The sequence below is a fragment of the Pyrgilauda ruficollis genome, unplaced genomic scaffold (genome assembly GCF_017590135.1).
Source record: "Pyrgilauda ruficollis isolate IOZ18807 unplaced genomic scaffold, ASM1759013v1 scaffold31, whole genome shotgun sequence".
Classification (NCBI taxonomy): domain Eukaryota; kingdom Metazoa; phylum Chordata; class Aves; order Passeriformes; family Passeridae; genus Pyrgilauda; species Pyrgilauda ruficollis.
Window position 1 is genome coordinate 18,719 of NW_024524489.1, and position 274,793 is coordinate 293,511.

A 274,793-nucleotide genomic window follows, 5' to 3' on the forward strand; every position below is an offset into this window, starting at 1 on the left:
CTCCCTTATCTCTTGTGGGTCTGGTAGTGATCTTTCCAGAATATTTGCTGGTGAGACACACAGAATAAAGCAGACTCCAAGCAGCTGGTAGTCTTGGGTCCATTTTTTTTCAGGGGTACTCAATATCCAAGTTACAGACTTGGAGGTAAAATCATTCAAGAATAAGAATGGGGTCATTAAGTACTTCTGGAAATGTGTGAATTCCGTATGAAACAATGGAAGATATATTAAAAAAGAAGCAGGGATAATTAGTCAGTACATTCAGAAGAACTTCCTTGTTGTTTGGGCATTTTCCCTTCTGGAAGCAAATCCATTCAATTTTCCCTGAGTGCCAACATTTTGAGGTTATCTGCCCCAAAGGCAAATAGATCAGATTGTCCAAGAAATAAGGATGAAGGCAAAGGGCACACCCTAAGGACTGAAGACTGGCTGAGAAATTGGAGAGTTTAAGGGAAAAGAAATTCTCTGTCTCAAGGTCACTGATGATTTTAGGATATATTTACATGGAGAAGAACACTCCTAACCACAGTTTTTTATACTTTTGGTGTTTTTCTCTTGCTTCTGACTCAAAGTTCAGGGCATCTCTCCACTTTCCAAGTAGAGTTCTGAGCTGTGCTTCAGCACTTGTGGGTTTTAAGAAAGGATAAATGGAAGTAAAATTTTGCTCCGATCTTGCAGCCAGTCAGAAAATCCTCTGCACATGGGTTTTCATGGAATTTCCTATTTATTTCATCCCAAATTCATCCTTTTAGTTCACAAAACAGGAAATAAAATTTCCTCATTGCTGGCTGTACAATTCTTGCCCAAGAACTGGTGATCAGGCTCTGCTCCTTTTTCCATATTTCAGGATTTGTGGGAGGTACAGCCTTAATTTCTGAATCTGTTAGAGGTGAGCAAGGCATGACAGAAATGGCCTTGCCTTCAAACAGACACAGTGACTTTGAACTCCTAAATTTTCTCTCTCTGAAGCCCTAAGTTATCCTTGTGGGTTTTCTCTCCTGGATTCATGAGAGCAGTAGAGTAGCTCAATTGAATTTTCTTTCCCACCTCCCACTGAAGAGGGACATTTCTGAGCCCATTTTTCCCAGTATTTCTGTGCTTAACAGGTCCCACCTCTAGGGACTCCTATCTTAAGAGCATACAAACAGGAGCAGGCTGCTGCAGCAGGAATCCAGAAGCTAGAGCTGTCAAACCAAGCCTTATTAGATACCAAAGGGGCTAATAAAAGAATGGGTGTTTGTTGTATTTCTGTCAGGGATGGTTGCTGAAAACCCTGGAGAGAAGGATCTGAGACACCTCAGCCCCCAAGTTCCGATGGATGTATTTCTAGTTGATCAATCTCTCTGTCTTTGTGCCTGAGCTACTTCCCACTTCAGGCCTCTGACAGCTGGACAAAGCAGGGTTTGAGCTGTGCCTTGCTCTAAGTAAGTGTGGAGAGATGTTTTCAGTCTGACCTTGCCAAATCAGGCTCAGGCTTGGGGCGTTTGCTGAGGTCTGGGGAAGATTTTCCCACTCAATCGCAAGTGGCAAAACCGAACTCTATCCACAGCAATGTGCTGGAGTACTGAAGTGACAAATGTTTGGGGAGACAGGAATCTACCTTATGATCTGCAGAGCCTTTAGCTTCATAAAGCAGAGGAAAATACTTATATATGTTGATTTGGTGGTGGTGGGGATTATTAAAAGCTAATTATAACTTGAGAAACAGAAGGAATATATTTAACAACACAGTTCATTATTATCCTTCTATATTAAAGAGATAAGATTTGGCAGGAGGAAATGGGCTTTGTTTGGCTTTTTGTTCTCAAGTTCTCATAGTTTCTTAAAGACCATCAGATAATGAGATGTAGAAGCACACATACAGATATAACATGGTGCAGTAATAAACAGAATATAATACCAGACAGCAAAAGCAAATCTTCCACATTTAAACACTTTTGTGCATTTTTCCTCTCTACTTTTTTCTCCTTGTCTTAAAACAATACAAAACTCCAATTCAAATAATGGCAAACTCCCTTCAGGATTTCACCCAGGATTTCCATACTGTACAACAATAGTTCCCCTCCCTCACTTGTTACCCTGCTCTCTGTTTCTTCCCTCTAGTCAGAATTGTTGCTGTGCTAAATAATTAAAATGTCACTGGCCTTTTCCTGATCACTTTTTACACCTAGGACTGTTATATGTCATAGATTGCCCTGAGTACTTTTACTGTCCTGAGAAAATATTTTGTATGAGTGTGTCATATGTTAACGATAAATACAGTGGCTGATACTTCATGGAGTCAATAATGGGCCTTTTAAGATATTGCAGAGAATTTCTGTTCTGCTTTTAAATAGCAACTCTTCCATAATTATAATGATGAAGATAACAACAACAGCAACAATAGTAATATTCTCAGTCCTCTGCCAAGTGTACCAACTGGTGTCAGAGATGGAGAGAGATGAATTCATCATATTCATGTCCTCCTTTCTCCACAGGAGTAGAAAAGGTGTGATAACAATCATGCTTCCAGACTTGCTCTTGAACACTTTTCAGCTGGCAATAGCTCATATTTGGGACTAGAATAGGGGAAACAGCCAGGCACCTTAGCTAGTACTGCTCAGTACCAGTCTGGCTCCACATTTCTGCATTTCCTGGTAATGCATGATCAGGCACGATTGCAAAGGGGAGCCTGGAATGAGTAAGAGAAAAATGAGATGTCAAATCTTATATTTAGAGGACTTAGAAAAGCATGTAAATAAGTTACAGCATTGATATCCTGACAGATTGCTCAGCCAGGGGGGTGGAAATGGAAAATGAAAATCTATTGAATAAATAAATTAATTTTTAAATCTATAAGTGGTTTTAGTAGACTAATATCCTCTTACACCAGATTATCCTACAGAAGTCAGTTCCCAAACTCCCTCCCAGCGTATTAAACAGTGACATGTTCAAACAGAACAGTGCAAGGGAAAAGCCAAAGGAACCCTTGCTGGTTGAGCACGCTCATAAATGTGTTTCCACCAGCTCCTGTGCGCAGCCTTTCCCAGCACAATCCTCTGCTGGTCCCCAGAGAACTGGATATTGTACTGACATCAGAAACCCACTGCCCCACACAGGGCTTCTTCGCCAGATTTCTGTTAAGGGAGCAAGAAACAGCAGCCCTTTTTGGGACTTTTCTCTGCAGCAGATAACTGATACCAACCTTCAGTAGGTGGAATGTGGGCTCAGAAGGTGCAGGTTCCAAGTCCAGGCCTGTTGCTGACCTCCTGAACAACATCAGACAGGTCAATTCATGCCTCTATGTAATGCACGTAATGATACTGAACTCCTCTGTGAATTGCTTTGAGTCTCACTGGGAGAAAAATTCTGTAACCCCCCCAAAATATTTCATGAATAATGAATTGCAGGGATGATAGTACATTAAATGTGTAACAAAAAGCCATTTAAAAGCTCAGCGCACGGCAAGTTAACAAAACATGGGTGAACTGGAGGCTCAGTTCTCATAATTCTCCCTCTCATCTAATAAAATGGCTTTTTAAAGTCTGGACAAGTGAAAATGGACTTACTAATTGCATCTCGCTCATTTTTAGATGGAAAGATTAATCACAGGAGCCAGGTGGGGTTTTTTTTGGCTCTTGACTCATTTTGTCTAAGTGGTCAAGGACATTAGTAGGATTTATTAGTGGGAATCACTCAGCAATACCAGTTCTGTCTCAATCAGATAAAAAAAAAATTAATTTTTTTCTCTTTCTGGGCTTGATCCTTTTGCAGGTTCAACTCTTTCAAATGTGGATCAGGTTGATCCTAAATCTACTACGCCATGTTTAACTCTAGAGCCACTTTTCCTACCTGATGACTTAAGACTTGGGAGTGGGTCTGTCTGCCTACTCAAACCCGAGGTGGGAGAGAAGGTGACTGCTGTGGTGGGATTCTCCACAGCGCTGAGCTATTCCAATAAACACGCAAAGCCTGAGTGCTGTGCTCCGCGGCTTTGTGTGCGATTTGGCTCTGTGGAGGGTGCCTTTCAGCGTGCTTTTACATGTGGTTTGGCCATGCTGAGGCTGTTTCACAGCTTGCTTTTGCATGTGGTTTGGCTGCAGCCAGGCTGATTTACTGAGAGCCTTTACATGGAGCTTGGCTGTGTTATACTGAGGTCTACATGTTTGGGAGTTTACTACTCCTGCACTAAGACAGTGCAGGTCTGAATTCTGGAGCACAATTTAGATAAAGTGAGAAGTCAAACCCAGCCTGGCACTGCTCCCTGCAGCACCATAACAAAAATCCTCAAGCACTGTAATGCCCCAGCTTCCTGCACCACAACCAAAGCACTGCTGCCCTGGCTCCTGAAGTCGAATATTTTCTGTTTTAGATGCAGGGGATTAGATGTAAATCCTTCCCTCCATTTCAGAGCTGGGATCCAAGTGGCTTCCAGCTACGTCAGCTGCTCCACCTTGGTGTGGGTTGAATGAACAGTCAATAATATATTACATAAAGACTGAGAATTATTAAACCTTTTCATAACCAGCAATCTATAACCAATATTTCTCCAGGCAGTTTCAAAGTGGCAAAACTCCCCAAAATCGTTATTCCCGACCCACACAAAACACGCTGGCAAACTTTAATGAGTAACTCTGAGGTATAAACATGGAAGTGTTATTTTGATGCAAAGATTCAGGCACGACTTTTGTCTAACATTAGCTCCTTTTGAAACATTTGTCCACAGATGTTCTTTACAAACTGTAATAACTTTTGTCTGTGTAGTATTAATCAAGATAATTCCTTTCAGAGAAAGAGGATTACTCACTAATTTTTCAGTCTAGCTCTTCTCTCCCCTTTATGTCTCTGGTTTTCATTGCCTGGATCAAAATTCCCATTACCTGCAATTTTCTTGTTTTATGCTTCCAATGCAAGATGGAACTAAAACCTTCCAGGCTTCCTATCACATAGCTGCCAGTACTGTTCTAATTTTGATTTTCCTTCCTTTTATGTGCAGTGACTTAGATTTACATGGACACAGGTTTTATATCAATTGTCTCATAACTTGTCTTTACTTTTGCCTGTCAGGTCTCAGAGGAGATAAGACTGGGAAGGAAAGTAAAGGGGGAATTACAGTTATAGTGAATTCAGTTCCAAGAATTCTCCTAGCGAGAGAGATCTAATTTCCAGATGCTATTACAGGATTTAGCAACTTAACAGGGCATTAGGTGTCACTTAAAACTTTTAAGCTCATACCAGGGACTGAGCTGCAAAAAGAGTCCAACAAGTAGAATACTGTAATAAAGTAGAGCAAATGCTACTGAATGAACAAGTTTTCTAGAAACAAACATGCTCAGCAGATGAATTAGAAAAGGCAGCACAAATCCTTTCACCTTTGGTCAGTTCTTGAAGCAGTAATCTGAGTGAGTCATTGGAAGAAACAAATATTTTCTCAGTGAAAATGTGAAGGAATCACTCTTAATTTTTTGACATAGAGAGAGCATTTGATATTAAAAATTTTTAAATGCTTATCTGCACTTGCTTTTTGTAAATTTTGCCTTTTGGTGAAAATGTTCTGCATCCAGTGCAACTGCTGTGACCTGGATGAGAGCAGCATCTTCCATGGAAGTTGAGTGACTGAGCACAGCATCATCTGGATGTCACTGCATTTTACCTTTTGTATTTTCCCTCAGCTCAGAAAGCTTGGTAGAACCTCCCTTTCCTGAGTTCAGAGTGGATTTGCAGAATTTCTTCTCCCAGACTGGAAGAAAGATGAAAAAAAAAAAAATGTTGAGAGGAATGTCTTAATTTGTTGTCGTTTGCTTGGGTTTACTTTGTTTTTCAGGTGGGGTTTTTGTGGATTTTGTTTTTTTAAAACTTTGTTTCTGAATTCCATGCAATAAAGTTTTTGATGATCTAAATGTATCTCTTTTGGTTTCAGAACTCAGAATTTTTTTTTTTTAGTTAGCATTTATAGAACAATTAAAAATTTCAGTTTCGTTTTCACAATCAGGTACAAAAATTCATAATCAAAAGTACTTTCATTGAAGTAATGATATGCTTTTAGTAGAAGAGATGCACTTCAGATCACTTTCCAAAATTATTTTTTTCTCGTTAGAATTCATGACTTGCCGTGTGATGAGGGGACACTGGAATTTAACAGCTTGAACCATGTTTCATTTATCTTTGTGATCGAGCTGTAAACAGCCCACATGGAGACACCCGGGCCATCACGTGGACTCGTAAAACACAGCAAATAACACTGGTGAGGAAACCTGCCCAGTCCTCTCAGACCAAATTCCTGCTTATCTTCCTCTGAAGATAAGAGTCAAATTAAGCTGCTTCTTCTGCTAAAAAATGGCACCATGGGAGGCACAAAGGCTCAATATTCCCTGGGGGCTCCAGCTATGAGTTAGTGCTTTCCAAACCCTTCCATGTGTTGGCTGAAATGAAGCCAGGGTTTCTTCACCACTGTTATCATATCAGTTTAAATCAGAGTCCAGCATCTGTAGTACAAGGATTTGTTTTCAAATTAACCACATATTGCATCTCTTTGATTGGAAATTTTTACTGCCATTCGTTTATTGGTTCCTCAGGAGATGGATTTGGAAGTTTAAAGAGTTCAAAATCAAGAGTTTCAGCGTTCTCTCCCAAAACCTAGAACTTCTCATTGTTAGGTTTGTCTCCCAGCTAAGAAAAGATAGAAGCCCTTTTAATTTATTTTGGGAAATAAATTTCCCTCAAGAACATCATTCTGATCTACATTCGCAGGAGAACTGCTGGTAGCAAGCTTGGGATACAGCAGAAGAGCTGCCTAAAACAGAAGCAAAGTTTCTTTAGGTTTGAACTTTTTGTGGGTTCTGGTCTTCTCTCTGTAGCTTTTCAGAGATAATGAATGAAAAATTGGCGCCTTGTCCTCAGAGGTGACACGACCTCACCTGCATTTACCAATACTTGGCACCTGTAGGCTCCCACGGAGCAGAAGACATTTCCAAGACCAGTGGGACAGGACCATACGTCTATCCCAGTATTTCTGTTACTATTAGCACCAGACAGCAGGAGGATGGACCAGGCACAGGGTATTGCTTTACAAAAGTCCTGCAGGTACAAAGCAGCAACAGCTTTTCCCCTGCGAAATTAGTGCTGAGCTTTGCTCTCCCAAGGCTGGTTCCTATCATTCCCAATGACCTGTGCTGGAGCAGCAGATTTTGTGACAGAGACAGTTGGAGCTGCCTGAATTATTTCTTTGAATTATTTTTTTAAATGATTCCTTCTCCCAGCCCTTCCTCCCATCCTAACACCACCTGTGGAGTCTCGTTGGCAGCTGTTGGGAATGCTGCACACATCGATGGCCAACATTCCTGCTGGGGGTGGAAACAGGCAGTTGTGCAAGGAGGGCCTGGCAGGTTGTGCTGTTTCCTATACCACCTGTGAGCAGACACCTCACTGCTCAGGCAGTCCTGAGACACAGAGCTGTTTCCAGACATCTCAAAGGAAGGTAAGATGAAGAAAGTTCTCAGAATATTGTAATGCAGAACATCATTCTTCTCCTTTTACTAGGCATTCTAATTTTTGCTCCTTCTCCTTCTGAAAACAGACTAAAGGGGAGCTGAATGACAACTGAAAAACTGCCTCTTCCATTTGGGTGTGTCAGGAAAGACCTCAGGCTGGGATCAGGGCTCTGCCATGCCGTGTCTTTGCTAGCAAAGAATGCAGGGAACAAGGGTACCACAGGCAATGCTGAATCTTTCAACAAGAAAAGGAAAAAGAAGATGAGAATGAAGAGCAAATTCAGCCTTGGGAGAATGGACATCCCTAATCCCTGACAGAAATAAATGAGGATAATGCCTTTTCCATGCACTGCTGTGAGACACGGGCTGAACTGGCTGCCACAGCATTTCTCCAGCAGCCACTGCTCCACAAATAACAAACCCCATCCAGGCAGGATGAGCTACTTATGGAAACTTACCAGAAGCACAAAAAGACTATGTTTTCTTCTCCTTCTACCCAGTCAACCCTCCTGCTGGACACAACAGCTCTGCACACCCACACACAAATATGTGCTACTGCTAATAGAATGTATCATTGAATTCCAATAACCAAACATCAGAAGAGCAGCTCACCATGAACTGGTGTTTTGCACTGACCACTCAAAATGCAATAAAGGATACTGAATCCCAGAAGTTCAGGGGGAAAAAACCCCAAAGGTACCATGTCAGGAGATGAACTCAAAGTTTAAGAGCTTTTCCTATTATTTTTCTACTCGTTAATGAGTAGATTCAGTCTGTATAGAAATTACTTCTTTCCTAAGTGCTAAACTCTGCACTGGACCCTGCTGTTGATAGAGGACTTTGAAGAAATCTGTCTTCTCTCCCTGTTCCTTTGCCTACAGAACATAAATTTGGTCCCAAGACTAATTCTCATGTTGAAAAGAAGTTCTCACATTTCTCAGCATTGTTTGAGAGTGAAGAACGCACTGAGAAGGGCTGCCCCTGACTTCAGGGTGAGGTTCCTAAATTATAATCAGGAGAAGAAAGACTTTGCCACTAAATAATGTAAAGTGTAAGTAATGAAATAGAGGAAGGAATCAAGGTAGGAGAGCCAATTCTTGGAGATTCCATAATAATAATAATAATAATAATAATTTATTCATTACTGGAGATAAGTCACACTGAAGGTGTTTGTAGATGTGAATTTTGACTAATATTTCTAAAAACTCTTCACCATCCTCATTTTAATTGTATTGAAGAAAAAGGGATGCAGGAACCACAGAGCTGTAAGGACTGAGGAGGATCCAAGCAGTTACATGCATAAATGCCAAAAAAAAGTCTTCTAATCTAGAGAGAGTTACAGATTCTGCTCTTTCCCCTGCTACTTCTGGCCTCATGGACAGTACAAATTAGCAGTTAATGGAATTGTTACTGCAGCACCTGGAGAACATGCAGTGTGCCACTGGAGAGAATTTCCAAATGAAATTATGTACTTTGGCTCTATAACCAAAGAAATTTCACAGGCTTCAGGCCCTCCTGTAATGCACAAGAAAACCCCACTTACTGAATTTTCTTGCAAACCACCCTATTTCTGGAACTGGGATGTTATTTAGCTGAGCAATTACAGAATGATATTAGAGTTCCTCAGATAAAAATCAGCTAGAATAAAATTCTTTACTAGTGGTATTTTCCTCCTTCTCTAGGTTTTCTCTTTTCTTGTGATTTTTAACAGCAGTCAGTACTCATGAAAAAGTTTTTCATCAGCACTTAAGCCTCAGTGCTGAAACAATCTGCAGAGAAAAAACCCCACACATGCAGAAACACTGGGGCCTGCCTAACCCAGCTGGAAAACTCCTGAGGCAAAGGAAAGAGGGAATCTAAATGAAAAATCTGCCTGTGGCACTATATCCCATTGGAAAATTCAGGTTTCACATCTGCCTTGGTTGGCTTATAAATAAAACAATAAAAACAATTCAACAGTTTGCCATCCTAGTTTTACCCAGTTGCTTGCGTGAGAAATTTAGCAGCATTAATAGAGAGTTTTTTTGACTGCTGAAGAAAACATCTTTCCCATGACTTACGCTGGTGTACACTCAAATAAGAACTCTGAACATAAGAACTCTTTGTCCATGTCTGAGACAAAGAGAAAAATCTAAGTGCTTTAAATCAAAGCACAGGATTGCCATGCTTTGATTTAAAATTCATATATAAATGGATTTTTAATTTATGAAAGCCCTAGACAAGATGCAGCATGACCCTCTGCAGAATTGCTCCTAGGCCTCAGTGGTGAGCTCCTGATTACAATGGTTCCCGTGTTGCATCCAATTTCAGTGCAATTTTGAGTGTGGCCTTCCAACAAAAATCATCATCTCAGCAAGATTTGAGACTACTCTTAATTTTGGGCCCATCAGACTTATGGGGACTAGTTAACATTGGCACCAGATGGATTTGGGTCAGGGAAACCTTAGGAAAAGCCAAAGCCTACATTCACAGAAAGGTGAAAGGAGAACCTTTTTCTCTTTCCCACTTTTCTTCACTTTATAACCTTCTCTAGATTCATAGGCAGAAGTGTGTAAGTTGTATATTCTTTTGTCTTGCCAAAATCTGTTAAGAGAAGTCTACTGTGTATGTAAATATCCTATCTTTTAAGACATACTATTCAAAATTTCCAGGAGGTAAAGAAAGGAAAAGAAAAAGGTTGCTTTTCACAAGCGAGGACTAGAAGACATAAAATTAATTGCCAGTATTAAGTAGAGGTGAGTCCACATAAGTATGATGGGCCCAACCTTAGGGGTAGGTCACAATTCTTACATTTAGGGTTAAAAGGCTGCATTGATAAGCAACTCCAAATATATGTAGTTAGGAGGTAAATTACAGAAACAATCATTGGAATTACTAGTTCCTGGGCCAGGACAGAGTCCAGGCTGTCAAAAAGATTCATGATACAGCCCAGTCTGGGTTTTACAGGCCCAAAGTGGGTCTATTAATTTGGATCCAGAGCCAACAGTCGAGGCCAGGATATGTAGGTGGCCTGTTCTGATGGAAACATTTTCCCCACTGCTGCCACATTAACAATCTGTTCTTGAGTCAGACAGAAATATCCCACCCTCCCTGACCCATCCAGGCTCCTGGACAGAATTGTCCTTGGCATATTCCTTGCTGCCCACCCTCCCTGATTTCCTCCATGTTATCCTGTGGAATTCTCAAGAACCCTGTGAAATTAAGGCTAGGACTCAACGGGAGACAATTTTGCTGACTATAGTGAGCTTTTACAGCCCCAGAAACAAGTCAGGTTAATGTTTTTTTTTCTTTCTCCCTCCCTGGACATGAGCCACTCCAGAGCTTGTATCTGAATATTTGGTTCTCATGCATATTTATTTACTTAGGAGTGGCATTCCTATTTTTATAGCTTTGAGTTTTTAATTTTCTTGTTAGCAGCATTAACAAGGTTCATGGCATATAAAGTGAGCTATGGCATTTAAAAAATGTTGGTCTAATGTAACACCAGCCTTTTTTTATATACATGTTCAATGGCAAACTCCTACTGACAGGCAGAATGCATTTCTATGTCTGGGCAAGTTTATAGATGGTGTTCCCACCTCTGGGCCACAAGGTCACAAATTTGTTTCTGATTCTATTAAAGAAACACTCAGCAATGGTTAAGTCTGTGTGCTTCTTTTCTTTCTTTCTTTTTTTTTTTTTTTTTTTTTTTTTTTTTTTTTTTTTAATGAGGGGAACTGTTTTATAAGATCCACAATCTTAAAGATACTCCAAGGAATCTGTTGACTGCTGGGCTTTTCACCCCTGTGCCCTGAGCAAACAGCACTGACTGCAGATTTGAGAAGCTTTGTCTGTTAGCAGCCAGATGACAGATTTTGGAGAAATCTTGCATGACTGAAAAAAGAACAGGCATGATCCCTGTCATCTCTCTGTGTGTCTGACATAGTTTCAGTGGGGTTTCATGGGATTTACCTCTGCAGCCAGACGATGTGCAGAAATTACAGATTCACAGTACCTGTTGCCTGCTCCTTTTTCCTCAGCAGATCCTCTGTGTGACTCTGAGCATGTCCCCAAAAGGCCTTGCTGCCTGGCCCTGCACATGTGTGGGATGGAGGGAACAACATTCCTCCCTTTCCTCCCTCCACTTCTTTGCAAGGTTTTAGAGGCAAGGCAGGGAGACATGAATAGCCTTTGCACCACATACATGAATAAGGATACTTACTGAACTCATGGCAAGGACAAGCAGAAAGGTGAATCAGAGATGTCTGCTGTGCCCTAGGATACAACAGCCCTATTTTTTCTTGGAGTTAGTTTAGGTATGTTCTCCTTTATGCCGAGTGGTGGCTCCAGCTGCAGCTTCCTCAGCGTAAGTGTTTACTGCCTCACACCCAGCTTCGTTCAACAAGAGAGGAGGCACAATCCAGCCTGGCCTGAGCCATTAAATCCCTTCATGCTGGAACACATGCTCTAGGCTTTGTGGCTACAAACATACAGAGCCTTGGCTTGAGAAATGAGCAGGGGCCAGCAGCAAGACTGAGCTGACGGGGTGAAACTAAGAGCGAGGGAGAGAGAATGCTGGTGAGTTTGGAGGAGGGAGAATAAACTCAAATGTCTGCTGAAAGAATTCCAGCATCCATTACTGTCCAGAAGGCAGTCACAAAAAAGCAGAAGGGCAAGAACTACAGCCTTTTCTGTGGGATGCTTTGGCTTATTGTGGTTAGGAGGATCAAGGCTAGGTATCACATGCCTCCACTGAAGGGAGATGCCCTGGAATAAAGCAAGGAACAGGAATTTCTAGGCTAGGGAAAAGGCTGTCCATGTTGAAACTGAGCACAGGAAAGAGAATTTGGCTGCAGAGTCTGACTGCAGGACTTCTAGCTACATGAGAGACTCCAGGTCTATTATTTCTCTAATTTCCTTATGCCCCCAAGGAACCTTTGCTGGAAATTTGCTTCCATTTATGGGAGGACTGAAAGAATGAGGGCCAGACTGTGACTGAGCATCTGGCAATCAGAAATAGGGTTCAAAGGAGAGGAAACTGCTCAAGCAGGATCTGACAGTGCTATTCTGCACTGAAAATTGACCCCCGCAAGTGACAAGCTGCTACTGCTGGTCATTCCACGTGGATATTTCTGCAAAGTGACAGTTCAGGAAACTCTCTGCAGCCTGGCTCCAGTAAGCTGACCTTGCTCTCTGAAAATTGTCATCACCACAGACTCTTGTGGCCTAGCAAACTCCTAACTGGTATTTTGTGCAGTATCACCTGCTTCAGATTCTCTCCTCCATGACAAAGATGGATCTGGCTACCAACAACAACCACAAAACCACCACTGAACATCTTTGCTCAGAGGAGACATTTCTTCCTAACAAGTACTTTCATTTTTCTATGCTGTTTTTGGTCACTTGAAATATAATTGTTTATGATCACCATGAAAAACTTTACTAAAACAGGTTTCAAATCCTGCTTCTCTTGAGAAAGGCAAGATTTCTTTGGCTTTGGAGAAATCTGCAATCTTCTTAAGCTTTTAAAGAATCCTGACAGAAATTCCCTTAAAATAAAGATGTACAGGTAGGGAGCAGGTATGTACCTCTCACAAAGCACAGACAGTTCTCCACTAGAGCAAACAATCTACTTCAATTCCTGTGATCTCTATCAATTTGGTTCCTGTTGCAAACAACTGGGACAGTTTACAGCATCAATTCTGTGAGAAAAGAGAAGCTGGTTTAATGTGTTTGTAATTTGGTCAGAAAAGAATCCAAAATAGCCGGGGTGGCTTGTCCTTGAGAGACAGGATTAATAAGCAAGCAGTGACCAACTACTCTGCCCCACATTTAGGCTTTCTACCTTATTAAATAATACAGACATTTTGATTGATCCAGAAATGCTGGTGAAACTGATTCAGGTAACGGAGAGCATGTGACTTTTTTTAGGTTTGGTTGGCATCATGACACTGAGAAAGAAGTTGATCACAGTTTTCTATGTACAAAAACAGATGTTTACCTTTCATGTTTATCCCCACCTACAAGAGATAATTTTCCATAAATACTCTGTACCATTAGGTACGTATAACAAAAATGTTCTTCATATGTGAGCACAGTGCTAAAACAACGAAGTACAGTGACAAACACTGTTACTCATTACTCCCAGCAGCATTCCCTGCAAAGCACAGTTTATCTGACAGTGCTGGAAGACTTAAGGCTTGCTTCTGGGAGGGAAGGATGAGCATCAGGGCTGCTGTGCACATCTGGCTTGGGTTGGCTCCATCATCTCCCACAGCACACACTGCAAACCCCACAGAAGCGGCTGTTCTGCAGCACAGTAGCAGACCTGGAGTGTGCACTGGACTAGATCCTCAAGGGGTATAAATCAGAGGAACTGCACTGCAATCAGCCCATCTGCTGCTCTTTGTGTCACCTCTGCTGTGGGAATACCACGGAGCACAATCACCCTCCAAAGCTTTCTTAGAGACAGCCACAAACATGCCACATACCTCTGGCCCTTCCAGTAGCTACCCCCTGTGCTCTCAGGGATTCTTGTCCCTTCCCTCTGCCCTTTCTTCCCTCCCTTCTTCCCCCTAAAACTGGCATCACTCAGCATTTTGGCCAGGAGACTGATTCTCCAAACTGAAAACATCAAAGCATATCTCTGGTTAGATCTCATCCCAACCCTCTGAGTCTGTTGACTTGGAAAGTGAATAACTAATAAGGCAGCATGCCATTGTTTTCTGTTTATGATAATGGAAGTAAATTGTTGGCTCCAACTCAGGCACTGATTGTTCCTTTGATATCACTGCCAGGAAGCAAAATAAAATGGATTTTTTAAAATCACCTTTCACAGAGTGCCACAGGCATTTGAAAGATGAGCCTTTTTCCATGTCAAAGGCTCTACCAGAAGTGCCAAATACAGAAGAAAAAGTTCAAATCCTTCACTATTCAGAAAAAAAAGAAAAACAAGAGCACAAGAGAGAGTGTGAGAACAGGATTGCCTGGGTAGCAGGATGGCCTGGGTGGGCTGGCAAGCCACAGATGTCCTGAGAGTGCTCATGAGGGAGCAGCAGAGCTGCCTCCATGGTGAGGAGCACTTCCTGAAGAATATAGAACATATCCTTTGCATTTTACCCCCCAATAAAAAAAGCACAGGTAGGCTGGATGAATTATTCTTGTCTGCCTGGCAGCTTTTAAATTAATAAGAGACTTTAGGAACCAAAAAGGCAGAGGAGTGCATTGCCCCAGAACTTGAACCACTCATAAATCTTGCTCATATGTTTCCTCTGTGGTTTGGGGGTTTTCTTAAGCTATAGGAAGCAGCAATTTCATTGCACCTCCAATCCTTCAGAGTGTTTTGATGCTTTCCCCATGGAATTTTAGGGGCAGGCTCTCAGGCATTTGAATTTTTCTCAGGGTGCTACCACTCCTACCTAACATGTCAGGCATTGGCACCACTGTGACACACACGGGAGGAGGTTCCTCCTCAGAGTTTGGAGCTGGATGCAGATCTTACACGATCAGAGCATGGTGCTGTTTGGTCTTCATGACAAGCTGCAGTTTGATTTGGCTCGGAGCGGAGGATGGAGTAGAGAGCCAGATTCAGATCTCAGGCCAAACGTGGATTTTGTGTTACAGCTACCAAACTTCATCATAGTTTGGCAAAGTTGTGCTCTCACTTGCTCACATTATGTGGAGAACACCTGTGATCTGCTGGAAAGGAGGTTGCTCGTGCTGTGAGAAGCTCCCACTAGGAAAGCCAGGCTATGAGAGCCTGCTTTGGCTGGCCCCGGCTGCTGCAGGTGGACTGGGAGTGCAGAGTCACTGGGACATGCTCAGAGGAAAAACTGTGGTGTAAAGAGAAGCTGTCAGGAGCAGAGCGCAGCTTTGGGCCTTTCCTCGGTGCCATGATTCTCTGAACCTTTTCATTTCTAGCATGGGACTCAGATGCACCACAGCAGCAGCACGACCTGAGAGCAGACCAGGAGAAATAAGAACTATATCACTTCCTACAAAAGTCTGCTTTTGAAATAATCCCCCACACTGCCTCCAGCCAGCGTTACTGGATATCATTTTTGGAAGAACATGCTAGAGGACCCTTTTTTCCAAAGTACAAACCAATACCACAAGTTAAATGGCAAAAGATCTGTGTGACAAACAGTGTGGCCTGCTAAATATTAAGGCTTTTTGACATGGATTTTAGGCCCATGCTTGGCTCAAAGTGCATCCTTATTCTGCAAAGCATTTAAGCAAATGATTACCTTCAAGGATGTAGCGCAGAATGGGGCAATTTAAGTGGGACTTTATGAAGTCCTTATGACATAGGTGCTGTTCTGAACATAAAGGTTTGAAGGGCTCCCACCAAAGCACCCTGGAATAAAGTAAAGACTTGCGATTGGCTTCAGCAAATATTCAACCAGGTCCTTATTTTTATACTTATTACTGGCTTATAACAGGATATTTAGAAAGAAAAAAGAAGGAACTTTTTTCCTCCAGATAATACCATCTACTCTATTTCTGAAAATTAAGGGTGTGATTACTGACCCATAAGTACTTTATGATCACGCTTTGGTTTGAACTTTTATGAGTGTATGTAGGTTTACTAACTCTAGCACTGCCCAGTAATTTATTTCCCAGGTGGGCTACGAAAGTCATATGGAAGAAGGAAAACAGTGTCTAAGGGCTTGCTGTGCAAAGGGGTGATTGTGCTAGCTGGATTTGTGCATGGATGTTTTTGGAAACATTTTCAGAGGAGAAACTAGGTTTTCTAATAAAATAAAACCTTTTCCTTTAACCCAGAAGCAGTGCTTCAAATTCTTACTTATTTCATTGAAAGATTGATGATTGCTATCTGCTGCTCTTTTGAGGACAGAAACTGGGTTCAAAGGCAGCAAGAAGCTATTCAGACCCCAAAAGCTGCTGTGACAGAAGTGTGAAGAAGCTCTGAATGTCTTTGCAAATCTGTCACCCTTCTTTCCCCAGAAGACAATGAACCTCAGGGGTTTTGCACAAACTTTCATGCACTGAACAGCGTGACCCAGAGTTGTGGTACCCCCAGGGCAGCACAAAAGTTTCAGGTGCCAAAAGACAGACTCTCTGTGCTCAGTGACTGCCCCTTTGCTGGTGAGAAAAGCTGAGTCAATGATGCTCACCTGAGGCAGCTGCAGATGCTGTGGCACCCTGTAGGTTGACTCCTTAGAGCTGTTTGAATCCCAGAGCACCGTAGTTTGGCTGACCGTAGCTGGCACACCTGCAAATCACTTGCTGAACATTGATCTTCCTTGGCTGAAGAGACAGAAATTAAACATCAGATCTGAAAATGCAGTCAGCATCGATGTCCTGGCACACGAACTACTAGGGATATTTACAGGTCCCTGGAGACCAAGGAAGTATTACACTGTGCCATGCAAACCCAATATTAAATGAAATTTCTGCTTCTGCAGCTGATGTGGCCTCTACTCATTCCACCCATCAAGTTCCTGGGAATACTTCAATGCAAAGAAAAATCTACTTTGTTCTCTTAAAAAATCTCTCTTTGGCAATATCTATGAAACTTCAGGAAAGTGATTCCCAAGAAATCACCTCCTGGACACAGCACAGTTCAGATCGCTGCGACACTCATGCTAAAGTTGTCTTGGTTTAACTTGAAAGCAGCACCTCCCTGAGGACTCCTCAGTTCTGGAATGAGTGATGTGTTTCTGTGTTCTGTGAGAGCCTGGATTATTTTTAATCTTCTGGACATATTACAAGGATCAATTTATAGTCTCACAGAGACGGTAAGGACAAGAGTTTGAGGTCGGACAAAATTGGGGTTGGATGTTGTTGATTAGTGACTAGTATTATTTCTGATTTTTCAAGGCAACTTTGACTTCCTTGCATTGCTTCATTTCAGAAAAAAAAAGTGGTGGGAACTGGCTCAGATGCATGGACTACAATGCAGCCATGTTCTCTTAGCCCACCAGAGAGTTTGATCCATATATCACAAGCTGTGCAAGTCCTCACAGCTCTGGACAAGGTACTGTGCACTAAAAAAATATAGAAGATAATAACAGCAAAGCTTTCTTTTACTCTCTCTGCCACCATTTTATATATACCATAATGAATTATGCCAATGACTTTGTTCCCAAATTACTTCAACATGGAAGAGCACCTTGCTTTGTAATTTTGAGACATACAGCTTGATAGCATTTCCAATATTATGCAAGGCTTCAGACGAAAATAACAAGGACAGAGTTTGAGCAAAACTACAGTATGTGCTTCCCATAATATTCAGCAATGTATATTTTAAAATTCTCTATTCATTCATGTTGCAGACCCAGCAGTTCAAACATGTACATGGAATACTGCACAGACATGCAGACTGAATCTGTATATGCTTCAGAAGTCATAAGAAACAGTGAGCAGAATTTTTTCCAGTTCTACTTAAATCTCACTTGAACCTTAATTAGTAAATTCCAATTCCTGACACTTAGAGGGACCCCAGTACAATTGTTCCCTTAATTTTGGCAGATGAAAAGCAAGAATCACAGAGTTTTGTGTTATTTCCAACTAAAAGAGCCAAATTGCATAGGTTTGCCCAAAGTTTCACAAACACTTCTGCAAGAAAGCATGGCAGGGCACTTTTACAAAATGCTGGTAATGCCCAGGGTTCCACACTCCTGAATTTAAAGCTTTGCCCCTTTTTTTTTTTTTTTTTTTTTTTAATTTAAACTACCACCTTGATTGTTTTCATATCTTTGTAAGCATGGCCAGGACTTTTTAGACTGGATCACTTTCCAGGAATTACAACAAAGAATTTCAACTTCTGGAGTAGAGAAAGGGCTTTTCCTTTGGGAAATGTCATTCCTGGAAATGCCATTCACCAGTGCTTCTTCCTGGCAGGTCCTGAGGAATCAGCCACAGGAATGGCTGAGATGAGGTGACCCTGTCCAGATGGCAGTTTCCTCAGTTGCCATTTCAAACCACATGGGTCCCCTTCAGTCCTTAGGGAGGCCTCAGTGACACAAAGAGACATTTAGAAGCGTGGCACGTCACCAGGTTACGCTTGAATTTCTGTGGGGATTTACTCTCAAGTTCTCCAGCTCCACCTTGCCTGTTTCTGTCCCTGTGGAGATGCCCAAAGTCTGGGGTGGTGGGACAAGGCTGCGCCCTGCTTGGCCTGTGAACCCAGGCACTGTGAGCAGGAGGGGTGGCAGGGTCATTTCCAAAGCTTGCTGCTGATCTGAGCTATGAACCAGAATGGAAATGCTCATGGAGGTGCACCCTGAGTGGGAAGATCTGCTGCCATTATGCAACAGATGCTAAAGGCCTGAGAAACCTATATAAAAAGAATAAAAGTGACACTTTCAAAACCAGGGTCAGAAGCAGGAGCAAAACCAGGATTTGCTCACTTCCTCACCATTGTTTTAGCTAGACTACTGCTACTTCTTGAATTTAATCTTAAATCTTGAAAATTCATAGCCTTTCCTGGACATCTTTTATGCCATGGTTAACAGTCTGTAATGTTAAAGGTTTGACTATTAAAATAAACATCCCAGCTACAGACATCAATGAACTGGTGAAGTTCCTGTTCCCTGAACATCTGCAAAGCTTTCATTTTCCCTCTCCAACAAAACCAAGATGACCTTTTCTTCCCCTTCCCCTGATGCTTCTCTTCCTAAGGCCCATGGGGCTTTCTTGGCCCGTCCTAGCCTCAAATCAGAAGGCAAGATGGATTTTCAATATGAGCTTTATGGTTAGCAGTACCCCCTTCCCACTAAAATACTGAGGATTTCTGTGGTAATTCTACTTCTAGCATTGTCAGAAGTATACAAAAGCCAGGCTTGTTACACGTGAACACAATTTAAAGGGATAAAAATCCAGAAGGGAGTTTTTTTCATAAAGGCAGAGTTTTACTGAGCTATGGTATGGTCCAGAATTGGACTCTCCTATAAACTTGTGTGTCTTCTCTTGTGGAGGTCAGTATGTTCTTCAGACACTGAAAACAACAGCTCTTACTCTCTTACCCCATCTCTAATAGCTCAAATATTGCCAGTGGCATTTCAATTTCCTCAATAACAGCTCTGACAAGAGCACTCAGAGGCTTTACTTCAGCTCAGCCCAGAGATCTTTCTTGAAATAATATTTTACACATTTCACAGACTGGGCATTTCGGTCATCTGTGTCTGCATCAAAGAAGTGCAGACCTCTGTTCATCTAACGAGAGTGAAAACCCCACTACCCCAAGCTGACATGTCACCTGAGAATCTTGCTGGTCTCTTTCAGAAGAATCATTCTTTGCCCAGAGCGTCAGAAAAGTAATCATGGCTTAAGAGTCCAGAAATGATGGCTGGAGCCTAGCCAAAATTAGGCCCTGTAGTCCAGCTGGTCCTGGCTGGGTTCCCAGGGTGGACCCTGGACCTACTTCATGCACTTGCCATGTTTGCAGCAGCTGTGCTCGTGCACTGCCTGCATGGGGGTCCCTTTTCCTTGGCCTCATCTGGGGACAGCCCTGCTCCTGCTGCTCCTTGGCAGCAAGGCTCAGGCATACCCTTGAGAAAGGCTGTTTTGGATTCTGGCTGGAAAAACAATCCTTTTTCCTTCAGTCCTGGCAGTGGTGTTGCTCTCCATTGCTCTGTGTTGCAGGGATGACAGCTCTGTAATTTTCTTATAAGGCAAACATGCTCCATTTTACCCCTGACAGCAGGCAGTCCAGGGCCAGCAAATTACTGGCAAATGCCTCCTATATTCATCTCTTCAAGTGTTTTGGCTTTTCTTTACTTTTAATTTGCCTGGAGGCAGACATTTGAGATAACAGCTGTTATGGTGATATTATCAGTCAATCTGCATGTCAGAGAATGCCAGGAAAATGCCTGTGGAGAGGACCTCTTGGGTTTTTTGGTTTTAACTGCTCTGGGGCAAATCCACTCCTTTGTCAAAGCTCTGCTCAAAACATTAGAAGAGAACATAATGGGACTGGTTTCTACCATCTGATGATGAAGAAATGCCTTTTTCTGCTGATAGAGCACAGGTTCCCTTCCTGCTCGTTGAGGATCTGGAGCAGTCCTTTGACAGACTATGCCACATTTTTTTCTTGCTGCTGAGCAGATCTGCCACCAGCAACATCCCTATGATTCTCTGGTTATTTACTTGCTGCAGAATAACGGGGGAGACCCTAAGAAACCCCTTTAAAAAGGGATCTCTACCCTCCTGTGGAAGACTGCCCAGCTTTCTTGGGTCCAGTTATAGTGTTTGTTGGGGAGGAAAGTTTCTTTGCTTCCTGAGGTGGAAGGCTCAGCGTCAAGAACCATCAACAAATAGGTCTGGAATTCCCTCTGGACAAAGCTGAGCCATCTGCAAGAGAGACAAAAAGATTTTCCCTCAACAAGATTGGTTCTTTAGAGAAGATGCCATGACACCACCAGGAAGGTGTTGTCTTGGGAATTATTGCTCTGCGCTTTTTTTTTTCTTTCCACAGAAATACAAGATGACAACCCAATACTTTGTAGCTTTGGAAACAAACTGGGTTGTGCCCCTATTTGGTGCATTAATGACAATAAGCCAGTTTTTCCTGTTAGTTTGATGAAACCTGACATGCTTTGCACTAGACAAACTTATTCATTATGCTTTGATTGAAAACAATTTGTATCTGAAGATCTTGAACTACTTTACTGACATCAAACCTGTGGAAAGATAAATAGTTACACCTATGAAATGACCATGATTCCAAAGGAGCAATGGAATACAGGCATTTTGTGTGTCTGCAGTCCCAAAGGAACAGAAAATAAACATTTTTGCTTGCATATTTAACTGCTTTCAAAATTTCTAATATCTCTTAATTATCTGGTAACAGCAGACATTCCTCTTTCCATTTCCTTAACATTACAAAAAGCTGTTTTGCTGGAAATTAGGAGCCCAGTTCTACTCTGCACCCCACATCTCCTGACCAACCATGGGCAAAATATTCAGACTAGTGTGGTCTGTTTCCTCGCTTGGAAAATGAGGAGATATCCTAAAAATAGGGTCAAGCATTCCAATATCACAGCAACAGAGCTCACACAGGCATCTGTGCAGTATAAGAAATGCATGTGAAAGAGAAAGGTGACTTGGAAGGCAAGCCTTGAACAGAGATCACAAAGGTTCCATCCAAGCAAACTGTTACCAAGTAAATCATGTGGTTTGTTTCCCAAAGGTAGCTTTCTCAGCTTTGAAACACCTGTTCCCAAGTATTGCCAGGTTATTAAAAGAAGCTGGCATTTTTGTGGGCTTGGAAGATGCACCAAGTGGGTGTGTGAAATTTATTTTCACCCATGGCACTCAGGTGCAGCAGTTTGGAACAGTGTTAAATGACTGCACAGGAGAGCATACTTCATGCTCCAAAAATTTTCATGAGCTCAAAGACAGTATTAGCAGACTTTCTTTTTGGGTCTCCAGAGACATGAAGAACATGCTGCCTGCTCAAACATGGTGGGACCAAAACAGGTAATCTGTACAACAGTAATTTACTAAGCAATGCTTTGCCCATGTGCTTTCATCACTGCTGGTGTGGTAACATAAAGGATTTGTTCAGCATAGGTGAGCTCCTCCTTCCAAATGTCTCCAGGCTTTTGGGAAATTTCAGTTTCTGGAACTGAAGTCTCACAGCAAGTAAGCTTTGAGGGATGGGAATGCAATTGTAAATTTCCTATATCACTGTGGCAAGACAGTTGGGGCTAAATAAACTGGCTGAAAAATGGGTTTTCTTTGATTTCTAGGGAGGTTGACCCAACGAGAAAAAATTTTGCATTTCTTGTGAAAATCTGAGTCGAGGTTTTGTCCATGAGATTTGCATTATCACGCAGATGGACTGCCGAGAGGGGAGGGATATAATTTCCTGCTGTGCATCAAAGGCTGACCATGGCTGAAAACAGAGGTTGGTCTTAAAGAACCAATATCTGACAAAGGCATCACACTCTTGGAGCTGAGCTGCCAGAAACAAAGGTGAGAAGAAATTCAAGGTTTCATTACTTTAAAGCTACTGGTCATTACTTATGGTTTCATTTGGACACTTTCTCTCAGATATTATAGTATCAAACACCCTCCAAGCAATCTTCCACTAAGTTGTGGTTTGCTGGATAACAGACAATGCCTTTCTCTGGACTCATCACCTGGAACTGAGAAAAAAGGAAAAATATAAAAGACAAACAAGGCAATGTCAATTAAGATAAATAATTCAAGAAATAACTGGCTTGGCAGTCATGAATTTCCTTTAGCATTTTCTGTGTAATTCACTTCTGTGAGATACAGCCATGGAAGGTAAGAGGAAATGACCACTGAAATAGAAATTTTCATAGAAAATGTCTCTTTCATACTTTGGGAATTTTTTCTAATCAACATCTTTTGGCACAGTGACAGACAAGTATCCCACACCCAGGGGTTGGAGTGGGAATTCAAACACCCGAGAAGGTTCTTGGACACATACAAGTAGTCTTTGTGGCACCTGTGATCTTCTTCCTGAGGTTTTTGGGCTCTATGGAAAGAAAGAGGGGTCTTACAGAAGGGAATCTGGGAATGACTCTAACTGCCTGGAGAGGAAAGATCCCTTCTCCAGAAAATAATTCTGTGTTTCAAATGCAATCATCTTTAAACAAAATATGGAAAGAGTCTGAGGGAAAAACCAAAACAAGGTGTCTCCTGCACCTCCTTTCCCAGACAGCATCTCTCATCACCCATTATTACCTTCCCCTTTCAGCTCTAATCATTTCTTTCAACACAATGGCACCACTCATGATGGAGCTGGGGAAAAAACCCACCCTAGCCCAGCCCACAGCGTAGTACGAGCTGTGGGTTTGAAGCCCTGAGGCAAGGAAGCTGTGGATCCGGGGCTCCCAGGTCTCCCAGTTGGCTCAGTGTGGGATAACTGCATGAAAAAAACCTGCCTGCCAGGAGGGCTGGCCAGCAGCCTTGCAGGGAAGCAAAGCCCTGTGTTGTAAGACAAATGTGATGGGAATTCAGGTGTCTAAATTCCTGTACGAGAAGAGGAACTTCCCATTTCTCTCCTATCTGATCTATGACATGCGCACACTATTTGTAGGGAGGGAGCAGGAAAAGTACATTTTAAAGGATAAGTAGCTGGATGCTGCTCATCTCCTGCTTGGAATTAGAATGAAGTGCCTTTTCCGCTCCAAACTGTGCTAAGAAACTTGGCAGATTTTAAATAAGCTATTTAGCTCCTCTTTTTGCCCTTTCAATAATTTATTTTCAAACTGGAGCATTTTTCTGCCTGATGTGTGTAGCTGCACTCTTGTTCACAGACACAACTGCATACAGGACTACATGTAAAAGAAATAAACCTGTGAGGCTCTAGGAGGCTGGAAAGGAGACGTGTAGAAAATGGATAGCACTAACTAAGATCTCTCACTATTAGGATGGTAGCCAGAGAAGATTTTGGCCAAGAGAAATAAAGGGCTTACCACTCAATTAAGTCATGGAGCCAGACATGTTGCAGCCTTGTTCTGGGAACCTGAGTGAGGGCCTGGAAGACAAAAGGAGACTAGTGTTGCCCTAAAGAGATCACCATCCCTCCTTGGGTACATCAGAGCACTTTAGCATGAAACAACATCCCAAAGTCCAAGAGCATTCCTGTGGGCCAGGCTGACACCTCGGGTCCTTTGCTGCAAACAGTGCTTCAGATTTCTCTTTGCAGATCTGCTGGGTCCCATTCAGGTCCCTTTTCAAGCTTTGCACAGCTGTGGTGTGGTGGGTCTGCACTGCTCAGAGAGAGCTTCAAGAGCCTGCTGGGTTACCAGGTTACCCCTACAGGGTGACTCTGCTGGTCCTGGGAGCAGGGACAAGCAGCCTCTGGGTACTTTCTTTCCCTTGGAATTGAGCCTGATTGTCTTTTTTATCCACCAGAGGAATAATGAGGCTTCAGGAACAGCTTGGAGGGAAAAGGGGATGTATGTGGGGGTGGTTTACCAGCATGGGATGGGCCCTGCTGCCTTGGCCTGTGCTCCAAGGAGGTTGGCTGGCTGGCACAAGGACTGGGACGTTTCCCTGCTCTTCCTTCTGATGCAAGAAATTCACATAACCTGTAAGCACATGTCTTTCTTGCCAGAGACCATGTCATTCTCTCTTGCTCCATCCAAACCAGCCCATTATTTCTCAGTTCCTCTCTCTGAGGGCTTTGTCTGCAGCGAGTGGCCCACTGCTTGTTTCCGGGGAGCACGGCAGGCAGGAGGGCCGAGCAGGCCTTGGTGTTTACATACCAGGTGCAATGGCCTCGTGCTGCCTGCAGATGTGTTCACATCACTGCAAGCCCAAGGACAGAGCGTGGGGACGAGTGGTACTTCTGAGCTCCTGCTGTTCATGCACACACGTCCAAACTGAGCTAAACTTGTCACAAGCTGCAAACGAGAGGCAAATCAGCCTGGCATGCAAGTCCTACTCTGTCTGGCTGTTCATTCTGTGTGAGGCAGGAACGCCACTGGAGACTGGCAGTGCTTTGGAACAAAATCCACCATCCAGCAAAAAACCTGGATGCACGAGACTTATGAACAGTCACTTGCAAAGATCCACTCACACCAGTGGGAGGGTCATTGCTTGGAATGGATCTGCAAGGCTGATCCTCCAAGATACTACCAAGTGACTTCATATTGACCTCAATAGTAAGCACACTCAAATATTTGAACACTGGGAGGGACAATGTGGCATTTTAAACAACTGCTTTTCTCCGAAAGCATTTGATCTGTGAGGGGTAAAATCGGCACTTAATTGGAACATATGTCTGAAGCAGGCATGATAAAGAAACTATGCAATGCGTATATTTTAATATGAAATAAATCAATATGATAATTTGGGATCAGGTGGGATTCTGCAGCTGGAAGAAAAGAACAAAGGGAGGCCATTAGTTATACTTTTAATACATCAGTTTGTTAATTAGGGATCAGGTGGGATTTTCCAGCATGAGACAGAGGACAAAGAAAGCTCATTAGCTGTGTTTTAAATTGATTGATGTTTTAGTTGGTGTGGGATTCTCCTGGAAATAAATGCAAAATGGAAAATATACCAAACCCCATCACTGGAGAACATACCTAATAAGAAATAAGAAAATTTCCCAACTTACTTAAGGCATCTATATTTTCTAGGCACTCCATAGTACAACACAAGTGAGGTCAGGCTGGAACTCTTGAAAGGTTCAAGGAAACAAAGAGACAAGACCTGTAGTGTATTGAAGGAAATAGAGAGGAAAGGTCATTTCAGATTTGCGGGACTCACCACGGCTGGGAAATTGATTTCAAAACATTGCAGTGTTCAGAACCACCAGACACGTTTGAAGATCTGGGTCCTTGTCCTTTACCTGAACCTGCCACAGGAAGGTATCAGCTACAAAGTGTGATGAGTTCTGCCAGGTTCTCTACAGCAATAAAGTTCACTGGGCACTCAGCTCATTTCCCCTGTGGCATATCCGGACGTGGACAGCATTGTGTTGGTGCAGCATCTGAAAGCAAAACGTTATCCAAGAAAGGGAGGTTAAAAAGGATGGCATTCAAAGGACCAATTGGATAACATTCAGCCTACTTGCTCTTTGATGCTGCAATGGAGGAGAGGAAATCAAAGCCATCAGGACATATTAAGGAATGCCAAACACTACAGGAAGCAAAAGGTTTCATCATAAGCAGTGTCCACTTATTCCCTCCTGTCCTGCATGTTTAAAAGGAGCTTTAGAGGCAGTTTTACTTCTGCAGCTTTCTTCCTGTCTTATTTCAGCTCTGCCCTCCCTAATCTGCACACAGGCAGTGCTGCTTACTGCTGATGGAAAATAACACGTCCTGCGAGGTCTGTGACTTCCTGAGGATGCATCTTCTCTTGCTGCCTGCACAAGATGCACATGAGCATTACCTCCTAGGAAGGCAATGGCTCATCTGTGTCAACAGCACGTCTGCCCGTAGCTAAAAGGAGTGCAGGACTTGCTGCAAATTTAAAAACCATCTCATTTCTAAGGCCACAAGATCAAAAATTCAGATTTTGTCGGGAATTGCCAAAGTGCTGCTCAGTGCCCCAGCAGGCTCCTCATCTGTGATACCCAGGAGCCGTGAGCAGCTTAACTCATGGTGCTGTTTCAACAGACAAATAAAACCAGAGACCCAGCCAGCTGCAGCAAGACATAATAAAGATACTGAGTTTGCATACAATCCTCAAAAATTCCCTCAAAGGATCTTCAGTTTATTTTCTCACCTCAGTGTAAGGCTGAGCTTTAACATAATGGCTGCCAAAGGGGTGACTTAGCCCTCGGCTTAGAGGGGCTGTTGTGATGGATAGTGGATACTATTTCCACAGAAAAACAGGGCCTTGAGTTTTAATCAGCTACATAAACTAATAGAATCTCACTCAAAATATTTTTGGCCCTTCTTTTGTGAGCAGATTCTCTGCAGTAAGTAGAAAAACACATCCTATACATGACTTACAATGCTACTCTTCTTGTAAGAGAAGAGTCATGCCGAGTCCAAGCACAGCAGCATCTTCAGAGGTTCAAAAGCCAGCAGCCAGATTGAGGCTCTGCTGAAACCTGACCCATAAGACAAAGGGCAGTTTTATTTTCCAGATTTTTCAATAAAAACTTCAAAGTTATTTTAAGTCTCAAGAATGTAAATAAAGAGATGGAGATTAATATTTCAAAACTTTTTCTTGAAGCACTAACTTAAAGAGCACTTAATTTCTTCAACTGAAGATCCAGAATCTGTTTTCCAATAATTTTTTTTAAGAAAAAAATTTGGGACTTATTTAAAAATAATTTTCTGTACATAATCTTGAAAAAAAAAAAAAAGAGGAAAAGTGGTGTCCTTGGCCATCAAGATAAGGCCAGTTTCTTGAAAGTTCTGACCAAGATTTAACAAATGTGAGCAGTTCTGTAGTTCCTAGTCAGCCACATTAGCTTGCTCTCCTCCTTCAGGGGAAGTACTATATCCCTGGAAATGGCAGACAGAGTTGCAATTCAGAAGAACCTCAGTCAGCGAGACACTCAAGTACATACTTGAGTGCTATTAGCATAATTGGGACACGAGTATATGATTGAAGTTAAGTATGATTAAAGTTAAATTTCTTTAAGATAAATGGATTAATGCAGATGTTTAGGTAATTTTGAGCAATAAGGACAGCAAGTTCAAGCAATTTGTCCAAATTTGTGAGTGATTCTTACAGGGAGAAGACCATTTCTAATCTCACAAGTCCCAATCTCAACCCCATAAATGCCTAAAAACTTGTTATACCACTCATGTCAGCCTTAAACTCTGCCTATTTTCATATTCCCATGATGGCTTTGGAAACCTCATCAAGGAAACAACAGGGCTCCTTAGGCTCAGCTTGAGGAGAGGACTGGGCTGAATGAGCTGAAAACTTCATTACTAAGAAGTTTGTCAAGGCAATTTCTGGACACTGGCAAGCTGAGACACCAAAGGTGTGTGCCTGGCTCTTCTATAAAGTCAGGGGAGAATCATGGGTTGAGCCTTTGTGCCTCTTGTCCTGCATACACAGAATCCAGTACTGGCTGTAGGCAGCCAGGAGCTCCCACTACAACAACCAAAGCCCCAGAGAAGAGCCCAACCCACCATGGTCCTATTCATTAATTCACAGTAACTTCTTCCTCTTCTTTGCAGTCTGTGATTAGAATTTGAAAATCAAAGCCATTAACCTCCAAAATGCTAAAATGACAGATATTCTGTGAGCAAACAATGGGTCTCACTCCCTTCAGAATCCACCAGAGACAAACACAGCCTGGCCTCCAGCCCAATTTTATCCGAGTCTTCCACTTGATATCCACATTGGTGATGTGAAGCTCTGCTGGATGGCTTCAAATTTGCCTCCAGACTGTTACTAATTGTTCTCCTTTATTCTTTCTGCAGAGCTAGCAGAGACACACCAGCAGTGTGCTGGCAGTAGAAGCTGCCACTTTGGGAAGAGTTCTGATTAAAATATACATTGCTTTGATCAGTGGCTTCCCTGTAGTGTAAGATAAACACCATCAGCAGTTTTGGTTGATGTTCATTCCTGAGGCACATGCTGTGAAGTTACTGCACTACATTAAGCAAAAGTTTAAAAGGAAATTATTGTAGCCAGCTAGGACTTGGAATTATCCTGAGACTAGAAATATTAAAATCTAAACCAAAGCAAACCAGCAGTGCCTGCCCTCCTCTGTCAAGTAGGGTCTTCCACAATGGCAAGTCTAAGAGATTAAGGCTGAGATTATTATAGCTGGACATTCATGTCAGAGGTATGTTTCATAACTAATTTAATGCTTTATATCTTTTCATTCAGCACCAGAAATCTCACAGATTTACACCTCCCTTTGGATGGTGAAGCACGTTTGAATCTCCCAGTTGGAGCCTGGAAGAGCTCTGAAGTGTAGCAATGGTCTTTATGTCAAGATTTTAAATGCTACTTTTCCCTCTTTTTTTCCCTTTTTCTTTTTCTTCTTGCCTTTTTTATTGTGAAGCCAAAGTGATGTCTATTACAGGAAACTAATACTAGTGCATATATGCTTCATGGAAATTGCTGGGGGTTTTTTCTACTACAGCTTTGTACGCAATTTTTAAGTTTTGGAATTTGTTTAAAATCTTCTTCTGCTCGAGGCCTAAATTTCTAGGGAAGAGAATGCAAAAAAGTTACATGATTAAATATGGCAAGAGAATTAAGAGTAGCTTAATGATGCCACTTAGAAGCTCATAAAAGAAACACAGGCATCAGAGGAAAATGTAGGGTTATACTCTGGTTTGTACAATGGAACTGCTAATGACATGTTATTATTTCCTAGAAGAAGGGCAATTTCTCTGCTCGGGGTAGGAACTAGCCCATCTTTCCTTTTGCCATCCCTTACTGGGCCAGATCCTCAGTAAATACAAAAAGGTTGAGCATCCCCAAAGTCAATGAAGCTGCCCCAAATGAGATCCAGGTGATGGATTCTCCCACTCCCTGCTAAAGTGGGGGCAGTGGGTGGGGGCTGCTGTCGAGCATGGCCCAGTGGCACCAACACCTCTGTGCACCCTGCTCTCTCCATTCAAGGGCCTTTTGCAATAAACATGCCATAAAACTTTTACAAGCTAAGTCTCACTCTGCTCTCCAGCTTTTTCTCATTAAGGACACTGCTGCTTCAAGAAGTTGAAAGTGCAACACTTTTCACATCTGCATTCCTTGACGTGTTTTGAAATTATTTTAAAACAATTGGGAGAGGAGGACCGGGTCTGAGGTGGGGGGCAGGGGGCTGAGTGCTTCAAAGAGAAAGTAGATGAGTGTGCAAGCCCCAAATTACATAACTAGCCTCACCAAGGAAATAAATTAATTTGTTTCCCAATGGCTTATTTATATAACCCTTTAATTATAGCAAACTGTATCACCAGTATTATACCATGGGAAAATGTAAAACTGTTAAGCAACCTGCCACTCCGCCCTCCCCAGACCGACAGCACAATCGTTAAGCAATGGCTACATGCTGGAACATCACCTTCTCTTTTGTCTTTCAGAGGTATAGTTCAATAATGTGGCTATGAAAATGTGACCTCAAACCCAACTCCTTTTCTGGGGCTTTTGTGCTCTCCTAAACTCTACCTCTTTTCTGGGTCATAAAAATGTGGCAGCATTTGACCTGTTTGCAGCACAAAAAGGGATATTGTTCAAAAATTTGCTATTTATCCACTCTGCCCCTGAGTCATAATCAGTGTGAGTCCTGTTAACTGCGGGTGCTGCCCAGCCTGTGCTGGCTTCTCAAATGTAGTGAGTTTAGGTGGCTCTGTTGACTTCAATTAAAGCATTTCTAATTGTTCCTAATTCTGCAGGTACCAGCTGAGCCCCTGACTTCTGCCCTACAAAGGGCCAGTGTGTTAAAACAGGTCTCTGCAGCTCTCAGGGCTCCATGAATGCCACCCATTAGGAGTCATTAGAGCTGCCCACGGTGCCAAACAGCATCTCAGCAGTCACAGGGAAGATTTTGCAGGTGAGAAATTACAGAAGTTTCTGAAACTGAAATATTCCAAGCTGCTGTTTCAGTCCACATTCAGTCCACCAGACAAAACTATTTCACAACTGTCTGTGGATGGGGACAGTGCTCTCCCTTCAACTGCGGAGCTGCAAGAAGGGTTTTGTTATAAAGGATGGAAATCCTTCCTCATGTTTTTAAGTTTGGATTGTCTTTTAGTACTTGCATTAGTGGAATCTTTCAGGTACCATGATCTTCTCAGGGAAGGGATAAGCCTTGGTGGCTTAGCAGCACTGTAATATGAACAGCTTTATTTTGGGACAAAGAGAACTCATCTTAATGCTAGATTTACCTACAGAGATGCATATTAATGCCCTATATATGACCAAATTAGAACAGATTAGCAGGGAGGCTTTGGAACCTCCATCAGTCAGACTATCCATCAAGCTAGTTATCCTAGAGATAGGCATCATTCCCACCACGTGTCAATAGGTTCAGCGCAAGGGCTGCGCCTGGTGTTTTGGGAAGGCCTTTGATTAGGAGTCTGTCCAGGCTCTATGCTCATGAATAACTCGATACTCTCTTCAAAGTTTAAAAAAAGCTAAATAGAAAGCACACGCAGGAATTACCCACAAGAAAAACCCTCAATTAACACGCTAAATAACATTTTCTTTGTACTTATATTTAATTTAAAGATGGCATGAAGTGAGTTTTAGCAAACCACTCCTGCACAGAGAGGCGAATCAATGCTCTAATTCCATCTTTTCCACCCTTTGAGGCAGCATTTCACTGGCCATGTCTGTGATGCCTGAGGACGGCCTTTAGACTGAGTTTTGTCTTAAAAACAGATCAAAAGAAAATTTCCCATGTCCTTCAAAAGGCAGGCCCTCTCCTCCCCTTTCTCACAAGCTGCTACAATGAAAAAAGGCTTAGAGTGAGAAACATCATCTCTGATTCTGTATAAATGCTTTGACTCACAATCTCTGCTTTCCAGATGGGAAGAGCAGGTTACCCAGTTCAAGGGAGCTTAATTATTTCAATCTCAGTTCTGAGCTAAGAGTGGGGAAAAATGAGGATTTCAAGAAAAAGTGGAGGTATTATGCAGAAACTAAAATATTGAGACTCAGGCTAGCTGCTAATGTACCAGAGACATTTTATCTCGTGGTTTTATTATGACTGAAGAGAGACAGAAGATTACTTTAAAACTTTAGCTATGGCTGCAATAAATAAATAAATACATTTTCAGCCCTCATGGTGGTAGAATAATGCCATCAAATGTGAGCAGGGTGTATCTACCCCAAAAGCCTGAAAACAGGAAAAAATAACAAGACAGCAGCATTCTTGACCAGCATGCTGTAATTCTGTGATTTATCATTCAGACCTAATTAAGGGCTTGCAACAATGAGATCTATCTGGACCCATACACCTCTTGCTGACATTTCAGATGCTATCCTTACACACAACACAATAACTGTGTTGAGATGTAGAGGATAAGATTGGTCTGGAGGAAGCACAACTGGTTGAAATCCAAAACCCAAATTCCTGAATCTTTACAAAAGTTTAGTTAATATATGTTTATATATTTTTCTCACAAAATATCCTTTCCTGATTTTGGCTGGAGATAGGACAGTAGTTTGACAAAGAGTATTTCCATGTTGTGTTTAGTTCAGCAAAAGCCAAGACCTACAAGAAATCTCTAGGGAAAACAGCCTTTCCTCCTTTCACTGGTTGGTTGTCAATCTTCTCTGGGGTTCCCTGATGATTCTGCGTGGACTTATCAACATAAAGTCTTTCACTGTACTTCAAAGCCTTATTTTAAAACAAATGTTCTCTTTCAGAAATGCAAGATCAGAAAGCTGAGGCGCTCCAAACCTCCCAGGTTACTCTGGACTCAGCTGGCTGGACCTCTGCAGCCCTGTGAGCTGCTCTTTAATGGGAACATCCTACTGGAGAACCCTGGTCCGCATTAGCATTTATTTCTGCACTGTGACTCGGTTGCCTCATTGCATCTTGCAATAGCCAGAACTGAGTGGGAGCTGTGAGTGGACAACTGGCAGGCAGATGGAGCTTCTCTCTCCATCTGCTCTTCTTTTGGGAAATGTAAGGGAAAATATCAGGTAGCCAAAAAAAAAAAAAAGAAAAATCTATCAGAAGACCTGGAGAGACATTATCACCTGGAAAACAAGGACGTGGTCTGGAACTGATTTCCATTCTCCCTAATATTTCTCAGCAGAACAAAACATCTGTGAGCTGCATTGTTGTAGAGAGCCTGTTCTGGAGAAAGGCTGGAATTCACCCCACCAAGACATAACCTTCTCCAGTGGGAATAATACCATCACAAAACACATCAAACCAGAATGGTTCCTGCAACTGTTTGCAGCTCAGGAAATCAATGTCCTGCACTGCTATTTGTAAGCAATATAATTTTATCTCCACTCTGTGCCCACGTTCTGGTAATGCAGCATAGTCATGTTGCTGACAGCGTGTGCAAATGGGGATTTATGGTCCTCTGTGTATGGCTAATGAAGTTAACAGGGAAAAAGAAAACCAAAACCAAATTCTGTATTATAATTATTTGGGTTATGCAGTTGCACAAATAATGCATGAAAAAAAAAAAACCCTAAACTTTTTAACAATAAAAAAAATGGAATCATGTTGACTGAAAATATACAGTTAAATTCTGCAAGAAGAATACTTTCAGTGGAGAAAGCCAAAATTAAATCTCTGTGGGCAAGATTTACCAATAAATAGATTTTTTTTTTAAATTTACAGAGAAAACTTTGGTGTTTTCAGTTACCTCATGAAAAATTAAAAAAAAATGGTAATGAAGGAGCACAGGTTCTTTTCTGTGAACACCTATCTTCAACTGAGAGGTCCATTTCCTGATCATAGCAACTGTCAACAAATTATTTTGAGCAGCCTAGGACACTTTGGCACCATGGGTATAGATGAGGCACCACAGGCAGCTCCTATTCCCTGTGTGGGTTCTTTTTGTAGCCCAGACTCCAAAGGGAGAGCCCATCAGGAGCTACCTGGAAGCTGGTGGGACAGGTAATTACATCTGACGAGGCTGTCCTTGATGCAGCACTTGCTAAAATACTGAAGTTTGGTTTTTTCCCCTGAATCCTCACTGATCCTAGAAGTGTTTACACTGACAGCCCGTTCCTACCAGCTGAGGATCTGGCCTTATTTCAGCCTCCCTGACTTATTTTTTGGCATGTCCCTGCAAGTGGGTTGGGAGCGTGCCAGGGCAGGGGTGAATGGAACAGCATTCCTGGGCTCTTAGTAGTGTTGTCCATTGTCTTGATGTGAATGCATAAAAACCTTCAAAGGCAGAAAGGTGACTCCCCGTCATGTGCAATGCTCCTTGGAGTCCTTTCAAGGCAGAGATGATCAGCATAGTCTGTCCCTGAACTCAGGACACGCTGCTGTCTCCTGTAAACGGGCGACAGAGATTATTGTGGTGAATAGTAACAGTAGATGAGGTACTATCTTCCCCTTTAAATTGAGCCATTCAATTTGTCATGAATGGCTGAGTATTCCTTGCTGGCATTTGGGACTTGGATTTCAGCACTGGGAATAGAGTGAATAGGATCAATGATGAAGCTGAAGTACAAAAAGAAAGAGCAAAAAAGGGCAAAGGACTAAAACCGATAGAGACAAGCAATTACAAGGTGTATTAATGTACACTGGGCTAGGCTGGAAAGAGGGAAGAACTTATTGTTATTCTGAGGGATTTTCTTCCACAGAAGTTAAAGGGGTTGGGAAGTGAATATTTGTTATTTGGGCAAAGCCGAGGCTGCGAAGAATAAAGAGACCTTTTAGAACATGGCAGCTGCCTCTGAGCCCGGAGCGCGGTACTTGATACTCCAGTCTCCCCTCCTAGGGCTTCTGGGCCAGCTTTTGAGAGCTGCAAGCAAGGCATTCAGAGGGAAGACAATGACAAATGTCAAGAAGGAGAGAGGAAACCTGGAGTTTAAAAGACTATTGAGTGACAGGTGGGTTAGATCAAAGGCAGACATTTACCAGGTATTTATAACTGCAAAGCTAATCAGGTTAATCATAGAAAGCAGAGCCCAAGGGCAGATGCCCAGTAAGTCTTAAAGCACACACAAATATATATTTAACGCACACACAAATATATATTTAACACACACATATACAGAAAAAGCACACATATGTATGTATTGTACTTCAAAAGCTACTCCAGTCACTGCCACCCGTTCTCGTTTTTTTTGCAGGGATTTAAAGGAAAAGAAGCTATCTGCAGGCAGAGCATCTGAATGCCTTTTTTCTGCTAGAGTCAGTGAGACATTTTGGAGAGAACACACAAGATGGGGCTCATGTATAAATCACTAGGAAAAAACAGTCAGAATTTGTTTCTTTGTAGAAAGGAAACAAATCCCCCAAAATCTGCTCAGCAAGAATGTCTTTGTTTTCATGGCTTTTAACACAGAGAAAGGAGAATCCTTACTAAAGGATTTTTGAATACAATTTCTTATCTTTCTAATTTGGAGGGCTGGATTTTCCAGGACCTCAGTACCAGTTGCACAACCAAATGAGCATCAGCTTTTCTAAAGGCTGCACGATTTTGCAAACATGGGCTCAACTCTGAGCATTTTGCTTACCAGCCTTTTTCAATCTTATCTCTCTCACCAACGTGCTCTCTCTTGTTATCATTCTTCCACCCATTCCTTTCCTATGCCACACACAGATTTTAAAAAACAAAACCATTTCCTATGGGAGTCTCTCCACACTCATTTTAAGGCCGTTTTTGTTCACCCTCTGTGCTGTGCAGCAGTCCCAGCTGGGTACTGCAGCAAGTACAGCTACAGCAAGAATTAATTGTGTCTAGAATAATTCCTAATACCACAGATATGTCTAATTTTACCAGCAAAAGCAGTCCAATGTCCTGCACTCCCAGATCTAGAAAAGGAGATGTTACATTCAACAAACTACCACCCATAAAATATTAATGAGAGAGCATAGCAATACTAATTGTGTACACATCCAAATCTCTTCTCCCAAAGACTGCCAGTGACAGAATTTTTCGTCCATAAATCAATAACATAAGCACTAAATATTACTACATGCCTGGACTAATTCCTGAAATTACAGGGTCTCTGTCAAGAGTCTTAGGAACATGTACTACAAATAAAGGCAACTTTTGAAAATTATACTAATTATCTGGGAGGCATCAGGTCTATAAGAAAAGATGGCTCTGATCATGGACTATAAACTCCCTAGCCAGCCACCATCAGAAAGCAGTTTTCTCCATATATAGCCACTATATTAATATTTTAATAACATGAATTTTGCTTCTTTTATGCTAAGTCCTGTAGAGATATTAAATACCCACCTCGTGGGCAAAGGATGCTTTTGCTGACAGTGAATTTGTTGCATCCCCACAGCCAAGAGCTGGGATTAGATCCTGGGCTGTGGCGTCCCAGCCTCCATCCTGCCCATGGGGTTGGACATCCTGGAAGGGCAGCCCAGCACAGAGCAGGAGAAGGATGGGGTTAGGTCACAGCCGGAGGGGTGTCCCAGATGCTGCGTGGGCAGGAGCGCATGTGCCAGCACAGAGGTACTGGGCAAGTCCAAACAGCCTCTGCAGAAATGCTGGTCGTGATACTTCCTTTTGCAGAACTGGAAAGAAGGGGAAAGATGGGGGAAGGGCAGAGAAAGACACACACCCGCACACAAACCAAAATTAATTTCTGGTGTTTACAGTGAAATCACAGCAAAGGTCTTGTGGGTTCCCTTATTACCTCGAGCCAAGGACAAGTGAAGGTACCATCTCCTATCTATCATTTTCATGCACCATTTTTCACAGGGGGTTCATCAAGAACACAGATCAGATAATGCGAATACCAAAACCTGAGTATAAGGGTCTGTTTCAAAATCTTTTTCAAATTAATGCAGCTGTGTTTCTACATGTCTTTGCTAAGTGAAGGCCTGTATCATCATTACATTGCAAATGAAACAGGACTTTAAAAGGTTAAAAATGGGCCCAAAACCATAATATGCCATTTTTTTTACCTGGAGCAAGATTCGGCTGACATTCTGAGGTTCAGGTCTAAGATAAAAGTTTGGGTCTGTCAGCAAAAGCATCCCATGAACAGCTGAGCCAATATTCAGCCCCAACAGCTTAAAGACTGTAAATTCATTTGGAGCCAGTCTGGCCCTGCAAGGGTTCTGCCATTTTGGACAGCATCCAAAAAGCAAGCAAAAAGAGGTCCCTGGATTAAAAAAAAAAAAAAATCCCACTGTGGGTTCTAAACAAGTTCAAATCTGGGCAGACATGCTGAAACAAAACCACCCTTCATTTTGGGAGTAGGGAAGATATGAAACTCGAGTTTGGCCCTGTCACTACTTTAGTGATATCTTCTAAAAATGAATTAAGAATTACAGCAAACTCTTACCTTCTCCCAGCAAATAAAAATACTGCTTGGATTATTTTGCAGTAGCTGAAAAGTTAATGTCATTTTAGATAATGAACAGGTTCAATTACAAAAGCTCAACACTATTTTGCCATCGGCTGATCTGCTGGATCACAGAATCTTCCATGTGCAAACTTATTCTCTTCTACTGCACCACCCTGCATGTCATGGGGTGAAGCTCCTGCTTCTGTCAGGACATCAGAGTGTCCTTGAAAAATCAGTGCTCCCTGACCATTTGAATTTCCTTTCACATAATTGTCAAGACTTCTCCCTTCAAGTTATTTTGACTTTTAGTCATTCTTCTGGTCATTTTCAAGTATTTTTACTAATAAGAGACTGAGAGTGTGGCTTATTATCTTCCCTCCTTTATTTTACATTGCTTCTGGAAGGGAAAAAAAAATTTCTGGCTTGAGGCTACAGAGAGGATGAAAAAAAAATCAATCAGGAGCTGAGTAGATTTTGTAATTTTGTTTCCCATCTCAACCACAAGGTAGAATACATAGCACCACCTTCCTGAACATAGTCCCATGTATTATTCTGCTATAAGTTGCCTAATTTCCAAACTTATATGTATTAGCCCCTGCTCATTTGTAGGGAGGTGAAGGGTCACTGAAGCCTCAGGTAATAATTGATATCAACTCCATTTTGTTACTGTTTTTATATGCCACAGTTTTAACCACAGGGCAGAGAACCAAAACTTCCTAATAAAGAGGACTGGAGGGAAAATTTTCTCTGTGCTTGAGTGCACAGGTCAGTCCTTCAAAGAGATGGCACCTCACAAACCTGGTGTAACAGGAACATAGGGAAGGAAGGCGAATTGGGTGTTTCCCTTCTTCCCCCAGTTCCCTCTGCCTTGGAGTTTAACGTTACCTTTGGCCTTATGGCACCTCCTGAAGTCACAGCCAGTGGTGGTTACAGCCTACATCCCCCTGCTCATGATCTTTCACTTCTGCTCACCCAGACAATCAAAATCGATTATGGAATGACTTATGGAACTTCAAATAAAATAACTGAGTTCCCAACCTCTACAAGCTTCCTGTGATGAGCGGGCTCCTCCAGGCTGAAAAGTGAGTCGCTGAAGAGACACAGAACTCCTGTTCCCCTGCGTGCTGTTATTGCCACATCTGCGTGTTTGTTACTGCCTCAGCAGCTGTCCCCTCACAGCATGGATGGAAATGAGGTGGCCCAACGGGTAGGATGCTAATCAGCCTTTCTATTCAGCTGTGCCTCTGTGAACTCTGCAGAGCCCTGCAGCTCAAAGGCATGACTGCATATCAGACAGACATCCCTGATCCAGCTTGCTCAGAGGTGGCCATGCCACCGTGGGTTAGTGGCACTTGGCTGAAAAACCCTGCAGCTCCCAGTGAACCTCTCCCCAAATACCAATTTCTGTGTCACCACTCCCAAGAGAGACAATTTAAAGACGGTGCAGGTGTGGTAATGCCTGCCAAGCTCTTGACTGCAGTGCCAAGCATTGCCAGTGCCCATCTGCTCTGACAGACTCAAAACTCTAAAATTCATGAAATCTTAGCATGACTGAACAGTCTCTTAAGAGGTTTTGACAAAACAGAAGATGCAGATAGCGAGGGAAGAGGAAATTCCTTAATTCTGAGGTATTTCAATCTGGAAGAAACTTCTGGTTTGCTTTAAGGTCAAGACTGTCCCATTCTATAAGCCAAACAAATTCTCAACCCTGTGTGTTACAAAGAGGGGATATTTCACTCAGCCTTGGCTTATCTTGCTCTGCCTTCCCCATAACCATCATCAGCACCACTACAGCTGAATGTTGTTTCAGCAGGAACTGTGGGAGACAAGTGTAAGAGCTGGAGTGATCAGGAATAGAGGGAATGGGAAAGGGAGGAAAAGAAAGAGGAGGAGGAGGGGGATAAACATGTGGGTTGTGGGAATCTGGAGAGCAAGACATATAAATTCAGGGGTGAGCTGTAGCTGTGAGAGAGGCTGGAGGGATGCCATCTGCTCAAGGGCCACCAAACCTTGGAGAATTCTGTTCTCTGAACCAGTGGCAAACACCAACTGCCTGATTTAATTAACTTTTCTGTCATTAGCATGCATCAGCAAGGAACAAGGAACACACACTCCATCATGTGATAGATTCCTGTTGTGTCCATGCTATGCACAAACATAAAGCTGTTGGCTCCCTGAGAGGTAGGACACAGAAGTCCCATCCTACCCACAGGGCTTTGAAAAGTGGGAAAGAGAAAAATCTATTTTTTTATTTGCTTCTTGCTTTTTATTTATTTGCTTTTCATTCTTTCCCAGGCACTTTCTTCCTTCTAGGTCAGCCAGTTTAAATTGGAGCCTGTAGCAAAAGATCCATTTCTCACCAAACAAACTTCTCTACAGGAAAGTTCATGTCTTTAAATATATTTTTGAACAAATTTTCCCTCTCCTCCCCCTGTCTGAATTTGGTTGTTTTATTTGTCAGCTGATAATATGGACAAAATTGTGTCTCTCTCCTACACGGGAAAGTCAGTAAAAGAGCTTCTCAGGAGGGGCTGGAGCAGCTTGGGAATATGTCTACCTTGGCAGGAAACTTCCAGTTCTTTCACTTTTTGAGGCTTAATAAATTCCTGCTCTCTTCAGTAATAATAAAATAAAATTAGTCTCCTGGGGAAGAATCCACTCCAACAGACAGACTGTATTATTTCAGTAATTCTGAGCTTTCATTGGTGGGATGTATAAAAAAATGGGAGGATAAACTCTTCCCAAAAAAAGATAAAAATAAACCCATCCTAAAAATGGGCTTCACCCTTCTCCCCAGTCCTTGTATGGAGTTTCTGTAATGGATCATTAGTGTGTGGATGGGAAGCTGTGCTCAGTTAAGAGTCCTGAGTGTCCTCAAGGCTCTTCAAGTACCAAAGGTAGAGATTTGAAGTGAATACAGTATTCCAGGATTATAGAAGGTGTACATTGGATTTATACCCTCCAAGGATCCTTCATGGTACTTTTTAAACACCTTGTTGTTCCACTGCCACATCTATTTTGCACACATTTCTGTAGGAAACCCAGGATCATATCTCTGCTCTTCCCATATCCCACCGCCCAGGTGAGTTTGGAAGGAAATGGAAGGAGGACATTACACTCTGCACAGACCAAAGATGATTTTTTTATCTAAAAGTCCACATTGTTCCCAACTTGCACGAGTGAAAAACCTCCAACAGTTGGAAAAAATTCATAGGTTTTTCGTCATAGAAACCCTGACATTTCATAAAGGTCTCTATACTTACAATGTTGTTGAAGTATTTTATGGAATAGGCAATTATTGTTGCTGGGCAAGAAAATGATTCTCTTCACTCACTGACCAACTATAATGAGGTAATCTGAAATACAAACACAGAGTAACTATTTTGAGACAATTAAAAAAAAAAAAAAAAGAAAAAAGGCAGGAAAAATGTTCAGTTCATAACAAATGAAATGTTAGTCAACCTGACGTGGAATACTGCGTTTTAGGATAGCATTTCACAAAGACATTTCAAAATCCAGCTGAAAGAACTGTGTGCAGTTTTCCTGGAAAACAAATTTTACTTATGTATATATTAGTAAGGCTTATGTAAACGTATCAGTAACTCCTTGTATTTAAATGGGGAAAACATGCAGAAAGGGCATGTTACCTTTTCGTGAGTGGAGGGCATGGCAATGCACCTCCTGTTCAGCTGCAGCATCTTGTACAACCCCACTCCCACCAGGCACAGGAGACATCCAGGACATTAAAAATGCACCTTGTAGCTACACTAAATATGACCCTAAACTGCAAAACTGGAAGTATTGCCTCAGAAACTAAGAGGAGGACTAAAGTTTACAAACCGGACAATTTCCCCCTCTCCTGAATTCCAGTATATGAATTTCTGTGAATCAAAATTTGAATTCCATAGTCAAAGGTTAGAAGAACTGGAGGATATTGAAGAGCACTACTTAATATCAGTTTGGCCATTAAACTTCCTAAATATTGCATATTTGTGGATGAACAACTGGTATGTTTAAAAATAATGGAATATATGCTGAGAAGGAGAACAGTTGCCTTAGTAGGTGAAGTCAATATTATGAATATGTCAGTAATGAAAACTGAGGCTAGTGCTCTTAACAATTGTTTCAAATCCAGACAAAATCCTAAAATAATAAAGGAAGCACCGATCTCCACCATAAACACATTTATTATTTCCACATGGTGTTTGTGTGTGTTTGTACAGTATAGGCAACTGAGCTCTCCTTCACAAATTGGAAATGTTTCGCATTCCACAGACACAATGATTGCTCACATAAGAGGCCTCAAGGTTTATTTTCTGACACACTGGAGAATCCAGGAGCCTTGAGAAATTCAGTGTGATCTGTTTAGCAGTCCCTCCTCGGAGCAGGACTACAGGGACATCCCTGCTCCCATCCACGGCCATCAACACCTCCAGGAGGGCTCTGGGGAACACTGGCACAACTGAGAGCTTCAGCTGACCAGAACACAGGCAACCAACGTGTGAAAGCTGCTGGTACTGATCCATGGGATCCAAAAAAGCTGCTGAAGCCCAGGAGTTGACGTCTAATGCCTAATGAAAGAGCTCACATCCAGGTTTTAGCTGCTTTTAGATAATAATACCTCATTGGTTTTACTTCAGCTTGAGCTCCCTAAATCTCATTACTGATCCAGAGAACACTATAAGGAAAAAGTATGGATCAACCCACACCATTAATATGGGATAATGAATGGCTCATTGGTGAGCAGTGCTGCTTTTGGTGATGAAAGACCTAGCTTTTGTTTATAATGAGATGCCTTCAAGATGGCTAAGGGATGGAAAGTAGAACCTGCTCTTTTATGCCCATGCGTATCGCAGCCTCTTGTATTCTTGGATCTGCCTTCACTACATGGCCCCCCATCCCTGGATTTGCTATAAATAATCTACTCAGCTAAATGCTTTGGAATCAGATGCCACACAAGAAGGGCTGTGTAAGAGCAACAAATGTTTTTAAAGTAGATATTTAACCTCAGTCTCGGGAGAAGCAAAGAGCTGTGTGTTGCCATCCCTTCAGACCCTGAAGACAGAATGCACCAGCACAATGTTCTTTTAACTTCTGGAGCCAAATAAAATATTTTTTTGGCTATAAAATTTAGCCTAGCAAATTTCTAAACTCCTAACATTTCTAAATATTTTCTGATGATACAGTCTTTTCTATGTGTGTGTGCAGAGTTGTGAATGCAAAGTAACCAGCCGCCTTTCTGAATGTGTAAATGAACAAAGCAGCTTTGGAGGATTCCCCTGTAACCCTTTTCTCCACCTGCCTCTGGATCCTTTCTCCTTTACTACCTGAACCTCTAGGGCAAATGCCAGTTACCCTTGAGGGAGGAAGGTTTTAATGGAACAGGAAATGAACCATTTAACTACAAGGTCTTAGCACATTTCTTTCAAACATTTAGCCTTCTATTTTTATGATTTAGTTGGGGTTTTTTTCCCAATAACTAATCTTCCTAATTATTTTTATATTTGTTATTTTTTTCTCCTACCACTCATAGTACTCACTTTTAAACACTTACTTAAATTTAAAACCAAGCAGTAAGGTATTTTAGATTTTTGTCTGATTTCAAAGATTGTTTTAACCTTTTTGTCACTGCTCTTGCCCTGCACCTGCTGATCTACCCACATAGCACAATACTTGAACCAGTGGGAACTCAGGACAAGTGACTGATATGTTTAAAGCACCACAGCAGAAAATAGCACCATTTTTTAGTGGGATTTATCCAAATACTGCCTTGCAACAGTAAAATAAAATACTTCCAGTAAGATAGCCATGAGATGCATGCTTTGAAATCACAAGCAAAGGCATCACTCCAGGGCTACTGGCTGTGGTCACACGAATCTCTCAGAGCAGTCAGGGAGCAATAATGTACAGCTTCCATCAAAGTCTCTGTCACATCCTTTCTACATGATCCTGGAAAATTCTGTTCATATTCAATTTTTTTCCAAAAAGATTCAAGTAGAAAATTAATAGAAAATAAGACTTTTGATGACTATTTAGATGTAACTTGTGTCTCAGCAATGCCCTGACCTGCCCGCTGGAAGATGCTACAAGGGACTATCACAGAGGATTAGAACATTTTCCCAAAGAGTGTTTCCAGCATAACAGAGGGGAGGTTTCACTTCCTGCTGGAAAGCTGTTTATTGTTTAGCCACATAGGACTTTGGAGGTAAAGAAACCTGAATTTCATTTGACATTAATCAGCACAACTGATTAATGGCAAGAGAAGGGCACAGTCAGACTGATATTGGTGGTGGTCTGACCCCGAGGGTACAGACCTAGAACTTCAAAACAGTGGTTGATCTGTCCTTGAGTCATTCAGACCTGATGGCCACATTAAAATCTTCCTACACTGATCCTGTTGCTTAAAATTAATAACTGCAGCTTAAAGCAGCCAAGGCAGCCAGTAGAGAATTCTCAATTCTGACATGTTTATCTCCAAAAGTATCTTAATCCAAAACCACTCTCTGAAATCGAGAGATGTGCCTTCCCTAGAAGCAGCAAGCATTTCCCAAAGTTTGTTCAAGAGTTTAACCTAGTCTTACTGAAACCTCCAGGAATTTTCCCATGGATTTCACAGAACCACAGAGTTGCTAGTATTGGAAGGGACCTCTGGAGACCAAGACCAACTCCCCTGCCAACTCAGGGTCACCTAAAGCAGGTAACACAGAAATGTGCCCAGGTGGGTTTTGAATTGTCTCCATTTGAAAAGGGCCAAGCCAAATATTTGAGGGGTGGCACAAGATAGGATGCAGTTTAGAAACCAGATGTCCAGGGAAGTGTGTGGAAGTGGCTTGCATGCTTCACAGAGCAAAACCTAGCCTAGAATTTTCCCCACTTTGCATTAGAGCTGATAGGAATCTTTTCTGTCACTGCAGCTGCCCACACAATAGACCTCTGACCATCAGAAATGGGTGCCAGGGATGAAGCTTGCGAGTGTCAGGGGCTTGCTTCAAAACATTTTTTAAAAAATACAGTTTCAAATCAAGTACTGTTTCCCTAAGATGTATTAGTGAGAGAGGCTGGTGGATATTAACACTGTACTGCCAGGGCACTGGCAGCTTGTAGAAAACAAAACTAGACAGATCTTGGAAAAAGTCCCCTTTCTTGAACAAAGTGCTCTTGGCAGACTGGTGTACCCTGAGACTTAGCACAGAGATGGAAATTCCCTTTTGCATTGACCAAGATTTTGAGGAAAAAAAAGTCCTGATACTCCAGGAGAGAAAGTGTACAGGTACTGTTGTGTGTAAGACCTGTCCTCAGACAGAAATTATGTCATAGTCTTTCACCTTTGCAATTAACTTGAACCAAATTCCTGCTTCAAGATCGATTTTGCACAAGTTGCCACTTGAGATAATTTCTGCACTGGGTGAGCGCACGCAATAATTACAAACAATGAGCAAAGCAGTTGTGAAGAGGCCCAAGTGCAGCCCTGGCAGGTTTGGCAGGTCCATCTCTGGGATTGTGTACTTGCACTGCTGGATAAAAGAGCAGGGGTTGGGAGAATTGCTACAGTGTGTGGTCAGGTGCAAATATGTGTGAGGTTTTACCAGCCTGACTGGAAAATCCTGGGTGACAGGTGTGGTGGGCACGTGTATGACTGCGGGAGTAGATGCACCTGAAGGGACAAGGAGCAATGAGGCTGTAAAATACAAGTATTGAGGTGCTGAGTTAATGCTGGGTGATCGGATTTCATTACCAGGAGCTGGAGTGCTTGGACACTGCTGCTATAAAGGGGTGTTTGTATGAGAGAGCAAGCCATGTTTCCCAATTTCTGCATTTTCGGCACATTACATGCATTATTCTCTCCTGTTCCAACGGTATGAAGTTCAGAATAAAGTTCAGATTCACACTTATCCCAGTTGTATAGCAGATGCACACTCCACTTCTATTTTTATTCTTTGCCACTTATGACTTGATTCTGTTGGTGTGAAATACAGTACAGTGCTGGGGGGAGGGATGGGGGGGGGCAAACAAAGGACAGAACAGAGCCTGGATTTCCAAAGAAGAGAGAGGTTTTGGCGGCCACCTGACATAAGTACTTGCAGCTGACAGCAGCTCAGACATGAGGATCAGCACTGGCAGGGTGGCTCAGCAGCTTTGCATCACTTGGTAGGGCTGCAGTGCTCAAATGATCACCCAATTAGTGCCCCAGTGACAATGTGTGCAAATCCCACAGGCCCTGGCCAGAAGCCTCAGGCAGAGGACAATTAATGTGCCTGCTCAGTTCCAGCACAAAAGAAATATGAACTATTTCTGACCTCTTCTCTCCTGTACTTCTGAGCTGTGAACAGCCAGACAACTTCTGCTGATAACAGTTTATTTTTCACTAAGCAGAGACTCTGCTTCCTGGGCAGCTCAGTGCTATACACAGTGCTAGGTAGAAATAAAAATTACAGAACATAGTCCCTGCTGCAGGATGCTGCTCCTGGGGCAATCTTGGAATGACTACTTGACACTTTAAAACTCATCATCATCATTCAGGGCATTTTTTTCCTCTGAAAGGTGGCTTCCTCTGGACAGCATGTGAAGAGCTGAGGGGTCAAAGCACTAGGCAAAGACTTAGCACTCTGTGTAGGATTTTTATCAGTGGGTAACAGCAGTATCATGCATTTACAGATGTGTAAGCCTAACACAGAACCTGGGCTCACACACACCACCAGGGACCTGCAGAGCCTCGTGAGGTACCTGATTCATCTCTAATGGTGGAGCAGCAGAACAGGGGAGGGGGCTGCTTTCCCTTTTTTCCTTACTTGCATTTAAATATTAGATGGGAAAGAATGACTAAATTCCTTTTCAAAGCAAGAACTAGTAACAGTGCTGAAATAATCATCTGGGCCAGAATTGAGACATTCAGAGACCTACAGAAACTCTTTGCCATCTTTACTACACCCATGAAGCATAACTCCAGCTTGCCAAAACCCTTACTGAAATTCCTTTCTTTGCAATATTCCCAAAATATCAGCATATTCATACTTATTTTAAGCAAGCACAGAAATCTGATTCCAGCAGTAAAATTGTAGAGTTTGTGAGTGTAGGTCAGAGTTAAGTTTGTTCTCACACAGAAGCAGACCCTCACATGAAATTACGGAGCACAAATGTGGACAAAGAAGGCAGAAAACACAGAACAGCTGAAGTCATTAAGAAGGGTCAAGCCAGTGCTCTGGACTTTGGGAGATCTCCTCATCAGTGAGGGCTACACAGCCTGAACTACGCCATGGATGATTTTATGATTATTATGGTAAAGTAGCGGAGACCTCAGCCAGTTTAAAGCTTCCCTCCTTCAAGCTTTACGTTTATAAAATTCTAAGGACTGAAATGCTGAACTGGAATGCATCGTGGCTGCTTTACAAGCCTAACATCAAAAAGGCTTGGCAGAGTCAGGGTCCACTCACTCCCACTGCCCTGCAGAGCCGCTAAGCTCCAGGGGGCTCCTGGACTCCTCGGCTGGACCACACAGCTCTTGCTGCTCACTGTGCCTGCCAGGCTCCAAAAGGCTCCCCAGTCTTGCAGGCATAACAAGAGCACCATTCCCTTCAGAAAGCCCAGGGTAACAACTTCCAACGAGGAAATTCTCACCCAAATAGGGGTACTGAGGCCTGCATTCCCAGGTTACTATTTTGATAGAATTATGGCAGAGGTTATTTCATGTACATGGGGGTCTCACTCTTTCCACAGCAGCAGCAGCACTTGAAATTTGGTTGAAAGTGGTTAAAAGTGATAACATCTTTGTGGTTTGGGGTGGAAAGAAGTCAGTTACTGTGTGTTTATGCACATCTATTTCTATGTGAATGCTGAAGTTCCTGCTGAATTTCCTGAATGAAAAGAATGCCAAAGACTCAGGAAACACTACCTTTTTTTTTTGTATAAGAAAACTCCCATAATTCGATAAGTGTAGATGAGATTTTGGAGGCAAAAAACACAGATTTTTTTTTTTTTCTCCAACAGTTAATCAGCTTCAGAAGGAAATCTTAACTGCTTTGAAAAAATAAGAAGGGAGAAAGGTGAGTTTGGATTGAAGAGTTTGTGGATGTAACTCTGGACACACGTCTCCGTCCCAAATCTTCTGAGGCATCTGTGGGAGATGGGTGTGCAGTGCTGACTGCCCGCCTCCTGTCTTAATTTGATTGAGCAGAGTGCTCACAAAGGGCTAACTGAAGCCTATTATTCAGTTCATCCAGCTCACACCTGATTCTCAGCCGTTACCCTGCTTTAATACAATGAACTACGGTTTTATTGCTCTCCCCTATCTCCTCCCTCCAGCTTGAAAAGCTGCACTTCAACCAATGGCTGATGTCAGCGTGGGAGTAATGACCTTCATTTGGGGCAGCAAGGAAGGACATCTGGACAGGCCAGGGGAAGGGGCAAGGAGTAAATCCGTCAGGATGCGCAGATTACATTGCTATCAGGAGAGTGCTTGGTTTCAGGACAGCTTTTTAGCGTGGAAACATCCAAAATGCTCCTGCCCTCATCTCAGAGTTCTCATCTGAAGGACACAGAAAGGCCAAGAGAACCGGGACTGACAGGAAAGCAGGGGTAGGTGGTGTGTTTTTAAGTGCAGAAAAATCCAAATCCAAACTGTAGATGTTGTAGATGTTCAGGCCAATCCTTAAGGAAGGTGTGGGAGAAAGGAGAAAATCCAGAAATCCAAGCACTAGGAGTGTGACCTTAGGGTAAGGTGGCACCAAGTCCTGTGGTCAGCTCTGCCTTCAGGACAAATCAGTGAAATTTTGGTGCTCTGCCTCCCCTCCCTCCAACACACTGATAACAGCAAACCTTTTTTTAAAAAAAAAAATCCTTCCTGTTATTTGTCTGCCTTGAATTGTGCCAGGTTTTTAGGGGACAAGGACCATTTGTATGTTACTGCCTGGAGCTTTTAGGGCCAGCTGTAAAGGAATTAATAACTGGCAGAGGAAGGGTATTGAAGGGTACATCCCCCTAGTACTGATGTATCATGAAGAATCCCAGCACATTCTCATCTCTGTGTTTGCCAGAAATGAGGATAGAGACTATTTATTTGAAAAAAAAACTGACTTTCTTTTGCAATTCTAAAAAGAAAAAAAAAAATATAAATCACCAAAGAATTCATGACATTGGTATGAACAGGCACTTAAACCTTCCTTGAACTGGGAAGTTGGTTTCATGTCAGGAACAAGTGTGAGTTTTACTTGGGGTTCTGTTCAGCTTTCTGTGGTGGAGGCTTAATGCCAAAAAGCTTTTCACATGGAAGGTGCTACAATTCCAGCCACTGGACAAACCCATCACTTTTATTTGCTAAATTACTTCTGAAGGGAAATTCCATTTTCATGGAGAAACTTAAGCATTTCCACAGCAAAGATGACCTTTCCTGGCAAAAAAATATTTTTCCCTAACCATGCTTGCTGTCTATCTAAAGGCAGAAAAAGAAATTGATTTCTTCGCAAGAACTGGAAAAGAAATAAAGAGGATAGAAGCTTGCTTTTGTTTTTAGTTAACTGAAATAAAAATTAAAATTATTTTGCATTGTTCTAGATTAGAAAGCAACTTTTTATGATCCAGAAAATACTCAGTTTTTGGCTGCTACAAATCAAGCTTTTCACCCACAAAAACCTGAGTATTCCCTTGGTTAAATACCTATGCCTTTAGGCACTTGGATCCCTTCTCCGACGTGTCAGAAATCGATTATCTGGTTATCCTCTAATTTATTAAACCCCATGTCTCGGATTCTGAAAATATTTGGAAGCTGCTGTAATGCGTTTTGCACTGGCCAGTGCGTTTTGCCCGACTCAGCCCAGGCACCTTGGCACCCCGACTCCATGTGCTGAATCCCGTTTAATTAATGTCCAGTGTACCGTGACTGGGCGGAGCGGACGGCTGGCGGCTCATCGCGTGTGACCCTGGGTGACAGACACAATCTGGGATCACGCTAATGTGTGCTTTTTGTCACTTGATTCTGGGGCAGCCAAAAAGTCAGGGCTGCAGCAACCAAATGATCAGCACATACCCACAGGGATAAAGACGGGAGGGAGATGTGTCTGCCACGAGCACGCCTCAGTGCCTGGTGATCCACACTCGGGCTCATGCCAGATGAGAGGCAACGACTTTCCATTTTGCAGAGCACCTTGCACTGCTCTCAGCAGAAGAATCAGTCACCACACAGAGGGGATGTCGGCTGGGCAAAAAGGTCAGGAATCGGGAATTGCAAAGAATTTTGAGGAGCTGAGCGGTACCAGTTCAGAGTGCCATGACACCTTTTATTGAAAAGGTGCCAGCAAGGCAGGCATGGCCTTGGGAGGAGCTCAGGTATCATACAGAGCTAGTGCCTGGTTTTGGAGCTACTCTGAACCTCCCTCTGCCAATATTTCTGGTCAAAACTCACTGAGACACAGAGTCAAACTGATGGAGAAAAGTCTCTGAAGACAGGAAAGACTCGTAAAGCCAAGAAGTAATGAGAGAAGCAAGAGAGGACCTGTGGGATCAGCTGCGGATTGCTCATGTTTGTACGCAGGGAATTGCAAGGGGTTCATAAAAACAGATTGACTTGTTGTTCAGAAATTCTAATAAAGAAAACCTAGAAGCATTAGAAAATCATTCCAGTTGGGTGGACATGGAGAAATTATGGGGGAATCATCTTCCCAAAGGATAGGAAGAATTTGCTAAAAGTCATTTTTCCTTGTCCAAATACAAAACCCAAATTGGACACAAACACTAGCAGACCAGAAATGGAAAACTGAGGTCAATGGGTCACCAATCATCTTTGCACAGATGGAGATATAAAGTTTCATTGTACTTTCCCTGTGTGAGTACAACCCACTGAAGATGGAGAAGCCTTTCTGCAGATTAAGAAATACTAATAGGCACTTCTAGTAATGACTATTAGAAATCGAGAAATAGTAAAAAATATTCTCTTAAATATGTTCATAGCTTATTCTTTTCACTTCTAAGCATATTGTAAAGCTATTGCAAACGTTTCTCTGGCAACTGAAAGAAAGGCCAGTGGGAAAAACAGTGCAATGTCTCACTTAACATAATTGCCAGTGATTGCTCACACCCTAATTTCTCTGGATTGCAGAATTTTTCTCCCCTAACTTTTTAAGTGGGATCATGCTGGAAGCATTCCACGGCTGGTATGGAGCAGCAATCACAAGAGAACCTTACTGAAGGCTCTGATTCAGGTTCCTATCTGCTGCTAATACTCAAACAAATAACAATAAAACAAACAACCCATCACTCAAAAATAAATCTGGGATTGGTGTGCCAAAAATTTTCTTTGTGCAAATTATTTTCAAGTTTCTGTTTTTCTTCCATTTGCTTCATTTAGTCATCTTCTGGGTTAATATCTCATTGCTGCCAGTTGCTGCAAGCTTTAGAACATGGGAAAATGTAGCATGATCATTTTTTAATGGATATAAGCTAATAAAAGTGGGTTGGAAAACCTTAGAAGCATTTCCAGCAGGAGATGAAATTCACTCTATTTCAAAACACTCCATGTTAATGAAATTTTGGTCCGCAGTATGAATTGCAGGGGATTCTGATAATGTTAAAATATCTTAATTTTCATGCTGTGGCATGGAATATCTCATGTTAATCTGAATAAAAACGTTAAACCTTATTTAACACACATATAAAGAAATATGTATGTGTGAAAAGACATAGTCACATTAAAGAACACAGGGTAGGCAATTCTTCGGGGTCCTTAAGTGTGCCCTTTAACTTTCAAAAGCAGGAAGAAAACCAAACATTGAAAGTAATTTTTTTCATCATAGTGCTGTGCCACTCATATAATTGACCCTTTATCACAAGAGAGAGCTTGAAATCTATAGCTGAAGCTGACCTCAAATCGCTGCATATGCTCCAGTAAGTAGACAAACCTTCCAAAGTCTTCCGAGTGACCCTGCCCAGTAATTGTCAAACCTGTAAACTTTGCACACAGCGTTCTGACAATGCCACCAAGCCTGGCTCTGAGGAAGCACCAACCTCTCCTTACTGCTGAGCTCTCATACAACTTGAAAACTGGCTTGAAATGAGTCTTTACCATGTCCCCATCTCTCCTTTTCAGACAGGGCAAGCAAGGAAAGTATTAGAAAATTACACAGGGTTGTGGTTTTTCTTCAAACTTGATTTTCTACCTTCTCACCAGGGCTCCTCTGTCTGACCCAACTCTGAAATCACACTCAGGACAAGACTGGCTCAAGAGCCTTAATTCCATTATAGCTCAGTTTTGCTGGAAAATCACAGTGCACACTTGTTTTCCATTTTCCCTGCTTAGCAGCTGAGCCCCAAACACTTGGTTAAGTGGGATATTAACTCTGTTCCCATCTGGCCACAGGTGTCTGCATCACCTCTCCAGACTTACACATCTCCTGTCTTATCACTGCATCCTTTTCATCAAGCAGCATCTTTGAGCAGATCTATTTTCCCTTTCACATTCAGTATAACCTGACTAATTCCTGGTGACCTACAGGAACTGGGAGATGCAGTTGGGCAGGTGATTTGGGAAAACTGCATGACAGGCTCAGTAATTCTTTTCTGCCTTTATTTTTCCCCATGTTTCTCACAAACAACTGGTGTAAAGTAACAGCTGGGAAGGTAAACTTGACACCTCCTAATCTGCTCCTCCCAGGATATGTTAGAAAAAGTGAGATTTCACATCCAGCAACAGCTGTAGTGTAAGAAAGGCCACTGCTTGAGGAAGAAAAGCTGTCAGCCCCCTTAGGTGTCACATTCAGGAAGGTACTTAAGTCACTCCTGTTCCTCAGTAACAGAAATAACTCCACTGACTTCAGTGGGACAACTCAAGTGCTCCGAGCAAAGCACACATCATTCCAAGCTGGGGCCACATCCAGCACTCTTATCTGTGTGTTCACATGGATAAGCATGGCTCCCGCTCTGCAGGACAGCTGGAACCATTACCCATGGCCGGAGTCTCAGGCCGAGCAAAAAAATGTTTCATTTTTAGTGCTAAAAAGAAGCACTTGGCCTTCAAGTTACTCATGGTGAAATGATAAACAAGCAAAGGTCAAATTTCAGACTGCCAAACTATTACCAGGCCCCCCTCCACAGCAACTCTTCAGGAAAACGCAAAATTGCAGGACTAATGAGTCATCTGTACACGGCACAATTAGCACAACTGCCCATGTAATCACGTTAATTGCACAGAACAAAGCGTGGATGGGAGTACCCGCAGCACTGCGGCCCAGAAATCGGGGCCAATCAGTTACAGATGAGCACACACAGAAACACTCATACAGCTTTCAGATGGGTGGCTCGGGGAAATGGGACTGCAAACCCAGCAGCCACATCCTACCTACACTGGATGTGGCCAGCAAACGCAGGGAGGGTACATAAAACATGCAGGAGTGAAGAGTGGGACATGAAGATGTGATGGAGAGGAGTTACGGAAGGAATGGAAAAGGCACAGTGAAAGAAAACTAAAGTATGCACATTTATGCAAGAAGACAGAGCCACAGCAAAGATCTTTGTGAAGGTAGCAGGCTGGGCTGCCTCAGTTTGCCTGTTTCTCCCCCCAAAAGAAGGGGAAAAAAGGAAACGCAAGAGAGAAAATAAAGAACATATCTACAAACAACAGAGCATGGAGGTAGAGTGAGTCAGGAGAGGAAGAAGAGCAGATAAAGCAGCAGGACTGGAGGAGAGGGCACTCTAAGCTTTGATGGCATATTATTTAATTTAATATATTTAAGCTCCTTTATTGCTCTTTGACTTTGGCAGACATCCTAAATCTCTGCAAGTGTGAGAAAAAGACACATGGCAGCTATTTGGAACTCCTGGGGATTTCACTGTTGCTGGCTACTTAGTGAGTTTTGTAATTAAAGGCAATTTAGAAAAGGTAGAAAGAGAACCTACTGTTCACCCAAAGCCACAGCCCCTCCCAGAGTAAACCGCTAACTCCACAGGAAAACTGATCTTTAATTATTACTGGAGCCAGAGGTCCAAAGACCAGGAGGGAACTCTCAAGATTTTTGTTTTCACAACCAAAGCCATGGAGCTCACCTGGATCCCGCCATGGCCTCCAGCACACTGCAGGCTAAAGAAGATGTTCTAAAGAGGTGTTCCAACCCTGATTTAAAGAATTCACGTGACAGTAACTTGGCAGCAAGTGAGAACTGAGGCAGGACATGCACAAAACCGTCAGCCTCTTCCCTGGGACACGAGGCAGACTCCTTGGCAGGGAACCCCTCCTAGCCCGAGGGGCTCAGCATGTGGGCGAGAACATCATTTGCACGCTGAAACTATGGGGTTTCAGGTCAGGGAGATGTTTCCAGGCTCAGCTAAGAAAGCCTTCTCCAGCTGCAATCCCGGCGAGTTAAACCAACCTTCCTTTAACCTCAGGTACAGTGTTGGTTTATTTACTGTATGGGAAAGGAATCAACCCAAGCTCCCTGGATTCGGCAGATTTGTTTCAATATTTTCTATACTGTTCCACAGTATGTGCCATTGGGCTGCTAATGCGGCCCACACCAAGAGCCACTGTGAATAAAGGATTTAATTACAGTCGAGATGTCCCTGGTATGGCTTTCTGCTGTCCTGCAAACCCTCCTTCTTCACTTATCTCCAGCACAAAGAGGCATCTTTTCCCCGGGAGGGGAGGCAGGGCGGTGTGGTGTGCACAGCGCAAGGATCCCTTTGTTGGCCAGGCTTTGTGTGGGAACGCGCCCTCGGTGAATGACAGCCAGGCCTCAAAATTAGCTTTAGCTTTTGAGAGCTCAGCTTTCCTTCTGAATTACTGCGCTCTGTAACCTCAGAAGCCCGGTATTTCCCTGGACAGGGGACAGGGCGATCCTGTGGGGCAGGACTGGGGCTCTGAGTGCCAGGCATGACCCACAGGTAACTTGCTGATATTTTACAGAGCTCTGACAGGACACCACAACCACCAGGCAACTGCAACTTCGCTCTCAACCACAGACACTATCAACACTTTTGCCTCTGTTGGAGCTGCAGTGTCAGGATTTATTATTTTCGTAAAATTTATTTCCCCACTAGATCCAGCTACTGTAAAGCTCTGGAGGTCTGTGTAAGACAGATGATAATGCTTTCATCAAATCTCAGCCAAAGAAAAGGCCTCCAGGGTGGAATCATGAATGCAATAAAGATGTTTTCGTGACTTCAGTATTTACATAATGTTATATCCAGTGCTATGCCCCAAGTTCCCAGTCAGGAGTGAGGCCATCTGCACAAGGACATGCTGAGGCAGCCATTCCCCCAAAGAGATCACAGGCTGCACTGACAGGGCAGGAGGCTGAACACAGGATGTTTCATTATGCTGCTACAGAGGGGAAACTGAGGCACCCAAGCCATGCAAGGGAGCCGTGGTGCAGCTGATCAGACACTGCAATTCATCTTTTTGCCTCAAGTTCAGGCTCAGAGGGCCACACACACTCCAAAAATATGGAGCAGGTTTGTCATTTATTCTCACACATATTTCTGGTCATGTGATGGTTCCAACTGGGGTAGAGATTGACACTGCTCTTCCATAGTTTGAAACCAGTTTCTAAAGGAAAAAAAATTACATTAATGGTACAAAACACTGGACTGTAAAAGTCATCATCTTTGCTTCTGATTTAATTAATGCTTCCAAAGACCTGCTTCCCATTGGAATGAATCCTAAGCAAAGTGCCCCAAGATTGCTGTGATTGTAAAAACATAAGCATTGGATGAGCTTGGCAGGGAAGAGGTTTCCCAACTTCTCGTGAGCAAGCCTGGCTGTGTTAAAATCCAGTAGATTAGACATAAGGAAGAAATTAATTACTGTGAAGGTGGTGAGACCCCTGACGTAGCCGCAGCGAAAGAAGGCGTGGGCAGAGGAAAAGAAGGAGTGCTCTGCTCAAGGAGGGCTGAGATGCAGTGAGAAAGTTCCTGGCTCAAGCAGGTCCTGGTCAGCAGCCTGGACACCATGGGCAGCTTGGGGAGTTTCTAGCATTCATTTCCATCTCTCAAACACAAAGGTCAAACACAAACCCTGCTACCAAGCTGTGCTTCCAGAAGGCTCTGCTGGTTTACAGGCTCTCTGCCTTGCTGCTAATGATTTCCCCACGCCTTTCAACTCCTGGGCAGCACTGGGCTTTTGAAGGAGAAAACAAATGAGCTCTGCCCACTTTCAAAATGAAAAGTGTATCTCACAACACAAGCAGTTTATTTATTGATACCTTTTAAAATGCTGCAAGCAAAACTAAAAGAAAAGCAAAGACTTCATCAGGAGAGAACCTGTGTTCACCTTACAGCAATTTTTTTGCTGTTTAATTGTAATGAGAAAACCTTCCTGTGCTTTGTAAAAACCTCAAAATGTATTCCTGTTTTCCACTATTTTCAACTCAGGTGGTTTTCTGAGCTTGTTATTTTTCGGTGTGAAAGGCTCCAAAGGCTCTGCCTTGCAAATACTTGTTCAATCTGCTCTTGAATTAAAGTAAACTTTTAGCATCCTTTGGCAAGCAGTTCCCCAGACTGCTGCTCCCTCCAGCACGCCTGGAGGGAGCAGCAGTCTTGGTTTCCAAGCTGAGGAGCACGAGTTTACTCAGCCCTTCCTTATGTGGAAACTGCTCCAAAACATCCATCAGGCTTGCTGCCCTGTTTGCTGTGCTGGGCTCTTGTTGAGTGGAGTGTCCTGGATGTCAGTGCTGGATTTCAGTGGAGCTGAACCGATGTTTTCTGGTTTGGTTTGCTTTCCTGAGTGCAGCCAAACACTGCTGTGCTGATGGAAGCAGCTACTCGAGCCCCAAGGGCTTGTTCCAGAGCAGCACACTTCATGGGCAAAACAAAACTAGGGCTGCATCTCCCTGTGTGTACCACAGGATATTTATCTACACTGAATTTCATCTGCTGGTTTACTGTCCAGCCACAGGCTGCTGTAAGAACTTTCTCTCCTTCTACAGAGCCCTTCCTCGTCCTTACCAACAGGATAACTATTAACAGTGCAGCATTCTCACCTCCAGCACAGACCCTGCAGAGCCTCACTACAGACCTCCTCAATGACTTCACACCCATTCACACCAATCTGCTGCTGCTTCTTTTTCAGCCAGTTATAGACCCATGGCAGCAGCATCCCTTTACTGCTTTGTTTCTCATAAAAACTACATATGAGGAGCATTAGAAAAATCAGTCTGGGAATTCATGCGGAGTACATTACTTGGACCACTCATACATACATTAACCTTTCCAAAAGGTGTCTTAAAAGAGCTCTAACTTCAAATGGAAACATTTTGTCAAATTAAAATACATTCAGATGCTTTTGAAAAGCCAGAGCTGAGTGTTTCTCTGAACAATTTAGTCAAACACTGCTGTCCTGCCTTATTGCAGCTATCCAAGAGCAGATATTGACTAATTACTTTCTGTTTATAGGTGCGTTACTCAACATTTAGCCTCACAATTTATGAGAACACCATTCCCTACACCATCTTCTGCTAAAAACAAACTCTTCCTGCGTAAAACATTGGAGGAACTTGGTGGATGTCAGTCATATCAGCTTTCCTTCCTGAGATATTTGGTAATCTGGCTTATTAGATAACCATCACAAAGATTACATGATCTAGAACACTATTTCCCCTTAGTGATGCACGGCTGATAAATTTACAGGTTCAGGTCGCATCTAGGAAGGAGTTTGAACTGCCACAACTTTATTAGGAAAGGGACATAATATATCTTCATGTGTCAGAGCTGCTGGAAGCTCTATCAGGAGAGAAGAAACTTTACTGGGCCTTTCTTGTCTTCCTGTGAAACACATTTTATGAAGTTCTCAAGTAACTGTGGCATATTTCTCCTGCCATGCTAAAATGCAGATGTTCTCAGTCCAATGATGCCCTCTCTGACTACACCAAATGACTTAAGTGAGACACAGTGCCTGGGTTTGGCTTTCTGCCTGCAAGGTGCAGTCACCTCACAGTGAAGGGCAGGCAGTGCTGGTTTTACCTTCCACTCCTGCTTGCAGACTGTTCCTAATTTGTTGGAGCTCTCAAGGCCACGTGATGAACCTGCACAATTACCTGGTGTCCTGCCCATGACCCTGCCTCTGATGTTACCGCTGTGAAAAGTCCTTTCTGATGCACCAGCTCCTTGTGCCAGGCAGGCCTGTAGGCTGGCAAAACCCACAGCTGAACCAGCCAGAAGCTGTTCTGGGTCTGTGTGGACAGCCTGCATGTTTAAATACATGCAGAGATTGGCCCCAATTCACACGTTCTTCACGGTGGCTCAGAGGAGACTTTGAAACTGCACATCACTGTGAACACAAAACTTTTGTCCATAAGGCCAGACAAGGAATCAGTAACCTCCACACATTAAGGACAGGTGGAGAGGGGGAACGCTGGAGACCAAATTAATTAAAACATGAAAAACCCTCACAGAAATACTAAAGATAGAAGTACATCTCTCTGTTTCTGAGCTGCTACCTGTACTTGATTTGCCATTTGCCATATGCAAATCAAATATGTAGAGAACAGGGAAAACAATATCTTTCTTCCACATGAGCTGAAGTTCAGCCAGATGAGTGGAAAAACAACCCCGTGGCTGCTGTTACAGCCACAACAGCACATTGCTCAAGACAGGTACATTATTCACTAAAGCTGCAGTGGGTCCAAGGATGTAAATTTGTCACAGAGGAATTTGGCTTGTGCAACACCCAAAAGTGCCAGTGGAAATACCCTGGAAAGGCAGATCAGGAATAATTAACTAAGCTCCTCATCTTCAGTGTCCTGGTGGCTACTTGTGCCACAGCCAAAAATTCTTTTTTGTAACTTGAAATTGGCTCTGCTCCTCTCCATTATAATTTGACTAACAGACACATAATTTTCCTTTTCCCTTAGAGTCTCTTTCTCCTGCCCTCTGCTATGACAGAGCCATCAGCAAAGGCAAGTTCAGTTGCCATCCCTATGTCAGAGCCCCTGATGCAGCCTGATTCCACACCCATCTCCTCCCAACTTACAAAATTTTATTCTCAGTACATTTCATCTTACTACACCTTACTATTTTAATGTGAAGAACTTATCAATAAGGTTCTGGAACCCAAGTTAAATTCTGTTAGGGTACCTCTAATACTTGCATTGCTGGGGGCAGTGTGTGTGTGTGCAAGGACGTTCTTAACAGGATTTCTACATTTTCTTCAGCACGTCAGTATTAGTCAGGTGTCACATCTGTGGATCAGAGCAATCAGCTGACAACATTACAGGTTCTGGTAAGCAAGGCTACTACTCAGGTGGATAGATGTAGTTTTGTTCTTTTCAAATTAAAACCTCACTTTGAGTGCCATTAAAACAACATACATTATACTTAATCTGTGCAGGAGTGTTTGAATTCTTGCAGTGCTATAACTGATCACTATGACTCACTGTATTTTACAGATGAGAAAACTTTTCTGTTTCAGAGCTTACACTTAGTCTTGCAATCAGACCTATATTATTAAAGGATGTTTTTTCATTTAAGGAGAAAATAAATTAATTTTAAACTAACTGTCCAAAGCTATCCAGCACTTCTTGCTCTAGATGGCATCAGAATTCAGGAACTGAATCTAGCAACTGTTCACCAACTTGACACCAAGCCATCCCTTTCCATATCTGAACTAATATTAAGGTTATAGCAATAGTCCAAATCCTTTCATGTATGGAAATTAAATATAACAACAAACACCACATGACAATGCCAACAAAACCTATACAAGGAAGAAACTCAGGCTTGGCCACATACATTCACATTAGTCAAATCACAATCCCCATGCAAAGCTTCAGAAGACTTCAGTCAAAGCCCCAAGTTTAAAGATTAACACTGTTAAAGCTTGAAATATGATCCTTACCAAATCTGATGGTACATGGAGGTTGAGAAGAGGTGAGAGTTTGTAACATCAAATGTGTGTTGATCGATGTCACCAAAATTATGCCAAGTGCAAAGGTTTATCACCTGGAATCCAGACCACAAAAATCCTCAGCTTTGTCCAAGTTGTATTAGAGGTTGTCTCTCTTTAATTAGCAAAAGCCTTTTTATTTTCTGATATGCACCTTTGTCAACCCCTGACAACGTTGAAATGTGCAAAAAGAGATGTCAGGGAAGCCAGGGAACAGCTTTAACAAGATCATTACATCCATTTGGTGATATAATGTCATCAGTGCCAGCTTTTGCCTGGTTGTTCTCTTTTTCATCCATTCCAGTTAATAGACTGAGAGGGAATGGATTGAAATGCAGTTTATAAAGTAAAATTGAAAAGTACTTGGTTCAAACTTTTGAAAGAAGCAAAGCAAACTTATATACTTCTAATTTTTATACAGCTCACTAAGTTCTGCTGTTTCAAAATAAAAAATTAAAAGCAAAGTCAGTTATCTTTATTCTCACAACATTCCACTTCCATTGGTGTCTTCTCTTTTCCCCAATTATTTCCCTCCTTTGATATCTTCATCAGTTTCCTGAAGAAGCAGACCAGCACAAATCTCTGAACAAGTGCAACTGTACTGACATGACAGCAAAAAACCCTGAAAGATTTTTACCTATTTTTTTTACTGCTTTCTTCACTCACTAACACGCTGCAGGGCTCAGATTGCTTTGTTGTCCTTTCTCAGATGCAATAAATATAATAATCCACAACTTGTGCCACTGAGAAATGCAGAGACAACGACAATGGAATAGGACCCTAAGTGGAATGATGTTAACTGATTTATTTCCAAAAAGCTTTTTCCTTCTAAACCTGAGCTGAAATGTTTGAGTCAAATCTAGCACAGACTTTAGCTGGACCATGACCTGGCCCACAGTGCCTCGCTATAAACACACACCCATGCAGAGCAAATAAAGCTGAAATACTGCAAAATTATAGTGATAAGCTGAAAGAAATCACTAAATTAACAAAACACGTTTTAAGGGAAGAACGCCATAAAGTTAATTCCCAAATCTTCAAGGCAAAATGAAGGCCTAATTAAGACCTCTGGGCAAGGTTTAGCAGTTAGAGAAAGAAGGCACACATACATTCTCCTCCCTTTAGATAAATCAGCATGCAATTACTGCAAGACCAGCAGACTGGGAAATTAAGAGGAAACCCCCCTGTGTTACAGGCCCCAGCTTGCCTGTTCCCTGTATTCCTGTGATTATCCAGAGTGTTGGCGTCCGCCAAAAATCAGGATGAAATTTTAATGTAATGCAATTTCCTTGTTTTCAAGAAGGAACTTGTGAAAGCAGAGCAACAACCCAGCCCCACTGCACCTTTCCCTTGTGCAGCAACCTGACTGGAAAAGAAATCCAGTGGTCCTGTCAGCCACTGCTAAAATGAGATGCAAAGGTGGCAAGGGCTCACCATTTTATAGCAAAACTCTAAATACAAAACATGTATTTTTGAAGAACATGAAACATAAAATATATATTTTACACCAATACTGTAAAATCAAGTTCTGAACACTGAAACCATCTCACCCATGCTTCAGCTAAATGGAGCTGTTATACTGGGAAATGAAGTGCTTTCAAGGCAGGGAATAGAAATGAATTAAAACTAGTTTGACATAAACCTGCTTAAAGTATCTTTATATCTGTGGGATTTGGGTTATGACACTTTGCTCAAGCGCACATCTTCTAACATATAATCAGCAGACATAAGCAGAAACAGTGGGAGCTTTATTCCCCAAGATGAACAATATTCATCCTGGGAAACGTGTCAGGTTTCTCTGAGCTACTGGCTTACAAAATCCTATAGGGGAAAGAGAACAACAATCTGAGCTCGAAGCCTTACATGCCATTATGTTATTTTGGGGTGCAGGAGAAATGTATTTCAAGTCCCCTGGAATGCTTCCCTTCTCAAGGAGGAATTCTGGAATACTTTCTGCTCTTCCTTTTGAATTAGTGCACCTTCTGCTCCAAATCATTTAGCAAAAGCTCATTTGTGAATACAAACTTAGTTGCAGAGATTTTAATTTCTGGCTTGGGATGAATCTACAATCACTGTTGTTGTCTCTCACCACCATGAGTCACCATCTGGCAGCGAGCTATAGCCCAGGAAACTTCTACAACTTCCCTTTAATTTATTCTTTGGGTTTCTCATCCTCCTTTAGGATGATATTACCAGAAACTGATCCAGATGTCACAGGGAGAGGCAGGAGATAAGTAGCTACGAACTGGCTCAGACAACTCTCTGCAAGGCTTGGATTCCCAACAGTTATTTCAGACACAACTGCAAGCAGCCACAGAAAACTTCAGAGTTCTTTTGGCTGGAGAATAATTAAATGGATAATTTATACAGGTCATGATTCAGCCAAGCATTTAACTACATAGTTAACTTCAAGTGTATATTGAAATCTACTGCAAGTGGTTATTAGCACGTATGTTAAATTAAGTCCTGTTTCAGAATTTTGTGAGATCAGTGTCTGTTGTGTGAAAGAGAAAACACATCTGTGACATAGAAGGCTGCTGGACTGCAAGTCTAAGTCTGTTTTGCCTCTAGTAGGTTTGGGCTGGGATATAATAAACTGCACCAATGCTAAGCTGAAGCATCTTAGAGCTCACATACATAAAAACATTTCTATTAAATATGGTTATAGCAACTGATTTTCCACTAGAAAAAAAAAAAAAAAAGGAGAAAAATTCAAAATTCAAAACAGATTTAAAACTACACATCAACTTCAGTGATTTTTCCGAGCACCTCCACTCTCTGGTGAGGGCAAGTCTCCAATCTGAGAAGCAAGTATGTTTGCAAAGGCCTGGAATTCTTTGAATTCTGGCAACTGAAGTTCAGAGGTGATCTCTTCAGCCAAACAGAAGACTCTCTCATGCTTTTTTTATCTTGGAAAGTACCTTGCACCTCTATAGGTTATTAAGGACTTTGGTGATGGATTTTGGCCTTCTTTAGTGGGTGGAGTGATTTTTTCCTTTCCTCAGAGTGCCCTGCCAGGGTCATGCTGCAGTAAGAAAATGATGGCAGCATTCACAAGCTCCTCCAGGCTCCCCGGCCTTGGGGCACCTCTCCTATAATCCACAGGGCTTTCCTGGTGAGCGCCAGACCCCCACAGCCTTCCCAGAGATCCTTACACACCAACTCCTGAGCAGCTCACACACACCTAACACACTTCTGAGAAATGTGCCAGGGTGTTGTGTCCCACCAACCAGCACAATGTGGGATGGGACACAGGGCCCTGTGCCGGCCAGGTCACTCACAGTCACTGCTCTCACTAGAAAAGGCTCAGCTATAGGAAAATTACTGATTTAGAAAGCACAGACCTGCAACAGCAGGTCAGAGCCAGAGAAGAACCACATGCATTATTTAATCCTTAGCAATCCCAATCCTCTGCAGCTGCTCTGGCATCTCAGCCTGTGAGCTGGGCTAATTGCTCCCTCCCAGTGACTGGGGCTGGCTTTCCCAGGGTGTTCTCAGTGTGATGTATCTCAGACCTATCTGCAGCGACACACTGGGATCATTAAAGATGGATTTCAAACCTGCCCAGAGCTCCTGGCTGTAGCTGCAGTACAACCACCTCTTTTTTCCTGCTTCCCTGGCTCTCCTTTTTTTTTGTGAATGGGCACAGGGATATCACATGATAACATGGGAATGCTCCCCTCCCTTCTCTCTCCTTAGAGTGTTTTAATTAACATTTCTATTATACACACTCATTACCACATTCCTGGCTTTGGCTTTAAACTGGCCATTCTTGTTACAAGCCCTCTAGGACATAGTGGTAAAACTTTACACATCTTATATTGCAGCAATTATTAATCACAGGTACAGTTTAGTGATTGAACTGCAGCAACAGCTACCAGTCTCAGCATAAGACTTAAACAGAAACAAATGACAACACTGGGAATGGTGGGACCTGTGTAGGGCGACACTCTCTTGACCCCATTAGTTTTATAGGACCCTTTGGGGGCTTTATCACAACTGTAGCTATTCCAGAGCCCCACTGTGTCTGGCCAAGTGCTTCTGTGGCAGAGCAGGTGCGTGGGATGCGCTTATTAAGGAGAGCTGCCAAAGCATACACTTTGGTTACTACGTGTCAGGAAATGCCTCTCAAAAAAGCACAAAGCAGATCAGAAAATGTTTCCTGGCAGAGGTGGAGGTGGGCAGCAGGATTGCCCTGTAAAGCCTACAAGGTTAGCACCCGAGATGGAGTTGGGACTCTCAAAAGAAGAGCTGAATTTGGATAAATCCTCGCAGTGGGATGCTTTCAGCCAAGAAGAGAACAAGCAGCCACCGGAAGGAGAGATTGTATCTCCCAGCCGGACCTTGGCTCTCCTGCCCATCTCCTGCATCAACCTGGTACAGCCAGAAAAGCAATCAGGCTTTAAAAAGTACCTTTGTTGGTGCTACTGGGCAGCTTTCCACTGGATCCATTCCCCCTCCAGATCTCCTGCGTGGGTGAAGAAAAGCCTTCTCTGTACTTGGATTAGTCCAAAGGAACTGCAGGAACATATCACTGGCCTAACTATAGGCTCGTGGTGTTTCAGTATTTTCTTCTGATAGCACTTCACGCTTTTTGTGTTTGCCTGGGCTTAGATGGTGATTAGTAGGCATCTTATAAGAATGTAGAACATCTGAAATAGGAAACTGAAAGGGAGGCTTTATATGCAGGCTTAGCCTAATGGGAATAAGATCTTTCTTAGATCCCTCTAATTGCTTTAATAATTAAGAAACTATTTTGCTAAGCTGCATTTTACCTGATTTTAATAAAATCAATCATGTAGAGCCAAGAATTTAAGCATCACTTCAAGCGCTTACAGAGAAGAACACATCCCTCTTAATTTGTGCCCTCAGGAAAAATTAATAAAACGTGTGTGAATATCTAAACTGAGTTTTAAAAGCCTGCTCTGTGTTCATGAATTCCTTCAGTGCTGGCAAAACGAATGACATTGGTCAACAAGTGCCCTAACTGTGCTGGTTCAGGGACTTGTGGCTGTGATGCAGGAAGACCATGTGCTTCACTTGCACCTCGACCATGTACTTCTCTTTAAACTGCTAGATGATCCTGTTCAATTCAAAGGAACTACATTTAGACCTAAAATAAAGCATGCTCTCAAGCAATTTTATTCTGGGGGCCTTTAATTTCCATTGTTTATACAAGCCAATGAATTTTGACTCTAGGTTAAAATTAGCCAGATTTTCACATTCGAGACAATAGGAGACCTCTGATTTGAACGGGTGGAGGTTTGGGAGCTTTGTGTCTCAGAGTCAGCACTTGAGAAATAAGGTTTGAAAACCACCCCTATGTATCTCGAAAGGGAAAAACTCTGGGCTCAGTCAGGCTGCCATGAAAACCCAGGGTGGCTCCACAGAAAAGAAAAACGCCCACTTGACTGATCCCACTGAATTTTGGTTATATTAAGCTTTGGGTTATTACTTTACATTGCCTATCCCCCACTCATTCCCAGGGTCGGTGACAGCCACCAGTGCACTCCAGACCTGGCTCAGTTAGGAAGCCTTTATGGAATGTGAGGTGTTTGCCTGGTGAAAATAAGTAACCAAGCAAAAAGCATCTACTCAGGCCTAAATACAATGCCATTTATTTAACAAGTCTGAAGCAGAAAGGTGTATCCATCCCAAAATACAGAGTTGTCCCAGCCACAATTAAGGAAGTAAAGAATATATATGAGAAGCATGGGGTTGAGGGTCTACTCAGGCCTAAATACAATGCCATTTATTTAACAAGTCTGAAGCAGAAAGGTGTATCCATCTCAAAATACAGAGTTCTCCCAGCCACAATTAAGGTAGTAAAGAATATATATAAGTGGCTCCACAGAAAAGAAAAACGCCCACTTGACTGATCCCACTGAATTTTGGTTATATTAAGCTTTGGGTTATTACTTTACATTGCCTATCCCCCACTCATTCCCAGGGTCGGTGACAGCCACCAGTGCACTCCAGACCTGGCTCAGTTAGGAAGCCTTTATGGAATGTGAGGTGTTTGCCTGGTGAAAATAAGTAACCAAGCAAAAAGCATCTACTCAGGCCTAAATACAATGCCATTTATTTAACAAGTCTGAAGCAGAAAGGTGTATCCATCTCAAAATACAGAGTTCTCCCAGCCACAATTAAGGTAGTAAAGAATATATATAAGAAGCATGGGGTTGAGGGTTTTTTTTTTGTTGTTGTTGTTGTGTTTTTTTTTTTTATTTTTATACTGAAAAAGCATCAATTTTCTAAAAGAACTGTTAAAAAAGTTTCCTCTTCAACCTACTTTTGGAAACACATCCTTTTAGCTGTGTAATAGTTCCAAAAACCCCTCATTCTCTGTGTCCATTTATCCACCTGCCAGAGGTAAAGTAACATTAGAAGTTTTTGGTGGGAAATTAAAAAAAGCTTGAGAAGTGCTGCCACAAATGGTACTGGGAATAAAAACTACATTTTGCCAAGACTGTGAGCTCAGCGTCTGTGTTGTAGCTGAGGGGTTAAACACTGACCTGGCAAGGCAGGAATTGGTGTCCCTTTGGGAAGAGCACCCCACAGGCCTGTCGGAGAAGTGACAGCATCCCGCGTGTCCGCGCTGCGGCTGTCCCTGCAGGGGACACTGCCGGCAGTGTCCGGGGACACCTCCATCGCCGCGCTGTCACTAGATGTCACTGTGCACACGAGCTGCGGGCCGCCAGCCTGGCACCGCGCGGGGCTGATGGCACAGGAGCCGGCCTCGGCTGCTCGGGGCTCTCCTTTCCCCGCCCGGACTCGCCTCCAGCCCAGCTCGCATCTCGGAGCAGAAGCGCGTTGTGCACTTCCATAGCAAATGTTTCCATTGTTGATTTGAGTCAAAAGGGTCTTCCCTTTTGACTGTGAAAACTCCTTCAGTGTGACACTTTGGGGTGTCCCAGCTCAAGCTGGGCCAAGCAGAGGAGCTGGAGGTGCAGAACGGGAGCTCCTGCCACGGCCTGGGCTGGGCTTAAAGGACAGACACCTTTAAAGGCCTGCCACGGCCGGGGCTGGGTTTGAAGGACACCTTTAAAGGCCTGCCACGGCCGGGGCTGGGTTTGAAGGACACCTTTAAAGGCCTGCCACGGCCGGGGCTGGGTTTGAAGGACACCTTTAAAGGCCTGCCACGGCCGGGGCTGGGTTTGAAGGACACCTTTAAAGGCCTGCCACGGCCGGGGCTGGGTTTGAAGGACACCTTTAAAGGCCTGCCACGGCCGGGGCTGGGTTTGAAGGACACCTTTAAAGGCCTGCCACGGCCGGGGCTGGGTTTGAAGGACACCTTTAAAGGCCTGCCACGGCCGGGGCTGGGTTTGAAGGCCCTTTCCCTGAGCTCCCAGCAATCCTCACAGATCCGGGGGGCGCCGAAGGTCCCTCAGGCCTGAAGGGAGAGCCAGCCTGGGACCTGCCTCTCCTTCACCCTTCCTGCTAGCCCTCCAGAAATTATGCATTAATTATGTCCTTATGGATTATCCATAAGAAAAGTTATAGAAACTTCCACATCTACTCTCCATCCATCCACAGAAAAGTAGCTGACAATGTTTTGGCCATAGTTGTCTTTCAAATGTGACTTTTCCCTGAGTATCTTGTGAGATTTTTCACTAAGTCACATAATTTGTGCACCCTCTGATTGGAGGCTGAAGCAATAAGAAAAAAATGAAAATCAAAGTGATTTCAAGACAGCTGCACCAATTTCTCATTAAAAGATACTTAAAAATAGCTGTGTGATTTTAACTTTTTGGCAAACTTCCTCTTGGACGAAATTCATTTACTTAAACATTCACAGATATTAAATTACACGAGTCACAGAAGGAATTAAAGTGAATGCACAGGGATAGATATTAGCTGTTGTAAAGCAACACTACTCCAGAGACTTCTGATTTGCATCAGTTAGGAATTTGGCGAGCAGGTTTTATTTGGTTCAATGTTCATAGAAGATTTCCCATTCAACCAGATTTACTAGACCTTGTTAAAATTCTCTTTAACAATTTTAGATAGGAAGCTCTATAAACCACTAACTCTTTTTCTTTTCTTTTCTTTTTCTTTTTTTTTTTTTTTTTTTTTTTTTTTTTTTTTTTTTGGGTGTAAGAGATGCTACATTTGCAAAGAGATTTTTTTATGATTTTGAGATAGGCTCCAGCATGAGAAAGACACTAAATGGCAAAGGCAGATTAAAGTATCTTGATCGTCAACATCCACTCAGTGTAAGAAGAATAAATGACCATTTTATGGATCCCCATCCTTTGCTCTAAGAGGTACTTACAGTATAATATTGGATTTGGTAAATAACAGAATCAAGACACATGAGGGATAGAAAGACTGTAGCAAAAACAGCATAGAAAATTGCCAGTGATAAAATCTAAATTTGCATTTTGCTTTCACTAAAAAAAAAAAGAAATCCCTGTGCTGTGACTGGAGGAGTGTCTGAGCATTTCCAGCTTCCTGCAAATGCATGTAAATTTACAATGTTGTCCACAAAACCACCACTGCCTGTGATTCTGACATTTGCTTTCAAGAAATATTTATACACAGTTAATCTGAAATATTGACTACTGAGAACACGGACAAGAAGCAGTCACTGCAAAAGGCAGTGATGTAGAAATTCCAACACAATACCGATATTCGTGCCTTACTTGCCTGGCCAGGGAGTACCAGATTGCTGGCTGGCATGAACCAGTGTCATCCTGTTACTTATGTCAGAGGAGAAGTCCTAGTGCTCATCTCTTTTTTCTCTCTAGCTCTAAATGTTCCATAGTTTCTTGTTTTTAAAGAAACATAAATCTCTATAAACTTCTGCTGGAGAGAGAGAAGTCCACTGTGCCCATCAAAGCTGACCCAGACCCCCCCCCCAAACAAACCACTTCACATGCTTTGCAGGTGACTTTCTGCAATGCTCTTCCTGTTTTACATTTCAAAATTAAATAACCTTTGTTCTTCTTAGCAGTCATTTGAATAATCAATTTTATTCTATGGCAGACAAAATCAACATCTGACATATCCTACTCTCTTCCTTCCATACCAGTGTCACCCTGCTGTGATTTAGCTCAGAAAGCAATTCAGTTTTCTCTGCCAGCCCAGCACCTCAGTTCAGCAATAAATTAATTTCACTTTCAGCAGTATGTAAAATTGAATGAGAAGAGTGGAGCAGAATAAATTCTCTAGTAAATTAAATACTGTCTGAGCATTACTAAAAATGTTTCAGAGGCTTTATCTAATATCCAATACATCACTGCAGGTTATCAGTTCAGTTTAACCCCAAAACATTGTCATGTTCATTTTCTAGCTACAGAATTACCAACAGAAATATCAGCACTGGAAAGAAACAAACCTAACAAGCCACTGGCAAAAACACCATCGCTCTTCTGAAGTATTGAAACCCTTAAAAATTTTTCTTCACATGAAAAGTACATTGTAAAATTACAAACTCAGTGATTTCTAAAGAAAGGCTTTGAAAGTAATTTGTGAAGGAGTGAAGAAACCTGACGTGGGAAGAGGCTGCCCTGTGTGTTCTGCTGGCAGAATGCACATCTCAGACCTGTGTGGTGGCAGTACCCACCCAGAGGCGACAGCCAGTTCCACAGCACAACTCATCGCCAGCCTTGGGGAGCTGGCTCTGGCCAGGTGGGTAAAGGATAACTGCAGGAATCAACTGCATCCTGTCACCAAGGCACATCCAGTTCCATGGGATAATGGTCCCACTCAAGGCCTTGGGAGACTTTGAACAGTTCCAAAATGTACACATATCCTCTCACATCCACCTGCAAAGTGCTGGTACAGCAAAGGACAAATCCTAACCTTGTTCCCCTGGGGCACTGCACAGCCCTCCCCAAAGGTGTTACCTTTGGAATTCCCCCCCATAGGAAGGCAGGCCAGGAGGAGACAAGGAGAGAGAACCTCCCCAGGCACCGTGGAGTGACAGGGACTGAGGTGTAACTAACACTGCCAAGAAGGGATTCAGCCACAGGGTGGGGACAGGAAAGATTCAGCTGATGGAACCAGGGAGAAGCCCACACAAAACCTGTGCTGAGGTGTGCACTCCAGGTATGTAGAACTGGAGCCTCGTAACTGAGGCTTATTCTTATTCTTACTGAGCCTCGGAACTGAAATGTGGATTTGGGAGTGCCCTAAAGCAGTGCTCCACTCTGATAGTGTCACCCACACAAGACCTATTTCCTCCAGGGTCATTGGGAAGGCTCTTCTTGGAGCTCACAGGTTGCTTGTTTTCTATGCAGGAAAAGGGTCAAATCCCATTGCTCCTCAAAACCTCAGCAGAGGGGAAGAGAGAGAGCAGGAGTACATGCAGTTTTCTCCCTCTACTGCCTCAGAAGTTTATTTGTTCACCACTCCTCATGATCTCAGGGTGTAATGCTAATCCAAATGATGAACAGATATTGGCTTTTCCCTTGATACTGGGGGGGGTAAGTGCACAAACTGAACCAGGACTTGTATGGAGCCGTAAGAGATTGGAAAAATCTCTTCTATTAACCAACTTTTAAAGGAAGTTTGTTCTCTCCTGCATCAAGACACCTCCTTCAGCATGTTTGCAGATGAGTCATCAAGGCAGTGGCTTGTGTTTAGGCCCCTTGGGAAGGAAATACAAGGCTGCTAGAATCCAGAAATCAAAGAAGAGAGGAATAAGACTTCTGATGTTGCTCTGAGTAGTAGTGACAGTCTCAATGAAGTCAAGATTTGGCCCTACAAATTTATTCTGAGTGGAAAACATCATGACACAGGGATCCCAGGTATTTGTGCATAGTTGGTTGAATTCACATAGCCATGCAGTGACTGATTACTTGTTCAGTAAATCTGTGGGAAGATTTCTCAGCTGGTTTGGGATAAGCCTTCGTCAGACCCAAGGGCAGCTAAGTCTGAATTTGCTTTGCTGGGACATCTTTGGATTTAGTCACCAATGTTACTGGGATCCTGCTGGAGCAGTTTGCCATGTTCCACTGACTAATACTTATACAGCCGTTTTTAAAAAAGTTATTTAAAGCAGGTGCCAGTACAGCCCATTTTTGAGGCCTTTTTCCCATCCAGGCCTGTTGTAGGCGAGGCCAGGGTTCACCTGCCATCAGCACATCAGGAACTCATTCAGCTGCTCCACCACTTTCTTTTATTGTTCTGTGGCTGCCCTGTGGCACATAAAACCTTCTGGAGCACTTGGCCTGAGGCAATTAGTGCAATCCCTGCCCCTCAGGTAGGGAATAAATAAAGACTCTGTCACCACCAAATAAGCTGTGAAACAAAGCTCCAAGGACATTTGCCAGAGCAGGTGACCAAGAAGGCAAAGTTGCTGAGCCATTAATGTACTGTGATGGAAATAAATGTATGATACAACTTGGCTGCCAGCATCCTTAATTACAGGACATGGCATCATTTGATTCACAATGGAATAAATGGTGATATTTATATATTTGGAGGTTTGAATGAGGATTTCCTGATTTCCTGATGAAGTCATTCCTTTATTACAGCATCACCTTTCGTGGCTCTCTACAGCTGAGGTCAAGTCAGCATTTCCATTAAAAATACCAAACCTATTTTCAGGGCTTTATTATTACCCATTTATAGAAGACCTCTGTGCCGGATGAGATTTGGCATACGGGGCCTCAGCCCAGCGTAGAGAGAGGGAGAGCTGGGGATTGTTCTCATTTCTTTGCTGTAAGTATGCAAATAAATACACAAACACTAAGCAGCAGCAAATGATGTCTTTTAAAGACTAATAAATCCTGCAAAAGCCTTTTGTTGTAATCCTTACACAAACTTCTGCTCTGGAGTATATGGGGGGAGAATATTAACAACTATTAAGCACTTCTGTCTGTGAAAGCAACTGCTTCCCATGTGCAGTGACTTCTTTTCCAAGAAAAATTTTACAATTCATTTTACTAACTGAAGACCCTGCATAATTAATAGAACAGGTTTCAGGCAGGGGCTCAGCGCAGTAAACAAATGGAGAACCGTATTCCAACACTGCTGTTGTGCCGAGGGAATGCAGGGAGTTCTCCCAGCAGCAGCAGCAAACCTGTGCAAGGAAGAGCAGGAGTCAGGCCCTGTGCTCCACCTGGGACCCCTTGGACAGGAGGTTGTAATGACTTCAAAGGAGCTGTTGTGCTCTTTCATGAGAATAATCAATGTACAATACAACCTTGTTTATCCAAAGGGCTCAGGTGACACTTAGGACCTCCTGATAAAAGGTACTGGGTATGAGGGAGGGAGAGGTCCAGATGGGCGTGACAAGATCCCCCTCCAGAGAGCAGGAATCACTTCTGCTTGCTGGAAACTGGGAAAATGTGTCCTCCAAACCCTTTGGCCAGCCCTCTCTCTGCAGCAGACACTTCTTGGAACTCAACCTAGTCCTAAAAGAAAGCTCCTGCCCCAGCCCACCATGCAGAGACAGCATGGCCATGGAGGGGTTTATTCCTGACACACAGTGCCAGTGCACAGTGAGTCTTTGTCCAGGACTTCAGGATGATGGGATACTGATCCTGCCATGCCCCAGTGTGCTCAATCACACACACACACACACACGCACATGTTTGATTTCTTCCATTTGGCAGAAGGAGGCTGCAGAAGGAGCCTGCTCTGCCCCATCCTCAGCCTTATCCAAAATGTCACCCTTTTAGAGTCAGGGTCTGTGCCTGCAGGGGCCAGGAAGGGTGGAGGAGCTTGAGCTGTCAGGAGGTTTGGTGGTTCACTACTTAATGTCTTTCTGCTTTCTTTGACCTGCCACTCTTGCGACCAGAGCCCTGGGTCAGAGTGATTCCAATGGTGCCCTCCAAACACCTCCCAAGGGCTTTCTCCCACAAAGCAGGGCACCTGAAAAGAGACCTACTTGGCTGTATTTTCACACCCTCACACTGGAATTTTAGAGTTCCTAATGGCTTGCTCACTGCCTGATCATCCTGTGCACACTGCTGGTCCCTTCCTTGGCTGTGCCATATTCCCCTTGGGACACCAGTGTGGCTCCTCTGGTGTTCCCATTGATTCAAACTGAAGGGAAACCCTGAGCAGCACACTGTTCCTAGCAGATGGCAGGTGGGGTGGAGTGTGGAATGTGGTGTGGCTGTATTAAAGGGGAATCAAGGAGAAGGGATTACAAAGGGTTTACTTACTGACAACCTGAAAGTAAGATTGCCACCTACATTTTAAATTTTGAAACTGTTCTGTTTTCATATTTTGCAGAGCTCATGAAAATGGAAGATGCTGCAACAACTGGGTCTTCCGTGTTATGGTAATGTAGAAGGCATTGTAATTTAAAAATGTTGCTTGGGTTTGTAAAACAAGAAGAAAGTCCCAAGCAAAACACAAACACACATAAACATATGCATCCCAGCAAAATACAAGATATTTCTTCTTTCTTATTTAGGGATGTGAAGGTGGTAGGATGCTGGGACCAAGGAATCAGGTGAAGGAAGGATTGGATGAACTCTGACTTGCCTGCTGTATCGCTGACACTCACAAAGACGAGCTCGCTGGCATTTTGCTCACAGAAGGAGAAGTTTTCTAACATGAGTCTCCCTTTGGCACAAGGGCTGCATCCACCACTTCTACTCCCAGGGCGTGATGAGCTCAGACTTACTGAAAACTGGTCTAATGGAAATGGTGGTTTCAAGCCCTGCACATCAATGGGGACCATTTCAGAATGCCTCCAGGACACGCTGTGCAGTTTTGCTAGGACAAACTGCATGATGATTAACCTCAAAAACATGTCTAATGCAGGCAGAGTCCTGGGTAATTCCTTTCCTTGAAGCACAGTCAGTGCTGCCTGGCTGGGGATGCTGTCTTTTCGTCCAGAACAGCAAAACCAAATGTGAGTAACTGGTGGGTAAAAAGGCTCTTACGTCCACCCAAATCCTACTCCAGTCTTAAGTATCCTACCTGCTGCTTATCCAGAGCCTCATTTTCAGCAGGAGAAGCCAAACCCAGCAGCTACTGCAAAACTGCCTTCAATCAGTGTCTCAGGCTCGTGGGGGAGTGGGACCGCAGCCCTGATCTGCTCAGGTTTGACTCGATGTCCTGTGTTGTTTGAATCACTTCCATGCCAACATCACACACCAGGGATCGCCATCCCTTAGGTCACCACCTGACCCCCAGGAGGATTCTGTGCTCTAAGGCACCGAAATTCTTGATGTTTTCTATGTGCAAGTCTGCTTGTCTAAGTGGGATGGCAGGACTGTAAAACACTGAGTGTCTGTAACTCATGTCTCACGCTCACTAACCTCGACCAGAAGCCAACAATTGCAGCATCCAGTAAAATCCTTGCACTGCACCAAGGTTTGTGAATACAAACCCACGGCTGCAGCCCCCTCTGCCATAAACAAACACACTGCTGAGGAGCATGCAGCCTCTCCAGAGAAGCCTTTGAATGGCACAGGGACAGCCACACTGGGGCAGGGTCCCACCGAGCCCCAGAACTGATCCTGTCTCCAAGCAGAACCAGTAGCCCAGACCTAGGGACAGAGTTTGAGAAACAGGGCAACAACCTGAGCATGCTCTGCATGCAGGCAGAGAAGACCAAAGATGCTGTTTGCTGCTTGCACTTTGGAAACTGCATGTGCTCTTGGTGCAGTGACCTACAGAGTAAGTAATTCCCAAGAAATCACTAAGAGATGGTGTCTCATACAGCTCCACTGAGACTGAAAATAAGAAATAAAACACAGATTCTTTGGGAGAGTTGCCTGTGTATTTCACAGAACATTTTAGATTTCCAAATATTTCCTATTATTTATCATTTTATATATTTGCTCTTTGAATTCCGAGGTAAGGGCCAAGTCTAGGAAGACTAAGAACAGGATCCAACCAAACCAGAAAAGAAAATTAGATTGTCACTTTGCTCACAAAAACACAATTCAAGCCTACAAAAGCAAAAAAAAAGCAGCCTTAGGGCTCAAATGCCATCCTTGCCTCAATGTTCTGCCTTTCAGGGAGTCTCCAAAGCAGGGGTGATTTCGCAGGGCACACACAATGCCCAGGCACCACAGGATAGGTTCAGGAGGGAGTCCCAGCCTTAACTCTGCATGTTGCTCCTCCTGTGGTTTCAGGTCAGACTCTCGAAATCAATACAACCTACTTTTTGTGGTTTAATAAATCACATACTTTAGCTTATGTAATGACTCAGAGTGAGTGATTGTATTCTCTTCTGGCCCAGAGGTGATGTGGTCATATCCCAGCTCTGTAAGGCAATGGAAATCAATGGTTGCTGCTGGATTCATTTCAGGCAGGCTGGGGTGTGTGGAGGTGGTGAGGGGCTGGCTCAGACTTTGAAAGTTTACTAGTTCCAGATGGAGTTGTTTACAAAAAATAAAACATTTTTGAATCAGCTTGTGGTTCAAATCTCCTTCCTGACCTTCCCTTACCAAAACAGAGTAAAAAGCCATGGCCGAGTCCTTCTGCTGACTGACAGCCTGTTACACGTGATCTACTTTTCTCCTTATTTTTAAACATTTTGCGAGTCCAACTACCTGCTGAAGTTTAAACATCCTTAAGAGCTGCACGGGGATGTGAAGTCACATGCTGCTCAGCGCCAAGGTTTGCTCTCCTGTACATCCAGCAGTGAAACCTGAAGCTGCACATATCCTCCTCATTAAAAGGCTTTCCCATTACACAGAACCCTCTCTCATGAAGTGCTTTGGCACCCTGATTGATTAAATCCCTTTGAAATCAGCTCCGTTACACACATCTCTGTTGCTGAGAGCAAGGGGGAGGAGTGGAGGGAGACTTTGCCTGTGCTATAAACTTTTGGGTTTCCTTGCAAAGGAGCAGAAGCAGCAGAGAGTGAGCGAAGGGAACTCGTGAACAAGGCCTGACTCTGCTGGTACAAACGGCAGAGCCACAGTGCTGCTCAATCCTGCTGTGCTCCTGGCACCCCAGGGCTAGCTCTGCCCCTCGGCAGGGTGAGCCTGGAGACCTCATGGACACAGGGAGCAGTGGAGTGAGACTCCTCCAGGCAGGAAGCCCAGCCACAGCTGTGGCACTGCTGTTTTTGTTATTCCAGCACCACCCTGCCATGGTCTCTGCTGCCTTTGGGCGCTGCGGGCAGTGCTGAGAAAGGGATCTGCTCTGACAGAGGCATGGCAGATTTCCCCCGTGATTAACTAGTGTAAGGGACAACAACCCATTGCCACTGCAGCTTTGTTGAAAGCTCTTTCTCCCAGCAAACCTCGAGAACTTGGGACACAGCCATCTACATTTACAGAAGTCACTGGTTTCTCATAAATAAGACCGAAGAGAATTTGTTGCAGGAACAGTGTTTGAAAAAAAAAAGTAACTTAGTTTACAATTTGAAGGGAATTTATTACCTTTTTTTTTTTTTTTTTTTTTAAGGAATAAAATCCATACATCATGTGTCTGGCATTGTCTGTGCTTTGTGGGCAGCTTATAAGAAGCCAGCAAGAATGGCTGGTTTTCCATACAGGGTTGCCCTGCTGTGATCCACAGAACTCTCCCCCTGCCCTCTTCAGAAGGCATCCCTCCCCTTTCAAAATGTGGTGTGCACAATTTCCTCTCACACAACACAATCCAACAGGCCCCACCACATCCATTTTCAGGGGCTAGGATTCCCAACATGTGCAAAGATGCTGCAGAGAAAACTGACTCGGTGGTGTCAAGAGCAAAGGAGCAGCATAGCTGCCCATTGGCATTTTGGGGGGACTGAGGCTTGTACGGCAAATGTGCTGTGCCATGTGGAATACACCAGTGCTTTCTGAGAAACAAAACAACCAACCAACAGCATTTGGAAAAGTCTTCTGAAGAGGAAAGGGAATCAATGTGTTTGCCCCATGTAGTTTGTGTCAGTTTTCCCACTTGTAAACCTGTGACTTTCCTGCCTGAAGACAGAGAGAAATACAGGGTGAAAGGCGTTTCCATTTCCAAATCCCATGTCTCACGAGTCCAGGAAACAGAGACTCCAAGAAATTAAGTTTTAAAGTGAAAATAGCTCTCTTCAACTTCACAGCATACAAAAATACTGCTCAAAGTGCTCAGAGACTCTGCATGAAACAAAAATGAGAACTCATCCTTCTGGAGAATAATGGAAAGAGGGGAAAAAACCCAAACTTCTAAGCTGCCTTTGCTCCAGTGTCCTCTAACCAGCACTTCACATATATCTTTTAGCTATAGCATTTCACACGTCTGATTTTGAAGAGCATTTTCACATTTCCCTTTGAATTGTTATGTTTTTCTTGGTTCTCATTACAGCAACGAGGGGACCCAACAGCCGTCATAATGAAAGGCAGATCAAGGACAACAATAAGAATTGGAACTTCCCACCAAAGCCTGTGAAAAAAGCAATTATGGTTCTAGCAGAGGACGCGGGGGACCAGCAGCCACAGCAGCTGACAGAGCCTGTGCCCACCCCACGTGCTGCTTCCCAGGGCTGCCTCCTGGCTGGGACGTGCCAGCAGTCTGTGGGAGCAGTCCATAAACCATGCCACTGAGCAGATCCAGGCTGAGAAATAAACTGGGAAAGGATGAACCCAGCTTGAGTCACTGGTTGGGTTTAAGGGAAGCCTGTTGGGACAATGCTGAGGGGCTCAGCAGGCCACGTGGGCCCCTGACAGAGAGGGTGCTTGCACCACTGCTCCTGCCCCAGTGGTGGCCTGTGGGGCCGGGGGCCACAGTGACATTTGGGGCAAGGAATGAAGGATCTGCACTGCAAAAGCTCCAAAATTCCCCCAGTGAGAGCAGTAGGAGAATGGCTGAGCTTCTCCCAGCTCTAACCATTGCTTTGCCTCTCCAGTGACTGGAGTGAAGCACTGTGTATGCAGGATGGACCCTCCACTATTCCCACTGCCCTGGGATGAGGCTCTGCTTCCCTACTTGCATCAATTATTCTCCAGCTTCCCTCCCTGCCACCCCCTGGACTCCTCTGTATTTCAACATTCTCTCCCTTAATTTTCCTTTGGAGTTAAAATAAACCTTTTGAAGAGATATTTCCTTTCCAGTGTCATACTACAATGCAGACCAAGTCTGCATTTGATTAGTAAATTCATCCCATGCTGGTGTTTTTGTATCCTCAGTGTCATGCACATTTAATAAAATGCTATTCCACTCTCTGTCCTCACTTTTTTTTTAAAGTGTTTTAAAGTGATAGGAATATTCTTGGTGTAGAAAGGGAAGGAAATTCTGAAGCAGTTAATAACCAGAGCTTTCCAAAAGAGCTAGCAGAAGGGACAGGCAGCAAGCACGTGGGTCACTGAGCACTTCTGTGTCTTCCAGCCATGTTTGAAGGACCTTTGAAAATGTCTGGGGTGCTTCCAACTGCCTCTGAAAACTGGAAGGAGATGTCACTGTCAGTGCCTCCACTCCACGAGCCTTTCTTCCAGCCCAGGGACAGCATTAACCTTGCAGGCTTCTGGCCAAAAGCTGGAAGGGAGCCAGGAGGCAACACTGATAGCAGAGAGGAGCCAGAGGGAAAGCAGAGGAGGGAAATGGAAAGAAAAGTGGCGTAGCCAGCAAGAAGTGGTCAGGACCATGCACCTGGACAATCTGGGCAGAAGACAACAAAAAGAAGTAAAGAAGGTAGGAAATAATTGCCCCAGGGCTGTGTCCATCCCTCTACACTCGTGTCCTTCTGGCACAGACACAGCTTAGTGCAAAACATTGCAGGACCAGCACAAACTGAGACGTGTCCAGATCCTATTTAGAGTAAAATGCTTCACAGCTGTGTTCACAGGTGCGTGATACTGGGGCAGACAGGAACACAAACTTCATGGCCCAAAGGATAAAAGCACTGGGGAAGGTCCTTAGTTAGTCAAATCAGACATTCTGTCAGGATCTGCCAGCATCCTTTCCCCACATTTCCCTCAGCTCCCAGGACCAGCCATGAGCTCAAACCTGAACAATGACATGTTAATCGGATTCATTGCAGCCAGCAATTTTTAAAAAACCGTCCCAGAAGTCACCTCTTCTACAAACACACCCATCTAAAAGGGATATTAGTTGATGCTTTTGCAAAGAAATGCCAAGACAAGGCTGCTTTTGTTGTAAGAAAGATGTCCTGGTGACAGACAGCTGCGGCTCCGTGCCATGCACGGGGCTGGGGCAGGAATTGCCTCGCAGAGAAGCGGCTCAGGCATTGCTATTTTAAATGTTTATCAGCATTCTGGTGACATGAAAGGGGTCCAGGGCGTTTCAGAGAGGATAACCGGGAATAAATGCTGACCCAGCATTGTAGCTGGCACTTGCTGGAAGGCAGCCCTGCTAGAAGGAAAAGCAAGGAGAGGAAAGCTCACAGAAGTGCTGTGGAGACAGCTTACGTGAAGGAACTGAAAATGAGCAGAAGGGTTGATAAAAGGCATGGAGGTTTTACACAATAGCATATTCTCCTATAAACCACCTAATTCTTCTACTTGGTATTCATCACTGTCAGGAGCCTTTATAGCAGTGAATGAAGGCTTTATGCTTAGCCTCATTATCAGCTCAATGATAGAGGGCAAGCCATGCACATGAAGTTCAGTACCAGAGATATGTTGTTAAAATGCTGCAATTTGTCAGCATTTAGATAAACAAATGAGGGGCAGAGCGAGTGTGTGAAGCGACCTCTGCGCCATTCACGGGATATTTTGCCACTTGTTCTGAAAAAACGTATTCAAGCTGCTCTAGATTTGCTTGGGTGGAATGAGAAAATATTGATTTAAAAAAAAAAAACAACAACTTTGAGCAGGGCAGGGGTTTACTCTCACTTTGTTTTAAGCTGTTTCTCTCTCTGTAACCCTGTTCTTTGTTTACTATTGTGCCTCCCATAGACCCTGACATTCCAGTAAGGCTTCTTGGGCTTGATCCTGAGCAACTGGACTCGCCAGCACATTCCTGATGCCTTATTTGCCAGGACAGGCTGTGTGGCCTGTCATTCTGAGGTGTGAAGAGTTCACGAAGAACTAATAAGCCATGTGAATTGATAACACGTCAGTGATGCAAACTGAAGGAATGTGCTCTTCCCTACTTCAGCTAGTAAATAGGGAACTGCAGCAAAAACAAAGAAAAAAAAATCTCTTTCAAGATTTTGCATCCTCATCCTTCCCCATTGAGCAAGTTGATCTCTGAGTGTTTATTTGCTGTAGTATTTCCTCTGAGGCTTACGTTTGCCTGATTCTGTCAGTTCATTCTCCCAGAGCTCGAGTGAAACACGCATGAGAAGCAGACAATGCTGCTCTGCAGAGGACTCCATCTCTCAGTCTCTTACAGAGCTTTTAATGATGCTGTGAAAGCCAGACACCCGAGAAATCAAATCAAATGTATTGTAACACTTTCTGAAAAGCAAGATTATGCTACAATGGGGTTTCAATCACCTCCGGGAGAATGTTTGTCTGAAATCAGGCCTTTCTCAGATTGTACACAGCTGTTGAGCTGCCTAATGCTTTCACAGTTTTCCAGTGTTGAAGGAAAACCTTGGTGGCATGGGATCACCATCAATCTCAATACCTCATACAAAGTGGAGTCACTAAAGTCTCATTTGCAGCCCCTTTTCTTTTTTGGCCTATACACAAACTTTTCTGCTCATTTGAAGAGAATTATGTGGGCTTAATTAAGTGTAGTAACTTATTGGTAGCACAGTGCCCAATCAAAGAAATGTGCAGATGTGATGTGAAATGATGGGGCGATGCTGTTGTGAAGAATACAAATCAGGGTGACGGCTATTATTTGTACCCAAAAGAAGTTATTTGGGACTCAATTATCCCATTCATAGTAATTGTGGTGCACCAGATGGTTACAATGCAGAAGAGTTTTCCATGACCATAACATTTCTTCTGAGCATCTTTTCTTCTTCTCTAATTCACCATACGACGATTAGTTTCTTATTGGGTGTTTATTGAAATGAGGGGGGCTAAGGAACAGATTTAGTGCATCAAGGAACAAAAGGGAGGGGAGACCCATGAATCAAAATAAGAGACTGCAGCTTGCTCTGTTGTTTTTCAGAGGCCTTGAAATAGTCGCCTTGCAGCTTATCTGCAATGACCTTCCCTCCCCTCCTTTCTCTTGCCTCCTTCTCTCCCCACGTCCAGGAGATGTAAAGGTTTTCAAATCTGACCGGCTGCTGTGCCGTCTGTCAAAGCCTTTCCAGCCAAGTGAGCAGTTTTTCATTTAATTCACTGAGTTGTCCTCAATAAAATTAATTCCTTCTCATCGGCACCATTGAAGCAGCGAATAGGAACAAAAACAAACGAGGTTGTGAATATAGTGCTGGTCATTAACTAGGGGCACTAACTCCATCATCTGTTCATCCCTTCAGCTCACCAAGGTGTTTGCAATAGAAAAGGAAAAGCCAAGCGGGTGGGGAGAAAGTGAGAACAGAAGAGCCTGAGGAGCCTTGTTCTCAGCAAGACAAAATCAGCTTATTTCCACCTCAAGCAATGAAGCTGCAGCTGCTTGTGCCAGAGGGACCTGGCCTTTAGCTTGGCACTGTCCTGAAGCTCTTGCCCATCACCAGTGGAAATCAGCAGGCAGGAGGCTGGTCTGAGCAGGGATGCTCTGCATGTGCAGGAAAAGGGGAGAAACATGGCACCCTGCAGCCACATGCCAGCAATTTTTATGTTTTGACCTTCTGTTTGGGAAAGGGAACTTTCTTCCTGGGCTCTGGCAAAGTCCTCCAGACAGCAGCTGTCCTGGGCTTGTCCTCCAGGTGTGGCAGCACTGTGCAGAGACCCGTGCTTATGGCAGAGCGGGAAGTCAGTTGAGAATCATGAAATCATTGGATCACTTAGGCTGGAAAAGATCTCTAAGATGATTGGGTCCAATCATTAACAGGGTAGTTCCATGTTCACCACTAAACTGTGTTTCCAAGTGCCACTTCCACATGGTTTTGAGGACTTCCAGGGGTGATGACACTATCACAACCTGTTCCAATGCTTGACCATGCTTTGGGTGAAGAAATATTTCTTAATACCCAACCTAAAGATCCCATGGCAAAAAGCTGAGGCTATTCCCTCTTTTCTGTCACTTGTTGCTGGAGAAGAGACCAGTACCTCATTGCAACCTCCTTCCAGGTCATTGTACAGAGCAATGAGGTCACCCCTTATGACCTGGCCTTTTCCCTTGGCAATCTTCCCTTTCTAACGCCTTTTTCCGGCTGGGCCCAGCAGTGTTGTGGCACTCCCGGACTGTCCCTGAGCAGGATGAGGAGCAGGCAGGCTTTAATTGAATTAAGGAGCGTACCTGTTGTTATGGTTACATTTATTTGTGAGACGTAATGGTGGCGTTAGGACTCACACTCCAGGACCTTCCTAAGACAATGGTACAGTTCTGGTGGCGTCTGCTTGAAACCTGATCATGTGGCTCCAGAGGCTGCCAACCACATCCTACTTTGGGGCTAGCCAAATCAAACTATAGCTTGGTTTAGTGCTGCTAGCTTTGAGGAAATGATGGTTATGAAATTTGGGCCAGAGTTTATGTTTACTTAAACAACGGCTGCCACGAGACAGAGTCCATCTTTCCTAACAAAGAAAGTCGTGGGTGAAATGTGCCTTTCTTAATTTTTCAAAGGTGCTTTCCAGCTTAGACACAGCCCCTACACTGCCAGCAGTGTTCTGAAACCTCTATTGAAGTGACAGTAAGCTGCAGCCCACAAGCTTAAGCCACGCTTTGCAAAGTGTTTATTACTTGCAAATACATAAAGCTTGATGACATGTATCACACAGATCTAATTTCAGCCATGTCTTTGCTTTAATAAGCGAAACATGCTGTACCAGCAGAGCTACAACAAAGTGATGATAATATCTGGTTTTTGGACCATGGACAGATCAGAAAGATAACTTTTTTGCCTTCCAAAACAAGTAGAAAAAGGGAAAAAAAAAGAAAAAAAAAGAAAAAAAAAAGAAAAAAAGAAAAAGAAAAAAAAGAATAATCCCAAATCTGGCTTTTTGAGCACTACAGAATAAGCAGGAGCAGATTTTCAAAGACAGACAAGGGCTGCACCATTTCTATCCACTTCTTTCTCAACCAGTACGTTTAATGTGGATCTAGGAATCCAGTGCTTCCCTAAAATGGGTGAATTCAGACAGAACATATACACACTGGTATTTCATGCCTCTATTACAAGAAAGATGAGGAAACATAAGGCAGAGAAGCAGAGTTCCAGGAAATAGATCTCACAAGTTTGATGCAGACCTGGTTTGCCACCATCAGAGCCTAAAACCCATAAAACCCAGAAGCCCTTCAGGATTCAGGTCAGCCCTCTGCATTGCTGCCTTTCACTAAGTAGATCAAACAGCCGTGCACTTCCTATCAAGCTTTCTGAGCAGGCCCCTTCGAGGTGAGTGGAGAGGCAGCCAGAGAAAAGTAACATGCTTTTATCTCAAGAATGGAATGAAACTTTTCTCCAAAGGTGAGCAGATTAAAAATAATATAAACTGTTACATTTGATGGAGAATAAAACATTGCCCTCACTCCAGGCAATGCAAGCCTTCCCCCGACCTCAGTGAGCACACAATTTCACATAGTCCTTTCCATCCTGTAGCTTAATATCATTGCAATCCAAGGGTGCAAAAATGGGAGTTCAGATTCTTCTTCAAACCATACTGCAACCAAATGGAACTTTAGCACATCTTCCATGACCATTATGTATTTTTAAAACTTGGAATCAGGTTGGCCAAAGGGAATTACAGTCTGTACCCTCTCCTGTAAACTCTAGGATAATTCCCCAATTTGATTTACAGACTTGCAAAACCCCTGTCAGATCTCATCTCACTGCAACTGGGGGACAGAATAGCTACCCAATATGGACAAAAGTATGGAAATTTGTTCCCAGAGTGTTTTCACATTAGACTTTAGTCGGGATGGAGGCCTTGTTCCCAAAAATTGAGAAATGACGCTAAGTTCTGTTCCAATTTCCTGCTCTAATTCTGTACCAATTAATCTGAGCACATTCAGGCCCCGCTGCCAGCAGGTGTGCTGGAAACTTTGGGGCTGTGGGGAAGTCAGAGGCAGAGGGACAGCTCCTACCCAAGACACTCTGCATGCCAAATACTCAAAGATTTGCCTTCCCCTACAGTTGTTTTTATTGCTCTCTGTTTACCTTCCCGTACCAGAGGCCCCAAGCCAGGGCACTGCTGGACTGCATCCCTTCATGGAGGGGATTCTCTGTCCTCAGAGCTTGAGGGCAGTGTAAACTGGCTCTTGTGAGAGGCACATAATTACTTCTGAGGAGCTCAGAAGGTGAGGAAAGGCAAACAGAGGATACCTAGAGGGCCAGAGGCCAGCGGACGGAGTCGTGAAAGTCGCTGGACCTGTGAGACCTGGGCTCCAGAGGGTAGGGGCCCACACACTTCCAACAGCTTGGCTTTCCCAGGAAAGCCAGTGAGATCCCTGAGCTGAGGTGTGCATACAGTCAGTGTCAGATATCAGCACATGCTTGCCTTCTGCTGCAGTTCTTCTGATGCCTTAACTCTTCCTTTTTGCAGAAATGGTTTTGGTGACTGCAGTTTCAGCCTTCCACTCAGACTGGCCTTGTTACATCAGATTACTACCCCCCAATATTTATGGTGTTGTTTTGTCTCCCAAGCACACACAGAAATTTCTTCCCATACATTTTATTTTGATCTTATCTAGGGCTATAGCCTCCTCACTTTACCAAGGTCTCTTCTTTTTGTTCTTTGGTAAGAATAAGGCCGTGCAAAAATATGTGTGATGAAGCCTTAAAACCCCTGAGACCTACTCAATGTTGAACTCTTGCTATGAGTTCAAAGTACAAAGGAATGTCTCATTAATGGACATTTATATATCATCTGCATAATGACTCTTTTTCTATTCCCTCTCCCCTTTTTATGCCTTTTATGGTTTGACATTGACCATACATTGACTGTCAGAGGTTGGTTACAAGAACAAGATTTGGATGAGAACGTTGCAGGACACACTATGGAGAATTTAAATATATAGCGGCCACTGACTCTGTCAAAAGCCTTTTTCCATACTTAGGAACAGAGTTGAAATGAGGATTAGATTTAATGTTGATCAGGGTTAAGGTCAAAACCAGTCATATCTGTTTATATCTATTGAATTAATTATAAATACTATGTGGTTAGGTGGAGTTATTTCAGTTCCAGGGGGTCCTATATGCCTCTCTAAAGCTATTTTCAAAATGACTGGAAAGAATTATTTGCATTAATTTTACGTGGTATTATATGTATCTGTTTGGGGTTTTTCAGGCAAAAATTTAAAAGTCATAAATACTCAGATAGTTGACGTCAAAAAAAAGAAAATACATTTTGTTCCAAATGTCTTCAAACTAACAACTAAGCAGGTATTCCTTTTACAATATGCCCTTTCCTCAAACAAGTGGTTTTTCCAACACTGAAAGAAGTATATTGTCCTTCAAAACACAAATATTTAGGTAGGAAAGCAAAAAACCCTAGCACTTAGGCACCAAAGTTTGCATATTTTCACCACAGCCATAGAAATCTTTGTGAGGCTAGATATTTGTTTAGGATAAGGGATTTTCCTGTAAGGCATGAAACTGATTTGCACCTCTGGTACCAAACATAAAGGCCAAATTGCTGAAATATTCACTTAAACATGCAGGACCCAAAAGACCTTCAAGGAGACTTGGAGAGAGGTTCCCACAGCAGAAGAGGGCAATGAGATCTGAAGAACAGCTGGCTAGGAAAATGTCACTACACGTCTCCAACTGTCTCCCCACTGGAGTTCTACAAAAATGTTTTTGAAAAAGTCTTGAAAAAAATCCTATTATGGCTTTGTTTGGAGCAGAAAACCTGATATTTCCTTTTTAAAATTAATTTTCTTTTCAAAATATACTTAATACTACATCCATAACAAACAGATCAACAGATGGAACACTATCATGCCTGGGGGCACCCGGACTTGCAGTGCCCGCATCCCCGGGGTCAAGCTCTGTCCATCACTCCTGGAATTGTGTGCTTGGAGTCACACATCCCATAAACAACCCTAAACACACCGTGAAGTGGGATCTCCCAAGGCTGTAGCTGCCAGTCTGATAGGGAATAATAATGGAGCAATGGGGTGGTTGGTGGGAACAGCCCTCCTGAGCTCTGTCCCACCACACAATGCTCGAAAAAGGACTTTGTCCATCGTCTTCCCTCTCCCCTCCAGGGATAAAGTCTGCATTTATTCTCCCTGCCCTTCTAACTAAATAGATTTGGCTTGCTGCAGGCAGGGCCATTTGAATCAGGCGGAGTTTGCTTGAAGACTCCTTGGACTCCAGAATTTTCCCAAAATTTCATATGGCATGAGAACTTCTTTCTGTGGCTGATAAAATTGTTTGTTGAGATTGGCAGCGCCTAACTTCTCCGCTCCTCGGAGCTTCCCTCCTTTCCCTTTCTTCTCCCTCCTCCACCCCCCAACTTTCCCTGCCCTTTTCCAGCATCCCCAGCTCCCAGACTCTTGCTGCTGCCCCCCTGGCACCCGATGTTTCCCAGCAGGGCTGGGGGGACCCTCTTGATGCGCTGCAGATGTGGGCTGTTTCACATGGAACTCAGATTGCTTGGGAAGGTTTAACCCTGTGACTAAATTCTCAAACCTGCAAACTGTAAGCAAAGCCCATGCTCCCATCCAGGCAGAAAAGGGCAAGTTAATGAAAGAAACCCCCCCACCCCAGCAATTCACAGGATGCATGAAAAGAAACCTAAACCCCCCACATTCTCAATGCTAATTAAGCAATAATGATCAAGGCACAGAGTATTTCCTGGGGATTAATAACTAACTGGGAGGAGATGATGACCCCAGACAGTCATTAATCCTCAGGAAATGCCCTGCATCGAAGTTGTTATTGCTAGTTCAGGCTAAATATGTGAGAAAAGAGATTTTTTTAAAGTCCTTGCTGGAGGTTTTTCCAGTATGTTTTCCCTTTGGTTGGAATTAAGAGCCCCCCAGAGTAGGACCTCTCAGACCCATCAGTCAACCAGATAGCGCAAAATATTCTTCCAGACCTCAGCATGATAAGAAATAAAAGTTAAATCACAGTTCCTTAAATAGAGCCTTCTGCAGATGTCTCTTGAGATGTTTGAAGGCTGATCCTGAGCAGCACAAAGCAGTGCCAGCTCCCTCTGAACTCAGTGAGGAGCTCGGGCTCTGGGACCCCAAATTTCTGTATCCTCTGAGTCTCCTTATCTGACAAACACCGAGTCCACGGAGCTTGGTGCTTCTGGATACAGGCCCTGACTTTAGTTAAGCTCATGCTTAACTTTAGGCAGAAGTACGCTTGGCTGACTTGAATGATTTAACAGACCATAAGCATTAACCAGGAAAACCTTTTGCAAAATGTTCCTTGTAAGGAAGACCTCAAAACACACAAACACACACATGAAGACATATGCAAAGGAAAAGGACGAGAGAAGCTCCTACTACCACATCAAAGCCTGTCCCTTCTCCCCAGACATTCTCAGGTCTGTTTCAGAAAGAATTTAGCTTCTGCAATCAAAGAAATGGAAGTTAAACAAAAACTTCCTCATTCTTATTGGTAGGCCTTAAATTTTTCTGAAAGCAGAGTTTTTTGCATGCCATTAAATGGTCCTTCAGCTTTGAAAGAGAAATTAAGAAAAGATAAGAAAGGAAAAAATAAAATGAGTTTCATGTACATTAATCTTCCCGCCTAAGTTTGAAAACACATGAACACAATGGTATAAGTAACAATAGATAAACTTTCTTTTCTGAAATCTTTGCTGTCTAAAAACTATTAAAATTAATCATGTTGCAGGGAAACAAATGCATGGTACACATTTACATATGTCTACATATGATATGCATTAAGAACTGTTTCAGTCCTAAGCATCATTTTCTCAGCTCTTCTGTGCCACTCCTTGCAAAAAAAAAAAGCCCCTGGAGGATGGAAAAGAAAGGTCTGACAACAATAAGGCTTGCCTGAGTTCAGCTCCTACATTAATTTGAAACCATTGAAAGCATTCAGTACCTAACAGGATTAAACTAAAGAAAAGACTTAAAGAAGAATATAGTTAAAATTCAGCCCCAACTACTAGGAAAAAATTAATTATCTTTTTCTTATGTAGCATCTCTAACCATAAGAAGAAAGAACCAAGAAGTCAGTGAAATATATAAACTACAGAAAGCTCTTAAACTAATGAACACCCAGATGAATTAGCAAACCTCACTTTCTAAAGATCTCTGCTTTATCCTCCACATAAATCTCTTCACTTTGCAGCAACACCAGCTCCAAGTGTTAATAACACAGTGTCAGCAATTTTGGTAAGATTTATATAGGAAAACTGCACCGAAAATTGCCTGGTCATTATACATTCCTTTGGAATCAATGAAACACTATAAATCTTTAAATACATTTGTGCTCATATGATTCAGACATACTCCCCAAGTGTACCTGACACTCATTAGAGGATACTTAACCATGGTGTGGCAGAGAAAATAAAATATAATAAAGTCTCCATTTTTTTTTTTTAAATGGAGTACAGAGAGTGTATTGCAAGGGCAGGGTTGGGAGATCTGTTTTTCAGCTGGAAATTAATAACAATTCCAAACCAGAACCAACTCTACAGCTCCTCCATACCATGAGAGCAGTCACTTGGTCTAGAGTTTCACGTTGGCCTATTTCTTACTAGCTGGGCTAAGCTGGCATCAGGGGGCTATCATCTGTCAAAATATCAGCAGGAGAAACAATTGACAAAGCCACCACTTGAGAATGTTGAGTAAACTGGGTGAAAAGCAGTGAAAGAAGTTAATGTGCAACCTGGCACACAGTACCAGCCCAAGCCGTGAGAACCACTTATGTGATAATTGGTCCCTCACAATATCTTCTGCTCTGTAAAACATTGTCCTGGGCTTGTCTTTCAGCACAGGAACGGATCCCTTTGAGGCACAATGAAACAAACACCCACCTGAAAGCCCCCTCCAGCTGACAGGGGAGGAATTCAGGTGGGAAAGCTTGCGATTTCTGAACAGCTACAAACAGTTTCAGGTAACTCCAGACTCACCCAGGGTCAGCAGAAAAAAAGCAGACCCCTTTTTGAAAGAAGAAGAAACACATTTATATGCAGCCATTTATTCAGTTCAGACCGAAATTAGTAACCTCTGGGATTCAGAGTATCTCCCTCTCTCCATTTTTATCCTCCTTGTTGTCCAGCTTTAACAAAAAAAAAAAAAGAAAAAAAAAATCCTTATTGTACTGGCAGAGCATTACCAGGGGAAGAAATGTAAAACCAGGAATCAGAAGAGAAACAGGGAAAAGTAACAAAGCTGGTCTGTCTACAAAGCAGGAACCCGGGCAGCAGAAACAGAAGAACATTGGAATAGATTATGAAACATCTTGTAACACAGGTGTTTCACATGGCACCCCAGCTCCTCTCAGCCTTGCTTTATGTGTACATATACACACATACATATGTGTGTGTACATATATATGCACATATATATAGATACATACACATACATATGCATCTACAAGCTTTTTGAAGTCGGAGGAGTGGGAGCCAGAGCAACTAAAACCAAAGGTACTTGATGTATCACCACGTTAACCCTCACACTTCTTCATCTACAGGGGCATTTTGCAAGAGAGCAGAGGAAAGAGTGCAAGTCATCATCTGAAACGTACCCAGAAAGGAAAGGTGATGAAAAAGCTTTGAGCAGAGGGGTAAAATTCACCCTATAAGGAAATTATTTTACTTTCTAAAGTTGGTTCACTTTGAGCTTGTAAAGTGACCTAGGAGACTGTTCTAAACTGGGATCTTCTTGAGAGAATGGGTCTGATTTGTAGCTCCTGGAAAATATGAAATCCTTGTATGCTTTGGCACATCTTTAGATTCTCAAGAGTCAAGAAATGGGCCTCTGTGTTTTTTAGTGATTCAGAGAGTGGCAGTCAGTCCTTACAAAGTGGGAGAACTCAGTGTTTGTAGAGCAAATATAATTTTCTTTATGACAGAAAATTTCCCATAGTGGAATCTGTTCTTTCTTGTGATGTTTCAGAAAATAGTGATCCACATTCAGGCTTGTTGCTAGAGCAACAAACATGTGGGCAAATGCTGCTCTCCAGAGATAGGTTCACTAGCAGGCCAGGTGTTCCTTTGTATGGATCTGGGCTTTGTCACACTAACAACTGTGGATGAATCATGGCAATTTTCCTTCAGATTTCACTAAAGCTTATGACACCCATAGTTTCCTACACAGCTCATGCTAAATCAATCCCTATTCCCTGAAAAACACCATCCTTTTCCTAGGTAGTTATGTAGTGATCGGTTTCAACGTGTCAAAGGAAAAGTTAAAGGACAAAGCCAGTGCCTGGCATCCAAGATTAACAACAGCCATTATAGGATTTTCTCCAATGAGATCACCCAGTGTCTCACAAAAATGGCAGCACAGCAGCCAGAACAACCATGGAGAAACAAGAGAGATGAAAAGACAGAACAGAGATGAGGCTAAAGTGAGCTCCCACGTGAATAAGTCTTTATATTCTGCTCTCATGCTTCATGACAAAATGTGCAAAACAAATGGTAAACACAGTTATACTTGGGCTCCATTCAGACACTGGGAAGGTACAAAAAGGTTCTCATCTGAGAAACCATATCCGCATGTGAGGAAAAGGGCTCCCTGGGAAAGGCATGCTGCCATGCTGCACAGATTCCAGGTCAAGGAGGCAGCTCTAGAGCAAAAAGCCCCTTCTGTACCACCCTAGGTATGTCTTTACTCAGATAAACAAAAGAGGTTCTAGAGGTGAGTTCAAACACTGGAACCACGAGCATCCATAGCACATAATTGTCATTTTACTCCGCGGCCATATCCGGGCTCCTCCAAGGAGCTCCCTCCAGTGCCATGCCCAGGCCCAGGCAGCAGCATCACGTTTTGGGGACTGCTCCCAAAGCAGCACATGCACGACGTGGTCTGACCACCCCAGCAGGATTTACAGCCTCAGGCACTGCCGCAGCCCTGGGCACCCATCACCAGCTTCGTGCTGTGACAGCTACACGTGTGAGAGCTGGAATGCAGCACCACTGGCCTTCAGGGACTTGTGCCAGGGAAAACACTCAGATACTTATTCTCTAGGATCCTCCAGGAACCCGCAGGGGCCAGATGAAAGCCAGTCCAACAGGAGCACAACTCTCCTCCAACAGGAACTGAGCATGCACCAGTCTGTGCCGCTTGGCTTTGGGCACAGGGACCGCTCCCTGCCTCTCTTGTATTTAGAGACCAGACACAGCAAAGGAGACCTGGGCCCCCGGAAGTAAAAACTGTGATTTTAGGCTCCATAATCTGCTTTTATTTGTCCTCAGTTGCCATCTTGTCAACTTGTTCTTCCTTTCATTTGTCTTCCCTTTAACTGAACTAGGGAAAACTGAACGGGACAAAAAGGCAACTTTCTGCCTAAAGGACATCAAATATCGCAAGCAGAACACTGTGACATCAGAACCACACTGGTCCTCAAAACATGGCCTGGCTAAACATACCCCACTGCTCCTGGACGGTGTATCCCCATTGAGTTATTCCTGATTTACCACTGCCTAGAGAAAGCCTGACCCTCCTTTCCTTGTGAGAGGAATTTTGTTAACAGACTGAATCCAGAGGAATTCAGGACTGCTTTAGGTTTTGCCTATAGGTTTAAAATGCTGAGATGTGTAATTATCAGTGACAAAACCACAGCTTTCAGTATCCTTTCCTGAGCCAGTACCAGCATATGGAGTGCTCAGCAGATGGAGGGGCACAGAGCTACCCATCTGGAAAGCAGGTTCTCCACCAGATACTTGGTGGCATTCCAGCAGCTGGATTTCTCTGTAGGCACCCTCCACTGCTTACTGCCAGGAAAGAGGTTTGTCCTAATTGGCATCAACAATGACAACAATACCTCCTCCCCCCTAACAAGCTTAAGGCTGGAGCCAGTCACAGATGTCACTCTGCTCCCCTTTAGCTCGCCTGTGACTAGACCACATCCTCTTCATCTGCCTGGCACACTGCTGCACCAGGCTGGGCACCAGGGCCACCTCCCTGCACGGCCTTGCCTGTTCGTCAGCCCCTCAGCTGAGAAATGTATTCTTTATTCCTCAGCAGCTGGGAAAAAACCCAGCGGAGGAGAGCAATGGTGACTTCTTGAAACTCGAGTTTTTTCAGGTTTGAAGGTCTGACCATTTGTTGGGCTGATGAAGGGTCACCCTCATCAGTGAGGAGGAGGAGGACAGTTTACTATAAGCCCTTTAAGACAGGATAGCTCTAAATATAGCCTCACTAAATAAACTTATTTTCAGGAGATAATTCCTGTAGTCCATGCACTCTGTTTGAGCAGTGCTAAGCAGCCCCACCAGTGAAGATGAATATGTACCTTCTAACCTCCTTCAGACTTGCACTGTAGCCCACTCCAGCCAGGGTTTAAATGCCCGTTGCCCTGAAAATACGCCACAGAACTGCAAAGAAAGCATAAGGAAAAAGGGGATTGGGTTTTTTAACTGACACTTCAGTTTACAGCTGATTGCTAATCCATATGTCAAAATATTCTTTTTTTCCAGCCCACCTAATTTTTCATTCTCAAATATATTAAGGACCATTGGGATTTAAAACACAGTTTTTTATTTTAAAGCCTTAAACAAGCTACATAAACTCTGCCATGCATATCTGGAATGCTCCACCTGAAGGCCTCTCCCCAAAGAACAGAGACTTGCCTCGAGCAAGGAGTGGGGTTATTGATTTAAAAGGACTTGTGGCATCCTGCTACTGCTTTACTTCTGCAACACCTTTTAGAATCTAGCTGGGTACAAAGGCTAATCCAATACAAAGGCAGTAAAGTTTTAATATTAGGATTGACTAATCCTTTTAAATTGTTATTACAAAATATATATTAAGTAAAAATGTTTTTGATAATAAACCTATAGAAAGAAAATGTTAACAAATCTGTAGTGGTTCAAGAGCAGAGAGTCCCTTTGCACTCACTCTCAGCACATGGAAATTTGTAAAGTCCCTCTATCTGTCAGGCATCTTCTGAAAATTTCTTGTTGGTTCAACATGATTGAGAAGTCTTACTTTTGCTTTATTGAAATTTATTTTGCTTTATTAAAAAAACAGTGGTAAAAAAGGTTTCATCCATATAAAATTGTGAAAGATTCGAGTATCAGTGATCCCAAACTGTCCTATTGACCAAATTGATGGAGATCTCAACATAAAAAATAAAATATGTTTAGAATAAATTAAAAGCCACAGGGTGATCTCATTGAAAACTTGTCAAAAATAAAACCAGAGATCAAACTGTTGTTTGTTTTTTGCTTGATTGTTTGGTTGGGCTCTTTCAGAGCCACAAAACTAAATTTAAGTTCTTGTGTCAATATTCAGTTTCTCCCATGTCCAAGCAATCTCAGTTTTTACCGCAGCTCTCACGCTGCAGCTGCCATACCGCAGGCACCCGTGAGAAGCCTGCACTTCCTCGGATCTCTCAGAGGGGAGAGGGGAAGCTGTGCTGATTTTTGTCACTTCAGCAGGGTGCTTTGGGGAAATTCGGTCAGGCTGGCATGGCTGGGACATGGCTGATCCCTCCTGCCAGCCAGGCCTCAGAAGGGACACTGGCATGGGAGCCAGCCTGGGGGGCAGAAAAGGGAGGAGAATCAGGGGATTTTCTCAGGGATCTGAACAAAAGGAGTGTTCATCTCCTGTGACTGACAGCTGGGACGCTGGAGGTCGAAGGCAGTTTGCTTCCCCACACAGCTTTAACGAGGGGATGCTTTGACAGTGCTGTCCCTTGACCCTTCTGTTAGTGGAAAGCTCCTTAAGACTCTCACGTTCTCCAAGGTCTCCCCTTCTCTCGACAGGGACTGAGACCACATCCCACACCACAAACATGTGCTATTTCAGGCACTGAGATAGAGTTTTACAATCCCAGGCTGTGATCAATTACTGACTATTTGAGATTTATAACAAGTGCTTTTTCCACGGAATGGAAATCTGATGGTGACTTCAACCAGCAGCTCCAGTAAAGCTGAGCAACTGCTGTTTGAAGAAGAGGCCCCAAATGGATCCATATTTCAAGATTTAGGCGACTCAGAACTGGCAACTTTTGTGCCAGATTTAATCAAATCAACTGTTAAAGACTGAATCAATTACAACAGACTGGTGTACAAAAAAAATTTCTGTAAAGGTAGGATGTGAAATTTGTCACTCTGCAGATTCCCTTCTATAGCTGCACATACGTAAACATTTATTCTACCTCTTTTTCGGATTATTGTTGTCACTGGGGAAATAACCTAAACTGAGCCAGTGATATCCTAAAAGAGTACTCCTGGATAAGTTACTAACTAGTGCCTTTCAGTCAGAGAGCTGGCTGTGTCCATGGTCCAGAGAACACAGGATACCTGCACCCACAGGAGGTCACTCCACCAGCCTGCCCGTCTCATGAGGGTCCTAAATTTGGCACAACAGCGAGGGCCTGAAGGTGATGGGGTGGACCCAGACCTAGGATACCCATAAAGGGCATTAGAATGACATAAAACCTGCAGTCTCTTTACACCATAGTCACAGCGATTTAATGTAAAAGTAATGTACTCTACGTAGTTTAATGCGAAGTTAAAATCTAGTACTTACTATACAAAGCCAGACTCTGAAATTGGGATTGCAATCCACCTAGCAAAACTGCAGGAAGAGGGAGGAGGTGTTATTCCTAATTTAGAACAAGTCCTGTGTTATTCCTTCTGTAGGAAAAAGCAAAATGCCCACAGCTTTTGCAGCCAGAAGAGGTAATTCTGCACTCCAGAGTGGCTCAGCACCATTTTTATTTCAGAACAATGTTTCAGCCACAGTTTGGATAAAACAGTCTGTGTTTCCCTTGTGTGGGTAAACATGGGTCCAAATGAGAGGCCCATGATCTCATGGGAAGTCTGTCCTGAAGCTGGAATTGAACTCAAATCTCTCAACTACCTGCCCTGTGTTTTCCCTTCCCAGCCTAACTTCTCATCAGCCCTAGGATACCCTAACAATTAAAGGCAAAAACTTTGCATGGCCTTGAGGATTGCAGTCACTCTCAGAAATACATACATACATATACACACACATATACATTTCCTTCTCACCCTCTCTCCATCTTTTCAAAGCCTTGCAAAGAATTTTTAAGAGAATGCTCTGTAAAAGTCGAAGTGAATTGCCTTGTTTCTCTGATGTACATCTGTAACCCATCTTCCTGATTCTGAACACAAACAATTTTTGTGCACAAAGACACTGAAATTTCCTTTTTCCATGACTGCCCTGGTTTTATATTCCTCCACTGCTCTGTCTCAGTAGTTCTAGGCCCAAACCAGTCACATTGCAAGTAGAGCAATACAGACGTATTGATGAGCCATGCAGATGTATTCCAAGTGTTTGGGATAGGACTCAGAGTGATGCACAGCTGGTTTTCTTGGCTAACTTTCACCCTTTTGGAGTTTTCTCTGCTTGTAATGCTCTTCAGAATGTAATGTGTAAGTAAAGGACCACGTAAATACAAAGCTTTTCTGTAAGAACAGATCTGGATGTCCTCAATTACAATGCTTTCATCCATGCATTTCCTTGAAACCAATATATTGCTTTTCACAGGTATTTCCAAATCTGGACCATAACTGGGAACGAGAGGTAGAGCCAGTAAAAATTTTTCAGCTGGACAAAGTTCCCATAAAGAGGCAAGGCTTCCTTGAAAATGAAATTTTTCATAGGACTCTAGAGTTACATTTATCAGAGTTGAAGGCCCAGAATTTTCTATTAACTTCACAAACACTCACTCCAGTGTGATTCTATCCAGCTTTTTTTTTTTTTTTTTAAGTATTGCAAACACAGTGTGGACATTCACAGGAAGAATTAAATCTGTAAGGAAAGACTATACTTTCAATCATATTAAGAATGCAAGAATTGTCTTTTATTCTCTACCTTATTACTTTAAATTTTTCTTACCCAACATGTTTAAAGACAGTGTTGGGAATGTTTGAATGAGGTTCATTATTATCAAAGTCTTTTCACTAATGAAGCACATGGGAGTTCTGAAGGGGCTGATACCTTTGCATCTGAAGGAATCATTTTCCAATCCATGTGATCCCCCAGCACACCCCAGGCTGTGGAAAGACCTGCCTGCAGCACGGCATGGGGCGTGGAACGTCTGCCTCACCTCTCTGGCCTCAGAGGCTCCCAGAGAAGTCTGAGCTGGAATATTTGCTAGCAGCTTACTGAGCTTTTCTGTTCAGTGCAGTAAGCCATTATTCTGTAATTACAGGCTCTCTCCTGCCCAGAGAAAGGGGATTTTTCAGTTTTCTTTTCCTCCACATCAACTGGAGTCAAGGACATCCAGGTGCTCCAACACTGTTCCCTAGGATTGCCTCAGCTCCTCTTTCCCAGTTTCCTAGGGTTGAGCAGTTGGCTTGCAGGTGGATGGCTTGTGCAGCTTTCATCCTGTGCAGTTTGTAACAGCCCCAGTCAGGTTTTTCTTGCCTTTTTTCCCCTCTCTGAGTTTTCATGGACAGAATTTGCCAAGGTTGATTCATTGAATGGAGTCCTGGTGCGTCCACCCGTCGGCCAAAGCAGCCAAGCCTTCCCTGGGTGCATTCCAATCCCTCATCAGGCTCCACACAAATGTGCACTATTTTACTGCTTGGCTTATTAGTTCTAAAATCTCCAGATTCTTTACCTCATTCTGGCAGTGAAAAGCTGGGAGGAGGGCTTTTAACTGAACATATATTACAGAAACACTAGATTTAAGTCTCCTTTATAAAGGAATGGAGAACTGACCCCAAATTTTTCAGAGCTGTAATGAGTAAAAGGTTCATTGCATGACTCAATGTGCTCTCGCTCTTTGCGGGGGGGGGGGGGGGGTGATTTATCTTTATTACACATCTTATAATCTTTTTAAGTTTAGAACATATAGTCTACACCAGGATGTAATCTGCCTTGCTTTCTTTGCTTACCCTTTTTATACTGAGATGAATAGTATGTGTACAGAATTGTCTTATTTTTTAATTAAGATTTTCCTTGCTACTAGAACAGCTGGGCAAACTGATCATTCTCATTCTTCTAAAAACCGTTCTTTTAATAATATTTCTGTTTAATAGTATGATCTCAGACTAGAGTTTATTGCTGCTCTTTTTTTTTTCTTTTCTTTACAAGTTTCTTTTTAAACCTGCTACTTTAAGTACATGTAAATAGTTGTTCTTCATTTCAATTCAATATTTGCTAATCCTGAGCGAGTAAGAACCATACACTTGGTTCAGATTGGTCAGTGCACAGAAGCATTAACAAATACACCTTTTCACATTCAGCATCCTGTACTGGTTTCCAGTTTACCCTAAAAGGTTCAACACCAGGTAACAGAAAGCTTCTAAGGCCAAAAAGGCCAGCCATAATTATTAACAGGTACTCAGGAGACTGTTAGGCATTATGAGTTAATGTCTTTCATGTGTCTGGAATTCTGGAGGGGATTCCCTGCGTAAAGATGAAGCTGGGCCCTTATTAAAGAAGCCTCACAAATTGATGAGGTGTCTTAGGTTTCACAGTTGCATTCAAACCACGTGCTCCCTAAGCTGCATAGTACTGACCTCTTGCCTCCTCCATCCTGTCTGCCACCCTTCAATTTGTAGGCAGGTTCCCACACGGTGTGCATTACCCACCCAACCTCCTCGCTGTCCGCTTGCCTGGAATCCACACGGCCTCCTGGATCTGGGCTCCTTTCCACGTGCCAGGTTTTAAGACACAAAACGAACAAGGTGAAAGGCTCGATGCCTGTTCTGAGCTGGGCACGTCATTGCTGTCACAGGCTCGGCAGATTTACTGTTTTTACATCTCTCTGTAGATTTCGATGCAGCCACTGAAGGATCAGACCTGCTTGTAAGCTCTGCCCACAGGAAGAACCAACCCAGGAGTGCTCAAATGTAAGATAACCAATGGCTGATGCAAGCTTCTGCACGAGGCCACTCACCATTTCCTTCATATGACTGGAAACTGGGAAGCAGCTGTTTTGGGTGCATCAGAGGCCCTCATCAGATTAAAGATTTCATTGCACAAGGTACCACACAGAACCAGATAAAAACATGGTCCTTATTCAGTCCAAATTGCTGTTGGGGGTGAGGATAATTTCAAGTTGAGAAAGATCAATATTTCACAAGGTATTGGGGAGTGTGGTCATGGATCTGAATTCTTTTTCATGTGATTTTTTTTTGGCAAAACTGAGTTTGGAAGTAGAATTCAGCTGATCAGTCTGTGCTGAGTAAACTGCTACCCTTCCTAGCCAGTAGGAAAAGTTATGCAGCTGTTTCAAGGGCAGCTGCATAAATTCAGCTAAATCATAGAAAAAGCATTTTATTCATTATAATATGGCCTGGGGCAAAATAAAGCTGAAGTTATTAAACTGCAACTAAAAGTTGGCCACAGTAAAATATATTGAAGTCAAGATTAAAAGCACATACAGAGTGTGAACTCCTAGTCTGGAGAGTGGAGGTTAAGAGAGGAAAAAGCCTAATTCCTTAGTGAAAAACTGAATTTCCTGAAATCTCTTTTCCTGTACCCAAAGTGGATTCTGGGAATTGAAAACTGCTATTGAATGTCTGCATCATTCAAAAGAAAAAAAAATAATCAATCCAGTAGTTTTCACTTATAAAAACAATAACAAGAGCATGTTCTTTCCATGGTGACCTGGATAACTTTTTTAAGAGTTTCAGACAGTGTCCTATGTCAAACAGTAGTTTTTTCATGGCAGGGTTGAACTGTTTTGAAAATTCACCAGTTGGCCAGGATAAACCTTTATCTTCATTTACCCATTGTTACTCGTATTTTTGTAGCCCTCTGGTAGCAAGAGGTCACATTTCCATGAAGATAAATTCCTTATTAGACCCAACTGTGGTCTGAGGTCATTGCGTATCTGTGCCAGGACAGACTTAGAAGTGATGGTGAATAGGAAGTTTTTGTGTTGTATTGTCCTGGCTTACGGCAGCTGGAGCCAGACAGTGTTAGCACCAATATCAGCGTGGGCTAAAGCAGGCATATCTTTCTGTTTGCTCATCACACAACAGTGAGTAAATAAACACTGTCCCTCCATGCAGACTGAGCTGTCAGCCCAATTAGGCAGGAGAATGTCCCAGCGCCCCGTGTTTCCTACACCTTCACCTCCAGCTGACGCCGCCCGCGCGCCCGGGCTGATTTCAGAGCGCCGCGGTTAAACTCGGCCTCGCTGCTGGCAGGGGTCAGCTCTGCCGTGTCAACGCTAATCCTTCCTGTCTGCTATCAGCTGGTTTGACGTTTGATGTGTGTCAAGTTTCTGTGGCCACTGGAAGCCAAGTATCACAGCTCTGAGATAACACTTTGCTCCGCTTTCTTCCAATGGCTGAATAACTTTGCCTTTTCTCTCCTCAAACTCCGAGTCGGGGGCGTCACAAGTTACTAAGACAACCTTGCATTTGTCTGAGAAATTACAGCAGAACACCATTTCCTATCGCTCAGATGCAGTCACAAAAGCACTGAACAGAATGCCCTCGAGTACAAGAATTGTAAGCCTGGCATTTTGAGCGTCTCATTGAAACGAGCTCTTTCCAGTGGGGTAAATGGGGCAGGTCTAACATTGCGTTGATTTTTACCAACTGCCTCGAATCTGACACAAAAAAGGCTGGCTGCTCAGAGTACAGAATGTCTCCGTGCTCACGTCAGACTTGCTCTAAACGAAGCCAAAGCTTCTCTCACCCCTCCAACTCCACCAAACAGTTTGTTATGACTCTGTGATAAGGATCAGTATCTACTGAGAGATAAGGCAGGACCACCACCAAATTGGGCCTTCAAAGCACGCTGAGCTGCATTATACCACGGTGTGAAAGGATGTGGCTGTCATGAAGGTGCCAGCTCTTGTCAGAAGGCTGTTCCTCCTATTTTTGCACCAGAGGAGCCTTTCCCATGAGCCCCAGTAGCCATGGGCTGTTAACTGTGGGCTGAACAGCACGTGGAGCACACAGACCCCAACTCTGGCCATCAGCTGTGTCACCCAAACAGGCTCAGACAGGGGCTGGCACACCTGCAGGGGTCTGAACTGCAGCATCTCCACATACACAGGGTTCCAGTCAAGGCAACTTTTTATGCTCAGGAACACTGTATTCTTCAAGTGCACAGACAGGAGTAAATATGGGCAAAACTTGCTTAACAAACAGCAACCAAACACATTTTCTGACTCAGCAGCACGTGGACTGTACAGATTTGAGTCTGTGTGAGAAATAGGAGCAATAGCACCTCTGAAAACGAATTTCTTCACAAAAAAAGGAGATAGAATATATACACATCCAGATCCCTATTAGTACCAGCCTAACCAGTCACCTAAACCAGGAGCACTCAGTACAGTAGAATAACCTTCTCCAAAATCAGAATCTACCCCTCAAGGAAATTACTTAACAAAATTCCATATTGGTGTTAAAAAGTAAAAATTCTGTCACTTTTGTTATCAAAGCAATTGAATTTGAAAGTGTTTTTAGTCTCAGCCCCAGATATGAGCAAAAATAATACTACAAAATATTTGTGCACACATATGTGATATAGTCATTATGAGTGTAATTACATACTATATACTCAATTCAAATTTAAATATATTTCAGCAGGGATTCAGCATTTTCTTTGACAAGCAGTGCATTAGTGCCAAGAGTAAATATTAAGACTCTTTGTTGACTGGTCTGTCTTTGCAACACACATCAGTTACCCTCTATTCTAAATGTTTTAGCGCTTTCAAATTTAAGGGGAAAATGATGAAATAAGAATTCCTCCTTTATACCAGAGTTAGTAAATCCCTCCAGCCTTTCACACTCACCAAACCACCTAAGATGTCTGTGGCTGAGGCACACTAGGAAAGAAATGTGCCCTCTCCATCTTTAATGGCAAAACCTGACCTTGATCTCATTTGAGTCTCTGGGAAGGATTAAGCTTAGGATAGAGAAATCCAAAAGGCAAACATTTCTTTTAAATTCACAACTGGTAGCAAAATAGAAATAGGCACTGAGAGAAAAGAAAAAAACAAAAAAAGGGACAAAAAATTGGTAGAGTTAATTTAAAAAAAAAAGAAGAAAATGCTGAACACTGGATAAAAAGTAGATATTTAAACCTATAACAGACGTTCAAAACCATGCATCAACAACCCTTATCAATATTATCAGTGAGAAGCAATTTCATTGCTGTCTCACCAGCAGCAGAAGGTAAGATTACACAAATTCCCAGATATATTTCCCCTTACCCTTATCATACTTAGCCTCCTACAGCCACAGGGAGAGTGCTCAGATGAGCACTTAACTTTACTCATCACACCTTTTTTACAGGTGAGCCACATAAAAAGCAATATATTGGATTTTAAGCCTGCTAAACTGATAGTTTATAGATTTTACTGTAGAATATCCAGACCGTAAACATATCTCCATCCCTGTCTAGGATACTGCAAGGTTTTATTTGAGGGCAGGTGAGAAGCTTGATTGTACAGGAGTGGCTGTAAAGGGAAAGAACCAGAGGGAGCTTCAAGCCTGTCACAGATTCTTTGTGTGTCAGAGGAAATAATCTGTGCTGCATAAAGAACAGCAAGATGCTTCTCTCACCTTGAGAGCAAGAAAGGAAAGGAGGAGCTTAAGCAGGAGTTCTCCTGTTTTCAATATTACCTGCATGAAGCACGACAACCCCTTCCAAAGTACACAGGGGCTGGTATATTTCACACAAGCCACTGCTCTGCTACCACCAAGCAAACCTTTGGGAGCCCTATGAGCCCAACAATTTCAAGGCATAAGCTTTCAATGAAGACGTTTTGTCCGTGCGATCTTTAGCTGATGTCCCTCACTACACTGCGGACACCGAACAGGGAGCACAGCGTGACCAGAGTGGCCTTGTCCCAGTGCTGAGGGCTTTGCAAACAATTCTCCTCAGCTCTTTTACAAGCAGTTCAGGATTTCTTGGGGTTTTCCGGCTGCTTTCAGATCCCTGCTTGGCCTAAGTCACAACACAGCCTACCCAGCCTCTTTTCCCAGACAGGAACTGGAACACATGGCTTGTGGTTGCGGTAAATTAATAAGGGGGTGAAAAAAGAAATAAACAGAAGGGACTTTTCCCATGTGTTTTACAACAGTGCAAATCTGTCCCCCATCCAGTTCATCTGCAGCATACCATTCTCCTGCCAGCCATTCCTGTGCTCTCTTGCTATATGATACAACTCCAGGCTCCCCCCACCACAAGTTGTATTTTTAATGGGTTCTCTGAATTTTGAAAGGCCAGACAATGATGATGTAAACTGGTGTCAATCCACTCTGGATTTTGAAACCAGATCCAGATTTGCTTCTAAAATATGTATTTAAATGTATGAGGAATTCCCTGCTTGTAATATATATATAGCCTTAAGCCGTAATTATTGTCTCTACTTGCATAAGAACATTTACATAGCTATGCAATAAGAACGCTCAGAAAGAAGTATCTTTGCAGACTGAATTTCACTTTACATAAATATATTGCAAATTAGGCCCAGAGATAATAGAGCATTATAAATTCTTCAAACGCAGCATTCTTAAGAGGTGAGAGATTCCCACTAAAATGCAGGATTTCCTGAAATGTTTTATAAGAAAAAAAGTCTGTGTTGTATTTTTAAACTACATCCTCCACACCACCATTCATGTGCCAGTGCAAGAACCATTAGAAGGTTTTTATGTGGTGTGGCTGTGAGTTTCTTCATAATTATGAACAGAATATCTCTGGAAACCCCTTTCCCTTCATTTCCACAGGTCTGAGGAGTGTGACAGAACTGACAAATCTCAGAAACATGCTGGGCAGAAGCACAGCCTCTCAGCCACTCTTCACTCTTTGGCAAAGCTCGGGACAGCCTGTGGTTTGCATAGTCCGAGAAACCATTTAAGCATCATCCAAAATTACAGTGATCAGGAGTTGCATTTCAGCAGAGGAGACCCAAAAGTCTGTAAAACTAATTTTCCCACAGTCCACAAACCCCAAACTTCAATCCTAGCGTAGTCTCACCCTCTGCTTTTATCCAGCTGATCAACATTTGTAACCAGCTGATCTCTTGTCTGTCAAAGACGGGGACTCGACTCCTGTCAGTCTGACGTTAAGTAGGTGAAACAAACCACGAGCTGCCTAAAGCTCCCCAGCACACGCTGGGGAAGTCATTTAAGTTGTAAATAAAGGGCCTGGCTGAGGCCCTTTACAACCGCTCTGGCATGGCTAGTCCCTGGGATGCCCAAGTCTGCGTGTTCTCAGAAATCTCCTCCAGGCAAAGGATGAGATCAGGCGCTGGGCCTCAGTCCAAAAGCTCACGGAAACCCACGGAAACAGCTCCCCTTGTTCCTGCCGTTAGCATGGGAAACCAGATTTCTCTGAACGCACCTGAAGTATATCCACAGGCAAGTGCTCAATCTGCTGACGCAGAGCTGAAACCCTCAGGTGCCTGCTCGCTCACATTCAGCGCGTTTACCGTAACACCGCAAGATCCACTCCTCATCCAAGACATGACTTAAAGCAGATAATTGTTGGCAGTGAAAACAAGTACTATGGTCGTGCCCAAAATTCATGTCTGTTATGCCAAGCATTACATATAATTAATTTGTGATGTGTAATTTGTCCCAAGGACTTTATCATGTCTCCTCCTCAGCTGCCCTTCGGTGCTGCACCGCGGCTGAAAACAGGATCTGTTGACAGGTTTATAATGCACAAAGCCTGGCCCAAATTAGACCAGCCATATACGACAGACAATGCACTCAGACTTCACCGGTTATCAGTGAATGCTTAATAGACCACAAAATGTAGTTTGATGGGAAAACAATGAAAAAAACTTGGGTTTGATAAGCTGTAACTTAAGCAATTGTCACATGACTTCAAATGGGCTGCACCAGCTTCTCACATTCCACACCAATGTGCACTTACCGCAGCCACCAAGGCGCAAAAAGGTACAAAAATAGCTAAACCCAATGAAAACTAAATTCTGATGACATAAATGTGAAGGCTTCTAAAAGTTAGACCATGATATTTAATTTATTCCTCAGAACCAGTGGCTGGACAGTTGTGCATGCCTGCAGTTGTGACCATCTTAGCAGGGCTCCAAAAGGAGTCAAATCTCTCGTGGTTGGAAGCACCAGAGTTTGCCACAATCCAGAGTGCTAACATGAGATTTGGAATGCTGACATGAGATCTGGAATGTTAACACGAGATTTTGGAATGTTGGACCTCATGTCTTGAATTTTAAGCCAGACGACAACCGAAACAGAACAAAAAATGTCTGAGCACATCTGAAGCCTAAAGTCTATAAGTAGAACAAAAAATTGGCCCTCCCTACCTGTGAAATGCTGCCTTACTTTCATGAAATACACTTTTAGCCTATGCAATGGTATGTGTAAAAACAGAATTTAAAGAATAATATGACAGGCAAAAAATGGGGAAGTCTCCTTTAGGAAAAGATAATTTTTTTCTCTCAGTATTAGATATTATTCTATATATATAGATATAATATTAGATATTATTTGGCACACGCATTTATAATACCCTTTTTTACCTTTATCCTTTTCATTGTAGCAGGAAATACAAGCCAGATCAAGAAGACATCTATGCAGTGAGCTAAGAAGTGATCTAAGAAAATTATCCTGAATTTCAAATTGAAATATTTTAAAAACTGTTATTGAATGGCTGTTCCTGACTTTTTTCTTTTGCCCTCCCAAATTTCAACTACAGGCTGCAATAAAACGAGAAAATGTGCTAGGGAATTATGAATCTTCCATACAGGCACAAATTAAGGTACTTACAGGTACGTGGACACCTTCAGATGCCTCATGAATGAGATGGTTAAATTGCTACTGGCTCCAAATTCAGTGATTTATGGTAATGGGAAGCTATACAATATGCCCTAGAAATGCAGTTTGAAATGATTGATAAAGCTTCAGTCTGACTGAACACATACAGTAGGTAGATTAAGTGCCTGGCTTATCTGTCTGGTCCTGGGTGTTCATCCGTCAACCTCACTAACAAGCTGAAAGTCAGGATTGTGGTCAGCAAGTTCATATTCATCTGAAAATATGGGGTCTGCAGTGAGCTCTTTCACACAAAGGCAGCACACTGACCCTGTTTAATGCCTGCTTACCCCGCTAATGCTCCGGGAAGGGAAAGAACTGCAGGCTGGAGAAGCAGCTTCACCCCTCACATTCACTTTCCCCCTTCATTACTTTTTAACATCACTTTAAGTAACAACTGCTGAAAGCCATTAACAAACTCATTTTATGGTGCCAGAAATCTCAATAGCTCATAAAATTGTATTATGAACCACGTTAAATTTTGCTTGAGTCAAACGTGATTTAATAGCTTTTAATCCAAACACTGGATTTCTGTGTGAGGAGTTGCCTTCCAGCCTGGTACACAAAACAGCTTCAAAGTAAAGGCCCAGCTCATAAAGGTGAGCTGGGGTAAGAAATGTGTGGTGTAGAGGACGTAGGTCCAAACTCACAGGGATGTAAATCAGTATAATGCCACAGCCCTCATGAAATCCCAGCTGCCAGAGCCAAGATGTTGAGGGGAATATCTCTAGAATCAGTTGCTCCACCAATAACTCTAATTTCACTGATTTAAAGGATGTCACTATCAATATTTTCAAGGCCCAAACAAGGTATTTAAGCTGGATTTCAAACTAAAATGTAAAGAGTGTCCTATGGAACTCAGGAAAAATTCAGCACAAGATGAGCCTATTCTGAAAGATCAGCTTCCTCCCCTCCCACCATTCACCACTTCATGGGGGATTAAAAAAAAAAAAAAAGATCAATGAACTCCAAACTCCTTTGCTGTTAATCTGTGCTGAGCTTCAAACAAGCCTGTGGAAGGACAAGACCTGAAAAGGTATTTGCAATAAGAGAGGCAATGGACACAAAAGTATATGCTGCTAATTAAAAACGTAAAATTATATCACAATGACTTTAAATGAGAATGATCTCAGTCTAATCACATAATACTTTCTTTTGTGCTCTAGGTCACGCCGTCACTCAGATGCAGCATTCAGGAAGCACATTTCATTAGACTAAATAAAGCTTCAATCATGTGTAAAATTTCCAACTTGAATAGGCAGCCATCATATCATTCATCAGTCTAGATGTATTTAATGGGTGTAATTTCTTCCTCATATTTCTGTGTTGATTGTTTCATTTCCATTATAGAAACCTTTCAAGGTTGCTCTTTTTGCTGTTCTTTGGATCAGGGTAAATAATGCTTTTTAAGTTGCACCCCAAAAATACAACCTTTATTTTGTTTGTCAGAAAAATTGGGTGATGGAGACAACTTTAAACCAAGACAGAGGGAAACAACAGACCCAAATCATAGCACACACCTTCCCTGCCAGGACTCAGATGGCATTACCTGTACTGCATGTCTCACAATAAATAATTATGCTTAATCAAAAACAAATTGAGCAGTCTTGTTCAGACACAGCAGCCCCTGCGGATGCTGACACAGTTTCTACAGATGAACTTGAAGGGATTATGTTTAACACATGACCTTAAAGCAAGACACAAGAGCCCATCTCCATCCCTTGCTTCCTCCTTCCCCCTTTTTCACCCTGACATGCACACATAGACAAAATGGTAAAATAAAACCTTCCAAATTTTAAATGGAAAGGGTGAATTAACAATTGAGGGGAGATTTGCAAGCCCATCAGGAAGAAACCATAGCAGAGAAGTGTATCTGTGCAGCACCAAATGTTAGTTTTCTAGCTTAATCTGGAAAAGATTTTCTCCTAGACACTTCATTTGGATACACAGATGCCTCGCTTATTATGAGAGGCAAAATTGCAACAGTTCTGGGCTCCATAAGTAGCCAAGGTTTCTGCACCAATAATGTAACCTTGGAGGTTTCAATCTGAAAACCACCATCACCACACTTTTAATGGTTTTTGGTTTTTTCACTGTTTATTCCTTTTTATGCCTCCACAGAAGACAGAAAGGCAAAACATCATATTTGCATTGGACTACATAGCCAGGCTCAGCCTCCCCTGCTCTGCCCAACCTAAACCTTGCCCAGTTCTTCTCCTTTGATCTCCCCTCCTCTTTATGCACACTTCAGGCACCTGCTGTTTCCCCTGTGACCCAGCCCCAAGCCTGTAATGGGATCTGCTCTGCTGCGTGGGGCTCAGCACAAGCAACAATTTCCATTTCAGAACCCCCAGTCTGATTGGGTCCCAAAACCCTACAGGCTCATCCTTATAAGCAGCACAAGCAAGCTCTGGGATGAAACCACAAAATAGAAAAATGGAAAAAGCTTTGCCCTTACCTTCTCTGACATGTGAATATCTTTGAGAATCCCAGATTAAGCAGAGAGGATGGGACAGAAGATTTACCCATCAGCCTATTGCAGCTCCAACCACAGCAGCTTCCCAGGCAGAAATTTGAAGCCCATGGAGTGGAGTCCTGAAAAAAAATCAAGCAGTAAAAATACAGATTTAGTAATACTTCTTTTTGATCACAACTTTTGATGAAGACAAGCTATTTTGGACATCATGATTATTTTTGAGGGTAGGAACACCGTGGAAGGAGAGTAACTGGCAGAGACATGGAGGACAGCCTCGAGAGGCCTCTGCTCTCTCCTCGTGGCCGAGACAGAAAGCTGACAGGTTTGGTTTTGAAAAGGAAAACCACGAAGCCAAGGCTGCTCCTTGGTTGCAAAATCCAGAAGAACACTCACTGCAGATGCTCATGGCCTGAATGAGAATAAAAAGTCCTATGGAAAACTGTAAGGACCAGCATTCCAGCCAGGGCAGTTGGGCACAGTTTGGATAATTTGTGATAACACATCTGCTCATCATTTTGATGCATGACCTAATTTTCATTCAAGCCAGTGGTAACATTCTGCTGGTGGATGCTGGATTGGAGAACTTTGTCCAACACCCAGAAGGAAACAGAAAAGCCAGAATCCTTCTCCAAGGACCATGGGGAAACTGGAACCACTTTTCAGCTCTGCCAGAGTTTTCCCACGTGACCTCCTGCCAATTTTTAATTTTGTCTGACCATGAGGCTGAAACATATTTTTAAAACCTAATGAACTTTATTAGGCAGTGCCTCTGTGGCATAATTCCCATTAAAAAAGAAAATAAAAAACCAGGAGTGCCTGGGAATGTTTTTAGTACAAGAATTTTTTTAATGGTCTTTCCCCTCTTTTGTGGTAAAGTGAGAGTGGGTATAAAACTTTCCTCATCCATAATATGTGGCATAAGATTGATCTTCAGTTAATCCACTTCATGCTGTATTTCTCTGATGAGAGTTCTTAATGTGAAAAGAAATCTCTATGTCTCATAGGTGACATCATAAAACACTGTTGTGGATAAAGAGGAAGAGGTGGAAACCTGCCCTGCACAGGGAAGCCTGCATCCCTAAAGCCATGACAGGGTCACTCTTCAGCTTTGTGTGTGTGACTGGAGCATGTAAAACACAGCCCAGCTCAGCTGCAGGGGACAGGTACACATAGTATTACAGCATCTTTAATCTTGGAATGTTTAGAGTCTAAATCATCGCCAGCTTTGAAGCATGGACTTTTTCCCTGTGTTTCCATTGTCTTTAGTGCCCACAAAGGCATCTGAAAATTCTCAGCCAGGCTGCACTCTGTAACCAAGCCATGGCAGAATGTTTAGGAGTCAGGACTGAGACATGATCTTGGCATTATATGGACATTCCAGAAGGGAATGCACAGGGCTTGAGAATTTGTCTCTCAAGACTTGCTCAAAAAGAGCTGCCTTCCTCCTTAACTCAACATGTGTTCATATTTTTATTCCTATCAGCATTTTTTTATTTTAGCGTTTACAGGCTCCACTTGTATCTGAGGTCCTGCTGCCTTTGGACAACTACACAGAATTAGGAACCGAATTTAGAGCTACATTTCCAGCTTGGGCCTGTCAGAGAGACCCTGAAGTCTTTTCAGGTCAATGCCTGCAGAGCACACAACCATTTCCCAAAGGCCAGCAAGAACGTTGTCATTTGCTTCAGCAGGCACAAGATCAAAATCCAGCCAAGACATGGATGTATTTCCCAAAAACGTTCTACCCGATAAAAATATTTGCACTCTCTAAGGGGAGTCAGGAATGAGAAAGTTACAGAAGAGTTCATAAACACAGTCCCAACAAAAGACAGCTCTGCCTTAGACCCAGTTTCAAATTCCCAGCTCATCTGTTTCTCTCATTAGGCCTGGCAGATACAGAACAGCTTTACTTGTCAGGAGCTGAAGGGGTTAATGCAAGGCTGGAAGTTATTTACAGTTAATAGCAGTGGAAAGATTGCAGAGCAGCTTGGTCCAGCATCTAATCACAAAAATAGTTTCTTGTAAAGAGACTTGAGGGCAGAGACTCTGCAAGTTCTTCACGTATTTTACGCTTTTTCTTCAAGAAATGCCAGTAAACCCAATACTCTGGGATAAAGTTTTCCATAGCTTTTTGGTGACCTTGACAAAAAGGAAGTCAATAACTGGCAATTATAAGGAGAGAAAAAAAAAGTTGGCCCAACCTGTCCTCATTTCATCAGCTATGGTATGTCCAGTTTTTTACTAGCATATTTAGTCAGAAATAATTTTTGGTTATTTTAGGCATGCAAAGACACTGAAGAGAGAATAGTGCACAGTTAGATTAACTTTACTGTTCTGGTCATCAAAACCAAATGTCAAGAAATTATACAGAGGTACCCATAAGCTAAGTCTCTTGGCTTTGATATGCAAGAAAACCTCCCAAAATTCAAGTCAGCAGTTGCAGTAAACGTTTTGTTGAACCACTGATGCTACTTTTAAGTATTTGTCTTTGGTTAAAAAAAAAAAAAAAAAAAAAAAAAAGTGTCTTTCACCTTCACTGAAAGACAATCCTAAAAACCAGGTGACCTTAAGAACCCTGGTTTAGAATCACATTTCTGCATTGCCTAAAGCTTTGGCTGCAGCGTTAGTTTAGAAGGATCTGAGAATGCTCAGCAGAATCAATTCAGAGCATGCTGTTATTTCAGTGCATAATGGATCCATCACTAAATCAAATCTTTAAAGGTACTTATGTATCTATTTCCCATTGAAGTCACATCTTTGAAGGTATTTATGCATCTATTTCCCATTGAAATCAAGGGTTTAGGCTTTTATCTTTTACAGCAGACCAGAGTAAGACACAAGAGGGAAAGCCTAACTTAAAGAAGTTTCTAGAAGTGCTTTTTTCTAGCAGCCAGAACCACTCTTGGAGATCCCTGATCTTTATTTCTGTCAGATTAAAATACTCAGAGCTTGAACCAGAGGGCAGCAAACTGAGCAAAGGGCCATCATCCCTCACCTGGGGTGACTGGGATGCTGCTGCAGCCAGAGAAACAAAACCACTTTGACCTGACAGCAGCAGATACAGCCCTACCAGTGAGAATATCAGACACAAGCAATAACTCAAAGTGTTTCCTCTGTTGAAATCTGTCTCTCAGTGCACATTTGTACAGTGCCTTTGTTCTCTCTGAGACATTTGGCAGCAATGATCATCACGATGAGGTGGCAGGGCAGGGGGGAATGGCTTTAAACTGGCAGAGGCAGGGTTAAGTCAGGTACTAGGAGGAAATTCTGTGCTGTGAGGGTGGTGAGACACTGGAACAGCCCAGAGAAGCTGTGGATGGAAGTGAAACATCCCTGGGGGTGTTCCAGTCCCAACTGGATGAAGCCTTCAGCAGCCTGCTCTGGTGGAAGGTGAAGGTGGAACACGGGGGTGTTTAAGATCCCTTCCAAACCAAAACATCCCACAGCAAGTCACTGGCAAAATACATTGACAAAATTCCGGTCCAAAGAACAGTGCAGCTTCCTGACATGGAGACAAGACAGCCACAACCACTTGCAGCCAGTGGCTGACAGGAGTGCTGTGGAGCTACCACATCCTGACAGCTCCAGGACACCCATGTAATTAACAAGCAGTAGGGGTTTCTGCCCCCCGCCCCCTCCTCCTGATTGTTTTCTTTTCCCTTGTTATCAAATAGTTTGGAGGAAGTTAGTTCATGAAAGAGAACTGGGGTAGGCCCTTCTCTGGAAAATTCCCACTGGTCTGACTTCAAGGCTAATAAAAATGCTTTATTGTTTCTTCTGCTGATCCTCCTCGCTGGTCAGCAACCCCCCAGGGCACAGTTAGTGCAACAAATTCAGCTTGGAGTGCCTGGTGTCTCATGCACAGCTCCAGTTAGGAATGAGTTTCCTGTTACAAAAGAATGATCCTGTCAAAGTGCTGCTGCTGCTTTTTTTTTGTTTGTTTGGGTATTTTTTAATTTTTAATTTCTCACCTCTTCTTGTCCATGTTTAGAGACGTCACAATGATGATGCTTACTTTTCCACTATACAATTTTTGCCAAGTGTCCAAAATAAGAATTCCATGGTATATAGAAAGAAATAGACAGCTGGTTCCCCATCACCATTTCATACCTCTGCCTGCACTCAAAGCATCACCTCTTAATTGTTTTCCTGCATGGTTCAGAGGGGAGGTGTAAACATGACTATAATCTACCTATTCCAGATGGATTTCTTTTTTAAGCAAAATACTTTAAAATTTAGCAAAAGGAGACTGAAGCCCAAAAGAGTAAAAATTTAGCTATTTTACAAGAATCAGAAGAACATGGATTTAATATCTGCCATGAGTGCAAAATGTAAGGCTGAGGGGTGATGGAGGTACTGGAGCACAAGCAGAGCCCTGTTACATCCTTACAAAGCAGCATCCCTCAAACGAGGAAAAGAGCACAGAATAAGGGCAGACTTCCCTCTCTCCTGAAACCCTCAGTCTCCTATGCCCCAGGCAGCCTTTTTAATTTCCCTCTGACTTCAGGTGGACGGGAAACTCTGAGGTGAGTTCACTGAGCTCAGTGAGAGTGTTTTCCACTAACTTCAGAGGGGTTTGGAACACACTCAGTATAAATAAGGATGGCAGAATGGCAGAAAAAACAAATGTACTATTTAAAACTAAGGAAAAAATCCACTGTGGTTCAGCACATTTGAAAAAAAATTTCAAACCCATGCTTCTGAAACAGGCTAAAAGAAATTTTCCTCTTATCTGTACTCTTACCTAGAATGTTTTTCCTATTTCTCAAAATTTTATACAGTCTACTAAAACTCTAAAAATGTGGGAACAAGAAGCAATAAAAATGTTTCTTCTTTCAGGATTCTCGACATAATCCTGGTCTGACTAAAGCTTTATATTGATTTCTATGAAACCAGAATTTCAACCCCTGAGAAGAAACTGCAACCCCCACTTACAAGAAAAAAATCTGTCAAAAAAACTGGCACAAAAACAAAGTACACAAGGGATTTCAAATGAGATTAGAAGCATTGTTTTGACCCTGTGGCTTTCAGAAGGGTGTGAGAAAAGCACAGTAAAGAGCACAAGAGGCCTTTGCAAACTGGGCAGCCGAGCCAGACAGTTAAAGGAATTGGAAAAGAAAGTCTAAACGGAAATGGAGTGAAAGGAAAATGCAACTCCATCTAGGGTGAAAGAAATGAAGACCAGTAATCATTGGGATTCAGTTTTGTTTCTGTGGTAGGTGCTCTAAAATCCATGTTGGAGGAGCAGACAGAAAGGTCACGGAAGTCAGAATTATTATATGAGAAAGGAAGTAGGGAACAATGGGCTCGCAGGAGTCGTGACAACCGAAGGATTGGTGGTCTTCTCTGGGAAAGAATGGGTGGCCTTTATGGATGGGCTCTTTCTACAGAGAGAAACTGCTGTGTGCAAAACCTGCACAGACCAGGAGGGCACTGGTGACAGGCCTGCTGAGTTATTTGCTGTGGATAAACTATCTAAGTATTCTTTCCTGATTTTGATTCTGAGCAAGTCTAAGTGCTGCTGTAATAACTCCCGAATCCCAGCACACACATCTGGCTGTTACCATCAGAAGTGCCCTCAGCCCCAGATGGACTGGGCATGTCCTTCAGCTGAGCAGAAGGCTGTGCTTTGCAAAGAACAAGCTCCACCGTGCTGAACACAGGAGCAAGGTCACCTAAAAGGGACACAGAGCAGCAGAGTCTCACAAAGAACACTTGGATGTTTTCTGTCATTGTTTCTGCAGCTCTGGCCACTGCTCCTTGGCTTTATTTCTCTTCACACACCAGCCTTTTTCTACTCCCTTTACTAGGGTTTCCAGTTCTTTAGAGCAAAGGGCCTGTATTTCACTAAAAAGGACCTTGGTGAGCGTCAGTTGATGTTCCCAAATTGGTAAGTCATTAAAGATTTGTGGTTTGTGACTGATCACTAAATACACGCTGTGTTATATTCAGAAATATTAAATCAGCAGAGGTGAGTAAAGAAGAGAGAATAGGTGTGAAATCGTTGTTGTTGTTTGTACTAATTGAGTTATTCGTGTGAAGATACTCCTCCAGGAGCAATGAGCAAAATCTGTGCCTGTTTCCACAAGAAAAACTGAGGCAGGCAGGCAAAAAGGCTAAAATGTTTTCCAGGAAATTTAGAGGTGCTGTTGCCATGAATGCCCCACTGCAAATGAGGATCAAAGGGGTGGGATCACATAATACTTGCTCACTCCAAGTTTAGCACATGAGGGGCCAGTCACAGTGTGAAAATTAGCTATTCTCTATCTTCTGTTCAAAACAAAGCTGTTCATTGCAGTGGTGGAAAAAAAAAAAAAAAGCGCACAAGGACAGGGAGGTTTCTGATGGAGGGCACATTTTGCAGGCCCAAGCTGTGGGAATCTGTGGGTGTGCAGTATGCTGAGGTTTGAACTTGGGAACTGCGAATGCAGTCTGGATATCCAAGGGCAGCAGTGTGCAGAAGGAGCCAGTGGCACAGAGCACCTCGCCTCCGAAACAGCCACAGCGACCCCGTCCACCTGCACAGCGCGAGACCCCGGCCTGGCCTGGCTGCAGGCACAGCAGCAGCTGTCCGTGGTCCACAGGGACCCTCTCAGAGCCTGACTGTACCTGCTGCACCTCTGAATGGCGGTGTATCAGCACATGATTGGTGGCACGACAAGCACTTTCTTTCCCTCCCCGCACCCCCGTCCTTTTATCGGGTCAGGAAATGCCAGCCCATGTGAGTATCTCATAGAAAATGAATGGGAAATTTGCAAATTCCTATAAACACCCACAAACTTTCTCATGATCTCTTGTCACTCTTCAATGGATGGTGCTTTGCAGCTCCAAGAAGCCTGGGCTGCTGAATACAGCAATCATATTGTGCCAGCCTCTGAAACGTGGGGTTGTTTCACAAGGCAAAGGCCCACACTACCTGGAGCTGGGCAAGCACACAATCACTGTAGTCTAACAGAGTAATTCTGCCATTTCTTTTTATTTTCTTTTTTTTTTTCCTTTTTCTTTAAAGCAACCAACACCACACAAATAAGGTCTGTTGAAAACTAGCTTTCTCAGAGTAATGCTTGTAAAAGCACAGGCGGATCCAGGCTCACCAGTCCTCGACAGGATCCTGCTGGAGGCTTTCTGGAGTGCTGAGCTTACACTTCTTAGCATCAAGACTCCAGCAATTCCTAAAAATAGCACCTCCTAGCCAGCTCCTCCTTGGCACCAAAGGAGCCTAAACCGTATCAGTGTGGAAGAGCTCTGGTATGGTTTCACTGGCTCAAACACCAACCCTGCAGCTCCCAGCTCAGCCAAGTCACCCTTTGAGAAAGACACCACATCTTGACCGGAATTCAGAAGGACACATGAAACCACAGTGGGAAAATCTAGCAGCAGATTTCGTTTGCAAGTCCCCAGAAGTGTCTAGGAGCTACTGGGAAGTAGCACCTGACAGGTTATCCTGCTCAAGGGAGCCAGCTAGAACCCAATGAAATCAGTCCCTTTTGGGATGCACAAGCTCCCACAAAGCCTCAGCCAGATGGCCCCGGGATGCCCTTACAGACTCATCAGCAGCTCAGCAGCAGCCAGAACAAGGAGGAAATCGGGGCCTTGTCAGAGACCAGCCAAACCAAAACAAACCAAAGACTTGGTTGCCACTGCCAAAAATCTGCTTTCACAAGTCAGGAATCCTGGTCATGCAGCTGTCTCACTTGCCCCTCATTTGCCCACATCCGCTGAGTTTACAAATGAACCTATTAGAAGGCATGAATTTCTGTTTTATTTGCCAGGGGGAAAGATGGTAACAAAAGGAGGCTGTGAGTGAATAAGTATGCCAAAGCTCCTTTTGGTTTTACTGGTATGTCATTATATTGCAAAAATAGAACTTGATTTTTAAAATAAACAGAGCATAATATGGAGCTTGCTGTGTAAACAAAGGATTGTACGTGTGGTGGTATGATACAAAATTTCATGATCAAGAAATTTCTCATTCAGCTTGTCCAATCAGCCAGAACAAACTTGCAGTCAGTAGACTTTAATTATAATTGCATCTAATTGATTCTTTTTCCTTCCTTTTTTAAATCTGTGGTATTGTGGTGCTGCATCAACAGTAGCTCTTGACCCAAGAATGCACATTATGGACTCCAGGGTAGGAAACGGGAAGAACCGTGTGAGTAACCATCTCATACCCACTGCATTGGTTACTGGCTGTTTATTTTCCTTCAGAGATGTTCAGAGAGACCAGCAAACCGAGCTCTGAGTCTGGAGAGCCAGGCCTCTCCTGCCTTTGAGGGGAGCCCCTTTCCACGCAGGGAACATGCAGGGAAGCCAGGCCCCCGAGCCCAGGAGGGGAGCTGAGGCTTGAGTTCTTAAATTGCTGCTAACATCGAGGGCCAAGCAGTGCTTGCCACAGCCAGATACCCAGATAATTCATCAGCAAGTCATCAGTAGAAAGATAGGCACCTTCAGGTTTATATGACAGGTAAATGGGGATTTTCAAAAATCTAATACAGAAAATGTGGACACCAGCCATAAATTCACATCCTTTTCTCTAGCAAACTCTGCGTGACCTATTCAAGGCAGTACAAAATTGCACCCAGATTGCTTTACTCAGCCCTATTTTTCCCTTAGGCACACTGCCTAACGTGTCCAGCAATGGGTAAACAAATTAGGATCCTAAACCACCTTTTCAAAGGATTTTGGCATAACATCGTATTGAAACAATGGAATATAGATTCTTAATTCCCTTAGTCATTTTTGAAAACGAGCAGAGGGTTACCAAGGATCATGCTAAAAATACACTTATGCTTTTTACAAATATTTAAGGCTGGCTATCTGCATATGCTGTGACAGCCTCCTGACCTCTGCATGTATGGAGACAGTCAGAATTCACAGACCCTGCTGGTGTTTCTGTCTGGCCTTGCTAACTGGTCCCTAACCAGTTAATGCTGCCTTTTTTTCAGGGGAGCTCTCTAAAAGCCCATGAAAAACAATAGACATTGAGAATCAGATTTTGGCTTCATCAAATGGCACTATGTAAAAAAAAAAAAACAAACCATAAACCAAGACTCTCAACAAAGATGTCAGTGACTCAACAGCTCTCAGTAACCACTGCAAAATAAACATTAGGCAGTGATTGCTATGTAGGGGTTGAGCATCTGCTAAGAACTGTATTTTCATTGAACTATGATTCTAGCAGAGTGATCTCTCCCCAGCAGGAATATGGCTGAGGGGCAATACTCCAAACGTGGAGTGTGCTGACACACAGCAGTCCCCCCTCGCACACCAGACACACTGCGCTCCACCAGAGAAATCACAGAAGGCCTTTGTTTTGAAAGAGGAGGTTTGACAATAAAAGATAGCGTTTAAAGTCAGTTAAATGCTGATTATTTGTGTGGTATCACGTCCCCCAAAGCAAACGTCTCTGAGGGTACCTTTAAATGTGGAGTTTGACCCACAGCAGCGAGAGGCTGCCCAGTGCCAAACCGACACTGGAAGTGCAAATGCCAAAGCCCTCTCTCAGCAGGAATTATTAGCCAGATGAATCCATAAAAGTACTCAGCCAGCTACTTCCTTGTGCAGGAGCTGGTGTGGTCTGGTGAGGTGTGTCTGCCACAGGCTGCACTGGGAGCCTTTGGAAGAGACCCAACCTAAACCATTCTGCACTGATAGTGAGACCCTGCCCGTCAGCTTTGAACCAAACATTCCTGGGAAAACACACTCTGTTTGGGAACTCAAACCCCTCAAAGAAAGCTCCTTTTGATGGTAAAACTATGGTAAACTGGAGGAGTGTTTGCCCTCTGCCATGATCTTGGATAATAGAGCCAGTTTTCTAGACAGAGCTGAGCTTTGGGAATCGGCTATTCCTGCTGGAGCCGGATTCCTCGCAGCAAGAATGCTTGCAATCCATGCCACTCTGTCCCAGGACAGCATAGCTGTGTAAACAGAGGGCTACAGGGGGATTATACTGAAATTTCACATCACACTCTCACAGCAAGGCCAGCCTCCAAAGCCCTGGCTCTATTTTTACCTGTTGTGGGACAGGACAGTGGTATGTGGGAAACAGAACTGGAACAGAGGGAAATCATTTTACTGCTCCCTGCACCACAGGAGCAAGGGTGCAAGTCTGAACCAGGTTTATTAAACTGTGCATTTTCTTGTTCCTGTAAAGTGTTGTGTACAAGAACATGGCACACTGCATATAGCCAGGTGCTAAGCCAAGCCTGGAAAGCAACCCAAGTTTTCCATAGCTGTTCTGACACCTACAGTAGAGCAGGCTGACTTTCAGGAATGCTGAGAACTCTCATGTCACAGCACACGTCACCATTGAGATGGCCACGACACACAGAATATCACCACACAATCTCAGAAGGCTTCAACCCAAACCCAGTAACGCCTCACCTCACCAGAAGGCTTCAGGAGTCTGCCCGCACACAGTAACACCACGTCCCTTCAGAAGGCTGCAGCATCTGCCCTGCTTGTGCCCCAGCGCAGCCTTTCATCCCCTGTGCCTGATGCCCTGCACCTGTGTGCCCTCTGTGCCCTCCGAGCCTGGGCAGTGCCCCGGGCACGCCATGGCTCGTTCCCTGCAACGCTGCTCACCTGTGCTGCACAGCTGCAGCCACTCGGGGATGAGGCCACAGCCCCACCCCAACACCACTAACCCTGTGCCTGCACTCTCACACCCCACTGCAGCTAAAAGGCAGAGCCAGTGATAGCCAGCCTGAACAAACAACTGCTGAAACCCATGGCTCCGCACAATTAGACTCCTGAATGTCTTAGCATAATCTGCTTCATGCTGCCAATATTTGAGTGCTTAAGTTTTTGCAAACTTAATGACAGAGTTGTAGCATTTACACAATTGTATAAACAACATCAGCACAGAATTTCAAAATCAGTATCTTACAGGCTTCCAATTTTCCCTATACTTTTTTCAATACATATAGAGTTTAAAAGATTAATTTTTTTGTGCTTGCTAGCATGAACATCAATATTACGTTTGAGCTCTTCTCTCCATCCGCACCTTTGACTAAAAAATACTTGTATACCTTACTTGCAGTTAGGAGTTCCAAATTGTTTTCTCAAATTTCAATCTAGAACAAGGTCAGTCTTTAAAAAGGAAGTTTGGTTGTTTTGGGTTTTTTTTTTGGGTTTTTTTTTTTTTTTTTTTTTGGGGTTTTTTTTTGGTTTTTTTTTTTTTTTTTTGGTTTTTTTTTAGTTTTTTTTTGGTTTTTTTGTTTTTTTTTAGCCTGGCTATAAAATATCATTTGCAGGATACTCTAGAAAGAAAAACATTTGAACTTGACAAGTACAGCTGATAGAGAAGATAGGAGTTGATAGATGACAACTGCTGCAGCTCTTAATATCACTTTATCAGTCATGACACAAGTGATTTCTGATGTGGAGTGATCCTTATAATTCCTCTCAGATGCTGATAAATCCCAGTGGCTGGGGAAGTAAAAGTCCTGATCAAAAATCCCTTAAAGAAACAGGCTTTAGAGAGTGACTCAATAAAAATTCCCAACCCAACCTGCCTGTCAGTGGAAAAAAAAGCAAGAAGAGAGATTCTGAAGGGCAGTTAAGCAGCCAATTTCACAAAAACGTCAAGGATTTTGATCCTTGCACCCCCTTATGACACTGAAAACCTCCTTGTACCTATTAAAATGTTATGAAGGAAAAGAAGGCTTTGGGATGAAATCTGTAAATGCACAGGAAGGACACAGCCCTTTCCCTGCAGAGGTTACAGCAGGGCTGGAATCTGGAGCTGGACACAGCACGAGGATACACTGAGGTGAGACTGGCCTCAGCAAAGAACATCAGCTGCCTCCCCTCTCCTCTGCAAAGGGCCAGAGCATGAAACCTCCCCATTGCACCTGAGAGGAGCAAACCACAGCTTGCCAAAAAACAAACCAGCCTTTAACCTTTCCCGTCTTTTAACCTTTCCATAAACTGTGCTTGTTTCCCCGTGTGAACAATGGCCTTATTGTTTGACTTAAAATACAGTACGTGACCTGTGATGTTAGGAAATGAATGAATTGTTGTGTTGTCAACAGTTGCTTTTTTTCCAAGCCTCCCTATATCTAGGAATTTCTTTCCAGAAAGAACTTGAGTTTTAAGGAAAACACAACACTTGTGAGAAGGCCGCCGGTACCTCAAGTTGACAAGTTATAGTAGGGAAATTACAAGACATAGGCTTTGAGTAATTCAGAAAATCCGAATCTCAGCCTGCTTTTCCAAAGAACTCTCTCTAATTTAGGCACATAACATTAATATTCAAGAGTTTACATTGCCCAGAAACTCTGATTTCAGACACACAGCAGGGACTTTACAAAATCTGGCTACTTCTTAAAATGCCAGAATAGAAGCAGAGCTCTTCTGAACATCTGGCCAGACTATGGGTATGTGACTCAAGATGACTGCATGAGAAAATACAGGGTAGGTAAGAGAGCAACAACAGATTAGGAGGAAAAATTCAGACACTCATTCAATATTAGACATGAAGTCCTTTTTCAAACACTCATTGCTTACTACAAGCTCATTTAAAATTGGAAAAGGTCCAAAACTGTTATGGCAAAGATGAAGATAAAGCAGAATTTTTACATAGAACAGAGAAGGTATCCAAAGCATCCATCTTCTCAAGGATAAGAGACAACAATATAACGATTAAGGAAGAAAAACTTATGGAAAGGGATCCTTACAGTTCAAAGAAGCTTTAAAAAAGAAATTCAAAACCAATATGAAAGGTCCCTTGAGCAGTTACACACCAGTTACTAGATCAGCACACTTCAATCAGTTCAGGAAAGGAAAGATTCTCACTTTTGTGAGACCCACTGGACACTGAATGGACAGGAGAACAAGTGTTTGTGTAGAGGAAATATGTACACAGGTTGGACTTATTCTTACATGGAAGGACAGGTGTGGAAGCTGCACACATAAATGTACATTTCCTGGGCCAAAGCACCGTGTGACAAAGCTGATTACAGACTTCATTGCCCATTCCAGCCAACAGCATCACAGCCTGAGCCAGCTTTCATTTTATTATATATTGCCTTGAGAAAGTTTAAATTTAGGAGAAGGATCTTTTTTGGCTGCTTTTGGTCAGCAGTCTCCCTTCAGCCACTGTTTCCATGCGCTCCTGGGAAATGACCAAAAATATTCATCTGATTGCTCTTTTGTGGGACATGCTTATGTGTCACAGCAATGTGAAAGGGATACCTCTTCAGTGATATAATGCATATTTTAATCAAAGGCTAAGGAATTATTACTCTACACTTCTGAGATTTCAACTTCCAAAATTCTCTGTGAGCCCCTCAGGGGTAGGTCAAGAAGGATAAGGCACTCCCAACATACTACCTTCAGAAAACTAGTGTGAATATATCTTAAATTTTGTAGAAGTAGAAATAATCTAAAGAGAAAAGAAAGAATATCAAAGGAGAAGAGGAAGGTCTCCCACATAAGGGGTCCTGTGAGCTACCAAGAATGTGACATTTCCATGTTTTTCATTAAAAAAAACAAACCACGAAGGCGGGGGGGTAAGAAATGGTTCCACATAATGCAGCAGCTCCTCAGTTAATGTAAACTGGCGCCAGTTCATTGAAGTCAATGGAGCTACAGTGACACGTACCAGCTGAGGATGGGGTGCTCGGTTTGTAGGCATCTGGCACAGTGCCAGCCTCTGTCTGCATACAGACTAGTATTGTGTATGTAAACACTGTCTGACTCCCTAAAAATCATCATTTTTAAAAACTGCTTTCCAGCGCTGGCGAATCTGTCACGCCAGCCAGACCTGGGCTCCCTGTTTGCGGTGCCTCCTCTGGGCAGCGGATCCTGGCAGCCCTCTGCGGGCTCTGGTTTTGCTCACCAAATCCCACCAAGCTGAAGGATGGCTCACTCAAAGCACAAACCAGAGCAGAGCCCAAAAGAACAGCGCTTCCTCTGCCCCGAGTAACGAAACGTTAACGTTCCACGCTGAGACTGTAGTGTGGGGGCTAAATGGTGTGTTAGGAAGTAAAGGGAGGTGGTTAAGCTGCAGCCCACTGGGAGCCACCAGGAATCCCAGATTCCCCTCTCCACCTCCAGACATTATGATATCCTCACACCGCAGACTAATTCTCTATTGCTGTCCAGCCCAAAGTCCCTCCTTCCCCACACAGCGAATAAGAAAAAACTTTGGCCATATCTTGCCAGCTTCTTTCACCTGTTTTGGGAAGAGGCAGGGTCCCAATCTACTTAATCCCTTAAACAGATGGACACTTTGTTCCTCACCAATGCACTACTAATGCTTTAAAAAATGTGTTCAAATAAAGCACCTTGTAGGCATTCCAGAGATGTCAGTCCAAGGGGCTGACTACCTCTGGAGCATCCATTTCACTGTTTCCAAGGGGAGCACCACTATAAAAGAAAACATAAATTTTTAGTTGCAAATTATTCTATTTATTTGCATGGCCACATAAAACAAAGGAAGAAAAAGCACACATGCTTTTTTTTTTTTGTAAGAAGTTAATGACAGGTGCTATTTGAGACAGATAGAAATGTCTGAAAACAAAGGTGCTTGGCAGCAATAAGATCAGAGACAGAATCCAAGTTGGACTTGGCTTTTAATTCCTATAATTAATATGCTGTAAAAGCATCTGAGATTTCCATACAAACCTGAACAAAATCAATAAATTTCTCTATTGACTGTCCAATTCTCTTACTCATTTAAATGAAGTCATTAGGATTTATACTCAAAACTGAGCTTTAAGTCAGATGTGTGTTAGTTGTCCCAAGATTTGCTTTTTAAGGCATAGTACTTGGAGGGAAGAACAAGTTTTTAATCCTTATCTGTGTGCCAAATTTAATAAACACATCTGTAACAGACTGCTAACACAACCACTTAAAACACTTGGGTAGAATTTATACCCACTAAAATATACTCTGCCATTTATCCAATAAAATGTGATTATAAAAGCAACAAATTCACCTGATTTCTGAAATATTTACATCCCATTTTAGGACCAAAACCACATATAATTAATAACTATAAAAAGAAGGGCTAGGAAACCACCACTGTTTTGTCATACTTTCATTTGTTGACAGTGGTTTTGGTTAATTAAAACCTGTGTCCTGTGAAGAGGAGGGGGATTGTTTTCGGGTTTGATATTTCTATTTGTTTGTTTGTTTGTTTGACTTTTTTTTTGAGATTACAGACAGTGATGGGAGAAAAAGTCAACAGTAACCAACAAGAGATTTCACCAAGAATTCAAACCAACCAAAACTGAAACCTGTTTTGATTGGAAATGAAGAAAAGGAAGTGGGTGCTCAGATCCAGATCTAAATTAGTTCAGCTGGTGGTTTGGGGTTTGGTTTCATGACCAAATCAGGGCTGGGGTTCTCATACAGACCTGATGATGATGAAACCTTCTGAACTTGAATCATGTAGCATGAAATCTCATACCCTGCTGTCTCGAGACTTTGGTCCCCAAGACTGGAAATCTTTTCATAGTTAGGACTGGTTGACTGACACTACAGCTTTAGACGTGTCTTTTGGAATGGATTCTTCAAATTTCCCTTCCTCAGTCACTGTTTTCCATGATCTTAGAATCATCAAGGTTGGAAGAGACCTTTAAGATCAAGTTCTACCATTAACCCAGCACTACCAGTGTAATGTGATGCACGGGAAGAGCTTTGTACAAAAATCTGATGTTTGCAACCAATATTCAAAGTATTTCAATTGAACTTTAATTGTTTTGGCCCACATGCAAAAGAATAGCCTTTGACTTTCACTAATATCCAGCAGAACAAGATCCTGCAAAACATGAGGAAGGCAAGTAGCAGAGCACAGACCCTGAATTTCAAGAAAGCAGATGATGCCTGCTGTAGGGAACTGGCAGGTGGCATCCTGTGGGTTCTGAAGGAGTGAGGTTGTGTCCAGGGCCATGTTCTTCTCAGCACAAGAAAGCCCACCCCTGGGCTCCGCACATCAGCAGAGCAGCCGGGCTAAACTGGGAGATCCCGACAGAGCTCCAGTGCAAAAAGCCATACACAGATGATAGAGTCAAGGACAGGCTACAAAGAACAAACTCAGACATTTCTCAGGCTCAAAAGGATGCTTTTAGCAAAGTCAGAGTCCAACTGGTGTGTTAAAACTGACAAGAACTTCTAGAATCACTTCAGTAGCAGAAGGAAGAAAAGGAAGTGGTTTGGCCATCAGAAGGGGTGGGTGAACTTCACAACAGCACACCCAGGTAAGGCTGAGGCACACCATGTTTCCTGTGCCTCAGCTTCACCAGCAAAGTCTACCCAACCTTTTCACTCTCAAATATGGCTCAAGGGTGTAAGAATTTCCAAGCAGTGAAAGCAAGTCAGGATCTCTTAAGAAATGAGGTCCCCATGCTGCCAGAAGGGATGGAGACAGGAGTGCAGAGACCACTGGTGGCATGGCAGGGACACTCTCTTATAATTGATGGAAAGTTATGGAGACAGAGGGAGGTCCCCAATGACTGAAGGAAGGCAAATATTTGACCTATTTTCAGAAAGAGCAAATAATGGGGATGATCTCAAATCCTGGATGCAGTAGGCCCTTTACTGGAACACTTCAGAGGAGTCCCCAGGGAGCTGAGCTCTCCAGTTCCTTACTGTCCATGCTGCACAAGTCTCTTGGCTGCACTGATCCATAACAGTGGCAACATCAATTCAAAAAGGGGACAAAACGTGCCACCAGGACCAGGAGTGTGAGTGAAGACAGTCTGTTCCCAGATCAGATGATCCATGTCTGTCCTGCTTCCACTGGCTGTTAATTCAGTGTTCAGAGGCCACAGCATCTGTGCAGTCCCACAATCTACAGTATGGAATTATTTCTATAAATGGAAGCAGTTATGCTGGCAGTTGTTGTCTTTGGGTCAAACTAAGATGTGAAAAGATGTGCTTAAAGCAAAATTCACTCCTTTTCTAAAAAATGAACACTGCCTTTGCCATAGACCCAGCTCTTTTTTCTCCCCTGTATACGTACATACATAAATACATTTATGTATACATGTATTTCTTTTATATATGTGTACACACACACACTCCCCTCTCCATATAAGGTCTTGGTAAATACGAACTGGATTTGACTCGGAAGGGAAAGAGACAGTTTAATTTTAACAGGCCAAGCACACATCAGACAATATGAAGGACAAAAAAAAATCCCAAGCTAAGACCATGTAAGGTATGCATCAACCAGTTCTGAAAAAGGTTCCCACTGGAATTATTCCAGACTAAAACAATGAGTCATCCCCTAAGGAATCCTGTCCTCACATGAAATATATAAATCATTGTCCATTTTGGAAGGATTACGCCAATAGCACATATCATTAAAATGTTATTTCTTTTAATAGTGCTAAGACAAAATCCAGCATTTTGTTCCATAGATCCTGATTTGCAGTGTTACCAGGAGTCTCACCACGGCCCCCCAGGGACAGAGTCACAAGGACATTCAGTTCGTGCACAGTCAATGTATGTTCCCATATGCCTCAGCAAATCTGGGCAAATGCAAACAGGATCCCAGACTTCAGAGGTTCCCTCACTTTTTTTCTTTTTTTTTTTTCTTTTTTTTTTTTTTTCTCCTCAATTCTGTGAGACAGAAAAGCTCCATGAGGTGGTTGTGGTAGAACCTAAAGGTAGATCCTAATGCCATGCCCAAACATCTCAATGCTTGATGTACAACATGAGCAGCTTCATGACTTCTCAAATTAAGATACTGTGTCTGTTTTATAGTCCTGGTATTAAAATTACTGAATTTCTGCTATTTGCTGAAGAGGACAAAAAGGGGATGTGCTACCTAAGGGAAAAATAAGGCTGAAAATACTAATGGAAGGCAAAAGATTAATGGCATAAAAGCTGGGGGTAGATAGAATGAGTTCATTATATGACATTCCAAAGGAACAGGGTTTACTTTCTATCAAGTGTTTCCTATTAGAAATGTAGAATGACAAACACAATTTCTAGTGTCTGATTTTGAAGAAAGGCCTGTCATGTGACACTGAAATGTCACACAGATAAATCATTATTCCTGCACATAATTTGTTCTCCATAACGCCCAAATGCTTCACTCCAAGTGTCACTGAACTGGGTATTATATAAATATATGCCCCCACTAAAACTGTCTCGTAACTCCAGCTGGAACAACTGGTCCCTAACGTCCATGGCAAGAGAAATCAAGCAGGGATTCTCCATTTTCAAAAGGAAACTCACTCATCTGCATAGTTAATGAAGACATCTTTAGCATTTCCTTTCTCTGGGGCTTTTTTCTCTGGAATCGTTTCCGTCACGGTCTCAGCCAAGGGCTCACAGTGCAGCTCCACAAAGCAGCACCGTTTTATTTTGCACCCTGTGGGGACAGTCACCATTTGTCACAGTCAGAGCCACGGTTATGCCACTCTCGGGCATCTGGGGCACGAAAGGAGGAACCTGGTGGACGCTAAAGCACTGCTTGGTCACTGCTGCTTCACTGGGGCCGGTTTCGGGGCAGGTGCCCCGCTGGAAATGCCCGGTTTAGTGCCGAGGTCAGCATGGGAAGGGGCTCTGCCTCTGAAGCTGAAGAATCACAGCCTCTCCCTTTGGTCAAGGCTGTAACACTAAGCACACGTGGTACAAAGTCTCAATGTCACAGAGGAGTTTGTTCTTTCTTGTGAATTAATACGCATGAACAATTGAAATAACCATGAAAAAGTTTATATGGGGTTTTTTTAAAGTTACCTAAACGAACATTATAAACATGGAATGATGGAACAGATAAATAATTATTTGTTCCCAGGCCTATCAGTTTTGGTTTATTGTCCCAAACCAAGCTATAATTCTATAGGAATATAAAATAAATTGTGGGACTCTGAGGAGGAAAAAGCTTAATAATGAGCTTTGCAGTCCAAGCAGCCAGTCCTCATCAGCCTAAAAGCAGTTCCATCTTTACAGTATGTTTTTTTGTGATTTAACTTCCACAGACTGCTACTACTGCTTCCCTTGCGACAGCATACCATGGCAGCTTTCACCACCAGGAATGTTTTCCTGACATCCAGCCTGGATATGCTTTTTTGTCAGTTTTACCCCATTAGTCCTAATTAAAACTCCTCTGTATCAGGTGAAATCCTTCCAGTCTGGAGCCTTTACACTCAGTTATTACTCATGGCAGCTCGTATTACTCTCTTCAAGCTCACAGAAGAGCTGAAAACGTCTAAACACAGCAAAGCTCAAAGACCAGGAAAAGATCAGGGTTGCTCCTGCTTTCATCAAGGAACCACATTTTAGACTTCTGTTAAAGACTGAATGCAAGCTGTACAGGTAGCACAGTATTTTGTAAAGCAACTAATTTGAATTTCCAGCGCTGGGGACAACAAATATTTGTCTTCTTGCACAATTTTAACAGAAATTCCTTTATCAAGTATTTATAGTAAACCTAATAATGGTTTTGAAAAAGTATCCAGACTCATGATATGCATAAAAAAAGAAAAACAGAGCACAGTAACTTTTTTCTTAACTGCTATCCTTACACATCCAGGCTTTGAGGCCAGCCAGGACTAGCAATTTTTGAAATATTTCAATATTTTTAGGCACTGTATTACAACTGACAAAGTTTGAAAGATAATGACCTGAGCTATTGTTCTGCTCTAATCCTATTGTGAGGAAATTCACTAAGAGCAAAGCTATGAGTTTAAAACATAATTTATAGATACGGTAGAAAACACATACTCAGATTTTGTTGCTTAAAAAAAAAAATCAAAAAAATATCAAATACTCAACGAGCAGTTTGACTGAGTCATCACAGCTATTCCCTCAGGTAAGTTACTAACGACATGATCCACGACCACTGAAATCAAGGAAAAGACCCTCACAAAAATGCCTACAGGCTGTGGATAAGGTCTCCAAAAATTCCAGTGTCTCTGGGTTTGCATCCATGAAGTGGAGGTAACATTTCACCACCCAAGTGCTGCAAGGACAGCTCTGTTAATCTGTGCTTGGTCAGTGGAGTGATGGGAACCACATATGTATCTACACATGGAAATTCCTCAAGACATGAAATGGAAAGATCCCCATAGCCATAAGCTAGAAGAGATTTATCATTAAACACTTCCATTAATGTGCAAAGCTGGATGCAGTTTGTCACGAGGTTGGGAATACACGACTCCTGTGGCTACCAAGGGCTCCTATTTATGTTCCACTTTGCATCAAATCAGTTTGTGCAAACAATATTCAACTTTCCTTCTCTTTTTCCTTAAATTACTTTATTTTTGAGCCCTGCCTTCCTCCTCCCATTCCCCCAGCAAGAAGCTGGCAAGGGATGTGGAGCATCTGGGTTGGAGATGACAGCTGGTGGGTGAGACAGCGTCAAGCTCTTTGCTGGCTTTTACTTTGGTCTTCTGGGAATGAACCAAAATGAGATTTCTTCACAATAATCACCCCATCTTTTGCCCTTGAATAAACTTCAGAAGGGATCATGAGCCAAGTGCTCTTTGGGCAAATCAGAAGGAGTTTTCATAGTCCATATACCAGAGTTGGTTGGAAAACAGGATCTCAGCCCCGTGGGAAATTCCAGTGTTCCAAAACATGTTTTGTGCTCCGACTTGGAAAATGTAAAACTTTTTGTCAGTATGAAGGTTTCCTCAAAAGAGTTGTCTTTAAAACATTAAATTCCAAATCTAATGTTACTTAGAGTGTGATATAGACATGGCATACTAAATGCAGCATGAGTATTAAATTTCATCAATACAATTTAGAATTAAAGATTAAAACAAAAAAGTAAAAAAAGGAAAAAAAAAAAAAAGCCCCTTAAGCCCAGGCAGTGGACTGTGTGAATGCAAGTGCTGTTTGCAATGACAAGGACACCTTGGAACCTCTCTGTGGCACATTTTTGTGAGTGCATAAAATACCATCGGTGTCATCAAACCATTTTTGGGTGGTTTTTTTTTTGTTTTTAAAATATATTCTTATTCTTACACAACATTTAATGCATACTTGGGCACGTATTCACCTAGGATTCCTTACAGGAAACTCCTGTGGCTGTAATGATCTGCACTGATTGAGCTCCAGCTCTAAATTGTAAAACCTGCAGCCCCAAACACTGGGTAGAGCAGTTTTTCTCCTTTCAGTAAAAGCTGTCTTACCAGTCATTGATACTGCAGCTAAAAGGCAGCAATATCTCTTGATTTATTATTTGGATGGGAAGCACATCCACGCCTGTGCTTAAGCCCCACACCTTAGTGCTGTGCTGGGAGAAGGACACAGACAATGAGCTCTCTGTGAGCCAGGCCTGCGTAATGCCAGCGTGGTCAAACTCCTTGTGCAAGCCCAGCAATATCAAAGGCGGGCAAGGAGCAACTGGAACCTTGGAGACAGGCTCCTTTTCACAGACATTTGACTAATCTGATGATGCATCCACAGCACTATGCGCACTGGGGCGAAGAACCTGCCTCTACAAGCAGCAGCCTTTTGCCTGTCAGCAGGGTTTGCCCGAAGGGAAGCAGCCCCAGCCCCATGGGTTTGTGCAGCAGGGCTCCCAGCAGCCTCAATTACCTTATGAATACCTTGGGAATGAGGCTGTAAGAGAATTGAGGTATGAGGTTGCAAGAGAATAATGCTGGTGTGGGTGCATGAGATCGACTTCTTCTGCACATAGACCTGATTGCCTCAAATGGGGCTGCAGGGGGAAGAGACAGGAGAAAACCAGCCCAAGGTGACACACGGCAGCAGCACTACCAGTGTGCTCGTGATACCCAGTAGACAAGACAGCCACAGAAAAGGAGATGAAAGCTGTAGCAAGCAAATAATTGGGGCGCTCATCGAAAGGAATCTCTGTCTGAGAATGGCTGGGAGGAAACACTGTGTGTTCACATGGAGTCATGTTTGTGGGCTGGGAGGTAAGCAGGCAGCTGGGCAGGCCAGATCCCAGTGTCTCATCAGGTACTGGGGGATTCAGACTGAGCTCAATCCAATCTGCATTAAATCCTTAGTGGGCACAAACATTTCTCTTCCTGGCTGCACAAACCCCCTCAGCTGGTTTTGCTGCTGGTCCCTGTGAGGAACCACAGCACCTGGAGCATTTGCAGGTGCCCCAGAGGGATGAGCTGCCTTCTTGGTGCCACTTCTCCCTCCATGGCTGACTCCTATCACTGAATGTTACAACCTGATCCCTTTCCCCCCGCTTTTCCTATGACCCTGTTCATTATTTATGCCAACACACAAGCGTCCAGATTTATCAGAGTATTGTCCATCATTCCATCAAACAATTACTTTTTAGATTCTCTATATCTCAAACTGCTTCTCCAAAGGAATTGCTTCAGAGCCAGGGATTATTTACTGGCAACCATGAGTATGTCAAACCCTCCAGATGTTTATTATTACTACTACTTTCCAGGGGTGTCAGCCAATAGCTCTGTTTGTGGCTCGCCCTTCACCAGGACATCAGATAACTGCAGCTTATAGTCCTGGATTTAGCACTGGTCACCCTTTGATCCAGAATTCACTCTGCTTTCTGCTAGGCTGTAAAATGGTTCACCATCAGTCTGTGAAACTGGTCTCACCCCTTTGTTGGTATTGAAACACTTTATTTATCAGCCAAACGGGTATTACAGATGGCTAAATTGACTGATTCTGAATTTGGCCTTGTAAATGGCTGACAAATTTGTGGCAGGGTATATTATTGGCAGATAATACAAGGAATATTTTAAATGGCACAAGCTTTGTCCGTCATTCAATGTTCAAGATAACCTCTGTGTTGGGAAAGGTGAACTTTCCAACAGGACAGATGTATAGACAGTGTTCTGTGGAAATTTCATTCTGCTTCTCCCAGCACATTTTCTCTCCCTCCTCAGTGAATAGTTTTCTGCTCTTCTTGGACCTCAGCTTTTAAACCAGAATTAGTTCCAGAAACATACCCTTCAAATAACTAGAATAAATCAGCTGGGCCCCCCTGGGCTTCCAGATAAAACTCCATGCACACAAGTCCTATTAAAAATCAAACTTGTCCCAAAATCCAAAGAACAGAACTGAGTCTGTTCTTCTTCCAAGCAACATCCCAAAGAGAGAAAGAGCTGAAGGAAGGAGGATGGAACTGGGAAAAGCAATTCCTTCAGCAGCAGCAGCAGCAGGGGCCGCCCGCTGCAGAGGATGTGTGCCAGGTACTGGGTGGAGATAAAGCAGGGGATGAATGGAGAGTCTCCTGGGGATTTCTGCCAGCTGCCTGAGACTCAGAACTGAGCTAACCTGTGCCACGGGTGGGGCAGGGCATCAGGAAACCATCATCGCCTCCCAGCTGTTCCTTCCTTCCTCCACCCATGCTCAGCGCTGCGGAAGCCAAGCACGGAGGAGGGTTTTGGCAGGGCAGCAGCAATGTGCCAGTGGCAGAACATGTGTTTAGCTCATAGAATTCCTCTGTGGCTGCAAGGATCAACACGCCCGTGCTCTGTGCCTAAGCCCTCATAAAGGAGAACGCCGGCTTACATAAAACAGGCGAGCAGAGGTGAGGGGCAAACGAGCGGCGCACTTGCCATGTTGTTAAGGATGAAAGTCAGTTCTGCTTTGTTCCTGCTGTGGGAAAATTCCTGCTGCAATAACAACAACTTTCATTTTTATGGATCCCTCATGCTTAACAAATTGACAGACTATTTGTCTCAGCACCCCTTCTCCCACCACGGAAGTGGAGCAGACTCCTGGCTAAAACACAGTGTCCCTTTTGGGGCAGCGCCCCAAAACTTCTGGGCACTTTGGAACAGCGAATGGATGAATTAACAAAGGTGTCTGAAGCGTACCAAAGTACCAGCTCAGGCTCTTACAGGCATCCAAAGCCAGGCAGAGTTCCTATTGATTTCCAGTAGAGCTCAGAGAGGATTAGAATTCCTGCTGAAGTCCAAGTAGCTAGCAGCCTTGGAAGCTTAGCCTGAGAAAAAATTCCCTGGAGACAGGCAGTGTTCATCACTATGCTAGAACCTGACTTGGCACACCACTATCTGCAATCAGCATCTTGAAAACTGTGCCAGAAAATCTATTTTTGCCCCCCCAGGAGAATGAATTCTTTCAATTCTCCAAATGGATACAATTTATTCTACCCAAGTAGTCCCAAAGTTACACTGAATCATGAAAAGGGATTAAGAGGACACAGAATGACTTTATCAGTATTCCTGCAAAAACTTCCTGTTGTCTGAAACCTCCACAACAACATTTTTTGATGCACCACTTTTAAGCTTTTAGACTTTTTAAATACTACCCAAAATGGTATGGCTGTAAAATTAATAGTTGCAACCCTCAATTTGCAAAACATGTTCATCTTTGCAATGTTCTGACAAAGTTTGCACTCAAGTTTAAATATCAGAAGTTGAATCTGAGCTGAAAACTGTGTTAGAGACCACGGCTCTTGTGGGACTGAAGTTCAGATCTGTACTCAAACCAATAAAAGGTGATTATTGGCAAAATGCTTTATCTATGGACCACCAGCCACTAAAATTTCTCCCTTCTCTTGCCCCAAACAGTCCAAGTCTGTAACTTCCTGGCTTGATTTCAATGCTATTTTACCTATAAACCTCTGAAAATGGTCGCTGATTGGGGATATAAGGTTAAAAAACTGTCAGAGATGTAAGCAGTATTAAATCTATGCTTCATGGACCTTATTGAAATGAGTTCTGTTAAGCTGTGCTAGAGCTCCTGGCCTTGAAAGCTGCAAAACCTCAAGCCTCAAAATCCCTCAGTGTATACATGTTTAACACTTTTTTATTCCTCTTCTGTATTTTACCTCTTTAGATATAAAGCTTTTCCCTAAAACTGAGATTCTTTGGTTAAAATAGCGCATGCTAGGTTAAGGAAATTGAGGTATAAGAACTACAGCATTCTCAATAAAAGTAGAGAAGATTTTTTCTGCTTTTACTTTTTCCTTTTTTTCCTTTTTTATGAGACATAATAAAACTGCTAGTTACAAAGAAACTGGAATACATTTTTCCTAATGCACATCTTGCCGGGAAGAATCACAAAGTAGAGAGCAGAGAAGCACAACATTCCAGCAGGAATTCTCTACAGACTCTCACAGGCTGGCCCAAGCAGTTCTCATTGCCAAAGTGATGTCAAGCACGGGTAAGAAACCCGAAAAGCTCTAATCTATCCAAGTTTGAACATGAAACACTGAAACAGCTCTAAAATATTCACCATAAGACACTTTCCCCAAGGAAAAGCAGAGATGAACTCTCCAGTTTCCAAAAGAGAAAGAGGGAACAAATCACACCCTTCAAGTCTGTAATGGAAAGAGAATTGCAGTGCACAGCTTTCCCCTCTCCTACACCAGTGACTAACAACAGACCCAAGACACCTCTCCCCTCCTGAGATGGGAGGGAAACATCTCAGGAAAAAATCTCATGTTCATTAATTGGAGGAGGGGAAGGTTCCAGCCAAACCAAAATGAAACTAAGTCAAGTTTTCCAGCAGTCAAAATCAAGTCCGTGTGTTCCGTCAGTAAACACGGCAAGAGTAAGAGCCCCGGTGTTAAAGAAGAACAGGCTGGGTTTTCCAGAGCCCTCTCCACAGGGAAGGGACCTGGCTCACCCGGAAGACTGTAGAAAGCTGGCAAAAGAGTGGCTGAGCAGGAGGAAAAAGTATGGAAACCCTGGGGTGGACTGCTCTGCTGGGCTTCCCAGGCTGCGTTAATCCAGGTTTGTGAGTCTGTGATCCCAAACTGCGCGGTGCTCTGCACAGCCCTGATTACACAGCCTGAAGGGGAAAGGGAATCCTTGGCAACCTGGAGTCCAAGGGCAGCTGGCTTCACAAGAAAAGTAATTTGGTGGGGCTTTTTAAGCTCTTAGGATGCAGACACACACAAGTAACTCTAAAAACGAAATCACAGAATTTAAAAATGGAAAGTTCAGAAATACTAACTTCATAAGCTGAATTCAGCCCCATCTCTAACAAAAAGAATATGCAATATGAGAATAATCAGTGCATAAATATCTCTAGCAAAGAAACCTTAAAATAAATTGAATTCATGCAGCAATAACCATACTCATCCAGTAATAATGTCTGCATAATAAAGGAAAAATGAAAAAGAGGGAAAAAAAAGAGAAGGCATTGAGGTACCACAGATGCAAGACATGGACAAAACATGTATCATGCACAGTCAGGTATGGCATTTTCTAGGTTTCTTGCTAGATGAAAACCTATTCTACGTACGCAGATCTGCCACTTGGGAGTAATGTCATCATTTTTATTGAACTACAATAAAACTTGATGGCTTCCCCCACCCCTTTGTATCCTGTAGCCATCACTTCCTGCTAGTCCTTCAAATTCTCCAGCTCAGTGTAAAAAACAGCTCCTTCCACCTCAGAGTTAACAAATACAAGCTAAGCCTCTCCACGAGCATTGCATCTCATCTGTAACACTCTGACATTCTCAAATATCATTTTAAATAACCTTTAACTTCTACTTTATCTGTTTACTTAGCAGTAAGGTGGGCACATGAGATCATCTGCAACACCTTGTATTTTGCCAAGCAAAATCCAGCTCAGTTGTAGGATTATTAAGCAGCAGGATGTCTCTCACCATGCCTAGCACCAGGGACTGAGCCAGGAGCCTTAAACCATGAATCACTGCAGCCTGAGTGAAATCCAAGTCCTGTGCTTGGGATTTTTATTAGACATTACCTGCTTCACTGGCCTCTCCAAGAACTAGATGTGTCCTCTCTACAGTGAATTCAGCTTCAGGTTTTCAAGCTGCCTAAGGTAACACTTTTCTCCTGGATAGCATTTGAAAGGTCTCTGAGCATTTTATGAAATTAGTTTATGTTCAACACCTCCACACAAGCAAAATGAGTCACACTGATGAAGTGACTTATCTGAGAAATATCCCAGACCAAATGGTTGATAAAATTCAGGTATTCTGAAAAAGATATGGGCAGCTCAGAGACATCTGAATGACAGCTGCCTTCTAAATGCTGCATCTAATTGATGCAACTCTTCAGGTTTATGCTAAATTGATTTGTTAAAAATATGACACCATTCACTGACCTAAGTAAAATGAACCCGTGATTTCAATAAGGCACATAAGAAAAAAATATGCATATTTCAAAAGCATGATTCACTCCATTGCCCATTGCTCCTAAGAAAAGTCAAAGCACTAAATGCAGACTCCAGTGTGACTGTCATTATTGTCACAGGAATTACTGCTGCTCACATCAGTGCCTCAGATCAGCTCTGAAGCACAAGTGTGGGGCAGCTGGGGACACACGTCCCCTCTGGGTGTGCTGCACCCACTCCTGGGTCACTGACAGAGCTTCAGCTTCGTGCATTTGGCTTGGTGCTAACTCTGACAACTGCCAATTTTAATCTGTTTTTTCTTTTGCTACGCACACCCTCTGAAGAGCTGCACGTATTCCTGCTGCAAATAAATATTGGATGCAGAGGAACTCTTTCGTAAGAAATAAGAGCATAGCTCAGCATGCACAAATTTGATTTAAACAAGTTCCAGGGGTATCTATGCTTTGTACTGGGAGTCTATTTTAAAATTGCCTTAAATAAGAATTTTAATGGAAAAAAGACAGAGAAAGGGAGGTGGTACTGATAACCCTTCCATCCCCGTATTTTCTAACTTTGGCCACCATGGCCAGTTCTCTCTTCTTTGAGGCTGTTTTTTATTGGCAGGCTGGCCCAATTTCTCCCTGTAGCACATCCTGGTTATATTCTATGAAGCCAAACATTTTCATGAATGGCACATTATCGTGGCCAGAGATGGAAAGGAGAACACCAGGTGGGAATGAACCCAGGTGACAAAAGTGAGCAAGACATCTGGGATTCTCTGGTTTTGGATATTTCTGTTGCACAATCCACATTTTACCACTCAGAATCCTCAATGTGAGCATGGCTCACGCTAACCCAACTGTGCAGTTAAGGCCAGAGTCCAAGCAGACTGACACATGTGTAAGTGCTGTGAAAGTGTTTCAAGGCTTATTTAGCTACACATTTTTCATTTGTGTATTTTCTATTGGACAAGAACCGCTTCAGTTCATAAAAAGAAAGCGTACCTCTTGCTCTGCCAAATGTTTGGCAGAAACCTCAGTTGCGTGTTCTGCAGGAGCAGCAGGTGAGCTGACTGAGTTTCAGTGATTCCCTCCTTCCCTTGTTCACGGGGCACTCAGTAAAACGTGCAGCGTTAGTGGCTGTGGGAAGGCAAAGGAGCTGTGCAGTGCCTCAGCCCTGCACGCCCATCGGAGGGGCCGGGGCTGCCGCAGAGGCACCGGCAGGCTCCAGCGGCCAGGCACACTCTGCAAACACAGCCTCAGCACGCAGAACACAGTCTCTGCTCCCGTTCTGAGTAATGTCTGCCTTCCATTCAGCACCACAGCCCACAGTGAGAGCAACAAAGACATGCCAGAAAAACATCACACTGCGAGATCCCTGCTCGCCGGAGAAAATCCTGCAACTGCTTACTGAGACATTTTCCTCAAACTATGCAGGCAAAAGAGAAGGGACGCCTCATGTTAGAAAGGGGGGGAAAAATGAAAACTATTTGTGTCCAGATTGTTTCCTTTTGAAGTCTTAGCCTGATCAAAATCTGATTTCCATGGGTTTTGCTGCAGAACTTGTGTGGGGTTTCCCCAGCTTGGGTCCTGTAAAGACCCGTTCACACTCACAGCACCAAAAAAGTGCTTGGCACCAGTTCTGCTGAAGTGGGGCTGAAGGCCTCCCTGGCAGGCTCCAGCCAGGAGGAGAGCGTGTCCACGTGAAGGACTGGAAGCTGGGCTGCAGGGACGTGTGAGTCCAGCTCTTGTGTTAAAAGTGCCACAGACACGGGCTAGGAGAGGTGACTCACGAGCATGCAAACATGCTGGTTAGCAAGGACACTGAATTGACCAGTTTTTTCAATGGCATATTATTAATCATTATATATTTTTGTTAGGGAACTGATTCAGTTACCTGACTTGCCTTGATTTCCTCTGGGTTTATATTGTCTTGTTTTAAAGGCATTCTCTTTTTTTGTGTTTATGTGCATCACAAATAATGTGTTATCCTAACTACTTACTCTGATCAATACTCATTTTGCTTTTCAGAGTGACTATTATTCATTTCTGTATTTCATTTTATAGCAGAGAATTACTATTTAGAAAGTATTAATAAAATAGAAGATTTTAGCCTATTAAAATCATACATCAAAATCAAAATGTGTGGGTTGCAAATAATTAATTCCTTGGAAATAAATCCTCTGAGCTATTTGGCAAATAGTCATGCATGAAATTCCCATTCGTATTAATTCTGTTGATGAATGATCTAAAGAGTGGAAGAAGTTTAACACATTAATCAAAAAGTTTCAACACCATTATCTAAATGCATTTGCTATAAAAACTTAACCTGGTCCTGAACAAGAGATGAAAGGCAAAGTTAACATGCAGTGTATTACTAGAGAGTCATAACCTGCCTTATTTAATAACCTGACATTTTAGCTCAAGCTGAAGTTACAGCCCCGTCCTAAACCATCAAAAACTCAGTCTCTGCCTTGTGCTTGGAATTCAGATGAGCGCAGTCCCAAATCTCCCCTATGCCATTCCAACTCATGAACCTTTGAATAATGTCACCTTTGAAAGGAAGATAGAGCCCATTGCTGTGGGCTGGAGGCTTCCATTAATCCCACATCCTGAGCAGACACACTCTGCCAAGGAAAACCAACCAAATACCTGTGGAACTCTGCTCTGCAAGGCTGCAAACCCGGTTTCCAGCATCACACATTCTCACACTCAACCATCCCCATCAGCATTTGGGAAACTCCATTTGCAGGTGGTTCTGGTGAGGAGAGGGGGGCGTTTCTCTGGGGCATTTGGGTATCAGCTTACCCTTACAGAACAGCACCTGTATAAGGTGCTAAAACTACTACATATATATAATATATATAAAAACATAAATAAATATAAACTCTGTAACTGCTAACCAAAAACCTGTCTGAAGAACCTCACATTAAGCCTCTATTTCCATTATACTATGATGATTCACTGCTAATCCAAAGCACCTTCATGACTAGGCCCAAGATGTGGTACAATTCATTCATCTTCTTTGATCCAGAAAAGAATAACAGATTGAAGCAAGCATATTTGGAGAAAGGCCTTTTTGATGGGATTTTCAGCCTGATTTTCAGGTTTCTTACTGAAAGAGGATTAGATAACTGATTATGAGTTGATTACTGACTTTCATCCAACTTTGAAGCAAACTAAAAAGATGTTTCAATTACATTTTCCCCAATTCAGTGTTTTTGTGTAAAGTAAGATAACATGCCATGGCTTCTGCTTTGTGTATTTTGATTCTTTTAAAAGAGAGGAAGTCAGAAATGTTGAAACCTCACCAGAAATTCTGTTCAGCATCAATCCTTACCCAGCAGAACTGCTGTGCTAGCAACGATGTGTTCAAGCACATTTATATGGCCCTCAGGAAGAAATGTACTTCACCCAAAGCCTGACAGCAAGAAAATACCCTTTGACTTCAGGGAGCTTTGGATTAAAACTCAAATGATTAGTGACCTGGGGCAAAAATAGCAAACTATTTAATACCACCTCTCTGGGCACTCAAATTATCATATTAAAATCCACTTTATCATTGGCGCAGTCCATCGGGTTATAAACGCAAACAGATGTTCTAACGTGTCTCTGGCGTTGGCTTCGGGCAGGGTAAAGGGAGCACTTTCAGTTCCGTGCAGTTTCGTTTCTGTGAGGGTCAACGCCGTGGTTTCTCCCCAGCACTGCCCTGGCTGTCACGGCACTGATGTTGCCCTGTCACCCGCCATCAAGGCCTGGTGGCCTGAGGACACCGCTCCTGGGTGGCTGGAAAAACAGGGAAAGGGGGAGGAGATCCACTCCCAACCCACTTCCAGCGCAAAGTGGGCTTTTCCAGGTTTGCCCAGCCCAAAGCCGGGACAGATGGCTTGGCTACCCCGGCTGCCAGGAGCAGTCAGTGTGTGCCGGGCCCCGGAATGCTGCCACCCACGGGAGCGACACCAGGGCTGGGCTCGGCCAGATGCACCCTGGTACCCCACACACATCAGCCAATGCTCACAGCCACTTGGGCACTGAGTGCTCTGGAATGACTGTGTGGGAAAAACAGCCTGACGGGGGGAAAAAAGGAAAAAGAAAAAAAAAAAAGGAAAAAAGCGAAAGGGAGTCCACAGTTCCCATAAGCCAAGCAGCACATTGCTGAGCTGAGGCACAGGCCAGTGCCTCGCAGGCCCTATCACTGCTGACAGAATTAGACTCTGATTCATGCTCTGCAGCTCGTGTAATGCCAGCCAGGACCAGAGCCTTCCATGGGAACGTTTCAGCCAGTCCCCTCCTTATCAGCTCCAGAACAGCTGCCAGACTCGAAGGTCGCTCGATAGAGAATTTAATTCTTAAGATTGCACATTAATTTCTAAATTCTTTCTTATCCATGTGCTGTGATTTGAGACTGCATTCAATGCAGCCCAGCACAGGGCAAGCCTTTCCCATCCACACCCCTCCTTCCTGTCTGCAAACTTCCTTCCTACAGATTTACCCAGACATCTTTGAGCTAAATTAACACCCTGTGCACTTCTCTGACCAAGCTCTAGCAGATAGGAAACCTGATTTTGACCTTTCACCAGCTACCAGGCAGAGAGATTTTAAAATACCCTGTACGTATTATTCATCTGCCTTTACCAAGAAATGAAGGGATATTTATTTTCACCCAGCAGCTAACCACTGCAGTAGATCTTCAAAATAATGATTTCCCACCCTATCAATTCATTGTCAGGCAGAGTTCACTAATGGCTGTAAAATTGTTTTAAATCCCTCGACATATTATGCAATTTTGAACAAATATTACCCTGCTTTATAATCCTCTGCTCTTTTATACTCATATTTTTTTTAAATTACTCTTTACTACAGTCAAGAGCACTACAGAATAAAAGCATGAAAACAAGAAACCAGTGATTGAAACTTTTGGCAAGTCAGAGTGGAATTGAGTTACAGTGGAAAAATTCAGTATTAAAGTTCAATATGACCAGGTCTCCCAGTTTGCTTAGGACAGTTCCAGGTTCCACAGTGCTTTCCTGGAAGGGTGTAGGCTGTGCATGCAGTGAAGTGAGCTCTGTGTGTGAGAGAGAATCAGAATCCTCTCCTTTCCTTGATAAATTGGCCTCCTTGGTGTGAAGTTACCCATGGAAAAGGGGCTCCCTCTCCAGAAGGGAAGGGAACAGTGATTACTGCCATTTCTCTGCTTTCCAGACTGCCTGGTTATGGCAATCCAACAGATTAAGTCAAGCAGACAGATCAAATTAATTTATTCAGAATCTTTAATTCTGAAAGCAAAGTAACAGCTCTGCTCCAAATCACTGCAACTGACACCAAGCCCTAAATAAATAGGAACCCAGACTGGACCAGTGATGTGTCTGGCACGATGATCAACCACAACCAACACAAGCCCTTCAGAGGAAGGTACAAGACATTCCAGAGGAGGGAGAAAAACTGTGAAAAAATGCTGAGAGGGAGCCACATTCCACCCTATGCTGCCCCAAAAACCATTTGGCTTCTACCCTGACTTTATAAACATGATTTTCTCTCATTCCTGGTCTTTCAGTTGTGAACAATCTCATTAGCCTTAGAAACGGCATCCTAACAAAATTCAGGCCTCATAAGTATGAAGGAGACAAGAGCCACAAATGGATCATACCCTGTGCCAAAATAATGTCCTTTTCGCTGCCTTCCAACACCATTGCCTCCCTCCCACCTCCTCATCCTCTGCACCCTGACCCTTACTCACATATCAATGCTAACAGCTGTTCCCTCTTCTTCTGCCATTTCAACAAGAATAATGGAAGACAATCAACAGGCAATCAGGGGTAACAGAGAGAAAAAATATCAGGGTCAACGTTTAAAAAACCTTCATTTTGCACAATTTTATCCTGCACTTATCGATAACAAATTCCAGACCACGGTTGTAGTGAGTGTCCTGGAAAGGAAACGTAAGCTTGGGAGGAAAGACCTGTGTGCCCACATTTCAGTCAAAAGATCTCGGGTAATTGCCTGGATGGAAACACCCGTTCTGAGGGAGTGATGAGGTGGGAGTGGGCTGGTGCTGATATGCACAGACTTCCCTCCTGTCTGTCAGATACCTGTCAGTCCCCAGGGCTTATGGCCATAATTCCAAAGAACAGCAAGTGGTTATACTGTTGTCCAATCTTCCCCCTGGGAGAGGAAAGGGTTCTGATGACTCAAAAATTTGCTGTGGAAACATGATCTACCTGTTGATGTCCTGGCTGGCCTTCAGCTTTCCCCCACGACTGTTCTTGTTACCTCCCAGCCCCAGATGGACTCACTTTTAGCAAGGAGTTTTTGCCTGGTTTTCATTTGGTTTCTGTCAGTGAAGCCTAAAGAATAGCTTAGGCTCTCAGTACCAAAGCCCACTCTCATTTTATTACAGAAGATTGATGAATTTTAAGTCCAAAATCTGTTTTAAACACGGACTATTGCACTTAGGAAGAATGACTTACATCTGTATTTTGCAATGCTTTCCATTCCCCTAAGAAAGTTGTGCATTTTAATTACTTGCCTTCTGCTAGTTCTGTAGCAACAACAGTTTATGCCCTTAAATCCATTTTAACAGTTTTGATGCTGTTAGCAGCAGCAGAGCTAAATGTGCTTAGGAAAGGTTGTGTCACATCAGAAACTGGTTTTGAAGCTGGATCCCTCAGGCCACCACTCCTTGGGGCTTTTTTTCGTTTCAGTTAGCAAGACATGGAAAGATTTTACTTTTATTATTATTAACTTTCCTTTTTTGTTGTTGTTGTTTGACTCCACTTAGTTATTTAAACCGTAGAGGCAAGTAATTAAATGGAAGTTAACCAGCTCTCAAAGACTTCCTTTGGCAGCAAGACAGAAAAATAAGATCACAATTCAGAAAAATAACTTTTTCGTAACTTCCAGGTGGTTACCACAGACCTGATTCCCCTTTATATTTCACATCACTGCTAAATAAAGGGAAAGCAAAATAAAGACATTTAGAACTGCATTCACATTCAGGAGCCTGATTCCACTCTCCTGTGGATGGAATCATGCAGATGATCCCTCCAGTGAGAACAGGGGCCTTAGGGCTGTGCAGGGGTTGCTCTGAGGAGGTTTCACAGTACTATTACTGCCAGCTGCTGTGACAATACTGCAAAAACTCTGAAAGCATCAAAGGACAGAAGGGGATGCAGGAATGGAAGCTGATGGACCCGTAAACCTGAAGAGCTGAAGCAAAACTGGGAGAGAATTTATCCCAAAACATGCACGTTTTCTGGGAGATTTATCATTTTACACATTCTCTGTTATTGCAGTAACCTACTGGTCCAGGCCATCCACAAAGCTGAAGATGACTCTGAGTCACAGATGGACACCTGGAGCCAGGATCTGATCTCAGGGGACACTCTAGGGTCACTTGGTTGCAGAATAACCAAGCTTCACTTTTATATTAGTCTAGATCAAGCAGTGACCTATCAAACCTGATTCACTGGGAAAATTGGCTTTGTTGGACTTGTTCTGTTTCCTTTTCCCCTACATCTGCAGTGCCAGCATAACCTGCTGCTCCTGCAGCTTGCCAGTCAGGGGTTTCCTGGCCCAGAATGGTCAGTCTGGGAGGAATCACAGGGTGGGTGATCTGGTCCCAGCTCCCTGCTCAGGCTGGGTCATGCCAGAGCACACGGGTGTCCAGATGGCGCAGGAATGTCTCCAGGGAGGGAGACTCCCCTCCCCTCTGGGTGATCTGTCCCTGCCCTTGGTCTCTGCACAGTAAAGCAGTTTTTCCTCACTGTGCCCTGCTGTCCTGCAGCTCGGCACACGGGGAGAGCCTGGCTCCGTGCCCTGGCACTCCTGCAGGCACTGAGGAGATCCCCTCTCAGCTCTGTTTCCCTCGGATTATCCTCTTGATTCTTTCACTCCTACGGCCACAGGCACCCTGACAAGGATCTTTTGGTGACTGCAGCACACGAAAGCCACAGATTTAGCGTTTGTGCCTGACACAAGCTGCAGAAACATCCTGTGATGCACAGGGTCACGCTGGTACAGCTCTCTGAAATCCCTGCTCGTTCCCAGGACTTGGTGCTGCAGGAATGCCGGGAGTTTTTCTTTCCACAAATAGATGTTTCAGGCATATTTGCTTAAACCCTTGAGGTTGACAATCAGCAAGACTTCTTCCCAGCCCAGCAGCTGCTTGGGAGCTGCCAAGTATTGCAGGCAGAGAGTCCATGAACCATCTCCCAAAGATTATACGTGCTGCTACAAGAAGTGGGGATTGAATGTCCCATAGCGAGCTGCCTGCTGCTGATCTTTCCCAATTAACAGTTGTGTAATGTGGGGGGAATTAGGGTCTAAATGTCTTGGCACAGCTCTGCTTGGGAAAACCCTGGTGCTTGACTCTTACTGAGCTGTAAAAGGTTTCCTGGCAATTAGAGGAAGAAGAGTATAAAGAAGTATCAGGGTTAGTCCAGCTATAAAAAAAGGCTTGTATCCCATGTATTTGCAATGATGGAGATAGTAGGGGACTGTCACTTGTCCTTCCATTTGAAAGGGTAGATCTCTGAAAGAATTCCTCTATTCTGGATTATTCCAAGGGGTTTAGCCTCAAAAGAACTTCTTACCAGAGGAAGCAAGACAGAAAGGGGATTTCTATGATCTTGTCATGTCCTTCAAGCAGCTCTTCAGGCCAACAAACAGATATGGCAGCCAGCCATGGTGGGCGAAGCCAAGGAGTACATGGCTGTTTTTCATATATATACATATATATTTATTTATTTATTTATTTATTTTTTTAATGTTGTCAGATGTCATGGCACAAAAATTCATGAGAAAATGCCTTGCAATTCCCAGGAAGCCTAAGAGGAGGAAGCCTCTTTATTAATAAAAAGACATCTAGACTCCAAAACCTGCCCTAGGACATAAGGCAGCTCTCTAAGCAAAGAGGGGGAAAAATACCTAACAACTTCCTAGGAAATCCAAAAAGGCATCACAACATTTCATGTTTAAACATTTAAAATGTGGAGGTGAGAAAACCAATCTTATTCCTTTCTGTCTTTCTTAACACAAGGTGTAATTACATAACATGTATTTAGGCAACTTACATTTAGCCTGTGGGCTCCACCAGAAATGATTACAGCAATGAGCCTAATAAGATTCACAGCTGTCCCCAAAGAAAGGGCCATGTCCTCCAGGGCAAGATGGGAAGTTCCTGCAGGACTCATTCAGAGTCACTCTGTGCAGTGACCAGTCCTGTGAGGCTGAGTGAGAACAGCCCAAAAAGCCTCTCCCAATTATTGCTCACCAATATATCCACTGGCACCTCTTTCAGAAGTCCTGTTAGTCAGAAATATCCTAGGGAAAGGCCAGTCCCTGCTTTTGTCCAAGAGGGGTAAGGATGGGAAGCAAACAGAGCAGAATCCAGAGCCATGACCTGCAACGAGATCGCTCTGTCCGAGAGCAGCGGGAGCTATCCCACCTGGGCTCTCCGAGGCTTTCCTGGGAATGCCAAATTGTCCTGCTGTGTTGGCTCTGAAGGAAGTTAGAAGCTGGGTACGTTTGGCCATAAAACTTCCAGGTAAAGTGCTTGAAGAGCAACTGTGGAGTCACTTTAGTGGAGACAACAATATCTACCACACAGAAATCGAAACAGAAGTTTGAGTGCTTCTCCATCCAAGAGGCTCACTGCACCTTTTATGGATCAGGAGAGATTGTACAAAGTCTAACATTGCCCAAGTTTCTTCTGAAATGTGTACATCCTCCCAGGGAGAAAATCTGGGTGTTTTCAGGGGGTGTTACTAGGAAGCAATTTGTACTTTGTCACCTCTTCAGCACAGTTTTGTAGGAAACATGGAGTTCTATCATCGTTAGCATTTTGGATTACAATATACCTCTTGCTCTGAGTTTCCACTAGCACTGATTTCCAATCCACTCTTCATTCATTAAGTAAATGGTAAATGCTAGACCTATTATTCAAGAAGGACTCAAATGTGTGTGAAAAAAATCTGGACATCTATGGCACACTGCAACTGCATTTGTGTCTATCAATGTTCAATATCAACCATCTAGCCAGTGAATCCCAGAAATCCCTCAAGGCAGTACAGAATTTAAGACTTCAATACAGCTAACTGTTTGTGATAAGAGCCTCACTTCAGGACAAAGGGCTGTGAATTTTAAGAGATTAGGAATTCTTCTATACATTTATGAGCCACAAAATCTGAAAGTCTTGAAAAATCATGCTTGAAAGTCACTGATCACAGTTGAGAGTATTGCCACTGACAGGAGATAACACTTATGAAAATATACGCCCATCTGAATCCTGATCATGTTGCTTAAAAAGGGGTTGAATCTCTTTCAGTTTTAATCCTGTCAGCTCTCTCATTACCTCAGAGCCATTTCTGCCTTGACAAAGGAGGTGCTGATCACTCCCAGTCACCCTTCATCCTTATTTCAACTAGGTTATGATATGGATTTACATCAATATTTTCATGCTTGGAGCTTTCTGATTTTAATGCTTTTTATTCTGACCTGCTTTTTGTCACCATCATATTACACAGCACAAAATACACCTAACAACTATTTATTTAATTTGGTATTGTTAGATTCACATTAAAAGCTCCCAGTTTGTACTTTTTTATAAAAACACTCAAGAGATCTCTCATAGAGGAACCGCATTGGTACATTTCAAGACTGGAGTGGATTTTCCTTTAAGTAAGTATTTCCTTGTTCTTTGGTTCCATATGGAAATCACTAGGTGAAATGCTGTGGCCTGTAGGTCTGGCACCACAACCATAATGGTCCTTTCTGACCTCAGAACCTATCCAAATGTTTGACTTACAGTGCATCAGCATGAAAAGAAGCTTATTTTTTTCCACATCATTTTTATAGCATTACTCAGGCATTTGCGAGCAGAATGTAAAGCAGGTCTCGCACATTATGGATTTTGAAACCACTGCATTCACATGTAAGAAACAGATGGAGAATTACATTGCCAAGACCTCACCCCTTTGTAGGGAACTAATGGGAACAACAGCATAAAAAGTCTCCAGATTTAATTGAAGAATTAAAGATTTTTGTGACGTATTTTCAATTAAGTGATGGAAAGCTGACTTTTTGGCCACTGCTGCAGCAATGAAATCTTGCCACGGAAGCCATCCTGAAGTGCTTTCTAACTACAAATGATGTAAAACCAGAGAAAATATCTACCAGATAAGGGAGATTATACTTTTTGTTGGTATTGTATCAAGCAAACACTATTGCAGGTATTTGGTTAATTCAGAACATGTTTAATTTGCCTGTTGCAGAAACCTGTCCTGTCTCATTACATCCCAGAGGCTGTTTCCACGGCCTCCACCTGCCTCTCCTTTCTCAGACATCATCCTCCACCCATGGACCATCTCTGGTGGAGTGGTGTTGTGTCCCCGAGCCAAACCACATCCCAGGGCAGATGAGGAAGAAAACCAGAAAAGCCAACATTTTTTGCTAACAGTTAATACTCTCCAGTCATGGCTATGGCTCTTCACCTAAGCTGTGGTGACACTCTGTTTTCATCAGAAACACCAACAATTCTTGCACACAGGCCCTCAGCACAGACCAGCAGACTGAGGAGCATTTAAAGCTCTCTGTGTATTTGTACAAGACACCATGCTGCTCTGAGAGCCATCCCACCTACACTGCTCTAAAACACCCAAAAAGGATCCTGTAGTTTGCCTTAGACCCTGAAATGGACCTTCCTTTTCCTTGCACATTGGAAAGCCCCCACAACTGGGATTTCCTTTGGATCCTTCACCTTTTACAATGCATGACCCATGCCAAGGCTTCTGCTCTGTCAATGGTGTTTTTTCCTCTAGATTTCCAGAATGGAAAATGTGCCAGAGGTGAGTCCAAACAGAACACCAGGATTCACTTAAGTGCTGCTGCAAAATTCAGCTGAATTCTACCAACTGAAACACTGAAAAGAGTTTGCTGAACTGTTGCTTCTCCAACAGCAGCAAAATCTTGGGACCTCAACCCGTGCCTACTGAAGAAGTTTTGTTACCACCATACAGGGAAGTTGGGCTGCACTAAGAGGCCAGATTTAAGGCTCAGTCAAAAAGGAAAAATAGTTTCCAAAACAGTTCCAAGTTATCCATCATCCTGACACCCCCATACAAACACCATGCAAGCCACTAAGGAAGTTGATGGAAATAAAATCTGGAAGTGGGTTGAACAACTTACAATATGGAGTGCAGAGCAATGCAGAAAAGGAAAACTATATACAGGGCTAAAGGCAGCAAGCTAAAGGCTTTGCTATTTTCTTTACATCAGATATAATCACCATCAACTTCTTCCTAGTAGCCTCCAAATGTGCTCAAAACATCTCCTTCAGTATCCAGAAGGAACATGATCTAGCTTGGATAGAAGGCCAGATCCATGAAAACAGAAAAAGGCATTAAGCACTCAGACTTCAAGAAAAGGATGCATCCTTTAGAATGTTCTAAGTAGAACAATCCAAACATTTCAATATTAGTGCCAAAAGACTCTGAACCAAAATCACACCCATATAAGTATTCAAGCTCACACATTTAGATCTCTGTCCAAAAAACAGAATCAAATATTCTCTATTATTTTTCTGTCTGGCTTTAGAAAGACTTTCTGGAAATGTCAAAGCAATCTATTTTACACTTGAGATAAGAAAAAAACAATCAGAAAACATGCAGAACAATGTTTCAGGCCCTATTTGGACTCCTTAACTATAATGGAAACACAGCAAAGGTATGACCCAAATTCACCACAAGGTAAGGCATGGCTGAGGCAGCCACTCAAAGAAACAAGTCAGCTTAATGTATTCTCTTGCAATAAAAGAGGTTGATGTGTCATGCAGGCGCCACCTTGCAGGGGTGCAACAAACCAGCCCTCTCCACAGAGCTGAGTTATATACCCTGTTTCTGTACCACACTGCCACAATTCAGGAAGGTGCAGTATTTTTTGTGGCAGCGCTGGTCCAGGCATCCCATTCCTAAAGCTGATGTGGGTATGGATAGCAAAGCATGAGCTGAGACTTGGCTGAAGCAGTGATCCATTGGGTACTGCCCATGTCCAACAGGACGCTGCTCAGGATGCTCCCCTGGGGTGTATTAACCCTGTATTGACCCTGAAGGCAGCAGCACTGCGGCTCCAAGGGCCGGAACATGGGGGTAAATCTGGAGCTTTGTGCTGGGCTCTTGGTCACCTGCACCAGGAAGACAACGGGTTTGGAATTCAGGGACTGAGCCCTTTGCTGCAGGATGGGATTAAAAATGCAGAAGCCAACTCCTACCCTGACTCTTCAATTCCACAGGTCCACCCTTTTGCTCAGAGCTGAAGTTTGAACCTTCCTTTTGAGGCAGGAATGGTGCTGGGCTGCCACAAGGATGACGATGGCCACAGATGGCAAGTGATTGCAGCAGCGATAACGAAAATATTTGCCATTAGCATGGAAGGATTTGACACAGAGGCTCAGTATTTAGAAAGCCACATCCTGCTATTTGCATCCTCGGGCTCTTCGGCTGAGATGCAAGATTTGATGGGTGGGGCAGGATCAGTCAAATATGGGGAAGTCCAGAGAGAGAAATAGGGACCCAGAACACACAGTAACAGTAGACAGAATAATTTGGAGCCTGAGAAGGGCTCAAAAAACTTCCTACAAAAGTTAATGTAGGAAGTTAATACAAAAAGATACAGAAACCTTCTTCTGCAAAAAAGTTAAGCATAAAATAAATATGAGGTGAAATTCCAAACTGAATATTTAAGTATTAAGCTGGCAGTTCTACCTACAAGCCTCCTGTGAGAGTTAAAGGAAAAATCCCCTGAAGGAAGAGATACAAAAGTGTTTGAAAATGTTTACCTACCCCTCAAACTTGCATAAAATGAAGACAAGGCAGCCTTAAGAGTCCAGCTTTCCTGATAGGAAAGAGAAAAGATGCTAAGTGTTTCAAGTGTATCTCAGACCTCATTTAACTAGCAAAGAAAAAAGGTTAATCCTCACAACTTCCTAGAAGGGAACATCATAAAGGAAATAAGTGGGGAGTGCAGCAAGCTGGAGCTTCTGTATCCTTCGCTCTAGACATCAAACAACTCGACCACGTTGCGTCAAGTAAGAGAAACAGGAAGGGAGAGATCACACAGCTTGAGTTCCTTGGCTCCAGTAAGGCCAAGGCACTGCTGCTGGGGAGGATGGAAATCCTATATTCTTCCTCTGGGGCAGGAAGTACCTGTAAACATCTCAGAAATATTCTGTTTTAGCATACTGTAAACAAGAATACATCATATCCACCGCTCCAGACCATGTAGGGAAAAGAACTGGACAACCTTGGGTTCAACCTAGAAGAGGAGAAGGCAGGGGAACTGAGTCATAGCTTAAAAAAACAAGATTAAAAAGAACTTTTGGGACTGGACAGGAACTGAGGTTTTAAGTGGGGCAATTCCTAAGGAAGGAAGGACACCTACTACCTATTCCAATAATATTTTACATTTATGTAACTGCAGTGGCTGCTGTCCAAGGACCTGAAAATACTAAGGGCTTCCAGTTAACCAGATTTCAAATTCCAGGGAGATTATAAAGCATTAGTCTTCATTTTTGCCACATTTCAAACAAAACAGCTAGCTGAGAACCAGCTTTACACTTCCAGGCAACTAAAGACCCTCAGTTGATATAAAACAAAAATCAGCTGCTGTGCAGCAAAGCACATCAAGGTGCTATTCCCAGACATGCCTTTCCAAATAGATATTATATGTATGGGCTGTCCATTTGGACTTTCTATCACAACACTTCTTGTGTTTCACATAAAATACATATGGCTACCCTGAAGACCGTGTTCAGAAATTTATGTCTCAACTCCATTTATTGAGACCCATTTGTTGCCTCTTTCCTGAAGCATGATCCTGGAAAGCAGACAGCAATTCAAATCACAATTCTCTGTTTCTCAGTACAGCTACTGTTCTAAGAGTAGATGTCACTTACTACAGAATTAAAGCTGAATTTTATTTTAGGTAGAGTATTCAGCCAAAGGACCTGAGCTGTCTTGGTGTTGGCCACCATTTGAATGAGAGAGACTCAATGAATCTAAAGCCCAGCACTGACTACAGCAAAGTGGATAGCAGGAGAAGTGGAATAATTCAGGGCAAACTTCCAAAATCTGGTCCTCTGGCAGAACTCTGTCCCCTTAAAGCAGAACATTCAGTGTAATAACTGTGCCCAGAATGGCTTTGGGAAGGTCATTTAATCTTCTTCAATTTCCACTTGTGTGAGACAGGAATTGTTCCTGGTCTGAGGAGCAGGATGTGATTTCATGACTGATGGAACATCCCTCTTGTCAATGTCCAGTGGCATTTCAGTCTCTGTGCCCTTGTTTGTTCTAGAGCAGACACCCACAGAGGCACATTACTGCTCTTTGTGCACTTGCTAGGAAGAACCGCTCCCATCATTACGTGTTCTGAACTGGTAAAGGCTGGAATATAAACTGAGATTGTGCCAGATCTACAGAGCAGCGTGCCAAGCATAAAGCTCAAAGACCTTGACAACACGGAGCAAGGAGAGCTGAGGTGTAGGGATTGCAGGAAGGGGAGTTTGGTGGTGGTGATGTTTTGGGGGTGACCCAGCTGAGACAAGAGTGATTGATGCATTCCCATGAGGATCCAGGGGCAGAGCAGTACAAAGCAGTGATCACAGCAGCCTGGAGCATAAAGCTTAGAGGCAACTTCCAGGTATCATTTGGATCAAGGCAATTCCTTTTACCTAAATCTATTAATGTGCAATGGAGCTGACATTTAACATAAATATTCAAATAATGTCCATCTCTCTGGAAACCCCTCTGTTTGAAGAGATTTTTAATAACAAGTTTTAGGTCAGGCTTCAATAGAATAAGTCTTTTGTAAAAACAAAGATGTTCTGGAGTAAAAGAGAGAGGAAAGGACCAGTGCTGATGCCAGCAAACCAAGAGAGCCATTTCCTTTACTGAATGGCATTCTGTGCAAGGAGGAAATGCAGTGCTATTATTACTCTAATAATTAAATACCTCTGTTCTTCTGTGGAAGAGCATGAATCTCTCTAATGCATCCCAAAAAAGAAGTGCCTGAAAACCATTAATGGAAATCCTCAGGAAACCTAAAGCCAGAGCAGTACACTTGAAATGTTATACCAAAAAGCCACATGAGCCTCCAAACATGTCACCTGCAGGTTCAGTAGAGATGTGAGAAACACTGCTTTTTCATTCCAAGGGTTGTTCACAAGCACTTGAAGAGGGCTCAGACAGGAAATCTGAATTAAAGATACCTTTTCCACACAACACTCCCAAGTGCCAGCAGCTGAAGACGTGTGGAAATGCACACTCCCATGACTCGTGTGGTGCAGTGGGCTGCCCTGGTGTGAGGTTTTCTCCTCCCCAGTGACTGAGGGAAGCCTGGTCCTCAATTATTGCTGCAGTGGTGGGGCTGACCAGTGCCACGGGGCAGAGCAGAGGGACAGCAGGACACAGGTGACAGTGCCCCCTGCCCCCAGCTGTGCCAGCAGCTGGCACCAGCACTGATTCTGGGTGTCCACGAGAAGATGGGGAAAACCCAAGCCTAACTGCACTGAATTCCAGGGCAGATTCTGGCAATCCAGCCATTCCAACTCCCAATGCTCCCATTCCACAGCCCAATGACACCAAGTGTACTGAGGGGACAATGAACTGCAGTCCTGAGGAAAAAACCCAGGCCTACATTTAATCAGAGACACATGACATGTTAATGGATAACTGCAGATTAATTGGAACCATTGCTGCAACAAACTAGGAGCTTAGGAGGCAATATCAGAGAAATGGTTTAGAGCTACTTGTGCTGATTAAGCATCAAAGATCTTAAGCAATGTTGCATATATTGAATATTCTGGTCTCTGGATAAATTGTTTGATGGGCAATTTAGAAAAGTTAGATGAGCTCAGCAGACAGAAAATTGGCCTGGAGACCATGCCAGTATAGATCTGCCACTGTTTGGAATATAAAGGAATAAAACCTCTGTTTGTAATCTGCTGCATGAGAACAAAGCAAAAAAAATTTCTAAATAAGAAAACAGTTTAAAAACACCAAGTTTTTTCATGTTGTTATATGTCTCTGATGTAGCAAGTCTGCATCAAATGACCTATAAAATTTAATGTGGGGGAGAATCCTTCCCAAAGAATTAGCTGCACAAGAAGATGAAGCCAAATACGAGGAGGAAAGGAAAACAAACAGCTTTCAAAGTTGGGTATTCTATTACATATTTAGCTGGCTATATATTAAAATAATCATATGAAAGAAGAATAACGTTCCTGTTTGCATTCATGTGTTCTTTATAACTCAGCTACGTCAGACAAATCCTCTACCACGTCCCTGTGTCAGACAAACCACCAGGGATCTGTGCCTGCCCAGTGATGTGCACCAGGGTGGAGTTCCCTGCCACACCCAGACCTGCAGCGAGACACTGCAAGAGCTCTCTTCCCACATCCCCCGGCTGACTGGACACCAGGGAAGCAGCAGTGGGGTCCATCTGTGCCCCTGCCTCGGTGCTGTGTTTGCTGAGCGCTCACACACGGCTTGAGGGGAAAGCTGCCATCTGACCCTAAAATATTCTACATGAGATCTACCTGCAAACCAATTTCACCAAAAGTACTGAGAAACAACCTTGAGAATCCCACCCCAAGTCCATAAACCCCATTATGCTCTGTAAAGGAGGAGCAATCTTTCAGGAAACACTGGATTTGCCATCGAAATGCTAAATGACAAATTCAGCAGAATTTATCATCATTCTTATTCTGAATGCATTTTCAGCAAAGCTGTCAGAAAGAAGCACAGGACCTTCCTGGATACAATTTTAGGGGTAAGCCACTTCTCTGCTATCATGGTAAGTGCTAATAAAAGCTTGACTTATTGAAAAGGCCTCAAACAGAAGACAGAGGAAGATGTTCAGGCCCTACATCTCCATCACTGAGGAAAGAGAGATGAAAATCACAAAAAGGGTGGGAGAGGGATTTGTGTCCCTGCCAATGCATTTGGGCAGCTCCACAAAGCTGGGATGCCCCTGTAGCTGCTCTTTAATTGCTCCACTTGCCATCCAGCCCAAACTGCCTTTGGAGTTTCTGGGGGCTAGCAGCATTTGCCATTGTTACTAAGCTGCTTAGAAAAACAAAACTTTCATGTGTCAGAAAATTGGGCTTTCAAACTGATATTTTTATTCTTTCTTTTGCTGTGCCTTGCAGAAAGAGATTGTCTCCCAAAAAATCATTAATATTTTGTTTAGAAGTGTTTGCTATTGCTTTGTTTCTCTTGTTTGCTTCAAGTGTTTTTCCTCCACACTTTTATAGGTTTTGGCATTTCTTACTCAAAAATGCATTTACTTGCTGCAAACTGAAGAAACAGCCATGGGTTTTGACTTTCCAATTAAAATTGTCCTTCATTTACTTGCTGCAAACTGAAGAAACAGCCATGGGTTTTGACTTTCCAATTAAAATTGTCCTTTAAATTACTATTTTACCTTCTAATTCAGATATTGAAATATTTCCTGAGCAGCTCAGCAACAATGCAGTGGCCTTTTAATGCTGTACACTGCAACTGGAAACCACCCTTACAAAAAGCAAATTACAGCTCAAAGCCAAGCTACACTGAAGAAACTTGTGCTGCAGTCTGGAAGCAGCACCAGACACTCAGAAACTAGGTTTATACATGAAATGGTACACTCTGGATACAAATATTGATGTTAAAGTCCAAAGAATGGCTTTTCAGGGACACGTGTGCCTGTGCCAGCCACAGGCAGTTCAGCTGCATCGCTCACCTGGTGCTTCTGGAAGAGCACCTGAAGATCCACACCCATACAGCCAGGGGACATTTCCAGAGGGTGCACAGCATTCCTCGCCATCAGTAAATTCATGGGAGCCACTGGGACTGCTCAGGTGAGTAATGGCTGTAGGCACTGCAGTCCAGGGCACTGCCAGGAGGCAATTGCCAAAAAAGAACAGAAGGCTCCAGCCTTCTCTAGCAAAAAGCTGCACCTCCTGACCTGATGGCAAATCCTGAAGGCTCTGTAAAATGAGTTAATCACTACTAAGAGAATGCATCAAGAGGAAAATGAATATTAACTGACTCACCTCAGACTCAGGGAATGTTTTGGGCCAGAAGGGACCTTAAAGCTCATCTCATTCCATCCCACCTGCCACAGGCAGGGACACCTCCCACTAGAGCAGGTTGCTTAATGCCCCATCCAGCCTGGCCTTGAACACTTCCAGGGATAAACCCCATATTAAAATCCCACATTAGTTCACACTAATTGCACTGGATTTGTTGCAGAAATGTAAAGGACGGTGTCTGCTTTACACCATTACAGGCAAAGCTTGTCTCCTGCATGCTTTTTATTCCAAAGCCCTTTACAGTGACCTAAGATGTTGGATCTGCAGCTCATTTTTTTCCCCCTGTGTTAAGTCCAAGAAGACACTGATATTCCTATGTATTCATTTGTTCCCATGGGACACTGATATGTGATCTCTTTGGGTATTCCAATTTGCAGTCCAAAACCACAAAAATAGTTTGGCAGCTAAAATTAATGGCTGTTTCTGATTTGGCAAGGTACTTTAACACATGCTCACCTTCAAGTGCATGAGTCTCCCATTAATGCAATCATTATTCATTTCATGAAATGAAGCAACTGCTAGCCTGGCACTTACGTGCTTTTGTGTAATATTTTGAAACATACATTCAGTAAATAAGCAATTAGACTTTTTTTTGTAAGTTGTGCAAAGCTGGCCTGAAGCTCTGCCGGCTCACTCTGTAAAAGGTTTGGGTAGTCATTTCCACTAATTCTTAAATTTAGACCAGTGTGAAGTGACTGTTAAATCTAAAAATATATTGCCTGTTTTCTTTCAACCTGCAAGACTATAACAGTTAAAAATTCCTACAGAAAATTACTCAGACATAGTTTAACCTAAATCTCAGAGTCTACTAGAGCATCTCCAGTCTTGATACCCTCTTGAAGTGAAGGAGGTCACACAAATCTTTCTGTCAGGTGCCTAGGGCACTCCCTCATTACCTCCATGAAATGGGTATCACACTTTACAGTGGTGTAACTCAAGCTGGCAAACAGGAGCTTGATGCCACAGAGCTGTAATGGACTGGCACACAAATCAAAGTGCTGTCCCTCCAGGCCATTTGCATTCTCACTGAGGAAAAAAAGCTGCTGGGGAAGCACTGATTGTGAGGGTGTGCACAAAAATGCAACATAGCATGATGGAGTGTTTGTTTTAATTTAGAAGATTAATTTTGAGCAAAAGAGAATGGGTTATGCCAGTGTATGCTCTGTATGTGTGGTATTCAAATCATGCCTTGCAAGGAAGGCTAACATCTCCGAAATCCTTCACTACTGTATCCATATGCATCTCTAGGAAATTCTGCAGTCAGTCCAAATCCCAAGTGTTAAGAAGGAAAAGTTTCTAAGAAGTCAAAAGACCGGGGGGAAATCTCACATTTAATTTACACCCTACACACTGTTTGGTAAATAGCAGCTATTGTTTAGAGCAGAATGCAGTCACCATTCATTATATTTTGACTCTACATTCTTCATCGGGAATTCAGGAAGTGGTTCAGACTAAAATATTCCCTTATGTTATTTGACCTGTAAAAACTTGGAGACAGGCCAGATTCTGCAGTCCTTAGACAGACAACACTCCCATTGACTGTGGGACTGGACCTCGGAGCTGGCTGGGCTGCAGCCCCGCGCTCAGCTCACCACTTGGGGCACGGGCTGGAGCCCGGGGCACGCTGAAACCACACCACTGGGCTTGGGGGAGCTGCTACCCATCTGTCCAGAGAAACAGTGGGGATTCCCTGCCACAGCCTGCACAGCACCTCCGAAACAGAACTGAGCTTCATACAGAGCTGAACACCTCATGCAAATATAACTACAGAGCTGAACACCTCACGGAATTACAACTGCAGTTATTGATCATTCCAGCTGCCTCTTCTGATAGAAAGGCACTACTGAGCTGAAGGTAATCCATAGCTTTCCAATGGATTCCCTGACAGAGCACATCCAGAACAAGATTCTCAGAGTTAGGTTCACTCCTCTTTGTTTAAAGCAGAAGTAGGCCTCCAAACACCCTGGGAGCCTGGGTTTCAGCATCTTGTGTTTTGAAGCACTAATGCATTTGAAAATCAAGGTAAAGCCCCAGAATTAAAGAGAAAGTTCTGCTGATAGTTTCACTTGGCTGTCAAGATTCCATTTCAAATTCTTGTTAAATTTAGGATCATAGAATGGTTTGGCTGGAAGGGACCTAAAGGATCCTCTGGTCACAACCCCTCTGCTGTGGGCAGGGACACCTTCCACTACACCAAGCAGTGGTTGCTCTCTGCCTGACCCTTGAGCACTGCCAGGGATGGGGCAGCCACAGATTGTCTGGACACCCTGTGCCAGTGCTTCACTCCTCTCAGAGCCAAGCTTTTCTCCCCAGCATCTAGACTAAACCTACTCTCAGGCTGTGCCATGGCCCAGGGCTGCCCTCTTGTCCTGTCACTCCAGTGCCCCAATGAAGAGTCCTTCTCCAGCTTCCTTGCAGGACCCCCTCAGGTACTGCAAGGCCACTATGGGCCCTCCACACAACCTTCTCTTGCCCAAAAGAAGTAGGGAGCTAAGTTTAAATCTCATCACAAGTCTGAGGGAGATGGGCAGAAGCATTTCCCTGGGATCATATTCCAGCTGCCATCCCCTATAGCTCATCCCACTCTGAAAAGGCTTGGACACAGAAAGGGTTAACACCAGGGAGGGTCATGCCATAACCTGCAAGGGAGCAATTCCTGTTGGCCATTCCTGCACACTCACCTCTGTTACTCTTACTCACGCTCTTGGTTAGGAGTGATGTTGAACTTCTGAGAGACTACAAGACAGCCACGGAAGGATTCCTTCACCAGGCACTCTGATCCTGCAGGCTTTTCCCCCTGAGCACCCCAGCTCACAGCCAGCTCACCAGGGCTACACTGGAAACACCTCCAGAAGCACCTGCACAGCAGGCACTGCGTGCCCCATGAACAGAACCAAAGCTCATTCTGTGTGCGCAGGAGGGAAGATAATTTATCATTACGGATCTCACTGTTAGGGAAGGGACTGGTGTTGCTAGAGCACTTTGGAAAACACCCCTTTGAAGGTATGAACAAACAACTGCGTGTTTTGTTCAAATCAGTGCCTGATATTTTTAGGCTGCTGCGCTTGATGTTTAGCAATTATCTCTAGAATTTAATCTATCAGATAGGAAATGCTTAGCTTGGCAGAGGCAGGAGGATTACTCAGTGTTAGCTCACTGGTTAAATTTCCACAGGCTTTAAGACATTCTTCTTTTTTAGACTTCATATTTTTTGACAGCAAGGTCATGCATAAAGATTGCTTCAACACTCTCCTGCACAATGGAACCAGGTGAGTCTTTGTGTAGCCTTTTTTCCTTGGCAACTGCTCTCACTTGTGTCAGGAGCACTCTTTGTTCCATGAGGATGTTTGCCCTGCAGCACCCTGTGACTCAGAGCACATTCCCTCCTGGAAATGAAAAGGAAAATGGAGCTCTCTTCCATGGTATCAGCAGCAGGTTTTGCAAGAGGAAGGTTTTATTTCCCCTCCCACACCCTTTTTTGCTTTCTTTTTATATTGAAATTTGAATGATCTTGTGGAATTCCGTAAATATTTTATTACATATTTTATAGGTGGAGTATTTTATGTCTCGCAGTAATTTTGGAAGTGCAGCCATTGAGTTCAGTCTCTCCTGCCCCATGGTAGAGCTGTAACTGCTTCCATCTGTCCAAACCTATGTGCAGTTCACTAATGTTGACCCCTTAGGTAGGACTTGCTGTTTCTATGCTTTATTGTTAATCATTAGATTCAGGAAAAATAAACCTCTTTTGACATTAGCAATAAGGGGGTTCCAAGGATGGAGAGAAAAATTCCTCCTGCTTTAATTGCTCTTAGCATTTTTAAAATGCATTCCTTCATCGATTTAGGAGAAAATGCTTATGGATAGGACTGGTTCACAGAAATGTACATCTAAAGAATTCACAGGAAAACTGGATTAAACTACCACTACTGCAAACAATTCTAAGAAAGATTAATTTTTCCACAAAATAGTGCTGAAAAATTTGTCTGCAAACACTCTTTGCCAGCAAATTTCATTCACATTTATCAGCATAGATTTCTCCAGGTCATATATTCAGAGAATTAGCCATATCCTTGCAGTAACAAGCTGCAATTTCTGTCATCCTCTAATGTCACCTTTCCAGGTCTCTTGAAAAATCATGTAAAACTCATCTCTCTCTGGTTAAAATCTCACAGGGCAAAGACAAGAAATTTGGTGTAAGTGGGCTTATAGACTGTGTTACAACTATGAAAAGCTTCACAGAATTTATAAAACAAGGAATATTTTCTTTAAAAAAATTGTAGAGTGCATGTGACTCATTTTTCAAGATGTTTTTACAATATACCATTATTGCTGCACTGCTAGATGTTGGGGTTTTTTTTCCTTCCAAGATAAATAACACACAATTCTCTCTGGCTTTTTACATTCATCACACACTAGATCAAAATACATCTGTGCTCCAGAAAAACCTATGGAAAACTAGGGATAAATATTTCCTTTTTAAAAATTAATTAAAAAAAATGTTTATTTTGACAACTACCATGTTTCATCTCATTAGTTAAGCCAAGAATTATGATTAAAAGAATGTTTTTAACATAAAAACATAAGTAACATAAATTAAAAATACTTGTTCTTTTATTTCTTAGCCTGAGCAAAAATTCATATTTTGAAAACAAATTCGCAAAACAAACAGTCCAGGAAAACAAAACTTGCTATATGGAGAAATCTGGAGGTTTGTGAGTGAGGGGTATGTTGTTTGCTTTGTTTCTTTTTCAGATTTTAGTTTTTTAAAAACTGAAAAAGGAATTTTTCAGCAAGTAAAAGGAAGTGATACTCACTCATCATCAGAACTTGCAAGAGTCTAACCAAGGACCAAGATAATCATTGCTCAATGCCTGATTATCTTCCAGGAAAAGTCATAAACTCCAACTATGAAATAAGGCCGTAAAACAACCAAAAAAACCCCTTATTTATGTCTCTTTGCAGAAAGCTGAAATGTCCATCCCCCTCAGCCAGGCTGGCCCATCCCGGGACGTGCTCCCGGCCAGGCTGGCTCTCCGCAGCCTGCTCCGGTGGAAGGGTCCCTGCCATGGCCGGGGAGCTGGAGCTGCCTGAGCCTTAGGGTCCCCTCCAACCCCAGCCATTTCCAGTTGTTATTGTTTCCACCAAGAGAAAGAAAAGATAAGGTATGGAAGGGGCAAGCGTGGTGCAGGCGTGTCCCACCAGCCTGTCCCTTTCCCTTGGGAACACTGCAGAGGTCAAATGGTGGAAACCACACACAAGGTGTAGAACAACCGACTTCAAATGGGGAAAAAGCCCCAAACCTCCAGAACACCAGCAAAGGATGAAACTGCGAAGGAAGGATGTGACAACTTCCCCACTCCTTCCCCAGGGTGACAGACCCTCAGGGGCTGGGATTCCCGGGCAGCTGAACCCAGGGCTGGGCTCTGCCATGTGCATGGGGTTGTTGTGCCACATGCAGTGTGGGTTAAACCAATCCACAGAAGGATCTGGAGAGTATTGCCGAGCTTAAGAGCCTGTCTAGGAATGCTGAATTTGAAGAAAACCTCTGCAGAGAAGATACAGCTGGTTTCACCTCAACTGGCATTTTGCTCTCTCTCATCAGGTTTGTGCTTTACATAGCAGCTGCATAGAAACCTGAGCTGTGCAAGGAATGTATTAATTTTGTCTTTGTTAAGTAATGTATAGGTGTGGTCTGACACTCACAGAAGGAATTGATAGCAAAATTCACCTTGATCTATGTTTTCAGTTCCCAACTATGCCCCTGCACATGATCAAATCAGAAGTATTCAACTACTGTATACGTGGTCATGGTGCTTGACATGTAGGCACAATATTATATATCAAGTGTGCACTCAGACACACAGAGCTCAAAATAACAGAGAAAAACCTTGTTCCTTCTAAAAAAAACCCCTGCCACTCCTCTGTTCCATAATTTCAGCTAGGATTTTCACTACAATAGTAAATTGCTTATTTCTAAGAACCAGAGGAAGGTTCAGTGGAACTCCAACTAGATTTTTGATGTTCAGCTCTTGGAGCTAATTTTAGATTTTCCATCTCTTCTGAGAACCTTTTTTTCACTTCAAATATATCACCAGACTCATTAGAGACCTGGGAACAGAATTAAAGGGCAGTGACAGGTACAGCTGAGTATGTAACTGCAAATTAATTTCTTCATGTGAATTACAATCATTATGTTTGCAAATGGATTCATTTTCAATGGAAAAAAACAATCTGTTCTCATGAGAGAAAAATTCTGCTTCTATGAGATAATTACAGTTTTTGGCCTCTCTTTTATGGAATTCCCTTTAAAGGCTGCTGATTATACCATGAAGAGCAGCAGCTGGTGAGTACCTTATTTGATTAACAATTCAAGGAAAATTTACATAAAAACTTAGCACAGAGGATTACGACTTGCAGAAGATGGATGGAGCCCTGCCTGCTGTGTCTGCAGTGTGACTGATTTCAGCCAAAGTCCTGGCTCTGATGTGTCTGTAGATTGTATAGGGCCAACATCCCAAAACCTATTTAATGGGTATTACTACTCAATTCTAACTGTCTGCAAACAAAGTAATTAGAGATTCATTTGCATATTTGAATTGCCTCAGTGTTTTTGTTTGGTGTTTTTTAGAGATGTGTGGGGTTATGCTCCCTATGCTTGCTACAGAAATTTATTAGCGATGTTTGCAAGAGGAGAGGGAAGCAAAATGCAAAGCCCAGGTGACAATAAACATGGGGGTTTAATATTTTGTGTGGCCTTCCAGCACAAAGCAGCCAACTTGTAAACAAGACATTTTTTGTTGCAAGGTGCATGAAAATATTTCAGTGTTTTAATTACAGCAATATGAAGATCTGATTTACACTGTAGGGAAGAGACTTTTGAAGCCACCTACACACAAATGCAAAGAAATGAAAAATAAAAGCCAAAGCCTTTAGCTTTCAGCTGCAAGTGAAATCAGTGATTGGCTCCAGCTTCAAACCTGAGTAAGGTGAATAAAGCCCCTCAGTTCTGCTCTGTTTTCCCACTCAGCCCATCCTGCTGGGAAGTGGTGTGGTCCTGCTCCCCTGCAGCAGTGTCTCACCCAGAGGAGGGTGGCGAGTGCCATCCTGGCTGCTCCCACAGGCAGAGCACAGGGATCCAACTCACATCACTGGAGCTTTGGGATCAAGCCTTCCAGGTGCTGTGTCAGGGACACAGTGTGCCCCTGAAACATCATCTCCAACATATTTATATCCTCTTTACTGCACTTCAGAGATTTCTGCAAAGCTTGCTACGTTTTGTCCTTGGGTTTATCACAGACCCTGGCAGCTTCACCAGCTCTGCCTTCCCTCTGTGCTTACAGCTGGGACTCAGATTGCCAGGGCCTGTTGAACACAAAGAGTCCCTTCAAAAGGTTTTGTGTGAGGGCTGTTGTCACTGCACCCCCAGCTCAAGGCTTGATCTTATCCCTCTGGGTTGCACTGACAGAGGATTGGGCCCCAGATGAGATAGTGTCTCTGACTCCAGTCAGACTGTACTGTTAAAATTCCCACTACTAAAATGCAGCCTTTCTATTTCTTTGTACACAGTCCTCAGGACTTCTCAATACCAGCAGGCAAGAAAATTCCAGTGATGCCAGAGGGATCTTTACTTGTCTGAAGCAGCAGAGAATCCATGGGAATTCTCAGAAGCTTTTCATCTCTTGCTCCCTGCAATTATTTTCTATGCTAGCAGCATAATTGAGGAGGAAAAAAGCAGATGACATCAGCTACTGAGCAGAAAAATATCAAGAAGAAATGACACACACTGTGGCACAGAAAGATACTTCACTGCAGCAGGCTCCAGCCTGGGAGCAGAGAACAACACTTGCTTCCAAGGTTGGACATAGATTGCCCATACAGCCCTAAGGAAATCATATCTGTCTTGCAATTTTTATAATCTTATAATTTTTCATTACCCCAGAGGAAGTCTCCAGGATGAAACTCAAGGCTCACTCAGAGGAGCTCACAGAGGACAGCAGTGAAGGCTCTGTAAACACCTACAGAATGACAAAGCAAAAACCACCTGAGGGAAAGATGTAGGAAAACATAAGCAGTCAAAAAGAATTACTTCTTTAGAAATAAAAGAAAGGACAGATTGCTTTGCCTGGAGATGTAGGGCCCACCTGCACTCCCCTTGAAAAGCCACTGCTGCAGGAGAGTGCACTCCAATTATCAGGCTGCCACAAACCCCCTCAGTTTCCTTTATTCTGAAGGGATGCATTAAAAACAAACATAACCCCTTTCAAGTGCATTAGGAAAAATGGGTCAAGTGGCAGCACGTGCACCTACAGTGGGGACTTCCCCAGTCTCAGTTAAAGCCACCTGACAGCCTTAATTTAAGCAGAAAACCAAAAAGTAAATTGTTCTCTTCCTTCCCTCCCTGCTGCCCTCCAAAATCTAGATAAAACAAACCACTTCCTACCAGCAGCAGCTGATTTGGAAACCTGGAATGGCAAACTACAGCCAAGGTGTTCCTGGCCAAGGTCCTGCTGGGGGAGTCCAAGGGCACCCCAGACCCTTCTCCCAGGCACTGGGAATTCACCACACCGTCCTCCCAGCCTGATTTCACCAGAACTTTGGTTGATTTCTGGCAGACTGGGGTTGAATTCTGCCTTTGGGTTAGACAGGGCAATCCCTTCATGGGCAGGTACCACACTGGGATGATCTGCTGCAGCTCAGTATTGTAGGCAATGATGAAAAATTAGGAGTTTTGGTACACAAGCAACCCAAAAGAGAAGGGGAAATCCTGGTTTGTGACCCAGAGTTGTCTGCTCTTAGGTTATAGATGTTCTTTCTTTGTTTCTTACACGAGACTAAGAAAGCTGGGCCCCCACGAGTGCATTTTACACTACTTCCTTCAGCTTATAGCAACTTCCCATAAAATATTTTTGATTTAATAAACAATCTTGCTCTATACATTAAAATTCCTCCACCTACAGTAAATGAGACTGTGACAATTAACCAAAACCACAGAGACCCTAATAAACCTTAATAGAAAGGACTTAGAATTCCTTATTTCCACAATTTAGAAAAGCCAACGATACCTTTTCTAGTGGGCACCCTAGGAGAGACTTTAAAAGGGCCACAAAATGCCCTTTAATTGGATATTAAATTTGATTATTCAAAAATTCCCAACACGAAAAGAAAGAGGAACAGAGTACAGAATATGCACATAAACTCTTCTGGTGAGCAAATGCCAACAGGATGGAATTTCTGTCTGGATCCAAAACAAGCACCAAAGTAAGAGTGCAGCACCCAGCAGCTCTGATGGGGACCTCATCTGAAAGACTACAAAAATGTTTTGTTTAACTAGCAGAAAAGGCTGGGCAATGACTGCTACCAGTACCTTGGACACTCAGGCTGCAGCCCATGCAGACACAGAGCTCTGGCTGTCCCAGGCATGAGCTACAAGAGAAGACTTCCAACCACATTCCTGGTAAGACGGTGGGAAAAATGAACACAGGGCTGTGCATTCACAGACCATTTACTTGACGTAGCCTTCATATTTATTTCTGAGACAACTGCTCTGCAAGGTCAAGATTTAGTTCTTTGAATTCTATGCATTATTAGGAAGTCATAATTTTAAAATTCCAAAGATAAAAGGTAGGATTTTGCTGAGGAGGAGGGAAAGGTAGATATAAATGCCATGGCTCCCAAATTCCCAGGCATAAATAGTTTAATTTAAATCTCCTGAATCTGTGAGTGAAGCCACACTCTGCTTACAGCTGTCGTTCAGAGTGCAGAAACCATTTGGCCCGGGTTTGAACAGCATCTTATATCTTCAGTCTTGCCTGAAATTTATTATTCATGGACCACGGTTCTTTCCTTTAAGAGCACTTGGCTAGAAAGCTCTGCATTTCATGCATCAATCTCACCCGGATTAGCAAAGAAAACACTTAGCACTAAAACAATGCCAATCTGTTTGCATACAGAATGATGAAAAAGAAACCCTCCAAATGAATAAATGCACATGTCAGTTAAGCTGCTCGGGTTAGTGTGATATTCCTTCATCTTCCTTGCTTAAAAAATCAGGCGAAAACGTTACATGATTCATGAAGAAGACCTGGAGGGGAACTGCAACACATCCTATGACTTTGTGTTTTCTTCCCACCCTTTTTGGGCTGTGGAGAACAGCTGCTCATTGTCTAAAATAGCAACTCCCTTTTCAGCCTTTTTCACGTCAAAAGGAAGGCATCTTATCCGTCCAGTTTTCTGAGCCCAGGGAGGTGTAAACACTCATTTCCTAGGGGGAGCCTTCACACATTTCAGCTCTGTGAACCCTGGCATCCAAAGGAGAAGAAAACCTTCACGTGAAGATTCCCATGCTCACCTTTCCCTCTCAGCTCTGCAGCCTCCACCTGCTGCCCTCTCTCAGGCCACTGAGCCAGAGCTGCTGCAGAGGGTGGGGATGGCTTTGGTTTGGTGACACCTTATCAGAGGGCTGATACTGTGTCTCACAAAAACCCTCCTTAATGGCAAGATAACTCGGCAGCTTTCTCATGGCATTTCACAGCAGCTCTTGGTCCAGTGGGGCACAAGCACTCCCCAGTCCTTTTCATTTCAATGACACTGCTGAGCTCCTCCAGGCCATTTTGTGATTTCCACCCCTGAAGCTGCAGAACACTGCTCCAGCTCCTCCACCTCAGCTGGAGGAAAAGTGCTATTCAAAACAGAACTTCATCTTTTATTTATGGGTTTATGTATTTCAAAATGAGATTTTTTTTTTAAACCTGTCAAAATTTAAATCCAAATGGCCCTCTTGGTTTGGAGCCAAGACCTTTTCCTGATAAAGTAGAGCAAGGAAACTTCTGTAAAAGTGGAAGTGTCTGAAAAGAACGTAGCAGTGAGTCTTGGTGATAGCAGAGGGTTGATGGGCAGTGACTGCACCAACCTCCCGAAGGAAAATAACTGAAGCTTGCATTTTCACCACTACAAAAAATAAATTTTGTTGTTTTTTTGTTTGTTTGTGTTTTTTTTTGTTTTTGTTTTTTTTTTTTTTTTTTGGGGTTTTTTTTGTTTTTTTGAGAAGGAACTTCCTTGAAAAATAAAAGGTGGAGGAATATAGGTCAGATTTTTGGTTCAGTTTTAATTTAAGCCCAAAACACCCTTGACATAAGCAGGCATTTTGTATTTATAGCAGTGCTACCCAAAAGAAAATACTCAAATTTCCCTGGGATTTAAATACACGGACACATGCTTTATACTCAAACTGTTGCAAAGAACATGCTAAAATACCCATTAATCTAATTACAGGCCAAATCTTGGAGAAAGCTTTACTGGCCCAAGTGACTTGTCCCCTGAGTGTGTGGGTGCCATTCCCACAGCCCCAGCCACCACAAGGCAGACCCCAGCCCTCCTGCCCACACAGGGACAAGGTGTTGATTTAAAGAGGAGTCCCTGGAGGCTCCTTCGAGCTCCTCATTGCCCTGCACAGCCCTGCTGCCACAGTGGTTCTCTGGGAAAGGAGAGGACTCCCCAAATTCCCGCCCTGTCCGGACTCTGCCACCCTCAGCCCAGCTTTAAATCCTCATTGGGATGCCAGCATACCTCCCCTGAGGGGATGCTCATCACAGGACCCTGAATAGCAACCTCAGGGCAATCTAAACTTCTGCCATTCCAGAGCTTGGAAAAACCACACAGGCACCACCAAAAATCCAACTTTGTACACTTGCAACTGGACAACCTTTTACCTCTTGACCAAAGTGCCAGTATAGGCTAAATACACCCAAACACTTTCTGGGTTTACATGGAATTAGAGGCAGCTAGAGATATTTAATAATTAAAGTAGATTAAAACTGCAAGACTTTAATTATTCAGTGTAGCCATCCCTGTGGCAACTTTCACAATAGATAATAATGCACTTTTCACACAGCTCCCTTGAGTGGAATCCTGCTTTTTGCAGATGCTGAGGTTTAAAATTCGTTTTCTTTTGATTTGGATTCTTTGCTTTTGCCATGGAATTCTGAGTTCTCTCTGTTCAACGTTCTGATAGGTCTGTGATGGCTGCAGGTCGCAGCAAAGAGTCACAAAGCAAATTTGCACCAAATCTTAGAAAGCGTGAGGCCAAAAATCCTTACAGATCACCCTTCACTACAGCACACTTTGCAAGGATTTGGGTTTTTTCCTTCTGCTGAGCTGCATCCTCTATATTGCATGCAAAAGTACATTTATGTAAATTTTCTAATCTAACCACTTCCCATTGTCTGGTGTTCTATCAAACAATCTTTCCCCTTTTATAAAAATTAAGATTTTCCTTTCATTGCCTGAAATGATTTAATGGCTTTTCCTAATTCTAGATTTTGCTTCAGCCAAACTTCAAGACAAATTTACAAGAGTTTAATATGAAATTAACTTAAAAACTACTGAGGGGATAATTCCCCAATATTGCTTTTATTCAGTACATACGTAACAATTCCTTCTTCCCTCTAGAATGATTTTGTCCTATAAATATACAGCAGGATTTTTCAAGAGAGAACAAAGAGAAAAGCTATGAATTATAAATTCATCCCTATATTTTTAATTCTGGAAGTCTCACATGAAGCAGGTCCCAGGACAGCATCCCACCCCAGGCAGGTCTCATTTCCCAGTGGACCCCATCCTCAGCCAATCCCTGTAGGTTTCAGTGACCTTGGTAACACTGTAAGGGTCATATTTTTCCCCTGGATGGATTGTTCTGGAACAGTTTCTCCAGTGTGCTAGGCACACTGCCTGTTCTCTGGCATCGGGCATGTGTGTCCTCTCAGCTTCTTTTTTCTCTTAAATGAACTACTGATTGTGTCTACCACTAGAGCAATCTCCCTTCCCTGAAATTCAGCATTTTACCTTTTCTCCTTTTTTCCCTTTCCTCATTCTAACTCAAAAGGTGTTAATAAACTACACCACTTCTCCATTCCTGTAGAAATGCCCTTCTCATATTTCTAGATGTGACTGTAACAGAACGAGTAGAATGTCTTCCCAAACAGCAGTCCAGGGGTGTGATGGGCATAGAAGCAAGTCATTGATAATCTCAATATTTACACTTTACTTAGAATGCAACAACCAAGCTCAAAACAGACGGGACATTTCCCTCTCTAAGCTCAAAAGTGTGTGGGAAACCTTTAATAGTGAATCCAGAAGGAATCCCAAATTCTGATGAGAAGGTCAAGCCCCAAACAAGTCTACAAATCACCTAGGACATATAGAAACCCTGCTCCAAGAACCTGAAGGGGTTTCAAATGGGGTACAATTTTTCCCAGAATTAGGTTGTGTGCAGTTCATTTTGCACTGAGGAATGGGTTAATGATAATAATCATAGTCATCATTTGCACTGTGGAATGGGCCCGAGTGTGCAGGGAAAAAAGCCATTTACTAGCAAAACCTTACACCAATTAACTTGGGTAAAAGCAGTAACTATGAGAACCCTGTGCTAAAATATATACAGAAAGAGGGGTAAATGATAGTTCACATAAAAATGCTGTTACATGGCTTAATAAAGCTGTCAATCACATAAATAACTGTTCCTATCAAATGTGCATTCAAACATCTCCTTGGGCAAAATAAGAATTTACATCACCACATTGAAAATAAATCTGAAAAGCAGCAAATTTCTAACCCAACTTTTAGTCTCATTTGCCATTTTGCTTTACAGTCAGTGGGAAATTAAGAGCATCAACCCACATTTACAAAGGAATTCTAGCGAGCACATCCAGTACCTAGGTTTCTTTGCAAGGTTTTTGTGAAAACAAAGTATTTTCATTTTTAACATTGTCAGACATGTCAGCCATGATTTATCAAGTGTCAGAAAATTTAATTTGTGAAGGTAAGTGCAACTACCACCACATTTCCTGCAGTCAGTGCTTCTTTCAGAGCACACATGAAGAACCCCTGAAGAAGGCTGTTCACTATCCACATTAATTGTTTCAAAGCAGCAATGACCTCAGCAAAGAGCATTACAGAGGATTATTAACTCTCTTCAGGAAAATAATACACAGGGAGGTATCAAGAACTGGAGCTAGAAAGTGAGAGTGAAATAACTGCCTGTAGCAAAACTATTACTGCAGGGAAAAACAAAACACATGCAAAAAAGCATTGACCCTTTTCCTTGGTTGACCTCTAAGTTCAAGGGATGATGAAGTAAGAATGAAGAGAGCAATGGACTCAACACGTGAGCACTTCCTTGGAGTTTGGACATTCTGATATATTCCTTAGGACCGGGCAATTCAGCTAGGAACAGATGAATGTAAATGGGGGTTTTAGGACTGGTCAAGGTATTTAGAGAATCCTGCTCAGCTGGGGTTGCTCACTAGGTGTGAGAAGGGAGAAAAGAGGAAATTCCCATTCTCTAAAAAAAAGCATGTATGAAAACCAAATGAGTAAGAAACCTGCTGACTCACTACCAAAGGGCATTGTGGAATTAATCATCCCTACTCCTCCCCCAGAGGTCAGAAAGAATTAGTTTGCTGTAATATTTTTGGAGTATTTGAAATACCTAGAAACCAAATCAGCTGAAAAACACAGACCTTGACTGGGAAAGTTTGGAAATGGTTTCTAGCAGGGACCAAAATAGGCTCTTATGAACAGCTCTGAATTTCTTCATGTGTTTTTTCTGTGAAGCTGTCATTTGAAAATATCTTCACTCTGCATCTGTGGGGAAGCACAAGATCTGCACAATAACAGCAAGAAGTCCATCTCCAGCATCTCCATTGAATCCTGCTGACTTCACCTATTCAGTGCTATGAGGCAAGTACCCTCCCACACTGACCTTCCTTTGTGCCCAGGAATTTGCTAAACAAAAAAAAAAAAAATTCAGGAGAGCAGTAAGTACAAGAGCACCTTAAGAAAGAAGGGGAGGGAAAACGGATGTTTTGCAACACTAGTCAGAAAAAAAATTGCTTCAAACCCCAGATCTGCCTTCTTGCCTCAAATTGTGTTTCTAATTTACCAGAACACGTGTGCTCTGAAGTACCAGTCTGTGTGCAGCTTAATTGACTTCACATACTTGCAGCTCAATTCAGATATTTTGCTAGATCAATTCATACAATAAAAATTGCAGAACTAATACCACATGTTATTTAATGCCTATTAAATATTCTCATGTATTTAAATGTGTGTCATAATCTAAAACTGTGAAATTTCTCAAAGAACAAAGGTCATTACGGTGGACAGTGACTAGTGTGTGTTTACAACATGCTGAAGGATGGAAACCCTCATTTACTTCTCACTACTACCTGCCACTGGCCAGCCCAGTTTTCTCTCCTATGTCAACATCACAAGTAAGGCCTGGTCCCATTTGAAAGAGCATGGCAAAAGGGCAATTGGACTGTGACATCAAGGACTGAACCCTCTCCAGCCACAAGGCAGAAACTTATTCTGCCAGTGGATGGGAATTCATTTATAACATGCAGTTTGGAACTGATTTTCATCACCACTGGATTTAGTGCTCCTAAAAGAAAACTGTGATAACAATAAAATCTTCCATACAGTGTGTGGGAATGGATTCTAGCATTTGTGTGTCAATTAATGCTAATGCTTAGTACATATGTTTTCCTATTTCTACAGTCTTTTTTATGTATCAGAGTGACATTTATGAGGCCAAATTAACACAAGTTGTGGCCTTCTGATGGGATTCAGTTCCTAAAAGGCACACACTCACTGGTGATGCTTCAGTCACACATAGAGTCTCCAAAGCACAAACAATACCCAGAGAAACAAAGGAAAAACACTGAGAGGTCTGAACAATAGATACTCAGTTTCATAGCACATGAAGGTTCCTTGACACATGGATGTGAAATGATTTGTGTTTACATCATGGTTCTCCCTCTGAAACAGCTTTTATGTCTGACTCTGAGGTCTGGTCCAAGTCCCAGGGAAGGTTCCCAGTGCCTCAGGGAGCTGTGCAGCAGCTCTGCAGCACACCCCTGCTGCTTCACACACACACACTCGGTTTGCACGAGTGTGGAACCACAACACACCTGGCGAGTCCAAGCAGAAATTATACAAAAGTCTGGTTGCACTCTTCAAACCTGGGCTGTCACTCCTCAGTTTGAAAACTTGCTGAGTTTGAGAGGAGGGGATGAAGTGGATCTAAGAAGTATTAAGAATAAGAAGGAAAACTCTAATTTTGGCTGAGCCAGTGATTCCCCACAGAACCCTGTGCTAGTCCTTATCTTCCTATGGCTCCATTTTTCCATCTGTACAATGGTCACACACACACAAACACCACCACTAAAGCCAAATGCTGCCTCTGACCAGCAGTTCTCAAGCAAATACTGTGCCAAACAAAATAAAGTATGCTATCATAAAAAGGAAAACAAATGCTGGAAAGTCAGCCCTTAATTTTCCAGTGGTTCTTTCTACCTCTTCTCCTTTCAATTCCTTTTACTTCTACTTGAGTGCATGGACAGACACACATTGCAAAGTAAGTTATTTAGGAAATAAAGAGATCAAATCTCCTTTTCCCAGACACTTATAAAATTATGTTGCTGCAGGATTTTCTGCATGTGCTTCCTTAAACATGGTGCTTTCCTGAGACAATCCTAGTCAGGATCCAGATCCTTTTCCCAGACCCAACTGCAGCAGCTGGCAGAGAAAAACACGTGACTAGTGGAGAACTTCAAAATAAAGAAAGGTATGTTTTGAGAAAATGCAAAATGATTTAGTGACAGTTCATAGTATTTCCTTCAGGCTAAAACCTCCCTTTTTACTTCACAAAAGCTTCAAGTAGTCTTAAGTCTTACAAAAATAAATAAAACCAAACAATACATAAGATGCCTCTTTGCACCTCTCAGATTAAGTGACCTGAGCCTCCCTTCAGGCCAATTGCACATTACTGCTGGGGAATTGATTTATAAGGGACCCTCCACAGGTATCTGACAGCTGTATAAACTATGGAGATAAAGCAACAATGCATCAGCACAGACTGAAAATCATTTAAGCAGCAGAAGCCTTTAAAGTAAATATCCAAAAGCTGAATTTACAATAGAATCATTCACTTAGTTACAAAGCAGGAGTGTTCTTATTTGCTTTAGAATACCTTTGCTGCAAGAAACTAAGCCTTGGTATTCCTTGTATCCCTATTTCTTCTCGGAGTTTCAGGTCCAAAAAATAGCGTTATCAGACAGTCTGGAATTTTGCATTAAAAAGTCACTAAATGACATCAAGTCCAGCAACTGAATGTTAGAACAGAGCACAGTTTTTCACACAAATCTTGCTCTCGCTGCATAAATGTGCATTATGTGATGCTGCAGTGATCCAAAGATCCCTGGACTCTCACTAAATCTCTCATTAGGCTCAGAGAGCACAAACCCACGAAAGGTTACACAAGCTTTGTCTGGCAGGCCAAGGAGGGGAATTGCTCCTAAGCTGATGGTGTTCTTCCTCCACTGACAGCAACAGGGGCCTTTACCTTCTGTACTTTTATCATCCTCACCAGCCAAACCCACTCTGGAGAACTGAAAACACTCAGAAAACAGACATGCTAACATGTTATTTTTCTATGCTGACATTTGTCCAGCTCATATTTCTGCTTTCACGCAGAGTGATCTCTAGAAATTGCAACAAAGTACTTTGATTTTAAAAGTGTTCTCAGTCAGTTCCAGAAAACACTGGGATGCTCTTCAAAGCAGTAGGTGCATATTAAAAACGTGCATGGTTTTATGATGTATCTCCATGCATTGTGAAAGAGATTATGTACAGCTGCACAATGATTTCTGACTAATCTCCCCCATCCCCTCGTGGAGTTCAGGGTCTCACCCCAGCTTGGCAGCAATAGCTACACCCTGCTCACGTGTTTTATGCAGTAAAAGTTCTAATTCCATTATGACCCACGTGCTTTGTCTTTCAATGCATACATACATGTACTCCCAGTCACACAGACAGACCCTTTGGGACAGCCCCTGAGCAGGAGAACATCAGTGCACAGCCCCTGAGGATGGGCCCTGGGCTTGCCCAAGCCAACCCCACTGATCCTCAGCCTTTGACTCCCCTAGCAGTAAGATCCTGCCAGTGATGCCTGGGGAAGCCAACAATTCCTTCTGCTAATTACAGAGGTTAATACTTTCCAGTTGCCACGTCGGCAAGCTCCTGGCATTCAGCTGTGAGCAAGAAACATTTTAGCTATATAAAACAAGGTTGATGAGGTAATGTGAAACATTACAGTGGCGCCCAATAGAGTCCCCCAGGTCAGTCACAATTTAAATACACAATTTAAAGTGTTCCAAAATAACAAACAGATCCTGTGTACAATAGACCCTAATGACTTAGAAACACTCTCATCACTGAGTTAATTTTAAAGAATCAGGTATTAATAGCAACTTCTTAAAGTCCTAGCAATGCTTTCTTAAATGAGCTGATTCACAGCCCAGCGCAGCGGTTGATGCATTTGCTTCTTGAGGATGTTGTTTTCTCGCTGCAGAGATGATCAATCCACCACTTCTCCAGGGAGGAGCAGGGATTGCAGGCCCTGCCTGGAGCACAGCTGCTGCCCCAGGAGCTCCCACCCGCAGCAGCCCCAGTGCCACTCAGGGCAGCAGGCGAGGAGCAGGGAGCTCCCGCTCCGCTGTCCCTCCGGCACCGGGATCCACCTCAGCACACAGCCAGGCTGCTGACCTGCTGCTGCACATCTGCTCCAGCTGCCAGAGACTCCTCCTGCTCCCCACACCCACCACGGCTCAGCCACCCGGGCTCTTCCATGCTCAGGAGAGGAAAACTGGTGTCACCCAAGGCTGCCGGGGTGTCACCGCTCTGCAGCCACTGCAAGGAAACAAACAGTTGAGGCTAGATGCCTAATTCTTGAATTCCTACATTTAGGTGGCATTTAACTCCTCGGAGTGTGGTGTTCCAAGTCTTTAATGCTACACAGTTTCTAGCAAAAAGGCAGGGCCTAATTGGAATTGCTGAAATGAAGCCCTGGAACAGCATTAATCAAGGCAACACCTGACAACTGCAGAAGTCAGGTGTCCTGAATTATTCTTCCCCTTTCAGGTTTTGGACCTTTTAGATTCATCTACACATTGTTTTGCAGTTTTCCTTGAAAAGCGGTGGTTTTCTTTCAATTCATAACTGCAAAGAGAGATTCTCAACCCTCCAGTACCTGGGGTTGGAACAAATCCAGCCTCCACAGGACCAGCAATAAACCCCAAAGTCATGGACATTCAGGAGTCAGGGCACAGAAGTCTGGACTATGACAGTGACAGAGCTGCTGCTTCCCCTGAGGAAAAGCTGTGGGAGCACAATGGATAATTTGGGTCTAGGATAACACTGCTCTTCCTTATCCTCTAATGGGAAAGGACTCATTTCACAGAGCTGCCTTCTGTTGCTTGCTAGTCCCAAAATGCCTACAGAGATCAGGCCATAGTATTGATTACATTTTTCAAACATGGCAGCAGAATAAGTGAAACATTCAGAATGATGAATAATTCTCAATATGTTTTATCCTAAAATGGATTTTACATCACCAGGTATTTTTATATTACAACAATAAAATAATGTGGTGTGTTCAGAAACATGCAAGCAATAACTATTCAAACTTTCCTGCTACTCCACAGCACAAAAAGCTGACATAACTGCATTCCAATGAAGTCTCATAGCACTGCAGTGATGTTCCTTTGCTTTCTTCACAAAGTATATTGAGTATTTTTTCCAGTTTCTTCAATCTTGATTATTTGAACGTGCTGGTATTTATGCAGTAAAAATTCTAATTTCATTATGACCTGCATGTTTTATCTTTCAATGCTACATACATTCTGTGTTCCTCTGGTCAAGTATCCCCCAAGGCACTCTTGAAGTGCAGGACTAAACTGTAACTCAGAACAAGTGGAATACCCCTGATTTAGTAAGGCAGGAATGGGGTGTCAATCCTCAAACTGCTGCTGCCCTTTGGCCACCAGAACCACACCACAAAACATTCCTGGCCGTGGAATAAGAAAGGAGAATTCCTTCTGTGAAATTTAATGAGCGTAATATTTGTGTTTTACAGGGCACGGGGTGTGAAAAACAGCTCGGTTTTAGCCCTGACGACATTTTCATATAGGTGAAAATAAAAATAGAGAGAGACTTGACATCCTGGCATAAAAGGGGTGCAGTGTTATGTTGCAAGGGTACTCTGTGCGAGTTTGGAGTGAGAGCACGACATCTGCTCTAGTTCTAGACACGTAACAACACCAAGAGAAATTCAGACATGTTTTCTCTTTACAGCTAACAGGAAATATGGTGACTGGAGAATGATGAGAATATAAGATTTGGGGGTTGAAAAAAATGGAAGTTATCCCAAAAATATGAAGACGAAAACATCTTTCTGCATAGTTCTAGAAAATACCAGTCTAGAGTCAATGATTGCAATGTGTTCTATCAGTTGTTTGACATAAGAAAATTTCAGTCCCTAGTTTTAAATAAGAGAAACAAGGGAATAGAATTGACCAGGAAAATGACAGGATAATGCAGAGGTACTATGGTAGCATTTAAATTTCTACAAGAAAACCCAAAAACTAAACACAAAGCAGTAGAAAACATTGCTTTTACAAGCTGACAAAAAATTTCTAGATATGTCAAAATAAATTTCTCAATTTATTTTTATAATGATTGACAATGTTACAGAATTAAACAAGAATGCTGTATTTGCCTCGATAGATTCTTGTCACAATATCTCTCAAAACCACCACATTCTCAGTAGAAAAGTGATTTTACTGAATTTTCCCTTTCTTCCAGAAACTCTGGTATGTATCTTTGTGGTCAGCTCTACATTTATGTTTAAAAATTACCATTCTGCTATGTGAATGATCTCAAACCCTTCAGCAAAGTGTTAAAGGCAAACAGGTTTAGTTCTAATCAATCACCAGATTTTTCACTTGACGTTTTACAGAACCCACAGAACTTAAAAAAAAAAAAAATCACAACACACAAACCCCTGTACAGATCTAAAAGACTGTAAGGCAGAAGACCCCAAGTTTTAAATTTGAGTTCAAAACAGAAGCTCTTGACCACACAGCAGCAGAGGCCTTGCCCAGGTCAGCTGAGCTAATGCCATGTTCCAGCCCCTCTCTCCTTCCCCACAGCATCCCAGGAAAAAGCAGCTGACACTCAGCTCTCACCAGCAGCTATTTTGATCTGCTTCCCTGATCCCAAGGAATGTTTTGACCATGGAGGATCACTCCATTTTCACAGCTATGGCATTATGGTAGATGAGGATGAATCTCCTCCCCAGCCTTGGGAGGACACAGCTCCATCCCAGCAGCTGGCCTCCCACTGGTCAGGATTGTTCCTTTGAGGTTGTTCTGATTTTATAAAACCATTCTATCTTTGCCAGAGGGATTTACTTCTTCAGTGACAGCGAAAGGTTTATTTACTCTCTATGGAAAAATGAATTACTGAATAAAATCAATCACAGTCATCATGGAATGAAGAGACAATTCCTAATACAATCCAAACCCACATTTCAATCTTATTTTCTGGCACACATGGAACATCCAGACTTATACCTGGATGACTTCAAGACTTAACCTCTTCCCCACCACCAAAAGAGCACCAGCTCACATGGGGGCCTCGGGGCCACACCAACACCCTCAAAAGGAGATCTTTTCCATCCTAGTTGATTTTGTGACTCTGTGAACGTCAATGGCAATTATTCCATGGGTTCATTTGAGCCTCTAACTGCAGCTCTTCCACAGGGGTAGCAAAAGCAGGCCCATAAAATACAGGTGAAGCCTCAGCCCGCTAGGCTAAGACTCAAGAGAGCAGATGGGAACTTTTCCATGGATTTCCAAGTGTTTCAGACCTGTCCTGGGCAGTGCTGCCTGAGCAGATACCCAAGGCAGATATATTGAGCCTGTTCATAGAGAAGCTGCACATCCCAGAGCAGGGGCATTTTGCAATCACACTTCTGCTGTCATGTCTGACTTGAATCATGAACCTTTATTACCCCAGCATTTTTTTCACCAGCTTGGAAGAATGCAGTGCATGATAACCTTCCCCAGATTTGGCAATGTCTGCACTTTCTCAAACACAGTTAAAAATTTACATTGCATTAGCAGCAGCAGAGCAAATCCACAAATCTGTTTTGCCTTTATACAGTACTTGGAATTAATGGATTGTTAAAACATGTATTTTGATTTTTTTTTCCATTTTCAAGAAGTAAATTCTCTTCTAGATCAGCATTTTAAAAAGACCCTTACATTCTATTTTGGCTTTTAGCATGGCTATGGCCCTTCCCAAAATGTATGAAGTGACATTGTCTGAAAAGAATATCTCAAATTCCATCATTCATGCTCCCCTGTTTATTTTTTATTTATGGGGATGGTTACGGGCCTGATGAGCTACTCCACCACGCTACTTTGTCCCAGTTCTACTTGAACTTTGAGTGCATACACTGTGATTTTTATAGGCTAAGGAAATTTATTATTTATGGGAACAGTTGTGTGTCTGACGAATTACTTCTATACACTACTGTCCCAGTTATTTAAATTTTACGTGCATGTAACTGTGACTACAGAGATTAAAGAAAATTTTTTAAAAAAGCACAAACCAAAAAAAGCTTTGCATTTGTATCAGAAAGAAGTTTAGCATGGTTTTTAGTTACTTAAGGATTTCATTCCATTCCTGAGGTACACTGCCAGTTCAAAGATAGGGATGCTCAGATTAGGCAAGAGCTATTGCAGAATAAGTATTATTTTTGCTTTGATGCATTTTCTCCATCTCAACCACTGGTACACATTATGCTTCTCTTGCTGAAAGTCTGTATGCAAATTCCAGCTCTGGACTTGGGTCCAGGAAAGCTCACGAGAGAATTTCACAGTATTTAAAGTTTGGCTTTGCCAGCTCAGATGAGTTTGAACCCTAATTCTTCTCCTATTCCACTGAAATATTCAGATTCAACAGCCAAGATTAGAATTATCTGATTCATTAAAATAAAACCAGAAGGCAACAAAAACACTGAAACAACAAACCAAAACCCAGAAATGCCTCCAAAAGCTCAGAGCCTTGGCTCTTCCCTCCACCCACCTTGCTCCCCAGCCCTTTTCCTCCCAAGGTGGTCCAGCACAGGAATATTCCCTGGCTGGGCTGGGCAGGGAAGAGGATCAGCCCCACAAGAGCTGGCACAGAGGCCAGGGCTGTGCAGAGCTGCCCCACAGCCTGCAGACACAGGTACCTCTGGCCAGAACTCCAACCACAACAGCATCACCCCCGAGCCCTGGGACATGCACAGCCATCAGAACCAATCTCAGAACATCCCGTGGAAGAATAGGGCCCCTGTGAGAGAGATGTGCTGTGCAGGTGCAAAAGAGAAAGGTACTGGGAGGAGCTCCTGCATGCAGACATTGCTGCAAACCTCACCACGCTTCTGTGGTGTTTTTGTAAGAAAAAAAAAAAAAAGAATAAATAAGTGGCAAATTTCAGTAGTAAAAGACAGTTGGGAACTTTTAATAAACAAAAATGAAATTCTGATGAAACAAGAAAAATCAAAGTACCCAACGCTTTTCGTAGACAAGAGAAAAAAATTCCACTCTAGTTCTTTTTAAAAAGAACTTTTATAACCTGCATTTTATAAACCTGTCACAACAGGAAACTAACATAAGAAAAGAAAGGAGAAATAGATCCCATGCTTAGAAAACAGAGGCTTCAAACATAAAAAGAGCTGATATTGCACACTAATCCCAAGGTACAGGATACACCTTCTGTGGCCTTGAGCAATGGAAACTAGTTACCTAATTTCAGGGAAAGGGCTGTTGAAAACCAAGCCTCCAATTGTGAAAATGAACAGGAGTGAATCTGAGATACTTTGACTTTGGGTCCTTTTCAACTTTCTGACAGGAAGACTCCAGGACTGTAATATTGCCAGTCAGCAGCAGAAATAAAGAAGAGAGCTGGAGCAAATTCAGCTCCCACTGCCCCATCACTGACAGAAGGTAATTCCTAAAACAACAGTTATTTTCCATGGAACTGTCCTAACAACTCTCAGACTCTAATTCTCAGTCCTAATTACATTTTATTATGCCTTTGTGGCTTTGTGTCATTTTTACAGCTGTATTTCAAAGCACCTTGAGATGTGCAATGTGATCTATGCATCAATTAGTTGCAGTAGTTGTGGTAATAGCATCATTATTTTGATGTGGCTTCTGATTAATCTGCAAATAAAACCCCTAATCTTTGAATGTTTGATGTTTGGTAACTACATAGTTTCAGAGGGGCTGAGTATTTGTGAGCACATGCATGACTCAATTTCCTGGGATCACAATACAATGAATTTGTTTGAAAAATATGAAACACTAGGCGTACAGGAGAAGAAAACAGTTCTAGTGAGAGGGAGACCCTTGAAGGTGTCCACAAAGAAGCAGCAAGAAGTTATTCAAAACACTATTTGTATTTTGTTTGCACTGCCATAATTTTCTCCCACGATTTGAATGCATTCCAGATTTCCTAAAGTGCTAAAATATTTCTCCTCTGCTATGCCCTTGCTGTTCTCTGAGTGCTGGGCAGATTACAGGGTGATTGATGATGAATGGAAGCTTCTCTTGGAGTACTCTGCCTTAAAGGATTCCCTTTTGCCTCCCTCATGAGAAATTGATGTTGGTCTCTAAACATCTATTTTACATATTTACCAAAATTAATCGTTCGGAGGCGGTGAATAACTCTGTACCTCCATGCAGCACGGGAGGTGGGTTCCAGCAGAGCCGAGAGGACGGGTGAGGCCCGGCGCTCTCTGCACAGGCCGTGCCCATGGCAGTGCCGCCCGCAGGGCCCGGCCCGAGCCTGCCGGCCCCGGTGACAGCCCCACACCGGCACGGCCCGTGCCAGTGCGGCCCGCAGGGCCCGGCCCGAGCCTCCCGGGCCCGACGACAGCCCCGCACCGGCACGGCCCGGCTCACACCGGCACGGCCCGGCCCACCCCAGCCCGCACTGCGGCTTCCCCTGCCAGCAGAGCCTTCCCTCACAAGCCCTGCGCCCAGGGCACCGCTGCCGCGCAGACAAAGCTGGCAATTGACTGCGGGGACCTGCTGATGTCACACGGGCCCGTGATGTCACCGAGCCCCTTCGTGTCAATGCGCCTTTGTGCTCTCCGGCTGCTGGTAAATACATCGTCTCTAGATCTGAACTGCAATTAACCCCCACTTTTCTCAACACTAGTTATCAGAAAACGGGCTGAGGAAGCCGGCGATGTTCAGCCTGGGGAAGAGAAGGCTGTGTGCAAACCTCACAGCACCTTCCAGGACCTCACGGGGTCCTGCCAGGGAGCTGGAGAGGGACCCTCATCAGGATCTGAAATGATGGGACAAAGGGCGTGGGCTCAAATTCTTATAGAGATTAGCTATTAGGAAGAAATTCTTGCCTGTAGGGTGCTGAGGCCCTGGCACAGGTGCCCAGAGCAGCTGGGGCTGCCCCTGGATCCCTGGCAGTGTCCAAGGCCAGGCTGGATGGAGCTCTGAGCAGACTGGCCTGGGGGGAGGTGTCCCTGTCCATGGCAGGGGGGGTTCAAATGAGATGGTCCTCAGGTTACCTTTCAAACCACTCTCTTCTGTAGCTTGAAAATCATGCAGAAAGGGATTTTTGGCAGTTCCTTAAATGTCAACGTATCCATGTTAAACTGCTGTTCTGTGTCTGCCCCACACCAGCACAGGGATGGCTCAAAACACACAGAGTCAGCTTTCCTTCCACCACACTGCCACCGACCCCAAAGGCTACGAACACTGCCCCAGACCAGATCCAGCCCCGCGCGCAGGAGCCGAGCTCGTGCTGAGGTCCCTGGAGCCCAGCAGGACCCCCGAAACCTGCCCAGGACCTGGCCAAACCTCTGGGCACGGGCAGGGGAGCAGCACTGGGCTGAGCGCTTTGTTTTGGCTGTCCAGGGCTTTTTAACAAGTCACACTAACACTGCTTTCTTCCTAAATGTTTTCCAGTGACCCTGGCTGCTTCCCAGGCCCCGGTGAGGATGTCTCCCAAGGCAGCTGCAGGCTCTGAAGTGTGCCACAAGTATCTCATTGCAGAATTTTGAATGCCTACTAAGTGAATGCAGTTGCCTTATTTGTGAAAGGTGGTGCCAGAAGCATTATTACATTTCAGATTCTTTTCCCTGGATAATGGTGGAAAATTCTGTTTTAAATCCATCCAACACAGCAGTTAGACAGAGGAATGTCCGGGTTTTTGCATTATGCTCCTTTTCAATTCCAACTGCTACATTCCTCTGCTTTCACCTTCCCTTTTTTAAACCATGTATCAAAAATCACATGATTATGGGTCTTGTGCGTAAAACCCCAGAGGTTTTAGACATACTGATAATAATGTTTATCAGAAGAACTAAATACAGACACAATTAGCATGTGATATGGATGCTTAAAATACCTGTCTAGCAGGTATTTTGGCCTATTACTTCTACAATAACACCAAAAAGTGACAAGTAATTCCCTGGTTGCAAAGCTTCTGGTGCTTGATTACTGTATCATAAAAGCATGAAAATTGAATGGGTAGAACCCAAAAAAAATCCCATCTTGGGGAGGTTGAAATCAAACCAGCACAGAGAAGACCCTTTCTCCAAGAAAGAGGAGTGAGAGTCCTGTGGACAGTAGTGTGCAGCATTATTCCGATGGCAATGCATGTTGGATGTCAGTTGGGAAGGGGCTCCAGCCTGACTGCCACAGCTCAGGAACAGCACGTGCTCTCTGTTCCTCACAGAAATGCCTCGCTCCCCCAGACACTCACCTACTCTGTGGCTCCGTGTGAGCCTGGTTCATCCAGCCATGTCTTCCCCAACACAGTCTGGTTTTTAAGTGCCTGCTCTGTGAAAGGCAGGAGGGGCAATCGGAGCGTTTTACACGGCAAGCTCACTCAGCATGCTATTAATAATACTGAGAACTCTTAGCACAGGTCCAAAATAATTTAGGCTCTCTTCCATTTGAAGCCACAACACAATAAGAGGAGGCTCCAGGAGAGGTGTGGATCACCCACAAGAGGTCTGAAGAGCAACATGCATTTTTACTGGAAGTCTGCTAACTAGCCAAAACCTTTGGAACACCATGACACCGATCTGGCAAAGTGATCTCTCTCTCTCCCTCTCTGCTTTATTGAAAACATCTTAGACAGCATAATAAAAAATTGCACTTAATTTCCATAATTTTAAGCTTGTCTTTCTGCTGGTCTGAAGTCTGTCAGAACAGTGAAGATTAGGAAATGCAACGGAGCTTGACAGATTTCATTTGACCAAAACACAAGAGAATGAGAAAGAAGAAAACTGAGGAGGGGAAAAAAAAAAAAAATCTATCAAGAAGTCTGGGATGGGATTTTCCCCTCCAGTGATGTATTTATAGCCCCTAAACAAGGATCTAATCCAAAGTCAACTGAAATCAATAGGGAGACTTATTGACTTCAGTGAGTATTGGATCAGACCCTAAAAGCAGAGCTTCCAAGCTACAGAAAGTATTTTGGGACATGTTGTACTAGGAATTATCACCAAGAATGCAAAATAACAACCCAGTCATATTTAGGGTGGCTTTTTGGTGACCAGAGCAGATAAAACAAAAAGCTCTTCAAGGAGATGCAGCTCAGGGACTGTGGGGCAAAGCTTGGTGCCTGTTGTAAGGTCCAGGCAGTCAAAGCTCTCATTTTGGTGGGTTTTTTTCTCTTGGGCTTTCAGCAGGGCCAAGGTCAGACAGGTCTCCAGATGTTCCATGTCAGGTGAAGTGTCTCAAAAAGCATCTCAAGGCCACTGCCTGTACTAAGCATGGGTGCTCCTTTCCTGTTAATGACAATCTTTTATTGAACTCATCAGCAAGAGCTAGCAAGACCTTAATAAAATATGCCAGAAACCTGTTAACCTGGCAAGCACTCAGTTTTGCAATGTGTTATCTATTTGGCAGTTGAAATATCCACTACCCAAAAGTTTAAGATGCTTCAGAAGAACACTGTACACTCAAATAAAACCAGGGAGAAATCCAAGTGGAGCAAGTGAGCTGGGGATTAGCTCCCCCATATCAGCTGAGGAGCTGGTCTGCTCCATCCAAGCACTGAAAGCTGGCAAGGATCAACAAGCCCAGGAGAGCTGAAACAAAGCCTGCCTGAGGGAGCTTGTCCCCAAGGAGCTCCCCTGGCATGGAGGGTGACTGCTGAGAGGAGATCCACAGCCAAAGCTCCTCTCAGTTTGAGCGATGAGGGTACGGGCAGAGGAGTGGAGAAAGGGTGGAGAAAAAACAAGATTTGCTTTGCTGGCAGCCTTGCAAGCCAGTTTGTGGTTGTCTCCTGCACCAAGGATCTCTGGTTTATCTGAGCATCAGGACGTGCCTCTAACCTAGGTTAATATCAGCCTGATAACAGCTGAGATGAGAGCCGCTAGCAGTTCTGACACCAAAATTTACTAGAACCACTTCAGAGATACAGAAACCATAGACTTTTAAAATGTTTTCACGCTTGTCTTATGCTTCCTAAACACAGAATGGGGCTGCAGAGATACCTGCTGCAGGTACTCCTGCTTTGAGAACACTTTATTTTCACCTCTACTACAAGGACAGGCTGAGGGAGTTGGAGATGTTCAGCCTGGAGAAGGAAGGGCTCCGGGGAGACACTAGAGCACCTTCCAGTACCTAAAAGGGCATTAGGAGAGACAAAGGGACTTTTTACAAGGGCATGGAGTGATGGGACAGGGGAATGGCTGCAGACTGACAACAGTGGGGTTTAGATGAGATATTAGGAGGAAATTCTTGACGGTGAGGATGGTGAGACTGGATGAGTCTGCCCAGAGAAGCTGCAGATGTCCCAGCCCTGGAAACAAGGGTTGGGTGGAGCAAGGCTGGGCAGAGCTCCGAGCAACATGATCTAGCTGAAGGTGCCCTCCTGATCAAAAACCAAGATGAAATTGCATAATAAGCACATAGGGCCCTGAAACTAACTTGCTTTAGGGATCTCTTCTTCCTTCAGCTGTATCCTAATTAAATCCTCCTGGAATTCAAGAGACATTCCTTCTGACTACAGCAAACTCTGGCGTCTTCGAGGTTCCTTAAGAGCTTTCTCAAACAGAAGGCTCTGCACTGTCCCTGCTCACCTGATATCATTGGTAGGTCTTGGTTTGGCAGCCAGGAGGTTCTGACAGCCCAACCAGTGCTACAAATCCTGGAAAATGCAGCATTGTGTCAGTAATTGCCAGAATATATTGCCAGAATATAGCTGGAAGCAGAGGAGACTGGAAAGCGTACAGCCTTTGTGGCCAGATCACGAGGCATGAAAGCTTTCTGTATGGATTCTCTCAGCAAGGCTCATGCCAAAGGGAGCCTTTGGACCTTCAAATACTTTTGGAGGGTGGGGGAAAAGATAAATGGAATGTCATCCAAGGTAATGCAGAAATATCAGGGAGGACCAAGGCTCTTTCAGTTGAATGTTGTAATAGTATCAGTCAGAAGTTGTCTTTCCTAACAGCTAAAGAGAGGCTGAGAAACAAAGACTTTTTTAAAAAAAAGCAGGTGAGAATTACCAAAAGTAATCTAGACAGAGCAATTATCAATAACTTCTCAGTGGGTAGGTACAATATTTTACCCAGTTTTTTAACAAATGCAATTGGGACAGACAAGACATTCTTTCTTAGAGCAGCAGGTAACAACCAATGCATTAACTGTTGACAGCCAATATTAACATTAGGAGGAAAATCACTGGGATTACTGATACCAGCACTAGGAGTCAGGGTACAGCAGGCAACTGCTGTGATCTAAAACCATCTTTAGCACGCAAATTAGTCCCAATCTCATAGCAAGAAACTGAAGATCAGCCAGACATTCTGCATTTCGGCTAACAAGGACTTCAAGGCTTCAAATTCAGATTAATGTACTTGTAGTGTAGGTAAGTAGTCAAATCTGCAATTATTTTCCAGCCCCTGGGAAAACATGTTAAGCAGAGCTTTCAATGGAAGGTAAACATCACCCTCAACATCACTGATGACAAAGGAGTCCCTCATATGGTGATCAGCATTTCTATTACACTTTCACCTTATATTTCCTTTCATCCCCAAATGTCAGAGTGCTCCATGCTGAAGAGAAGGGTGAAGATCCCTCCCCGGTCACATCTGCAGAGGCCGAGCTGGCAGCCAGGCTCCTGCTTCCTGCCCTGCAGAACACAAGTGTTCCCTTGCCCCCCTTCCAGACATCCCCTGGGCCCTGCCACAGAGGAGAGGCTGGGAAAACAAACCCACTCTGGATGGCTGATAAAGAACACAAATGCATTCACGTCTAAACACAGAGTGGCAATCATGCCTGAAGAGCTGAAGCAGCACGCCACGCAAATATCGCCGAGCTCGTGGGAAAGGAGGGAGACAAAAGATGCCTTGGACAACCTGAGGAACAACTGTCCCAAGACAGATGGCACAAAAATCTTACAGCAACAAGCAGCAAAGAGGTCACCTCTAGATTTCCAGAGGATCAGCCTCCACTCCTTCCAAAACTCTGAATTAACAGTCTCAAAAGCCAATTAAGAATTATATGAGGTACAGCTTTGCACTTCTGTAACATCTTAGAAAAAACACATATTCCACAGAGAATTTTCCCATAGAATAATCAGTTAAAAACCATCACTTTCTCAGAAAAATGAAGTGAGTTTGAAGAAATCACAGGCAATATTAGAAATGTAAACATATCAGACATTCCTCTAAGGACCATCAAACCATCAAATACATAAGGAGCAAAATTAATTTAAAAGAGCTGATACTGTTGAAGAATGGAAACTTCCCCTAAGAAGGGAGCTTGAGGAGGTAAAAAAAGACCACTGTAAAAACTCAGATGTTATGAGTTCAAGCTAAACAGATTTTTTTCTAGGAATGGAGCAGTACATCATCTCAACTTCCAGCTAGCACAGATCCTGCAAACCTTTGCTTTCTAATATATTAAAGCTCTCTTTTTAAAAAACTCAAAGCATAAATATGGATGAACTTTGAATTATCTTTGCTTAGATTTTCCATGTGAGTTTCTCATATGAGCCTTCTGAAGAAAATAACCAATGAGGCTGTCATTCTTTTCACACACACTCTCAAAATAAAAAGAAACGTCTTAATGAAGAGCTGCTCCTCAAAATGCAAAAAAAGGTAACTGTGGCACAACTATAAAGAATAAGGATCACTATAAAATAGTAAGGGGAAATCCTCTTTATTTCACTGATATTTTACTACATCTCATGGTCTAAGCCACATATAAATTAATTAAAAATAGGATTTAGTGGGAAGAGAGGCAGGAAAGAATAACTTCAGGAGATGGACACAGAAAGATAAATTCAGTGTAAAACAAAACATGGATAGGGAGGTGATTACATATGTATAGGCACACCCTCAGCCTACCTGTGTAGACACCTTTCTAGCCCTAGCTCAGTGTACAGGAAAAGAACACTTTTGTTTTGGAGCTGAATCACTTTTAGGGTCAAGGAAAAGAAAATTAAGCCAACCATGGGATGGAATTACAGGAAAAAAAAAAAAGTCTGAGATCTCAAACTGGTCTTTACTGTTCTGGTGAAGAACTCAAGTCATGCAGCAGAAAGCCTCAAGCTCCACAGGATTTGCTCACGGTTTGGATGGGACCAGTGGCCCAGGACAAGTTCGGCAGCTGCCACGTGGTGTCTGGGGGTGAGGTGGTCTCAGGTGAGGGGGTGAGCAGGGCTGGAGCAGAGCAGGGAGCAGCTACATCCCAGCTGGAGCAGGTGCTTCTCCACAGCACCCGCAGCAATCCCCCGTGGGTCAGCCCTGTCTGCCTTTGTCCATCACACCACAGAAGAGAGAAATGAACAGAAGCAGACCCTGCAAGCGTCCTTTTTTCTGTATTTTGACAAAGCCTGCAAACCCTGACCTGGCAAGCAGTGCTAAAATGAGCCAGCCATTACCTGGGGAGCTCTCACAGATCAGGTGCACAATTCAACTTTGATAATATCCTGGGGGCAATTTATTAATACACTATCACAGCTTGATCAATTGAATCAAGTCAGATGCAGGAGGCATCAACCTGCAGCAGTTCTCGCTCTTACACCTGCTGCAGGTTTGCTGCTTTACAATGAACATTTTCACCTGGCACAGCAGGACTCTGCTGTTGCACTCCACAGGTTCAGTGGAATTTGTCCATGTTCAACAAAACTTTCTCAAGTTGTTCCCCGTGATTCTGCTCCCTCTGCCTGATAAGAAACACATATTTGTCTCATTTGTTCCACATAATGATGGAAATGAGATAATGTCTGCACCTAGACATATAGGTTCAGAGAATGTTTTTTGGTTGAAGGAGGGTGGAAGTGAAGAATTTTTAACTTGAAGAGTTTCTATTCCCCTTGAAAGCTTTGCCTACCATTGAGATAGATTCCTAGTGCTCAGCTATTTTTTCTTCCCTGTGAATATTTGGCTGTATCTGAATTATTGAGTGTATTTTCAGACTTCTTACTCAGGTTCAAAGAAAGCCTCTGTTTATGACTGTTTGTGCATTCCCCTCTGGGACACAGGGGTTGGTGTTTTTATCACACACTTCAAGGCAGAAGGATTTTGTGCAATTATTTTGCACATACAAAGATTTTTCACAATTGCAGAAGAGACAGATTTGTGTGTTTATGTTACAATACTTTGCTCAAAACAGCATCTGGGTCATAATCTTACAATGAGTAAAAAAAGTTTGCCTACACAGAATTTATTAGAAGATCACTGTCACAAAAAAGGGACACTGCTGTACAGTGCAGTTTTAGCTATTGAATATTAGCAGAGGAAAAAGCTGCCTGAGATATTTTTGGCATTAAAAAAGAAATATTCTCTTAATACTTTATTTTCTGTTTATGTGGAACAATGTAGGGAATTTAAAATGAGTCCAAAGTTTTGATTGGCCTAAATTTGCATTTCTAAGTGCAAAAGAAAGTTGGTGGAAAAGCTAACTCTAGTGAGGATATATTCCCGTCCAGTATTTTTCCCCCATTAACATCTGTCCTGCAGCTTCATGACGAAGAGGATGGATGCCATAATAGCAGCCCCAGAGAATGGCAAGGGGTTTTGCACAACTTCCCCCGGGCTATTTAATTTAAAGCACGCAAATAACAGAACTGCAGTAGGCAGGGGTGGAAAGGCCTGCTGGGTCAGGAAGGCCCCAAGCCAGGGCAGAGCTTTTCCCAACAGTGCACGATCTCCTGGGACTCTGCAGAGGACCTTGGAGCTGTCCCAGCTCGTGTAAGGACAGGGAGACCCCCGAGAAGCTCCCGTGCAGGCAGTCCCCGTGGGGCTGGAAGCGCCAGGGAAGCGGTCAGGGACACAGCGAGGTGGCACCTGCACAGGGACACGGCAGGGCTGAAGCACAGGAGATGCTCCCTGTGCTCTTGGCCAAAACAAAGCAGCATCACAGCAGCTTTCAGCTCTAGAGGGGAAGGTGCCCTCATGAGATCCCTCTTCCACATGGGGCTGCAGAGCTACAGAGCCTCAAACAGATGCTGAGCACGACTTGCCAGACAGAAATTTGAATAAGCTCCCTACCAAATTCTGTCCCAAGGTATACAATCAGAATTTCATGAGCACAGTGAATGCTAATCTCCATTGCATCACCCAACATTGTTTTCTGTAATAGAAAAAGATCCCCAATACAACAAACAAAGATCTTATAAATCTTTCTGAGGAGAGAAAAATTCCTGCTGCTCCCAAGGTGGTATATTCTGACAGGTTAAATGGTGGAGGGAACATAGTCAGTAAATGGAAAATATGATTTGTGGGATATTTTTTACCCCACAAGTTCTGCTGGTGGAGCAGCAGGAAGACAAGGCAGGAGCCCTGTCACCACATCTTCCCTCTCCCCCTCCTGCACAGGCCCAGGCCAGCAGCACAGAGCACCAAATTCTTCCAAACACCAGGCTCTAAGCTGCACAAAACTGCTCTAAAACTGTTCAGCATCTCACGTGGTGCAAGGGGAAAAACTATTGGCTTGGCTGCTGCACTCGGATTTTCTCCCAAGACTGCAATCTTTCCCTAACCCTTTGTGCCTCCAGTACATAAAGTGATCTGCTGAAGATCTTGGGAGGCAGCGAAGAGGGTAATACATGAAATCCTCCTGACTGCATCATTCATGAAGATGCTTTCCAGAGGTTCATTGCCCTGGAGAAAACCAGCCCCAAAGGAAGTTCTGCCTCATTGCAAAACAAGTCGATGACTCTGCTCTGGAAACGCTGTAGCCTTGTTCATATCAAAGAGCTCCGTGCTCAGATGTTGGGTGGTGCTGAGAGGAAAGGGTTCAGCCCTAATTTTGACACCCTGTCTGCCCAATAGAGATAGCAACAACATTGTTTTAAAGTCAGCAAGTGAGGGGAAAAAAAAAACTAAAAGAAATCTTTTCCTTGGAGGAGGAAAGTCAACTCATCCCCACATTGACCCACTCACCAGCAAAAATGAGAGTAACACTAGATTTGAGTTTTGGATTTAGACAGAGCTGTTACAAAAGCTCTATAAAAAACGGTCTTACAAAACATGATGACTAACAATCACATTGCTGAGGTGCTGTTTCTTCCAGTTCACAGTGAAATAAATAATTGCTGTTTCCCTGCAAAAACTACTTGTGACGGCTTCTGAGCCCAGGCAGTTCAGCCAGGCTCTGCTTTGAGAAGGGAACCTCCAAATGTTTTCCCTTCTTGCTCAATCCCCTGCACTTGTAAAAAGACACATTAAAAAAAAAAAAAAAAAAAAAAAAAAAAAAAAAAGAAAAAAAAAAAAAAAAAAAAAAAAAAAAAAAAAAAAAAAAAAAAACAAAAAACAAAAAAAACCCCACAAAACACAACAACAACTGTAGTGCATAGCTAGAAAATGACAATTTTGCAGTGACATGCATTCAAAAATGAATTGAGAAAAGCAAAGCAGTAATGGTGACCTCCCTTCCAGATTCTTATTTAGCATAAGGACAGATTTTAACCTGGCTCTGGGCTGAACACTCTTCCCATTAACACAGGGTCCAAAACACACTTCCCATAAACACTGGGAAAGTGCTTTCAAGGAGCATGTTCAGCCTACAGCTTTGATCATGCCTACACTCATTTCGGCTTCTCTCTGCAAGTCCTCCTCATCATGCTGACCACATACTCCCCCTCCTTGTTTGTTCACATAAGCACAAAACAAACACTTCCAAGAGTCTTTCTATATCAATGTTCTACAGTTACAGCAGCAAAATCCTCAAGTGACTCAGTTTATTACACAGAACTTGGGATATCCTAGGCATTCTCAGAACACTGATTTGATATGAAAAGGAAAGCAGCAGGACACATTTGCTCTAGTCCAGTTTGTTTTGCCAGCAGACATGGCTACACCTCACATCTGGCCCCCACATCTAGAAAACCAAGTTTTTAGGACTAAAACCTCTCTATCACCTTACCTCTTTCTGCAGACACACCTATTCCAAAGCTACATTAAATCCCTAAATAAGCAAAGGAGCACATTTCCCACAGAAGTGAATCATTGCTGATTGCCTCGTCTCTTGCTTTTTTTTAAATAAAAAAACAACTTGATCTCATAGATAGAGACAGTATCTGTGCATTTACTTGGCCCATGCAAAGAGCATAATGAAGCAGAAAACATTTTTCATCGTTCCTGACTGTGCAAATTCAGGGGAGGGAGTTGCAGAGGTTTTTTAGCCTGGGGGAGGGAGCTGCCTTGGAAAGCAGGGTGGGTATTTTCTTGGTTAAGATATATGTACTAGAAATCCCTCAAGAGCCTTTACAGTCAAGTGATAGCAATAGCTTTTTCTTCCTGGAAGGGTTTGCATTGAATCCCAGTGCAATTAAAGGTTCAGTTCTAAACAAAGACTGAAGGCTTAGGTTGTGTTACTATGGGGAAATAGCTTGTTCCTCACCTCAGAAGTGCTTCTGCACAGCCCAGCCTCAATGACTGTGGTTTGTTCCCACTATTGACTTGGATTCCTGGAGCTCTGGGCACACAAGGCACACATTTAGCCTGTGCAAAGCCCACAGAGAAAGCAGGAACCTTCCAGTGCTGCAGGGTCACACACAATAGCAAGACACTTGTGAATTGGTGAGGGAGGATGAAAGTGAACACTTACACTTAAAGAACAACCTCTGTCACACTGGCTTGTTGCCAGAAAAAATAACCCACTACAATCAAAACCCAGTTAAGTCAAACAGTCCATGCTTAATTAAGCCCACTGTAAGAGTTTTCTGTTCAAAGCAGCTGATATTTCCAGCAGGTGAGACTGAAGCTTGCCAGCTCAGAGTATCAAATCCAAACCCTTAAACGGGGGTGCCCATGCCCCATGCTGACATGGAAAAGGGGATGTAGAGCCCAGAGCAGAATATTCAGAACACAAAGATTCAATTGAGAGCATCAATGGCTGTGCCTGTGCCACCACATAGAGCAGGCTGGGCCTGTTCTCCTCAGGCTGAATGAACGCACAGCACAACTCACATCCACGTAAGCTGGATCCTCTCTTCCTGCCCAGGAGGGTGGCTCCTTCCTACCACCCACAGGAAGCAGACCTCAGCAACTCTCTATTCCCAAAAGATGGCCAGAAGTCACTGGGGTGACTGATATTGGCTGAATGTTAGCAATGTGCCAGGAGTTCTGGTCAGCTGCAGAACAATTAAACACGGAGCAACCAACAGGAGCCCAGAGTGAGACTCACACCCCAGCCTCTCTGAAGTTATTGGGATGGAATGCAGCCCATCCATCCCGAGATCATTAAGCAAAGCAAATGGCTTCTTCTGAGCTTAAAAGGGTTTTGCCTTAGGGGTCATTATAGAGAGCCCAAAGCCAGCAAGATTCCTTCCAACCATTCAAACAAGCCTCACACCCAGCTCCCAGCACCAGGCCCTGCACAATGGGTGATCTGCTAACTCATGGCAGACTCTGCAGCCTAAATGAACTCCCAGACCACTAACATACCCTGATTTTCCTGGTGCAGAAGCTCAGAAAGCCTAATTCTGAACCTTGCTTGAAGTGCTTGGGAGAGAAAGGGGAAGGAGGCTGGCTGAACACAAGGAACATCAGCTCATTTTAGCCATCAAAACCACAAAAATGTCTGCAGTGCTGATCAGTCATCCAGAACAGACAGGGGAGATAAGGAGGGCAGGAAACCACACACCTCAACACACACAGGACCACAAAGCTGCACACATGCTCCAGTTTGTCAGTGCTGCTGCTCTGTAACAGCAAAATAAACAGCAATGCTACTGAAAAGGTTTCTCCTCTCCCCTTCAGACAGAGGTGTGCAAGCCAAGCCTTGACTCGTTTGGGGAGAGGGTGTTTCATTGTGGTTTGGAGATGCATCCAGAGTTTTTCATTACTCAGAAACTTTGGTTCTGAGTGTATTTTTATAAAGGAGTCTGAGAATGAAATATGATTCATATTTACATCTGTTAACATGTTGGGAACAGAAAAAAGTTTAAAAAAGGATGAGCAAACCGCTGCTGAGAGAACCAAAATAAAAAGTTGGTTCAATTTCCCGCAAGACTTTCTAGGTTTGGGCAGAAACTGTGTTACCAAAAACCCTAAGGTGAAGGCAGAAGACAGTGGCAAAGTCAGCAGTGATTTGAGCCGTGCATCTGGTTTTTTGGTAACGTTGATTGGGAAAGCACGTAAGAAGTGTTGCAAATTAGTTATGTCAATTCTGGATTTTGATACAAAATGTTTAGTCCCATGATGTAATTTGGGCTGGCTGGCCAGAGATCTTCCCCTGTAGAAAGAATACATTGTAATAGTTTTGTCTGTGTGAATGATGAGTGCACATATTCTTATAAATAAGATGTTTTGTGCAAGCTTTTCACATAAATCTGGGACAGCTGAAGTATAATGGAAGTAAAATGTCATGTATCGCAGAGAATTTTTTCCCCAAATTAACCTCCGTAAATGTCTTAAGAGCAGAGGGAGCATCTAATGAAAGGACCTTTATGCAGATGCAGATCATGACATTCCATTCATAAAACCAGAGAGAAGCAACAAGATGTAGCTGCAAGACTGGGGGGAAGGAGAGAAAAAAAAATTTGCAGTTTCAGAGTGCGGCAAAAGCTCCAAGACATCTTGACTAAGACCACAAAAATTTCTATTACCCAGGCTACACATCAAGGCTTTCCAAGGTCTGGTTCTGAAAGCCCAACCTTTTCTCAGGGCTGAAGTGTCTCATATGGAGAGGCATTCCCCATAAAGATAATTTTTATATGGAGCAATTACCTCGGTGATGTGCAATGAGGAACAGGCAGCGATTGGCATTGCACAATAAACAAGCAGCAAGTCAAGGCAGATGTGAGCAGCCCCAGATGGGAGAGAAGAAAAACCATTATTCATCTCTTAGAGAGGAGCAGTGAGAGCAGAGATTCCCCAACAGGACCAGACAGACAACAAACTGAAATGAGCCAAGAACTCAAAGAAGTTCTGCAAAGCAATGCCTCTCTTAGGGTCTGCCATCCTCTGTCAAGGGCCAATCCAGGATTAAATCTGATTTAAGAACATTTGTCTGACATCTTGCCACGTAATGGGAGGATAGAAGATACCTCCTAATGAATTAATATTTAGTGAATATTTTGTTCCTATTGGATTAAGCATGGGTTTATCCTATGCACAACCAGAAAGGAAGGTGGCAAAGACAAACAAAGTGATATTCTCAAGTTACCTACAGGGCAAAACCCTGGCCCAGTGAACCACATCACCTCAGAGAGGAAGAAAAAAAAAGAGGCTCAGCAATATAGATGTTAAAGGGATGTCAGAACAGCCTGGCAGTGCAAGAGCCCTCTCAGGAGACTGCAGACCAGATGCTGCAGATTAAAACTGCTCAGCAGTCAGAGCTGAGAGCAGCATTCAAAGGGAGAATCTAAATGCCCTGCACCCTCTTGTGAACATGCCTGGCAGGGTGCAGCCGGGCAAGGGGAGGGAGAGGCTGCCCCTGCCCCAGCGTGCAGAGGGGCTGCTGTGGCTCCGTGAGAAGCCCTGAGAGCCCCGAGATGGAAACCACATGCGCGCACCCCCGGGAGGAGCCCCATGTGCAAGGCAGCGGGCAGACCACCAACTAACTCCATGTGTCGGGGCTCACGGGTGTCTGCCTGGCTTGGGAAACAAGCAGGAGGGGGCAGAGAGGTTCCCACCCTCTGGGGAGAGCCTTGGCTGCGAGGGAAGAATCCCACTCTGGAGAAGCTGCCTGGCCAGACACAGCGGCTTCTCCTCGCTCTGTCCCCCAGTTTATCTCCTCTGATGGAGAGGCAAACCTGCACGGGCTCCTGCGAATTGGGCATTGCTAAGGGGTCCCATTCTGCACACTTCCTTGCCTAAACTGATCCAGGTGATTATTCCTGAGGTAGAGAAATATCCCACTGATGCTGACATTCTCCTGTACCAGCAGCCAATCACTGCAACGTAAAGGATGAGTTAAAAAAGAGTAGCTAAGAGAATAGAGAAGCTGAGAGTAGAGAAGAGAAACTCTGCTGCTGCCAGAGGCTCTCCCACCACATTGTCACCAGAGAGGCTCGAGGTCCTTTCCTTCTGTTGCCCCGTCCTAATTTTGCTTGGGTGCTCTGTCCATGAAACACCTTTTCACAGATCCCTTCCCTCCATCCCGCTCATTTATCCCTTTCCACTCTCAGCCAGCCTCCAGCAGCAGTTAGATCCCACCACCTTGGGACACAACGTGGTCCCCCAAGTGTTACCTCGCCAGGAGAGGTGGCAGGTGTCACCAGGACTGCCCAGCTCTTGTCCCCTCCAAGGCTGCTCACAAACTTGTCAGGCTCTGTGACACACAGCAAAGTGCTCAAGGAAGGCAGGGACAGCTCTCAGGGAAGCCCAATATAGATACTCAAATTTGGCCTCTGGCTGCAGTTTCCAGACAAAGTTTTGGGTTATTCCAGAGTTCCACAAAACTTGGGCCAATCCTGGGATATCACACACTGAGCTGCTTTTGGAAACCCAGCTTCTAACCCTCCCAGATGCAAGGAAGAACTGCTTCTCTGCTGCACAAGGCTTTCCACACAAATTCCCAACCTCCAGAGAAATTCAGAAGGGAGAGGCTAGCGCACCTTTTGGGTAGTCATGCAGACATTTTTGCCCCTTTGTTCCTGTCCCCCTTAAAATCCTGCAGCCAGACAAATACTGCAACATAATTTTTATCTATTGTGGTTTTTAAACCATTATTCTGGGGAGATTTCAATAACAGAAAAACTGCTTTTCTGCTATTTTTTTTCTCTGTTCCTTTGCTAGACTCAGATACATTTTTGAAAAGGGTCTATGAAACCCTCAAATTTCACCACATTTACATTATGCCAAAAACTGCAAAACATTAAAGGCAACAACGAAGTACAAATCAGAGTTTTTACTACTACAGAACACAGGTAAATAAGTGTCCTATCACAGCCTATGCAAATACAAATACTGTATTACTTTGTATCTCTTTCTTCTGGTTGTTCTGCTATTGCAGAATTATTTCTGCAGGGCCGTAAGGCTTCAACAACAAAGTATTGTTTAGAATACAGTTTAACTGAACCTAAAAACTCCACTGTACTTATAGACCACAATCTGGTCATTTTTATGCAGGGTCTCTCAGTCATTAAAATTTAGATTCATGTGCAGACATCACTAGACTAAAATCCTACTGTGTCTCCAGTATAAGGAAATAAAGTGAATACAGTTTGAGAACTTAAGGGCATCCTGAAATACCATATCTGTGGGGGAGAAAAGAAAGCATAAAAAATAAATAAGTAAAAATTATTATTACTCTAAAGCCCAGAGAAGCAGGAAGATTAGAATGCAGGCAATCTCTAACAACAAGAAAAAACCAAAAAACCACAGCACCACATCAGCTGTCACATCACTGGTGACAGCCTGGCTTTCAGCACAGCCACCTGGATTATCCCAGCTCGTAGGTGCTTTAATGCTTTGTCACACCAAGACCTCAGATTAAGGGGCAGGCAATCCAGAACATGGTGAGCAGGTGCAGGGGTGCTTTAATGCTTTGTCACACCAAGACCTCAGATTAAGGGGCAGGCAAGCCAGATGGCAAATGGTCCCACCAAAACACTCACTCAGCCTGAGACCTCTCTTGGGCTGCAGTCACCCACTGGGTGACCTGCAGGCAGGGAATGACATTTGGGACACGGCTTCATGGCTTGTAAGGACTCCAGTGAAGCAGACTCAGTTTTACCAGACTGCTGAAGGACTCAGTGAAGCAGACTCGGTTTTACCAGAGTGCTGAAGGACTCAGTGAAGCAGACTCGGTTTTACCAGAGTGCTGAAGGACTCAGTGAAGCAGACTCGGTTTTACCAGAGTGCTGAAGGACTCAGTGAAGCAGACTCGGTTTTACCAGAGTGCTGAAGGACTCAGTGAAGCAGACTCGGTTTTACCAGACTTGCTCACAGCAGTGTCTGGTCCCCAGGACTGAATGACTGACCCCAGTGCACAGCACTAAAGCTTTGCAGGACCTGCTGTGGAGCCACTGCAGGGCTCCACTGTAATTCAGAGCTACACAAATGTGCAGAGCTATGTAACAGCCATGAACCCCTTGCACAATGTAATTCCTGGAAACCAAGCAAGAGTGAGATGTGCCCCAGAGAAAGGCAGCAAGCACCTGGGCAGCACACACGAGCGGCCAAAGCATCAGCCCTTAAGCCCGGCTGGTCTGGGGCAGCTCAGAGCTGAGCTTAGCTACCAGGTCTAACCAATCTCGTGGTCCCACGTGAGAGAACAGAGGTGTCTCAGAGCAGCAGCAGATGTGATGTGGAACCAGAGTGCTGCCTGAATGGCTTTAATGAGAAATGTCCCTTCCTTTGTCTGGGACGATAAAAGCAGAGCCAGGCTGTCAGCTATGGGCCAGTCCTCTTGGCTGCAGCTTGTAGAGCATTTCTGGCTTGAAAGCCTCCTCTCTTTCCTCATCAGTCCCTTGAAAAATTCTGTAAATATTGAAATTTTGTATGGTTTGGGTTTTTGGGGGGGATTTGGTTTTCATAAGACCATATTTAACTAAAGGTTAAAGAATTCAACACTTAGCGCAGAGAGTGATGAAGGACAGAAGAGGAAAAGAAGTGCAGGCCTAGCTTTCCTTATTTTAAAGAAGTTAGTTCCTTTTGGTTTATCACACAGCTAGTAAAAAGCTGCAGAGCTTGAGGAACTGCCAAGTCTCAGGGATTCCCTTCTCCATTTCCCCCCAAACAAACAATTTGCTTACACCTCCATATGCAGTTCTTGATTCCCACGTTTAGAAATTACATTCTATTCAACCCCAAGCTGTCCCAGAAAATTAAACATAAATTAGCAAATCAATTTCAAGAAAATTTCCAGAAACATTAACAGAGCTCATTTGACCATTCCAAAAGAATTATTTCAAACAGCAAATTTTGCTTTTAAACTCTATGCTTTATTCTACCACAAAGAAGTTTCCATGACATACGTACAACTAGAAATGAAAGCACTGGATGAAGGCTCATATGACCTAGTTTATTATTAAAGCACTCACTTCCTTCCAACTCTGCCACTGTGTAATGAAGATCTAGACTAAAAAACTAATGTACAAAGTGTTTCTTCTTCAAACTGCTAAGTCTGTGTTTTCCTCTCAAGGCTCCAGCTGAGCTCTGTTAACACCAAAGTAATGTACAGCCACTGAATTTCACTACAAACTCCAGCAGCTTTCATCTGGCTCCAGAAGACCCACCAAAGCTGTGCCTATGTATTATTCTTTCAACGAGCAAAGGATTAGTATTGACTGATTATTGGCTGCCCAGCAGTGCAAGAAACTTCTGTAGAGTGGTCTTTGGAACATCTTGTGCTTGAGGAAGACATTAAATATCAAACCCTAATTTATTAATTTATGTTTACATTTTTACAGGAGCCTGAGAAGAAGCCTGACTGCCAGCCACAGTTTAATTCACTCTGATAACACAGAGACCATAAATCTTAACCAGCAGCTCAACATGCGAGGCATTTGATGTGTCTGGGAACCTGCTGTATGAAAGAAAGGAGCTGCTAGAAAAAGCAGCAAAATGCCTATTCCCATGGGAAGAGTCTTCAGGACTGGCAATAGATCATTTGTTCATTTGGAAGACACTTGTTCCTCTAGTAAAACAGCAACTAATATTTTTGCTTTCCCCTGCTCAGACAGGAAATATGGTGCTAAGGGCCATCAGACAGAGCAAGTCCTCGTGCTAATTACACGGTCAGTAAGCATTTGCTCTCCCATGTTTCCTCAAGGCCTGAATGATTCCTGGGTGGAATTCCGCAGTGGGACCTGCCGCCCGCTTCCTCTCTGACACAGGTGCTGAGGAGATGTATCACATTTTAGAGGATATCCAGGTTAAACACCCCTGTTTTCACAGGAGGATCCTGTCACCTGGAAAAGGTTGAGTGCTACCACATTTAGAGGGGAAATGAGACATTTGATGTATCCGAGGAGCAAGGTTCTGAAACTGCCCCTCAATAGATGGCAAACATCCAAATTTACACAGCCCAATAGATGCACAAATGGGATTGTACAGCATGTCACTTGCAGAATTTTTTTTTTTTTGGGCAGGCAAATCCCTTCTAGTCCTGCCTACAACCATGTATAAGTCATTTTTCTCACATGCAAAATCATTCAAGGTCAACCACACGATTACACAAGAGGAAAAAAAGCCTATATGGAAAAGCTCTTACTGACTTACAAAAACACAGCAAAAGAAGATTTTATTTTAAGGCACAAAGATCTACTTGCTTGCTGTAATTTTGGGGGGTTATTCTACCCAGTCAGACTCAGACAATATTTTTAACTGGCCCACATCATCTTTACTGACTTTCTGCCCAGCAAAGATCCAGTGCAGGAGCTGGCCACAAACTGAACAACTTTCTAAGGTATCTGACCTCCTCCCAGAGTGGGCTTGTCTGGTAAACAGAGATCCACTTACACATTCCCAGCAAACTGTCTTCTTTACATCCTCTCCATGGAAGAAAGCTACCTCCCATCCACACAGCACTCAAATTCCTGACTGGTACTCACTGGATTAGGATGAGCAAGTCATAAGATGCAGTTGTGTAAACATCGAAGGAAAAACAAACATGCAAGTGTTTTGAAAACGCTTCAGAGTGGAGTTCCGTTTCTCACGTGCCCTGAGCGCAGCTTCACCCCCACAAATTTTAAGTAAAACAGCTCCCTAATAGCATTCTGAACTGTGTAATTGCAGGCAAAACGCTTGACTTCCACCCACTGCTTCCCATGCTCTCAACACGTGCCACCAATCATTTCCATTTTGATGTACAGTTGCTTTTCATTCTAAAGGAGGGGTTTATTTCCTTGTTGTTGTATTGTAATTAAAAGAAAAAACAACTGAGGACTCAAAGTGTGGACAACATATATTAGATCTTGCCCTGGTACAGACTGTCAAAGCACTGTGGATGATGAGAGGAATTATCAGCTCCATGTAATTTCCTCTTTCACATCCCTCCTCAGCTGTACCTCAGAAAACAATGTTCCCAAAGAGGGCCCAAATATAGAGGAATTATCAGCTCCATGTAATTTCCTCTTTCACATCCCTCCTCAGCTGTACCTCAGAACCAGTGTTCCTAAAGAGGGCCCAAATACCCCCCAGATCCAGCCATGTGCTGGTGGTGCCCAAAAGTGAGCAGCAAACCCCTGAACTAGAGGCTGTTCTGAAAGCAGCCCTGACCCAGTCCAAGGCCCTGAATCCAAGGCATTTTCCACACCAGGCTCGAACAGAGGGTGCTGTGCCCATTGCACTCTGACAGCTCTTGCCTCCTGCTATTGGAAACGCTGCTTGGCCAAGGAGAAGTCTGAATGTCATGAGAAAAAAATAGGACATATTTTCATGGGGTTTTCCTTTACTAAGGATTCAGCTGGATGTGACAGTAATTATTAAGTGGTATTTTTAGCCATATTTGTGACCCTTGGGATTTGATAAACTTTTCCCATTGCAGCAGGTTGGTTTACTGCAAGCAGCACACTTGAGCTATCTTCCCTGCACCCCCATTACCATTTAAATGCCTCTGCGAGGCACTGCAGCCAGCTGCTCGGCCCAGGAGTGGCCGTGCATCATGAGCAAGAGGCAGAGCCCCGCAGCTCCCCCGTGACTCTGTCATCAGAGATCCGCTCCAGGTTGTGCTGCTGGGAGCATTAGCCCATGCAGCCTGATATGAGTTCAGCAGGCTGGAATTCAAAACACTACCCAGCTGTGGGAACCCGGGAAGGAGGCTGTCACACTAAATGGTATCCAGATTAGAGCTGTGAGAATTTGGGAAAGCCCGTCTAGCAAGCATGATCTCTCGGGGGGGAGGGAGGGACAGAAACAGTTCCCAAGTTGTTCGACTCCTAGGCCTGAAGGAATCTAGGTCTGTCTCTAGATACTGACACTGCAAGGTTTGACTGGATCCAAGTCTGTATCAGGGGATATTTTCCCAGGGGAAGAAGTGCAGCAAGCTATTTTATTGAATTAAAATACAGATAACTACCTTGGCGATGGCTTTTTCTCTGCTGTGCAGTCTGGGGCTGGGTGCATTTGACTCCCTGAAGGCTCTCCCTGTGGCAGAACTGATGGGAATCATGGTCCAAGGGATGGACCCTCCGTGTCACCCTGCACACGAGGGAGAACGTGACATGTCAGACTTGCAGGTGCTAGATTTAAAATCCCCACCGACTAAGTATCCAAATTCAAGAGGGGACTACACAATCAGATATGGAAGGAAGAGAGAGAATGCAAATAATTTATTACTTTTCTACCCTACAACTAATATTCCACATGGCTGCTGGAAAAGGGGGGCAGGAAATACACCAGAGCTGGGAACAGGCAAGCAACAGGGAGAAATTTCTTGACAACAAAGCACTGCAAAACTTTTCAAAAGCTATTTCTTTTCCAAGCCTTGCTAAGGTATGGCAGACCTGAGGACCACGTCCCAAACTGATATTTGCTTACCCCTTCATAAATCTTTCAAAATCCTCCGAGAAAGCAGGACAAGAGAGCAGTCTCTAGGGAGGACCACTGGCATCCTGCTGGATTTCCTTGGGGGCTGCCACACTAGCTGAGCCCTCCAAAGGGTGCCCACGGTGGCAGGCAGCTCCGGAGGGCAGGCTGGAGGGCGATGCCCTGCAGGTGCTGCTGTCCCGGACCTCACAGGGCCGGCAGGGCGGTGCTCAGGAAGCGATGCTGCCTGCACTGCCGCTGACCCTGAACGCAGGAGCCACGCAGATGGGCTCAGAGCCCCTGGGAGCCCGAGCAGGGCACACAGCCCGATGGATGTCACACCTGCGGGGCGTGCGGGAGCACTAGTGACACGGGTCTGCTGAAATGCCCCCGCAGCTTCCCCTCCTGCACTACACACCAGCCTGCCCAGCTGCTCCACTTTGCTCCAGACGCAGAGCGGAAAAGAAAAATTCCACAAGTGGAAAAAGAAAATTCCACAAGTGGTTCTCTTCTGTCAACATGTTAATTGGTCTGATTATGAAAGTAAACAATCACAGGGACAACAGGAAAAAATAAAACAAACAAAAGGGGCAAGACACAGATTCTCTACTATGTATAGCACTGAGGCAGCAAACCAAGTGAAGACAACAGCACGACTTCCTTCCTCTTTGTTAATTAAAGTGATTGGCTGCAGCCAGGAAAATGTTGATGCTCTTTTGTCTTCCAATACATTTTGTTTCTTCAGCAGCAACATTAATGACAACAGCCATAATACAACAAATTTCTGTTGCTGAAAGTTTGCTTTGTAATGAAAATGGGCACTACGGTCACATTTTCCTTCACATCAGACAAAACTCCAAACTCTCATTACTAGATGCTTTTTTCTCCCTTTTCCGTAACAAGATACTAGACCAGAAGGAATCAGGGAAGAGAATGGCTGTTGAGTCTCTTGAAAAATTCTAAGCATGTCTTCCCCAGCTCAGCCTCCCTGCAGAAGTGACAGAAACCAAAGTAACGTAACTCACACATTCCCAACCCTATCTTCCCAAATGGGGAAGCGACACTGGCAGGGATCAGCAAGTCCTGGCTGCCATGCCTGTTTTTACCTCCAGCCCTGTTGAAATCTTTGCTTGGGACACCCTCCTCAAATGTGTTTTTAGCTGCTGTAACACCAGGTCCCAAACGCTTCCATGCCTTTCATGTTCACACAGCAGAACCCCTCACGCCATGGGGATCCCCAGACCAGGCACCTCTCCTCACCCAAGAGACAAAGACACTGCTTTTTCCCAGAAGTTTCTTTCCCCTGTAGGTAAAAACACCACAAGTTCCTGCAGAAACCCATCTGGCAGTCTTCACTCCTGCAAAGCCTTCCCCACCTCCCAGCACAGACAGACCACGGAAGGATGTGCAGGATTAGGCTGCAGGATTTAACCTGAGGGGAGCTAATGTGACTCATGAAACGAGACATCAATTACCGAGCATGGCAGACAGATGAAGGGAGAAGTGGAAACTGTTTCTTTTCAGTGACTCGTTTAAGCTGTGTTTGATTTAAGAGGTCCTTGACAAGAAATGCACTTAAGGGTTTTAATACTTCAGCCATTCCAAGCTGCAAGTGAATAAACCCAAAGGGCAAAGCACCTTGACCCCTAAACAGCAATCAGCCAAAAACCAGTCAAGATATAACATGTCCAGCCCAACATCCTTTCCCAGATTTCAGCTGGAGCACTACAAAGATTCAGGCTGTCATGATAAAAGATGGCCAAGCATCTCTTCTGGCTTGCTCTGAGTTGGCTGCAATGATAGCAGCAAAATAACTCTTCCAGTGACACAGTCAAGACAAGTTCACCTTTCAATCTGAAATCCTGATTTTGGATGGTTTTCAGCTGCCCAGTGTTTATTACAGCAGCCTGCAGAAGCTTCAGACATGCACGAGGACCCCATAAACTTAATATTGAATACAAGAAGCTTGTGGGAGTCTGTACAGAGCACACAGACTTTCTGCCAGATTTGACAGACAGGAAGAATCTCCCAAGCTGAACAGATAAGTGGATGGGAATCACTGTCATTTGAAAGGCTCCATCCTGCCTCTGTCCCTCAGCTCCAATATATCTAGAAAGAGTCACTGGTTCTACACCTCCCCAGAAGGCTTCAAGTGAAGTCTAAAAGAAAATGATCTCTAAGAATACGAGGATGCCTCTGCCTGAAAATGTTCACATACATCACAAAGAAGGGCCTGACCAGTGTTTAAAGAAGTCACTTGAATTCTTAGACACTATTACACAAGGGGGTTTTATTTGTACCTCTGCTTTTGATAGTTATTTACTTATTAGCAAATAATTTTCATCTGTTAAGCATTTGCATCTTATATGAGAAACATCAAAAGCTTCAGACCTTTGATGACATTTATCCCCACCAGTGCACAGTAAATTACAGCGAGGAGAAAGAAAAATCCAAACACAAGGCATTCAAAGCAAACCAGCATGGAAGGCAGAAATGCATCTAGCTCCAAGCAATTATATCTTAATGAATAAACATTGTTCTCCGCTGCTACCTCTTGCTAAGAGATACCCACAAGGCAGCCAGCACAAGCTTAATTCTTTCCATTCCTCTTCCTTACGGCAGCCTTGTCACTTCTGCTACAGCCTGAGCTCTGCAGCCCTGATTTCAGCTGGGGGTACCCAACACCGATGGGAGCAGGGGAGAGTTTCACCCCCAGGAGCAAAACTCTACAGGGTGGGAAGGAGAAAACCTCATCCACAAGATGTGCAAGTACGAGACACTGACTGTTCAGTTTGTAACATCCACCAAGCCATGCATTTCTGAAAGGTCCTCTGTGGGAAGAGAAACATATTCAAACCAGTGAGAGCTTGGGAGAAGGAGGCAATTGAAGTCTCCATTAAATAGGAAAGTGCAAGATTTTGTACTTTAACTAGCTCCAAAAGTTGTGTTAATGGAAATTCAGATATTGACATTTACTGCCAGGGAGATACCTGAAAATGAGAAATGCTCAATGGGCAATGAGCACAGCTTCTCTTTTCTAAACTGACCTAAAAAAAAAAAATCAATAAAATCACTAATCTTGCACGTACTTTTGCTGTTTATCAATTCAGCAGACATGTTACTAGAAGCCTTTAGGAGCAGCTTGAAGCTTGTCTCTGGAGTTCCTCTGGTGACTCTGGCAGAGGGAATGCATTAGCTAAGAATTCACCTATGTTAGGCAGGGAAACAGGAATTATTTCAAGTAGAAAAATGTGGCTTTCTCCTGTAAGAGCATCAGAAGCTCCGGAGTTCCCTCCACCTCCCAGGGAAAACACAGCTTTTTATTGTCTGAACCAAGCCTTTATTTTATCAGTTGCACCATGGAAGCTGCTCTGTAAGATGAGTAGGAAATCTTTTCTTTTCCAATTAAGGATTGGTAAGCATCACTTGGTGGCAATCCCCCAGCAATACCTAGGTAGATGTAACTAGGGAAATACACACAGCATTCAGCCTCAGGACTGACAGTGGAAAGGGATAACCACTTTACTCTGCAGCAAAGGGACCGCAGGGAGAAAACCCGAGTCTCCAACCCAGGATTTCCTGCATGCTCTGCCCGAGCAGCAGCTCCACACACCACTCTTCAGCAAGGCCAACAGCACAGCCACAAGCTTGCCCTCCAGTAAAACAAGTAAAACAATAGTTTCTAAGTCTCCCAGGATGTTTAAATCCTTGGCATGGCCCATGCCCAGTAGCACAGCAAGAGTTGCACTGGCAGGAATGCGAGTTCTGACCCTGTGCAAGTGCAGCAGTGCTTGTGTGCTCCAAACTGCCCTCCCTCAGAGCCTGTCACTTCTTTACCCAAATGTTCCATCATTCACATGCTCAGCAACCAACAGGTCCAATAGGTGGAAGGTTAAAATCAAAACAAACCCACCAGACAAACTGTGGGATAAGGTTTCTTTCAGCTGGCTAATGTTCATTAAAAATCAGAGTCAATAAAAATGATTACATTTTTAACAAACATAAGAGGTTGTCTTCAGCATTGATCTAACAATTTGAGTGAAATATTTATAACTGCAGTTTCAACAGAGCCTCCTGAAGCTGTGTTTTGCACAGGTTTATGCTAAATTAACAGTATGAAGGATGTTTAGGAGCAGTATCCCTAAGACTACTCATGTTGAAGAAATTAACCTATGGATGGAATGGTCTCTTTCAGCTGACAATTAATGCAATCATGAAAAGAAAAGGAGGAAGCATGAGTGCCAAGGAATGGGAAATGGGAGGCCTGATTTCTTTTGCAAAATTAACTCTTGGGGCTGAAATAAAATTCAACCTGTTGGCTTAAATCTGGCTTTTTTCCTATTCAAATACCTTTCGGATCAGTTCAACATGTTAGATGTGTCTCAGACTGGACCTTGCACCTCAGGGGGAGGCACTGCTGTGGATGTCTTGCTCTGTAGGGTACTACCAACAATATTCCATGCACACCAGCCTTTCTGCTTTTGATCCAAACATATAATTAGTGTACAGAAGCAACACCAGCAGATAATACCAAGTCCTGACAAACAATGTCTAAAATGTTTTTTAATTAGCAAGCAGTGAGGTGTCCAAAACTGAAGTCAGCAAGAAGCCCTTTCAGCACAGGACAGGGCAGGAATGCAGGGGAGGTGGAAGCAATGTGCAGAACTGCAGCTTGGAGCAGACACGTTTGCAGGGCAATATAATCTCACAACATTTTTCTCTGGTGAAGCATTAGAGCACTTGCTTTTAAGCACACACTTAAATCCAATCAACATTTAAAAGCAGTAAAGAGTGTGTTGAAATGCTTTGCCAAGCTGGGCTTGAGAAATAACTCACTTCCATAAGTTACTCTGATACAGGGGTATGATACAAGCTGGAGTTGTCCACACATCCCTGCCTCCAGCAGATGAGGAAAGGCTGAGAGAACTGGAATTCTGGGAAGCCTGGAAAGGAGAAGGCTTTGGGGTGAAGTAATTGCAACTCTCCAGTACCTGAAGGGAGCCTACAAGAAAGATGGAGAGGGACTATTTACAAGGACAAGGGATGATGGCTTTAAATGGACAGAGGGTGGGTTCAGACTGGATATCAGGAAGAAATGTTTTACTCTGAGCATGGTGAGACACTGCAAAGGGCTCTTCAGAGCAGCTGTGGCTGCCACATCCCCGGAAGGGATGGATGGAGCTTGGAGCAACCTGGTCTAGTGGAAGGTGTCCCTGCTCCAAGCATTCTTCCTCCAGTACCAGCCACTAGCCGGAATAGCTGTGCCACTGCAGTCACTTGTCTTTGGGGGAGACAAAAAAAAAGAAAACACCCAAACCAAAGAGCAGAATCTTTCTGTTTTACAGCCCGAAGAGCAGAGGGAAAGCAGGGAGGGATGTGTGCCTGAGCAGCGTGGCAGTGAGTCACGCTGGCTCCGGGGCTGCTCCTTGGGTGGTACAGTTTACACACCAGCCCTTGCTCAGGGATGAGCCCTGAGTCCCCATCCAGCTCCTTGGGAAGGAAAAAAACAGATTTTACATGTGCTTGGTCACATGGCCTGTGTGATGTTATCCAACGTGTAATTACCGAGAGGAAATTCTCTCAAGCTGAGCCTGTTTGCTTCCAAAGGGATCCCAGTGGAAAGCATTTCTACTTCCACATTTCCCTACTTTGACTATCTCCATGACTATTTTTTCTTTTTTCTTTTTTTTTTTGCTTCAGTTTTCCAGGTTCTCTTATACTCTATCCCACCTACTCAGCAAGTTCCAAGGCAGTCAGTGCTGACTGACCACAGCCACAGAGCAGCTCTCTGCTCACACCAATTATTTCCAACAATATATGGATTAGATTACACACACTCTGCCAGAAAAAACGATCTACCTCAGATTTAAATCATTAAGAATGGCCCTCTGGAGACAATAATCGCTCCTCAATGTGAAGGCTACAGACAAATGTCAGAGTTCTGTCTGGCCCAGGAATGTTTCCTCATAACAAGGCTGGTTTGTGCAATCAATGAGGCTGACAAAATCTCCGATACGCTCTCAGGGCCTGATCCAAGGCACAGGGAAGTTTATGGTAACACTCTCATTGACTACAGATCTGTGGGAAACCTTTTTTTTCCCCTGACCCACGAGAATTTCTGAGATTTTGAAAGCTTTTTCCCATCCTGACCATGACAAAAATTGAAATCTCAAATTTTTGCAGCCTGAATATCTACTTGCATCGCTCCCACAAAAGACAAAGGATATAAAATAAAAACCTGATTAAAATATTTTGTTCAAAAGCGAAAACAAACAACAAAATTTTGAAATCAAAGATAATTTTCAAAATCAAAGGCTTTGTATTAAGAAATTGGCATTTTTTCAACAAAAATGAGACATCAGAAACTTGTTGAACAATTCCAGCAGTCTCTCCCAAACTGTAGAGCAGGTCTTTCCTGCATGAGTGAGTTCACCTGGGATATTTTGCTCTTTAAAAATAGAAATCCCTTGTACACAGGGACTATTCATCTTCCTAACAGGCATAATTTATGTTCCAGCCACTGAAGAGGGACGGTCTCCCCTTGCACACCAAGAGGTGGAAGCCATTTGATTGCAAGAAGAATAAAAACTGCTCACAGGTGATTGCAAAACATAAACACCACATCTCTCGTTTTAAATCAATTAAGCTTCCTTCTGCGAGGTGCTAAGTGCCAAATCATGTGTCTCAGAGCTGCATTTTGCAGCCCCAAAGGTCTGTGAGGCAAACCCCACATTCACATCATGGCCAAAGCCACTGGATGGAGCTGTTAGAAACATCTCACAGGCCCCAGCAGGGAGCAGTGCTTGGTCTTCAGGAAACCTGCACTGATGTCATCTTTCAGACAGGGAACAGGCACAGGGACACCCCACACTGACCCTGAGAGATGACTGAGGTATTTTGTGGAATATGAGCAAGCAACACTGAACACAAACACACACCCCCATCCCCACACCAATTTCATTTCTTGTGAGGAGAAACTGGCCTGGACCCTCAATACAGATTAGCATTCAAAAAGATAAAGAACAGGACAAGGCCCATTCCAGGTGGAGGAGACTGAGGAAATGGAGGAAAAGGTATCCATTGATCTACTGTAGTCCTAAAAATAAACTTGTGAAAAAACTGGAATTTGAATTTAAATTTAAAAAACCTGATAGCCAAGGCTAAGGTGTTCTCCTGTGCATTAAGCAGTTCCTGCCAAGATTTGAGCCACTGCAATCCATAATTCTTAAGGACAGTAGTTTCCCAGACAAAGCATCACTGGTAATAGGAATATAGAGCTGGAGTTCATTATTCTTCCTATACATGTGTGTGTATGTACAGCTAGAGAAAAACACTGACAATCCAAGGGCTAATAATAAACCAGGTGACAGCACCTGCAAATAAATGGCTGCTCCGTGGCAGCTCCTGAACTGACATTTTCCAGTCTCTGGCTCCCAGGGCCATGTCAGCTGTCTCACATCCAGAACCTGGAGCACACTTTTGCACAGGACAGAGAGAGCAGAGCACCCAAGGCTTCAGCTGAGCATCCAAAGAGCACCAGGCCACCTTCAGGGACCCCTGGAGCAGCACAGAGTGCTCGGTGACACCAGCCATGGGCTGTGCCACTCCTGGAGCACCTCTGCATCTACCAGGCAGTGAATCCCAGAGCTCCCCCATGCCTCTGGCTGGGACAGCCAGCAGGGTAAGCTCAGCTTTGTGTTTTTCATAAAAACTGCAAAATGAGTGCCTGTGTCAGCTCAGTGAGCCACCTGCCCAGGGATGTCCCCCCCAGTGAGCCACCTGCCCAGGGATGTCCCCCCCAGTGAGCCACCTGCCCAGGGATGTCCCGCTCGTATCTCTGGCTCTCCATGAGCTGTCAGAAATGCAGGACACCAGTCAGGTCCCTCGCTCCTCCCGGAGCCTGAGGCCGGTGTCACAGACCCTCCTTTACCCTCCCACCTCAAGCCCCGGCTGAGTGGCCGTGTTCCTGTCCAGCCACCTCTCCCGGCTGTCCCAGCTGCCGCGGCAGGCAGGGCACGGCTGTCCCAGCACAGGAGCTCTCTGTCCTGCAGCGCTTCCTGGACAGAGCAGCACTCGAGGTCTGTGACTGCCCCAGCCCCTCGCCCCTATCCACGCTGTCACGAGCATCAGGCAATTCACAGCCCCCAAATGCAAAGCCTCATCTGCTGCCTGAAAGGTTCTCCAATGGTGCAGCAGATGGAAAAAACACTTGATTTGTCTCCAGTCTGTTGTATTGGTGCTATGCATTACATTTGCTGTTAAAATAAGAAAGAGGGGAGTCAAAATACGTGCTCATCTTGCTCCTTGGTGGGTTGTGGGGTCCTACAGGGCACAGGAAATACTGTGTCTTTCCTGAGAATAACTGCATAAAGTCAGCTTGGCTATTCCAGAGAGCAGGATGGCTCCAGCTGAAATTGTTAGACAGCAATCAAAAAGCACAAAGAGAAGCTGGCAGACTCCTGAGAGGAGAGGGAACTTGCCTACAGGAAAGACATTTTAATAGAGCTTCACTCAAAAGCTTCATAGGGACTGCATGGAACTGCTACAGCCCAACATCAGCAGCAGCTCAGACACAAGGACTGAGGGGCATAAAGCAAACTGTAATGCTGCAGCAGGGGATAAGTGAGTTACACTGCACCCCTCTTGGGAGCTGTGAGCTCCCCACACCATGGTGTTTTCTTGGCATTTTTTAACAGAGGCACAGCCTAAAAAATTGGAGCTTTTTGGCATCTTCTGGTGCATGTGTAAGAAAGTGTCATAGTTCTGCTTCAAGAGTAATGCCCCGTGACATTACAGAGTGGCTGGATAGATTATACACCTATGAAGACTAAAATAAACCAGAGTCAGAAAGAGGTCCATCCTGCAAAAGACACACAGAAAGTTAATGTATGTACCTTATTCAGCAGGTTATCTGATGTTCAGAACAGTCCTGAAAGAAGCACTTCCACTAATGGAGAACTTCAACTTTGTCCTACACAACAGATGGGGTTTTATTCTCCACCTGCACATTCCCATGCAGAGAAGATGGCTGAGTTTGAAAGACAATGGATAATAAGTCTATCCACTTCTTAATTAAACTTGGAAATTAGATGCCTGTTCCATCATTGGTATTCCTGTTTTTTTGGGTTTATTCTGGATTTTGGCAGGGCTGAGCTCAGGGTTTTTGTTAAGGAAAGCAAACTGAAATAACTATATTGTTCTACTGCAGAGAGAATTTCCACACTGCCATCAGAGCTTTATGAATATGTACATCCATACAGCTGCTCATGCCACCAAGAGCATGGAAAAAATTTCTATCCAACTTTGGGAAGCTTTTTTCTCCCCCCATGGAAGTAGGAAGTTAAATTGCAAACTTTGAAAGGCCCTTTTATTCTGTCTCCATGTTGGGACTAAGGAGAAAAGGATAAAGGGTGACAAGAATAAAAAACAGAAAGGAGAAAGAAAAAAATCAGGAAGGGAGCAAAGTTTGAAATCAGAACTCAGAAGTTCTGTCAGCTGTTTTTCCTGGTGTAAGGAATTCTTTCCTGAGCTTACTTAAAAAGGAAAAATACTCTGGCATCTCTTAATTCTGAAAGCTTTTCTAGTCTGAACTTGCACTGTTAGTACTCCTATGCTTGTTACAATGCAATCCATCAAAGGCTCAACAACTATGAAGTTATTGACATAAAACCATCCACATATAAAAATACATGCTATAATGAAAGGCATCTTAGGAGTAAAGTACATCTGACACATGAGCACTGAGCCATTTGTAACGTGTGTTCTTGGTTTCTACCAATTCTGAAAATGCAAGAGGACAGGAAGATTCCCCCTAAAACACATCAGTTCTGTATGAAAAATGGAAAGTGTCAGTGAGAGCATTCTTCATCCCCGAGATAAAAGGGCAATTTGTTTTCTCTGCTCTTTCCTCAGACTTGCCCTCCAGAGGACTGAGCAATGGAGTGAGTTTTGAAATCAGAGACACCAGAACCTCTAATGGTTTTTAAGGCTAAACTCACTTTTTTTCCTGGCAGGAATATAAGATAGCCCCATTCCTGATGATTAATGATCAAAAGAAAGTCAGCAAAAGAAAAATATTAAAGTACAAAGTCTAAACTTTATGGACTTACAGAGTAAATTCTCCTGACATGCTGGAGGAAAAAGGAAGTGAACTCAAGCCACTGAACTCTCTGGATTGCACAGGCCTGTGACAATGACCTGAACCTCTTTTCTGCCTTCAAATGGACACCAGAATCATGATGAAATAATGTATTGAACCCTGACATTCTTGAGAGGGCACTCAAGGTTAAGGCCAAAATTCACAGGTATTGAGGATAAACAGAATTAGCTAAGATGAAAAATATCCTGTGCTTTGTGTGTAAAACGCTTGCTCTGACATCCAAGCAGCACACAGGCATGGATGCATGCACTTGCTCCTTCTCTGCTGCTGGGAATTCTGCCAACACACAGGATTAAACCACAGCTCCACATCGCTCCCAGATGTGCAGTCAGGAGAGCATCCTGGAGCATCACCTCCACAGCTCGCCCCCAGAATCAAAGCTGTTCTCTATCCCACCCACCACTAACATCTTTCAGATTCATCAGCCAGGGATGAACTGAATCACTGCACAAGCTCAGCCCTGATTTATTCCATTTACTGGGTTCTGTGCCTGCAAGACCTGCCTCTAATTTACCATATTTGAGCCCAACTACCCCAAAGCAGCACGTGTTTTCCCAGGCTCCAGCCACGCTGTCTGGGGCCATCCATTCCCTGCAGGGATTTCCATGGTGAGAAGGAAGGCAGGGGGATGCAGCTGGGAGGTGTCTGCCCCTGCCTCACCCGGGGTCAGCAGCAGGAGCCCAGGAGGTGCTGGAATCCCTCCTGGCCTTCTGGAGGATTTCCACAGCTCTGCATTTCTGCAGTGGGACTTTTCTCCCCGCCCCTGGCAGCCCCAGCCCAGGGAGCATCCCTGGCATGGCCTGAGAACAATACACCAATGTGATTTCAATTAGGGCAATAACAAATTCATGGAGGTTCAGCCCTCACCATCTGTCCAAAGGGAGCAAGGCTCTGGTTTGGGGCTTGGGGGTTCCCCCCACACCCCTTCCCATCATTTCTCATGAACCATTTGACAAAGCTATCTACATAACAGAGATTTAATGGGGTTTATGGCAAAAAAACAAAAGAGAAAATGAAGGCAGTTCCACTATTAATTCCCACCACATTGGAGCATTATGTAGTTTATCACTTAACATGTACATAATTTAGCATAATTCAACATTCAAGCACATTAAACAAAGACAGAAAAACAATAGTGAAAGCTTATTAATAAAGACTGATTCTGCTTTTCCAGAGGAGTAATGTCTGTCTGGAATCACAGCTCCACTAAAACTTCAGTTTCAAAAGCTTAGGTGCACTTTGCACTGGAAGACAAAAAGTAGTGCAACATATCTGAAGCAGAATAAAGAACAGGAGGAATGTCATAGGTTGCCACATGACTGTCTCAAAACCTTTACTTCCTGTAGCCATACGCAGAGGCAGTAAATGAAGATTTTAAAGCCATTTAAATCCTGAGGGAGCCTGCCAGACACTTGCCTTGTGCTGCCACTTTCCAGGGTGGAAGGCCAGGCACGGGTCTGCCCGGACAGCCAGTGCCTAACCCCGTGGGTATTCCACATGTGGCAACTTCCACAGCCCCACCCAGCTGAATTAACCGGGCTGGTCTGGGCCCTGGGCCCCCGCCCAGGGAACTGCACCTTCAGAGCTCACTTCTGTCCCACGAAGAGAGGAAAATGAAGTGCCACAAGGCAGGACGCAGCAGGGAGTCCCAGGGCACGCTGACAGTGAGGGATGCAGGGAAGCGCTGAGACAGGAAGGCACAGCCAGGCAATCCCAAACACCTGGCTCCAGGTGTGTTTTGGGATGCTTTGCAGAGCCTGGCCCATCACAGAAACTGCAGGAAAAACACGTGGGAAAGGAGGGGGAGGGTGGGGGAGAAGAAAGATCTTTCTTCCAACATACTGAAACAATTAATTAGAGCAGATTTAATCATTTCACTCATGTTGAAGGGAGTAAATTCAGGCTAAACTTGCCACGCTGAGGATAATGGAAAAAGTCATGGGAAGGAAGATGTTACTGAGTTAAAGAGCAACGAAGAAGAAAGCAGCAAAATTCTTTGCTTTGTTTTAAGATACTCTCTAAGGTTATGTCATCACACTGAAATGTAGGGATGAGCAATCTAGTTAGAGCATGGATTTCCCACCCAGATCTTTTCTAGCTTTGTCTCAGTCAATACAAAAAAAACCTGTATTTCAACATAATTTTTCAGAAATATGGTGATTTTCTATATTAAGAAACAGCTTTATTCTAAAAACCAGTACTTTTCTACATGTCATCCAAAACTCACTGTTTATTTCCTTTCATTGCTAAACATCTGCAGCCTGGAAGGCACCTTTGCACACTGACATGCCTGTCTAGAAAGTGGAGTGTACCAGGCAGCAGAGCTCTCATAAATTATCTGCCATCTGCAGGAAAGTAAATGGACATCACCTTTGCCCTTTCATCACCCCAAATTATGGTTGCTCTCAATCACAAACAGAGAGAGAGACTAAGAAATGAGGAAGCAGAAATCTGTTCTTCCACCTACAAATAACTAAGACGCAGGAGGACTGACCCCAACTTGTAGTGACACCATTCAGTGCAAATATAAGCCGCAAAAACCAATTAGAAAACATTGAAAAAGTATTGAAAAGTACTCAGCTGAAATGAGCATAAAGGAGCTCTAGTATGGTCTTCATGTGAGCCATGACTGGGTGCAAACTGGTTTTGAAAACCTGTTTCTAGACCTGTATTTCAGCAATATTTAGTAAGTCAGGGAAATCCAATCAAACCCAACTCCAAAATCCATCTCCCTGACAGCACAGCACTGGTGACTCACCCTGTTCTGGCTGACTGTGGGACCAAGCACCACAACAGCTACAACCCCACAGTTTAAGAACCTTGCCTTGGTTGTTCCCGGTCAGTGTGGAAGGAGAGGAGTGAAGGATGGAACCGTACCCTGTCCAGCCACATTTGTCCACATAAACCACTCAAATGGGCCAGACCTCCCCAGGAAAAGGTACCTCAAACTTAGTCCTTCCTTTGTGGGAATAGGAAGCTCTCACCTCAAATATCTTTCACCAGTGCACTCATTCCTCTCTTATTTGCCTTAATGACTTCTTAAGGCAACTTTGAATTTTGGAAAGACCAGCAGCCATAGCAATGAGAAAATGTGCTCCTAGAAATCAAACTCAGAGCTCCACCTTTAAGCTTTCTAACAGAATATCTCTCTACCACCCTGAATTGCCACAGCTGGCCACGACACACAGAATATCACCACACAATTTCAGAAGGCTTCAACCCAAACCCAGTAACGCCTCACCTCACCAGAAGGCTTCAGGAGTCTGCCCACACACAGTAACACCACATCCCTTCAGAAGGCTGCAGCATCTGCCCTGCTTGTGCCCCAGCGCAGCCTTTCATCCCCTGTGCCTGATGCCCTGCACCTGTGTGCCCTCTGTGCCCTCCGAGCCTGGGCAGTGCCCCGGGCACGCCATGGCTCGTTCCCTGCAACGCTGCTCACCTGTGCTGCACAGCTGCAGCCACTCGGGGATGAGGCCACAGCCCCACCCCAACACCACTAACCCTGTGCCTGCACCGAATATTAACCAGGGGGGATTGACTCAAAAATATGAGAAAAAAAATCTAATTTTTTAAAATACCTTTGTGTACTGAAGTCAATGCAAGTTTTATCACCAATTTAGAGAAAGCAGAATTCCATATTTGGATTAGACCTAAAGACACACATCAGAGTGCAGTGATATTTCATGTTTTGACTACTGACAACTTTTATCAGACATTTCTTATAACTCACTGCATCTACAAATATCTTTTTCAATGAAAAAGCCTGTTTGCATAAATTTGAGGATGCTTCAGTCCATGGCACCACTTGAACAACAGCTATTTATGATAGCCTAAGGAAGAATTTATTTCACTACAATTTTTTGTCAAATAATGAAATTCTGATGCACAAAAAAATCTCCCAATTTAAATTTGCGTCACATTTTTCAGAAGGTGCAGAAGTTTGACCACCTCCTGGAGTGCTCTTAAATGTAGCAGACCATGATGAGAGGTCAGGTCTGATCCATTGTGGGACAAGGACAATTCCATGCCTTTCCAAAATATTATTTTAGTTTCTTTTAGGCAAAGTCAGCAGGGCGAAAACACACAATCTATTGAATCAATGTCCAATTTTACTAAAGAAGCTTTGAAAGCTTCACAAATTCTTATGCAAAAAAAATAAAATAAGCGTTGTGGGCTTAAATATAGTGGCATTTGGATTTGCCTGAAAAGTTAAATGATGCATTTTCCTTCTGATGAGGCCAGAAATTAAAGTTCTTCAGCAAAATGTTTTTGCGCCAGTTTTGACCTGACAGAGCACACAGGTGTACAAAGGCATGAAACAGAACTGCTTTCTTCTCAGATCTTCTTCAAAATACTCTGAGTTCAGATGAGTTCACTGCAAATGTGAATGAAATTTTAGGACAATTCTGATTCTCCTTAAGGCTATTCACACCACTGCCACCCTTCACTTAACAATACTGTTGTTAAAAAAAAATCAGATTGCCTGAAAATGTGTAAAATGTGTTATCTGGGGACATGTTTCAAATGACACTGCGCCTGGCACTCAGAAGCTACTGGCATAAAATTGAACATAAGTTTTTCAAAGGAAGACGAGCACTCAATACTCAGCAGTTTCTGAAAAACAAGGCAGTTTGAGCCTTTCTGACAGTCTGTCCTTGGTTATGGAAACTCAGTCAGTTCAGCTCTGAGGAGGGAGACTCATCCCCACTCACAAAACTCCTGCTGGACCGTATCAGGACTTGGCAGGAGCAGCCTGCATTCTTCACTGTCAGCTTCATCCAGGACTACATGGAGACAAGCCTTTCAGTCAAGGTACACGCTGGATTTTTAATATTTAATAAAAACACCCCATTCCTACGAACCCATTAGCTAATAAAAAACAGCTCTGCTTTCAGAGGTAGAAGATAAATAAGAGGAGTTCAAACTTTAAAGGGGACAATGTGGTAAATTATTACACTCAGGAATTATATCCTTAACTGGTGCAAACTGGCACAGCTTCAGCAGGGCCCTGCTGATTAACATCAGCACAGGATCTGGCCTAACCTGTTCAGCACCCACAAACCCGGGCACCCCTGTGCTGCTGGCCCCAGAACAACTAAGGTTTGCTTTCAGCAGGGACCAGTCAAAGAGAGAGACAACCCCTACACTGTAAAGAACAATAAAGAAATTTTTCTTCATGTTGTATGGATTCCAAAAATCTATTTTCCTTTTTTTGTGCTTTGGTTATTTTTGCTGGTGGAGGCTTTGGGACAGCAGCAGTGGAAACTGAAGCTGTCTGGTTAATCTGAGGTCAAATTTTGTGTAGGCAGCTGCAACCCAAGCTTCCCCACCCTGCCCTACCACTAGACTGAACTCTGACCTGCTGGGACCACCCCCTCACTCCTGCAACAGCTCGAGCCACATTTCTACCGAGTGAGCACAGCCAGTCAGCCAAAATGCCAGAAGATCCATGTGTGAAAATAACACATGCACACTGTCAGGTCTCTGTGACTCTCGCGCTTGGAAAACACCCAAGACCACCAAATGCACTTGGCAGCCTGGAATCTACTGATGAACCAAGGCACTCAGTGCATGTGCTCTGTCCTTGGGAATGAGTTCGGATTTTGAACTGAAGCAGTGGTTTAAGGGGAAAAGAAAAAACACACAGAGCCACTGCCACTCCACAGCCACGAGCATCTACAGCAAGGCTCCCAATCCACCTAAATCTGTGACATCTGCCAAAATATTAAGCCCCCAAATTCACATCTGCCATATCCACAGCAGTCTGCTGGGTGGTGAGCACTTCTGAAGTGGAGCCACTGATTCAGGGGCCTGAATGTGGATTTAAAATTTGAATTTCCTAGGCTGTCTAAGTGATCAGTCTGTTGTTCCTCTGATACATAGGCATGGCCTTCAGGAACTTGGAACCTACAGTAAATTGTGGCTTCTGAACATTTACATGACATGCATACCTTTAACCCTTTAGCTCGTGACCAAGAACAACCTCCTGATTCCGATGCCGCAGAGGGAACGTCAGCTGTGGAGAGCCGAGCCCCTGAGCGGCCAAGCCAGAGGAAGGGCAGCAGGAAGCCTGACCATCCTGACTGCACAGGTGGGAGACTGAGGCACGAGGCAGCAAAGGAGGGGCAGGAAGGATATAAGGGACACGCTCAAGGCCACCCAGGAAGGCTGCTGCAGGGTGCACAAGTCCCATTTCCCACTCCGCCCCGCTCCTCTCTGCACACACAGCCCCCGTCTCGGAGCTGCGGCAGAGCTTCTGTGGTCAGGCCTACTGTGCATGGTGGTCACCCAGGGCAGCCCACCGCTCCACAGGCGCAGCAGGGTCCAAACCAGCTTGCAGCTCTTGCATCCATCCGGCAGAGAAAGGAGCAGTGTGGGAATGAGTGCTCACATCCTGCTCCTCGGGCTGACGGAGACAGCGCTGGCAGCGGAGCCCCAGTAAGGAGCACAGGGAAGAATGGCGGGGAAGGACGGTCACTGAGAGCCTCCTGGTCAGCACCGGCTGCTGCACACGCGGGAGGAACGTGCTCAACAAGCACTTCAGAAGGCCAGTTCTGGTGATTTTACAGAAGCATAGGCCAACATGAAGACAGTGCAGCTCAGAGACAGAGAATGAAGGGTTTAAGTGCAACTGGGCAGATGACACCTTGCACTGCTTTTGTGCCGTCACCCCAACCCTCCTCCTTCACTGGTTCTAAACTATGAATGCCCTCCTCCTTCACTGGTTCTAAACTATGAATGCCCTCCTCCTTCACTGGTTCTAAACTATGAATGCCCTCCTCCTTCACTGGTTCTAAACTATGAATGCCTTGAGGACTGCGACCACATCTGCCTTCATTTCACACTCAGCTGTGGGCAGTCACCACACTTGAGTTTGAACCCTGTTACCATTCAGATAAAAGTTTATAATACAAATCTGGAAGCTTTTTAAGCCCATAACAGCTTTTGTAGCTAGAGGGTCGATTTAATCCATAAACATATGTTAAAGAGACAACCACAAGAGCAGGCAGAATGGGAGGGAGAAGAGTCACTGAAACACTTCCCAACTCGTGTTTCCCAAATGCCCCCCAAACAAGAAGGATGTTTGTCCTGGGTGGCAGGGGAGAGCCCAAGGATCAGATGTCCCCAGGCACACACAGGTGGAGGCAGGCACAGAGAGCGGCTCCGCAGGCTCTGCTGAGGAAGCACTGACTGCTGGCACACACGGAGCCGAGTGCTGGCTGTGCAGGTCCACAGGAGACACCGTGTGTCTGTACCAGGGAGCCCCAGCAGCTGTGGCATCCAGGAATCACTACTACAGGGTTTTACAAACCTCAGGAAATGGCTGGCTTGGTTGTCTCCCAGCTAACTGGAAATGTGGCCCAGGATCCTGATTCAGAGACATCCAACCAATCTTCAGGTAACATCTGCAGTGCCGTGGAGAGCCCAGCTGTTTGGCAGAGCTCCCCGTCTCTGACAGGCAGGGAGGGGTTCCTTCTAGAGCACACACACCAGCAAAGCCAAGGTTAGCCTGGTCTGGATTCTAGAGAGCACAGAGCACGACATCCACACGAGGCTTTGGTCCACACAGCACAGGCTGCTCTTGTAGATCCAAACATTGCCCCCATGGCAGCATTTGTGCTCAGAGCAGCACAAACTGAGCTTTGAAGTTTTGAAGCAAACCCACCTCCTGCCCCCACAGACGATAAGGTGCTGTTAGGACACAGGCTGCACTTGTTATCTCCAAGCTCTTTTCCAGCCTAGTTGATTCTGTGATTCTGGATCAATCCAGGCTCCGCTCAGCGTGGTTTACTGTGGCACCTTCTCTCACAGGTTTTGGAGCACTGGCACTGGGATAAATCCAGGGCAGAGCACATCTCCCCAGCAGCACACACAGCCACAGGGGCTCAGCTCTGATCCACTGATGCTGCACCAGATTTACCACCAACAAAGTCAATGCAGCTTGGGAATTACTGAGAATTCATTGCCCTGTTGATGGGAGCATTTTAATAAGAAATAATCACCACGAGCAAAGAGATAAAAGTGAAAAGCAAACTACAGAACAATTCCTGTGGTTAGAGAAGAATGGCAATATGTGTGAACTGAAAATGTAAAATCCAAATCACAGCACTTAAGTCTTGCCTGAACAACCATGAAAATAGTTTTCACCAAGAGGTGATCTTTGGGCAACAGCAGAGTTCTGCTCATAAAACAGAACCCAGTTCTACCTCTGAAAAACAGGTTCTAAATGGATATTTCCTCCAGAAGCACAAATTTCAATTAGTTTTGTATTTTTTTCTTCAAAAATAAAAGAACCACTGAAGTCATAAAGAGTTTAAAGTCAGAAGATGAGCACCAAAACACAGATTTTTCCTTTTATCTAGATCAAATGTCAGGCTGCTTGAATTTTGGCTTTACTAATGTTTCAGTTTTTTGTTCCAACTTACTGGCAATGCAGCCTAAGAAAATGAACCTCTTACAGGAGGAAAGGTTATCACCTACACTCACAGGAGAAACAGAGAGTAACTATCACTCCTTATAAAAGTGTCAGCTGGCTCAAAACCTGTCAATAAGCACAAGATCCCCACACACATCTTTCCTCTTTGTAACTGACCCAAATTCTGACCAAAAAAAAAACAAAACCAAAATGAAATAAAATATTAGTTAATTAATTAATAATGGCCCCAAAATTTCCCCAGTGGCAGTTTGTCAATATCAATCTCTTAAATAACAGCTAGTCCCACAAAAAGCAAGATAAGGAGAAATTCTGACTTTCTACTGATGCCACAGTAATGAAGAAGACAGAGTACAATTCAAGAAAACAAAAATTTAAAAAATCTCAGCATCAAACTCCATGCTCACACTTCAGCCAAGGAGAAGGGAGGGTATATTGCTGCCCAGTAATCCACTATTTCACTGAATTCTGTAAACACAGACAGAGAAATCTCTATTTCAGAAATCCTCATGTACAGTACCTATGTGCAGTGGGACACAACAGCAGCCCTGAGGCTTTCAGCCCAAGCTTTTCACAGGCTGTAATGAAAACCAAAAGTTTCTTCCATCGCCCAAAACAAGAGACATTCCTTTAAGCCACTGGCAAGTCACAGACTGAGGAGACATTCACAATGATGAATCAATTCTTTTTTCCAGGCAGTTTGATGGGATTACAGGAGTGCCATGCCAGCCCCCAAAACATCGGCGTGTTCTTTGTGCCTGGTTCCCACTGAGAAGTTTGTAAAGATTTGAGGTAAAAACAGACAAATGAGCAGAAGAGTTACCTCTGCATTTTCAGGCTGGATGGAAGCTCCCACCAGGAAAGAAGCCCCAAATATGAGAACGTGCCACCAACTTGATCTGAGTTAACACAACTGGCATGGCACTGTGTTGCTTTCTCTCAGGCCAGGGAAAGAGTTTCCCCTCATGTCCCATTAATCTTCGTGGAAAGCCCAGTCCAGAGGTGACAAGGAGCAAAATGAGTAACAGTCAGTTGCACGAAGCAGAGCCCCAGCCAAAATCTGCTTGCTTAGAGACAGATGGCAAATACAGCCAGTGCTCAGAAACTACAGCTGCGTGCCTCAGCTCCCTCAGATCTATGTGTGTGATCATTAAAGATTTCAAATTATCTAATAGACCAGAGTCTCCTGGAGATTTGGGTTCCCAGTCTCTTGTTTTCTTTACAGAGGACCACATTGAACTTACCCAGAACAAAGTGAAAAGAAAACAGTTCTCAGGCTTTTCCATTTAGAAGTGTTATGCACACACAAACACTCTGAGTGGGCTTAATTTTGTCCTGTGAGTGCCATTTTGCTCGCACTGTGCATGAGCAGGAGCAGCTGGGAGCAAATCCCGGCAGGAAGGCTGAGGAGCTCTCCCTGCGCCTCTCCGGCCCGCACAGCGCAGGTGGGATCAGCCTCCTCCTCCTCCCCTTGGCCCGGAGGACAGCTGCAGCCCTCCGGGTGCCAGGGGCTCCGCACGGGCACACCGAGCTGCCTGCAGGTTGGAGAGCTCCACAGAGCCTCGGGACTCGTTCCCAGCCTGCCGCACACACAGAGCTGCTGGGCAGGTCCTGCTCAGCCCGGGCTCTGCTCAGGCAGCCCCTCACGGCCCAGCAGGGCTCTCAGGGCTCTCGGGAGAGCACTGGGACTGAGAAAACATCCCTCTTCTGCTTCTTCAGTGCTGGAGAGGCTCTCTCTCACGGGCTCTCCTAAATGCCATAAATGTGCCTTGTTTTGCTCTGTGAACAGCTTTTCTTCCTTACACAAGTACAAGCTCCTCAGTGTGAAAGCCTGACCAGCACCCAGCTCCCAAGGCTGAGGAATCCCACCACAGCTCCTTGTTGCACCCAGGCTGGCAGAAACCTGGCAGGACACCGGGGTAAGGCTGAACATTTCCTGTTCAATCTCATCAAGCATCTCAGGAAGAAATATCTCCCTGGAACAAAGAGCTCTCCTCTCTCAGGGTGGGAAGTACCCATTCTGACAGTGTTTAATAACAAAATCTTTAATTGTTTCATTTCAGCTTTATCCTCCTGACTTCCTATTTCAAGATATTATTTCAATAATTCCAAGCAAATGCAGGCTTTGGCTGTTAGCTGCACTAAACAAAACAAAATTACTTTATTACTTTATGCAATAAAGAGCATCAGAACTCCTGAATCAATACTTTTACTAAAATATAGGCAGCAACAGTTAAAAAATATTCATTTGGAGAAAGAAGTTTTTATTTTTAAAGTTCATATTACCCATGGTATGAAAATCACACTTCCACAGGTAGGCATACGGGTGCTTCCATCTCTTATTAGAAATCGTTAGATCTAGGAGGGTTGTTTGTTTGTTTGTTTGCTTATCTTTAAAGATAAAATAAAATATATATGTATAAAATGTATAGATGTATATATATATATGTATAAAATCCTCATGAGGGCTGTTGAAGGTATGTTTCTAAAATAGCTTGTGACCCTAACTTCTATAAAAGACCAACGCCAAAAGCTTGCTTCAGAACACATTCCCTATAAAATACTACAAATAAATGCAAATTATGGAGGGAGTTTCTCTTGTCACCTGATTTGTGACCATGATTGACTCTCTTAAATTACTGGTATCCAGGCCATAAGCCAAATTTTTCAGGCAGAAACAAATCTGAAAACTAGCAGTGCAAAAAGAAATGGTTCAGTTTGATACCTGGACAACCAGTTCAAACAGAAATGAGTGTTCAAACTGACATTTGGCTGTGTGAAGTTCCTGCCATCTTCTAGCCTGACAAGGGAACAAACTCAGAGATATTTTTATATCCATGACCACAAACAGAGAAGGTCAGCGTGTCCCACACAATGAAAGCCTCGGGCGAGGAGTGCCCAGGAAAAGGTGTGTTCACTTCACAGAAACAGAACAAGGAGGTGAGATTGCAAAGCAGCCTCTCTTTCTGGCTGATAAAAACTCATATGTATGCAAATGGGGAGAGGACAACAACAACAACAGAAGCGCAGCCTCTGGCAGGCTGCAGGAACCTGTTTACTCAGGGGCTCCTGCAGAGGCACAGCAGCCCCATCCCATAGCTTTGCTCTGCAGAGTTTCTGTGAGCTGCAGACAGCCTGGCAGAGCGGCTGGCAAAGTAAATCACCTCTATGTAAAGTTTATGCAAACAAGAAAACCAAAACAATCCACCTCATTATTTTCTTCAACCAATTAAGTCAAATACAAACAAACAAAGCTATCACTTATGTGCAGAGAGCACAGCCCAATGCTGGTTTCACACAGGAGTGACCGACTCCAGTAAATTAAATGCCCAGGGCTTCAGAGGCTTCATCTGGTCCTAATTTTCAATTGGGAGTAAAACGATATGCTTTTTTCACTTTCACTGTAGCTTGTTTTCATCTAGTTTGAGTTGCAAGATGTCCTGCTCTGCAGGCTGTGATCTGCTGCATTAAAAAAAAGGACTTGGGAATCGCGCACTGGGCTGTGGCAGCTGGGCTGGTGCTCTCCCAGCTGGAGGAACAGTCGGGGCTCCTGGGGCCAGCAGAGGGTGGGAGCAGGGCTCTGCAGGTGCAGGAGAGGATGGCACGGTGGCACTGCTCAGGCCAGACTGTCAGCACTGCCAGGGGGGTGGAGGAGCACGCTGGCAGCACCACGCTGCACTGGGGCACGCGGCATTCCAAGGATCCGCTCTCACCCGTAAAACCAGACCACAGTTTTGCTGCTCCCGTCCAGATTAAACCAGAGCATTTCTAAAAGTCAGTTTCATAGAGGTGTCCCAAGTAGCCTATCTCTGAGCAGCAGGCCAGGCACAAGGACACCGATCCAGCCTTTCCCAGGAGACCTAAACTTCCTCTCCTGGACACCCAGTTAATGGAATGGTCTTTGCTGAAATAGCTGGACACAAACCACGTGCACATATATTTCATATGAAAGATTCCACTAGAGCAAATAAACACTGTGACTCTTCAGCTTTCCCTCCTCCCCCTTGAAATGAGGCAGTCTAATTTCACATGCTCTGGTTTGAAAAAATAAATAAATAACTAAGAAAGCAGCTCACAGCCCCACAGTCAGACAGATTTCCCAGGGTAGGATTGCTCAGTGCTCCCACCACAGCTCTGCCTCCCACCGTTTCTGACTTTAAATCCTGCTGCCAAAACATCTCTCACTGCCCCTCCATGCATCCCTAGCTTGCTTTCTTCACTCGCAGGATCACATATCTGCAGCTCTCTCAAGACCCTGCAGGACCTTTCTTGGCTGGCCTAAATCAGAAGGAACTTTTTTTATCCAAGTAACAGCAACTGCAGCCTACAACAGCAGAGAATTTGGCCTCTCCCTCAGCCCCTCTAGCCCCACGTTCATTTTGTGAGCCCATGCCTCTCTTTCCCTCCAGGAATTCAGTATCAGGACTCAGATTTTCTTTATTCACCATAGACCCCAAACACTCTGAAAATCTGAAATCTGACTCTAATCACTTTCCAAGAGTCACGTTTCAGGTTTTGTTTCATTTTTTAAATTCTGGCTGCCCTTACTGTGCTCATCATCAGTCCACATGATGGACAAGACAAACTCCACAGGAAGCTGGTACCACTGTCCTTTTTTGTAGCCTTTGCCAGGCACAGGGAAACTGGAAAGAAAACAAAAGCTGTAATATCTGTCAGTAAGCGTCTTTCTACTGGCTCTAGAAGGACCCACATGTTTTAGGAAAGTTCTGTCTCATCTAAAGATACATCCTTCCACTTATCTGCCTTAATGGGGACAACTTAATTTTTGAGGTAGCTGGGCATTTACCACTTAAAATCCCTGTGGATGCTGCAGGTTCACTTAATCCTATTTTGTCTCAGCTCCCACTGCTAAGGCTTTGCTGCTCATTTTAATACTAGCTAAAAAAGGGCAAATAAAAACAAACAAACAAACAAAATTGCTTAAATTTCCCAAAGAATTCACAACATAGAACTGTAAGAAGGTTTTGTCTCATCTCTAGCAATGCTGTGCTTTAGTAATTTAAAAATATTTGCCTCAATTATTTTTTACAAGGACTCCTCTGTACATTGGCAGGTACACCTACTTAGAGGTGCTAAGTTTGGTATTTTAAAAAGGAGTGTAAGAACAGCTGCTCCATTTGTACCATGCTCTTTCTCTCTTTGCATACGATCAGATGGTTGAAAGAGACAGGGGGTGGGGAAGAATTCCACAACACAATCATTTGGTAACTTACATTATTTTCTTTCAAAGGGCATTACAATACAATTCTCTCACTTGGGGAACTTCAAGAGAAGATAATTATTCTTGTCTGCCTTGTAATATATATTAAAAATGTTCAAATGTGGCTTTCCAGGGAATTCTGCCAAATATTTTTAGGCACCAGACCCAGCTTTACTTAATTTCATGTTGCCTTCTTAGTCTATTATAAAATACCCTTCCATGCAGTTTGAATTTGGTAAAAAGGCTGAAGCCTACTCATTTATATTAGAAACATAAAAATCCCTCTTTCCTTGAAATAGAGCTCTTTAACTCCTAATGTGACAGCCATTCAGATGTACAGTAACTAAAGTGTCTCTACAGAGCTTAACACACATCAGGGAGCTTTTACTGCCACACCAACCAAGCAGAAACAGAGAAGGTTGTTGGGATTTTTTTAGGAGACAACACACCAGGAACAGAAAGTAGCTTTAAATAATTTTCTTTACGAGTACTTTGTTAGTAGTACGGCAGCAGCACCTTGAGACTCCAAAAAAAGACCACAACCCTGCTGCACAAAGCATTATAAAAGCTTCAAAGATGCAGATCCTAAACCTTTAGTGTTGTCATCCGCTACAGGAAAGCATGGGATTATATTGTAGCAGAGGTAAAAAAAAAAAAAAAAACTACTTAAGGTAATATGAGGTTATTGTTGCCTCAAATATTAGCAATAATGTTTATTACCAAGGATAAAACAATGGCTGTGGGCAAAGCAATCTGCTCCAAGGTTTTACAGCCTAGGCCAAGAAGAAAGCCAAGCACAGACAAACAGGCACAGCTCGTGATGCAAGAGCAGAGTACGCAGAGCTGGGGAAAGACAAGTCAAGTAACAGAGAGAGAGGGATAAAACAGAAAAACACATAACTAGTACTGAGCTGCCGGTCTCAGGCCAGAGAGCAAATGGGAAACAGAGGCAGAGGCTTGTTCTGAGCCACACAGAGCACTCGCAGGGAGAGAGGCCTGACATCCAGCTCCTCGCTTCAGCATCCACCCAGTGAATTCTGGCATTCCACTTTGTAAAAATTCAAGGCTGGCCTAATAACAGCCTGGGGAGAAAGGCCAGGCAGCCCTCATCCTGAACTTCTGAGGAGTCAGACATGATTTACACTGCTGATCAGGATAAAGTCTGCAGCATTTCCAGCAGCCTTCTGGATATGTCAGTGTCTTCCCCCCACCCTTTTACAAACCAGCATCAGAAACTGTAGATAATTAGCCCAAAAGTCCATGTGAAATGCTGTAGTTGTTTGAGTGTTTGTTTTGGCTTTCTAAAGTGGGCTGGAGTCCAGCTCTTGTGCTCAGCCCCACCTCAGTTATATTTGTCCTGTTACACACCACCAACTTGGAGCCACATTTAAATATGAAACACTTTAAAACTGTATTAATGTTATCTCTTTATCATTATTGCACACTTCAACTCCCCCCACAGCTGTCCCTAAGTTCACTGGTTGACCTAACTTGTTTTAAAGAGTTCGTCCCACAGAGTAGCAACACTGTTTTACTTTTCTTAGCTTCCCTGATAACCAAAGGAAGCCAGCCCAGGCTGCACACTGAAAATTGAAACAGCTGAGCGGACTCCTCCTTCCTCCCCTCTCGTGTTTTCATCTTTTATGGTGGCAGGCCAGTCTGTGCCAGACAAACCAGGATTTCTTCTCCTCTTCAGTCGCTTGGCTGCTCTTTCCCATAGATATTCCAACAGCAGATTAATGTCAGGCCATGCTGAGCCAAACACATGAATCTCTGAAGATTTCTGCCCAGCAGACCTCAGTCTGGATAGGCTTTTTTTTTCTTTATTTTTTTTTCTTTTTTTGGTTTTTTTTTTGGTTTGTTTGGTTGGTTGGTTGGTTTTTGTTTGTTTTGTTTTTGTTTTCTGTTAAGCCAAGAGATTGCAACTGAATATGGTCTGGTGTGTGTGAGTGAAGAGGAACTCTCCCCAGTATCAACTAACTCAGGTGTTTGGGAGGTCAAAATAGGGACTCCATCCACAGCACACATACTTGGAGGCTGGAGACAGCACACAAATGAAATATCCAAACTCACAAGCTGGTGAGAAGCCTTCGGGATGCCCATTTAGGCCTTGCCTCACCTAATGAGTTGTTTGGGCCAGTTTGCAACAAGCCTTGCCTCCCCCGGGGCAGGACCAGCAGCCTGGGACACAAGGGCAAAACAGACACCGCTGTTTGCTGGCTCAAGGATACCAGGGAGCAATTAGTGGATCAGGACAAGGCTCCCCCTCCCACCAGCTCCAAACTCAGTGGGATCTGCTGTGTCTTGCAGAAATACCACGTTGGCATGTTCTTACCTCTGGAAGAGGGGCAGCTCCCACGGGGTTTCTTCCCTCATGCTTAGTCTCTAATAGGGGAAGGAAAACTTTGAGACTTCCCTGACTCCCTAAAGACTGTGATAATCCCTAACACCTCTAAGTCCATCACAGCCACAGATGGGAGAGGAATTTGCCCTCCTCACAGCAGTTACAGAGGAATAACAGAAAGGGAGAAGAATGGAGAAAAGCAAAGGTGGGCAAGGTAGATAAACACAGCAGAGCAGCACACTCCTCCTAATGCAGTTCTGTCCCGCAGTGGCTGGAATTCAGCACACCAGAGGCAGCTGCTGCATCTCTCAGCAGTCCCTCAGCAGAAAGCAGAGTGTTCCTGTCAGGGCTTTACCTGGAGACCCCGGGCACAGCCCGGCAGCAGCACTGACACCTCGCCAGCCCCTGCGTGGAGTCCTGGCACATCTGCCCCTGAGGCCCAGCAGAGCACTCTGGAGAGCTTACGGATCCCACTGAGGAGTCAGGGACACTCCTCAGAGGGCCAGCACCTTTCCTGGCAGCATCCCAAGCTTTGGGAAAGGCTCCTGGCAGTTCCAGACCAAGGTGATCCCGGCCTGCCCACAGCCCCTAGTCTGCCTCTTTGCAGCTGAGCCCGTCAGCCAGCACAGAGCCCACAGCTGCAGTGTAAGCCACACAAGGAAAAACAAGCAAACAAACATACAACACACAAAACCACAAAAGAACTGATCTCAGCAATTCCAGACACAACGCATACAGGCTGTCAGCTTCTCTTCCCCACAGGTCAGTGAAACGACGAGATATGTCCCATCTATTCCAGCCATGGAAACTGTACCCTCACATCTTAAAATAACTTAGTTGTACAAGAAGCTGCCAGGCTGAAGACTACTAAATGGGACTAAATTCTGATTTTCTTCAGGAAAAAAAGAGCAGTCCATCATTAAAGAGAGACAGTCGATGGAAGAAATCACAGGGGGTTTTTTTGACTAGAGACATGAGAACCCACTAGCAGCTAAACATGATTGTCTGCATGATTGACAGAAAGACATGAATTGTTTGTGCCATCAGGGAGGGAGAAAAACCTCCAAGCTCATATAGCTCAAACCATGGAATGTGAGTGCTCGAGTAGGTCCATAATCAGCCCACAAAAACGCATGAAAGAACAAAATCTATAAACTCATTTCTGTGCAGTTGTGCAGGGGGTCTGCAAGATGGATCAAAGGTTGACAGTGGTTTGCTCTCCAAAACGTTTGGAATCCAGGGCTCCAAGCAGTGCAGCTTATGGTCTTCATCTATCAGCAGCTTATGTTTCTAAAAAAAAATCCAAAAATTTAAATGCCAAATTGCAAACTTCTCAAAAGGCATTCTTAAAGAGCTAAAGGAGAATTGGATACCAATGTTTTGCAGTTAAAAGTGCTGGCACTTTATAAAGAGAAGCCTTTTGTTAGAGACAGGAAGTTTAGTTTATTGCCTGGTGTATACAGTTCACCCACCACATTATTTTGGGCTATTTTCATTCCTCACACAGTAAAGAGGAAATTCTAAGAACGTTTCATTACTTTTCTTTGTTTGATGAACAGCAAAGGTTTGCAGTTTGCTGACCACTGTGTTGCTTTGCTACATTTGACACACAATTTCACTTCACATGGATCCTCAGGAGGAGAAAACATTTGTTTGCAAAAATCAATTGTTTCTGCCCCATTCACGTCAAGCCCATCTCTCACCCTCATCTTTCATTACTTCAGAGAGAGAATTCCTGAATACAAAACTAAGGGAAAAAACCCCATAAGTTGCCTTTTTTTTTTTTTTTTTTTTTTTTTTTTTTTAAATGTGAGCAAAACTTCAGGCTCAGAAACTACTAGGAGGCAAATTATGAAAACATTTCTCCTCCTTGCAGTTTCCACAGACCTTTTCCAGTACACAATCTGTAGCAGAGAAATAAAACCACAGCTATAGTACAGCACTATTATTTAATAGTGAGGTTGCCCTTCTGAAGAGCATTAATTTTCACTCAGATAGTGCATCTTATATACTGTTATGATTCTCTCTGCACAACATGGTTCTGTACAGATGAAATTATAAAGCAAAGAGCTAGAATTCATGATTGTCCATTTGCTCTCTCCCTTTTCATCAATTCACAAGGCTATCCCTAAAGGTTTTTATACCATTCTGGCCTAAAAGAAAAAAAACAATGTTTCCTCATAAAAGGCTTGGTTTCTAAAAAATGCTAAGCATTTAAACATTTATTGGAAACAGTTTTAGTTCCTCATTAATCCGAAGATGAAGTATTATTGATTTACAATGAGCAATTCATTCAATATCCATCAGCAGGGTATAAAAACAGAGCCTGAGAATTAAAAAATGGGTGATGCCTGTTTGGCAGCAGTTTCCTGTGTCTTGCCAATGGCACAACCTGTCCAACTGGATGGAAAACAGCCCTGCTCTTTCTGTGTGTGTTCTGCATGCTTGAATGTGTATGTCCCACGGATCACAGGCTAACCTACATTTATTTTTACATTACAGGATCAGCAAGTGTACATTAGATCAAGGCTTTGGGGACTGTACATATTGCTTCACCTCAGTCACCCTTAGTCACTGCAGCGAGGAGCACGGTGAAAACAGATAGAGGGCACAGAGAGATTGACACAGAGACACACATCTGTGCACACAGACATGTATCCCCAGGGCCTGATGGAACAGCTCCAGGGCAGCACAGGCAGCTTTGGATCACGCCCAGCCCGAGTATATGATAGGACTAACTGCCTCTGATCTTTGAAACCAGCTCTAGAAAGCTTTGACGGGGTGAGCCTCCATGCCAGGACCCTGCTTTTCCACCCGTGGAACTCTGTTGGCTTCAGTGACATGTAAAACCAATGTAAAGAAGTGGAGAATTGAGCTCACATTATGGTGTTTTTAAAGTAGCTTTTTAGCCTGCATGCTACACCCTGTTTAGTGAGTTGGCAGCTGTGCAAAGGACTCTAAGGACCTAATTCACTGGAGCTGATATCACTCTTCCCACTGGCTTTGGGTCAGGACCCTAAATCATCCTGAAAATTCTGGGGAGAGATATTATAAAGCAGTGCAGTAAAGGTGAAAAGGTGTTAATGAAAGTCCCTTGAGGAGGTCATGGCCTTTATTAGTTTAGAGGAGCTTTCCACCAGCAAAAGGAATTTGAAAAAAAAAAAAAAATCAGAGTGGGCCAAATGTCCCTATACATGACTTCTTCTTCTTTGTTATCATTTAAAAAAATGAACAAAACCCATCCCCATCTCAGAATGGGAAAAAAAAAGTCCTATGTCAGTGTAAATGGGTTTGTTTACACCTTGTAACATGCAGTGAGTGTGTGGGGTGGGAGTGGAAGGTAGAGATAAACACGTCTGTGCCACCCCCAGCTCCACTGCTGCGCGTTTGGCCCTCGGGGCGAATTTCCTGCCGGTGTTGCTTGATTTAACTCTTCCTCCCGCTCCCCTCCAGGCTGCCTGCCTCTCAGGAGTGCCACGGCCACGTCTCAGCCTTTGGGGCTGCACCTGCCTTGCCCGCTGCTCCTGGCCGTGCAGGTCTCCCTGCCAGCCCGGCCTGCCCTCAGCGATTCTTCCAGAGCATCCTTCCTTCCCACATGGACACCTCTGGGTTTGCCCAGGCAAGTGTAGTGCTGTGGTGCCGGTTCCTGGAGCCCTGCCTCAGCCCAGCTTCCCTCAGCACTGTCAGGAACTCCTTGGAGACGGGCAGAGAGGGCTGGGCTGGCTCAGCCTGGAGAAGGGAAGGCTCTGGGGACACCCAGAGACCTGCCAGTACTAAAGGAGCACTCAAGAAACTGAGGGAGAGCAGCTTTTTCCATTTGCAGACACTGACGGGACAAGGAGGGGCAATATTAAACTGAAAGTGTAGAGATTTAGACGAGATGTTAAGAAGAAATTCTTGCCTGTAGGGTGCTGAGGCCCTGGCACAGGTGCCCAGAGCAGCTGTGGCTGCCCCTGGATCCCTGGAAGTGTCCAAGGCCAGGCTGGATGGAGCTCTGAGCAACCAGCTCTAGAGGGAGGTGTCCCTGTCCATGGCAGGGGGGTTGGAACCAGATGATCTTTAGGGTCCATCCCAAACCCTTCTGTGATTCTGTGCCTATTAACGAATCCCAGTGCTCTGTCCAGGGATCAGCTCCTGGAGCCTCAGCTACAAAGGCTTGGGAGCTGTCACAGTTCGGGTGCAAAGCCCTGCTCCTGCACCATCTCCCACCGCCTCTTTGTCCCCCAGCTTTTGCAGAATGGGAATGAGCATCAGAACTTTACCCTGCAGAACAAATATGGGAGCAAGTGCATCAAAGATATGTCACGAGCAATGCTCACATCTACCCAAGCCCCAAAACACAGCTAAAATACAGAAGAGTGTAACCAACAACTTCCTGAAATTATGTCAGTCCTCGGCCAGGACTTCAAAACAAGTCCTTCAAAAGAAGATGGGCCAGGTTCCACCCATCTGATGTGTCAGGATCAGTGTGGGAACCAGGGGGAAACTGTGGATTTCACTCAGGAAAAGATCCCCTTTTTTTCCTCAGATACCTCTAATTTTCCATTTTTCCTATTACATATTTTTAATGACCCTACATATTATTTTCTTTTCAAATGATTGTGTATTAAGCTACTACTCCATTGTCATACTTCAGTGACTCAGAATACTTTGCAAATGTTTAAAATTTTGACTGCATGATTTTGAATAGAGATTAATGGAAAGAATATAACTATCCAAAATGGTTTATTTCAGAATACTTATTGGATTGAAAATATTGAAAATATTTTCAAAATTAGAAGATCTAGTCCAGAAATGCCAAAATATTTCATTTAGCCATAATTATGAAAATACAAAGTAATGAAATTTCAATGTATTTTCATTTCAAAACACTACCTTTTGTTTCAAAATATTCTTAGAACAAAAAGAATGTGCAGGGTAAAGTCATACTTTAATCCAAAATATATATTCCGCTTCATGCCAAAATATGGATGTAATTTGGGAGGTTCACATATCCTTGAAAGACATGGAAAATGTCTGCTTCAGTTCCTGCTCAATCAAATTATTTTCTAATCGTTTGGTTCAGTTAGCAAAATACGAAGCAGAGAGGCGTCCATTCCTTCACCTCTAAAAGAGAGATTTATGTCCTCAGAAGGTGATGGTCCAAAAGCAGCAACCTTACGATTGCTGGAGCCGTGAGGGAGTTGCAGAGGACAGACATGTGCTGACAGCACACACTGTCTGTGGAGCTGAAATAAGTAAATCTGGGAGTCAATGCTTGTGTCGTGTCACCAGGGCCACCTCCATCCTGACCATTGAAAATACTGAAAATATTTTCAAAATTAGAAGATTAGAAGATCTAGTCCAGAAATGCCCATTTCTTAAATGAAGATGCAATGAGGGCTGGAGAACTTTCTCTCTGTTGAACTAAAATGTGACTAAGCCCACATAATAATATACCCGTGTATCAATATCAAAATACTTAACAAAACTCTCCACACTTCTCAAATTGATGTGCTTGCTAAAAAACAGAAAAAAAAAAATCCCTCAGAATGACAAAGCCTCAGTTGTTGTATTTTCCTGATGAAGCTCCAGGATTGTTGCAAAACTCATGAGGGTTTTCATTAGCAAAAGAAAAACAGTGTCCAAGAAATACTTTTTGATAGTATTTCTTGCTTGTTTGCAACTTCTGGACTGTCTGCAACAATTTCAGGTGAAATTTATCTTAATGAAATTGCTCTTAATGAAGACGTTCCTGCACCAGCTTTTACACCTCAGTATTTGAGTCCTTCTCCTTCCAGGCACACGTCACTCTTCACATGATGAAAAGCAAGGGATAACCGTGCCTAGCTGTGCCAGTAATGGATGAGGCAAGTGGTGAATGAAAACCTTGTGCTCCTGATTTGGTATTACTCTGAGTCACCTGCTGCCATTACTCACCCACCCAACAACAGCATTGCAGCGGAGGCTTAGTAAGACAAGAGGAAGGAATTCAGCCCGGAAAGGTGAGTCTGAAACGCTGGCAGCCCCCAGTGAATTTTCTGGAGTTAATGACACAGGGCACACCATGACATGTCTGAGGACTTTCCGCAGAGCACAAACGTCCAACCCCAGAGCATCCCCCGAGCCTGGGCCCTGCAGCACCCTGAGAGTGCAGGTGCTCACATCCAGGGGGGATGCAGGCTCCACAGGGCCTGGAGAGCCTGGTGATGCCTTAAGGAGCTGGAACAGAGGCTAGATGGAGCTAAGAGGGATAAAGAGGGTACTTATTGAAGTGCCCTCAAAGGTCACACCCCGGCAGTACCAGAGCCACAGTTGTGGTTCTGCCCAGATGGCTCCAAGAGGGAAGCAAAGGAAGGCTTGCTCACAAGATCTCACATTTTTATAAGTTTTGGTCTATTAGCATATTGGAGCTAATTGTCCGATTACAGCCCCAGCCCATGCACTCCCATCCTGCTTGTTTTTCTCTCTCCAGCCCACGGGGTTTGTGCTCTTGGGCTGAGATTTGGATCATTTGTCCTTGGTGCCCAGCTGGAGCAGGAATTGTTTTGTCTCCCTGCTCTGTGCACAGAGCTCTCCATCCCCGCATATGGAGCCCAGACCCACACACAAAAGCAGCACAGAATGTGAAAATAGAAAAGCTGAACCTGAGGCATCACTGGCAGTGTGAGACATGATATGGAAGATATGCCAGCACTGGGCACAATTAGCACACTGACATTTGAGGTGTTATGGGATGCAGGGGCAGAATTTTCCAGCTGGGGGAAGGAAGCACATTGTTCTGACACAGCTGTGTTTTAACTGTGGAAATGCAGGGGTTCCTTGAAAACGGCCCCCGGACAGGGCTGCAGCAGCAGGGGGATCTTTATTGCAATGCAAAATTTTAACTGGCAGGATAATTATGCAGCAGGCCTAGAGGTCAGTTTAGGCTGTTTTCATGGAAAAAGGATTATGCATTTTTCTAGATCCAAGGTTTGGCATCCAATTATTCCTACTGAAATTATTATGAAGTATGAACCTACAGGTCAAACACAAGACCACTGTGGGTATCCCTACCATTTCTATCAGACTTTTCAAAGCAAATCAAACTGAAAAACTGGCTGAAATTAATCTGTGGCAGAGTTACAGACTGCATCCATCAGCTCAGGTCTGATGTTTGATTTCTATCTATTGAACCAGCCCAGATTTTTGTGTCAAGGTGCATTTCCCAGTGGTACCGCATTGCTTCAAGGGTGGCTTAGGGAGTCCAAAGGTCACTCTGCTTCTGAATTGATGCAGTGTCCTGTCCTTGGCCCTGCTAAGAACTGCTTTCCCCTTAGGCAGTGAATTCTGGAGGGAAAAGCCTCCTTCTTTCTCTGCACACTGCTGCTCTCCTACTAACTCCATCCTCCATCACAGTAAGTAAATAGAGATTCCCTGACAAACTTGTCCTAAAACAAACATAAACCAGGCTTGAGTTATCACAAAATTGAATTCCTAAGGCCCGCTCAATCCTTGAGCTCAGAAATACAATCAGAAGTGGAAGCTGAAATTATTTTCATGTTAACCAGTATTGAAGCAAATAACGTCCTGTCCTATTTTGTCTTTATTTTGAATGGAGTAAGCTGGAGATGTGTTAGCTCTTTTGCAATGTGCCAGCAGTGAACTGGGCACTGTGTAACCCATAATATGCATTCCCTGCTGTTGGTCTTATCTAGCATCCACTTCATTTCTGTTAGCTCATTCCTTTCTCACAGGTATCACCAAAGAAATGGGACTTGAGCAGGATTCAGCAGCTGTGGAGTCTGGACTTGGGCATGCATTTCCATTCACAAATTAATTACACCTTAAACGGAGAGCCTGAGTGGCCCAGTTTGCTTTCAGTGTTCTCAGTGGGTCTGCCAGAATACTTCCACTCTCCCAGGTTCACCTGAAACCCCAGAATGGCTCTCAAAGCTGGAGGCAAGGCAGCAGTGGATGAGGGGCAGGGCAGGCAGGGGCAGTGCAGGCCCTTTCCCCATGCCACGTGTCCCCGCTGCTCTTTGAGAGGCTCCAGCTCCCCCTGACAGTGCTGTGTTCATCCCACTGGGCCATGTCCTGGGCAGCCAAGTGCTCTAGGTCGTCCTCCAATGCTCTGATCCTCCCAGAACATTTCAAATTTTGTTGTTGTTATTTAGATGAACAGTTCCAGGCCTGTTACCCAAGCGGTTTTCTCACTAATCTATGTAATTCTCTTATTTCCAGGCTAATATAATCCATGAGTCCCCCAATATGTTGATTTTGCACTCAGTCAGCCTTTTTTACTTGTTCAGACTAATATTGAAAACATCATAAGTTTGACATAGTAAATAGTGCTTTACTTCCAATATTCTGGGTAAAAGTGTGTCTCAGCAAGGCAGTTTTCTGTTCATAGGAAGAGTTTGAGAAACTTTTTTTTTTCTTTCTGTGACACTAATAATTAAACTTCAAAAATGGAACAGACTAAGCAGATTCCTGTTTGGTGGTGACTGTCCTTCTCATGATCTGTGGTATTTTGCACCATCTATTCTTCCTCCCTGTTGAAAGCATCCTTTGCTTGGAAGGCTTCCTACGTGGTGCTGTTTCCATCTTACACTAGCTGCTTGCCTTTTGGACAGTCAGGGCAAACAGTAAATATTTGCAGCTCTGAACGAGCATCCGGGGAGTAGTCACTACAACTGTCTGAATTACCTCAAATTGATTGGCAATCAGTTTACCTGGGGGAAAATTACCCAGCGCAGAGTAGCTGAAGGAAGAGCTGAACTCCCTGATGGCCTCAAGTGGTTCAGCAGTGAACAGTCACAACCACTCAGGAAAACAACGGGAATTCGACCTGCTTCCTCTGTTAAAGCTGGTGTAAAGAACCGTGTTTAAACTGCCTCTATCAGCGATTCTGATGGAGACATTTGTGAGAGGATGAGTCAGGGCTGTGCTGGGGGAGCTGCTGGTGGCACCGAGACCGCAGGTGCGTGAGTCAGGCGCGCACGCGGTAACGCTCTTGGCCGCAAGCGCGGCACCGCCGGCTGCCGACAGAGCCACATATAGATGCAGGCAAAGGCTGGCATGGGGTGGCACAAAGGCTTGGCTGGCAAGGGCTTGGGAAAGCCAAACTGCTCACAGTTAGTGAGTTATGCAAAATGTCCTCAAGGAGTGATGATGTTCTGTGCTTCAGAAAAATTGTTTATACGCTTACTACACTTCTGTGCTCTTCCCTTCACCTCTGCCTCATAAGCCAAACACTTGGCAGATAAACAATGGAGTTCAAACTCTTCCCACCATAATCTCAGGGCTTGCAATTCCAGAAAACCCCTCTAACAACATCAGCAAATTGCTTATTTTATGGGGTTTTTAAATTAAGAGCAAATTTTGGAATTAAAGGTACAATTTGATGGCCAGTGTAGGAAGAGATCATCCCAGGAATAGGAAGTGCTCTTTGGAAGAAAAAGAATTGAAGAGTGCAAAATTCTCTCTGAAGTCAGTTGCTGGAAAATCTAACATGCTCAGTACCACTGAAATTATCACAAACTAATTTCCAAAGCTGAAATATCAAACGCTTGCCAAATTTTTTAATAGGCTTGCAGGATTTTAAGAATAATTACAGCTGTATTGTTAAGGGGGCTCCACTTAAGTGCAATCAATTTGATTAGTTTATGTTTTAACCTTACCATCATTTTGCCATCAGTTTTTATGTCCTGCAGATTCTAGATGCTGATAGATCATCTCAGCTCCCCATTTTTTCCATTACCAAGGTTTCATTATGCACGTTAAGCATGTTTCCATTTGCCTGAGGTACACCAGGGGCAGGGAAGCATTTTTCAAAGATAACTCATTTAATATTAAATGTCAAAATATTACTCACTTCTTTAGCAAGATCATGCAGCTGCAACCTGGAGAATTAATTTGGGATGGTGTCTCTGTGGAGTTCAGGGCGTTGGTCTAAGCATACCTTTAGCTAAACAAAAAAATCATTGACTTACCCAGAATTTAAAGCTTGTATGGAACTGACTAAAGGGCAATAATGAACAGCTAAACATATGAAGGAAGTGGTTTATAAGCCAGAAATGCTGCGATTAATTATGGCTAAAACAGCCAGGGGAAATTTCTCATTACACAAAGTAATGAAATAAGTCCATTAGCATGATAACAAAAAAAGTGGAAATGGCTGTAAGCTTTGTTTTGAAGATTATCACCATAGCATTTCCCTTCTGCACAAGCAATCAAGAACCCATTGAAGAAAAGAAATATGAATACCCCCCACTTTACAGACAGAAAATCGATGTGGGGGGAAAAGACAGGCTGTTTATACAACACTTGCTTCCTGTCTTTCATTGGAGGCACGTCCTGATTTACATTCATGCAAAGCAGCTTCCAGACAGCCATTAAATGACATGTCCAAGGATCTGTGTCAACAGAGGGAACTGTCACCTGATCCTCCCCATCCCAGCTGTGAGAATATGCAGCAAAGGTTTCCTTTTCATGGGAAGACTGAAATGATTATCTGACTTCCAAGAAGAAGGGTTTCCCATGCCTGCACAGGTAATTGTTCCTGGAGCAACAGACATCCATCCCTGAACCGTGCATTTGTCAAAAGAGTAAACCAGAGATGACAACTGATCAGTCCTTATTGTGGGCGTCACTGTTTTTGTTGCTATTTGGGGTATAAAGCTTGAGTGTTGTGGGGCTTACTTCTAAGGCTTTCCTTATGTGTTTAGCTAATTCCTTCCTTCTATACAGTATCTAACTAGGAAATAAACCTTTCAGGGTGTTTGGGGTTTTTGACTCACAGCCTTTTAGGGACTTTCTACACATAAAAAACTATTTCATAGGAAAGGCGGAGTGAATTTTAAATACATATTGGTAAACAAAACCACTTACAGGTACTTTGATTTTGTATTAGAAATGTCCAAATTGGATGTCAATCAAAAGCAGTAACACTTCCAAACTACAGCCTTTCTTACCTTGAAAAGTTCCACGAGTCTTTAAACCCTAACCAACCAAGCACTCGACAGTGCAGTGTGTCAATACAGTTTGTGGTAGTCAAAACCTGGCCAGTCTTTACTGGATCACTCCAGCTCATTCACTACAGAAGCCCTATGAAACTGGTTTTGCTAAAAAAGCAATGAAAAGGGGATAAATTGAGTTATTCCATGTTCCTTAAAAATAGCATTTGAATGTGACAACAGCCACTCTTTTGCTTGTAAATCAAGACAGAGCCAAATTACTCTTTTAAATTATATGCCAATCTGAAAGCCAAAGAATTTTAGTCCCTCTGTTTAGTTCTCTTATTTAGCAACACTGTTAAAGTCAGCCAGGCTTATTCCCAGGACCTAAAGTTTCTCCCTGAAAGCCAAGACTTCCAGTATGGCATTTTTAAGTGTTATGTTCAGTCTTCCCTCCAAGTGTCATTTACCAGATCACCTTTCAGCATGGGACTAAAACCCCAGGACTTCCTCTAAGGATCTGTATTTTGAAAATTGCTGCCTTTGAGCCATCAGGTAATTTTTGGTTCCCCAAACCAGCCTTCAGCACATTCTTTGGGATCCTGTGTATTTCTTTCTTTTACCCTCTGCCTGCAAAGAAAAAAAAGGCACCTCAAGAAGGCTCCTGAGATTTGCTCTACAGCTCCCCTCTAGCACTGGCTATAGGCCAGACTTCTTAGGTGGGGCCTTATAACCCCAGGATGAACCAAGATAAATCTGTGGCACCAGCAAGAAGCTGGGACTGCAATACTTGCTTCCATTTCAGAAAATGGCAAACAGAAATAAAAATGGTTTCCTTGTGGCTATGTGCAAATCCAAGATCTGCAGTTGTACCTAATGACTGCCTGGGCTCAGCTGCTGTGACTGCACAGTCTTACACGATAAGGTCCTTATGGCTACAATAGAAATACACTGCTTTTCCTACAGAAATCATAACCTTTGGGTTGGACGTCATGGACATCATACCTGTCAGCACAATCACTTGCATGCAAGAGATGAGTTTCCTGCTTTTGACAGGTCTCTGTTTTGTCTTTCACCATGATTTGGCTCTCGTGAATATTGCCATTAGATGCTCCAAGCCATAAAAGTTTTTTAGCAAAAATGTTCAATTTCTGGAGAATCCTTTCCCCCAGTACACATTAATGATGAAATACAGACATTCCTCTAGTTCCTCTGTAAAGACCAGGAAAGGAAATTGAGCAGAGGAGAGCTGCTCTTAACACAGCAGAAATATTTCTCCACTCTCCTTTCCTCTGTCCAACTGGCAATGTTCTTATTTATGTCCAGTCCACAGATGCTTCTATAGGAACTGATTGCAAAACCCCTGAAGTTGAGACATATCTGGTTAACTTTAGTAATAAAATTAACATACTTTGGGGACAGGCACATAGAGAAAATGTTTGGTCTGAAGAGCTGGCTACAGAGATGTGGGTGTATAATCAATCCAGCTTTCCAGGAAAAAAAGGCTACATTTCCCAAAAGCCAACATAACCAAACCAGATTTTCCCTTTGAACTGGTTCAGTACTTCTTTATGCTGATCTTTCACACAGTTTTGCAGGTCATATAAGGAGTGGAGAAAACACAACTCTACTAGTTCCAACGGTGTTAGGTGGCTGCTCATGCTGGCACTGCTCTTCTGGCTGACAAGGAATATCACCACACCCTAAAAAATGCATTACACAGTACAGTGATTATGCATGTTAAAGAAAGAATCACTGCTGCAGGAAAAAGTAAGTCTTAATTAGAGATGAGCAAATAAACTCATAATAGTGTCTCTCCCTTTAAACTTTCACATGGTGTTTGTTTCCAATTTTTAGTGCATCTTTCTCATTAGCATCTGGAAATGTCTAAGTTTCTCTGACGAACACTTCTTTGCGGTGCCTCACCTTACTTCAGCAGTAGCTGCCAATGACCAGAATTACCTGGGACAGTGTTTGTTTCCAGAGGGAATTATTTAACAACAGTTCAGTTGCCCATAGGATTTGACCCAATCTGCTTGGCATCATTTGATGTCTCTTAGGTAGGGTGAGCATCAGATCTTCCTGATGAAGCCTCAGTTGCTAAAACATGAAGCAGTTCAATTCCCACAGAGGGCTCATCCTTGTCTCTACAGTCAGATATTTCCTGTTAAGCCTGGAAGTTCAGTATTCCTTCTCTAATATTGTAATTATCCATTCCCATTCTAGAGATCCCTTTTGTCCATATAGGTAAGCAATATGCATTTAAGTTGAAAACTCCACGTGTGGAATATAAAAATCAAATAGATGTGCCGGTTGGATTTTGGTTCAGATATTTTAGTTGAAAAATTTTAATTTAAAAAATAAAATTTTTAGTTTTATTTCCTTCTGATAAATATTTTCCCTGGCAGACACTGGGCACTAAATATTGCAGAACCCAAATACAAATGAATTCTGGATACAACTCAACTCAAACTCAGTTTTGCACATGTAAACTAGTTTTTAATAAATTTCTTTTCTTTGTCTTCTGATTGTCTAATAACACCATGTTTTTACTGTATTTATTGGGCTTTTTGATCGATACTTTCCACCATTTGACACGTCATGGCAAATCTGACTACCATATTTTGACAGGGTGGCCCCACTGAGAATTTAGAGCTTCGACAATAGGATTTTATTCCAGACACCATGTTGTTTAATCTAGAATTAACATGACTTTCCAGCTTTCACCAATTCAGTGCTGTACACACCTTCCCAAAGACTTTAGCCAGATTAACGATTGTGTGGTTTGGCCTGAAGCGCTGTGATACTCTGATTGTTTTTTGACGTGCCTTTAGTTTTCTGTCATGTGTTGCACAAGCCTCTTCTAATATAAGGGCTCTGGCAGTCACAAAGTTTGATAATATAGGATGATAAGACAATTACTGCGATATGAATACCAGGTTTAAATTTTCTGCATCTTAATAAAACTTGAGTATTTAAAGCAGAAAATTGCACCGCAGAAGATAAACTCTCCTTCAGATTCCACTACACAAATCACAGTCGTTTATTACCCACAGAAGTGCAGCGGAGGGATTTTTCTTTTGTAAAAGATTTAAGAAATTTCTGACACTTCCAATCCTTTTAATTAAAACTGTTCTCATGACTCACTGAAGTCACTTTAAAACGTAGACGTATATCAAACTAGGTTGTGGGTGTGCACTGATACTGTGACTTACTCTCAATTGCTGGCCAGACTTATCAGTTAAAACAATTTAAAACACATGGGAGCTTTGTTTTTCTCAACCACAGACTAACAGGCAAAAAGCAAAATGGATTTAACCCCTCCAGTTTGAGAGTTGCGTGGGATTGAGCCACACAGCTCTCATTAAAGTCAGCAGAGGTTCAGTTCCACGGGTGTGGCGTGGCACCCTTCCTAACCTAACTCCTGCAGAGCTGCAGGCTTCGTGTGTCTGGGGGCAGGGTGGTGGGCAGAAATCCCTGATCTAGCGGGGTCAGTGCCCTTGTGCTGACCTCAGGGGAGCATCTGACAAAAACCTCGGCCAGCTACAACCCCGAAGCTGGACAAGCTGGTGGGCCAATATCCAAACAGAGATTTCTGACTGAAAGCACAGAGCAAGCGGAGTTCATGCTGCTTCAGAGTATTCCACTGCTTGTGCCTATCCTCAACACTGGCCACCTGTGACACGTGAAACCTGTGAGGGATCAATGTCACCCCTTTACAGCAGCAGCAGTCAAAGATTCAGATGAACTTCTTGAGGTCATTAGCAGAGTGCCAGCAAAACACGGGAATTTTTGAGACCATTTAGCTGGCTAGCTTGGCCACAACAGCTGCTATATTTGTGCTCTGTAACAGATCTGCTCCTTCTTTACATTTGAATGCAACTCAAGGTGTTGGTTGTTGCTCCTTAAAAGCCACAGATGGAATCCTGGGCCCATGGAAGTACATGGGAATGCTGCCATGGAAGACTTCACCCCACATGTGGTGGTGAAGATTCCCAAAACAAACTTTCCTAGAGGGCAAAGACATTTTGAACCATTTAAAAGACTTGCAGCAATGTTTCAACTTGTCCCAAGCTCTATTGCCTTTTGCATATTTTGTCAGTTCTGAAGAGAGCTTGGGAAAGACTTCCAGGAACTGATATGTAGGGACAGGCTCTGACTCCTTCATTGCAGCCTCTCCAGCAGCTCTTGCTGAGTTATCGGAGCAGTTCTGGGCTCTGCCTCAAATCCTCTCTGAGAACTGAGGTAAAGTTGCTTATTCTCTCTCTTCCTTGGTTTTCCAGTCTCGGAGCCCAGCTGATAATGCTTCCTTTCTTCTGTGCCGTGTCCTGTCCCCAGAGACCCTCACTCAGCCCCCGGAGAGGGTCCCTGCCATGAGGGGCTGGTTGTTCTGCGGGCTGGGATCCACTGCGGGCTCTGGGGTACGGGGCTCCAGGCCAAGGCTGGATAAGCTTGGCTTTTGGCTCAAACAAAGGTTCTCTCTCCTCGCAGGCCATCACATTCATTTATTTTGCCCTGTGGTGAAGTTAACGCTCCGTCTGTGATGTCACAGTTGTTCCCATGACAACAGGTTTATGACTTCAGTGTAAAGTCAAATGGAAGGAGAAGCTCAGGGACATGAAGGAAAGCTCATATTCAAATCAGAAACATCTGACACAACAACAGAGAAGAGAAATGGCCAAGAAGGTACATTTCTTTTATTGCTATACACGTCTGTGGTTTCTTCTTAAGTTTTCAGCAACGTGTACTTCTTCCATCACATGTTTTAATAGCTACTCTTCCACTTATGTTTCTCCAGTTAAAGATGTCTTCTTTCTTCTCTTAAATAAAAAAGCACATTTAATACTGTTTGTTTAACTAGTTAATGAATGTCTTTGCCTTTTTTCAATTAGGTTTAATTTAATAGGAGTAAATTTGGGCTTCAGTGTAGTCTTCCTTCTGATGCCAAATATGAATGATACTATTTCTGAACAAACAGGGGAACTGTTAAAACTGTGGCTTTCCATACTTAGCAAAATAGGCTTTCAAAGAAGAAAATTAAAAAAAACCAAGCCCACATCAAAGATTTTTTAGGCATGGATTAAAAAAAAGATGCAAGAAGGCAAAGCTGTTATGGAATAGAAGTAAATATTGGTGAGAGTAACGTGCAGACTCAGAAGCTTTTCATTCTGTGTTTTTTTTTCTTTGTTTGCTGTTTGCTTTTTTCTTGAGCACCCATCTGCTTAAACACAAAGGTCTCCCCGTGGATTAAGGTGTCACCAAGGCACAGACCACAAAGTGCCACTGATACGGCTTGGTGTTTGTCCAGCGTGGGAACTTTCTCAGGGGCTATCATTCCTGTAGTCTCAGTAAGAATTCCCAAGAGCATCTAAAGGTGGAGATGGTGCCTGAAGAAAGCCTGTGAAGTTACCGTCCACCCTTGCTAGCAAATCTAAACACAAAGCAGTAACTAACTTAAAGACCCTGAGGGCCACACTGAACAGAGGCTGGATAGCCATGCTGAGTTACACACTGCAGTTTGTTTCACTGAAATTACTGGATCATGTTTGCCAACAATGAATCCTTTCAAGTTTCAGTTGAAAAGTGTTCAGGTAGCTCCTGTGCAACCCAAACTGACTGGATTTAGCATGTTGTGTCTCCACTTGGTTCACAGATAGTTGATTGAATTAGTTAATTAAGGCTGGAATTTTCAAAGAAGCCACAGGAATTAGGTAACCAAATTCAGTAAGATTTGGGTACTTAACTCCCTTAGACTCCTTTGAAAGGGCCAGCTATAAATGTTCACCTCTTTAGTTGCAATTATTTGTACTTGCAGGATTATGAGTGCAGCTGTTTATAAATGCAGAACCGAGGTTCCAAAAGCAGACATGGCATGAGAACAGAGATCTGTCTATGCATAGCACAGCACATAAATGTATACAAGCAGTGGCCATACATTTAAACCGTCCTTGAAGTGAAAATACCAGCAGGGCTAGTAATAACTCTGAAGACAGTGAGATCTTCTTAAGCTTACCTAATGAAAATCACCTAGATATACACACTCAAATATACATGTGCACAAACTTATATATATGCACACATACATATGCACATATAAAAGTGTATGCATGTCTATAAAGAACCAGATGTGAACATGGGTGCAGACAGTTGTTTGTTTCTGTGTGCAACTTTTTCTTTGCAAAACAGTAAATTGTAATAGTGTTTGCTCCTGGGAAAAGGGGTGGCTCATCTGCTGCGGCCATGTCCACGATCTTATCCAAGTGTATGAGGAAACGCCTTCCTCAACGGTACAATCCAGGCACCATGGAGGCAACTCTTCTCTAAGCAGCACAGGAGGAAGCAGGAGTATCAGCTGCAGTGGTGACCATCTGATTAAAAGTAAAAATAACAACCTACAAATGGCATAACAAAACAACCCTTTAATCAGCAGGGGTGATCACCCTGTCATTGTAGCTGTCTGCAAGGCCAAAGGACAAAACCAAGGGCTGTTTGACAAAGGCTCTGGGTGTTAACAACCAAAACATGGCACAGCCAGCCCATACACCCTTGGTGCTGGCTCCCACTAAAGCCACTGGGGCTACCCGGTGGCATTTTGAGGTGAGCAGGTAAACCTTGACCTTGCTGAGGAGAATGACACAGTGTGGGACTGCTTTCCCTGAATTATTTAGCGAAATAAATAATTTCCTAATTATTTAGGAAATTAGAGGATTTTTAATTTCCTAAATAATTATTAATTGTTATTTAGGAAATAAATAATAATTTATTTCCTAAATAAATTATTTATGAAATAAATTCCAAAATAATAATAATTTTTTTAAAATCCTAAATAATAATAAGCTCTGGGCTTTCATCCCACAGCTGCAGCCTCCCCCCAAAACCACTATTGCTGCCAAAGGGAAAGTCCATTTGGCCTAAATGAGAAGGTGTTTAGGGCATGGGTTGGACTTCATGATCTTGAAGGTCTCTTCCAAGCTAGTTATTCTGGGATTCTGTGATTATCCAGCAAAGCACCCTCAGACAGAAGTAACCTCAGGCCTACAAGTGATGCTGGGACTACTCACAAGCTCAGAGATACACATGGGCTTTGTCATGAAGGGAGTCTCAAGAAGGAGGATACATCCTGAGACCAAACGAGTGGGAATGAAGAGCATCCAGCCAGATCCTATTCATTAGTGGACATCAACTGTTTTTCTACTAAAAGTTGCCAGGACTTTAATTCCATGTGTTCACAGCAAGAATGTTGGCCCATAAACAAATTCAAAACATACATGTGAAGCATATATGAAGATCAATTTCTTCATATAAGGAGGGTCGGTGACTTTCCATTAGAGGAGTCACTGAGGTCTCCAAACCCTGAAGGTGTAGTAGAGCAAATAAAAATGTGGTCAGCTGAGGAATGCAAACAGATATACAGCACATATAGAACTTTAACTTCACTCCAGCATCCATATGTGGCCATAAAATACGGCCTCTTAAATGTAAAATGTATAGGTTTCCCTCTGCAACAAAGGCATAAAATGTTTCACTCCCAAACAAGTATTTGAGCATACGAACATGATCTTTCACTTCATCTAGGACTACCCACCCAGTAAACCAAGCTGTATTCTTTCTGGGTGGCTCAGAGAATAGCATATTACAGTGGAAACACCCATTTATTTCATTTACTGCCATTTATAATATTTTCCACTATTTGCAGATAATGAATTCATCCACTTTTTGCCAAGATTATGCAGCCTGTTTTATAGCCAAAATGATCCAGAATCCTTCTAAAAATGTGTTACCCTTCATTTTCCATGATTGCTTAGTGGTTCTCTTGGAGCAGGACCAAGATCAACCACATTAACAATGCACAGCAATAACTGAACTGTCATGCTCCCACTCTCCTGGCAGCAGGAAGAGTGCCATCGAGCTGGTCCCTGAAGTCCGCACGGCTCCAGAGCGCAACTGTTCAGGTTAATTAAAGTTGTTAGATGAGAAATGAGGAATTACTTTTGGAGTCCTTTCCTCTGCATATCCTACACTGGTCTTCTCATAAAGGTAGATCCATTTCATATTATCTGGTGTCCTCTTGGCGCCGCTGCCTCTTCGGCTCTGGGGATGAACTGTGCTGGTAGAGCAGAGCAGAGCAGAGACCTGCGGTGTGTAACAGCCCCGCACAGACCCAGCTGCCGGCCCTGTGAAGGTGGACACACATCTGGAATATCACACACCACCAGGAGCATTTTCCAATCCAACCGAGGACGGAACGGGCGCTCCATGACCGAGCCCGTGCGCAGGGCACTGCACCAAGGCGCAAGCAAGGCAAGCAGGAAAAGGTGTTAAGGGACAGGTCCTTTGTGAAATGATGTGTATCGGGTCGGTGCTGATTTCCTAGCAGAGAGCTTCCCGCTCTCCTCGCAGGCTCGGCAGTGCTGGCACGCTCTGGAGGGTGGAGCTGCAGCAGCGCTCCCTCCCCGCTCCGCCGGGGAAGGGGAGAAGCCGGCCGGCCACATCTGCTCTTCCTTCCCTTGTGCAGCGTCTGGCAGCCTGCAGGTCCCATGCAGGGAGAGACGGGGCTCCTTGCCATCACCAGGCTCGACAGCTGGGCCCAGCATGTAAGATGAAGCACATGCAAATCTTTGCAGGAATTCCTCACTGCTTAGCCCGAGGGTTTGATCTTGGAGTCAAGGAAATCTAGCTCAGGACCTTGCATGAAAGAAGCAGTGCCTGCCCAGAGGTCCCAGTGGTCAGTGCTAGCAGTGATAACAGAAAGCATCACACTAAAATTAGAAAAGAAGGGGGGAAAGCTAAACAAAACAAACTTGTGTTTTTCATAATCTCACACAAAAAAGAAAACTAGTGTAGTACATCTCCTAACAGCCAAACTGTCCTTGTTTCTTAGCATTATCGCTATTTTCTTTGGCACCGCTGGGAATCTCTTAGCGGGAGCTATGAGGAAGGAGAAACTCTGTCTCGGCAAGAGGCTCTGCAGCAGCCAAAATCTGTTGTGCACCCAAATCAGCTGCAAGACTGAAGCTGAGCAGCCAGTGCTGAACAAGTTAACCAGCCACCATGTGTGACTTGGGAACCAGGCAGGCAGGGGAACCTCACAGCCGGTTGAATTACGGCCACTGGAACAAAAACAGGTTGTCATGGCATAAGTGAAGATTTCTCAGCACTGACAACTGACAGCACTGCAATAAATATTACTGCTCCAAACTCCTACTTGGATGCTCATAAATACTCCAGACTTTGCCAGGAACTCCTTTCCCTTTGGCCACTCCATTATTCAGTTTTACCACACGTAGATGGTTGGGGCCTTTATAATTTCTCCCTTCCTCCACAGGCAGCACTACTTAACCTCTTCATCCAGAGCAGGCTCTGCCACATCACCCACTCTGGCCGAGAACCACCAACCCAAAACACACAGATTTTTTGGGCTCCCTCCCAGTAACATCTTGAGGCCCTAATACTCATCCAGTTGATGTCAATGGAGCAGGATCTCAGCTGATTAGCTTTATCCAGACGGGTTTGTTTAATCTTAATCTCTCGCTCTCTTTCTCTCACTTTATTTTTTTCTTTTTTTTTTCCAGGCTCTTTGATTCCCTCTCTGGTTCTTCTCAGGGTCTCCAAGTTTCAGGCACTTCTCTAAACACCCTCTAATGTTTTGATTTTTGATGGTTAAATTTAAACAAAACTTAAAAGCTTTTTCCAGCTATTTTTGCTCATTCTCAGAGTCATTTATCAGTCCCAAAGAAAGCCTAGATTCCCCCTATATGAATGGATCACTCTCTTTATGGGTAGCTAATGTGTAACCTCCTTTATTCCACAAAGATAAGAGTCTGGCCTCTTCCTTCTGGGTAAAGCAACTAGAGGCCACTGAATCCTTCCTGCAGCAAACATGACCACTTGTAGGGTATGTCCCGCCAGCCCCGCCACTGGGGATAACCCAGCCCAGCTCCGCGCTGTCGAGGCAGCGGGGGTGCCCTGGAGGATGCTGCAGTGTACTCTGGCTGCAGGGGTGGCCATCTGATTTGTCCTGGCCCCAGAGCCCGTGTGGCTGACCCTGCAGGCAGGACAGCTGCACTCAGGCACTTCCCTGTGCAAGGGGTGCTTCTTTTCCAAGCCCAGCCTAGGCTAGGCTTGCTGCTCTCCTGTCAGCCCAGCTCCCCTGGCAGGGAATCGGACTTGCACTTCTTGCACTTACGGGAATCGCAGAGGCACATGAGAAGGAAATGTGTGGCCTCTCAAATCCTCTAAACATTGTCCAGCTGCCACTAAAAAGGTACCCTGACTTGAAATTATTTTTTTTAAATTTTGTTTTTTAATAGGCAACTACTCCCTGCTTTTGTACAGAGCCATAGGAATTTTATTCTTGGACCAGTAGATAACCACAGCACATCTCTCCCAAGTTTCCAACCCCACAACCATTTTTCTTAATTTTGAAACTTTAAAGGAAGAATGCTGCTTTGGCTTCACAATTTTGCACAACTTGTTAGAACCACGGGAGAATGTTACAATACCAAGCCACATGAAATGGAAACATTTGAACAGACCTTTGGGCTGGATCCCTTGCTTCCACCAAGCTGCATTCAACCCATGACTGAAGAGTGTCTGGCTTGGGTAAAAGACAGTTTTCAGCCTCAAGTCCTGGTGGCCAGCAGGAATGGTTTGACCTCCCAGTGCAATGAAGAACTGCTTCAGATCTACTCAGAATGGTGTCCCTGACTCAGCAGAGCTCCTGGGGACTTCCTGAGAGCTGCAGATAGCTGAAGGCCTGCATGCGGTGCTGTTCTCAGGGACCTCACTGCCATGAGCAGCTCTTTCCTGACACCTTTGGCAAGAGGCTCCATGGATTCACTGCCAGCTTAGCAATGCAAGGAGACCAAAACAGTTCCAGGGAACCGTTTCCCCTAAGAGGAAATGAAAAGAGAGCTGAAGGCACTGGCAAGCCATACATTAGACATTTTGGTTACAGCAGCTAGACTGCACTTTGGAACAGCTACTTTTTGCAGAGAGCTTTGTTTTCTTCCTGCACCAACTGTATCCCCATTATTCATAGCTCCAGCTATAGACAGTGCTTTTAGTTTAATCCTCAAAATTGTACTTTTCTATCACAAATTTTCACACCACAACGGGGTTTAAAATACAAAAGAGGTATTTAAGTGATGTTCTTCTCCTGCAGACTAGCTGGCTCAGACACTGCATTTCAGAAAGACACAGCCCAGTTATGAGTACAGTAAAGGAAGTGTATGGAGAAAATCATGGTTAGCAGGAATCAAAACCAGATATTCAAGAGAGATGGACTTCCACATGACAGGGCTGTACTGGCCCCTACACAGCTCAGATACTTGTAGAGTGGAGGTGCTTTTGTGGGCACAGCCCTTGGCCACCTGAGGTACCCCATCTCAGGCTGATCCTTCCTCAGGCTGGGCTGCTCTGCTTCCCAGAGCAAACCTAGCCATTCCTCTTTCCTTGAGAGGAGTAGGCAGAAACAACCCACCATTAGTTAGGTCAGGAGCCCTTGCCAGTGTGCTCATCCTCCAACATCACTTCAAATAAAATCCCCCAGGCCTGGATCTGGAAACACTTTACAACACAACTGCTATAAATACAGATAGAAGCCAAGAGCAGGAGCAGAATGAACCAATGAAATGGAGGCAAGGAGAGAGAGATATTATTTCAGCTGAGATGGAGAATTGATGTGTAGATAAAGAAAGGCTTCGCAGGCGGCTGGAGCTGCAATAAGGCTCTTGCTCTGAAGCTGGTCAAAAAGAGAGAAAATGTTTGGGATGATGACTGGGATTCAGGAAGGACTCAGAAAAAAGTTCTTTGCAGGACATCAGATTCCTCTCATGGAGAGGCAGACTGCAGGTGAGCCCTTAGACGGTGTTGAAAGTGAGAAAGACCCTCTTGGAAGTTTTAAACCCTCCTGGAAGTTTTCTGATCAAGTACTGACCGACACAAAAAGGCAGAAACAGCACAAATCCTCCTGCAGGATCAGTGCCTGAGCACTTCCTCAGCCATCTCAAGTGGGTTTTGCAGCCTTGGCTGATCTGTATGGCCTTTGCTTTGCTGTGATCCGTATCCCAGTCTGACCAGCCTAAGTGACCTCAGAAGTGTCCCCGTGGTTGCAGGCACATCTGTAAGTCACAGCACAGATGTACCAGTGGCTTTGCAAATCCCCTCAACAGTTAGTCTATCTTCCTTAGCTTCTCATGCTTGGGAATGGCTGAGGAAAACCTGCAGGATAATGCCTTCTGAAATGGCTTTTCAGGGCTCCTTTTTGTCAGACTCCTCACCGTCTCTGTCAGGATGTTCTTTCAATGCCTTTCATATTTCCTGTGAAAGACCGTAAGTTCCCAAAGCCCCAGCCTATCTGCCATCCCATTGCTATCAGGAAAGAGCTGATGAGAAGGTGATTATCAGGGATGATTACAAGGACTTTATAAACACAGGAAAGCATGTTCTACATTAATTGCTGATCTGTTTCAGCCAGTTTGGCACCATGACAAATGCAACTGGTAGTATCTAACAAGCTGGGGGATCGGGAATAATTAATTCTGTTTCAGTACAGTATGTCCAGGGAGAAGAATCAACCACTAATCCCAGGTGACCAGTTCCTTTATAAATATATTAGCAACATAATGGAGGGCTTTTTAATGGGATTATAACCACACAAGCAGACCCCAAGCAGCTGCTCTGCTACTCAAAAGGAACATGGCTGACAATAAGATTTAAGGAACTGAATGAGGGGAAAAGGAAAAACCTCTGGCGTGGCACTCTTAAATGATCTTGCTGCTTAAAAGGAATTGGAACGTATGCATACATGAAAAGAAAATCAAATATGCTTAAAGCAATCTCTTTGGGCGTGCTCATCACTACTTTCTCCCACTGATCCTCTATCAAAAGCAGAAAATGGCCAAATTGAGGAAAGCTCAAATTTTCATATACTAGGGACAGATTTTAAAGCCAAAGAGATTTTGCTCACACACTGGGTAACCAAGGGGTCATTGTCAAGGATGGCAGGGCCCACATATTGTGGGACACCCTTTGTGTTACACCCTCTGCAGAGCTGAAATAACTCTTCATCCTGAGTACAATTTATCAGCTCAGTGCTGTGGCTAAACGAGTGTGCAAGAAGGTCTTTGGGTGTGTTGTGTGTGTGTACATGGGTTGGACTCCATGATCTTTATGACTGGAATAGAAAATCTTTTAAAGGTACCTTCCAAGCCCACTCATTTTAGATATTAATAAATATAAATGTGCATACTAAAAAGGACAGCCATAAGGCAGCCACTGGGAATGGCCCTGTTGTGGCAAGAGAAGGAGAAGAGACAAATGCCATTCAGACATATTTTACAGGACTGTCAAAATCACAGTCTAGATTAAATTCTTGATAACACCTGGATTATCTTTCTTACCATCGCTTTAACTGAGAGGTATAAAGATAGCATTGAAACTTACAAATGAAATCTTTGTTTCTTTTAAAGCTGATGAAATAATGAAAGACAACTGTGATGGCACATGCACCACCAAATATAATATTTGCCTGTTTTTTTGAGTCCTCACTTGTTTGCAGCTCATTGGCTCGAAGCTGAGGCTGGGATTTGGCTCTGTGGCTTTGAAAGGAACACAGTATGGTACAGAACATAACTGTTATGGGATACAAGCATTTGCAGCATGTAGCTGCTCCAGCAAGGACTGTTGAGGCACCTTAACCTTCAGAACCACTTCTGAAGTCCAGATGTAATTTGTGCAGCTCTGAAATTCTGTTACCAGGGGCCCCTACTCAGGGGCCAGAATGACCTGCAAGAGCATTTAAGCTTCATTTACTACTGAAGTACACCTTACACCCCTGTAAAATGCTTTTGTTAGAAGCAGCTAAAACACAGGCCAGTGACACACCAAGGCTGACAGACCCACACTGCTTGTCTGCCATCCACTGGTACCAGCAAAATACCCCCAGTGATTTCAGTGGCTTGGGATCAGACACACATGTTATTCTTGACCACCTCTTTAACTTCCAGGGCTTGACCTCAGGATGCCCTGGCAGCAGTCCAGGTGTCACCATGCTTCCTTCTGAAGAGCTGCATGGAGCACTGACCTCGGTGTCCCGCTCCCAGCACTGCTGAGCCCATCGTGGTGGCACAGGAAGTGTTTAAGGTACATATTTCTGTCCATGTGCATCGTTCCAGGGTACCAAGGAACGTATGTGAGGGTCCAGCTGGCCCGTTTTCACGGCTCTGATGGCAAGTTAATGAGGTTCAGTGAATTCTCTCTGTGCTCTGTGGGTTCTTCATGCCACACCAAATGCTGGCAAGTACCTAACTGTGTCTTCCAAAACAATTTCCAGCTGTGGGAGTGCATCACTTCCAGCCAAGTAACCTGAGTGTCTTCCTGCCTTTTCTGTAGGACATTAATCACACTTAGGAAAGCTCCTCATCCTGAGTCTAGCGGGTGACAATGCTTCTGTAGTGCCCATCCACGATCCCCTGACACATTTACATTTTGCTAATGATAAGCTCTGGGTGCCATGTGCTAAAAATACCGTGACTGTGGAGAGAATTAAGTGTATCTCTAGTGCCTGATTCAGGAGGGCAGTTAATGCTGTGATTAAGTCCATGGCTAGTCAGGACAAGACAGCTTATGTTAAAGAGAGCTAAGCATGTCCGGTAGTATCATCCTATAACACCAACTTCCAGAACTGGGACTGTACCAAGACTGTGGAAGAATATCCTTAAGGAGCTAAACAACACCAAAAACCCAGCTGTCTGGTACTCAGAGGATAAGATGTGCTTTATCACAAGATGTAACTTTAAATTTAAATTTATATATATATCATTTTTTAAAAAATCTAAAAAGGCTACACTGCACACATTCCCTCCTCCTAAAGAAAGAATGAAAAAGTCTGCATGAGCTATTAGGCAAACTGAATAACACACTGCTGGCAGGACACTCAGAGAGGAGTTATAGGTGCCTATTAGAATCCCTACAAAACCGACTAACAAATGCTGGAATTAAAAATGCAGGCTTGGAGGGAGACAGGGGCTTTGAGCAGCACAGGATTTCAGATCATCTTACTGAAAGCTTCAAAATGTCATCGGCTTTCAGTCTGAAATGCGTCAGCAATCATTTCATTTTTATCAAAACACAATTAGGTTGTGGTGAACGACAGCATAAATCTTAAATAGGAAAGATACAGGATGAAAGACCACCAGGGTGGAACACAACTGTAAACCTCTCCATAAAACTGCATTTGAGTTCTGATCATATACACAGGAACTCCTTTAAATGATCCAGCAAGAATCCTAACTCGCTGACTTCCAAAGAAAGTGTTACCAATTAAGCGGGACAAACTTTAACAGTCAATTTTAATTACGCTGTGAGATTCACCAATCAATTCCCAGCTCGAGCTGAAGTTTTTACTAGCAACGACTGGAACCAATTTACGTTCTTTTATGTTGCGTCTAGACTTTAATAAATGGTCTAAGCACAGAGCAATCCCCTGCCAGTACTGAGCAGTTTTCATGTACACTGAGAAATGCACCAGGTTCTCTGAAATTCTCCAGTCTTTGTGCCTTGAAACGTTCCCCTGAGGAGCGGGTGCAGCGCTCACCAGCACAGAGCATCAACACCACCCTGGGCATTGCTGGCACCGCAGAGCAAGGCGGTGATGGCACGGTGTCCTGCAGCTGGCTGCTCCCATGCAGCAGGCACTAAGTGTGTGGAGCCAGCTCTTCTCTTCAGACTGAAATGCAACAGCTCTGCTGGTTACAAGACATTGTTCCTGTTAGCAGAAACCCAAAGTCATTAGACTGAAGAAGATCTAAACAATATGGAGGCACCCAGGACAGCTACAAATATTTAACTGATGGCCCAGAAAGGTACATCCAGGCAATCCTTCAAACACCTACAAATCTTATCTTTCTGTTCTGCCACCCATTCTCTGGACCTCTCAGGGTCCTGATTAAGCTGTGGGCTGCTGTGCTGAGGGAGCTGAGCGTGCAGTCAGCCCAGCAGCTCTGATGCAGGAGAGTGAAGCACCTGGGCGAGAGATGAAACCTGGTTTAAGCATGGCACAGCCTGCTGCAGCACACTCAGCAGTGCTCCAGCTGTAGGAGACTCACCACTGCGGCACCACTTTGATCATTGCTGTAGGTCATGGAATCACTCTGAAGCCAAAACAGCCTTGTTAAAAAATTAAGTTGAATTACCATTTAGGGAGCTCTGTTGCATTTTTTTTCCCCCTTCCCTCCCTTCCTCCTTTTTAAACATGCCTGTCAGGAGTGTGAAATTGTGCGCATTTATCCCTACCCTGCTGAGTAGAGCTTGTTACATTAAGAAAGACTTATTTAATTGAATGGATTGATAAATATTCCTATACTTGTATTCAGAAGCCACTGTATACAATTTTAATTTTTAGAAACTGAGAGGTTGCTGCAGTTGAGCAGAGCCTCTTAGGTTGTTTCCTGCTGGATGATGTCAGACTGATAAACCTCCAGGCAGTCCTGCATGCCAGAGGTCTGACAAAGTTGGGCACCCTGTCTTCAGGAAGCAACACAAAGATTTAGCTGCCACTGTATTTTCGGAAGAAGCAGCAAACAGCTCTGGAAGTGCTGCACCAACTTGGCTGCCACCAGAGGTAACAGCCCTGACATCCAGGAAAGGCTGTTTCCATGGGGCAGCAGCACAGAGCTCATGGGGGCAGCAAGGGGCAGAGGGAGCCCCATCTCTGGTGGCCCATGCCATTTACCAGCTGGGCAAAGAGGTCCAGGCTCTGGGGCCACGTGCACTGACACAGCAGGCACCTGCAGACAGGGCTGGGCATGCTCTGGAGGCCACTGCTTTGGCCAGCACGTCTTGAGCATTGTCTCTGCAGCTATTCTAAATCTGTGACATGAAGTGGGACTCTTCTCTGAAGCACAGTAAGAATGTATAGAAAAAAAACTCTGCTTCAGGGATGGGGCAGCGTGAGCAAACAGGACTTAAGGAAGGAAGGGAAGGGAGAAACTCATAGATGAGGTTGCACACCGAGGATCAGCCTGCAGCTGGTACCGGAGCTCAGAGCAGCACCTGCCAGCCTGGCTCCCCACTCTGTTCACAGCACTGGTTTATCCAAGGTGTGTGCTGCACACACTTGACAAAACATCCCTTGCTCTCAAGGATTAGTTTTGCTAAATGGCTATAATGACTTGTAAAAACCAAGTAAACTCCAGTGCACTGCGTGTTGCGGGGTGCTGGGATTGGATGCGGAGCTGCAAGCAGTCTTTTTGCAAAGACAGTGAGTGTTTTTCATTGCAGTTGTCTGTGGTGGGCAATTTGGTTGCCTTTCAGGGAACTCACTCTAGCACAGGATCCCTGCCAACATAAAGAGCTGGCCAAAGCATTGTGCTTTTCAAAGTGGAAGCATTTTCTTTCCTTATGTCTCCTTCGGAAAACATACCAATCTCTGGGAAGTCACAGCGATCTCCGTTGCTGAAAATAAATTATTAGCAATTAAAAATCTTCTGCTTCTTGCACACTTCCATAACCCAGAATAATATACAATGCGAAGATTCACAGCCTTTTGAGGAAGCACCGTGGTCCCCAGCATGACCTTCCGAATTCCATAGGCCAAAGCACTTCACTCTGCGGTCGCTGCCTCCAGCCCGGCTCCTGCGGCTGAACTGCAGCAAGTCATTCAGAAAGACATTCATCTTGATTTATGGCCACCGGTCCTGATGGGAGAGTGCCACACAAAGCAGTTCCTGTCTTGAGCTTCGTGGAATGAATTGTAGAGTTGAACCGGTTCATGGGTTTGAAATGCCTGTAATCCAGAAAGATTCTCTCTCTGATTCCAGGCGGAAACAGTGCGTAGGTGGCTTATAAAACTTCCTTTCCACAGTGACCCCAAATCCAAGAAAATGGTCAGGATCCCTTGTGGTGCTTCAAAGGCTCAATTGTTACTCAGCCCAGCTAGTTAGCCATGGAAACAACTATATTCAGTTCTTCAATCTCCGAGACAGCCGAAGACAAACATGGTGTAAGATTGTGATTGTTTACTCAAATCCTTCCTCTGCTGAGAGAAACCGGAATATCAATTTTCAGTGCATTGGTTACTTATGCTTCTCATGCCACAGTTTTAAATTCCCAGGTGCTAATTTTGCTGACAGATACATACGTAGGTAATAGGTTTTCTTCACAGGAGTTACAGAAACAGGTGGAGGATATCCTGGTCCCAGTGAAGTCACCAGGAGTTTTTCCAGCCTGTGTCCAGCAGGGCAGTCAGTCCCCTGTGGGAACAGTAGCCATTCCAGTCCCAGCACAGGTACCAATTCCAGCACCGACCGAGGAGGCGAAAGGAATCCTTTTATTAGCATAAGGAAGTTTTCTGTTTCATGACTGTAAATCCCTGTCAGGTGCAATCTCTGAAAGTTTTATTTAGGAGAGGCTACCTAAGTCTGCAGCCCCACAGAGCCCCAGGATGTGGCTGTTGCTGTGTATGTGCACATGCCTGAGTCTAGTGAGACGTCTCCTCACACTGCTATTTTATACAAGATATAAAGTATTAATAATTCAAGTGCCAGAAGGTCATTAATTAAGTTACAAGGCCCTTCCAATTCAGCCAATAGCCATTCCATTTCAGCACGGGGTGTACCTACCAAGCACACACACGTGCCCTGTGGAAGTGTTCTTTATAATGCAAAGCATTGGCTGCACCTTCATGTTTACCCTTTCAATGATGTAAACCTGAGAATAAATCCACCTGTCGCCCTATCTTCAATGAGGTCACCAAAAAACCTCCCTTCTATTTGCAAACAGCTTAGTGGCTACCAAAGAGCAGTCACCAATTAACTTATTCCAAACAAAGATTAAATCCTGATTAATCACTGAGAAGGGTTAAATCTAAGGAGAGTGCCAGACACTGAAAAGTCAGATTATTCTGTAGTAATTTATTGCAAACTTCCGTGCTGGGGCTAACTAGAATCAAACAAAAGAAGATTTTTTAAAAATCTGAAAGATAAAGTGAAAGGCTATAAAACTGGAGAAAGAAAACAATAAAGAACAACAAGATAGACAGGGAACCAGGAAAGATAACAATAATGACTTAATCAAGCAAAGTATACATTTAGGTGATAAGCTGGGGATGGGAAAAAAGGTCAGGTCTGAGTAAGTCTGTTGAATAGAGATGAACACTACTTTCCTGTGGGGTTTTTAAAAAATCAACAGTGTATCAAACTGCCAGCTGTCCAGCTGCAGATTTGAGAGCACACAGCTTTCTCTGGGCTAAGATCTTGTGGTTTCAGGGGAAGAAAATGGCTCCAAGGAAGCACATGTTGCAAGAAGAAACACCTTTTTCCCAAATTCTCATGGAAAGCCCAACTTCTTAGTAGGCAAGAGCCCGGATGTTTTTGACCTGGGCTAGCCCTTACCAGAGCTGGGTATGAAGTTCTCTTCTCTGCCTACCCAAACTTCAGAAATGCCACCTTAAGTAAACTATATGGAATATAAACTAGCACAGATTTTAAGGAAAAACCAAAACAACAGTTGCCCCAGTCCAACAGCCTTGAGCTAAACATTTTACATAAGTAATTCAATAGAATTATGCTTTTTGATCTTCTTATTTGATCAGAATCAAAAGTTTTAAATTAAAAAAAGAATAGCTCAACACAAACTAAAGAAAGAGGGGAAAATAGCCCAACACAAGTGATCTCTATGTTGCTCAAGGACCATGAGCTGAGCTGTGGGTCTTTTTGGTAAAAGCAGTTCCATGAGCAACCCTGGGATCTTTCTCACTGTGCTGCACCGCTGTAAATTGAATTGCTGGTGTGCTACATAATACAGCATGGTGTTTGCAAAGCCACTGAGACTTGGCTTTACTCCACTCCTATTACATCAGTAAGAGTTTGACAATTAAATTCAATAGTAGAAAAGGTAAATGATAGAGTCTTGTAGGTTTTTTTCAGTAGGATTTCCTAAATAAGACTGCCTAACACTGTAGGGACATGTATGGGATGTTGTTTGCTAGAGCAACTACGGTGACAAACTTTTTTATGATTTGACCATAATGATAAACATATCTGTCTTAGGCAGGGACTGTTATTTAAGGACTGCAGAATTATGTTTTTTTCTTGAAGCATTTGTTCAAATTATATGTTTTTCTTTGACTTTTTCTTTCTATTTTTGATAAGACAAGATTAGGACAAGGGGAGAGAGGGAGGGAGAGAAAGAGAGAAGAGGAGGGAGGGGAAGAAATAAAGGGAGGATGAAAAAGAAAGCAAGCAAGTGCTAAAGAGAAAAAGACAAAAAAAGGAAGAAAGAAAAAGGAAAGAAGACAAGCAAAAGCAAGCAGCTGGTGCTGAAAGTGAGCAAGTCTCTTTCTCTCTCTTTTTCTTCTGTCTTTTAATAAATCATTGTAGCAGCTTTGTGACAGGTCTCTGTTATCCATAATGCCCAAGCAAACAGCTTTTCTTTCAGCCTCTATTCAGTTGGCTGCCAGGGAAGCAGGACTGCAGGCTGGAAACTTCAGTGGCTCAGCCTGCTCCCCTGTAATTCAATTAGAAAAGCAAGCATGAAGTCAATATTCATTGCGCCCGGCCAGCACCGTGCAGCACAATGAAATGATAATGAGAAAGTTCACAAAGGAGATGGGCTTAATGATAAGTTTTTAAAGAGGTGCTGCAGCGGGTGACCCTCTGGACAACTGGCAAACACACACGGGCATATGGGTCTCTCCCCTCAGGGATTTACCCTCACCCCTCACCATCTGTATCCAGGGCAGACGGCCGACTGAATCCAAGGGAATCTCATGATACACCCTCCTAAGTCACCCCATTCAGCTGCTTTGCATCCCTGAGGGAAAGAAGATGTGTTTCTTAAACACGCAGGCCCCAGAGGAACACACACAACCTGCTGGATCAGGCAAGGCAGTTTCGAGTAACAGAGCTGTGGCTCGCAAGCCCAGCAGGGCCTGTGGGGCACAGACCAAGGAAATCGTGAGAGAGAGCTTCCAGCACCCCGTGGAAGTGCAGAAGATGAAGAACTGCACACTTGTCCTTTCAGAACAAGGCAGCACTGGGTCCTGCAGCCAAGAGAACTTGGAGCTTTTGTGCTTTAAACTGATCAGGACTGGGGAAATAAACGCTGGACCTGATTCTGCAGCTCCCTCCGGAAGGGCTCTCCCACTGGAGAAGGTCTCCACAGGATTTCCTTTCTTCTCCTTTTACCACTTTGCTGGTGACAATAAAATATGTAGTTATTTATTTCGTAAACATCAGTGTATTTAGTTTTAAAAATAATGAATGATTGAAGTAGTAATTAAAAAAACAGCATTGTGTGTACAAGCCCAGAGCTGCCTTGTTCTAATTTTGCTTTGGGATTCAGCATTCCAGATATTACTGAATTTGTTCCTTTTCAAATTACTTCTGTGGTAAGGCCCCAGGCCCCTCACAAAGAGACTTGGGTGTCATTCTTTTCAGTGCTCTACAGAAAGAACCAGTGGCCCCAACTCTAAGCAGGCAAACATGAGAAACAGAAAGTTTTTTCTTTTCTTCTCCTTTAACAAAAGGCAAATAGGGCACACAGAGCTTATATAAGTTCCCTGAGGTCACACGGGGTGTCACTGACAGTCACAAATTGAATTCAGCTTCTCAGGCTCTCGGTCCCAGTTCATGTCATATTGCAGTTCAGGGCACTCCAAACTTTTAATGCAATTTTCAGAAACATGTTGTAATTTCCCTGAATTAATCTCTCATCCTAATGTCTATTAACGTTCCACATATCCCCAACATCTGTAACAGCTGCTTAATATGCTGGTAAATAATTAATACAATTCATGAACATATTTTCTCAAAATCAGGAGGTATTTTTCAACATTGCTGATGACAACACCCCATTTTTTACTTTGGAGCCCAACAAAAAGGAAGTCAATTTTGCCATTCTTCCTGATTCAAAAAGCCTCCAGCTGCTAATAATAGAAGTGAATTGCTTCGTCTGCAGTCGGAAGCTCTTGGTGCCCTATTGGGCCAGTTCTTCAGCTGCTACAAACCCACAGAGCTTCACTGGAGGAGTTGGGCTTTGTCAAGTCACACGAGCCAAGGGCAGACGTGTTTGTGTTTCACTGCCCACTGAATCTTCCTCTGAGACTGATCCAATCTCTGCACCTCAGAGGGAGGACTGAGCACTCCCCACAACTGGAGCTAGACCCAGGGATGGAACAGGTAGAACAGGTTGGCTGGATGCCTCTGACAGCCATCCCCCTTCTCCAGAAATCCCCATGGGGAAAGGCAGATGTACATACCAGAAGAGGAGAGCCTGTCCCAGCAAGCCATGCCAATGTCCTGGCCTAGACACCCACCCCTCTGGAATGTCACAGGGGACAGCAGCAAAGCACCTTGGAACAAGACTGCTTTCCTCTGACACTGACAGATGTGAACAGAGAGAGGAGTTTCATTTCTAAAGCTGCACACACTCAGAGCTGCTTCTGCTGTTCACTATTTACAACAGTTTTCTTGCCCCAACAGCAATTTGTTGGTTTTTGCCAATATTTTGAAGGGTTACAGACCCTTGGTGGACATGAGCCTCTTCTCCTGGCAGAAGAGATCAGATGCACAGAACAGATCAGAAGAGAACAAACGTACATTCAGTGTCTGTAGGGAATTATGTCAACAAAGGGCCAGATCCCAGGACTTTTCCTTTTGGTTAATGTGCAACTGTCTAATAGACTAGAGAAAAAGGGGTAGGATAGCCACATCTTCCCTAGGTATTTGTGTTCATTCTTATTATTATGTAGAAGGCCAGATAAGAAATGCTAGTCACTTCAGATATCTATAAATAACATAATTATATTCTCCCTATGTTTTACTAAGCATACAAACACCAATTTTCACAACCAAATGCAATTTTGGGTACTCTCCAGAGGCCCAATATGTAAGGTGTAGCCTCATTCCTCTAAACAACTGGAAGTCAAATGTCCCTGTGTAACTCCTGCATGTAGCTGGTAGAAGTAAACTCAAAAACTTCCCCTTTCTTATTTTAGAGGCAGCACTCTCACTCTTATGTAACAAAGGCAAAATCTGTTGAGGTCAGGGATTCAAAGCCACGAGCTTCATGCCCTGAACAGCCTTTGCTGTCGGTGACAGCCCTGGGAAGCTCACAGGACCCTGCAGGAATCTCTCTCCCCTCAGTTATCACTCGTCCATGTCAGACCCCACAATCCTGTTTTATGCGCCGTGCTTTGACGGGAGGTGTTGTCTGCACAATATCCTCAGCTGAGAATTGGGTTTTGCTGGAGACATTAATGCATGTAATTGGCACATGCTTTTCTGGAGTATTTCTATCGCCTTTCAAAGATAGAGACAGCCAAATCTCTCCTCCACTCATCAAGGAGATGCTTAAAGCATCAAGTGGGGAATTCCAGGCCAGCTTAGAGATGGTACTTACTTTACATTTTCTCAGGCAGCAAGGTAATGTGGGACCCGGACTGTCACAGTGTTTATTTTGAGTTCCCTGGTGAGAAAAACATTTTACACTTGTCCTGTGTGGTTGAAGCCTCCCTCGCCTCCTGGGGAACTCAGGCTATCTCTGCCACTCGTGCAGCTGCTGGTCCTCGACTTGGCCCATCCCCAGTGAACAGAAAACTGAAGTCAGCTATCCCAGGCCAGGCTATAACTTCCACAAGGGTAAGGTAAGATCACACTCTTTTCTCCCCCTAGGTCATAGTGCTCATTAGAGATGAGCTCAAAACCCATAAGTTCAGCTCCAAGAAAAGTACAAAGCTCTGCATTTCTCAAGTTCCTGATGTACTGATTTCAGCCCTGAACGAGGTAATCTCAAAATGGAAGTGAGAAAAATACATTCAAAAGGGGAAAGGTGACCCTGTAATTAAGTGATTAGCCTGACCAGGCTTTAATTTCAAACACTGACAGACATAAGACTGCTTTGTATGTGTGGGCAGGTGGAGCTGTGAGCTCCCTTACTGTGCCATTTTAAGCATAAATGAGAGTTGATAACACTTTTTTCCCATTCTTTGCTTTGACTGTCTGTGTTTAGAGGCAGATGTTTTTTATTTGATCAGCAAGTAGCTTGCACAACAGCCCTCCCATCTTCTGAGAGATCGCTGTGCTGTGATACACCTTTTATTTGAGCACTGCAGAACACACCCAGATGAGAAGGAATGGAACACAACCCCAGGCTCTGTGCAACCTTCCAGCAGAAGGGGGTGAATTTGGAGGTGGAGAAGAGATGACCTAGGTACAGGTTATAGTCAGCGACCAACAAAATCGCTTGCTGAAGCCAGTCCAGCAGAGAAATTACAGAAACACAGAACGGAGAGGGTATTTATGTTATTAATAATAAAGGTACTGCAACCAGTGAGCCCAGAGCTAAGCAATTACAAGGAGACATGCAGTGTACACATTCAGGAATCCTTATCAGATTGTTTGGTCTATCTTTTCCATTTAAAAGTGATGTTTAAACTGTGTTTATAGACAAAAGGCCTGATCAATGAACCTGTCATTTGGTCATGAATAACATGGAAAAAAGTAATCAGGTGATGAAAATATTGCTAGTTCTCCATTTGAGGATGGAAATGAAGATACTTCAAAAAGACTTTGAGAAACCCGTGCATCAGCAAAGTCAATTGTTACAGCTTTGAAAATTTCTCAAAAACAAACATCTCTAAAGTTATTCGGAAACGAGATTTTCTGAAGGTAATATAACAGGGGAAAAAAGCAAAACCAAAGATTTACTACTATTTAAGCTTTTCAGCTGCTCCCTAAGAAAATAAACTTGGACTTAAACAAAAACTTTGCTGTTTTTCTACAAAATAAATAACAGTAACATTATACCTACTAAACAGGAATCAGCTGTATAAACAGTTTACCTGCTTCTGACAGCATCAACTGTAGAAAGAATTTCTGGGCAACTATATTCACAGGAGGAATAGCCCAAGTCATGGTAATCATTGTATCTCAATGTATAATAAATGTGATGGAGTAAGTATAACAGAAAATTTCTTTAAAAAGTCATCACCTTGACTGATCTTCTTCCCATTTTATACTTGAAAATTATGAGAATTGCCACACTCTTCTCCTGCTTGTCACTTTAAACTTGCCCAGTAGTTGCCATCGTAAGTCTATGATTCAAAATGTTACTGTCTTTAGCCAGTTCATTCATTTCTGAAATTTTCTGAAACGTGGGTTGTGATTTTCCACATTCATTCCCTTCACCCAAACAGACAGATGTTACATGCAATCTGAAAAAATTTTGCAGCTTGGAAACAAATCCCTATTTCTGTCATGTATTGCCCCTGGATTCTTTGATAATTTCCATAAACTAAATCTGAAAAGCTCATAGGCCTCACATCAACCAAGCAAGTGAAGAACATTAAAAAAAAAATCAATCATATTAATTGTATCATTCTCTGCAAAGCTGAGCTCTAACAACTCCATGATCAAACAATGTGCAGTTGTGAACAGTAAGAAATGGGAGCCTTTGAAATATGTCAGCATGGCAGAGTTGTATCTCCCTGCTACTCTCGTCCTTCCCACCAGCTCAGCATATGTAACGTTTTAGGTAGGGCATGTGCAAGTTGTTCCCACAATCCAGAACTGAAGAAATGTATGCTGCTGCGGAACAGAGGCACGTGGAATAAATGTTTTATGTGCTCAGGAGCTTAGAAATGGCTTGTAGGCTGCACATGTATTACAGACTCGTGCTGGCATAGCCGGATCCATCAGATGCACAAGGAGAAATGATCCTGATGGACACAGATGGCTTTCAGGAGCTGCCTCTACAGCCTTATTTGTATCAGCAGCCCCTTGGTGTTCTGGTTCGGCTCCTGACAAAAGGATCTATGACCATCTCTGCTAACAGCGCTGCAGCAGGAGCACATCAGCTGTACAGCATATGATATTTGCAACTGAAAGCAATCACCCAGCACAAATCTGGTGTGAGATCTAGGGACAGAGGCTGGATGTGCAGGGATTACTTCCATTACTCTCTAAGGCAGTACTCTATGAAGAATGAAAAGGGTTTGACTTCTACCTTGCCCCAGACTTTCGGCTGTCATCCTCATCAAAGCAACTACAATGAAAAACCTTCTCCCTTCACCCTTGGATACTAATAGGTTTCACACTACTTTGAGAACAGCTTTGTTTACTAAACAAGTCCCTTGAAATAACAAACTTGCTTCCTCTCATACAATTTCACCTTTATCACAACGGTGCTCACTTGTCTTTAGAGGATTTGCAGTAGCACTTGAATGCTGAACTCCTCCTCATGCTTCTTTGGACCAGATCCCCAGCTAACACAAACTAACTTAACACCCGTGTCACAAAATATTCCCACACCTGAGCCAGCTGAAGATCCAGGATTAGTTTGCCAAAGTGGGTGTTGCTCTACAGTAACACTGTTTCTGGTCCAAGTAATTCCCAACATTATGGTCATTTACCAGCACAAAAAGGAGAGAGTAACCACCAGGAGTAAATCTTCTTTTGTGATTCTCTAGGACACGTGCATGTAGCTAATACATGGTCAACAGAAAAAAAAAAAAAAGCAGGGATATGGCCATAAATAAATCACATAATTATCTCAGCCTGCTGCTTTGGGGCAAACTTCACTGCTCACTTCTCTCAGATGCTCTCCTGCCTCCTTCCTCACACCCCGAGCGCTGTCAGTTTGCTGTCAGCTTTACAGTATCAGGAGTGTGATCTCTCCGTGGGTACCCTGCTCAGTGTCATTTAAACTGCCCAATCTGCAAGGCCACCAAGGTCAAGGAACTATCAGGAGTAAGGTTTCTTAAGTGCAACGTGTGAGACACCATCTGACACTGTTTATAGATAGACTTAGCCTCTTATTGACCACAAGATAGAAGTTAAAAGCATTGCTTTGGGAGTTCAAATGTGTTAACCTCTGAAGTGATGTTTGAATTAGGGTTATAAAGGGCCTAAAGTTTTGATCAGAGGCTGGGAGAATAAAAAGGATTTGGAAAAATGATAGAGCAGGATCAGAGTAGCTACACTGAGTGTGCCAACTACTATATTATTGTTGATTTAATTGAGTCCATCTATCAGGTCTGTGCATTATGTGATCCAGTTCCAAAGATGTTTCCCTGCCACAGCTGACAAAATACAGACTATACACTTCAAATGCAGTTGTCGGTCTCTAAAACAGGCAGTTAGAAAACATGCTGGCTGCTCCAGCAATCAATAATGGGAAGGGCAGTGTACGTTGGACTAACTCCCAAACAATGAAATACTTGCCAGTGTGAAGTAAAAAACGACGCGAGGCCAGGCCAAGAGCTTGTTCACTGTTTGGCAGCTCACAGCATTACAAACACTGATGGTTTAATAATCGGGGAAAATTAACAAAGCTGGAACAGCAAAGGCATTTTCTGAGAGGTTTTCTGATGAACACACTGAAGAGGTAACAAATACACCTTCCCTTGAACTGTGTCCACATGACACCTGGAATTCCTGATGCAGTTTTCCTGGAAGCTGACTCACAGAGGAGGTGGTTAGATACTTGTCACGGATTGCACATACAGACTCTGAAGACACCTTACCACCTTCTGGAAAAGAAGAAATGCCTCTTACCCAGCGAGGAGGCACTTAACAGCTTAAATATTTTGGAACACTGGCCTTGAATTGAGAGTGAACAATCCAGCCCAGCCCTGAGAAGCCGGGAGGAGAGTGTAATGTCAGAGTGCAGCAAGGGCCAGTTGCTCCCTCAGGGACTGAGCGTGATGACACAGCCAGGGACAGGCCAGAGAGCTGGGCAGGCCAGATCCAGGGTGACAGCCCAGGGTCAGCCCTGAGCCCAGACCACCAGCCAAGCACACAGAGAGCTGAGGCCAGCCCAGGCCAGCAGACTGCAGGTAAGCCTGGCACAGCAATGCCAGTGAGGGCACAGCTGTGACAGAACTGAAGAGCAGCATCCTACGGCATCATGGGGGCAACAAGTGACAGTCCCAGCTGGACTGAGCTGCAGGACCCACAAGGATCACTGAGGCCAACTCTCAGCCCTGTGCAGGACACCCCAAGAGCCACACCATGTGCCTGAGACCATTTTTCAAATGCTTCTTGAACTCTCTCAGGCTGGTACTGTGACCATTTCCCTGGGGAGACTGTTCCAGTGCCCATCCACCCTCTGGGTGAAGAATCTTTCCCTGATATTCAGCCTCAACCTTCCCTGGCACACCTTCAGGCCAATCCCACAGGCCCTGTCACTGGTCACCACAGAGCAGATGAAAGTGTCTGCCCCTATGAATCCTTCCACACTTGTGATCTGTCTTATACATATAGAAAAGAGACAGAAAACTGCAGAGAAGCCCTGGCAGAAAGGTCCATGCTGGATGCTGCTTCACTTGTTACCATGGAACATGCAGGCACTGGCTGTTTCCCTCAACCTCCCTGCTCAGACAAGGGCTGGGCAGATCCCTGCTCTGTTCCAGGAGGGATAACCCAAGTGGGTGGCTGAAGCCTCAGAGGTGTCATGGAGTCAGCAGTCACAAAGAGAGACTGACTGGCGTTGCAGAATAGTTCTGAGAGAAACAGGCCCTGGAATTCGCTAACAGCTGCAGCCTTGTCAATCAGCTCAGTGTTTCACAGTGTGCAAAATACAGTCGATTTCAGAATTATTTCTCTGAAACATGACAGGAAATGCTCTGTACTCAACTTTTCTTGCTGCTTTCTACTGTGGTGTACCCTGCCTACAGGGATGTGACAGGATATGACATCCATGCTCACCTTTTCTATCTCCATCAATTATCTGGGATAATATTCTCTGTATACTTTAAAATGTCTCCACTGCGTAGCCAAGGAAATGACAAAGTAGAGGTAGCTATTGCCCTTGCCTTAAAGGTCATTTAGGATGCTCCTGTTACACACAGACACACACAAACCTCTGAGCTGGATTTATCTTCAAAGACATTTCTCTTTCCAAAGACGGTGCATGTCTGAAACAATGAACATTACCAGAAATCAAATAGTCCAGTGCCTAAATTAACATGGAACAGCTTGGCTTCTCCACCTTTCCTCCTCTACCATACACGATTTGCCACATTCTTTTTCTGTTTCCCTTTATCTCTTTTTCTCTTGCTTTTTTGACTGTGGAACTAACATGAGAGTAACAGGATATAGAAATACCTATTATAACGATTAGTTTTCATGGCTCTGGTGAAACATGGCACTGTGTGATTTCTAGGCATGCACAAAGAAAGAGAAAGCAAAGCATCATTCTCAATACACCAAACTCATTTCAGTGCCACAGAACACAGTTCCCCCTTTCTATAACCCTGCAACACAATGTGTGTCAAATCTCTGTAGACCAAACCCCAAATTGTTCAAGTTCAAGGCTGTGCAATCCTTCCATCTCCCACTCAGCTATCAGCCATAGAACTGCCCCAGGCATGATGTGCAAACAGACTGTCAAAGTACAGTCATCTGGAGCACCAAAGTCTCTGATGGAAGAGACAACTGATGTCAGTCCAACCAGGGAGTCCTAGACCTGGAGAGGACACCACAGGTATATCAAATAAAATCCCAGTCAACAGTGAAGAAGGAAGGCAGTGGCAGGGCAATGAGTGCTTCAGAAGTGAAGAAGGTGGATTTTTAAGCTTAGTCCTACAGCTGTTCAGGTAAGGTGTGTGAGGAGCCCGGCCTGCCTAAGGAACTTTTATCACCTCACTTGGACATAAAACTTCCTTTTTCACCCTAAATTTTCACTCAGGGGCAGAGGAAATGCTGTTAGAAAATGGTTAGGACATCACATTTTGCAGCAGAAGGTACAAAATTGTACTCAGTGCTTTATAAGGTAATGCACTGCTTTGCAGTGCAGTCTAACTCAAACTGCCTGCTGGCAAACAGTCTCACTGAAACCCTGGGAAAACCAGACCAGCACTCTGTGCCCTGTATAGCAAATCAAAATATACTTCCAGAGGCTAATTCTGACCCCAAAAGCATTTTTGAGCTCTCTCATAATGCTAATATATTTTTTTAGGTCAGGATCATTTTAGATGGTACAACCTGATCTGCAATTTGCAGTTACTCAGAGGTCTCTCAATATCTCACTAACATGAAAATGGACATTTTGTATGAGTATTCCATCCTATCAGGAAACATTCAGATATTCAGAACAGAAACCTCAGATCCTGATCATTACCCATTTGCAGAAGCTATGTTAAATATCACACAGAAAAATTTGGTCTTAAAAATTTTTAAAAGTGCAGTCTTGACTTTGCATCTTTTAAGGGCAGACTGAAACATTAGTTGGTTGACTTAAGGTAATATTTTCACCAGAAACCACAAGAAAAGAAACATCCTAATTGACTAAAAATCCAGCTGTGGACTTAAAATAGAAATTTTAAAAGTCACATTTTTCATGTTACTAAGTTCAGCACTGTCTAGTCTTTGAAGAAATGGACTGGCTCGGCAGAGTGAGCTGGAGCACTCAGCATTCACACGGGAACTCTCCTCTGCTGTCAAGTGGCCCAAAAGCAGGGCTGTGAGACTGTCCATGTCCCTGGCTGCTCAATATTAAATGTATCTGCTCAGGCCACCTTCGTGCTTGAAGGAGTAGTTTAGAGATGAAGCTTTTAAACTCTTTGTGGATGCTTTGTGCTGTTGAAAAACATCTTTGCCTTACTGGAGAGAATTCCAAAGCTGAGGAAAGAATCTGTGGGCTGGACCCATTCTGTTTGAGTAGTAATTACACTCTCTCTCCCTAAAGGCCCAGCGTCTTAATGAAATAAACAGCGTAGCTGCCATTGTGTGCTAGAGAGGCAGGATCCAGCTCCATCTGCTCAGGGATCTTCACAGGAATGCTCCTAACTGAACAAGACAGCAGCAGATAGAAATCAAAGTGTTTGAAATTATTACCCCTAGCACAGTGATTAGCCTGTGTCACATTTTCCACTATCATGGAAGCTCCAAAACCTGTACCCACCGTGCGTTGCCTTGGCATTCTGCACTCACACCATCCCCACCCTGGCTGATTCCCACCTAACACCCACCTCGTGGCCACATGCCCTGAACCCCTGCAGTGCCCGGTGCTTCGGGGATCCTGGAGTGAGCCCCTGCTAGCACTGACTTTCCATGCTGCAGGCCTTTCCCCTACCCACTGAGCACTGAACTCTGCCCCGTTTCCCTGCTGCCCTGTGACTCACCGCAGAGCCATGCTGCCTGTGCAATGCAAGGAGCCAATCCCTAGCTCCCCAAACCCTCCTCACTCCAAGGCAGTACAGTAGCAGAGTTCTAAAATTCAGCTGAACTCTTCTGGCTTCTCTTAGAACCAATACTTGTTGGGAAAAAAATGCTGATTTGGTGAAATCAAGGCATTCCGCAGAATTATTTTACTTCTTGTTTCTTTATGAAAGAAAAAACCAAGAAATGTTTCAACTTGAAACCTCTTTCATTTCCCAACAGCTCATCTATCCAGCACATTGACAGCTCATCAGGTGGAGAGAGGCATCCAGCATCTGCACTCTATTACCCAGACGGAGCCAGGGGACCTCAGGCTTCCAGCTGATCACTGGAAAGCTCTGTAGAAAGACAGCATTTATCTCAATTTAGAAGCTCCAGGGACAAGGTTCTTCAGAGAGTGAAAAATCAATGCAGCCCAACGGAAATTGGCAAGTGCCAGGGCATTTGCAGGAGCTGGAGATCTGGCCCTTGTTTCGTAATATTTGATTAAAAGGGACTTCCACATCCCAAGCACGACACTGCCAAAGTTGAACATCAACTGCGTGAGCGGCCATGAGGCAGGATGTGGAAAACTACTTTGTGTTAATGATTCTGTGCTCTGATCAATATTCTACAGCATCCCCATGAACAAGTTAGTGTTTCACAGGAGACAACGCAGTGGAAGCAGCAGGTGTGGAATCTCTAGGTCACTGCCACGTTTCACGCTGCTACAATCCCCTCCTGCAAGCACTTGGAAGGTTGTTTGAAAAAAAAAATAAAATAATTGCACAAAATATAGGCTCAGGAATCACATTGCTTTATGAAATGGAGCATCTGATCACATGGGGTGCTGCTGTTTGGAAGATGAGAGAGGCAAAGAACCCCAGCGAATCTCCTCAATCACTTTATGGTTATTTATATCACATTAGGACATGGTCGTAATATGTCTGACCCTCATTTGGTATTTTTAAAAGCTGCAACGGTGTATAAATCCTATCATTAAAGTCACTGCAGGGTGTTTGATAGTTGTAGGCTCTCTTAATAAATTGTAAGCTTATTATGTGACCTGAATCTGACTGTTTAATAATAATTTTTTATTCAGTTGCCAGGAACATCAACTGGCACTGCTTGCCTAATTGTCTGCCTTTGCAACTGGAAGGCTCCAAGGATTTCTCTTATTTAAAGCTTTCTGCCTGCCCTCCTTAGAATTCTGTGGTGCTCTGCTGATAAGCCAGATAGCCTCCACCTTGAAGAGCCTCTCTCCACTGGGGCTTCACCAAGGCAGCTCCTCATGGGTGGAAGTGCCAAACCTGAGCCCACAACCTGGACAGACACCCTCTGCTTGCCCACCAATCACATCTGATTTTCCCCATTCATTTTACAAACTCCATAAGTCTCTTCTGGGTGTCTGAACAGTTAGTCTGTATCTCCTTAGTTCAGGAGGTCTGGAAGAGAATTAAGAATAACAGAGACATAATTCACTAACATGAGTGTGGAAAATATCTTTGGCACTGTCAAAACCACCTGTTAAAATGAATATACTTAACAAAACTTTATGTCTCCTGATGGCATGAAACACTAAGCATTTTATCCCAAAGGTTTTCTCTGGTTTCTTCTTTTTTTTTTTTTTTTTTTTCTGGATCAATTTACAATCCTACTATTTGAACATGGTTTCAAACTGTTTCTGTCTGTAAAGTACCACCTAATTTTTCCTCCCAAAGATGGGAAATATTCCTCTCCAGAAATTTCTTCTGCTTGTGTGTTGTTGGAAATTGAAAAGGGTTAAATATCTGGGTAGGAAGGATTGTCCAGTACAGGCCCAACAAGTCAGCAGAGCCCAGTCTTTTTTTTTTTTTTTTTTAATTTTACATGGGCAATACAGGAAGAGACTGATAATTAGAGGAAAAACAATGAACTTACTCTCACAGTGCAGGGAGAAGCTTATGAAGGCAATCACGAATTAGAAGTTCAGAGCCCAAGTTCTTAATTCTGAAACTAGAAGACAGTCAGGGGAGAAGGGACATCTGTTCCTAGAACAAAAGGCCAAGAGGGACAGGATGGGGCGAGTTCAGCTTGTTGCTGCAGCTCCCCCTGAGCTGCCACATAAGTTTGTTTCAGCCTGATATGATTTTTAGTGCTCTTTGGAAGATGCATTTGACACTGTGCTTGTTCTACTTACTGTCACTACTAAACCCTTTTTATTCTGCTGCAGGGAAAGCTCAGGCACCACATCTGTCTACTCCTTCTCCCATCTCCTTCCTTCCCTCTGACCCTCAGATCCAAGACATGAAGTTACATTTCTCTATTTCTTCCATCAGCTATTGTGGTATGAGAGTTCCACTAAGACATGAGCATGTTCCAAAAATAACATTCGAATAAGGACTTCTGTGTTTTTAAGACCTGACCCAAAATATTTATTTATCCAGAAGTTGAAATTCTCACGAGCAATGGGTGAAATTCTGAGGAAAGGAGATCTGCAGCAAGCCTGGACATAACTCTGAATCCCAGGGCAACAAGTGCTATAATAGAGGCAATGAAAGATAAGCCATAAACAAAGTCAGCAGAAATCCGTATATTAAGGCAATTTCATAACTTGCATCAGTTACTTTTATATGAGAAGTGAGAATGAAAGCATAGATACGCTCAAATAACAATAGAGATTCCTACAAATCCTGGAATGACTTGCTACTGGCAGGGAAGTAATGGATGGCTTATGGCAAATAGGAGATCCACAGTTTCCCAGGAGGGTTATCCCCCCCGCCACTGCAGGATACAAATAATTCCCATTGACTTTAGTGCCTTTCCTGCCGTGAAGGACTAGGAATTTATTGGCTTCAGTGGGAGTTACGAATAACTTGCATGAGGAAAATGAAGCTCTAAAGAAACAAATTAAGAATGACTCTGTCTACTTCTGAAATCTATCTTAAATATTTCTCTCTATGTCAGCTGGAAAAAAACAACAGTCAGCTCAAACATTCTCATCTATAGAAACTAAAAAATTCTAGCAACACTGATAAACAATTGTACATGATCAGGGTAGAGCAGAAGCAGCAACCAAGGCCTGAGGAGCTGAAACGTTTCTCATGGAAGAAGTTCTCTGTGAAGCATTTGTCTCCTGAGGAGATCTGGCCAAGATGCCTTCACCCTGCAGATGTGACAGGATTCCCTCACTAGCACTGTGTAGTTATCTCGCTGTGGCTGTGTGCTTTGTTTCATTCACCACTGAAGAGCAATTACATTTAAAAATCAACACAAATAATCGGCCCTACTTTTTGGCAGTTGTGTGCTCTGAATTCCCCTGCTGCCCATCTGCATCGCTTATCTCACAGAATATCTGGTGCAGAGCAAGAAAAGCTCTTCTTTGAGAACTGCACTTGGAGAAAAATCATTGCTTTGGAGGAGACACGAGGGCTAATATTTAATCTGGAGAAGCAGCAGATGGACAATCACACAGCTGCTGGCCTACCTAGTCAGGCATATCACATTTCCACAGCAGGAAAGTGCTCTCAAGAAAGCAGTGAAATGTGCATGTTTGGCAGCCAAGTGAATGAGCACAGGACTGCTGTGCATTTCTTCCCACCTCCTCACAGCCATCCAGGCAGGACAACTCCCAGGGACAGGAACAGTGCCAGAGACTCTGCTCCAGGGCGGGCACTGGTGTGAAGGAGACCCTGCCGCAGTCTCCACTGCCGTGGCAGCACTGAAGGAATCACTCCTGGAAAGGGGAATTAATAAATTACTCTCACACATCCCAGGAAGGCTCCCACTGGTGTCAGTGAAACTCTGGGTATAGGAACAACACTGAATGGCAGGGCTCTTCAGCAAAAGGAACACGAGACTGTAAGCAATGCATTTGCTAGAACTGATTTGCCTTTGTTGTTGAAGAACGTGTGGACAGCCTGCATGACCAAGCAATACAGGTTCTGCTGGTAGAGGACGAAGTAAAGATGTAGTTTAGTCAAGGATTTAGAAGGAAGCAGGGAAAAAAGGGAGGCTTCATTCTCTATTTCCTTTTCTTTTTTTTTAACCACCTGCCATGCAGTCATTCCCTAAAGCTCAAACAGAAAGTATCCTTCCAGAGTATTTTCCTGGGCCCTGGGGCCAGGCAGTTGCTAATCTGGATGAGACAAGAGCATCCACTAAGGAGGAAACAACAGCAGGAAGCATGGAAATCATCTCAGACTTTCCTTGGCTTTACTGACTTACCGGGGAGACCCCACCTACACATTTAATGGGGTCAGAGCCATAACCCGAGGCTATAGGGTACAGATTGCTGATCATACCCCTACAGTAAGGAGGTATGTTTCCAGTTAAACTCACAAACAATGCTGAATAGCTACAGAAGATTAACAGGACCTCCCACTTCATGGAAACAGTGACTGTTTACATAATATGTAATGACAGTAAATCATAACAAATCCTAGGAGAAAACTCCAGTGAGAGATAAAACAACATGACCTTCTGATTTTTCTTCTTTTCTCAGTCTTACAATCCATGCCTTTATTCCCCCAACCTGTAAGGAGTTTTGCAAATGCTTAGTTTTCTGTACATCATTAGGCCCACAGGTTTTAATTAGCCTAATTAGGTGAAAAAAAAAAAAAAAAAAAAAGGTGCATGCATAAGAGAATGTCCTTTCCCCCTTTGCTTATTTGAGCTCCCTGCCACTGTGGTATCAAAAATGCAATTGTTCCACTTGGCAAGGTTAAACAATTAGCATTCTAAATTCAGGGCTGCTATTGAGCGGCTCCACTATTGATCCCATTACTGTGCTGAGCCAGGCCAGCTGAGAAGCAGACCCTGCCTGAGGTGCTGAGGAGTTTGCAATTTGCAAAGGAGCTAAACAAACTGCTGCAGGGGGGTGGGGGAAATTAGCAACAGGACAACTTGTTTCTGAAACTCATCTCTTGGCTGAATTTTATTCCTGAAGAATGTCCTACCTGAGAAGATCTCATGCTATCATTTGCTGTATTATAATACAACATAACTTGTGCAAGACAAACAGACTTCATTACTTTTCCCCTGGGAACTCCTCCACTATTTTTTTTATGCATGTTCATGTGAGCAGATCCATAATTACACAACCAGAACTCAGACTTGCTTAAAATGAACCAGTCTAGTTTTTTGTGCCCTGACAAGACACTCCTGTGTAAAAAAAAATATACATATTTCTACAAAGACAACAGTGTCAAGGCAAGAAAAAAACAGAAAGAAAATGTGTTTCTCTTCATATCTAATATTTACTTTAAGCATTGGGAAGCTTAACATGTCAGGCCTAAAAGCCAGTCTGGTAGGTGTGATACCAACACCTGGAAAACTAAACAGAATCAACTCCTGGAGCTTTCCATCACCATGTGTCTGCATCACATTGCAAGACAGGACTTTTAAGCAAAGGAATTAATAGAATCATACAGTCACTGAGTGGCTTGGAAGGGACTTCAAAGATCATCTGGTTCCAACCCCCCTGCCATGGACAGGGACACCTCCCACCAGGCCAGTCTGCTCAGAGCTCCATCCAGCCTGGCCTTGGACACTGCCAGGGATCCAGGGGCAGCCACAGCTGCTCTGGGCACCTGTGCCAGGGCCTCAGCACCCTACAGGCAAGAATTTCTTTCTAATACCTAATCCAAGCCTACTCTCAGCCAGTTTGAAGCCATTGCCCCTTGTCCTGTCACCACACGCTCTTGTTCTGGCTACAGGCTGTTGAATTGCCTGTAGCAGACGTGCAAGGCTTGGTACAAAAGCTCAGCCTGCCTGCCAGGGGCTGCAGGAATGCAAACCCTGTGCTAGAGGAGCTGGTGCCCATCCTGGGAGCACCACCTGCAGCCTTCTCCCAGCCCAGAGTGTCTGACACAGGCTGGAGTCCTCCTGCAGAGTGTCCTCACCTGCGCCCAGGTGGGGAGAGGCCTCTGGCTCCTCTGTTCGTGTACTCAGTGAGGTAACCATCCAACAAAGAAATAAAATTCAAAACAAGGACCCTCACATGTGAATTCCCTGCATTTCAGGACTTGCCCAGCTCCCATTCATGAGGCAGCCGAAAGACCTCGTGGAAAAGAACAGCCTCTAATGACCATGCGTCCTTGTGCTCTGGAGTGTGGGCTACAGCAAGTAATAATAGATGAAGGTTTACATGTTTTTCTTGTGTTTCTGCTGGGGCTGCTGTGTCATTAATTCAGCTTGTGCCTGGCTACTTGTGTTAAACATTCCCTTTGTGGCTTTCTCTAAATCTTAAATTTTGCATGTGACCACACGTAAATGTAAATGTGTATTTTTTATGGTCCTGTAATCTTAGTGCTTTTAAATCCCGATTGCCTGAAGGCACACAGGGAGCTGAAGCAGAAAAGCTTGGTCAGTTTGTGATCATTTAGAGCTAGTTTATTTGCTCTTTCTGAGTGGATTCAGTTCCTGTAGAGGTTTTTGCCTTTAGTGTAATAGAGCAAAGATAAGATCTAGAAACCTAATTAACCCTGCAGGGCCTGTGAACAAGGCTCATTAGAAAACAGTCAAACACATTTATGCTTAAATACCTTATTTACAGGAATTCATATTGTATTTCTGAACGGCAGATATACGTGCCCATACTCATAGCTTTAGCCACTGTAAACCATTTCCTTAAGTGCAGAAAATGTACCAAGCTGGAGCTCAAAGTCACCCGGATTGTACATGTAAATAGCCTGTACTTTGAAAGGCAGCCCAGGATGAATGAAAACCCTGTCTGCAGGAGACTGTAAGATAGTTGTCCTTTCACCTGCACCCCAAAGCAAGTGCAGGTGTTCCCCAAAAGCAGTGTCATTGCAGCCCACATCCTGACCAGTAAACACCGCTCTGAAGCAATTTCTCCAGGGACTTTCCCATCTGTCCAAGGCAGTGACAATGAGACACATGTGATCACAGGCATCTCTGGGGACTTCTGGAAAGACTTCATAAGGACTCAGAATGAGGTTATTACAAACCTCATCCTGAAGCTGCTTCACATCTCTGTAAATATCCTGGGTCAGACTGGATTGAAGCATGGATTCTAGTACTCAGTGCCCATGAATATACACGTACTTGTCATACAAGCTCCAGTTATCCGAGAACAAAAGTATCCCCAGCAACATAATTCTCCTTCTTTCCTAACCCTTCACTCCTTCTACCCCTGCCCCTCACCGCAGAGAGAACAGAAAAGCTAACCCAGTAGAGATCTCTGGAAACAGCTGATATGTTGGTGCATTAGTGGGTGAAGCTATATGTCGTGCACATAGTGACTTAAAAGCCAGGAGAATTAGTTATTCTTCCTTCTCATGACATCTTGAAGGACAGCCTGGATTCAGAATTAGGTCTGCTCAGTACTTAACTTCGTTGCAAGTGACTGCCTGACCAGTGAGTAGGATAAATGATGCCACTGGGACTGAAATGTATCTTAAAATTAATCATTTGCTTAATGGTTGTCCTGGAGAAGGATGGGTTTAAATATAAATTTTTAAGGGCATTTTCTGCTTCAAGGCCTGTGGGATTGAAGATCCCATCAAAGAGAGATTCTAAGCAAAACAGACGTACATTGTGTCACCAATGTTTTAAAATCACAGGCATTATAAATTTAATTTATTTTATATCCTATATCCTGTATCCAAGCACAATTGGTAAACGCAAGCAAACCTGTATGCTATAAATTTTTCGGGGAAGGGATGACTTTTGTTTGGCACTTACTGGCATTTAATACAACATTAACAAGTCTAGAACTGGGGTAACTGTGCTCTAATGTTATTTGAATGAAAATAATTGCAATTTAAAAAAACCTTAGCTTAAGTTCGGCTTCATAGGCCTGAAATAATTATTTTACTGGCCCGTTTAAAAGTATGCCTTTTCAAAAAAGGCAAAACAAACCTCTACCATTTCTATAAGTAGATTCGTAATTTATATTGTGAATGTCTTTGACAAGAGGAAAATCCCAAATCAAGTTACTCTTCAACCTGAACTAATAAATCCTGCCTTGACAGGAGTTCTTTTTTCAGTGCTTCATTTTCAAGGAGTCATGTGGTTTTTTAATAATCAGTCTCGTTGTTTCCTCTTCATCCTATTCAACAAGGCAGTGATAACTGCAAAAGCATCTCGGGTACGCACAGCAACTCAGATGCAGCACTGAGAAATCAATATCTCTGTGAAGTCAGCTTTAATGAGACATCAAAATATTACATCTGCAACTCTTGGCGGCCGGACAGTGCTTTGGAAAGCAAAGCCGGTTTCCCTAGCCCAGATTAGTCAACATCAGGTTCCTTGGTCTAACATTTCACTAAATATTTTCCCACAAATGTCCGACTGCATTTTGAAGGGCGTAGCTGACAACATAAACGTGCCCTAAGGTGAAAATCCCAAAACATTTCCCTGGGCGATCTTTGCGTCTGGACATTACCAATGCAGATGTCTGTAATCAAGAGATCTCAATGGACCCGCTAATTATTCCCTGGGCTTTTCCACTGGCAGGAAAAATCCCATTTGTCGCAGCTTGTTTGCAGAACTGCTTCCATTTCCACAGTGGTGGCATTAATTAGCAAAAACCTGTGAAAATTGTTGGAGTTTATAGGTTCAGAAAACCCATTGCTCCTAAATATTCCTATAAATTCAGCCATGGCAACAAGTCCTGAAGGTCCGGCTTTCTCAGCTGGAGCAATTTTTCATGCTTGTAGCAATAAGTGGGAAATAATGGGGGTCTCAGATTCCCATTAGGAAAGTTGCTTCTGTGACCTCTTCATGCAGATGGATGGTGAATTTCTCAGATAATAAATCAAAGTTTCCTGATGGTGCAGTGGCATCTCTTGCTGAGGCCCGTAGAGCTGCTGGCTGCCTTCTATTCAAAGGCAGCAGGCCTCT

The 274,793-nt window shown here is 43.5% G+C and overlaps 2 long non-coding RNA genes across 2 annotated transcripts in view; both read right to left on the minus strand.

The window, feature by feature from the left end:
- LOC121357065 overlaps positions 1-26,960 on the minus strand; it is a 38,288-nt gene extending 11,328 nt beyond the window's left edge. Inside the window, exons 1-5 of the long non-coding RNA XR_005955676.1 lie at positions 26,858-26,960; positions 25,750-25,890; positions 25,516-25,610; positions 23,864-23,925; positions 16,586-16,718 (exon numbers count right to left, since the gene is read on the minus strand). This is a non-coding gene — a long non-coding RNA (uncharacterized LOC121357065). The remainder of the gene's footprint in view (positions 1-16,585; positions 16,719-23,863; positions 23,926-25,515; positions 25,611-25,749; positions 25,891-26,857) is intronic.
- Positions 26,961-35,734: 8,774 nt separating this feature from the next.
- On the minus strand, positions 35,735-191,607 carry LOC121357066. The gene is made up of 5 exons (XR_005955677.1): positions 191,505-191,607; positions 105,802-105,938; positions 40,046-40,138; positions 36,397-36,596; positions 35,735-36,003 (listed from the first exon to the last, which is right to left on the minus strand). It is a non-coding gene; the product is annotated as an uncharacterized LOC121357066 (long non-coding RNA).
- Positions 191,608-274,793: the final 83,186 nt, after the last annotated feature.